The sequence below is a fragment of the Hippopotamus amphibius genome, chromosome 11 (assembly GCF_030028045.1).
Source record: "Hippopotamus amphibius kiboko isolate mHipAmp2 chromosome 11, mHipAmp2.hap2, whole genome shotgun sequence".
NCBI lineage: Eukaryota > Metazoa > Chordata > Mammalia > Artiodactyla > Hippopotamidae > Hippopotamus > Hippopotamus amphibius.
Genome location: NC_080196.1, coordinates 7,095,008 through 7,383,365, shown reverse-complemented (window position 1 = coordinate 7,383,365; position 288,358 = coordinate 7,095,008).

The following is a 288,358-nucleotide window of genomic DNA, read 5'->3' as shown; positions in this document are numbered from 1 at the left end:
TTTCCATACCTCCTAAGAAAGCATTCTACCAATGAATCACCAATTTGAGATGCTCATTTGTTATTTTACTTTAAGCAGGCTCTATGTTATAATTTAACGGCATAATGGAATCCCTATTCTAGTTGACAGACACTGTGGTGCAAATGATTTAATTTACTAGCTCAAGCATTAGTCTACATATTATTGTACTGATCAGTCATTGTTACTAAAATCACTCATCCTTAATGTAATGATTGGTATCCCTACAGAGATTTCCAGTCATCAGAATGTCATTAGATACAGTAAAAAATGAAAATTACTATTACACAGCAGTAAACACTATTAACTGTTAGTTAAAATAGCATTTAATTTAGCCGTGCAAGAGTTTACAAATTTCCACAGTTTCCTTGGTCCTCGAATAATTGTCACTGCAAAGTTAATGATACTTCCGCCAATGAAAGGACGGAATGAGGAGGGGACGATGATGAACCGGTGTTTTCAGATGGCAGATGTCATCTTGTGACAGTGCAGCGCTTGGCAATCTGGGACATTTCATTGATAAGGGAAAGAAGCGTGCTGGTGTCCTGAAAATGTGACACAGGGCAGAAGAGTTTGTGTGCCTTCAAAAGGCAGAGGAACATTAAACATTGTTGGGAAGAAGAGGAAATGATGCCTCCCAGATGCCTTGCTCTTTCGCCATCAGTTCAGGTTCACACTCTGGCTTTCCAGACGTCTGCTGCAATACTGGTGAACCGGGGCTGCTGTAAAACTCTTGCAAGTGTCCCTGGCTGGTGGATCTAATCTTGTTGGGAATTATGGGCCTGGTTGGAAAGTATGTATTTTGCACAAGGCCTCCCACCCCCAGGCTTTCAGATAGCATCAGCTTAAGTTGCAGAATATGCGTTTACCTTGAAATGGCCTCTCCCCATTGCAGCCTGAGTCCATCATTCCCCAGCTTTAAATAAAATCAGCAGCAACATCGACTGTGCCGATAAATGTGGGCACTCTGTGACTAACTTGGCTCCAGAGCTCTGTCTTCATCCAAGCTGTTGTGATTCATTTCCTTGTTTATTCCATAACTGCATGTTACTGAATCTGAGTTCTGTGCCCAAAATGTTGAACTTAGATATGGAAAGGGACACCAGGGACCCCTCTGTATGTGCAGAAGGCAATAAAAACAAAATAACAGACAGGACCGCTTCCTGCTTTGCTTATACCTCTCATGCCAACTCAGTGGGGAAAATGATAGCTGGAAATGACCGGCCCTGGTAAGACAATGGTCGAGTGAAATGGTGCTCAGTTTGCAGAATCTTGAAGGAGATCTCTAGTGAATGCCAAGCCTAAATCAATGAAGTCACAGTAAGATGGCAGGATGTGTATCTGTGGAAAGCGTTTCCAGTCTGCAGTGTGGCACCGCCAGCCACATTTCATCGAGAATATGCAATGGAGAATTGCCTGGAAATGGATTCTTTATTACATGCAGCATGACGGAGTAGAAATACTTGGCTGCAAACAGCATTTGGTGAATGAGGAGACATGTGTGCCCCTACTGGGGTGACATTCCAGGGGCTTGGGTGGTACTTGTGTGACCTTGCTACACTGACCATCCACAGATGACATGCAGGGTACCAATACGGTGGACTCTGAACTGTTATCATTCAGAGTAACTGCATCTTTCACCTTGAAGAGAAACTTGAAGAGATACAAGTCACTGGCATTCTGTGAGAAAAAGGAACACAGGTTTGCTACCTCTGTGTGACTCAGGGGTTACCTGTATTAATTTTTCCAGATGCATGTGGGTACACCCTGTGGTACAGGATCCTTTCTCGCAGCTAAGGTGAGATGCCAAGCGCAGATTATTCCTCTGTGAAATGGATACAGATTTATTTTGGAGTAATCTTTGGGGTGAAAATCTCTGAAGTCGTTACGGTGGGCTCCTGAATTCTTTCCCTTTACAACGGCCCTCATCCTACCCGTTGAGAAGGTCAGTGAAATAGGAATGGTGGAAATCACATTGATTGCAACATTTCACCTGCCCGTAATGCTGACAGGCCCTGGCAAGAGGCAGTATTCATTCTGTGCGCTTCTACCTCCCTTGGGGAAGCTTGCCTAGGACAGAACGATTCAGCACTGTGGTTGGGCCAGAATGGATTCCACTGCACTTTTAGGAACCCCTCAGCTGGTCTAACCTGGCAGATGCTTGTGTGTGTGTATGTGTGTGATCTACAGTGTTATGGCACTTAAATCTCCATTTGTGTTCCCAAACATGAGTCTTTGCTTAGCTCTCGACCCAAAACACATGGAAATCCCTTTGCTGGCATATCCCTAACTGAACACTTCTGTTGTGCATCAAATACTCATCAGAAATAGCCAGATCCAGTGATACAGTCCAGGACCAGTTTCCATGTATCTACTGTTAGGGAATAGATTGAAAATGGCAAGGACCTGCGTGCATACTAGTCAAGGTTCTCCAGAGAACAGAACCAATAGGAGACAGATGGGTATATATTTATAATACAGGAATTGGCTCATGTGGTTGTGAGGAAGTCCCACTGTCTGCTGCCAGCAAGATGGAGAACCAGGAAAGCCAGCAGGGAAGGTCTGAGGATCAGGAGGGCTACGGCATAAGTCCTGCTTCGAGTCCCGAGGCCCAAAAGCCAGGACTGTTAACCTCTGAGGGCAGGAGAAGATGACTGCCCCTGCTCAACCAGAGAGCAAATTCACTCTTCCTCAGACGTTTTGTTCTACTCAGGCGCTCAGCAGGTCGGATGATGCCCACTTGCATGAGTGAGCGTGAGCTTTCTACTCAGTTTACGGATTCAGTGCTGATCTCTTGTGGGGAGAACCTTACAGACACAACCAGCTATCTGGGCATTCTTAGCCCAGTCAGGTTGAACATAGGATTAACCATCACAACCTGTAAATAAACCAACCAGTTAATCGTTACTAATTGGTTTTCTTCACTGTAAACTATAAGCCTGACATATGAGGTACTTTCTTAGCCTTTGGTTGTTGATCTAAGTTGGAAAGAATAATCAGAAAATAATGAATTTATATACACCAGTAAGCTGCCTGATCCTGGATTTTTGTCTTTTGGCAGGTTTTTGATTACTGATTTAATCTCCTTACTAGTAATTGGCCTGTTCAGATTTTCTACTTCATGATTCAGTCTTAATGGATCGTATGTTTCTAGGGATCTATCCACTTCTTCCGGGTTGTCAAATTTAAACAGTATTTTCTTATTTCTTAGTTTAAGGTCTGATTTTCCTTATTTATATATTTTTTAGAATTACTCTTTGGGTCCATCTCAAAATCACACTTTACTAATCAAAATGTTGTTCCCTCTTTTTTTGTTGTTTTTAATCACCTGAGTGTGTATGTTCAGTGTATTGTTAAAAGATAAGAGAGAAAGAATCATAAATAGAACATTAAGAAAATTCAAAAAAATTTAATTTTGTCAAGATGAAGCTTGTAGGCTAAAAACAGAACACAGAATGAGGGAAAACGGAATGAGGAAAGCAAAATGTAAAAAAAGATACACATAGAGAGGAATCAGAATGCCAGAATTAAGTTGGGAAATCAATCTTAGAAATAATAGGGAGAAAAAAACCCATATATATATATGGTTGAAACATATTTTCTGCAAATAATTTTAATGCACTTAGATTACACAGAAAAAGAGGGAGCAAGAAGGGAATGACATCTGAGTCACCCCAAAATTCTTACCAAAGTCCCAGTCTGGCCCAAGAACTGATACTTAAAATTTCCTTGTATGTCATAGTGGCATTTAAATTAAAAATTTTAGCACAATGTGGAACATAAGTAGCTGCTAAATAAATGTTAGCCATGATTATTATACCAATCTGAATTTAAAATGGAATCATAGTGTCAGTTGTTACCCATTATTGACACAGATGGAAGTGCCAGGCATGGCTCTAAGCACTTAATTAGTTCCTTAACCCTTCCAACGACGTTATGAGGCATCATTTCTTTTTATAAATTTATTTATTTATTTATTTATTTATTTATTTATTTATTTATTTATTTATTTAATTGGCTGTGTTGGGTCTTTTTTGCTGTGCGCGGGCTTTCTTCAGTTGCGGTGAGTGGGGGCTACTCTTTGTTATGGTGCGCGGGCTCCTCATTGCCGTGGCTTCTCTTGATGTGGAGCACGGGCTCTAGGCGTGTGGGCTTCAGTAGTTGCAGCGCATGGGCTCAATAGTTGTGGCTCACGGGATCTAAAGCGCAGGCTCAGTAGTTGTGGCGCACGGGCTTAGTTGCTCCGCGGCATGTGGGATCTTCCTGGAGCAGGGATCGAACCCGTGTGCCCTGCATTGGCAGGCAGATTCTCAACCACTGAGCCACCTAGGAAGCCCTCTGAGGCATCATTTTTAATCTCATCCAATTTATGTTATTTCAGACCTTTTTTTCATCTCTAGAAGTTTGATTTGTGTCTTTAAAATACTGTACATGTCTCTCTTTGACATTCTTTTGTTTTCCTCTATCTTCTAGAATGCATAGAACACAGTTTTAACAACCATTTTACATCCTCATCAACTAATTTTATCCTTGGTACCATTTCTGGGTCAGTTTTGATTGATTTTTCTCTTTATCATGGGTCATGGTTTCCTGCTTCTTTGCATGCCTAGTAATTTCTGATTGAACTCCTGACATTATGAATTCTACCTTGTTGGGTGTTGGATATTCTTTTATTATTTTACATATTCTTGAGCTTTGTACTGGGATGTAGTTTAAATACTTAGAAGACAGTTTGATCCTTTTGAGATTTGCTTGTGAACTTCGTAGGTGGGACCAGAGCAGCTTTTAGTGTGGGGCTAGGTTTTCCCCATCACTGATAAACATCCTCCTCGATACTACTACACAATGCTGTATGTGTTATGAGTTCTGCCCTCTCAAACTATCCTGGGAGCTGTGTGGGCTCCAAGGATGTTTCCACCTGCTCCTTTTGAGTGGTCTGTCCTGACCTCTGATATTTCCTCACTGGCATGCCCCGATTAGGACTTAGCTGAAGACTCCAGGTGGATCTGCATCTGGTCTACGAAACTCTCTCTCTCTCTGTCTGCAAACTCTGGTCCTGGTGGCCTCCCTGAACTCCCAGCTCTGAACTCAGGGAGACTGCTGGATTCTGTCTGCCCTCCCCACCCCTACCCTGTGGCCTGGGCACACTCTCCAGGGAGACTGCTGAACAACTGCAGGCCTCACCCTGATTTCTCTCCTTCACCCAGAGATCCGATGTTTGAGATTTGTTGTTTCATTCATTTTCCCTATATTTTGTCCTGTTTCTTAGTTGTTTAAGGCAAGAGGGTGAGCCCAGGTCTTAGCATTCCATTGTGACTAGAAGAGAGCATCCTGAAGAATTATTTCTAGTCCCATCTTAAGGATGAACCAATAGACTGATGGCGTGGCTTATCCAGAGCCCAGCCTGTGGTGGAGGTCAATGCTTCCAAGCCTACCCTCCCATCAACAGCAAACACTGACTCCGAAGATTCTAGATTTTAGGTCCTATATATAAGGCTAGAACTCTAAATTCACATCTTTTACCTCTCCCTATCCCCAAATAGTAATTAATTTGGCGGATTAACATTATTTGGTCCAAACCCTATAAATACTTTTTTTTTTTTAAGTGAATGATGCCCATATACATCCTTAAGGGCAAATTCAGATTTTGATGATCACCCACCCTCACCTTTTCATGGATGGGGGAGTTTCTTCATCTTTCCTGGTCATTTTCTTGTTTAACAATTAGTTATGGAAGAAATTTAGAATTTAAAAGAAACGAAACAGAATTATGTCTAAAACTTATAGGTCATAAGCACATCGATAATTTGGATTTGCCAAAGCTTTTTTTCATGGCACGTAAATGACCATCAAGATAGAGGAAAATAAACTTTGTATTATCCAGGATTTGCTTGCTGGCAGTAATTCTACCTCTTTCTCTCCATTCAAGGAAGCATTGCCGCAAAAGAGAATGACATTATAATAGGGACAACCTAGGATCGCCTCCAGTTTACAAGTTAAAAAAAGGGCAATCCCCTGGTACTTAAATGCGACAACACACCATTGGTGTGTTGCCATGACAAGGGAGCTGGAAGCCTCCACTTTCATGATAGGACTGTGATACAGACATTGGTTTGGTCACTATCAGTCTGCTAGGGTTTCCGGGTGGCTTAACCCAAAGAAATTTATTCCCTCACAGCTTTGGAGGTGGAAGTCTGAGATCAAGGTGTCTGCAGGACTGGCTTCTTTTGAGGTGTCTCTCCCCCCTTACAGGGTCTTCTCTCTGTTCACGTCCATGTACTAACTTCCTCTTCTTATAAGACATCAGTCCTATTGGATTAGAGTCCACCCTGACGACCTCACAGTAACTTAATTAGCTCTTTAAAGACCCTACCTCCAAAGATAGTCGCATTCTAAAAAATAATAATAATAAAAAACAAACAAAACCAGATGTAGTCATAGTCTGTGGTACCAAGAGTTAGGACTTCAACACATAAACTGTGTGTGTGGCGACACACTTCAGCCCATAATGCCTGGGGAAGTCAGGCAGTCTGTTTAACCTTGCTGTTCTTCCACCTGCCAGGAAGGCAATACAGCTGCTTTATGCAGAGTTAACTGTATGGGTATCTGGACCTCTTAAGAACTGGGCTGGCTAGTTCATTCAATACCTCATCACTATTTTGGCTGCTTCCCTGGCCAGTAAACAGGTATTTCTGCTGCTTCTCCAAGTGAGTTGAATCACCGAAGTCTCACTTATTCAAGGGATTCTTCTGGTGTGCTCAGCGATACCCTGGTGCTTAAAAAATGTTCATCCTTTGCAAGTCAGGGAAGCCACTTGTTTCCAGATATTTACTGATGTAAGATCAGCCAGGGTAGCTTGCTCAGTGCTGAGCATACAAAGGATTTTGCAGGGAGCTCCAGAAGACTCCAGCATCTCCTTTATAACCTTCATTCTCCCTCATGCGTGGGTCCAGTAGGTCCAGCCACATCTGGAAGGGCATGAGGTGGCAGATGCCACACTAAAGCACCTGTCTCTGATGTGCTCTGACTGCCAGGTCACCCCAAGTAGCAGCTCAGAGCAGGACGGTGTGGATGCCTTTCTCAGTGAGGCATTGTACATAAGTACTCATGACCCTGGGGTTATCTTTTTACATTTTTCATTTTTTGGGGGGATGGGAAGAAAATGAGATATATACTTACTGTGAATCTGGCTGTACCTCTCATGTCTGGTAGGCATTCTTCTTTATGAATCTGAGTATCTTATTTATGTCTGGAACATATTTAAATCCTTATTTTATTACTTCAAAAATGTACTGTACTCCTGATTCCTGGTTGTGTTCTTATTTAAACCAATCTACAAATGTAGCTCATAAACATTAGTGGAGATGAATTTACATTCTAAAATCTATTAATCTAACCCTACTCATTATATAAGTGAACCAAGAAATAGCAAATAAATCAAACTACGTGAAACAATAAAACAAATTAACCAGTATCATTTAAATAATTGCCATCACAAACAGTCACAGCAAAGCCTAACAAATGAACACTTTAAGGATGTTCTCATTTTAATCCAGTCCTTACATAAATAGCGCCAGACTTCAAATGGATTTTGGAAACCATGGGGGGAAAACAGTGGAAATCAAGGTTGTTGGAATTGGTCCTGAGTTTTTCACGCTCCTGTGAATGTTTAAATTTGGACCATCCCTAAAGAAGACCCATCTCCTCAGCTCCAGCCCTGGCGTCCCTGTGTTACTCTCCCTTTCCCAGGTTTTGAGGGACAGGGCACCAAAGGTCCATGCCATGCAGCATCTTGTAAAGTCATTTTCTGGAGCAGCTGAACATTGCAGCGGGGAGGACCACGACTCTCAAGACAGGCTGTGCAGCCTTGCTGGTTATTTCCCCGTTGCATGAATTAAACGTCTGCAGGCCTCAATTTCTTCATCTGTAAAATTGGGATACTGATGGAATTGACATGAAAAAGACCAAATGAGTTAATATGTGGAAAGCACTTCACAGTGGCTATTGTAAGTGTTCAGTAAGTGGCTATTGTAAGTGTTCAGCCAATGCTATTACTATTACTACAACTTCTGCCACTTCACCGAAGTGTGTATTCCCTTCTTTTCCCTATGGCATATTTTTTTTTGACATTCTGCTTTACTCTGGAGCATAGCGTGTGCGTGGGCGTGTACATGTGTTTTTGGTATTTGATGCATGCCTATGTTGATACCTAGAAACGGAAGGGGAATCAATTCTAATTAACCTCCAATTTGCAATCAAAAAGAAATACAGCACCTATTCAAAGACTTCGCATTCCCAGGAATTCCCTGGTGGTCCGGTGGTTAGGGGCCCCAGCTTCCACAGCAGGGGACATGGGTTCGATCTTTGGTCGGGGAACTAAGATCTGGCATGACTCCTGGTAAGGCCAAAACAACAACAACAAAACAAACACCCCCCCCCCCCCCCTTCTATTCCCACTTCTGCCAGTGGTGTGTTCTCCACTTCATTTTTTAGGTTAATAATTTTACTCCACAAACACTCATATACAACCACTTCTTTTGTGTCAGGCACAGTTCTGCTGTTTTTGAATTAAATTTTTATTCTAAGATGATTGTAATTTTACACACATGTGTAGGAAGGAGCACAGATATCCATGTACCCTGGGCCCACTTTTCCTCCATGGCACCATCTTGCAAAACTGTGGTACCTTCTGACAACTGGGATATCGACACTGATAGAGTCAAGATGCAGGATATTTCCAGCACCCAAACGATCCCTCATGTTGCCCTTTTACAGCCAGACCTACTTCCCTTCCCGTCTCTGTCCCGCTGTGACCCCTGGCATTCACCACACTGTTTTTCATTTGCATAATTCTGACAAATTATAACTAATCAGATCAAACAGTATGGAATCTTTTGGGATTTTTTTTCATTCCACAAAATGCTTGGAGGTTGCTGTGTGTATCGACACATATGATTACATGGGTAGAGTTCCATGGTGTGGATTTACCACAGTTTGTTTAATTATTCACCTGTTGAAGGACATGGGTTTTTTTTTTTCAGTTTTGGGCAATTATGAAAAAAGGTGCTGTAAACATTCACGCGTAAGTTTTTTCCCTCATTTTTCGAGATGAATGTCCAGAGTGCAGTTGTTGGATCGCGTGCTGTTTGCATGTTTAATTTAAAGAAACTGTCAGACTGGCTTTCCAGAGTGGCTGTACCATTTTGCATTTCCACAAGCAATGGGTAAGTAACTTGGCTTCTTTACGTTCTCACTGGTATTTGCTGTTGTCACTAATTTTTATTTTAGCCATTCTAATAGATGTGTAGTGAAATGTCATTATGGTTTTAAATTGCATTTCCCTAATTCTCCATGGTGGTGAACATCTTTTCATGTGCTTTTTTGCCATCTGTATATCCTCTTTGGTAAAATGTCTCTGCATATCTTTTGTCCATTCTCTAATTGGATTGCTAGCTGTTTTTTTTTTCTTTTTTTAATGTTGAATTTTGAGAGCTCTTTTTTTTAAAATATATTTTTTTGAGAGTTCTTATTATTCTAGATACTAGGCTTTTGTCATTGTGTGGTTGGCAAATATTTCCTCCTAGTCAGTAGCCTGTCTTTTCATCTTTTTAACAGGGTCTTTCATAGAACACAAGTTTTAAATTTTGATGAAGTCCAATTTATTATTTTTTCCTTTTGGGGGTTGTGCTTTTGGTGTCAAGTTTAAGAACTCTTTGCTAACCCCAGCTCCTGAAGAACGTCTCCTATTTTCTTTCCAAAAGGATTTATAGTTTGATGGTCTACATTTAAGCTTGTGATTCATCTGGAGTTAATTTTAATATGAGGGTTAAGTTGAGGTTCATTTTTTTCCCTGTGGTTATTCACTGGCCTCAGCATTATTTGTTACAAAGCCTCTCTTTCCTCCTCAGAGTTTCTTTTCAGCCTTGTCAAAAATCACCTGGACATATTTGTGTGATTCTGTTTCTGGGTTCTCTGTTCCATTCCCTTGGTCCACATGCCTATCACTCCACCAGTACTACACCAGTTGATTTCTATCTCTGTGTAATACGTCTTGAAGATGGATAGAATGACCCCTCCAACTTTATTATTCTTTTTCGGATTTAACTATTCTAGTTCTTTTGCCTTTCCATGTAAATTTTAGCATTAACTCCCTATGTCTACAAAAAAAAAAAAAATCTTCCTGGGACTTAGATAGGAATTGAATTAAACTTTTCAGTGGGCTAAATAGTGTCCCCCCAAAATTCATGTGCCCCCTTAAAGCATCAGAATCTGATGTTATTTGGAAATAGGGTCTTTGTAGATGTAATTAGTTAAGATGAGATCATCGTGGATTAGGGTGGGCCCTAGATCCAATGACCAGAATCCTTATAAGAAGAGGAGAGGACACGTAGAGACACAGAGACACACAGGAATGAAGAAGATGGAGGGAGAGATTGAAGATATGCTGCCACAAGCCAAGGAAAGCTGGCAACCACTAGAAGCTAAGAGAGAGGCAGGTAGCAGATCTCCTTCAGGGACCCCAGGAGAAACCACCCCAGCCAACCTCTTTATTTTGGATGAAGTTTATGTGTGTAAAGTTGTAGGTAGTATTTTTTTCTTACGCTTTTGACGCTCGTATGGCCTATAGTGATATCTCCTATTTCATTCCTGATATTGGTAATTTGCATCTTCTTTCTTCTTTTTCTTTGTCAGTCTAGCTAGAGTTTTGCCAATTTTATTGATGTTTTCAAAGAATCAGCTCTCTGATTTATCAATTTTCTCTATTCTCCTGTTTTCAATTTCAGTGTTTTCTGCTCTTACCTTTATTATTTCTTTCTTGCTTTGGGTTTATTTTGCTTTTTTTTCTAAATTCTTGAGTTGGGAGCTTAGAAAATTAACTTGAGACTTTCTTCTTTCCTAATGTGTGCCTTAGTGCTATAAATTTCCTTCTCGGCACTGTTTAAGCTGTTTCACAAATTTTGATATATTTTATTTTATTTTTTCAAAAATAAATTTATTTGTTGACTGCGTTGGGTCTTCATTGCTGCTCGGGGGCTTTCTCTAGTTGTGGTGAGTGGGGGCTCCTCTTTGTTGTGGTGTGTGGGCTTCTCATCCCAGTGGCTTCTCTTGTTGCAGAGCACGGGCTCTAGGTGTGTGGGCTTCAGTAGTTGTGGCTCACAGGTTCAATAGTTGTGGCTCAAGGACTCTAGAGCACAGGCTCAATAATTGTGGCACACGGGCTTAGTTGCTCTGAGGTGTGTGGGATCTTCCTGGCCCAGGGGTCGAACCTGTGTTCCCTGTGTTAGCAGGCGGATTCTTAAGCACTGTGCCACCAGGGAAGTCCCTTTATTTTCATTTTTATTCATTTAAGGTTTTTAAACTTTTCCTTGTGATGTTCCCTTTACTCAGGGCCTGTGGGGAGGGGCTGTGGTTATGAATGCTGGTGTGTGTCTTCAGTTCTACTGAGGTGTGTCCTATGGCCCAGAATATAGTCTCTCTTCGTCTATGTTCCAGAGACACTTGGAAAGCGTGTGTTCTGCTGTTGCTGGGTATAGAGTTGCATCAATGTTGATAAGAGCCTGTTGTTTGGGTCCTTGAGTTTTCTATATCTTTCTGGATTTTTTGGTCCAGTTGCCCTACTGATTGTTGAGAGAAGGGTGTTAAAGTATCTAATGACGATTTTGGATTTGTCTATTTCTCCTTTCAGTTTTATCAGTTTTTGCATCACGTGTATTACAGCTCGGTTGTTTGGTGCCTATGCATGGAGGATTTCTATGTCTTCTTGGTGGATTGACTCTTTCTGCCATTATATAACATCCCTCTTTGTCTTTGATAATTTTGTTTGCTGTCCAGTCTACTCTACCTGATATCAATATAGCCACGTCTGCTTTCTTTCTGTCTTTTTTTTTTAATCTTATTTTTTTAATGTATTTATTTATTGGCTGCCTTGGGTCTTCATTGCTGGACACAGGCAATGTGTTGCGTTGAGCAGGGGCTACTCTTTGTTGCAGTGTGTGGGCTTCTCATTGTTGTGGAGCACGGGCTCTAGGCATGCAGGCTTCAGTAACTGCCTCATGTGGTCTCAGTAGTTGTGGCTAGCAGGCTCTAGATCGCAGGCTCAGTAGTTGTGGTGCTTGGGCTTAGTTGCTCCGAGGCATGTGGGATCTTCCCGGACCAGGGATCGAACCCGTGTCCCCTGTGTTGGCAGGCGGATTCTTAACCACTGCGCCACCAGGGAAGTCCCTGCTTTCTTTTCATTAAAGTTTGCATGTAAATAATTATATTTTGATTAATGTTCACATGATATACCTATCCTTATTTTCTACTTGCCTGTATTGCTATATTTGAAGTGAGTTTCCTGTAGACTGCATATAGCTGGGTCATGTTTTTAATCTATTCTGCCAATCTTTGTCTTTTAATTGGAAAAATTCAGTGTAATTATTGTAATAATTAATTCAACATAAATTCAATGTAATTACTGATATGGTAGGGCTTAAGTCTGTCATTTTAATTTTTTTGTTTTTGGTTTGTTCTATTTTTCATTTTTCTGTTTTCTTTTTCCTGTCTTCTTCAGAGTTAGTTGAATGTTTTTTGAATTTTATTTTGACTTATCTATCGTGTTTTTGAGCATATCTCTATATTTTTAAACGCTTGCTATAGGTATTGCATTATGTATACATAACTTACTACAGTGTATTGATGTTGCCATTTTACTGATTTCAGTAAAGTGTAGAAAACTTTCCTCCCCTTTATCCTCCCCTTTTATATTATAATTATCTTAAATATTTCCTCTCATACATTTAGTACCATATCAGATAGCATTTGCTTCAACCATCAGACATAATTTGGAAGACTCAAGCACACAAGAAAAGTCGACTGTATTTACCCACATTATTGCTTACTGTGTACTTCCTTTCTTTCTTTGTTTCTTCTTAGAGAACTCCCTTTAGACATTTTTTTAAGAGTAGGTTTGCTGGTTTCTAATTTTCTTATTTTTACTTTATCTAAGAATTCTTGTATTTCCTCTTCATTTCTGAAGAATATTTTTCCTCGATAGAGGATTCTGATTGACAGTTCTTTTCTTTCAGCACTTGTAAATGTGCCACTTCCTTCTGACCTCCATGATTACTGGTAAGAAATCTGCTTTAATTCAAATTGTTTGTTCCCCTACAGGTAAGATGTCATGTTTCTCTTGCTGCTTCTGAGATTTTTTATTGGCCTCTGAAGTTTGACTTTTGACTTTGATGTGTCTTGGTGTGAATTTCTCTGGGTTCATCCTAATTGGGATTTGCTGCATTTCTTCAACCTGCATGTCTTTTGACAAAGTTGGGAAAATTTCAGGCATTATTTCTTTTTCAGCTCTGTCTTCTTTTTCCTCTCCTTCTGAGACGCTGATGACACAAATATTACATCTTGGGTTACAGCTCTGCAGGACTCTGAGGCTCTGTTCATTGTTTTTTCTTTTTCAGTTTATTTTTTCTCTTTTGTTCAGTGTTGGTTGATTTGCATTGTTCTACCTCAGTTCACTGATTTCTTCCTTTGTCCCTTTCGTTCTGTTATTGAGCATGTGCAATAAGTTTTCTATATTGGTTATTGTAATTTTCAGTTCTAAAATTTCCATGTTTTGGGGGGGATGGTCATGCCATGAGGGTTGTGGGATTTTAGTTCCCCGATCAGGGATTGAATCCGGGTGCTCGGCGGTGAGAGTGAGGAGTCCTAACCACTGTACAGCCAAGGAAGGGTAAATCCTCATTGCTGCCAGGTAGGTGTGAAAGCTCAGGGGGCCCCTCATTAGTGCTGACACGGGCTGGGAGTTCCAGCTCTCACTAGGTTTCCACGGAGAGCTGTGGGTGGGGAGAGGAGGAGCCTTATTGCTACTCTCCTCATGGCCTCCGCTGACACCATCCTCTTCTGAGGATGAAAGTTCCAGCTCCCTGTTTGGCCTTCTCTCGGGCCTACAAGCCCTGCAGGTGTGTTTGAGCACCTTGTTACAGCTTTGCAAGGAAGTCTAGACTCTCCACTTGGCCTTTGCCGGTGGGGGTGGGGGTGGGGTGACAATTTTTTGTAGTGTTTTCCTAGAGTACAACAGTTATTATCTGCAGGTTTTTCTGTCTTGCTAGGAGGCCCCTTTTCGAGGGCTCGGGTTTTTTGTTTTGTTTTGTTTTTGTCCGTGCTTATTGGAGTTTCCAGGTTGAAGTCTCAGCTGCAAGTCTGGGATATGTGAACTGAAAAGAAAACTTACAGAACTCATCACTATATCATTCTTTGGGTCCTGAGGTTCTTAGCGGGTCTGCTTTCTTTCCACCTTTCAGAGTTTTCTTATGTTTGTTTTATATTAAATGCCTAGGGTCTTTAGTTGTGTTTCGCAGAAGGAATAGGGGAAAGTAGGCCTACTTCATCTTCCCAGAAGTGGAAATCCCAGTTGACTCCTATTTTAAAGGGAGTGTTGAATTCATCAATTTCTCATTTTTTTTCCACTTCAGTCTTTCTTTTCATTGCTTTCCCTCATTTCCTGCTGCTCAGAAGAAGAAACGCTGCTTTAGTTCCCCAGGGTTGTAGCATCTTCTTGTGACTCTCAGACCATCACAGTTTCTCTTGTCTGCTCTGAAAACTTGCTCCACTAATTATTCCTTCTTACTTGTGTCTTGACTCGTATTTGATAAATACCGTCCTTCAGTGCGAGGCACACTTGTCTTAAAGAAATTGACCTTTGACCTGTTCTTTGCTAGGATAGTCCTCTAATTCTTTTCTTCCCCTTAAATGCCAGTCTTCTTGAAAGCATTATCTGTATTCTCTACTTCCACTGACTTGCTAACCCTCTCCACCCTTAATTCTTTCCAATCTGTCTACTGACCTCACCAGTTTATTGAAATTGTCTTCTTAAAGGTCACCAATCCTTCTTGGTAGTCAGGTGCAATGGTGTTTCCTCAGTTCACTTCTGCTTTCATCTCTCTGTAGCTGTTGGCACCATGAACATTCGGGGAGTCTCCTCTCCTTGGATTTCACGGCTCTGAATTTTCCTCTTCCCTTCCTGGCTTGCCTTCTTCCTTTCACATGTGTCTCATCTTCAAGGTTCTTTTATTTATTTATTTTTTGGCTGTATTAGGTCTTTGTGGCCGTGCACAGGCTTCTCATTGCCATGGATTCCCTTGTTGGGGAGCATGGGCTCTAGGAGCTCGGGTTTCAATAGTTATGGCACAGCAGGCTCAGTGGTTGTGGCTCTTGGGCTCAGTAGTTGTGGCACACGGGCTTAGTTGCTCTGTAGCACGTGGGATCTTCCTGGACCAGAGACTGAACCCATGTCCCCTGCATTGGGAGATACATTCTTAACCACTGAGCCATCAGGCAAGTCCCTTGTCTTCAAGGTTCTATCCTCACTTTTCTTTTCTCTCTCATTCAATTCCATGCCTCTGCCATGTGGCTGACTCCAAAGCAATAAGCAGAGGATCCTAAAAAAATTTTTTTTTACCTTCAGTTCTTGGGGTTCCACTTGACATTTCCAAGTACCTTTCATCTGCCACCCAACGTCCAGCCAATCTGTTAAAAAGTGTGTCTGAAACCCAAATCCTCATCTCATCTCCCCTACATATCCCTGTTTCTTTGTTTCCGATTTCTGTGAATGGAAGCAATACTTTCCAGGCCACCAAGCTTTGAGACCTTGGTATGGTGTCTGACACCTTCTCATTCGACAGCGGCTGCTTTTCCCCTCTTTTTCCTTTTTCCCCTCTTCTCCTCCACACTACCCTCACCCAGTTCAGGTGAACTTTAATTTTTGCCTGAGCTCTTCCAATAGTTCTCAAATTGGTCTCCCTGCTGCCAGTCCACTTCCATTCCAATCATTTTATACATTGTGGCCAGATTCATCTCCCTTTATTGGCTTCTCTTTCTAAATTTAATCTTTTTGGGAAGATATTCAAGGCCACTGTGCTTTGGCCTCTACCTACCTTCCCAGTGTTATTCCAGCATTATTTCCACCGAGGGACACCATGCTCCTACAGAACCGAAATTTCTGTTGTCTTCTCATCCCAACTCCCTCCTCCTCCTCCAGCACTTGAAATGGAACTATTCTCTCCACCCTTCCCTAGCACTTCATGTGTCTCTTTCTCAGAGGTTGCACCAATTTAGAAGTTGTATGAGAGATATTTACACGCTGACGTTAATTCTACTAGACCATCAGCTTCGGGTGAGGTTGAGTAATCATTCATTGACTCAACAGATGTAAAAAAAATTTTATTGGAGTCTAGTTGATCTACAATGTTGTATTAATTTCTTCTGCGCAGCAAAGTGGCTCAGTTATACACATATATGTGTGTGTATATATGTGTATTCTTTTGCATATTCTTTTCCATTGTGGGTTGTCACAGAATGTTGAATATAGTTCCCCTTGCTATGACCTTGTTTATCCATCCTAAGTAAAGGAAGTCAGAAAGGAAAACACAAATGCCATATAATATCACTTATATGTGGAATCTAAAATACAGTACAAAGCAACGTATCTATGACACAGAAACAGACTCACAGGTATAGAGAACAGACTGGTGGTTGCCAAGGGGGAGGTGAGGGTTGGGGAGGGAAGGGATGGGAGTTTGGGATTAGCAGAGGCAAACTATCATTCGCCAGATTTCTAAGGCACGCTAGTCTCTGAGAAAGGCACTGGGGATATAGCAGTGAAAAAACTCTTCATGTTGCTTACAGCCTCGGGGGTCTTATTATATGTTGCTGCTAGTTTGCTTTCACACTGTAAAGAGTGTCTAGTCCTAGATCAATGCCTGGCATATCTAGTAAGTGCTCCTTGTTAAATGAATGAATGAACTGGCAAGCATGTAAGATAAGATTACTAAAGTTGCACGATGACTGTTTTAAAACTTCCGGGCATTTAAGACTTTCTGAGGAAAGAGAAAATAAAAATTGAGCAGGAGAGGCAAAATATTTATCAGAGATAAATGCAAATGCAGGACTATATCATCTGGGTCTTTGGATTAAGGCTATGATACAGCAGACGTTTTCCACCAGTTTTACAAATGGTAGCAATATTTAAAGAACATCGGTCTCAAAAGATGTACTTTTGTAAGAATGAATAAAAATGATGACTATGGGAGCTGTCCATTCCAGCTAGCTCTCCGTACTCAATTTGAGGCTTTTTAGCATAATAAGACATTTGTCCTCTTTGTATCTGAGACAGGGGTTTCATTTTACTTGCTCCTGAGCTTTCCAGTGTGAATGTTCTGCTGCAGCTTTCCTCTCTTATGAAGCGTGTCTTCTATCTCATTGAGGTTTCTTTTCTCAGCTCTTCAGGATCAGCTTCTGAGCTCAAACAAAAGAGTTGCTGGGAAAAGGAAATAGCAAAGCAGGAAAGTGAATAGCCTCTATGAATGCCTGCACTTTCTAGAGAGTCTGCAGAACACTGGAATGTTAGCCGTTCTTACTGACTCTTGCTTTTCACTCCTCATATCTCAGTAATGTTGTTACAAAGTCGACTGTAAAGGTGGGACGCTTAGGCAACTGCCTTTCTCTTCCCCAAACATCATACTCCAAATATTCCCTCTGCTCCTTGAGACACATTCATTCCATTGTCAAAGGCCAAAAAGAATAAAACACATTCCTTCTACAGATTTAATTTGCTTTTCTCTCATGCTGTTCATTATATTCTTAAGTCTCTGGATATTTCATTAGCTTTTAAAAAATTTTTCTTATGAAACTCCTTCCAAACACATTTAAAGTTTTAGAGACCCTAGCTAGGTTCCGTTTTTGTAGTAATTTCTAAACTGTGCCAAGGACTTGGGGGACCCGGATGAATTTCCAATAAGGGGCACCTCAGGCTGTACACGCTGCTGTCACACTTTCATCCATTTGGGGTACCGACTTGAAGCTTGAAAAGTTAAAGATATTTCAGCTCTCTTTATCCAGTGGGGGACTGAACACTGTTTCACCCACAAATCTCTACGTATTGGGATGAATGCTGGGGAAGCTGTAAATTGGGTGAGTAGGCAGTGCATCGCCTGGCACTTTGTAGGCAATGTTGGTGACCAGACCTGGGCTTGACGTGGGTGGTGCGTAAGGAGAGACCACATGTCTTCCTTCCCTATCTTACTTCCTGAAAGAATTGGCTTTTAGTCCCTAAGAAGATTTTTTCATCAGTGACCAGGCTTGGCAGTATAGAAGAGACCTAAGTTTTCTGAAGTGATAGAGTGAATACCTTTAGCATGCTTTTTCCAGTAGTCATTTACCTTGCCACTGGGTATCTTATTTCTGATAACAGACTGAGGAAGACAATCTTTTTTTTTTTGGCAAGAAGCCCCATTTAGCATGCAAATTTGGTCCCTACACTGATTTATTCATATTTTAACATTAGAAAAGAGTGATGAGATGCTAAAAAGAAGCTTCAGAGAGCATGCAACGTGGAGAAGTTGGTTACTTACACGAGGCAGCAGAACAACTTTAGCACAAAACCAAAATGGCAGCTGGTTCTGAGATTTTGTGAACACATAACAGCCCAAATGCCAAAAACCAAAAAATTCTATTTAAGCAATTTTTTCTCTCTCTATAGGAACCGAGCCTGTCAGCAGCATAAACACTTGCAATCCTGCACTTCCTAGGATGCATGTGCTATCGAAAAGGGGGGTGTTAATTGCTGTGCTAATTACAACATGATTGCTTTGCACTTGTTTTGCACTTGTAGGTGATTAAATTTTTAACGAAGCATATTACTTGGCACTGTTAGCACAGTTAACACATTTCTCTCTCTCTTTTTTTTATGCCTTGGGAGAAGTCCCGCACCGCAGACCCTTCCCTGGCTGTGATGTGCTGTTGTGTTTGGAACAAGCCTCTGTGCAGGCTTTCGGTAACAGGACTCCAGCTTCCTGCTTGGGAAAGAGCAGCAGCCTATTATAATCCTACGCAGCATGATGCCACTGGCCAGATGCGAACGCAGAACCCACAAAGGTATTAGCTAAAAATTAGGCAGTGCTGCCAACGCCAGTCTCCAGCCTTCATTTAAGAACTACAGCGACTCCAGCCAGTCAAGCGTCAGCGTCGGAGGGTTTAGCAGGAAGGTAGAGAGATGACAGCAAGTTCCACGTGATTTATTTCTGCTTCACAGCCTGCGTTCCCAGCTGAACTGGAGCACGGGAAACTTGCATCTGTTACACGGGCAGCCTTGTATCTCTGGGTTCCCACTGTGCAGCAGGCTGCAATCCTCAGCGGAAGCCGGGTTTCATGCCTGTGCGCCTGTACATGCAAACCCTGTCTCCCTCTTCCTCCCTAGGCCTCCTTATTCAGAAGTGCCTGGGAAAACAAGTCTGGTTCTAAGGGAAGAGCTGGGCAGCTCTGGAGTTTCTGACCAGGGTGTTGGAGGGTCAGAAAATGAGTGTCGTGCAGAGAAATTGTCTGTGAGGCTGCATGTCAGAAAGCAAACCAACAAACACACCAATAAAACCAGAAAAGTCAAGCATCCAAATTTTCTGCCTCAACTCTGGTGACTTGGCAGTTTTTTGCAGCAAGGATCCCGGGATGATGGTCTTTGAGAACTGAGTGAACAAAGGAAATACGTGAACCAGATTGCCTGAGAAGTGCCGGTTCATCAGAGGCGTTTTTCTGCTGACAACTGTCCTTGCGTGCTCACAAGCCCACCCGCGGGCAGAGTCGGGCAAAGTGGCAAAACTCATTCTCGAAGGAACATACATTCCTCAAAGCTGGAATTAAGATTTAGTTTCTAAGCCTGAATAAATTTGTCTCTAGAACATTTTATAAACGTTATCCATCAAGAGGAAAAAAATTGTCTCTAAAACACATTGCTTATAGATACCCATCGGAGCTCAGCATGGTGAAGAAATGCACAAACCAAAGATGAACGGAGAGGTTAAAGGAATTACTATAAAATATTTGGGAATTACTAAAAAATCTAATTGCTAAAAATAATTATGAAAAAATTACTATGTATGGTGACATAACCAAGGGTTTGAAAGCAACGTCCGTATTGGTGCTCCCTTGGCAAGGATATTATCTCTTATTGTGTAAAAATTAATTCCATTTTTAACTGTCACGTTCATGGTGTCCTTCCATTAAGAAAACCTTTTTCTATTCTAATAACTTATTGGCTGCATTTTCTTTTTCTCTGCTTTTGACTAATGAGTTTAATTACTTTCATTTGCAAACTCCGCCCTTCTCATCAACTTTGTATTTTATCTTATTTTATTTTATTATTATTATTTTTTTGGCTGCACCACTTGGCTTGTGGGATCTTAATTTCCCTACCAGGGATTGAACCTAGGGCTTCTGAAATGAAAGTGTGGAATCCTAACCCCGGGACCACCAGGGAATTCCCTCCACTTTGTGTTTTAGATGTATCTGTTGACTGCCTGACTTTACCCAGCTACCCACTATCAAAAATGGATAAGTAAATGATATTCCAAGGGAAAGAGAGCGTGTTAGAGGCCTATCACTTTCATAGGCCTCTAACTTACTATAGATGTATATTTCTCATGTGGGGAAAAAAGTGATTTGCGGAGATATAACTATTATGTATGTGTGGGAAATAAAGCCAGATGTCCTAAAAATAACACTCTTAATTCAGCAGTATTGCAACTTAATGTTTGAAAAGATTTTAGGGGAGAGCAATGTGTCTAGAGCTCTAAGGCCTAGCATCCATTTTTAGAATTTTTAGCATCCATCTTTCAGTAACTTTGTTCTTTAAAGCGTCAGCTATCACAAGAGATGGCTAATGTGCCAGCTTTTCAGAGAATACTTCTTTTTGCTGAGTCCACTTTTACCGGACTCAGTCTTGGTTCTTTCTTCCTCCCCATCCCCCTTCTCTCTCCTGCCAGCCTGCTCAGCGGCCCCTCCTGCTGCCATTCTTAGGTCTCCACCCGAGAGGTTCCCACAGACACTAGGCTCCAGGCTGAATGGGGGCTCGGCAAAACCAGTCCCATTGCTATGCAAATTTCAAGAATCTGCTGCTTCCACAACAATTAGAGGTTCTTTTCTTTTTCTTTTTTTTTCTTTTCCTTTTTTTTTTTTTTTTAAAACATATATATGTATCTATTCTTCTCCAAATTCTTTTCCCCTTTAGGTTGTTACACAATATTGAGCAGAGTTCCCTGTGCTATACATTTTTATAGAATAGAAAACGGTTTTCTTAATGGAAGGACACCATGAACGTGACAGTTAAAAATGTCCTTGTTGGTTATCCGTTTTAAATATAGCTGTGTGTTCATGTCAGTCCCGAACTCTCTAACTATTCCTTCCCCCCTCCCCACCCCATAACTGTAATTTCGTTCTCTAAGTCTGTGAGTCTGTTTTTTTTTGATGGACATGCTGAACTCCACATTCTCCCTGACTGTTGAGAAAAAGAGGAAATGCACGAGGCCCGATTCATTTGTTTTCTGAGCTGATGTGTGAAGACACGTGCATACTCGAGATTTCCCAGAAAACCAGTCCAAGTCTAAGCAGGATAAGGCACTTGTTTCCTAGGTGAATTCAAGTGAGTCAATTCTATTTTGTCTCAAGAGAATTGCTTGAAGATACGTCACAGGCACACTGAGTTCCTGGATTAGAAAGGTGGAACACTCTGAAACTCAGGCCATCTGTCATGAGTGGAATATGGGTGGAATATTGTTTAAGAAATGCCACCTGTAGTTTCCTAGAGTCTTTTCTGAAAAGCATTCTCCCATTTTTTTTTTTTTGGTCCTGCTGCATGTAATTCTGCTCCTCTTCTGACCCTAACACTGAACACGAATTGCCCTTCAGGACTTTGATCCAACATTTTCTTCCTTGAAGCCTCAGAAAGAGTAATCTACCATCTCTGCTGTACGTGCACAATGTCCTGTAGCTCTTAGTGAGCTCGGCTCTGCCATTCATTCGATAAGTGATCTTAAGATTAGTGCTATGGGAAATAATAAAGTTTTTTTTTTTAAATATGCCAATTTTTATTTTAAATGCTGATCCTTTATCCTAAAACACTGTAGTAAAGTTTTAATACATGCTATTATCATTGTAACATTGTATCCTAACAGATTTTAAAGAAAACCTTTAAATGCTAAACATTTTTAAATTGAAGTATAGTAGATTTACAATGTTGTGTTCATTTTTGGCATACAGCAAAGTGATTCAATTCTCTCTATATATTCTTTTCCAAATTGTTTTCCGTCGTAGTTTATTACAAGGTATTACAAGGTACTGAATAGGGTTCCCTGTGCTTGCTATACAGTAGGTCCTTGTTGTTTATCTATTTTATATACAGTAGTTTGTATCTGTTAATCCCAAGCTCCTAATTTATCCCCCCTCCCTTTGGTAAACATAAATTTGTTTTCCATGTCTGTGAGTCTGTTTCTGTTTTGTAAATAACTTCATTTGTATCATGTTTTAAGATTCCCGCATATAAGTGATATCCTATGATGTTTGTCTTTCTCTGTCTGACTGACTTCACTTAGTATGATCATCTCTAGGTCCATCCTATAAACAGTTTTAAACACAAGAAAGTAGAGAAAATAGAATGATGACCCTCTAAATCCCAGAAAATTTGACGACTTTTCAAAATATTGTGTTCTTTTTAAGAGGAAGGTAACAGGTCAGTGGTGGATTGACTTCTGTACCTGGGAACTGCTGGTGGATTTCGGGCATGAGCAAAGGGATGTGCATCCTTGCACATCATATCAGGTGGGGAGAGGAGACCATTATGTTTACTGTTGTCGTGATGGAATGCTAAGTGTGAGAGGGAAGGGCTGATACCTTAGAGACCTACCTGGACCCTGTCCCATGGAGCCTTTTCTTTTCTTTTTTTAAAATACATTATTTATTTATTTATTTATATTTTTGGCTGCGTTGGATCTTCGTTGCTGCATGGGCTTTCTGTAGTTGCAGTGAGTGGTGGCTACTCTTCGTTGCAGTGCTTGGGCTTCCCATTGCAGTGACTTCTCTTGCTGCAGAGCATGGACTCTAGGCACGCAGGCTTCAGTAGCTGCAGCATGTGGGCTCAGTAGTTGTGGTGCTTGGGCTTAGTTGCTCCGAGGCATGTGGGATCTTCCCGGACAAGGGCTCGAACCCATGTCCCCTGCATTGGCAGGTGGATTCTTAACCACTGTGCCACCAGGGAAGTCCCCCTTTTCTGTTCGATTCCAAGATAATTGTAAGGTATTAGAAAAGCGCAGCAGCATAGGCTAGGACCCTGGAGAAGATAGAAAGACATGGATCTGACTCTCGGCTCTGCCACTTAGGAAACATTTAAGCCTTTATTTCCGCATCTGAAAAATAGGCCAAATAATTGTACCTGCTTCAGAAATTTGTTTTGTGGATTAAGTGACATTAGGTACATAGAGCACTTGGGACATTGTGTTTTTCATTGATTCTGAGACTCACACTTTTCACACTTGAACATCTCTGAAACATGCCTTACGATCAATGATGCCATAATTTAATGGGTAGCATTTTCTTTCTTTCTTGGTGGTTCATAAAATAATGGTGAGTCTTATGACTGATAGAATCTTAGATTTCATGAAATAATGTAGCAAGTGCTTATTGTCAGTTTTAAAGTCTCATTTACCGTTTCAGCCTGTAATGCTGGCATCCACTCAGAAGACTGTCCTGGGTTCCAGCGTCTATCAGGTGGGTGTGAAGAACGGGCTAGACTAGGCTTTGCTGCAGACAACGAGTCTATGTCTTTTAAGACTTCTGAAAGAGGTGACATATTCCATCCTTCTTCCTTCACGGCAGCCAGCCCACTGTCTTACATTCAGTAAATATTTTTTTTAAATAAATTTATTTATTTATTGGTCTTTGTTTCTGCCACAGGCTTTCTCTAGTTGCAGCGAGTGGGGGCTACTCTCCATTGTGGTGTGTGGGCTCCTCATTGGGGTGGCTTCTCTTGTTGCGGAGTGTGGATTTAGGCGTGCGGGCTTCAGTAGTTGCGGCACACAGGCTCACTAGTTGTGGCTCATGGGCTTAGTTGCTCTGAGGCATGTGGGATCTTCCTGGGTCAGGGATCGAACCCATGTCCCCTGCATTGGTAGGTGGATTCTTAACCACTGCGCCACCTAGGAAGTCCCAGCAAATACCTGTTGATGTTATTTTGAGGTCATGGCAACTGTGACTATATCCCTTACATGAAGGATTAATTTTCTAGTTTCAGAAACAGAACTGAAGCACATATTTTCTTTCAGGAGAATAGACTTTTGCATAGAGAAACAGACTTTGAGAATAAAATAGTCTGTCTTCCTGAGACTCACAGGGGAAAGGGTGGGGAGGGGAGGGACACTCTAGGGGAGTTAAGGGTGATAGTTTCTTTCCATCTGAGCTAAGAGTTAGGTGCAGGCAGGAGTAGCACACATGCAGCCCATTGGTCCTGGAGCGAGCAGAGTCCTTTATTACCCAACAGAAGGAGAGCCAGCCCTTCTAGAAGCCAGTCACAGCAGGTGCAATAGGAGCTGCCTGGACTGTTGCCTGAGGCTCTTGTAGAGAGACAGCCTGAAGGCTCCCTAATGGAACTGTCTGGAACCCTCATTTTTATCAAGAAAGCTAGAGCGCAGGGCTGGTGACTTTATCATATCAGGGCAGCCAATTATTTCACAGATCACCAACGAATCCTTTAAAAACCAGCCACATAGTTGTATTTCAAGCATTTCAATGATGTCTAAAAAAACTGCTGTACTATAATCAAGTTGCATCAGAAACCTATCACTGAAGGCCTAGGGTTTCAAATACTTTATGGGACAGTGTGATGACTTAAGAAAGTCTAATTTCACAGCAGCATTCACTTGGTGGTGTGTGTCTGCACATGGCAGGTCTCAGGAAGGGTGAAAGTTTCCCCAAGAAACTCTAACCAAGACATGTTAGAAATTTCTTGTTCATTTCACTCTGATACTGAATTTTCTTCTCATTCAAACATTCATTCATTCAAACATGAGAGTAAGTCAAAAGTTATCCACACTCTGGTTGTAGAATTTATAGATATTTTAATATAACTGGAGTGCGGATAATTTTTGACTCACCCTTGTATGGGTTGAGTGTTCCCTGTATACCATACATTATTCTAAGGACTGTGGATACCAGAGTGAATAAAACATGCAAAATGCTTGTCCTCATGGAGCTTGTATGAAAGAGTCTGATGATAAACAAATTAGCAAGTGACGTATATAAATGTCAGGTTTTGGTAAGTGCCCTGGAGAAAAATAAAGCAAGGAAGGAAGTTAGATAGCTGCAGAGGTGTCAGCTGGTTGGTGGGATGCTTTATTGAATCCAGTGGATGAGGGTGATCTTACTGCTAAACTGTGGGTTGCCCAGAGCCCTGAAGTAGCTTAGGGAAAGAGCCATATAAGTATTGTGGGGAAGAGCATTTGAACCAAAGGGAACAGAAGTGTGCAAAGGCCCTGAGACAGCAATGCTGTTTATTGTGTCTGAGGAAGAGGATGCCAGTGTAGCCGGAGGGGAATGAGTGAGGGGAATAAAGGAAAGTCATGAGACAAGAGAGGCAGCGGGGCCCAGGGTATCTGTCCATCGCCAGCTACTCAAAGCTAGCTTATGGAGGCCCCAGTACCTTCAAAGCACTATGTGGTGCAGGGTTTGTGCTTGTTAGTTTGTTTGATTGAATAAGGTGTTTAAAAGTGTGAACAAATGAAGGGAGAAGGGCAGTATTTTGGGAACTGCTGGTTAGAGACAACAGAGGGAAATCTAACAAAAAGTGCCGCTTGTTCTGTTGAAAATGCAGGAGAATTCCCGTAGGTTTGAAATTATACCTACTGGTGGGAGAGAGTCATCAGAAAAATAGACATTGAACAACATGATTTCTATTTTGGCTTTAGAAGATAGCACCTCATTTTTAGGAAAAACTTCTTAATCAGGTTTTTGTTCAATCCGTTAAAATATGCTAGTATTTTTCAATGGTGCATAAACTCAAGGCTGCAGGAAATAGCCCAGAAGCTTGGGACAGGAGGGGGAAATCTTACAGTAGATAATCCCCAAGTAGATAAATGAGAGGCATCAGTAATAGCAGTGGGGATTTCCTTAGGCTCCTTTCCTGTGTTTTCATGACGTTGAGACATGCTCTCCTTTCTAGGGTCAAGAATGATCTCATAGCACACTGATATCTGAACAAATTAATTCAACTTAAGGCAAACACCGTTTTCATTATCAGGAAATAAAGTTCCAAACAAAAAATCCTAGATATATTTAAACTCATCTATAAATAAATTAGATATTTCCACGTGTCTGTTACTCTCATTTGATTTTCAAGTATTTTCTGCCAGGAAAAGAAAATAAAATCCATCCCTCCTCATTTTGTCCTGTAAGATTTTCTGAAGCATTTTCATCCTCTCCACTTGGTTCTTTGCACAAATTCCCTCCACGCTGTTTGTAGATCACCCTTATCAAGTACTAGTCCTACAGAGAACTTTATTTGCACTGGGAAGACTCAACACACGTGAGCTTCCCCTGATGCCTAGAAGGACTCTGGCTGCCTGGTTGGATTGCATTTCCTCACTGGTCCGGTGTGTCTGGTTGCTTGGCCTCAGTCCTGCCCAGAATTCCTGTCCAGGTGCAGACAAGGGGCCAGCTACCACCACAACTAGATTGGCTCTTAACTCAGCACCAGCTCACAGACCAGCAATACTTGGGCTGGTTCATCTCTGTGAAAAAGAACTGAAGAATGTACCCAGGAAGCACAGGTACTGTCATCAGATTATGGAAAAGAATACAAATATGAGAAATTGTGAAATAGGCAAAAAGCAGGGTTACATGTGATGTTGACTTAATTTTGTCATGTGGGCAGCATGTGTTGACTGCTGCAGGCGAGGGATAGGGTATCCTAGACAAACTTTGGCAGGAAGACCATCAGGGTTCAGCATGAATTGTACTGGGAAGGCAAATAAAGGCTGCAGAAAAAGCAAACCTCCAAATGCACTTATATAACTTGGAGTGGAATGTCAAAATCAGAGGTGGTCTAGCTTGTGTCGTAAATATCTGTTACATCCAAATTCAATGAAACTTGGTCTCTGGTAAGAACCACCACTTTATTTGACTTCTTTATTTCACTTTAGTGGTCTCATCAGCACTGGATGGTCACTTTATTTTGGGGGCCATTTTCAACAAAGAAACACAACTTGCTACAGAGAGTAAGAACTTGAGTTCTGCCTTAGCCATGAGGTAAAGTTCTGGCTCCTCCACTGGCTAACGGGTTGACCTTGAGCAGATAACTTATCCATGCTTCATTTTCCTTCTCCACGAAATGAAATCCTTCCCATAAAACTCAGCACAAACTGCTTGGTACACAGTAAACATTCAAAGGTGGCTATTGCAGGCCGATTCTAAGAATCACTATGTGGAGGACAATTAGTGGAGAAAAACACGTTGAGATTTCTAGGTTGGGCGGTTGAATAGACTCAGTCACTGATGAGCTATTGGGTTTCATCCACACACCTGTGGTTAGAATTTGTGGCTTAGAAAAATTACGAATGATCATATATGATGAACCACCAGAGTCGTGCACAATGATTTGAAACCTCGCTTGTCAAAATCTGCCAGTGGCAAGGGTCTACGATGCTTTCTTCTCCTCTGTCCCTTGGAAAGAACAGCTGGACACCAGGCTGCGTGTGCTTGTAAACAATTATTAAATTACCCTGTAAACTTGTCTTCTCCAAGCAGAATGAACTTGGTTCTTTTAACCTTTCCTGAGCATGGTTTTGATTTTCCATCTCTTTAATCATCTCTGTGGCTCTTTTGTGAACCTTCTCCAAGTTCTCCGTGTCCTTCAATTTGCTCTGGAGCACCTAATTGTTCAACGTTCTCAGCTGAAAGTTTTCACAGTGCAGAGTATAACTATACCATTTCTAGATGCCCTACTGTATTCGTGCACACAGCCCTGTCTTCTAAAATTTGCCGTTATGCCATGGAATTATAATAACACCCTGCTTTTGTACAGCAAAGTCCTTTTCAAAGGGCTTTCTTACATGTAATTTCCTTTGATCTACATTACAACCTAGTGAGCTAGGTATAATCATTTTCCCTTTTCAGATAAGGAAACTGAGATTCAGAAGGATTGGGAGGTTTGCCTGAGGTCACAGAGGCAGTAATGTTATGGCTGGGACTGGGTCTTAGGATGCTGGTCACTAATTCCAATATTCTTTCCACTGCATCCAGGCTCATGCCTATAAACAATCTGTAAAGTACATGGTCATCTAAATAATTTTCTGCTCTACTTCCCGAGAGCTCTTTTTTCCACTGTAGTTGGGTTGGTTTGATTAATTTCTCCACCAAACCTTTCCATAATCCTTCCCCTTGAGTCAAGGATCCTTCAGTACTTTGACTGCTGTGTAGTGGGGCTGAGTGGTCCGTTGGTGAGAGCAGCCTCCTGCTGTTCTGTTCCATGAGTAAGGGCCTTCAGGAGGGGCTTTTGGAAACACTGAATTTCTCTTCAGTGTTATTTCCGAGTTACTGATGTAGAGTTTTACTCTTAATGATCTATGTTGTGATGAGAAACTTTCACCTATAGGGTTCTTTGCTTACTGTTTCCATTAAAAAGGATTTTTTGACATGGGTGTGGCTGGGGGTTGGGGAGAAGGGGATTCCAAACTCTCCCCAGTGCTCTGCCCTCTTGTAAGTCCAGGGTGCCTGGAGCACTTCCTAGGCAACGATGGCTTCCCACGTAAGGGATCAAATTTCTGCAGAGGATGAATCTATCAGGTTCAAGGTCAAAGCCCACCTCTTAGTGTTTATATAGAATTGGTTTCCTACCCTGGAGGAGTGATAGATACTGAGTATTAAAGACTAACTAACTACTAAAGAGGTAAGCACACTCATAATTCTGAATCTAGAAGTCCTTATGATTTGCATTCCATCATTGAGGAAGGATTTAAAAAAAGCTTATGTTGGATATTAAAAAAAAAAAAAAACCCGACTGTTTGACTGAATTAATGAGTCAATTAAACTGTTTTAAATGTATTCCCACACCCATATGCAGCAACAGTTAAAGAGGATCTTTTTAAATAAAAATGCTGAGGCAGGGCAGTTGACAATAAAGATTAGGGAAAGAGGGTGGTAGCAACTCACAGTGTTTCCCAGCCACGGCTGCCCAGGAGAATCAGCTGCATGGGCGATGGAGGTGTAATAAACAATCTGATTTCCCCAGGCCCTGCCATTCTGATTTAATCGGTTGAGTTGGAGCCCTGCATCGATTTTATTAAAAGCTCCTCAGTTGACTTACAGTAGCCATGGTTGAGATGCAATAACAAACGAAGGAGAGGAGATTGGAGACTGAGGATCACTGTGGGCAAATGCCTCCTGTTACCTGGCTTGGGTTTGCCCAGCTTGGGTAGATGGCCTTGATGTTGGGAACCGTTAGGAAGCCTAGGACGGTGCCTGACTGGGTGGGACATCTAGGGATGCTCACCCTCATGAGGGACCTTGGATCTGATGACCCAGCCACAGTTTCTTGTGCCACGTCACCCAGCAGACTTGGGGTGGGAGAGCCCCTGGGTCTAGTGCCAATGGATTTCTAGTATCCTCTGGGAAGCTTTTCCTAAACGAACTTGATCATAAGAATTTCCTGGGGTGCTTGTTAAATATAAATATTTCTAAGCCCTTATTCCAGAGACTGTGATTCATGAGTTCTGGAATGAGGCACTGGTCTATCCAGTAAAAATGCTCTGGGTCAGTCTTAGGGCGGGCATGTTTAGCAAATTTGGAATCCAGGAGGTTTAGCTGAGGAGCTCACTGGATGTATGGATTTCCCAAGCCAACCCAAAATCAGATTTACTAGGCCTAGATTGAGGTCCTGCATTCCTCAGGTGGGTCTGATGAAGGTGATTCTCTTGCTTATTTTAGACGCTGCCCCAGGAGAGAACGGCTGGTTTTTAAGGGTCTACTCTGTGCCTGATCCTGTCCAAGCCGTTCTAAGCCTTTGAGCGCACTTATTCCCCATCTCAACCTTCCGTCCTTCCAGGTGTGTCCAAGACCCATGCTGCTTCTTGACGCCCAGTTAGTGTGGGGGTCTCTGATAGCCACGTTCTCAGCCTCCTTCATCCTCTTATTGTCACACGTTGCCAAGGTACCCGTAGTTCTCATGACCAAACCTGACAACCTTATGTACCTCTTCTAGACAGTTGAGGCAAAAAGGAATTTATGTTGGTATATAAATCTTATAGTTTGAAAAATGGGGGCATATAGATTCTCTCGAAGTGAACATTGTTTCTCGCTAACGTTATCTTCCAAAGATGAATTTACTATGGGGATTCAGGGTTAAAGGACAATAGTAACACAATGTCTTCAAGATTGGTGTCCCAGAAGCTGCAGAAATGTATACAGTGGGGTTTTATACATCAACTCTTAACAGAGGGTGGTGATATAACGGTAATTCACAACAAAGCCATAACAGTTAAGATATGTTAGGTCACACATATCATGTAATCCAATTCTAAATGGGTTTAAAGGCATTTGTTGACTCAAGAAATTGAAAAGTCCAACATTCTAGTAAGTTTCAGGAGTGCTTTGATCATCTCCCCAGCTCTGTGTAGTGGAGCTCACTTTGGCTTTGCCCTTTTCTGGTGGTTGGTTTCACTCTCAGTTTGGATTTTCTCAGAGTAGGAATGGTTGCAGCAGCTCCTGGCTTTCCATGTCCAATGCATGTCTTCCCAGAGGAAGAGAGAATTGCTCTTCCTTCAACCTTTAAACACAATCCTGGACATCCCTGTGGTTGACTTAGCTTCAGGCTTCTGCCTGAATAGTAATTAAACTGACTGGCACAGAGCAACCAGGGTCCACCCTGGAGATGGGGTAAAGGGATGCTCCGTCTTCATGACTGAAATTGAGCTGAGGTGGAATGGGCGCTTCTAAGGAAACCAACAGTGTCCATTACAAAAGCAATCTATTTTATTTTACTAAAATTGAATATAAATAAGACATAGGTTTCTGGGTGTATTGTCTTCTATTTTCCTATTTTAATAGAGGATGATGAGGAGTGCCTTTGAATGGGATCAAAATTATCTTTCTAAATGCCTGAACTAAAAATAATTTCTTAAGACCCCAGCTTTTTATGTCACACAGCATGGAAGACCAGCCAGTTCCAACAGGGTGACTGAACCAGCCGTGTTTAGAAGCTCTGGCTCCTTCATTCTTATGGGCCTAATCTTAATAATTGCTATCATCTATTAGTATTATGCTAATTATTTTCCACAATTTATCCTATTGACTTTTCACAAGGTAGGTAAGTAATGGAAGCTCAGAGGAGTTAAGTAATTTGTCCAAGGTCACACAGCTGGTGAAAGCGTGGGCAAGACTGGTCTGGGACCCAGGTGTACCTCCTTCTGAGAAAGAGAAGTCCATGTTCTTCCCTTTCTGTGCTCCTCTTAGGAAGCTGTGAAACAGGATTCAGAAAGCATTATTCATCCTGCCTGCCACCTGATCACCTATTTCCTTGTCTCTGAAGCAGAAATAAGAAAACACATCAATTTCTTGTGGATTCAGCAAATGATGAGCATTTATGTGTTTACAATTTCAGGAATTTTCATATAAAAATAATAAAATATTAAAATGTTGAAGCAGTAGAAATGTTCTTAAAAGCCCAAGTCTAGAAACCAGCAAGAGTTTCTTTATAGCTATACAAGGTGTTGTTAACAAGCTGCTTCTCCACATTGTCTGCAGAGAAAGTAGACACAAAAACAGCACAACTGCAATGGTGTTTGAACACAACTTTTTTCATTTCTTTGTTTGTTTTGAACGTGGCAAGTGGGAGACGCTGGCCAAAGAGATGGTCAATAACTGATGAGTTTATGTAATTAGCAAGAGTGGGGGTGTTAGTTATATACCTCAACAGGTTTGATGCAAAACCCTGGGGTTGGTCATCCCTTTAAAAAACCCCATTGACTCACCCCCATTTTCAGTGGAAAAATTCCGCCAGCCCAGGGGGCATGAATCCTCTACCATGACACATCTGCCCTCCCCCTCCACCCCTGCAAGTTTGCATTTCCTAGATTGTGGTACAGAAAATGTGATGAGACAATTTAGCCTAATCGATTTGCAACTACTAATGGCTTTCGGTAGAGTCATTGGGGGGAAAAAGGCCTAATTCTCATTACTTTTGAATGTGATATCTGCTTCTTAATGACTTGAGAGTTAAAAAAAAAAAAGAGTCTGCTTTATTTGTTTATTGAAGACTTTCCTTGTCCAAGGCTTCTCTCCCCAAGGAAAATAAGTTTTTGGGGGCAACTGGAAGAGGAATAGGAAATCAAACTCCCATCCTGGTGTTTTGAATTTCCAGAATGCCTGGTGTGGAAGGAAGAGTGTGAAGAAGGGCCTTGGAGCATCTGGGCATCTTCCAGGGCAAGGCACCAGACTGTAGACGGGCTGAGTGACTTCTAATTGCCACTAAGCTGGAGAAAAGGAGGCACTTGCTGTCTTCTTCAATAAGTTATCTACTTGGTACGATATTTTTCCAGCAACAGTAGAACTTACCAAACTTACCAAACAACATAAATCAATATGTTGTTACCAGACTGAGACATGGAGAAGCTGGGAAGCTGGGGTTGGGGCGGAGAGCAGGCAGAACCTGATTTCAATGAGCCAGGAAACAGAGCTCTCATTTCAGAACACTGAGTCCCAGGAACTCTGTTGGCCACTGGTGAAGGGGCCATGTCTGGGGGCCAGGTAGTGATGTGAAGACATTGTTTCAATGCTTCTTATAATATGGCTATTGTCTAATTTTTATAAAGTAAAAGTAAATTTCTTAAATATTAAAACAATATGGTAGAGAAAAGGGAACTCTCCTGCGCTGTTGGTGGGAATGTAAGTTGGTACAGCCACTATGGAAAACAGTTTGGCGCTTCCTTAAAAAACTAAAAATAGAACTACCATATAATCCAGTAATCCCACTACTGGGCATACACCCAGAGAAAACCATAATCCAAAAAGAAACATGTACCACAATGTTCATTGCAGCACTATTTACAATAGCCAGGACATTGAAGCAACCTGAATGCCCATCAACAGATGAATGGATAAAGAAGATGTGGCACATATATACAATGGAATATTACTCAGCCATAAAAAGGAATGAAATGGAGCTATATGTAATGAGGTGGATAGATGGAGAGTCTGTCATACAGAGTGAAGCAAGCCAGAAAGAGAAAAACAAATACTGTATGCTAACTCATATATACGGAATCTAAAAAAAAAAAAAATGGTACTGATGAATCCAGTGACAGGGCAAGAATAAGGATGCAGATGCAGAGAATGGACTGGAGGACAGGGGGTTAGGGATGGGGGGGGCGAAGGGGAAGCTGGGACGAAGTGAGAGAGTAGCATAGACATAGATACACTATCAACTGTAAAATAGATAGCTAGTGGGAAGTTGCTGTATAACAAAGGGGTATCAACTCGATGATGGGTGATGCCTTTGAGGGCCAGGACAGGAGGGTGGGAGGGAGTCGCAGGAGGGAGGGGATATGGGGATATATGTATAAATACAGCTGATTCACTTAGGTGTACCTCAAAAATTGGTACAAGAGTGTAAAGCAGTTATATTCCAATAGAGAGCTTAAAAAAGAACAAAACAAAACAAAACAAAACAAAACAAAACAAAACAAAACAAAACAATATGGGTGGGAATTCCCCAGTTGTCAAATGGTTAGGGCTCCATGCTCTAACTGCCAAGGGCCCAGGTTTGATCGCTCGTTGGGGAGATAAGATCCTGCATGCTGCGGGGCAGGGCCAAAAAACCCCCCAAAACAAAAGAAAAACCCCAAAACACAGTATGGGCAAAATTACACACAACATGTAGAGTTTAGAAAATGATCTCAGGAACTTGGCCTTATTTGAAAATGCTTGCAAAGGCCTGAGGGTTTCCTTAGGACATTAAAAGACAAAAACAAAATAAAAAACTAACTTTATCATGTGTAGTATAATATTGTAAATTTGGCCTCAAATGTAGATTTCAGAGAGCTTTGAAACAACAGCCAAATCCCAAGCTAAACCCCTTGGGTTGTTAACGTTTCCTAGAAAAAAAGTCAGGCTTAATCTCCAGCTTAAGGTGGGGAGTGTTCACCACACCCTTCAGATTAAGCTGGAGTCAGCTAGCAAGGAAAGGTGTGACTCTGTGAGTCAGCGACTCAGAGAAGAGGCTGTGCTTGACTGTCTGCCCTCTGAGCCAAGACCTCTGCCCACAGCCTCCTCGCCACTGGCCACGCCTATGCCAAAGCCTCACGTCCTCAGAGAGGCTCTGAGACGTCACGCCTGCTGTCCGTGTCCAAACATGGCTGATATAGTGTTTTCTTCCAACATTTAACTTTGTCCGTTGTGAAAGGGATACACAGAGTCATCCCTTGGTCTCCGAGGGGGATTTGTTCCAGGAGCCCCCTGCCGATACCAAAATCTGCAGCAACTCAAGTCTCTTCCAATTGGCCCACTGTCTCTGCGGATTTCACAGCAGATATGGTGGGTCAACTGTACATGACTTTAAAGAATTCGTTTCATTCATTCTTTCATTTTTTAGTTATGAAATATAGCTGCCTTACAATATTATATTAGTTTCAGGTATACAACATAGTGATTCAATATTTTTATATATTCTGCATCATACCCAGTTATTACAACATGATTGAGTATTTTCCCTGTACTGTACTTGCATCCCCGTGATGTATTTATGTTATAACTGGTACTTTGCACCTCTTAATCCCCTTCACCTATTTTACCCTTCACCCCCCTCCCCTTTGCAACTACTAGTTTGTTCTCCGTATCTGAGTCTTTTTTTGTTTTATTATATTCATTTGTTTTGTTTTTTAGCCTCCCTGTATAAGTGAAAACACACAGTACTTGTCTTTCTCTGTCTGACTTATTTCACTTAGCAGAATACCCTCTAGGCCCATTCATGTTATTTCCTTCATCCTTAATTGCCCTTTTGAAGTGACGGTAAGAATAGGAAGTATAGCAATCTGGTATAGCAGCTTGGACACACATTTTAGACTCAAAAAGGCTTGGCTTAATTCATGGCTTATTAGCTGTGTGACCTTGGGCGAGTCCCTTAACTTCTCTGTGTCACAGATCCCTGTGTATAAAATTAAAGGCTTGGACCAGGTGGATTCCAAGTTCCCGCCTAGCTCTAAAGATTGTGATCCCAAACAAGAGGATATACTTTAGGTTGACACACTTCCGGTTGACACAGGTCTGCCCATTCCTGCTTCGTTGAAAGATCTAGCTTTGCATCCATGAGAGTAACAAACGCTGTCTATGCAGGAGGGAAAGCTGTGGGAAAGTAGGGTTTCCAGTCTTCATGAGTGGAGAACATGAGGGACTTGTTAGAAAAAAAAAATGGGTTTCATACATTTTAATTTTGCTGAATTCCTAGGAACACTAAGTTTTTAACTGATCTTTCTTGGAGGTTCACTTTTTTCTCACAGAATCAATAACCTTTTTTGAAAAAAAAAACATTTATGTATGTATTGGCTGCGTTGGGTCCTTGTTGCTGAGCACGGGCTTTCTCTAGTTGTGGCGAGCAGGGCTACTCTTTCTTGTGGTGCGTGGGCTTCTCATTGCAGTGGCTTCTCTTGTTGTGGAGCACGGGCTCTGGGCTCATGGGCTTCAGTAGTTGCGGCACAGGGGCTCAATAGCTGTGGCTCACGGACTCTAAAGCGCAGGCTCAATAGCTGTGGCGCACGGGCTTAGTTGCTCCGGGGCATGTGGGATCTTCCTGGACCAGGGCTTGAAACCGTGTCTCCTGCATTGGCAGGTGAATTCTTAACCACTGTGCCACCAAGGAAGTCCCAATCATCTTAACTTTCTTTTTTCTATCAATCTCATACAGAAATCCAGAATTTCAAAACTCACAGATAAAGTTGTTTCTAATTTCGCTTTCCATTTATGAAGTTTTGTTTCTCAAATCCGTGTTCTCAGATCCCTTTCCTCCTTCTCTCATTCCTTGATGAGCATTTGAATGATTAGAAACCACAGATTGAAGTATATTTTCTCTTTTCCACCTCTGTGATGGTCTCCCCACTACTCACTTGAGCATTACAAGTAAGTTACGATCTGAACCTAAAAATCAGTTCATAATGCTCGGACATTTATGCCCTTCTAATTACAGATATTTTGCTTTATATTTGGCCTGTCTCGATTGACTGACACCAGAATCATTTAGTTTCCTGGACAGTTTAGGGAAACCCTGTCTTTCCTGTAGCCAGTTTATATGAGCTTGAGATGCATTTACACAAACCTGAGGTCTTACATAAATGCAGCATTTGGGGAAATTACAGCCCATCACAGACAAAAAAAAAAAAAAAAACAACAAAAACAGAACCTTGAAAGCAAGTTCAGGTACCGGGCAAAGTCTCACCAAGTCCTTGCCAGTATTTGTGTCGACGCAGAGCAATGTGCTTCAGGAACATTTGTTCTGAATGACCGGCATTTCTGAAAGCAGATGCTATTGTAAAAACGCAGCTTAGGATAACTCCATTTATTTATCAATGCTTTCATGCAAAACAAATATTCAGTTAAAGACAGCATGCTTTGGGCTTCTGATTAGATCACAGAAGTATAAATATCACAGGGCTTTTATGTGTTTATAAGATGTGAACCAGCAAAGTTCTTTCCTTTGACCCTGAATTTTTAATATAAGCCGGTGTAGAGAAGCATCCTATTTCCCTTTACTGTTCTTACTCAATAACTGTTCTCGGGTTTGCATTCTTTGACTAAGTAGCAGGTTTACAGATCAAATAACAATTTAAAAACAAAAATAACCCATCAACCTTTCAAGATTCTGCTCTATACCATTGATGGCGAGGAACGCTTGTTCCCAGCCGAGCTGCAGGGATGGGTGGACTGACTACTCTGATGGTGTAAACTCAGGCCAGCAGCTTCCCTGTCCGAGATTCATTCTGCTTTACAGTCCAGAAAGCTTTTTTTTTTTTCTTTTTTTTAAATAATGGAAGTGTTTGACTCCTAGGCTGGGATTTCAGCATTTAAAAAAATATAATGGTTTGCATACTGTGCAGTGATTTGTAAAATGTGAATGCCGGCAAAAGCGGTGGTTACCCAGCATAACATTATCTTATTTTTAGTTACACAACCAGTAAAACAGCTGGAGGTCTAAAATCATGGCCTAGCACTAAATGCATTACTACATTTTATCCATGCAGTAAGGGCCTGTCCTTTCAGTGAGACGATAGGAGAAAGTGGAGTGATTACTGGCAAATTAACACTTTCAGTTTTAATAGAGAAGCAAAGCCTACATAAAAACATCAGAATTAGAATCTATGCCAGTTAGATATTGTACAGCAGATGATGTGCATCTGAGCCACGCTAATAGACGGCTGCATTTTATAATCAAATGAACCCTTGCTCATTAGTCAAGGGATAATATCTACCCACGTTGACTAAAGGAGTAACCAGCAGAATACTTTACTTTACAGTTTCTTAATGTAGTTAATAGAATCATCTTGGCAACAATGGCAAAATATAATTGGCACTTAGAGAGCGGTGCTTGTTTTTGTTTCCTCCGTAAAAGCACAAAATCGTCTGTAACATTCCGTCCCCTTTATCTTTAAAACCAACCTTTTCAGCTAGGTCAGTGATTTTCCCACAGCAAACTCAGAAAATATTAGGTTCCAGCATATGAAATTGCTGACATTGACTCATTTGCCCACAAAAAAATGGCAATTTCATACAGTCTGACCCGAAGTGTTTTGTAAAAACGTGCACACAGAAACACAAGCACAATATATGGTGCTGATATATTTATTTGTCATAAAAATTGTAGATTTTGAAAGTGAATATTTCCTGATTCTTTTTTCCCCCACTGATCTTTCTTTGGTGGTTGTGTCTAAGAGTTGACTTAGAGAGGTGGGAGGTGATGGTTAAATCTTCCCCACATGCTCCATCTGCCACGCTCTTAAGCCACACTATAATACAGCAATTACAAATAAAACATGTTTTTATTTGTTAAAGTAAAATGGGAAGAAACATATCTGTGCTACATTTATTGATGTAAATCAAAACTTGCAAAACCAATCTCTTGACAAGTCCCCGAGACCTCTCCCCGCTGTTCTTACAACCTGATTCAGCCAAATAGCGATATTTTTCTACCCAATTTATACGCCATTTGAATATTTTCTTGTTTTACTCTCTTGCTGTAGTGGTTAGGCACTCTAGGACAATGGTGAGTAAGAGAGGTCATCAGTGTCTTTTTTCTGATTTTAAAGCCAGTGCTTTCAACATTTCACTATTAAGCGTGATATTTACATTAGTTTGTTAAAAGTATCCTTATGAGGTTAAAGATGTTCCTGGCGGGCTTCCTAGGTGGCGCAGTGGTTGAGAATCCGCCTGCCAATGCAGGGGACACGGGTTCGATCCCTGCTCCAGGAAGATCCCACATGCCGTGGAGCAACTGGGCCCCATGTGCCACAACTGTTGAGCCTGAGCTTTGGAGCCCGTGAGCCACAACTATTGAGCCCATGAGCTGCAACTACTGAGGCCCACGTGCCTAGAGCCTGTGCTCGGCAATGAGAGACGCCACGGCAACGAGGAGCCCGCGCACCGCAATGAGGAGTGGACCCCGCTCACCGCAACTAAAAAGAAAGCCCGCACACAGTAAAAAAAGATTCAACACAGACAATAAAATAACAAATAAATAAATAAATTTATATAAAAAAAGTTCCTGTCAATTTTTAGTTTGCTAATTTTTTTTTAAATGCTCTTTTCCCATATAAATAGTGAGAAAAGCACATGGTTCTTTCTTATAGTCTTTTAAAGTGGAGACAAATTAATATATATTCTAAGAAGAAGCCACTTTGCATTCCAGGGCTAACCCCAGTCTGGCCTTTTAATTATATTAGTAGATTTGTTTTGCTGATATCTTGTTTAGGTTTTGCATCTATGTTCACAAGTGAGAATTGTCTGTAACACTCCTGTCTTATAGGTTGATATTGTTGGTGTTGATAGAAAACACCACAAAATGAGATGTATCTCGTACCTATTTTGCTCTCTTTTCTGGCAGTTTGGATAAAGAATATATTCTTTAAAAGTCTGTTGAACTTGCCTTGATCAAGTTGTTTTTGTGAGGAAATTTTGATTACATTAATGGTCAGAGAACTGATTTGGCCTTTCTAGCTCTTTCCAAGTTAGTTTCATGAGTAAAATTTCTGTGAATTTCTCCAGTTCACCTAATTTTTGGAAATTTGTTGCCTTGTTCATAATAGCCTATCTTTTTGGATCTTTGTGGTGTCTGTAGTTATGTCCCTATATTCACCCCTAATAATGCTTTGTTATATATTTTCTCTTTTCCCTTGATTAATCTTACAAGATGTTGTCAGTTTAATTAGCCTTTTCCAAGAACCAACTTTTGGCTTTATTGATCTCTAGTGTATGTGGTTTTCTATCTTTTTGATTTCTGCTCTTTTTATTTTGCTTTCCTTCCAGTTTCTTTAGTTTGCTTTTCATGTTTTTTACCTGACTTCTTAAGATGGATGCTTTGTGTACCTTCAGTCTTATTTTATTTTTTTTTTCTTTATTTTTTTTAAATTAATTTATTATTTTTTGGGGGGTACACCAAGTTCAATCATCTGTTTTTATACACATATCCCCGTATTCCCTCCCTTCCTTGACTCCCGCCCCCCCCGGAGTCCCCCCCACCCTCCCTGCCCCAGTCTTCTAAGGCATCTTCCATCCTCGAGTTGGGCTCCCTTTTTTATACAACAACTTCCCACTGACTATCTATTTTACAGTTGGTAGTATATATATGTCTGTGCTACTCTCTCACTTCGTCCCAGCTTCCCCTTCACCCCCCGCCCCCTCCCAAACCTCGAGTTCTCCAGTCCATTCTCTGTATCTGCGTCCTTGTTCTTGTCACTGAGTTCATCAGTACTGTTTTTAGATTCCGTATATGTGAGTTAGCATACAATATTTGTCTTTCTCTTTCTGACTTACTTCACTCTGTCAGTCTTATTTTAAATATAAGCACTTAAAGCTAAAAATATTCCTCTAAGTAACTTTTAAGTTAACATTTAAGTCTCTAAGTTGCATTCCATGTTTTAATATGTGTATTTTCATTAATTGTCCATTTCAGCTTTCTTCTAATTTTCATTATAGTTTTTTGTTTGTTTTTTATAGTCCCAAGTTGTTTGGGAGCATGACTTCGATTTCCAAATCACTGTTTTTTGCTTAGCTTTCTGTTTGTTATTAATTTTTAACTTAATGTCATTGTTGTGAAAGAAGACCATATGATACCGTCTTTGAAATGGGTTAAGACTTGTTTCACGTGTAGCACATGGTTCATTCCCAAAATATTCTGGTTATCTTAAAATGAGTATATATTCAATTTGGGGGTAGTACCTGTATCCAAACTTGTTAATTGTAGTGTGAAAAGCTCTTATATTTTTACTTTTTATTGCTGCTATGTTTGCTCTCTCTAACAATTATTGATAGGGTTGTGTTAAAATATTTTGCAGACTACTTGCAAAGTTGATTTGTAAATTTGTCCTGATAGTTTCATCAATACTCTTTCTCCTTTAATGTTAACTATATTTTTAGGATCTGTTATTAAGTATGTAAAAGTTTAGAATTATTATATACACTTTTGTGTGTGAATTGAAGTGTTTATCAATATAGAATGACCTGTTATCTTTACGAATACATTTCCTTAAAGTATTTTTATTGTTGCGGTTTTATATTAGTATAGCCAGTTACCTTTTCTTTTGGCTAGTATTTTTCTGGTATGTTTCCCATCCTTTTACTTTCAATGTTTCTGTGTCCTTATGCTTTAAGGAAGTCTCTTATAAACAGCTAAAACTACATTTATATGTTGATCCAGGCCATCACACTTTGAATGTGTTGGGATTTATTTCTGTTATTTTATGGATTCTATTTGCCATACATTTCCACGTTTCTTTTTCCATCTCTTGCCTTCTGTCGGATTGGTTTTTCACATTCTGTTGTTTTGCCTCTACTGGTTTGAAAGTAGTAAATTATAATTTTAGTCTTGGTTCCTCTAGACACTTAAAAGGCTTGTTTAATAAGTTAATCAGTATTTTTACCCTCCTTGCCAATAGTGCGTGTAATCTGGTCACCGTCTTCCTATCCATGTGCTATTTGAAGTCTTTATTTTTAACGTTACAAATTAGATATTTACAAATTAGACCCTTTTTGTTTCATACAGTCAATGTTTGTTTTGGTTTCATTAAATGTTAACCACTTTCTTTGCTCGACATGACTTTCTGTGTCCCATCTTTATTTTGTAGTTTCTTTTTCCTTCTGAAATTCTTCTGTAGTGTATTGATTTATTTCTTTTAATAAGCAGTTTTTGATTATAAAATTTCTTTCTTTCTCTCTTTCTTTCTCTCTCTCTCTCTCTATTTCTCTCTTTCTCTCTTTCTTTCTTCCTTTTTGTCCAAAAACAACTGTGTTTTGGCTGGGCTCTAAACATATCTTACACAGGCTTTACAATTCTAGATTTGCAGTTATTATTATTTTCTTTTTCTTAGGACTTTGAAGACACTAGTCTACTGTTTTCCAGATTCCATTATATACTGTCTGGGTAGTAATTTTTTTTTTAAGCTCTTTATTGGAATATAATTGCTTTATACTCTTGTACCAGGTTTTGAGGGTTTTTTTTAATGTACACATTCTTTTCTCTCTCTGGCTTCTTCTGGGATCTTCTTTTTTGCTTTGTTATTCTGTGGTTTTACTATACTGGGATAGGGGCAGATTTCTTTTGGTTTATTCTACTTAGAATTCATTTTAATTCCTGAATCTGAATCTTGTGGTCCATCAGATCTGGAAAATTTTCAGCCATTTTGTCTCCAAATATTGCTTCTCCTTCATTCTCTTATACTTTCCTGGAACTCAGATTAGATGTGCCTTAGGCATTCTCCAGCCTATCTTCCTTGTCATTTTACCCCCTCCAGCTAGATGTTTTTCTGTATTGCAGCCGGGTAATAATTTTAACTCTACCTTGAATACACTTTTCAGATGTGTCTAATCTATTTAATCCATCTAGTGTCTGTTTAAAATTTCAATTCTTGTCACTTTTATTTCTACCGATTCTGTTTGGTGCTTTTTCAAAACTGCTTGGTAATTTTTATAGTTTTGATTTTAATCATAATTTCAATGCTCCTTTTTATTTCTTTAAACATATAATGAAACATTTGTAAACTATCACACACTTCTCTAAATGTATATATTTTCCAATTATATCGACAACTGACATTTTTCCAGGTCTGTCTGATACTTCCATGCACTTTTGCTCAGGGTTTCTTGTTTTCTCATGTTCTCCATGATTTTTGAACAGGAAGTCATGTTCAGTGGAATGTTATCTATGAAAATTTAAAGCAATCTGGATGAAGTAGCATTCCTCCACAGAGGAATTTGCTTCTGTCAGGAACCTGGGGTCACTATCAACCTGTGACACTTTTAAAATAAATTCCTGGCTGGAGGATTTGTTTGGACCACCGTTTTTATGCAGAGCTCTCCTATCGGTTTCACCTGCTTAGGCAGGTCCTGTGTTTTATCTGCTGTTCCTCACATCTCTTATGGCTCCTCAAGTGAAATCTCAAGGTCACCCAAGAGCACTAGATGCTCCAAAGACAGCCAGCAGCCAAAACCAACATTATTCCTTAAGTGATTAGTTTCCTTCCGATGTTTCCAGGAGGATCCTTTCTTCTGGTTTTACTCCTATCTCAAATGAAGCCACATTGCTTGTTCCTTTTCATCTGCTTGACCTTTAATCTTGGAGTTCCCTGAGGCTGGTCTTAGAATTCTTTTCTATCTATATGAGTTCCTTTGATGACCTCATCTAGCCTCATAGGTTTAAGTCCATTAATATACTGATCAACCTCCTTTTACTCCAGCCTAGGTCTCCATCCCACTGCCTACTTGACTTTCCCAATAGCTATCTCAAACTGAGTGTCAGATCTTTGCCCTTAGACTGATTCCTTCTTCAATGTTCCTCCTTTTAATTAATAGCAACCATTTCCTTCTAGTTCTTCCAATTCAGAGTAATCATCGACTCCTTTTTTTCCACCCTACATTCAATTCATAAATAAATCTTGTCAGTTTTATCTTCAAAATGTATCTAGAGTCTGATCATTTCCTATTACCTCCTTGGCTCTCTGTCTAATCCACGCCACTATCATGGCTTGTCTGAATTCTTTCAATAACCCTAAAGGCTCTGCCTGTCTCCATCATTGGGCCCCTTGAGTCTATTCTCAACACAGCAGACAGGGTGGTCCTGTTAAGATGTAATTCAGATCGTGTCACTCCTTTGCTTTCCGTCCTCCAGAGTAAAAGCCAAAGCCTTCACAGTGGTCTAAAGGCCTTGCAGCCTGGTTTCATTACTTCTCTGACCTTGTTTCCTGCGTCCGTTCCCAGCAACCCCTCTGCCTCCAGCCACAGTGGTGTCTCAGCCCTTCTGTGAACATAGCAGCCTTGCTCCTTCTAGGCTTTTATGCTCAGTGTTTCCTCCAACAGCAGTGCTCTTCCCCCAGCCTCTGCACAGTTCACTCCTCACCTCCTTCAGGTGTCTACTGCAGTGTCACCATCTCAGCGAATCAGGTGTCTACTCCAATGTCACGGTCTCAGTGACCTATTTTGGGGCCACTGTATTTCAGAGAGTTGCTTCTCTCTCGCATGCTCTCTACTCTCTTCCCTGCTTTATCGTTCTCCATAGCCCTCGTCTTCTAACATATTTATTTTGCGTAAGGTTTGGCACACCTATTAGAATGGAGGCTTCCTCAGGCAGGGAATTTTGTCTTTGTTCATCGATGTGTTCTCAGAATCTAGAACAGTGCTTGGCATTTACCAGGCATTCAATACATAGTTGTTAAGTAAATGGATGAATAAACAAAATAATCAGCCTCTGGGTGAAGATAGAAAAATTCAGAAAAGAGAACATAAGTCGATAATCAAAAGGACTCAAATATTGCTTTCTTTGCATGGAGGAAGGAGAAGAAGAAAGAGGAGGAGAATTAGCAGTGATTTTGAATGTACGCTAAAAACATAGCTATTTATTAAAAAAAATGTATCAGGTGCTTCTTATTGTCAAGTCCCCAGGGTTACCAAGGAGGTGTTCAAGCCTCATGATGTTCTAAGCTATGGAAAGGCATCACTTACTTTTTTCCGCCCCTGGTCACACCATGATCTTAGCTGGTTTTCATTTCTTCTGCTTCCTACATTTCTGATTTTTTTTTTATTTGTGGTCCTCAGACCAGCATCAGTTCATGTTAGCAAGGACCACCTGATCATTACAAAACAAAACAAAACAAAACAAAAAAACCACAAAAAACCGACAACTACATACTTCTTTGGGTTGTGTATGTCCTTACTTAAATTTTATGAAGCATATTTCCTAAGCCACCCGAAGAGTGGCCTACCAGGAATGACCCCTCCTGGCTCATCAGGATATTAAGATTTTTAAACATTATGTACTACTGTTATTTCCCCGTCAGTATAGCATAGCAACTGTGTAGTTTTCACTATCCATGAACTTAATGTGCAAAAAGTATAACTTAAAAAACCCTTCCACTTAATTTCTAAATTGAGTCCTTATTCCACTTAATGACTGGCACTAAAATGCAGTCACCTAAGGGTAAATTCTCCCTGGGCTGTTTCTGCAATGTAGGCGAGGGCTGTGTCTCACCAGTGAATTGGGGGGGAGGGACATCTGGTTCTCCGTGGTCATCACCTGTTCATTGATGCATCCCCTGAGTTGAGGATAGCCAGCCTACTGTCTCCGGCTGAGGGTCCCCACGCTCTCAAGTTAAACCCGTTTTGATTTTGGAGCTCCTTCTGGCTCCCTGGCTTTCTCAGCCCTTTGCTCCCTTTCTGGAAGTAAGAGGACAAGGGAAAGTTTTTAGAAGCACTCCCACACCCCTCTGGGGCTGAGACGTGGGGGCTGCCCCAGACCTACCGCCTAGTCTCCACTTTAGCTGTCACCCCAGCGAAGAGGTCACTTCTCCCAGAGGTTTCTCTTAGGAGTCCCAGTCTCCCCTGCTCTCATCGACCTTTCCTGGAATTTCTCGCAGTTCCCCGCTCTCCAGAGTTCGCGTCCAGAGTGTGGACCAGGTACAAAGAACTTTCCTGCAGACCCGCGTCATCGTCAGACTTCATTGCTCCCCTTTCCTAGTTTCCTACCTTAGTCATCGGAGCTGTAATTTCGTTTTCTGCTGTACTCTTTCCAATCTGTTGTTTATGTCATAAACTGTATGTGCTTCAATAGGCTTAGTCTATCGAAACGCAAAAACCCAGCTCTTGAAATCAAAACTTTTGGCATGTAGGACTATGATCTATGGTATGAGTCTCATAGGTCAGTTTTGACTGTCAGAAGACCTAAGTGTGATTGGTGTTTTTCTTTTTGCGTTTTGATATCATCCTAATCTTCCAGGAGTCAGTGGACGCTGCTGACTGAACGAGTGTTTGGGAGCATGGGTAGGGAAGCACAAAAGGCAATGATGCAAAGGAAGTGAGTCCCAGGACTTCCCTGGTGATCCAGAGGGTAAGACTCCGAGCTCCCAATGCAGGGGGCCTGGGTTCAATCCCTGGTTGGGGAACAAGATCCCCCATGCATGCCGTAACTAAGAGTTCGCATGCCGCAATTAAGAAACCCGCTTGCTGCAACTCAAGATCCTGCATGCTGCAGCGAAGACCCCAGTGCAACCAAAATCAATCAATAAATAATAAAATGAATAAGTAAATATTAAAAAAAAGGAAGTGAGTCCTCTGTGAATCATCGTGGCTTAAAAATATTTATATCCGTAAGACTCCAAACAGCTTTATTTAAAAAGAATTCTCAAAAAAAGTATTTTGTATTCTCATCCTGCTGTCTGAGAGGCAATGTATTTCTTTAGCTGCTGTCCCTCTTTGTATGGTCTCAAAATAAATGTTTATGTATAATTATCACTCTTCTTTGGCAGCGCCACACGGTGTGTGGGATCTTAGTTCCCCGACCAGGGATTGAACCTGGGCCCTCAGCAGTGAAAGCACAGAGTCCTAAGCACTGGACCCCCAGGGAATGCCCATCATTCTTCTTCTTTTTTTTAAAATAAGAAATAACCTGAAATAACCTGAAAGTTTTTCCTTATCCATCCATAATTATTTATGTCAAAGTGTGTGAATATTGTCTTAATCAAGAAAAATCTGGAAATACCATAAAGATATGAAGATCATAATTAGTAATTATCTGTATCCTTAAAAAATTGATTTCTCTAAAGTTTAATGGAGCACCTGAAAACAGGAAGATGGGTGATATAGAGGTAAACATCATGTATAGCCATTTCTATTTCTTTGGAGAAGATGAATTGGTTTTCAGCTTAATTGTCATAAAATTACTAAATATGTAACTCCCTGAGCCTAGAGAGAAGAAGAAGGCCCCTTTTTATACCATGCTTGGGTCTCTAGCGGCCACGTAGAGAGTTATCATGACGTTAACCCCTTGAAAGCTGGCCTCCCGGCTACACTAGGCTGTCTGTTGGCTGAGACCGTCAGTATCGTCCAGGCACACGGGAACTCTGGGCAAAGCCATGGTTCTCCATAAGCCCGACACACACTCTGGAGGCTTAAAACCCTTCTCCACTGTGGGCTTCCTCTAGCTCCCTCCTTCCCAGATCTACCGCCTGAGAGGAACGGACAGAATCACTCACAACCTGCGGGGTATGGGGAGTGAGGGACAGGATGGAGGGGGCATGGAAAGGAGAGGCAGGAAACAAAGCCTTCATGCCATCGTTTGTGTATATACTTGCTCTGGAGATCTCAGCCCATGCAGGTAAATCCCATTCCTTCCAAAAGTGGGATGAGTTAGGGACTTCCCTGGTGGTCCAGCCGATAAGACTCCGAGCTCCCAAAGCAGTGGGCCTGGGGTCAATCCCTGGTGGGGAAGCTAGACCCCACATGCTGCAACGAAGAGTCTGCATGCTGTAACGAAGAGTCTGCCTGCTGTAACTAAGAGTCTGCATGTTGCACCTAAACAAGCTGTAACGAAGTTCCCACATGCCTCAACTAAGACCTGGCGCAGCCAAACTAAAAATAAATAAATAAATAAATAAATATTTAAAAAAACAAAACAACAAAATGGGATGAGTTAGAATCCTCTCCCAACCCTGTAGCTGGGAAACAAACTATCAGCATGCCAAACCGTTCTCAAAATTGAATGATTTAGGAGTGAATAGTGCCACATTTCACTCAGTTTTACATATTTCTTTAGGCAAGTCAGTTCTTTTGGATTCTCTAATTATTACCCTTTATTCATGCAGAAAGCCTACCCTTCTGTTCTGCTAGTAGGAGTAAAATCAAACCCACTTTCCTGTGACCAAAAAAAAGTTGGGACCCATGTTGCTTCGGTTCAAATGATTTCAGAAACTGCAAATACCAGAGGAACAGTAACCAAATTAAAAGAAAAACAACAGTAACCAAATACCATATTCACAATAACAGTGAAGACAAATAAAACTTGCTTTAAATATAGTTATCCTTCTTCCTGTCTTTCTTTCCCTAATAACAGAGCATTTATTGGATGCAGCAAAGGAGGACCTGGCATTTCCAGGGTGGATAATGTACACAAGACGAATCTCTAGTTTCAGTGTATAAATGTGTGGTCTCACTGTGATCTTTACGAAGGACTCAACAGCTCAAGATAAGGGTTCATGTTTCAGAATCAGTTAGAGCAAATGACAAAACAAAAATGATGCCAAAGCAAATACAATATAAGCTGCCTTTGGTTTATGGTTTGGAGGTTATATTTTTGATATTATAAGAAAACCAAAAAAGGCACCTGAAGGCAGCTTATCCCCCAAGCACAGGGAAATGTTTCTGACGCAACCTGAATCACTCTGTCCCCAGCTGTCTGGAACTGGGTCTGGACATCTGTTTTTAATAGTTTCCAGGCATGCCAGTGGGAACATGATCACAAATGGGTTGACTGTGATTTTCACAAAGGAAAGAAAAAAAAAAAAAGAGAGTCAGCTAATAGATGGTCAATAGAGTTCGGATAGTTCTTAATTTTAACTAACAACTCTAAGAGTGGGATGCTGGGTTCAATGTCATCTAGGCATGTGGTGCTTTGTTAAAAGGGACATTCTGTAAAAACTTTCCATTGTATATTTTACACAAAGAACACCCTTTTAAAATGTTCTCATTTCTTGAAAAAGTGAGATGACCATCTGGTGCATAGATAGGTAGAAAAGGATGGTACTGGTATTCTGTTATTTAACTAAATGCTTGTCAGTTGACTTTCTTAATGCCATGGCCAGAGCCCTAAGAGCAGCCCCTTCTCATGGGATGAAAGGTGAGTAAATCCCCAGGGATGTACAAGAGTGACGTGGTATCGAGTGCGGCCTGACTCTGCTGAGCTCCATTTCAGACACGGGCAAGGCAGGGGCCCGAAGCCTTCCAGACTCTGCTGTTGGTCATTGTTAGAGTGGGCAAAAAGCATCAGGGCTGCTAGAACCAGAGATGGCTGATGTCAAGCTGAGGTTTTTTTCTTTTATTCTGGGGTCACAGTTAAATCCAAGCTAGAAGCAGATCCACCAGAAAGAAGAGAGAGTTAGGAATTATTTTTGAAATGCCATTGTGCATTAGGCATCCACCTACATTCTTCCCATAATGTTTCCCATCTATAGTAAAGATTTTCCAAGTTATCGTTTTACCAACCATCCTCGAGAGGACCAGAGACACAGGAAAACATGCCGTCTTGAGTCTTGTCCCTATTGATTCATCGAAACTGCATGGAATAGAATGTATCATTTAATTTAATTTTCAATAACTCACTCACATGGTACAAAATTCAAAAGTACAAATATGTGTCCATGGACGAGTGTTCTTCTTACCCCATTCTTTAGCCAATTACTTCTCCTTTCCTGAAGCAACTAGTTACTTGTGGATCCTTTCAGAGATATTTTGTGGGTATCAGTTTCATTTCAGATCTGAATTATTTTTTTTTCCTGTCAGAATGAAGAGATGCTGAGACAATTATCTAGATAATTTTGAGCCATAATCTGTTATTGAAACATTCAATACCATTCAGCAAGTATGCTTCAAATCTTAGATATTATGCTAATATGGTTACGAGGACTCACAACAGAAATGCACGGTGTAGTCTCTGGCCTCAAGAATTCATGAGCCTAACACTAAGAAAGGTCATGTGCATATGCATGTAAATCTGCTTTACTAAACTAGCGTAGTGCATTTTAATTTCCTCCCCTTTGATTGAGAGTCTTGAAAACAGACTCTTTCTAATTTATCTTACTCTGTAAGGGTCCTTGCATAGTGCACAATAGGTAGTCAATAAATGATGGTTGAATGAAAGCGTGGATTAATGGATTAATGAATGGAGAGAAGCTCAAGAAGACATGGCAATACTGGAGTGAGGAGATGACACTAATGGCCTAGAATGGGTGATGATAATGAAATAGACAGTAGTGAGCAAATGGGGTTCCAAGAGTTTGCATCAGGACAAAGAGAAGACGGCAGGTTCCATGGAAAACGTGAGACTTGACCCCGAAGCATGGGAGGATGGAAGGATGAAGAGGAGGGAGTCTGAGACCCTTCCTAGTAGGGCAGAGTCGGTGAAGAGCTACAGCAAGTTAGGGCGGTAGAAAAATGCACAGGTTTCTGCAAAGACCGGTGAGCAAGCAGAGTCTTCCTCTTGAGGTTTGTTGGACATTTGGAGAGGCCCGTGAGATGGAATTGTGATGGGTCCAGGACGTCAGCCCAGGGATTCAAGCTTTATCCCAAAGGTACTAGAACATGATTGAAAGCTTTTTGAGCTTGGGAACATTTAGGAAGCAGGATCTGATAAACTAGAAGCTGGGAGACTGACTAGGTAGGTATTACAATATTTGAGGCATCACATTGTAATTGCCGGGAATGGAAAAGGAAACACTGATTCTGAAACAGGGGGGTGAGGTGGGGGAGGGGTCAACAGGTATTTACAAACTCGCAGCTTTAAGATAAATAAGTACTAGGGATGTAATGTGCAACGTGATAAATACAATTAACACTGCTGTATCTTACACATGAAAGTTAAGTGAGTAAATCCTGAGTTCTCATCACAGGGAAAAAAATTTTTTTCCTATTTCTTTAATTTTCTATCCATATGAGATGACGGATATTTACTAAACTTATTGTGATAATCATTTCATGATGTATGTAAGTCAAATCATTATGCTGTGCACCTTGATCTGACACAGTGCTGTATGTCAATTATATCTCAAAAAAACTGGAATAAATAAATAAATGTCAAGGGTATAGAAATTTTAAAAAATGAAGAAAAAACATTTGGGGGATGTACCAAGAGTGTTTGAGAATTGATGGGACAACAGAGGAAATGGGAAGAGATGGTTTAAAGAAAAACCTCAATTACGTAGAAGGCCACCAATTCAATACCCTCCCATTCCTGAACACCTACTATACTCAAGGCCCAGCGTGTCCCACAGAGCAGATGCCTCATATACACACTGAGCCCCACCAAGAATTGAATAAATACAAATGTCCTTATTGGGATATTCACTAACTATAGGCGTACTCCAAGTATCTGTCACATTGATTGGCATGTCATATTTATTTAACTCTTTTAGAAGGAAAAAAAGCTGAAAACTGCTCTTGAAATCATGTTAGACAACAGCCAGGATGCTTAGCCTGCAAGCAAGACCTGTTTTGTCCTGTTCTTCTGTCTGCTTGGTCTTCGGTTCTGACAGTGTTCACATCACCCTAAACCCTCAGTCTCTGCGCTCCCTGGCTGGGACTCTCTGGACTGGTTCGCTCATAAATCCCCGCTGCTCTTTGAGAACGTGTGGTTTGTAAAAGATTGATGGCTGGTGTCATGTATCCTCCTTCCGAGCCCACCCTCCACGGCCGTTCCGTAGTGGTGTATACCAGTGACACAACAGAAGCCACAGAGAGAACAGGGAGGGTTGACTTGTTAACAAAGAAATTATAGCTGCAGAGTGCAAATGCCGTGCAGAGCCTGGGAACATGCTGCCTGGCGTTTGCTCTGAGCTCTTCATAAGCTGCTTCAGTCTGTTTTGCTTTTACGAGTTCTTTTGGTTTTTTGGGGTCCCAAATAAACCAGTTTGGGAAGATGTCCCCTCTCTGGCCCTCTTTATTCTATCTCAACACACACACACAGACACAGACACACACACACACACAGACACAGACACACACTCCTCATAAGCCGTAAATATGTGCCTTTGGCATTTGGTTGTCTACAACGAAAAGCGAAAACTGCCCCAGAATGTGACATGATTTAAAAAATTTTGGATAAGGCTGAACAAAAACAAGAAAGAAGAAAGGAAGAAGAAATAGTCCCCCTTAATCAAATCCTTCATTTCCCCTGGAGCAAGCAATGCTTAATTATATTTAACAGACACAACAACGTGCCGCAAGCTGGTCCAAACAGCTGTGGGAAAGCTCTGTTTTGTGGCCAACCTGGTGGGGGAGGAAGACCCCACTGGCCAGTCAGCACGTGCCCTTGGTTCAGATCAGGATCACTTCTGACGTCTGCTCCGGGGCTGTGGGGGGAATGACCCCTGCCCCCCCAGCTGTATTTTTCTGTTGGTGTCCTTTTGCAACTAAATATTTCATCTAGGCTTTCAGTGGGTCCTTCCAGATCTGTCATCTACACTATTTTTACTAATAGTTGACTGTGGATAGATTGGCATTTCCGTGAGTTCCCTGTTTGGTCCCGAAACCTGCTCAACTTGTCTCCAGCTGCAGAACAAGAGTTTTGTTCTCTGAACCTGTCACTTAACTATAGGTTTACGAACAGAAAGTTGAACGCACCCAAACCCTACGGTTCTTCCCTGCCCACCCACCTCCAGTTCCAGTTCCCACTCTAATTATATCTGCTTGTGCCCTTAACTTTATGTGTCTGGTCTTTTATGTTAACAAAATACGAATACATGCAGCAGAGTACAGTCATGTAAACATAAATGGGACTGCTTGTTTACAGCATATTTTTCAGCAAGAAGATGAAACTTTTTCTTCTTTTTCTGTTGCATTTCGTTATCTTTGTTTATCTATTGGATGTAATCACAACCAAATTGTGCTGTGGAAAGAAACACACTCCATAATTTGGGTTTATTAAATTTCCCATCATCTCCCTTTTATGTTTCTTTCAACAGACATTTTATCATCCTAGAAGATCTGAGACATTTTCCCATGTAAATATGCATCTAAATCACCAAATCCTTCATTCTTGTTTCTTCTCGTGAAGTATATGGATTCTTCCTCCTTTTCAATTTATAAAATTGTAAATAAATTACCAATTAAACTTCAAATCACTATGCTGATTGTATTCTATTCATTAACTGATAAACCTGGCATATTTACTTTATATAGCATTATAACTTTCCTTTTTGTCTAATAATACTTTTAACATTAGGCCACATGCTTTGTTAAAAATAGAGTTTTTGTCTGAGTTTGTTTCTGATAGAATTTTCACTACTAAATCCGTCTCTAGTAATTGTCTCTAAAATGCTGTTTAGTACACTGATTTTCTCTCATTATTTCCATTGGCTTAACAGGTAGTCAAAGATGTTTTCCTTTGCTGCTATATTAAAGACCCATTACAAATTAATAATGAGAGTAGTAGCAAATTTCCCCCTAATATTTTCTCAATCTTCCACTGATTGAACACTATTCTGCACGTACACCATTTCCATTAAAAAGCTCTTCCACTCCAGTGTAAACAGTATTCGATTAACAGGAAGGATGCAAGGGCTGTGGCTTGCGGCTTTAGGCTCCCATTGTATTAGTCAATCTAACTGAGCCTCATCTTGTATTTGTGAGGGGACATTTGGGTAAGATATTTTAACCCTTTCTTTGCTGTCTTTGAAAATAGGGATGCAGCCTGGAGTGGTGGAGAGGGTACTGGGCCAGCCGTGGAGAGCCGGTACCCAGGAGACAGCTCTGGCCTTTGCTGGTTGTGTGGCCTTGGGTACATTGCCATGCTGAACCTTTGCCCATCCCTTAAACGCTCACCCCTGTTTCCTCATCTGTAAAATAAGTAAATAGAATTACTTATTCTATTCTTACAGAGCTGGAATTACGAATGTTCCAGCCCTGTAAGAGGCATCAGGTCTGTTCCTCAAAGCTTTCCTGTGGGTTCCAGCTGTCTCCAGCTAAATTGCTTTAACGCGTCACTTTTACCTAGAGATTCTCAACCTTGGCTGCAGTTAGAATCACCCTTGGTGCTTTTAACCCTGTGATGCGTCAGTAGTTTGGAAAGTTCCTCGTGTGATTCCAACATGAAGCCAGAGCTGAGAACCCGGGCCATCACCTGTAATGCAGGCATTCAAATTTCTGTCCTTAACTTTATCGCTCTGAGGAACGTCACGACTTGGGGAGAAATGCTTTGAGTTCAACAGTAAATAATAATAATTAAAAAAGTATGATTGTAGTCAGAACTAAAAAAGTCTACAGTACTCTGGTCACAAAGTGGTATAACACCCTGATAAGGTAAAACATCACCTGGTGAAAAGAGAATCAGAAAACTAAGCTGAAGGGATGTAAGTGGTCCTCTGAGGTGCAGTCAGTTAACCAGCTGCCTTGATCTTTCTCTTTTTTTTTTGCAGCTGGATGGATAACAGCTGGTGAAGATGTTAACAGCTTCAGATCAGCTGCTTAGCCACAGCTTCCAGGCCCAGGAGGTGGGGCTCAAAACTGTTCTTTCATGGCTAGTCCAACATCCTTCAGCTGGGGACCAGCTGAGAGTCCCTGAGTCCTGGAATGCAACTCCATCACTGTTGTGCTCCGGGGATCAAGACAGCCCCTCTGGTCTGTGAGAACACGGGGTCCAGCTTGCCCTTGGTCAGGACTAGGAAAAGCCAGGGAGGGATGACTGTCTTGCACCCCTGCTGACAACTCTAGAACTTGCTTGTGTTGGACCCTCACTACTTCCAGGAGCAAGGTTCAAGTTTGTGAAGTGCTTTCCTAGAGAGGCTCTTGTCCAGCTCATTGCAATGTGAAATGCTGTGGGGAAGATTACTTTTTTATGTTATGTTATGCTATGTTATGTTATATGTTATGTTATTATGTTATTTTATGTTTTTCAGTTCTTTATTGGAGATTACTTTTTATTTTCCTTTTTTTCTTGTTCTTTTAGAGTGGTGTCTCTCTTATCTTCTTTTTTTCAACTTTATTGCTTTTTTTCTTGTAAAATATAGTGAACTCTAACCATTAAAAACTTGGAAAATACAACTCCCTGCCAAAAAAAAAAAAAAATCAACCAAAGCCTTGATACTAAAAAACGTCGACATTAACAGTTTATTTTCTTCTAATTTTTTAATTATATATTATTACATTTTATAATTTTTTAATTATCATAATACTGAACATCAAATCTTTTATTGTCTTTTCCTGTAATACCATGAAGTGTTATAGTTAGCATATTTCCTGATTTTTGTGTTTATAAATAATACTTAAAGTAAACCAAAGCTTTAAAAATACAGGTAATGAAAAAGAAGAGTAAACGGAATACTATCCCTCATATGTAAAAAGCTCATGTAACTCAAAGTGAAACACTAGTTTTAAAAAAATGGGCAGGGGCTTCCTAGGTGGCGCAGTGGTTAAGAATCTGCCTGCCAATGCAGGAGACATGGGTCCAGGAAGATCCCACATGTCGCGGAGCAACTAAGCCTGTGCACCACAACTACAGAGCCCGAGAGCCACAACTATTGAGCTCATGTGCCACAAATACTGAAGCCCATGCGCCTAGAACCTGTGCTCCACAACAAGAGAAGCCACAACAATGAGGAGCCCTCACACCACAATGAAGAGTAGCCCCCCACTTGACGCAACTAGAGAAAGCCCATGTGCAGCAACGAAGATCCAATGCAGACAATAAATAAATACATAATAAATAAATTTTAAAAAATGGGCAAAGGACACAAATTAGCAATTGCAGAAAGGAAGAAATATAAGTGACAATTAGATAAATGATAAATATTCATATCTATTAATGAACAAAAACTGACAAGTAAAATGGCAAAAAGAAACCATTTTTTATCCTATTATAAAAAGTTTCAAAAAATGATATTGGTAAAGTGTAGTACTAAGGGACTTGTCAGATATCCTTGATAATAAAATAAATTGATAAAACAGTTTCTGGAAAATACTTTGAAAACAGTTATCAAAAACTTAAAACTTTTTTTTAAGGTATAGGCCCCTAAAACCAGAAAGTTCCATTCTCAGAAAACAGAAGCTCAGACAGAAATTTATATATAAAGATGTTTAATGTGTTAATGAATAAAGTAATTAAAAGCAGAGGCAAACCAAATGGCCATATACATCTATCGACTATAATATCATGCAGGACATGAAGTAATTTGTGGAAGAGAATGGAAAAATTCTCACACTGTAATGTTATACTGTGTACCGTGTACCATGAGACAGGTATATAATAGGATTTTATATATGCATGTCGAAATGATGGAAAGGAAATACTGGTTTTCTTTGATTATTATGAATGGTTTTAAATTTTTTCATTATGTTTTCCAAGTTTTTACAATGAGACTGTTATGCAATGGGAGAGAGAATGTAGGTTACTAATTGAGAAGTGGCTTCCTGGGGCCAGTCCTGGCCCTGTCACTTACTGTTCGAGCTTGAGCAAGTTTGGACCTCTATGTGCCTTGGTTTTCTCACCTGCAAAATGAGGTAATAATAGTACATCCACCTAGTAGATCTTTACGAAGATAATTTATTTAATCATATAAACTTTAAGGACAATCTCAGGCACAGAGCAGATATTAGAATGCATTAACTAATGATTGTTAATTTTTTTATAGTCAGAAAAATATTTTAAATTATATAATCTGCTCCTTTCTCAAAGAGCACTTTGTTAAACATTTACGTATATCGTCCCTCCCTCCCATTCTAAGTTATTTTCTTGGGATAGAGTCTCAGAAATAAAATAATTATACTAGGTCCTTGACAATTTCTGCTGAAATTCTTTCTAGTTGTTATAAAGATCTTTTCATACCAGAAATACATGGCATTGAAAGCTTTAGCAAACTCACTGAATATCGTTATTAAAAAATAGCTATGTGATAAGAGAAAATGGCTTATATTTTATTTTTATTTTTATTTTTAAAAGACAGCTGGTTTCTTTTTTTTTTTTTTCTAATGTCTTTATTTACTTTATTTATTTATTGGCTGCATTGGGTCTTCGTTGCTGTGCGTGGGCTTTCTCTAGTCACGGCGGGCATGGATTACTCTTCATTGTAGTTTGTGGGGGCTTCTCATTGTGGGGGCTTCTCTTGTTGCAGAGCACGGGCTCTAGGTGTGAGGGCTTCAGTAGTTGCGCCACGTGTCCTCAGTAGTTGTGGCACATGGGCTTAGTTGCTCTGCGGCATGTGGGATCTTCCCAGACCAGGGAGTGAATCCGTGTCCTCTACATTGGCAGGTGGATGCTTTTTTTTTTTTTAAGTATATTTATTTATTTATTTATTTTATTGGCTGTGTTAGGTCTTCCTTGCTGCACATGGGCTTTCTCTAGTTGCAATGAGCGGGGGCTACTCTTCCTTGCGGTGTACAGGCTTCTCATTGCTGTGGCCTCTCGTTGCAGAGCTCAGGCTCTAGGTGTGTGGGCTTCAGTAGTTGCAGCACATGGGCTCAATAGTTGTGGCTCACAGGCTTAGTTGCTCCGCGGCATGTGGTATCTTCCTGGGGCAGGGATTGAACGCATGTCCCCTGCTTTGGCAGGTGATTCTTACCCACTCTGCCACCTAGGAGGTCCCGGCAGGTGGATTCTTAACCACTGCAGCACCAGGGAAGTCCTGGCTCATATTTTAAAATTAAATTTCTGTAATAATTTGTGAAGTTGATAACTTTATTCTTAAAATTGCTAAATAATTTTATAAAATTATTTCTATCCTTAACCTACTTACTTATTGGTATCTTACTGTTTTTCTTATTGACTTGTATAAGTACAGTAGAAATATTAACCATCTTTCTGACATTGTAGCTCCAAATATTTTTTCCATTTGTGGACTTATTACTATATTTTGATTAGATGTAAGGAAGTTCAAATACTGTAGTGTCAAATCTATACATCTTTTGCTTGGCAAATATTGCCATTGCTTTTCTATTTATCATGATATGTTTTTTAAGATTTTTGTTGGAGTGTGGTTGCTTTACAATGTTGTGTTAGCCCCATTGCACCACAAAATGAATCAGCCGTACACGTACAGATAACCTGTCCCTTTGCCATTGTTTTTAAATCGAACAACTTCAGATGGAAAGGTTTTGCATGTAATTCTGTACTGTTAGCCCTAAAAAGCTGTTTAAAGATTTCTAGGGGGTGGCACTTTTTTACTGTATTTTGAAAGATAACTTCTACTGACCAAGGTCACTGACAGGGAAGCACTAGTTAGCTCACGCTACTAATCAGGCTGAAAGATTTCTTGAAATTCCAGATCACCAGGTAGTATCTCTGGGATGGCAGCCTATTTCTTTGCCCTCCTCAAAATACAAAAAGCCACAGTTTCTTCTCACTGATCGCTAGGCAAATGTTGTCCCCAGTGTAGGCTGTCCCTGATTGAGGCCACACTGACCTGTACATTGCCAGATTAGGACAGAAACCACGTGGCCTAGCTCCTTCACGGTGGCTTGACCAAATGGTTAAGCCTCAGGGCAAGAAACTGTCACATGCGATGCTTAGATGGTCCTCCAGAAAATATAGGGGCCAGCTGTTCTAGCTGTTTCACTCCAAGGAGTCCAGGAAGAAGGCATCTCAGCAGAAGTAGTAGTCCCCGGTCTGGCAATAGGTCTCTCTACGAGAGTTGAGTGGGAAGTCGCCTTCTGTTCCACCTGGAACGGCTTTCAGCAGTGTGGAGTTGGGTCCTCCAGAGAACAACCTTTACGTTACTGGGCTTAGTGGTCTCTTTTTAAGGAGTAATGGTTACCCTGTGGCAGGGGGTGGGGATCGTCTTGACATTGGCCGTTGCTCCTGTTCCAGTGACGTACGTTGCCCATCAAACTTCTTTTTTAAAATAATATTCTTAATTCATCACTCTAAGACATTTATAGTCCTACAGTGGATGTTTCAAAACAACTAATATGGAAGTTCATGTTGACTACTTAACATGTCTTAACAGCTTAAATCCTGCAAGTTTCACACAAGATGAGTAGGAATCATAACACAAAAGAAATCACATCATAACACAAGAGGTCGAGTCAGCCTATATGTACGTTGAATTTTTTAGAGAAGCCAAAAGAAGCATTAAAGAGCAAAGTCCTGATGACAGGACAAGCTGAAAGACTCAGAGGCTAAAGACGGGAGATTTGGGTTTGAAACTCCAAGTGTCCACCGACATTTTTGTGTGGATTCACCTTGTGTTTTGGTTCCTCAGTTTCCCCACTTGTTTTCTCTGTGCTTTCTCCCTCTAGCTGTCAGTTCCTTTCCAGAAATGTTCAGAGCTTTCTCTGCTAAGTGATAGTGAAAGTGTATATAGAAAACAGTTCTTGCCAAGACAAAAGGTCATCTAAACAACAAGAAATTACTTACTTCGTGAGCGTTTAAAGACGTGCCTGCTCACCTGGATGTTTTAATACAAACCCGAAGACACTTTTACTGAATGTTGACCTCGTACCTTGCTTCATAACTGGCTGCTTTGGCTATGTTATCTCTTTTCTAGCGATTGTTCACTAAACTATATAAACAAACTTGATCTCTTCTTAGGTGTTTTATATGATAATAACAACATATTACCAAAAAATTGGTCTAGAAAATATATATATTTTTTGTCCTCAAACAGTTCTCCCTGACACACTCATGAGTCTGTTTGATGGTGCTTTTGTGGGATAACGTTGACATTTAGACCATCAGAAATGAATGGGAGCTGACAACATGCTTTAACCTAAATTGTAAAGACTCTTGTCTGGCTATTCAAGTCAAAACCAGGGTTTACATAACCACCTAGCGTGGTTTCTGGTTATGTAAAACGTGACTGAATATCTGAATCCTGGATCAAAAGCTTCCTCCACATGAATGGTTTAGTTAGGGGGGAAAAAAACCCAAAGACTGAACTGTGCCAGTGAAAGCATGGATCATTTCACATTTCGCTTTGTGAAAGCGCAGAAAGTAAAGACAAATGAGGAATACGCACGGAGCACATCAGAACATCAGGTCAGTGGAAAAAATAAGCTTGGAAAATGTGGGGGAGAGAAACAAGTGACTCAAAGAAAAGTCACGAGGACTTGGCAAGCTTCCAAGAGACAGCAAACAATAGGGGAATAGAGGTGCTTGATGTGGGGACAAACAGCTCCAAACCTATAAATTCAGTTCCTCAAGCGTCTGTTGAGACTTTACTAGGAAATGTGCACCTTCTAGGTCCAAAGTGCTGAGTTTCCCTCCTTGATTTCAAAGTATTTATAGAGGTGTGTAGACACAGAGCCTTCACAGGGGATAAAAAGAAACATAAGAAGAGTGTCCAGTAGAATATGATATGCAGGGGAGTGAAATTATGGGCTATTAGGGACAGGTGAGATAGATGCGCACGGTGAATTTGAGATGTACATTGTAATAATGGGATCAGTTTGGGTGGCTACAGAGAAGAAACAAGGTGTTTCAGGAAGGAGTAGATGCTAGGCAAAGTTATTAAAGTTGGGGACAAGCACAGGGAATGTGGGTGCTTGGCCGGGAGACCCACCTGGCAGGGGGGAAGGTTGTGTGTTGTGGCCAGATCAAGGATGAAGTCGAGTGATAAGAGCTTGCCATGGAACAATTTGCAGCAGAAATAAATAAAAAAATCACAGATGTAGTGACACTTTATATTTCGTGAGGATACAGTGTTTGTTGAATGATAAAAATTAAGCAGAAAAGTGGCAAAAAAATCGGTGCTTGTGGTATTAAGTTTCAGTGAACACTGAATGCATCACGTGATCAAGGGCAATTTATTAACTTCCATGGGTCTCAGTGTTCTCACTTGTGAAATGGGAATAATAACATATATGCGGGTTGTTAAAACAATAAAACTGGCATAATACATAAATGCACTTATAAAATATAATGCAACTATAAGTTGTGAGGGCCGGGCTGTGGTGACTGTTAAAAAAAATGTAGGCTTTGAAGTCAGATAACCCTGAGCAAAAATTCTTGCCCCTCTATTTACTTTTTCCTCTTGGGCAGATTATTTAACTCCCATATTCCTCAGTTTCATTGTTTTTAAATTGGGGATAATAACATCTGTCTGCAGGGGTGCAGTGATTAGAGCAAAAACATGGAAAGTGTCTAGCATAAAACCAGACCTTAACAGAGGTAACTATTGTTATAATAATCAAGCCCTCGATAGAGGTAGCTGGCTTCTCATTAAGGAAGATTTGTCTTCTGGCTCTGGGTAGATGGTGGGAAATTGAACAGAGGTTAGATACACTGTTTTAGATGGTTGAGTGTGAGCAGAGGCTCAAACTAATGTGTATCCCTTAAACAGCTGGGTCAAGGAGAGGCCAGAGCACAGGTGACTCTACATGAGAGGCATAGCATGGCAATTTAATTAGAAAAGGGAGAATGAAATTGAGGGCATGCCTTGAAGTTGCTGTCATGTAGGAATCATGTATGATTATCTGGGCGAGACTTTGAGGCTGATGAGGATTATGGGAATGTAATGCCTTACATGGTCCCAAACATGCCCAGAGTGGAAATGTACAAGTAACGTAAGACCTTTTACTTACCGGGAAGGTACTGTGTTCTAGTGTCTAGATACTGATAATATGTGTACATGGTGACAATGAAGATGGCATTCTCGAGCTCAGTGGCAACAAGGTGCTCCATGTGGCAGCTGCTTTATTTGCATTTTTCATTCCTCTCCCTGATATGATCTATTGAAATATTTCTGGATTCTGTTCTCCTGCTGGGAGTATTTTGAGACTTCTCTTAGATGTTAGATCTCTCGGATTACTCTTCTAGTCTCTTACTTGTTTTATCATGTGTACATTCTGCCAGAGTCACCCAACTTTATTTTGGAAGCCTTAAATTTCTTTTTAATCTAAACAGTTATACCTTTAATCCCCCCAAATCTATTTCTTGTGTCTCTGATTGTTTCTTTTTCTCAGTTTCTCATCATTATTTTCTAGGTGTAATAGCTTCTTAGGTCTCTCTTTATAATAATTGGATTTTTTTACTTTCTTCTTTTTTTTTATAATAATTGGATTTTTAAAAGTGTTTCTTCTGCTTTTGCAATTTTCTGTTTCCTCTGGGTTATTTTGCTTAGCTATCTTGGTCTTTTTCTCTTGTGCTGCAGTGTGCTCTTTCTAGACCTGGTAGTCCTTGGTTGTGTGTTTGCATGTAAGAAAGAAGCCTTGAGTGTTTGGTTTGGATTTCCTCCATTGGTGCGTGTGTGTGTGTGTGTGTGTGTGTGTAGGCTTTGCGTTGGGAAACTGACTAACTTCACTTCAAGGGACGCGCTTTACTTAGGGGAGCCCGCCAATCCGCATCATGGCAGCCTTAACTCCTCAAGTAGCTTCCTCGGGCTTTGCAGAGGTGTTGAAGCTATTTCACCCTGAGGAGGATCTGCTGCCTAAATTTGAGGTGGGAAGAGGAGGGGAGGATGGGAATTTGGGCTGGTGTGTATGTAGTTTAGAGATATCCTATTAATCTCCCACTTCTCACTCTCACCCGGGTGGAATCTGCTGACTCTGAGTCCAGGGCTCGCTCTGGGGCTTGATGTTCTACTGGGCAAACTGCATCCTAATCCTTTTCTCCTCCCTGAAAGATAGTGGCTTCCTGCACCTCTTTCTGTTTCTGCCTTTTCTTATCTACTTTCCACGTTCCAGAGATGTAAATCCCTCCTTGTTGTGAAAGTCCTCCTCTTCTCTCAACTTTATACCGGGTTCCTTTTTGTACCTCTGTGCTTTTCCTCAGGAGGAACTTGGAAAGAACCCAAAGCAGATCCATTTTAATGGTCTGCATTTTGAATTGGAAGCACTTCAGGGAATATTTTACATCCCAAACTGCAACCTCGCCCAGCCGGTGTGTCATTTTTATTTCACAGATGAAGACACAGAAAGGTCAGTGTGATCCTGACTGATCCTAAGGTTTGCTAGCAAATGGCTAAGCTGAGGTTCAAACTGGGTACAATACTTCTAAATATTCTTATGTCTCCCTAAAGGGGAGATGTGAGGAAACCATCGCCTCAAAAAGAAAGAGTTACTCTCTCTTTGGAAAACAGCGCTGGGCACTGAGAGAGACAGAAGATATGGTAGTGTGTGCGTGGTCTCTGCAGTCAAAAGTCCCAAGTTCCAGTGCTGAATTTTCAGCTAATGGGTCTTGGCTCATTTTTAACCTCTGCTTCTTTATCTAGGAAACAACAGAGTTTGACAATCTAGTTGTTAACAGAACATTCTAGAATTCTCTTGAGTTTTGCTGGAGGTTTCGAGAATTTCCTGATTGTTGTTCCTAAGAGAGGAAGCGAAAGTCAAGATAAAGCATAAAGAAGCGTAGAAAAAGCTCTATTTCTTGGTAATCCAAAGGCATTTACCAAGGACCTACAGTGCAAGGTACTCTTTGCCTTGAGATCCCACCTCTTCTTCAGGATTTTCCATGAAGCTAATGAAACTGAAGTTTCAGGGCTCCTCACTTTCACAAACCACTTCCAAAATTTTATTTTTAATTCTGTGTTCCGGAAGAGGGACACCACATGGTATAAGCTTCAGGGCCTATCAAAGCAGGATCTTCCCCTGGTTGGCAGGAGGGTGGTATGGCAGGGATGCAGAGAGAGCATCTGCTTCCTTGTGGAGAGGCGTCTCCATGGAGCAGAGCACAAGGAAACAGGAAACTGACAATTACCTGGGGAGTGTGATTTGCAGTGATTGTCAAGTTGGATAATTCAGACCCAATGTCCAGTTCAGTACTTTTTAAAAAATATATAAATTTTATTTATTTATTTATTTATTTATTTTGGCTGTGTTCGGTCTTTGTTGCTGCATGTGGGCTTTCTCTAGTTGCGGCGAGCAGGGGCTTCTCTTGTTGCGGAGCACAGGCTCTAAGCGTGTGGACTTCAGTAGTTAGTTGCGGTGTGTGGGCTCAGTAGTTGTGGCTCATGGGCTCAGTAGTTGTGGCACATGGGCTTAGTTGCTCCACGGTGTGTGGGATCTTCCTGGACCAGGGATCGAAACTGTGTCCCCTGCGCTGGCAGGAGGATTCTTAACCACTGCACCACCAGGTAAGCCCCTTCAGTTCAGTCTTGACTGATCTCCGTGGCTCAGTTCTCTAGTACTATGGCTAGGTCTAGTTCCCTTTCCAACGACCAGGTCTGTGTCAGAGCCAGTAGACTGCCCAATGCAGGCAAAACTGGGAGGTGTTCTTTATTTTGGGGGAATGTGCGGAAAGCAGAGAACAAAGCAGAATAGTTTAACTTGGAAATGTAAAGTGGCAATTCTCTGCATTTAGTTGATCTTGGCCCCGTGGGAGTAGCTTAGCTGAAATGTGGTCGGATATTTTCTCTTGGTAGATTACAAGTTTCAAAAATACTTTCCGTGTATTAGAATTTTCTAAATGCATCCCTGCTTACAGTGAGGACGAGAGAACAAATTTCACTCAAGAAATACCAGTCATTTGAAAAATAAATTCTTCGGGGATGTGCTAGAAAATTGGAAAGGGGACAAGGTATATCCACATATGTATTAGAGGCTGCAAAGCCATCAGGCTCCACACCTGGGATATAGGAGGAGAATAACCAAGACAAACGTGGAAATAAAGGCAGTAGGTTTTGTGCAAAGCCATGGTGAACACACACTTTTTTTTTTTAACAGCTTTTCCATAGATAAACCACCTAAGCTAAAGTCAAACATTGAGATTTTTAAGACAATATTTCAGGGGTATTTTTACATGGTGCTGGGGTTATTAATGGTTGTGCAAATCACTTACTACCATATGTGAGAGCGCCCGCCATTCCCAGTGCCTTGGTTAGGAAACTCTTGGTGACAAGTGACAGAAAACCAAACCCAAATCAGCTTATTCATAGAGGTGATTTGTTGGCTCACATACTTGAAGAGGGCAGGACTATAGACCGAGGTGGGTTTTTAGCAGCTCAGACAATGTCATTGGGATGGGATTTTCCTCTCTCATCTCATAGTCTTTTCCTTGTGTGGGTGTTGGTAGTGGCTTGCTGGCTATAGCAGCCCTCGCTCAAATTTATTCACTGAAATACTGAGTTTAGGAGATCCTACGAAACAACTCAGAAAAGATTTGGTATTGAAAAGTGTATTACTTAGGACTCTGCACAGGCAACGTCATAGAAGATCCAAGTCAAACTAGCCTCAGCCGAAAGATAATATGTTGGTATGTGGAACTGAAAGCCCATGAAGGTTTTGACTTGGGGTGTGGCTTGCTTCAGAGCTCAAGGTTCAGAAGATTCCTTCCTTGGCTGTGCTTTCCGTGGGTGCCAGCTGCCTGTACAGTCAGGCTCCGTTCATGGGAGTAAGATGGTGGCAGCAACTGTGTCTCATGTCCTCAGAATAGCAAGTGCAGAAGAAGAATGAAAACTTTTCTTCCGTTGGGTTCATGTCATCCTTGAACGAATCATTTTGCCAGGCCCGTGACCTATTTTGATGAAAGTAAGTCTGCCATGGAAAACTGCTGGAATTGAGCCCACCCTGGAAATGATGCCACCCACACCACCAAGATGGCACTCCGTAACCAGAAGGAAGGGGTGTAGATATTGGGCAGCAATGCCAATGCCCTCTGTAAAGCGAATGCCCATGGCACACTCAATGTTTTGTTAGTGACCAGAACATTAGCAAAGGAAAAAAAGAAGGCAAAGAGAAGATGTATCAGTCAGGATTCTCCAAAGATGTATATTCCATTGGTTCTGTTTATGTATATGTAGGTCTCCTAGAAAGAGATTTATCAGAAGGAATTGGCTCACGTGATTATGGAGGATGAGAAACTGCTGTGATCTGCTGTTTGCAAGCTGGAGACCGAGGGAATCTGGTAGTGTAAATTCTAGTGCCGGTCCAAAGGCCTGAAAACCACAGGAGAGGTGACAGTGCAGCTAGCTGTCAGTCCCAGTCTAAGAACAGAAGAGCGGTCCCAGCTCAAGCAGCCAAGCAGAGAGAGAGAGAATTCAACCTCTTCTGCCGTTTGCTCTGTGGGTCCTCAATGGGTTGGTTGAGGCCCACCCAAAGTGAGGAGGGCCATCTCCTTTACTCAGTCCGCCGATTCTAGTGCTAATCTCTTTCCTGGAAACACCCTCACAGACACATCCTGAAATACTGTTCAACCAGGTGTCTGGGCATCCTATGGCCCGTCAAATGAACACAGAAAGTGAACCATCACAGAAAGAAAGGGAAGAAGGTAAAAAACGAGTATTTATAAAGTGCTTACTTTATCAACTATAAATCAAGCATTTTGAAATCCTTCCAACCACTCTACTAATAGATGAGATAAAGCATCGCATCCAACAGTCTGTAGCTAGAAGTGACAGAAATAACACTCACACTCAAGACTGCCTAATCCAAAGCCCACCGGTGATACTTTGCTGAAGTAAGAGCATGAAAGCCTGGATTTGAATTATACAATGAGTGATGTATTATAGCTTTAAATGTATCATTGGGCCAAGTGATTCTCAAAGTGTGCCTTTTGGGGCATCTTCTAGGTCCTTCCTCTTCCAGTTGAAAGCTGGATTTTCTTCAGCTATTTCAACCAAAATAATCCATCATGATAGATTAAATGCAAAGCAGGTGTGAGAATCCAGCTAACTTCTATTAAGCCAGATGTTAAATAGGTCTGCAAAAAATGTAAAACAATGATGCTCTTCATGGTAAACTTTCTTTGATTTTGGAAAAAAGAATTAATTTTTTATAAAATTTGTTATACATGTTAATATGCAATGGGTTCATTATAGCTATTTTAAGTGATTGAATAAAGAAAAATTTTAATCCTCTTTTAATTTCTATTTAATATGGTAAATATTGATAGGTATAAACTCTGTAAACAAAAGCTCTTCGGGATCTTTAATAAATTTTAAGAGTGTGAAAAGATACTAAGACCACGGTGTTTGAGAATTGCTGAGGTTGCCCTTCTCAGAAAGTAATCCTCAAGTAGAAATCTCCAGGTAGGTATTTGACCTTATCCTTGAGTTCTCCTACTGCAACTTTGCTTTGCCAACAATTTGGACTTCGTCTTTGAAAAATGATGGGTCTGTTTTCCACAGTAACAATAACCTGGAAAACTAGAGCCTGAGTTCTTGATAGCTCTTTATTAGCTTTTGGATTCAGACCTCTTTCCCACCCAGCTTTATTAAAAAAGAAAAAAAAAAAGACGAAATACTTGATTTGCGCTTTGGGAACGGAGTTGCTGAGACATGGACTTGGTCTAGTTGTCTGAGAACATCATGTGCCCGTCAGAACAGTGTGATCACAGCACGAAGTGTGATGTGGAATATACTTTTTTGGTGAAAAAGGGTCAAGGAAGAATGAATGTCCGCGATGAACCAGATGACTATAACACAGTGTGTTTTAAAATTTTATTTAACTTTTCACCTTCACCCTCTGTTCCCAATCAGTCCTTGCCTGAGGGGGTCACAGAGGGTGAAAGCAAGTCCCAAGAAAGAATAAGAAGCTGAAGACCAGGAAACCCACAAATTAGATAATAGTTTCTTGAATTATCAAGAATTATGGGTATTTCTAGATCTAGGAAACTGGCAAATGCTTAAATTGTTTTATGAAAGCTCTATCTAATGGTTGAAGCTCTTTTAAAGTTTCTTAACAATTGGGAGTATTATTTCCAGCTTAGACAGTTAGCAATTTAAAATTATTGAGAATGGCTTAGCCTTCAAAGCAAATTCCAGATTGTTTAATTAGTCATGCAAAGCCCTGGATGTTACTCATCATACAAGAAACAGGACGATTTATTAGTTTTGAGCTAAATTAAGCCCCTTTCAGGTTTTCATGAAAGTGCCAAAGTCCATTTGATTTTCAAGTTTGCGTCTGTGGCACATCACATGGAATTCGAAGTGAGTCTAAACTTTGCATCTAGGAAGCAGAGTCTCAGCGAGGTTTGCTGCAAAAGAAGCACTTATGAAGGCTGCAGCTCTGAGTTGATCTCCAGGCCCTGGGGATCTTAACTGTGGGTTGTTCCAATTGAAATTGAGGCTCAGAGAATGAGGCCTCTATACCTGGGTCTCAGGAGAAAAGTAGCCGGAGGGATTTGAGAAGGAATTGACTGAGGTCTGGAGGAAGCAGGGTGACTTGAAATCGGCAGTGCGACACACACTGTAATAGAAGTAGGATATATTTTAGGGTCAATTTGTACTTAGTGAAGAGAATTCAGGGACAATAGCTGATTAGATTGCAGGGCAGCTGTCATCTCTAAATTACCCTTAGAATTTAATACTCATTTAAAATTCAATGTGGCACATTTTACTGAGTATTACTGTTTTCAAAACTCTGTCTTAGGTGTAGTGCGGGAAACAAAATATGAATGCAATGGGCCTGCCCTTTAAGAAATCTACCATCCAGATGGATGATAAAATATATATGAATATTTACCATCTAGGACAGGGTATGATAAATGCTAAAATAAAAGCACTAAGGCACTGACTGTTTTGAAATTGCAGAAAAAGGAGAGTTTGATACCAATTAGGAAATTTGGGAAAGTTTTCATAGGGTAGTAGTAGTTGACGCGGATCTTACAAAGGATGACGTTTTAATGAAGATGAATGAAGGACATTTCTGACTGGGGGTATAATTTAATTGAATCAGTGCGTAGTATAGTGTTTGGGGCGCATGATATTGTTGGGTATTTTGGATAAACAGAGACTGCCTGACATAACCCCAGCCTCAGTTAAGGGTGACCACCCCACTCACAGTGACAGGCAGACCTAGGCAGGCGTGTGTTTTGTCACGTGACCCTGCCCCTACCGTCAAGGCTGGTTGGACTAGAGAGGGGCAGCTGATCCACGTCTGTCCTACGTCCTGATCTGAAAAATGCTGCATAAACAGGAAAGAGCTGGGTTGATTAGGGTCTTGATCTTGGGGAAATTACATCACGGAATAAAGAATCTGGACGTAAGGTTTGGACAGTGAAGCCGAGAGGAGGTATACACCAGGAGAAACCCTGAGTAGAAGAGGCTGTTCTGAGTTAAGTAAGTGGTATTACGAAGAAGTTGAAGTTACAAAGAAGCAGAAACTATGTAGCAAGACAGACTATGCAGAGGGTGAAGAAGCCAGGTGGTACCAATAACAAATCCACAGTAGGAAGCAGTGCCACATCACTGGTAGGACTCTAGAGTTCGCATCCTTTAGGCTGATGCTCAAGTCTGGAGCTGCCTTAGATCCAGAGCCACTTTCCAGCTCTGCAGGACTTGATGGGGCCATGGTTCCTATTCTTTGATGTCCACAGGGCATTTTTCTTTCCTGTTGCATCACATGTTCATGCCCTAAAACTCAATTATGTATGCTGGCATGAGTAAGCCCCACAAAGAACCTGGCTAAGCCATCTTATGTGCCTGGAACAGAGGGAGGCGAAGGGTGGGTAGACTGGTGCAAAGTCAGGTTGGGGACAGATTGTGGATGTCAAGGGATTCTGTTTAGATTGTTTAATACTTTTGTCTGTTTCTTTGCCAGGGATTTTGTATTCAGAGATGCATACAACTGAGTCTCCAGTTTCAAGATGAAGAGAATATGGGCACATAAATACCTGTCTTTGAAGATTAACATATTAAGTATTAGATCCACCAAAGATGCATTAATCCTGTGCTGGGAGGGAGGGACTATCTAGGAAGACTTCCCAGAAGAGACAGCAATGCTAAGAACTTTAAATATTCTGATTCCAAGAAAGGGTTTTGAGCAGGAAAATAAAATGAGTAAATAAATATTAGAGAAAGGTGACTTTGGCTTAAGAATAATTGGATGAAGGGGAGGCTATTATTGAGAAGATTAATTTTAATACTTGGGAAGATAATTCAGTTGTAGAGGAGGGAGGCGGGGGGGGGGGGTCTTGAAAAAAACAAAAGGAGGAGGAAATAGACCCCAAATTGATTTCAAAGGTAGAACAGCTCAACTTGGTGGTTGATTCCATGCAGTGTGTACTTGAAGGGGTGGGAGATTAATGTGACATCAACTCAGGTAACGTGATGTATGTCGATGACATTAACTGAGCAGGGGAGAATAAAGGGGATCAGAACTTTACATGGGGAGATAATGGCTCTCCTTTTGGATATGACAAGTTTGGGGTACAGGCAGGACAACTAACCAGAGCTGCGCAGCAGGCAGCTGAAAACGTAGGGCTGGAGTTTGGACGATTGACGGGTCCTCCATCTAGAGGTGTGACTGACATGGCAGGTGAGGAAGGGACCCCGTGCAAACACAGAGCAGAGGAGATGGCACATGCTTTCCAAGGAAGAAGGCCAAGGTGGTCACTAACTGCTCATGGGTTCATGGTATTAACATATTTATTTACTGCATTACGGTATGTTTTTATTAAAAAAATATAATGAAATACCTGCCTCCCATTTTTGTGACCCAGGAACACATTTTAAATAATAACACTAATGGAAAAATCTGCTAAATTTGTGGCAAACTGAACCATGCTATCTTTAGGGGCTCCACAAATAGGTTTATCATAGGGCTTTTTTTTTTTTTTTTTCCTATGAGCCATGCAGCATGAGGAGTCTTAGTTCCCTGACTAGGGATGGAAGCTGTACCCCCTGCGTTGGGAGAACAGAGTCTTTACCACTGGACCACCACCAGGGAAGTTCCTGCCATAGGTTTTAAGATCCATTTTCTTGCCTTTATCTATTAAGATCCGCCAAGCCAGACTCTTTAAAATTAGCCAAGAGACCATGGCTTTATTGTTGATAACTGCTGTTCCCCTACCTCCACTCAAAAGTTTGGGGTGATAGGTTTGACTGTATTTATTGTGAGAGAGACAAGAGAAGGAACTAAGTGTCAGGAAACCAGGGTTCTCCTTACATTTGGAGATAGATTCCCCAATCTCGGAACTAAGAATAAGTGGGAATTACAAAGATTTACCTACAACTAGGGTACAAAATGCCTTGCATCTGGTGGGTACTTCATAAATATCGCTGGATGAGCCCTAAACTCTCAAATGTCTCCGAGGTGTCTTTCAGGTGTCTCTACTTTGAAATTCCCAAAGGAAGACAGTTGGAGTCAGGTGATGGAGGGAGGGTCAGTAGGGGTGAGATTCCTGAAAGATGCTATAGGCATGGGTTTGTAGCTCGAGGACTTTTTTTTTGGTTTTAATAGCTGGCATGTAGCAGGTATTCAACTATGTCTGTTGAGTAGATGACATCCCCACTTTCAATGAAAACACGATATAAATCTTAAATTCTGTTGTCTGTCTCTGAGTTTATGCTCCTCTATACAGAACTAAAAAAGAATCCTGCTCTAGCACCTTTCAAATATGCTGGAAAATCCCATTCCCATTATCCTAGATGCCTAAGAGTTGAGAGTATAGCGAGAATTCTGGAGAACAAGGAGGAACCAGAGAAGGCAATGAGTAATGTTGTTTGGTGATGGTGTTAGTGGTGGTAAAAGTAAGTTACAGCATTACTTATGAATGGTGTTTATCATAAGGGGAGATGGACAATTACATTATTTGTCTCCTTTAGTGGCAGCTGCTGCGACCCATGGGTAGAGATTCAATGTAAAATGCAACTGCCTTTGGAAAAAAAAGGTATTTTCTCATTCCTCGTCAAATAAAGTGTGGCCATTTCATCTCATAGTTGTGAGAGCTCAGCCCTAGCCTTGTTCTGATGGAAAGCATCTGACATATTGAGATAGTTTCTACTCTGGGATTAAATAACTAAATGAAAACTCAGTAGACTGAGAAAGCAAAACAACAAAATTGACTTTACCCCCAAACCAGGTAGGCTGTTACTTACGTGATATTTTTAGAATGTGTATGGGTGATGGAAAAACTTCCTGCCTGTAACTATTAGCTTCACTAATTTGCTCGAGGTGCCTGAAATGTGTTCGCTGGTGTTTTTTTTCCTTTGCTTTAAGCACTACCCTCTTCTGGTGGTGGTGGTGGTGGTGGGTCTGTTCTTAAAAGGTTAAGTTAGTATAATATTCCATTTGTTAAGACTCTTGCTTGCAAGTGACAGAAAACCTAGCCCAAACTGTCTTAAAAACCTGGGTCACTGGAAGCAGGTGCTGAAATGATGTTAAGAGGATACATCCCTCCACCTCTTGAAACTTTCTCTCTTCCTCTTTCATTCAGGAAGTCTTATCCCCAAATGGTGGCAAGGTGATTATCTCAGCAGCCCCAGGAGAAGGAGAACAGCACTTTCCTTGTGGCTCGTGGTGAAGTCCTGGAGGGACACGCTGGTCTGGCTGACTTGGCCATGGGCCCATTCCTCAGCCAGTCACTGTGGCCCACGGGTGGAGTGTGCTGCTAGGGTGCTGAGCCACACACCCATCCTGGATTCTAGGGGTAGCAGCAACTCCATCTCAACCACAGGCAGAGAGTGAGAATGGGATGGAGCTCTAGAGAAAAGCAGGGCTGTTATTGGATCAAGGGAGAAGGGATACAGGACAGCAAAATAACAGGGACCACAGCAGTCACTAATGTTCTGTTCTCAGAGGGAGAGCAGTCCTGAGACAGGATCTTATTTCCCTGCCCAGGGATTGAACTTAGCCACCAGCCTACCAGGTGCTAGAGGCTAGAAGCAAAGTTCCCTAGTGCTTACCTCGTTTGAAAGCAAAAATATTTCAAGGAGGCAAAAACTGCAAAACAGGTCTAAAGTTTATTATTAGAGACACAGCACACTGTATGGGAGAGCGCACAGAGAAACAGTTTATTTATTTAAGTCAGAAGCAGGGCAGAAAAACACACCCAGAGAGGAGTGTGGGCATCCTGAATGAGGAGGGCAGTAAGGAGGTGATTTAAATCACCTGCGTAGGACAGTCCTTCCGGGTGTTTGTTTACATTTGGCCAGCCATCTTATTTCCTTTTTCACACCTGACTGGTCCTAAGACCCTCCCCAACACACGTGCGCAACTTTTTGCTAAGATGCATCCCTCCGCAGAGGCCTGTGGGTGCATGTCTGCACTTATTATGGGGTGGTGCCCCCTCCCTTTTTAACCCCCAAGGAGCCTTCCTGAACATGTGCAGACAGGGAAGCTTTCCTTGACGTCAGGAGTGGTCATCTTATCCCTTCACTTGAGCAGAGCTCAGCTTCTGCCACCATCTCTGTTCTTGGAGTGTCAGGGTCAGAACAAAGCTTCCCATTTTCCTCCACTTGGCGAATACCAGCTGTCTAGCCCAGGGACCCATCTATCTCCTACCTCAGTTTGAGTACCAATGCAAATATGCCTGATGGGGTATCCTTCCTGGATGGGGGAGGCCGGGAGCCTGGAAAGCAGTGGGGACCTGGGAAGGTGTGAGAGAGGGGAGCTGCAGTCACACCAAGTCACGGTTTTGCCTCAGGCCAGTTACAGCCCTGCTAAGTCTCTGGGAGTTACTACAACCATGGGGGAAACATGCCCATAAAAGTCCACAGGTAGAATTAAAAATTACCAAGCAAATGGAGAACACATCACAGAATGTGTCTGCTGCTCAATGAGCCACAACAATTTCCTTAATGGATCAAAACTTTTTCTTGGTTATTTTTGAATTTTTGGTATCGGTCAGTTACACATACGATCTGTTCGTAGAATCTGTTCTTGTTTCAGGTGTAGTTTTATACTAAAAAGGACTTTAATTTATATGATTTAAAAAAAAATATTTATTTGGCTGTACCAGGTCTCAGTTGCGGTACGCGGAATCTTTAAGTTGCATCACGCGGGATCTAGTTCCCTGACCAGTGACGGAAGCCGGGCCCCCTGCATTGGGAGAGGAGAGTCTTAACCACTGGACCACCAGGGACGTCCTCTGAAGCTTATTGATTGATTGCTTGCTTCACTGTTTGCTGTTACCACGTGGACATCAAGGGAATTTTGTTTCTTAAGTAATTGTTTCCTTATTTCATCATCTTTTTTGGTTTGTTTTCAGTTTGCCTACAGTTTTGGTAGAACAGCATGTCACAAGGCTGGATTGGTGTGCTTGCTAGACTGCTTCTGTTTACAGATCAAGAATACCAAGCATACCAGCTCTCCCCCAGAGTTCTGTCACCAGAGGAACTCCCCACCCCTCAGTCCACGCACACAGAGTCCTGGGGCTCTTGCAGCTGAGCAGGGTGGTAGGAGGGTATGGACACGTCTTGTATGAGAGCCGCCTCCAGGAATCTCGCCACTGTTTTCCCATCTGAGGAAAGATTCCATTAGGCTCTGGCTGAACAGGGAACCCTTAATTTCATCATCAAACTGCAGACACGGACTGTTGGTTTCTCCAGACTAATAATATCCCTTGAGCTGCGTGCAGTGAGGTTCCCCTCCGGCCCCCAGGTGAAGCTTGGTTTCGGGCTGTGGCTGTGTTGGCCAATGGCCAGGCTTCTTCCTGGAATAACCACTTTCCTTCCACCCAAAGATCAAGCTCTGAAGTGCTTGATGGGAGACTCTCTCTGACTTCTAAAGCCAACAGCCATTTATTGAGCTCCGTGCTGTCCAGTACAGAAGCCAGTATCCTCATGTGGCTAGTGAACCCTTGAAATCTGAATTGAGATGGAAGCAAGTTTTTTTTTAAATTGAAAGTAGTTTTGAACTTCAACACCTCCTGAAGGAGCTTCAGGGACCACTTGTGACCCATAGATGACACTTTGAGAGGGGTTTTCTCTAAAGTGTATTTAAATGGAAGGTATTGTAATTCTCCTTCTGAAAGTTAAACATCATTTTTTTGTAAATCATTATTGGAAATATTGAACCTAACTCCAGACCACATATTTGGAAATGTTGTCTAGCCAATGAATGCATCTATTGAAAGACTAGACTCAACTGTTGTCTTGGTATCTGTTAATTTATGTTTAGATGTTTGTGCTATGCAGTGACTGCCACAGCTTCCCAAGGATACTTGGACCGAGTGGGTCTCTCTTCCTTCCAGTTGTGATGTAGGGAGCAGGTTACTCTTCAGGATCCCTATTTGATGGAAAGTTCTTCCTCCATTCATGGGAAATCTAACAGACCCTTGTAGTCTTGAAATCTAAGTTAACTCGTGTGATTGATTGATCGATTGATTGATTGATATTTATTGGCTGCATTGGGTCTTCTTTGCTGTGCATGGGCTTTCTGTAGTTGCTGAGAGTGAGGGCTACACTTCATTGCAGTGCTCAGGCTTCTTATCGTGGTGGCTTCTCTTGTTGGAGCACGGGCTCTAGGCACACAGACTTCAGTAGCTGCAGCCTGTGGGCTCAGTAGTTGTAGCTTGCGGGCTCTAGAGCACAGGCTCAGTAGTTGTGGTACATGGGCTTAGTTGCATGTGGGATCTTCCTGGACCAGGGATTGAACCCGTGTCCCCTGCAGTGACAGGCGGATTCTTAACCACTGCACCACCAGGGAAGCCCAACTCATGTGATTTAAACTATCAGCAGGTGTACTGGCCGTACTTATGGATCCCCTAGTGGTTCGTAGTTCCAGACCAAAGTAAGGGATTCACTTGGCACAGCTGCCTGATTGAGATTGGAGCCTGGACTCTGTAGAGACTTGGGGAAAAGAGGCGAAGGCCACATTCTTCACTCATCCACACGTGATGCCAGGAATAGCATTGTTTTCTCACACGTTTTTAAAAATTAAAAATACGAATGGATGACAGGTTGCTTTGAAAAAATCTCTCGATAGAAATCCTAGTACAGTTTGCGAGTATTTGCATGCATTATATTTTAGGATGAAGGAATAAGCAAAAATGGACATTCTTTCCATGTCTATGGCTCCTGGATTTGTACGTTGCCCTGCATGTTGAAGGTCATGAAATGAAGAGTCTAGATTCTAGATTTATCTAGAAGTCCTGATAAACTTATCTAGAAGAACCTAGATTTATCTAGAGTCCTGATAAACACGTATGTGCATAAGTATCCCTATTAATAAGTTTCAGTCACTCTTTTGCTGTTATGTTGTTATGAAATATTGTTATAAAATATATTTCTCCTGGTGTAACAATGCTTTTATTCTTTTTGGTTAGGTTTTTTTTAAGGTCAGACCTCTGCCTTATTTAGCAACCAGGGAGGTAGATATGTCTCAGTCTCTTTAAGATAAATCTTTTGGATGTCCTTAAAATGATTTTTAACCTGGTATGTCCTTGGGGAGAGTGCCTTTAAGTTTAGATTTTAAATAAGAAAACAGGCATAATGCATACTCTAGGTACAGAGGTACACTATAAGTAGGAAGATTACTTAAGTCTAGAAATTGGACCAAATCTAAATCTCACTTTCTAGAAACCATTTTCATCTTTTTTATTTATTTTGGTTACCCTAAGAAGAAGCACGTGATCCTTAGCCTTTCGTTTTGCCTTATATCAGACTATAGACCTTCTGAGTTTTACACCACACTTGTTTATATTACACACCAGTTTTCTGGGTGTGATTAGACAATATTATTTTTATTTACTCAGTTAAAAACCTAAACAAAAGAGATGGGTATTAAGGAGGAAGTTTTTACATTAGCTTTCCTTGTCTGTTTTTGTTTGTTTTTTTCCTATACACTACCAAACCTACATTTGCATGTGCAAATTAAGTAATACCTGCAAACCTACAAATGGAGAATTTGCATGTTTTCCTGCCCCTAGATCTTTGGGAAAGCACCACATTTACACCAAAAACAGCATATCAAGATTTGACTCTTGACTTCCGACTTAGCCAATGGAGGTTAGCACCATCCAATTTCTTACTTGAGTTGCTCCAGGTATACGGACTTTTGAGTCATGCTTTTAGGGTTCTTCTTCAAACTGCCATGATGCTACCCTGCCAAACTCCCCCCAGAATAATTACCAGACTGTTTAACTGGAAGTCCTTTGAGGGCAGCATTAATACGACCCTTATTCAGATGAATTTATGAGTCGTAGCTCAATGTAATGTTTTAGAGTAAGAATGAGGAGAACTAAAAGGAACTTCTTATAGAGTTAAATTACCTGTACAGACAATAAAATAGGGAATGAATTACACCAGTTTTTCGAAAGGATAACTTCACGATTGTACGAAAGATATTGACCTTTGGTAATAGTTTTCTTATCTATAAACTGAGAGTTTTGTTACTTAAGATAAATCCTCAATCTCATACATTCATAGACGTCATGGAACGCAGTTGTATTTACTGTTTAGCAGCACCATTCCGTTGCCTTCGGCATTGAGTGGTATAGCTTTTGTCCATGTAATATGAAAATAATCATCCAATTTGGGCAAGTGAACCTAGTGGTTTACATCAGATGGACTTAAATGGTTATACAATTAAATTGTCTAGTCAGTTTGGCCAATAATATGAGTTTAGCAATTTCAGAGACAATAGCCATAGTATTTCTCAGTGGACTAATTCAAGGCTTTTAACCCCTTTGGGGACATGTTGATGTTGTATGTGATATTTGTCACATATTAAAACTTTTAGTTTAATAAGATGAGACTGATGAGTGGACCTTCTGAGTGGGGGACTGGGGAAGGAGATACCTTTCTCTCTTTCTGCTGGAAAACATGGCAAATTAGAGGGGAAATGGAGCATCTACAGTTGATTAAAAACTCATCTGTTAAGATTTCAAAGGCATAAGAATGTCCACAACTCCTAACCGGGAGATCCTGGACTAGGACCTTCCATTTCTAAGAAAGAGAGTTTGGACCCTTTCCAAACCACTCAACTTCTTCATCCAGTGCTCTACCAATGCAAAACAGAGACCAAACGTGAAAATCGCCTGTGCAGACAAAACTATTTAAGCCATGTAAGGAATACTAAGTCTAGCTCATTTCAAGAATGTAAGCAAGATTTAATTTCGATTATTTCTCGTAAATCATAAAAGAAATTTGTCATCTTTCTAAAATGCAATGAGGTAATCACTTCTAATCAATCCCCTGCTTTCTGGAAACTCCCATTTTAGCAACCAATCATTGTGAAGGGTAAACGACTTGCTCATTTTCACTTCATGTGCCGTGCTGTAACCGTTCCCCTGAGCTTCATATCAGTTTTGAATCTGAAAGCTCCCAGTTTGCAAACTGTCCTTATAGGCACAGCAAACTCTTACTAAATACAATTTTACTGATCTGGTTTTAATTTTTACTGTTTCTGGATTTTTGACAGAAGGAAATATAGTAGGAAAAAACAGTGAGGAGAAGTTGTGGTTGGAGTTAGGATGCGTAACTGGAATAGTTGGAGGTAAGAATGGAAATTCAGTGGAAGCTGAATTGTAGGAGGATCTTGAATGAGAACAGAGTGGAAGGTCCTGAACATGATCAGATGGGAGGTAATGAGCGCTTGGATTCAGGCTGTGGTCCCGATACAGGCAGGAGGTGATGGCTACTAGAGATATGGCCTGATTGGAATGAAAAGCGGTGGTAGTTATTCAGAGGAAGGTCAGAGGAGTCATCAATGAGAACCTTAAGTTTCTATTTTTCTTTTAAATTTTTATTTATTTATTTTTGAGACGCTTGGGTTTTTATTCTGGGTCCCTGACAGGATAGTCATGGCATTCACAGAGATGGGCGGGTGAGGACCAGGAGTAGATTTTGGGGTGGTGGATGGGTAGACAAGGGAAACTATAGCTACCGTCTTGGGAATGTTGGGTTTGTGATGCTGATGGAAGATTTAGCAATATGCAGTGAGAGTGGCCTGGGGAATACGGATTTGGGTTTTCTCAGAGGAGAGCTGACGTGGAAGCTGAAAGGAGAGAGTGTAGGAGGTTGGCAAGTGACTGAGGATGTGTTGTGTGGCCACTGTTTAGTCCAGAAGACAGGTAAAGATCAATCGTAAGCCCTGCACTATAACGTATATAGGTCATGACTACGGTAACATGAGAGCGATAACAGCTAGTCTGCCAGGGAAAGTCTGGTGCATCTGTGGCTGGGCTTTAAAGCCGAGGAGAAGGTTGTCAGGCTTCCCAGGGAAGAAAGAGCATTGCAGGCAGAAGAAAGCGTATGGGGAGGCACAGATGGAAAGTGGGGGGTGGTTTGATTTGTTGGGAACCAGGGTAGCGGTAGGAGAGAGAAAGAACACGGATACTGCAGAACTCTCCCTTTTTGTTAGACAGAGGAAGAGAACCCAGAGTGGAGGACAGAGAGGGAGAGGCAAAAGGAAAACCAACCAAACTTGTGGGGTCTTGAAAGACATAGACAACAGCAACGCAACAGGCTGGAGATGGAGGTGGGCTCCAGGACCCTGGACTGCTCTCCTCAGCTCTTCGCCTCCTGTCCTTCTTTTATACAAGTGGGTTTGTGTTAGGTCACTTCTGAAGCCCTTTCCCACTGAGGTTCTGTGTGCCTCTCCAACTTTGCGAAGCTTTATTTTCTTTTCAGGTCACATTGAATAATTTAGTGTTCTAGTAATTAGAGTCTAATTGGAAGCCTCATGACCTGGAAGAGGTAACATACTTCCTTACAGGGTCGCTCTTGCTCTCGGGGCACAGTTCATGCACTGGGAACACTTCCTCATTAGCTCTCCCCAGGGGCCTCTATCCCAGCAGCCAGTTACCGCTTGGGGTGGGAGGGATATACAAATATTTATAAAGGTCACATTGGAAAATTTTCTAAAACAATTGAACTGCAAAACATGTGTTTAATATTTATAGCGCTTGGAATGGAAAAGATACTTTTAATCATCCTCCTTCTCCCTGGAGCTTAACCAGCTCCCATATCCCTTGGAGAACTTCTTCCCAATAGCAGAAAATAGCGATACATTGCTATCTTGAGGGGACCTTGTACCACTCATTCCTTGTGATTTAGGTGAAGCCTTGATTGGAGCGCATGTTTTCTGATCCTAGTAATCTTAAATAAATAATCCAAGCCCATGGCATTAATAAAAGCAGTAATTCTGTCAAGTATCCTTGCTAACTTCCTAAACTTCTGAGGGTCCAGAGCTAGTGATTTATGAACACTGCCAGAATCTGAGCTGTGGTGTTTTTTAGGGGATTCGTTGGGAGGTTTACTTTTAACGGTAATTACCACATGTCAGAAAGATGCCTTAGCCCCTTGACACTGGGTGCTCAATTTTATTTAGAGGTCAAATGGCAAGAGAATTATGTGTGCAGGGATGTCCTTTCAACATTTATAAATAGAAAGTAAATGTAACGTGCTAAGCTTAATTCTGAGTGGATGTGATAGTCAATTAACTCTGTGTGTACTTTGCTGCCGCAGGTCAGTCACGTTCTGCAGACATTTATTGGGCTCCTACCACATCCCAATGGAAGACAGGCGCACACATGTCTCTGGGTCTGGCATGGTCCTGTGCTGGAGTGTTATAACCAAGGTTCCATGGAATGTGAAGGAAGCACACCTAACTCAGCCCAGGAGGTGATGGAGGGAGGTGATGGAGGCCAGGAATGTCTTCCCTGAGGAGGTCTTGCCTGAACTGGATCTTAAGTAAGCAACTGTGGACTTCCCTGGTGGTCCAGTGGTTAAGAATCTGCCTTCCAGAACCCTCTTGCACTATTGGTGGGAATATAAAGTGATACAGCCACTATGGAGAACAATGTGGAGATTCCTTGCAAAACTAAAAATAGAACTACCATGTGACCCAGCAATCCCACTACTGGGCATATACCCAGAGGACACCATAATGCAAAAAGACACATGCACTCCAATGTTCACTGTAGCACTATTTACAATAGCCAGGACATGGAAGCAACCTAAATGTCCACCAACAGACGAATGGATAAAGAAGATGTGGTACATATATACAAAGGAATATTACTCAGCTGTAAAAAGAAACAAAATTGGGACATTTGCAGAGTCATGGGTGGACCTAGAGACTGTCATACAGACTGAAGTGAGTCAGAAAGAGAAAAACAAATATCATATATTAACACATATATGCAGAATATAGAAAAATGGTACAAATCAACTGGTTTGCAAGGCAGAAATAGAGACACAGATGTAGAGAACAAACATATGGACACCAAGTGGGGAAACCGGGGGTGGGGTGGGGAGTGAACTGGGAGATTGGGATTGCCATATATACATTACTAATTAGAAAAAAAATCAAATTGTATGCTTTAATTATATGCAGTTTATTGTATATCAATTGTATCTCAATAAAAGTTCTTAAAGGAAAAAAAAGATACATACACCCCAATGTTCATTGTAGCACTATTTACAATAGCCAGGGCATGGAAGTAACCTAAATGTTCATCAAAAGATGAATGGATAAAGAAGATGTAGCACATATATACAACGGGATATTACTCAGCCATAAAAATGAACGAAATTGGGTTATTCGTAGTGAAGTGGATGGACCTAGACTCTGTCATATAGAGTGAAGTAAGTCAGAAAGAGAAAGACAAATACCGTATGCTAATGCATATATACGGAATCTAAAAAAAAAAGTGGGACTGATGAACTCAGTGGCGGGGGAAGAATAAAGACACAGATGTAGAAAACAGACTTGAAGACATGGGAGGGGGGCAAGGAAAGCCTGGGACAAAGTGAGAGAATAGCATTGTCATTTATATGCTACCAAATGTAAAATAGATGGCTAGTGGGAAGCAACTGCATCACACAGCTCCGGAAATGAACTCGATGATTGGTGATGACCTAGAGGGGTGGGATAGGGAGTGCGGGAGGGAGGCTCAAGAGGGAGGGGATATGGGGATATATGTATAAATACAGCTGATTTACTTTTTTGTACAGCGGAAACTGGCACAACAGTGTAAAGCAATTATACTCCAATAAAGATCTGGGAAAAAACAAAAAAGTCTGCCTTCCAATGCAGGGAACACAGGTTCGATCCTTGGGTGGGGAACTAAGATCCCACGTGCCGCAGGGCAACTAAGTCCCTGAGCTCTAGAGCCCGAGTGCCACAACTAAGACCCCACACAGCCAAATAAAAAAAATAAATGGAATCAATTGGATTTACTCTGGTAACACATGAAAAGGGGGACAGTCAGAGAAAAAGCAGGAGGCGTGCCGTAGTAAGAAAGGGGAAAAACTACCCAGTGCCATTAGACTACCAAGCTGAGCGCTCCTCTCACCCTCTCAGCTTTAACTGCTGTAACTGCGCCTGCCTTTCATCTCCCAGCTTGGATTCCCTTCTTCTGATAACAGCCTCCAAATTTTCTTAGAAGATTAAATTTATAAAGCTGAAGTGTGACCCCGCTGCCAACCAATTTGTATGTTGAAACACTGATTCTAAGTACCCCAGAATGTGACTATGTTTGGTGATAGGGCCTTTATAGAGGTGATTAACAGAACACAAGGTCAGGGCTTCTCTGGTGGTAGGGTGGTTAAGAATCTGCCTGCCAATGCAGGGAACACAGCTTCGAGTCCTGGTCTGGGAAGATCCCACATGCTGCGGAGCAACTAAGCCAGTGCGCAGCAATGAAGACCCAATGCAGCCTAAATAAATAAATAAATAATAAAATAAATCTTTAAAAAAAGAAAAAAAAAAGAGAACATGGGGTCAAATGGGTGGACGCTTATAGGACTGGTGTCTTTATGAGAAGAGATTAGGACATAAATACACAGAGAAAAGACCATATAAAGATACTGGAAGGAGACAGCCATCAACAGGCCAAGGAAAGAGGTCTCAAAAAAACCAGCCCTGCTGACACGTTGACCTTGAACTTCTCAGCCTGCAGCACTGTGAGAAATGTTTCTGTTGTTTAAACCACCCGGTCTGTGGTACGTAATTATGGCAGCCCTAAAGAACCACTACACAGCTGAAAGTGAGGCTGATCCCATTGCTTGGTCCTCAGATACCCAGATCTGGTCAATGAGAATAAAGTCGCACAACTAAACCTGTGCACCAAAACCACTGAGCCTGTGCTCTAGAGCCCGTAAGCCACAATTACTGAGCCCACGTGCTGCAACTACTGAAGCCTGCATGCCTAGAGCCCCTGTCCCACAGCAAGAGAAGCCACCACAATGAGAAGCCCTTGCACTGCAACGAAGAGTAGCTCCCGCTGGCCGCAACTAGAGAAAGCCCACGTGCAGCAATGAAGACCCAACACACCACTAAATAAATAAAGAAAGAAAGAAATGTAAAAAAAAAGAGGAACAGGCTAAAGAGACATTTGGAAAGGAGAGTATAGCAAGAGCACAAAGGTAACACTAATAGACATGTTCTCAAAAGCTACTATGTCGTTTTTATGTATCATTTGGGATCATTTTGTAACTCAGAATCTCTCAGAAAAAAAAAAAAAAGAAAGTAAATGTGTTGGCATACATAAATATAAAGTCCACGAGATAGAAAACCTCAGGTACCACTAGGTCTAGGCACTCAATTGATTCTGTCAGGAACCTGACTCTCCGTTACTCTTAGCTTGTTTATCCTTCTTTGGCTCTATTCTCAGGCAGGTCTCTCTCGAATCATACTAAAGGCGGCTTCCAGCTAGCCTCCTAAAAGTTTCACAGCTATAGAAAGAAGATGCCTCTCCCCCAATAATCCCGGAAACTAGGTGCTGAATCTCATTGGTCTATTTTGGGTCAATCACAGCAAATGTTTTAAAAATTATGATGACATCATGATTAATAAATTGTCATCACTCACAAAAAGCCCTTTGTAAACAATTTTGTGATTTTCTCTAGTATCCAGACTCTTGGGTAAACAATTTTCATGACTATATTCTAGGGCTTGCTGAGCCTTAGGGGATATTTGAATGTAACCTGAAGATCCCCAAAGATACAAAGCTTTAGGACATAGGAATAGTCCCCCATCCGGCGTGAATTTCTGGATGGTGGCCGAGAGGAAGGTGTCTGTGAGCCCAAGGCCGCCCTTTCTGCCCTAAGCACTAGCCTCCTCCCACAGGGCACGTGGTCGGTGCCTATCAGCACGTGTGGTGGAGGACCTCCGAGGACATATTTGGGAAATCCAAGAGAAATGAAAATTCACGCAAATTTTTTTTGACTCTTTAAACATCATTGCTTAGTGAACATGGGCCAACACCGTGTCACAACAAGCTTCCTTTTGAGATGGATGTTGTTTACTTTCCTCTTATCAGTTTGGGAACCTGGCCAGCCCTTCCCTTGGTGAGGCGTTCTGCACCTCCACGTGGCTCCCAGCCAGAGTTCAGAAGTGGAGAGCTGCATCAGTGCCAGGGACCAAGGAGAGACGCCCACCACCCACCATCCACCATCCAAGTTTTAAGGCTCACCATTTGCTTTCTTCCTATGTCATATGAATTTTAAAAAATATGAGAGGTGCAGCAATAATATGTCTTAAGATTGTCTTCATAATACTGGGCTACTTCCTAGAAAATTAAAAAAAAACACTTTTTTTTTAAGCCCCATTCTTCCTGTGGTGTGTGTGTGCACGTGTGCATGCACGTGCTGTACCCAGCATAAAACAGTGAAGATTAAGGGTTTAAACACGCAGGCTCTAGATAGAGTTCCCTGAGCCAAGTCCCAGGTCTGTCAGTTATTAGCTGCCTCAGTTTTCCCACCTGTAAAATGAGGCTTAAAAATAATATCTCCCTCCTAGGGTGGTGGTGAGGACTGAATCAGAGGGGTTGTAAAGCACATATTGCAGAGCCTGGCACTGAACACCCACTGATGAACACTTGCTCTTGGCAATATTATTACCCATTATTATTGTGATGATGTCAATATTATTAGCTCCTGGCACTTTGTGGATAACACAACAAATGTTGAGTTGATGAATTTTATTCAGCGTTCATTGTATTTATATATTCGCCTTCACACAAACTAAAGAGAAGTATGACAGATGCCATTTTCATCCTGTTTAAACTCAAATCTACTCTTTTCCTGTGAACCGCTGACAGCATCAAGCTACACAATTCCATGGCGCAGTTAAGAAGCACAATGTTGAAATGAAGGAGGTAGAAGAAAATCGCCAGTTTGGGAAAGGATTCATATACAGGGAAAAACAAAACCACTGAGTTAAAAAAAAAAAATTGAATCTTTTATAGAGAAATGTCCAGGCCATGCATAGCCAGAAAACTTACTTCATAAATTGGTTTTATAGAATTTTTGCAAAGTGCTAAAGCAATTTAGCGTCAGGAGACACTGATTCTAAGAAACATAAATTAATAAATTTAAAATCTTCAGGCACCTATATTCAAAGGCTGCTAGGCATTTTAATAGCAGATAAGTACGGAGCATTAATCATGGTTTCCACACGCTTTCTCACATTACCCTGGGCAACTGTGGCCAGGCTGAGGAGCGAGGCTGTAAGGAGGAAGCTGCTGGTGCTGGGATAAAGGGTGATTTTATCTACACTTTCTACACTGCATTTTGTCTACACTCTCCTCTCTTACAAGTAAGTAAAAAATTGTACCTGTTGACAACTTAATTTTTTTCACCTTTTTGCCCTACCCTTAGGAGAAGGTAATAAAATCAGTGAAATGTGCATTTCTTTTCTACTAGCTTGGCATAAATTATTGGTCACCTTGAGCGAGAGAAGCTGGGAGAAGCCCATTTGTGCACTGGCCTCGTTTATGCATTGACCATGTTTCAATCCATGTTTGGAGCAACAAAGTTTATTAATAGAGTCTTCGGTCTTTTTAGAGTCAGAGACTTCTTTGAGAACTGGATGAACTGATAAACCCTCTCTCCTCAAAATACGCAGACTCCATAAGATCTACATATGTCTGTCTTGAGACCCTCCACGGATGGTACCTCACAGGTGTCATGCCTACGTTGCAAAGCAGTGATAATCATATAGAGAACAATTTTTAAAGAAAATGGAACAAATTTGTAACCTCTTTTTAGTCTCAACTCTTATAACTCACTTTCCCCATCAAGCTTCTGACACTTACATTAAAGCTACAAATTAGCTGGATTTGCTTCCCAGATTCAAAGACTGTTCGACCACATTTGTGGCAGAATTCCATCTCCCCCTTCCTAAGTAAGCCTTTAAAACAAGGCACTTTCTCTTATAAGAAAAAAATATTACATCACTCCTTTAATGCTGTAACCATGAAGTCACTAACTTGGAGAAGGTCTGTCCATTTCTGCTCTTCTCATAGTTCACACTGACTACTGTACCTGCCCCTCAGCCTTTGATAGCAGATTGAGCTCTATTTCTTTTCTCTATAAGTGTCTCTTTTCAACAGAGGGTCAGAGTCAGATTTTCAGCCATGATTTGAGGACTCTTGTTCTACTATCTAATTTAATTAACTTCTGCTGTAGTGAACCTCCTTTCTCACTGAAATAATTGGATTTTAAGCATCTACTGGCTTTGTAATTTTAACCAAGTCACTGAGCCTTTTTGGAATCCAGTTTTCCAATATGTCAAATCTCTAAGCTTGCTTGAAAATCTAACATTCTATATTTTGAAAACACACACACATATATAGATGTGTATGTGTATATCCTAGACTTGGCAATGTTTCTAAGTTGCTGATACCCTCTGAAGGAAACCCAAATGCTCAAATACATCTTTTTCCTTTTGATACATTTTAAAACATACAGAACCACTTTTATTCTCACCCAGGTAGTCTTGTCACCCTATTAAAGTATCTAAAGGTCACTAGCAAATTGCTCACTTGCCATAGCAAGTCTAGAATATCAAGCTGTAAAATATTTAAAAAATTGTGCTTTCTTCATACACATTAGTTTCAACCACATAAAAATAGGACGCAACACATGAGATGACATTTAAGAGAGAATCTGAGGTTCTCTAGACCACTAGATTCACCAGTACACTCCCAGTACCTCACACTACATGTGGCACATAGTAGGTGCTCAATGAATGTTTGCTGAGCAAAGGAAAGGGTCTAATAACTGATAAAGGATGGGCATAAAGTCCAACAATTATTCCTGGGGGAAGGAATTAGCAATTAGAGATGAAGTGTTAGTGGGTGGGAGTCAGTGTGAGAAGATAGAAGACGAGCTTAAAAAAAAATGGTGACTCCAAGAGGGGGAAAGATCATGAACCTGAAACTGTTTTTGATGGTCATTAAACTGATAAGAGATATGAAGTGACAAGGAGCCAACAGTGGAAACATTTGCTACATTTTATTGCACTATAAATAATTTTATTTATGGTAAAATACACAGTGCCTCATATCATACACTGTTTAGATTAGTATCCTAAACTGGATACTGAATGAGACAGTCCTTTGAGTGAATGGAGGCTTGCGTATTTATTTTTAAATACCCACAGAACCACAAGCCTGAGGTATTAACTGAAGGAAATAAGACTAGCTTTAAATACCAGACGACAACATAGGGTTTACTGAGTAAACCCTGTTGATCTTGTATGTCTGTAAAGTACCATCTACTTTAGGATCTTCCTCATTTTAAAATCTCATTTATTTATGAAATTTATTAATATTAACCTGCAGCTGAAGATTTTCAGCAAGGATGACTATATCAGTTAGGGATGTATCAGGCTACAACTATTGAAAGACCTAACTTAAAAAATACTAACAGATGTCCAAAGGTAGATGGTTGCTGGCATTGACTAAGAAGCTCTGCGATGACATTCGATACACAGGTTTTTTACCTCCTTCCACTCTATCATCCCATGTTTGTTGAATGCCACCCTCATAGTTGCAAAGTGGCTGATGTAGCTCCAGTCATCACATCTACATTCAAGGAGGGAAGATGTGTGTGTTTGTGGTGTGGGGGAAGGACAAGCCAACTGCTTCTGTCCCCTCCAAAAAATGCTAAAATTTTTCTAGTGCATGAGTGGACTTTCACGTATATCTCATTGGCCTATGGTTTTACAAGGCTATCTTAGATGTGAGAGTGGATGAGAGAGTGAACATCTCACCTGGGGCTAGACACATCGCCGCTCCAACAACATTTGGGTTTAGCTGACAAGGAAGCACCAGAAAATGAAAACACGTTGAGAAACCAATAATGTTTGCTACAGTGACAGAAAGATGATGAGAATCAGAAGAATAAAGGCATAAATAAATAATTTTCTCTTTTATTTGGTGTTTAAAGCTACAATTGCTTTGAGTAGGTGTTACTATTTGCTTGCTTAACTCGAGAAACTTTAGTAAATAATATGTTATATTTAATAGTTTAAATAACGAGTCAGATGTTTTCTGTGTTGCAATTTTTTTTGCATACATGAATTTTAAATTTTATGTGAAATTATCATTTAATGATTGTATTAAAGTTGTACATAAATTTGCTAATTTGCACATATACAGTTTTGGAATGAAATTCCTGCCTTTTTTGTTAATGGTCAGAATTGAGGATATGGCAATATTTTGTATATAGAAGTGTTCAGGGAAAAATAAAATTTTTTGTCTACTGTACATAAGTCAAAGAAATGGGAAAAAAAGGCAATAAGGGAAATGGAAATTGTTTAGATAGCATAGGATGAGAAGGAGAATGAAATTTAGACTGGCAACAGCAAAGATTGTAGCAGGAGAAGAAAGAACAGAAATATAAAATAAGTGTTGACGGTCTCTTTGTTTTTTAAATTAAACATCTTATTATGGAAAATTCCAAGCATATACTAAAGGAGAGAGGACATTGCAATAAACCTGTACCATCCACCACCCAGCTTCAACAGTTATCAACACAAGGTCAATTTTGTTTCACTTGCATGCAACCTCCACCCCCTGTATTATTTTGAAGAGTCTCCTGGACATCGTATCATTTCATTATAAGTATCTAAGTAATTCTTTTTAAATTAAAAAAAAAAAACAACTTTAAATATGTAGTTATCTTTTGATTTGGACAGAGCAGAGTTCAAATTCTAGCCTGGGCACCAACAGCTGTAGGGTCTTAGGCAAGTGTATTCATTCACTGGACACATGTTTGTTAAGCATCATCTGGGAACCCAGAAGCAAACAAATACATTAAATAATTTCAGATCGAGATAGGTGTAATGAAGGAAATAATAAAACAGAACAATGGAACCGAGAATGACTGGGGATCTACTCCATACTGGGGAGCAGGGAGGGATAAGCCTGTATCCTCTCTACTCTGGCTTCCTGTTCTGTGAAATATGATCTGACCTGTGTCTCCTATGGGTCTTGGGAGTTAGTTAATATTTGAGAAAGTGTTTAGCGAGGCCTGGCACGCGGCCAGCTCTCCGTAAATGAAAGATCCCTTGATGATGATCTTGATTTCCATCCCAGAGAGACCCCTTCCCAGGGAGGGCTGTCATGGGCCATCTCCCTTCATTCTCACTTAAGGGGCACTGCAGTGTGCTGGGCTCATTGCCATGACTAAAGTCTGGTAAAGACTCTGCCGCCTCTGATTTTATTCCCCCACAAACCACCTTGTTCTAGAACTTGGTGAATCTCTGGAGCTGCATCAGGACAGTAAGGTTATACTGGGTCTGTCTCTCTTTCCTTCTTCCCCCCAACTTTGTGGGAAGTAACTGGCTTATAAAGTCACCATATTTTTTTTATGTATAAAAGACTATTTTTTTTTTTTTTTGCTAGAGTGAGTATTTGAGAAGAGCTGCTTAAAATCTTATATTAAACTTATAAAAAAAATCTTTTGAGATTGAGTTTTACAGTTTTCAATTTGGCAGACACTTAATTCTAATCCAAACAAAGTGCTGCTGGCAGCCTATCAAAAAAATGAAAAATTTCAGGTTTTGGGAATGGCTACTTCTCTGGGATTTAGTGATCTTTTTCATAAAATTTTGGAAGATCAACTTTCACTTATGTTAAATGCAGGCTTTGATCCAAACTCCATGCAATGAAGCAGCAAACAAGGAAAAAAAATCGAATTCAATACGGTCATTCACTTCCTTTAGGTTTGGGAAATGCAAGGCCAACGAGTTGTGTTTACACAAATCCTGTCTATGCATGGCTGAGTAAATGTGAAGAACACAGGCTCTCATTCTTGTGGGAATGATTAAACAGTGTCCACCATCCCTTGTTGCTTAATCCTAATCTGGAACAGAAGGCTGAGGGTGGGTGATTTTAGGACTAGTTTACCATCCCTTCCCCACCCCCAAATCAGGATGTCCATGGAGGTTTTACCAGGACTTTTTGCCAGTCCCCATCAACTGATGAGGGTCGCCCCATCAGCTGGCTCTGGCACCAGTTCGCGCTGCTGGCCCAGCTTTGCACAGGTCACAGCAGCTGGGGCTTTGCTGCTGCCTGGTTGCCTTTGCAGTCGTTTGTCCTCACTTCCAAGACTCTAGTCTCCATGAGGGGCTGTTTTCAACCCTTATAAAATCTCCATTTTCCCCAGGTACTTAGTCGCTTTACCCCCTCCCACCCCACAACCTTCTCTGTCAGTTTCAGGAAGCAGCCTCCTCCTGGAGCAAGCAGAGCACCGCTGCCCTGTGCCTTCTCCCACCTGAATCTTCCCGATTTGGTCTCTCACTCCCGGCTCTATTAACCTTTGCTCCCTTAAGGGATTGCAGAGTAGTGGACAGAGGGGGGTGGGTGACTCTTCCCGGGGCTTTGAATGAAACATCTACAAGACAAACAGCCCTTTCTCTTGCTAATGTTGTATTAAAACTCTGGTACATTATTATGCTAACAGAGCCTTAGCAAGACTGATAAGATTGTAACCTTTTTAACCTAATTGGTAAGTCCCCTGCCTTTTGGAAGAAGATAGGTAAATGCCCACGAAAGAGGATGAGGGAAGGAGAACACCCCTTCCAGACACAAAATTCTGGGAATAAATATTTATAGGTAATCTGTTGTTGACTTATTACAGGGTATTTATTCCTTCTACAGCAATGGCTTCCATTATAAACCATGCTTTTAATAATCCTGGCCTTTGGATTTTAATGACCTTGTGATCACTTTCAATTTGGAAAAGTCCCGCTCTGCCTGATCCTTTCATTAATTAGTTACATCATTCTAGTTGAAATAAAAGGAAGGTTCCTAAGGCTGGAGAGACCAGAGATAAAGGCAGGCTTGGTGTTGGGAGTGGTAATTACATCAACCTGAGGGTACCTGGGGAAGGAGCCCATACCTTTCCCCTGGGTCAGGGTAGCGCAGGACTGAAACCAGTCCCAGGAAAGAATAAACCCAAATTGATATGAAAGTACAGAAGCCGCTCCTTTATTATAGCCCAACAGTTATGACAAATGAAGACACATCCAAGAACAGATAATGAAAAATTTTGAGTTATTGCCATTGTTTCTCATATTCCTGAGACTCCTGAATTAATATAGCAAACCAGTCTGAAGATAAAAAGCCAGAAGCTTTATCAAATACATTATGTCTGGCAGAATGTCTACACTGAACTAACTCAAAGTCCTGGTAGTAGTTTGGGTTTTGTGTAAGAGGTGGCATGGATTTTTCTAGGAGGTATTGATTTACTTACTCTTCATTTGAAGCCCAACTGTCTATGATGGTTTTATACTTTTCCCATTGGAGTGTCGTGTTTATTTCATCTGGATTTCTGACTTAGCTTTATCTACTATCTGGAGGAGCCAGGATGTTCTTTTCCATAGGTGTCAAGAATACTGCTCCAGGGAGGGAAATGAATTCAAGGCCAACCCTTAAGTAAGAGAGTGCCTAGAAAGTAGTATTAAGTGTTAATCTATGCAGAGAAACTCAACTTGTGCAACAGTTAGACATTATGTAACTTATAAATATACACAGTAGATAAAGAAATGCTTTAACATACATTTAAATTGTTTCAAAGGCCAGTTTTAACTCCAGATTTCTCCTGTGTTTTCATTGCTTTACAAATAAGAATGGTATTTTCTTTCCCAACTGACTCCCATTATACAATCCAAATTACTACAATAATGTGAATAGTTATTTACAGATTTTATGCGACAACGAAATACTAAAATTGTTCGAAATATGGAATTATACATTTGTTGGAGGATTTAGGATTTTAACCTAGTAGATAAGGCAGTATTTTCCGATTTTGAAAAAAAATTTCCTTCCAGCTCTGTTTTTATATATTGATACGAGGATCATATAACTTATTATTTCTGCATTTTTACGTGTCCTCGTATTCATGCTTGTATTTTTATAGAGAGGCAGTAAAATAGAATTTGTTTATAATTATCTAATTTCTAACTGCTGTTGATTGTTCCTTATAGGGAAGTTAGTTATTAACAAAAAACATAATATATCAAAAGTATGTAATCACTTCATGTCTTTGAGATAAAGTTAAGGCTATGGTGGAGTTTTCCAAGACTATCTACTGAGTGGAGTAGAGGAAAACAAAACGGCACAATAACTGGTTTCATGAAATTTCCTTCCTTGCACCCAGTATTAAGGTGCTATGCAATAGGTTAATTCAACATACGTGGGAACTTATGGTTCTCAAATATAGAAATTGTTCTAATTTCCCCAGAGAGACTTCTGCCGTAGATACTAAGAAATGTGTATTTAAAAAAATACATAAAACAGGTTTCACCTTTAATAAATCCTCTCATGCAATAACATGTCCAAAGACCTTTAGTCCTTATTGCTATGCTATCAGACTTGACAAACAAACCAAACTTAAAATCTTATTAAATGGAAATTGTAATCCCAAAGTGACAATCTATTTTTCCCCCCTTTCTTTCCTTCCTTCCCCACACTTAACCTGAAATGTCCCCCCTTTTTTCCTGACAGTCTTCCATCTAAAGGGACAGCATCACACCTTTAATTTTAACATTCACTATTTCTCTCATAGTCTGACACGGAAATAATAATATCTTAGTTCTTAAAGCCCAAATAATGATGCGATTAGAAAGTCACTTTGTATCTTCCAGGTTTAAATATGGCCTTAAAAGAATTTAAATGTGTATTTGGGGGTGTTTTGCTGGAATGCCATGCGCTTTCCATGAACAACACCACAGGTAAATAAAACCTGAATGAATTTAACTTCTTCCAGCGCCTATAAACAAATTATATCTACTGGGTACTTACTTTGTCACTCCTGTCCAGAAGCTCACCATATAGCAGACATTTGCAAAAAGGGGTGTGAAATTTAGAGCAAGTTCCAGGAAAAGCAGCCGTTGGCTTTCTTACCTTAAGGCATAAAAAACAGGCCTTTTGCCAGGTTTTTGGACACCTCATTCTTTACGAAGGTAACCTCCCTCCCACTTAACTCTGTCCTTCTCTCCCTTTCCCTGCCTCCCAGGGCCACTCGGAAAGAAGAAAGAACCCCCAGCCTGCAGCAGGAAGGTGAGCTGTCATTCACTTGCAGGCATTAGAATGGCAAAATGTCACCTGTGACCTGTTTAGGTTGTAAACATGATTAAGCTACTTTCCAGAAAGTTATGGAAAGAGTTGCTGCTCTTCCCCGAAGATGTCTACGAGGCTGCCTGCCCTGACATTTTGAAAGAGGCAGGTTGGGACCTGTGTGGACGCTTTCCCGTGCTATTTATGAGCTGAACAGCTTGCTGTGAAAAGCTGTCATTTTTCCCCTGGGTGTGTCGAACCAGTTTCTCCGGCAGGCCAGCCAGGAGGCTGAGGCTTATCCAAAAGGAGGGGGCCCCTGAGGGGGCTGTGGGGAAAGCCAACGACACATCACTTGTTTATACTTCACGTGTAAAGAGAAGCGAGGATGAAAGAAAGGAAGAAAAAAAGCCATCTTACGAAGTTCTCAATGATCTGTGGTTCCAAAGAATGGAATCATTTTCTCTCTCTGTTCAGCGGGGCTGGAGCGAAGTGTGGGAGCTCAGCTCTGCCCAAGAAGCACAGGATTTACCCACAGCTTCCTGGATGGAGGCTGGCCTGAGCCTGGGACCCCACTCTTGGCAAAGACAGTGAAGGCCAGCATTCCCTGATTGACTTTCAAGCCTTTTAGGTTAAATCTCTTTAGAACAATCTCAAAGTTATCCAAACAGAATAAAAATGTCCTTTCCTATTTTTGGAAAAGATCTGCATCGACATCTAAAATAACCCCATTTCAGCTTTTGAAACGGTGTATGGTGGAACTTTGGTGTCTCTCCAGAGATCAATACCTGTGCTCTCACCACAGGGTAAAAAAAAAAAATTCCGTATGTAAATAAAACAGGGGAAAAAAAAAAGAAGATAAACTGCTTTCTCAGTTGCCTGCAAAGTATAGTCAGTGCAAGTTCTTCAGCAGGCCTGCTTGTACAAATGCAAATGTTGAGACAACTTTTCATAATGTATAAAGGCAAACTCGGCCAGGCATTGATCATGAAATGAACTTGCAAATGACTGTACTTGCTGGTATAAATCAGTGCCACCCGGCAAAACAGAGGCGCCAGATCAGGGCTTGGTTGTTGCTTTTCTTGAATTCTTTCTTAATATATCTGTTTTTTTTAAAAAAATGATCCTGACTGTCAACTGGGATTATTAGACTGCATAATGATATTTTTTATGTCCAAACATATGAATAAAATTACTTTCTCACCATGTATATTATGGTTATACATGCTTTCTGAAAGTGAATTAACATAGAAATAAATCTGTGATGTCAAGAATATACATTAACCTGTTTGGGCCTTATAAATATGTAAAAATTGCACCTAGCTCTTTGCCTCTCCATGGAGGTATAATATGCTGAATCTAGAACTGGCCATTTTGTGTATTAGCATATACAATTATATTTACTTGATACAGTTTAACAATAATTCTTTAAATACTGTGTGTTGGGTGTTGTACCTGGTGGTCTAGGGAATACAATAAGAGGCTTTTTTAAAAAAATTTATTCATTTATTTATTTAATTGGCTTTGTTGGGTCTTCGTTGCTGCACACGGGCTTTCTCTAGTTGCGGCGAGCAGGGGCTACTCTTCCTTGTGGTGCGCGGGCTTCTCATTGAGGTGGCCTCTCTTGTTGCAGAGCACGGGCTCCAGGCACGTGGGCTTCCGTAGTTGCGACACATGGGCTCAATAGTTGTGGCTTGCGGGCTCTAGAGTGCAGGCTCAATGGTTGTGGCACACGGGCTTAGTCGCTCTGCAGTGTGTGGTATCTTCCTGGGGCAGGGCTCGAACCCGTGTCCCCTGCATTGGCAGGCGGATTCTTACCCACTGCGCCACCTAGGAAGTCCACAATAAAAGGCTTTAATGCAGTCTTATCTTTATGAATCTCATAATCTTAGATGGACTTATTATTGTTACCTGGGCTCTCACATCAGAGTCTATCTCTGTCTTTATTCTCTTTGCAAACTGTTCTTCACACTTCTTTCTAAAGACGTCGGTCTTAGTCTTTTCCTCTCTTCTTATTCGCACACAGATCCTTCCCTGCCCCTCCCCATGGGGACCCAGTGCTCTGGCCATACTCACCAGCATGGTGGCCCACACAGGCCCCGCTCACATGTCTCTGTCGTCTGCACTGTCTCTCCACTGGGGGCACGTCCTCCTTGTTCCTCAAGAGGTCTGTTCAGGCACCATCTCTTTTGTGAGCAAGACTTTGCCTGCTACCTGCCCTCCCCCACAGGGCTCAACCTTCTGTGTCCTCCTCCTCCTACGGGATAACCCCTCTCAGGGCTCTTAATAGGTTCTCTGAACATCTTTTAGGTCCTTGCCAGTGTCCTTGACAAGCCAGAGAGCTCTCGAGGGGCAGGGTCTTGTCTTATTCTCCTTTGTATGGCCGCCACGTGGCCCACCTGGGTGGATGTCCAACAAATGTTTACCGAATACACAGTCCCTTCATCCCCTGAACAATGGTTGTCCAGCACCACTAGATCTCCAAAGAGTTTTCTATGAGCACTAAGGCTGCAAGAATCCTTGTGGACCAAATATATCCAAGGTGCTTCATTCTCCATCACCCATGACTCATCTCTGTCTCCTCCTGCCTCCTCTGTCTCCATCTATTGACTGCTTTGCCTGAACTAAGAGAGTACAAGTCACACAAAGCAAACCACCTCTTTTCTGGCTTAGACATCTGTGATGACTGCCATCATTCTTAGAATAAAAATAATGCCTTACCTTGGCTGCGAGGTCCCGTGCAATCTTCTCCTGCCAGCCTCCCTAACCTCATACTGTTATGCCACTCTCCCCCTCACTCACTGTGGTGCAGACACGAGGACCTCGTTGGGTTCCTGTAACAGGCCAAACTCTCTTCTGCCTGGAGGCCTTCACATCTGCTGTTCCATCTGCTAGAACGCTCTTCCTTATCTTTCAAGTATCTGCTTAAATGTTACCTCCTCAAAGACACCTTCCTTAAGTACCTCATTTAAAGTGGATCCCTTGTATTCCCCACCTTTTTCTCTAGAACTGTACCCTGTTTTTGTCCTTCAGAGCAGAATCGCAAGTGATGATTGATTTATTTTATATACTTGTTTATTTGTTCACTTGTTCATGGTCTTTTCCTTTGCTCATTAAACTGTGAGCCCCATGAGGACAGGGGACCACAACTATTTTTATCCCTTCTGTATCTCCCAAGGCCCACGGCTCTACCTGGAACAGAGTAAAGGATGATAAATGTTTCTTGACTGTCAAATGAACGATCTTCCTAAAGCAAGCATGTAAAAGAACTTTTTTAGTTTTTTTACTATTAATTTAGTAACACTATTTTTTAACATTTTTTTTTTTTTTTTGGGCACACGAGCTTAGTTGCTCCGCGGCATGTGGGATTTTCGTGGAGCTGGGATCGAACCCGTGACCTCTGCATTGGCAGGCGGATTCTTAACCACTGCGCCACCTAGGAAGCCCCTATTTTTTAACATTTTATTAGAGTATAGTTGATTTACAATGTTGTATTAGTTTCAGGTGTACAGCACAGTGAGTCAGTTGCACATAAATATACATCCCTTCTTTTTTCAGATCTTCTCATATAGGTTATCACAGAGTATTGAGTAGAGTTCCCTGTGCTATACAGTAGGTCCTTGCTAGTTATCTATCTTGTATATAGTAGTGTGTGTATATTAATCCCAAGCTCCTGATTTATCCCGCTCCCCGCCCCCACACGTTTCCCCTTCAGTAACCGTACGTTTATTTTCAATATCTGTACGTCTGTTTCTGTTTCGTAAATAAGTTCATGTGTGTCATTTTTTTTCTTTTTTAAATTAGAGGACCTCTTTATATATAGATACTTTCATAATACCTAAATGGATACAGTTATAAAGTGCTAAATGTGCGTTAGGTGTGGTTGCGGACTGAGTGGTCATATCCCCCCCCAAGTCCATATGTTGCAGCCCTGACTCCCAACATGGTGGTCGTCGGTGGGGTGCCTCTGGGAGGTGATTAGGTTCAGATGAGGTTATGAGAGTAGAGTCCCCATGATGGGATTAGCGCTCTTAAAAGAAGACATGAAGGTCCCCCCTCCCTCCCCCCGCCACACACAGGGGAAAGGTCACTGAGTGACACAGCGAAAACTCGGCCATCAGGAAGCCAGGAAGAGGGCTCTCACCAGGACTGACCATGCTGGCACCTTGATCTCCGACGTCCAGCCTCCATGACTGAGTCAGTACAGTTTTTCAAGCCCCCCAGTTAGGATTTTGTTAAAGACAAAGGTGAGCTGCCTGACTGGGCCTCAGGTACTTCAACCAGTCCTGGTTTCTATGGTGATTTTGGTGTCTAACATTCATTTAGTAACTTCCTGTCTAGTTTCAAACTTGCATACATTCTCTAGCTTCTTTTCTTCTCTGCATTTATACACCCTCCGACACACGCAACTCAGTCAGCACACAGGGTTCATGGAAGGGTCTGATCTCCCACCCAACCTAAACCCTACTGCTAATTCAAGTGGGTCCTTTAAGAGACTTTTTAAAGGGGGAATTCAACAAGATCGTGGGTTGGAACAGGGGTGTCTAGGTCTATTCTTGGACTAGTCTTGCCATCTTTCAAATACTGTAATCTACCAAGGAAGCATAATGTAATGACCTTGAGGCATTAATGGTAAGAATATTGTCACATTCCTCGGCTCTGGGTACACAAAGAGGGCGTTAACTCAACTCTGAGTAATGCTTGGAACTATGTAAATAAATTCCAATTTACAGTAGCTTACCTCTTCACTCCAGTTTTAAAAAATTCATTCAGTAACTCGGTTATTTTTTTTTAAGGACATGCTTAAATACCTCTAACCTCTCTCAAGTTATTAAAAATAAAGTCCAAGGCCCACATTATCTGGTGGCCACCGCACTCATGCAGCTTTTCTGCTGTTAATGCCATCCAGCAAAATAACAACAGAATCAGTAAGATTGCTCATAACACATTCTTCAAAATTAACACAGCACCTTGAACCCTACGAGGTCCAAGCCCTTCAGGAAAGACACAGCGATGTAAATGTTCTCCCACTGACTTCATGAGCAGCCCTGTGAGGTCTGGTGAGGGTTCAAGGTGATTCTTAGAGCAAACATATTACTGAAAGGCTTTGGTGTTTAAAACAGTTTGAGCAGGTTAAAGAAACAAAAAACCCAGCCTCCCCAGACCAAAACCAACCCAGGCCATGGGCAGCACAGTAAACATAGCTTCTCTGTTTCCCAGTGTCAGAAAACACCTGTCCACACCAGAGACTCGGCATCATTTACCTCCTGGCGAGGTCACCAGGTGCCCAGCTGTCGTTAATGAGAAGTTTGTCTGACAGGCTTTGCCTTGTTGTGATTCTCATCCTGTTCCAAATTCCTCCGGTAAACATTTGTTAAAGGCCCTCCATGTGCCAGGCACCAAGCAGCTCTGCAAAACCTCCCTGAGATGCCACCTTTGGAGTAAGAGAGACAAAGGTACAGAGAGGAGGAGAAGCTGGTGTGCCCAGTGTTCAACCACTTTTGACGTTTTTAAAGAAACTGAAGAATTTTAAGTCTTTAATTCATTAAACATTTGCGGAAGGTCTTACAGCTGCCAGGCGCTATACCACATTCTAGAGATGCAAAGTAAATTCCAGGAGGTCCTTGTTCTCAAGAGGTCCCAGTCTGGACATAGACTGACCTTTAGGATGTATTGTTCAGGGGAAGAAGCAAAGTACAGAACAACATGGATGCTCTCGAGTGGGAAAGGATGTGTACAATGAAACAGTGTGTGACGTACACACATGCATATATATATACTTGTGTGTACGTGTGCTGGTAAATGCCTGGACTATCTGGAGACACTGGTTACTTTGTGGGAGAAGAACTGCTTTTGCTGTCTTATAGCACCTATCACTCTCTGAAATCGTCTCATGTATTTATTTATTTGCTAACTCATTTATTGTCTGTTTCTCTCACTAGCATGCAAACACTTCTTAACAGCTGTATCTCCAGCAACTAGAATAGTGCTTGGTGTATTTTAGATGCCCAATAGTTTTTGCTTTTCCTTTTAAGTGAAAATGAGCTTAGCATTCAGAGATGGGAGGGAGTCTTACTTTTACCTGTTCGCTGTTTTGCTATGGTTTGAATATTTAACTTCTTACTATGAAAAGATTCAAATATATGCAAATGCAAATACAGCAGTATAATAAACTTCCATATACATATTACCCCAAAATAATGATCACCTCATGGCCAATCTTGTTTCATATATATCTCCCGTCACTGCTCTCCTTCTCCTACAGATTCTTTTGAAACAAATCCTAGCCATAATTATATTTTTAAGTATTTCAACATGTAAACCATAACTATAATACATTCCATACCCCAACAAATAAACAATAATTTTTAATGTAAAATATCCAGTGTTCACATCTTCCTAATTAGTGTCATAATTTTTTTTTTACAGGTTGTTTGTTTGAATTTTAGTTAACCCTGTGCATGTATTACTTTTCACAATTATCCTACTAGATGTTCACAATCTAGTAGAGGATATGGTTTCATCCATCTGTCCAACCTTTCATCCATCTTTTCATCCTTCTATTAGATACATATGAAGTGTCTAGTATGTGGCAGACACTGTTTCAGATGCCTCAGGTACATCAGTGAACAAAAGAAAAAAATTCCTGCCTTCCTAGAGCTTTTACTCTTGCTGAGGGAGGCCAGTAATAAAAACACAAGTACGTAAAAAGTTGATTATGATACTGTGTTAACATGTATTGTAATAGAAAGGGCAGTGTCTTCATAAGATTGACATAAGAGATTCAAAGTATGTAGGCCCTTATTTTGGCTTTTAAAATTTGCAACATTTCATATTCTGATAAAATTTTGCAAGCAGAGCTTATTGATTCTTTCTATAAAGAGTAAGTAAACAGACCATCACTCTTTTTAAAAATTTATTTTTTTGGCTGCATTGGGTCTTTGTTGCTGCGCACAGGCTTTCTCTAGTTGTGGTGAGTGGGGGCTGCTCTTCGTTGCGGTGTGTGGACTTCTCATTGCGGTGGCTTCTCTTGTTTCAGGGCATGGGCTCTAGGTGTGTGGGCTTCAGTAGTTGTGGCAGGTGGGCTCAGTAGTTGTGGCTCTCAGGCTCTAGAGCACAGGCTCAGTAGTTGTGGCACACGGGCTAAGTTGCCCTGCAGCATGTGGGATCTTCCTGGACCTGGGATTGAACCCATGTCCCTTGCATTGGCAGGTGGATTCTTAACCAGTGGGTTAGCTACCAGGGAAGTCCCAAGACCATCACATTTTAAAAAAAAACTTTTGTACAACTGTGTTGACTGGGCTGTGTTATTATAAATCAAGTCGTGATAATTGGGAGCCAGAACATTATTTGCTAAGGTTTGGGGGGGTTCAGACTTTGGTGTTTATGAAACAGAGCTGGGACCAGTCTGACACCAGGTTCTGGATTATGGTCTGCGAACAGTGGATTGGCGTTTACGTGAACCAGGCCATCGGATATAAACCAGTGCTCCTTCAGCAGGTATCCTTCGAGAGAGGCTTTTGTTGGAGCACAGACTACATCAGTGAAGGCAACCATCCCTAAATCATAAAGTATCCATTTAGGAAAAGCAGAGTTATTGATAGGCTCTATTCAACCCCAAAGTATTTTTGATTAATACCTGAATCCCACATTGAAAGGTGGCATTTTTAACTCCTGAAAGGAAATGCCAACAGTGTTAAAAACAATATCAAAACAGAAAAGGGTGGAGATAATATTTTAAAACTCACTCAGTCATCAAGACAGTAGCTCACCTTAAAATTTTGGGTTAGAATTGAAATCTGCTTAAAAAGGGGATGGAAAGAACTCTTGATAAGATATTCCAAAGATTGTAAAGTAGCAGTACTGATTTTTTATACAAGTCCCTCAGAACTTTTGCATCCAAATGATGTTCTTTCTTACATTGTGGTCACTTTGTGAAGAGAAGAATATACTCTTATTCTTTCAAAGGTGCATTCGTGCAAAACATTTCTGAAACCCCTCCCTTATGATTGCTTCCAAAGATAGTTTCTTAGTTACATAAGAAAAGTAATCCACTTTCTAAACCTTGGAAATTATACCTTAGTTGTACCAAGATGTTGCTAGTAAGTGAGAGCCAGCCCCCTGTCTTCAAAACTACTGGAGGTTGGTGTTTACTCACCCCGCTTTCTAGGTGTTTTGTCTTACTTTTGGAATACAGGTGAAATCAATTTCTGTGTCTGGATTTGAGCTGGGGGAACAGCACTGAATATGTTAACTAAAGATTCATTTTTCCCCCCACTAAATTGGTGCTTAATTTCACTGCCTGAAATCAATTGGTGGCTAGTTTGCTTACATAGAGTTTGGCACATTGTAGACAAACTGCCTTGTTAATCCTATCCTGCCTCCCACTAACATCTTTATTGTCCTCTCTAAATCTTGATTTAGCTCAGATTATCCTTTCTTCAAGATTTTGAGAGCTTTCAGAAGAGGCAAAAAGGTGACATTGCAACCTACAAACCTAGGACCTTGATTCTAATTTTGGGTAAGATGCTAGGTCTGTCTATAGAAGAGATGGTTCAAAAATATAGAAAGAGAAATGATGATCTTTAGAAGCCTCATGGGCTCACCAACCGTGAATCATATTGGGTCAACCTCATTCCCTTTCTACAGGGTTATAAGACCTCTAGCTACAGAGGACATGGTGTGGTGGAAAGTGGTCTGAAGTAGGAGTTAGAAGACCCATCTTCAAATCCTTCTTTTCACTTTCTAACCACATGATTTGGGAGAAGTCACTTGTCTTCTTTGAGCTTTTGTTGCCTCATTTGTAAAATGGGGATAATATTAGCTTCTGGAACAAGGTAAGAAATGAATTAATAATATCTTCCTTTTAAGGACTGGCTTGAGGGTTAAAAGAGATAATGAATCTTAAGTGAATTAGAATATTGTCAAAGCCAATAATTCAATATGTGTGAGCAATGGCCACATGCACAGAAAAAGACAAAAACAATCCCCCCCAAAACAACAACAACAACAACAAAACAAGCAATTTTAGGCTGGAATAATGAAAAGGTATTACCATGTTTTACAAGAAGTAGATGAGATACCAGGAATATTTAGTTTGGGAAAGGGAAAAGCTCAGCTGTGGGAAAGTATGAAATCTCCTATCAAAATAGTTCAGGTATTGGCAAAGGACAGCCCGGGGGCTGAATCTTGTTCACTACCTGTTTTTGTATGGTCTGTGAGTTAAAAATGGTCTTCCACTTTTTTTTTTTAAGCTCTTTATTGGAATATAATTGCTTTACACTGTTGTGCCAGTTTTTGCTGTACAACAAAGTGAATCAGCTGTACTTATACATATATCCTCATATCCCCTTCCTCCTGTGACTCCCTTAGTCTTCCACTTTTTAAGTGGTTGAAAACAAGTCAAAAGAAAATAATGAAATTCCGATTTCAGAGTCACAAGTAAAGTTTTATTGGAACAGTTACCCTATTCATTCACATAGTGTCTATGCAGAGTTGATAGAGACAATGTGGCCTGAAAACCTTCAAATATTTACCCCTTGGACCTTTACAGAAAAGGTTTGCTAATCCCTGCAATAGTTGAAAGCTGTCATATAAAAGAAGAAGTAGACTTGTTCTGTTTGCCTCAAGAAGTCAATGAGAACTAATGAATAAACTAATAGGTTAGTGGGTAACTAATGGGCAAAAAGTACAGGCAGGTGAGTTTCAATTTCATATAAAGAAGAACTTTCTAATAACCAGAGCTACTTAAAAGTGAAATAGACTTTCTTGTAAGGTAGTGAGATCCCTGTCAATAGAAATATTTAAGTTAAGCTATGTGATTGCTTGAGAGATATAGAAACCATTTCAGCACAGGATGAAAGTTGGGCCAGAAAACTTTTCAGAAGCCTCTGAACCTTGGATTTTATGATTCCAAGCTTGTTCCAGTCTGTCTATCTCTGAAATACTGCAAGTACTTATAGGCCATTATTTACAATTCAGATTGGATTGTATATTCTTTTGCATTTATTATTAACAATTTTTTTGCTAACTACTACCCCAAATTTGGGAATAGTAACTACTTCTCTAGGACATCCTCATTGCTTCCATGAGCATGTGCTCCCAAGATTAGACCTAGTATATTACTTATATTTATTACCTTAAAATTGCCTGACTGTTATAGCACATCAGTTACTTGCTGGAAAAATGGCATTTTGCCTGAACTTCCCAAGGTAAGCTCTTTGAAGGCAAGGACAATATCTTTTTTTGCTGTTGTATCCTCAGCACCAAACTCAGAGTCTCGCAGAGAGTAACTCTGCTCTGGGCCAGTTACTGTCATGGCCCTTTCCACATGCCAGCTCACTTCATGTTCACAGCAACCCTCGAGTAGCTACTGTGATTAACCAAATACACAGAGTAGGCACTGGAAGTGCAGGCAGGTTCAGTAACTCCATGTGTAAGGGGCAGCGCTTGTGTTTGAGCCCAGGCAGTCTGGATTCAGAGTCTGTGCTTGTAACTGCTACACTTCATGTTGAATAATGAACAAATTTATGTATTTTATCTGTGACTGGGTTGCAAGAGCTCTGAGTGCAGGGACCATAACTTACACTGTTTTGCTTTTCTACTTAGCACAGAAATGAGCACATGACATTGGATAGTAGAGGACTGAGCACTTAACTTGGAGTAAAAAGACCCTATTTCTAGGCCCTTGTTCTGTCTCTGAGCTGCCGAGTTACCTTAGAACACTTTTTTTTTTTGGCTGCACTCTGTGGCATGTGGGATCTTAGTTTCCCAACCAGGGATGGAAACTGTGCCCCCTGCAGTGGAAACGCAGGACCACCAGGGAAGTCCTTAGGACACTCTTGTAACACTTGGTGGGCTTCTGGTGTGACTTTGGGTCTTCACTTTCTGGGGAGCGTATTAGTTTCCTAGTGCTGACATAACAAACTACCCCAAACTAGGGGACATACAACGAAATTTATTCTTTCATAGCTCTGGAGGCCAGAAGTCTGAAACCTATAGGGCAGGCCACACTCCCTCTCAAGGCTCTAGGGGAGATTCCTTCCTGCCTCTTGCAGCTTCTGGTGGCTCTGCTGTTCCTTGGCTTGCGGCAATATGCTTGCGATCTCCGCCTCTGTCTTCACATGGTCTTTCTCTCTGTGCCTCAGACCCCCTCTCCTTTCTCATACAAGGACACCAGTTGTTTGATTTAGGAACTACCCTAAATCCAAGATGTTCTCATATTGAGATCCTTCACTTAATTACATCTGCAAAGACCCTGTTTCCAAAGAAGTTCACATTCACAGGGTCAGGACTCTGACAGAACTTTGTCCCCTAGTTATTTGATTTTATTAAAAAAATATTTTATTTACTTTTTAAAATTTTATTTATTTATTTATTTTATTGGCTGCATTGGGTCTTCCTTGCTGTGGCATGGGCTTTTCTCTAGTTGTGACGAGCAGGAGCTATGCTTCGTTGCGGTGCACGAGCTTCTCATTGCAGGCTTCTCTTGTTGTGGAGCATGGGCTCTAGGCTCTCGGGCTTCAGTATTTGTGGCTCATGGGCTCAGTAGCTGTGAAGCACCAGCTTAATTGCTCCACGGCATGGGGGATCTTCCTGGACCAGGGCTCGAACCCATCTCCCCTGCATTGGCAGGCGGATTCTTAACCACTGCGCCACCAAGGAAATCCTTAAAAAAATTCTTTTTTAAGTTGAAGTATATTTGATTCACAATGTTGTATTACTTTCAGGTGTACAATAAAGTGATGCAGTTATGCATACATACATACCTATTCTTTTTCAGATTCTTTTCCCTCGTAGATTATTACAAAATAGTGAGTAGAGTCCTCTGTGCTATACAGTAGGTCCTTATTGGTTATCTACTTTATAATAGTGTGTATATGTTCATCCCAAACTCCTAATTTATCCCGTCCCCCCACCTGCCTTCCCTTTGGTAACCATCAGTTGTTTTCTACGTCAGACAAATCTTTTTGAGGGTTATTCAACCCACCATAAGGGATAACAGTGTCTTTGAGAACTGGTGGATGTAATAGACTCTCACAGAAGAAAAATGTTAAATAGATACTTTAACACTCAGATATTAAACACCCAAATTTTGCCTGTAATTGTAGGCAATTTTGGGACCCAGCTGAAGCTGAGTCATAGGCCCAAAGTTAAGAGCCTTTCCGAGTCTACACAACCTCTGAGGCCCCTTCCAACTTAAACATTCCCAGTTGTGTTTTATTTATTTATTTATTTATTTATTTATTTATTTATTTATTTTTTACTTTTTTCTTTCTTGGCTGCACCATGTGGCATGTGGGATCCTAGTTCCCAGACCAGGGATCACACCCGATCTCCCTGCATTGGAAGCGCAGAGTCTTAACCACTGGACCGCCAGGGAAGTCCCCAAAGTTCCCAGTTGGTTGATATTCCATCAGTGCATTCATTTTTAGATAAGCCATGACCTCTGTTCATCAGTTTCTTTTACAATTTTGCAGGAGACTAACCTACATAATGTGGAAGATGGAAGCAGAACTTCCATGGATCAGACTTTCCTAGAAGAAAGTCTCAGGCCTTCTTAAGTTCTTCATATACTTGCGGTTCACAGGCAGGTCACTCAAGACATCACGTTCATTCTGTAAAAGCCCAGTTGTGGCTTTCCTTATAAAATTGCAACCACTGTGTGTGGGCCTGGTGGGGGGGGGGTGGGGAGTGGTGGAGAGGATCTTCGTTTCTTCTTTTGCAACGACTGAGAGGGGACATGAATGGTTGCTTTAAAAATTTTTGTTGTTATGTCAGAGTTTTCCTTCCTCACTACCCTTTCTAAAAAATTTTAATGTAAAGATTAGGTTTTAGTAAGTAAGGTCAACAGTCTGATTGATCATCAGATATTGGGTTGATTTATGTGGTGTTTATAAATACAGTCATTGGTCTGGTGAGTCATTTATGTGCTCAAAGACTCAAACTTGTTATGACTTCATCACAAATATTTAAGTAATATAATCCTGTTCTTACTGATAGTTTTACTGAGTGGTTTCAAATAATATAATAGAACTCTGCGTAAAGTGAATGCTTTTAAGACATGCTTTCCTTCATAGGAGTCAACAAACTATGTTCCATGAACCGAATCTGGGCTGTTGTGTGTTTCTATAAGTACAGTTTAGTTGGACCACAGTTATGCTTACTCACTTATGCATGGCCTGTGGCTACTTTTGCACTACAATGGCAAGGATGACTGGTTGCAACAGTGACCCTGTGGCCCCCAAATCCTAAAATATTTACTCTCTGACCTTTTATAGAAAATGTTTGCTGATCCCTGCTCTACTCTACAGACAGCAACATGTACAGCTAAAAAGCACGAAAAGAGGAGTAAATTTCTTTCTTTAGAAATAATTTACAAATCATGAAGAAATATATTTTTATTAGATAGAGATCAGCAAAGCTCTTCAGCTGAGTAAGAAAGTCTATAGAACTGCAACTGGTCCTATTTACATCCAAATAGACTTATTTGTGACAGTTAATATAACATATTCTAAAAAGGTAAGGATGACACACAGGGTCCAACTTGTGAGTCACTGAAAGAACTTTGTATCTCTGCATTCAAAACAAAAAACAAACCTAAGCTCTGAAAACATATTCTCGTAAGTACAGCATTCAGTTAAGCTTACTTTCTGAGGGGTAGGGATGGTGGAATTCATTTTACCTCTATATTTGCATTGCTTATGTTCATAACTTAAAGAAAATAAAGTCCTTATAAGTTTTAATCTGGCTTTGTGCTTCAGAAATATACTTGGAATAGACGCTTATTGAAACTGAAAGTTTGAAAGTGGAATCTACCTAGAACGTTCCTTTACTTTAGCTTTCTATCCTTTCTTTGGTCAATCTCAGTAAGCATCATTTCTTCTTGAAGATTAATTTGCTATTCGTAGATGTCAATAAGTCAATTTTCCAAATGTTTCATGTTTAATTTGTCCTAAAGTTACCTACTCTCAAGAAAGCCTAAACTTTTAAAAGTCTGCCTGGGTGAAAATGAGGTCTGAAATAGTGAAAAAAAATTGACATAACATTAATTTCTTGGGTCTTGTATGGAAAAGAATGCTTAGCAGCCTTTGTGACCAAATGGAATGATCAATTAACCATGTACCAGTTTTATCTAAGTCTACTTCATTTTTATTTGTGTTAGGACTGAAATGAAGCTCCTTTTATACTTTGGGAGGAGATTTATGCAGCTCCCTGCCTATATGGTGGCCATATTTTCTAAGCCCCAAATTGGAATGTATATATGCCCTAAAGATGTTTTGGCACATAGTCTGATATTGGGTCAGAATATTAAAAAACCAAGAATACAGTGGGAAATGACCTACATATTTTTCTTAAACCACATTTTTCTTAAATTGACCCAGTGATCAAAGCATTCTGAGGGTGCTTTTGCTCCTCTACAATAAATTAACTCACATGCTCCTTATTGATATATTGGATTAACGGGGTGGCTTTTATGTCTTTTAAATAACCATCATTCTATTGCCTAACATGGTTAATGTAAAATGCGAAACATGTTGAGTGGTATAATTAATATAATTATAGGCATGCATGTAGATCCTTTTCTTTTGGATACTTACTGTTCTAAAAGTGCAACTAGGATGCAGAAAGTTCACCATGTTGGTATGATAGTGCCTGTGGGCAGATGCCCGGCTAGGCTTCCACAGGAGAGATAATTAAGAGACAGCGCTACAGAATTGCATGTTGTAGCACACACGCGTGCTCCCAAGTGTTGACCTTGCAGCTCCAAGCAACTTAGAGAATGGCTTGGTTTTCAAAATTACAATTTCTCCCAGGTTCTAGAGGGAGGCACAGATGAGATTCTTCAGATTTTATACCATTTCAGAAAGGTAAAATACCTAGTTTGGGGAAAGTTGCCCTCTCCTTGGAGACTTTCTAGGATACTAGAATTTCAGGTGCTTCAAAAATGCAGGACAAATGGAAGAATCGGAAACGCTGCCAGAAGGAAGCAGTTCTCTATTTTGTACAAATCTTTACAGTAACAGGAAGGTGGAGAATGACTGGGAGAGGAATGAAAAGGGAAATACATTGGCTGGGAGCAGAGTTCATGTAGGTTAGAGTAGGCATGGCTGACTGTTTCAGTGTGGTCCTCAATTACATATATCAAACTGCCAAGGAGGGGACGAGTGTGGGTTGTCAACATTAGAAGTACAGGCAGACTTCGGAGATATTATAGGTCTGGGTCCAGACCACCACAATAAAGCAAATATTGCAGTAAAATGAATCCTATGAAGTTTTTGGTTTTCCAGTGCATCTAAAAGTTATGTTTACGATATACTGTAGCCTGATAAGGGTGCCATAACATTGTCTAATAAAACAATGCAGTCACACTAATTAAAAAATACTTTATTGCTAAAAAATGATAATCATTATCTGCACCTTCAGCGAGTCATAATCTTTTTGCAGTAGTAACATCAAAGATCTCTATCACCAGAACAAATAGAACAATGATAAAAAATTTTTAAATATTGCAAGAATTACCAAAATGTGACATAGAAACACAGAACGAACAAATGCTGCTGGAAAAATGGTGCCGATATAGACTTGGTGGATGCAGGGTTGCCACAAACGTTCAATTTGTGAAAAATGCAGTATTGGGAAGTGGAGTAAAGCAAAGGGCAAGAAAATGAGGTAAGCCTGTCTCCCGCTGTCAAAACCGGACAAGAGGTGCCCCATTCAAGAAACTTACAGCAACATGGCAGCCTTGGGAACCTGCTTGGTTGTACAAACTGGGATGAGATAAAGTAAGGCGTATTTAAAGACACCCAAATCTCAATGAACAAAATAATGCCCTATGAAAAAAATCCAGAGAACCCATACTTTTTGCCCAAGAATATCATCAACCACCTTAAGCGCTGTGTTGACCGCAGTCTGTGTGTATGCATGTGGCATGTGTGTGTGTCTAGGTCATAACTAAACCAGTCTTTTTTTGTGTGAAGATTATTGTGGGATCGGTTAAATGGAAATAAATAACGTCTCGTGTGTAGAACGCCCTATGCGTGCTTCCTTTTCAAAATATTGATTTCCTTTTATCCCATTCAAAAGGGAGACCCGTGAGGAGCAGAAAGAGGAGGGCACTGTCTCCTTATGAATACTAATAAGGAAATCCAGGGAGGCGGTGGCACTTCAAGTTTCATCTTTCCGTTTCCTAGAGGCGCAAACCCTGCAAGTTGTCACCTTGGTGTATTCAGTGCCTTTTGAAGCACTAGACTCCTCCAGAGAGAATGTCAGCCCCAGCCCTGGGCAGTTTTGACAAACAGAGTATATATTGATACATGATAAAGTATGCTAGAAATCACCCCAGTGCTAAAGGCTACTATAGTTTTAATATCATCATTTGAATTAACAAGCATTCTGTGGAGAAATAATGAGCTTTCATTATTCAGAACATCATCCTTACCCCGGGAACTCAGAAACCATTAGCTCTCGAGAACTTAATGAAAAGATGATAAAGAATGTTTTAGATAAAAGTTTGAACGGGCACACTTGATAACCGAGGTAAAATATTAATGTTTGCTTGGATGATGTATTAGGGTTGCTGAGCTAGGCTCTTTGAAGCCACGGATGCCAAGTGTGCTGTGAGCCTGGGTAGCACCTGAACTGGCCCAGTTCGCAGCGCTGGCTGTCATTCTCAAGATCACCACACTCACAGCATGGCCAGGTTTCTTTTAGACTTACAGGCAAGAAGGGATGGAGGGACTCACGAAAAAGAGGGGACATAGATAACGTATGATCAACAGGTCTTGATGTACATCTTCAGAGTTGGCTTCTCAAATAATTTTTTAATCAGTTTATAATGTATTAAATAGAAAAAAAAACCCGAGTTTATGTGGTCGATATTTTGTTTTTCTTGTCTTAGTCTGATGACAAGACTAGGAAATTTTAAGTTAGCATTTCAGTTCCGGATTTTAAACGTAAAGTTGCATTGAGAAAGGGAAGAAAAAAGAAGTGAAAAACAAGCAGAAAGAGCCTACATCTTTAACACTTGGATGCCAATGTGAACAGTCTCTGAACTAATAATAGATGGAACTTGACCAACGTAGACATGAAATAAAAGTAATACTTATAGTCGAGCTTTTAGAAAATCCAAAAGGTAGAAGATAGTAAAGCACCAGTCACTTGTTTCACTATGCTACAAAGATCACCCTGGTAACACGCTCAGCCTTTTTTCAGTATGAAGATTATTTACATGGCAATGATCACACGGCATACGCAGAATTACATATGTTGTCATTTTTAGAGCATTTTTCTGGTTATAAAACTAACACAGGATTATCTAAAACTGGAAGATGCTGGAGATTATTAAAACTTTTGTCCGTGAGAATCACCCTGGAGAGCTTATTAAAAGCATAGTCTCCTGGACCCCACCTCAGAACTGCTGAATAAAATATCCAGCGGAGAGGCAGTCTCTGGGGTAGACCCGTCCAGGTTAGAGTCTCTTGGTTTCATCACTTAGCAGTAAGTCGCCTTGAGCATATTATTTCACCTCTTGAAGCTGCAGTTCTCTCATTTATAAATTAAGGCTAAAGAGAATACATACCTTAGGGCTGTTATAGGGCTTAAATGGCATAAGGCCCATAAAGCACATAGAATATTGGTTGGCACATAGCATAAAAGCAAATGTTAGCAATTGATAATATTATTATTAATATTATTACTATCGTAACCCTTATCCTCAGTTACAAGCAGCTCTAATGGACCATTAGAATCATGATGTGTCCTCAGTCTTTTTTATCATATATTTAAGAATACAGTTAGGATTATATTATTGTGGATATGAAGGTTAGCACTCAATATCCTTTCCAATCATTTTCTAGTGTGTGTTCTTGTACATTTCTCAGAATTCCTTGTATCTAAGGCTCTGAATATAATTTAGGTTCCAGAAGGTAGATGAATTAGATGTACTCACCTAAGATTTGGAAGGTGGAAGTGAGGTAGACGCTGTGTTTCTGTGGCTTAATTTTCCTAGTAAGCACGGATGGGTGGGAAATTGGTTTTTCTGCTACAGCATCAGTAAGAATCTTAATAGCTGTTGAAATACAGAGCTGGGGAGGTGGGTGGAGAGGGGCCCGTTTGCTGGTAGAGATCATAGCAGGCTTCTTGGTTGGGATGGCGGTGGTAAAGTTCAGGAGGTGGTTCCTTACTTCTTTGGGACGAGCCTTCATCACCGAAAGAGGCTCCTTTGGTGCCTGAGATTTGTGACTTTGAGAGTTGTTCTTGAAACCTAACCCAAGTCTGTTTCCTCAGGCTTCCTGACAACCCAGGAACCTATTTAAAACTTGTAATAAACCTACTTCTGCTAAACTAGCTATGGTGGATTTTGTTCTTTGCAAAGGAAACCTGAAAATACTATTGAATACACTGTTTCAAAATCATAACTAAGCAGAAATACTCTCAAGTCTTAGAAGGAAGATGGTAATAGAGAGGGATTTGTGTCAGATAAAATATATAATAGGCCAGTTTATTGGTCTTTACTAAGTATATATAAAACCATACTTAGGTTTCTGAATATACATCTTTTTTTTTTTTTTTTGAGTATAATTACTTTACAATGTTGTGTTAGTTTCTGCTGTACAATGAAGTGAATCAGCTCTATGTATATATATATATATCCCCCCTCCCTCTTGGACCTCCCTCCCATGCCCCTGCCCCACATCCCACCCATCTAGCTCATCACAGAGCACCGAGTTGAGCTTCCTGTGTTTTATAGCAGGTTCCCAGTAGCTATCTATTTTGCACATTGTAGTGTGTGTATGTCAATCCTAATTTCCCAATTCATCCCACCCTCCCCTTCCTGATGCAAAAAAAAATATTAATATCCAAGAAACTTGGCAATGAAAATGGCCTTTATGCTGGTGTTGGTGGTTCTGCTTTTGTGTAGGGCAAAAAGAGTACTTTTTGTATCAGCCGTGTGAAAAGTTTGGTCATTGTTAGTAAATGCTGGCACAGAACAGCATTATTTCTTGTTTAAGTGATTGTCAAAGAAGTCAAGAATTTAGAACATGTGACTTAAAAAGCATTTCTGACGCTGGGAACTTAACAGCTTCAGAGGAAGTAAGGAAACAGTTGGGTGAAGCATGGCAGAGAAAAGCTCTGTTCTTTGGTTGCAGAATCAATTTGAAAACAACATTCTTGGGTAACGATTTTTCCTGCATCTTTAAAATGTGTATTGAAAAAGCACAGTTACCGTTTCATTTAATTAGTAAAGACCAATAAACTGCCCCACCACAGAGGTTCTTTCTGTTGCCTTCTGCCATCAAATAAAACTTGGCAGGGTATAAATTCAAGGATATAGATTGCTTTGTTTTGTTTTTCCCCTCTCTTTCTCTCAAAATTTTGTAAACAATGTTCTACTGTATTCTAGCATTTAGGACCCAGGGAAAAAAATGTGAAGACAGCTTGATTTTTATTCTATTTCAGATGATATTTCTGCCTTTATATTTTGTATATCCATTTGGAGTATTAACTAAAAAACAAAACAAATGAAAATGGTGCAGGCAGTTGGGAAGACTCGGAGAGGTACATTGCATACTGGGAGATGTAGTCCTTATCAGATACGGTGCATTCTGGGAAATGGAGATTTCCATGCACATCATTGGCCCAGGATAAACTTTGAGGGAAGTGTGGGAGAGAGGGGTAGAATAAGATCCTACCTCTTTCTGACAAGATTTATCTTTTAATGAAAATGAGAAAAAAGAAACATGCCAATGGGAGGCTTACAAAAAATTATTACAGAATTAGGGGAAAAATCACCTTGAAGTCTCGGAGAAGTATAAAGTATTACCTATTTCAGGTGACAATCAAATTTTTTTTATACAGTGGTTTGGCATTCTCCACGAATACAAACACTATGGATAGACCTTGCTTCTTAGGTAAGAAAATAGCAATGGGAGGTGGGGGTGGGGCAGTACTGCAGGGATTCCTAAGGTAGAACGTGGGTAACCTACTGTTTATTCTCAAACTGCTCTATTGTCCTCGTGTTATTTCCTTCCACATTCTAGGAATCAATTGTCTAGTGATCTTAGACTTCAGCATTGTGATGGACCAAACTGTATTTCCCAACATTTGTATGATGACGTTCTAACCCCCAGCAGCTCAGAATGTGACTGAATTTGGGCATAGGGTCTTTTTTTTTTTTTTTAATTTATACTACTGTGGAAGAAAGGTTTTTTTTTTTTAAATTAATTAATTAATTAATTTGCTGTGTTGGGTCTTTGTTGTTGCACACAGGCTTTCCCTAGTTGCAGCGAGCGGGGGCTACTCTTCATTGCCATGCATAGGCTCTTCATTGTGGTGGTTTCTCTTGTTGCGGAGCACAGGCTCAACTTCAGTAGTTGTAGTACATGGGCTCAATAGCTGTGGCTCATGGGCTCTAGAGCACAAGCTCAATAGTTGTGGTGCACCAGCTTAGTTGCTCCGCAGCATGTGGTATCTTCCTGGGGCAGGGATCGAACCTGTGTCCCCTGAATTGACAGGTGGATTCTTAACCACTACACCACCTAGGAAGTTCTGGGCATAGGGTCTTTAAAGAGATACTTTAGGGACTTCCCTGGTGGTGCAGTGATTAACAATCCGCCTGCCAATGCAGGGGATGTGCGTCAATCCCTGCTCCAGGAAGATCCCACATGTCGAGGAGCAACTAAGCCCCATGTGCCACAACACTGATCCTGCGCTCTAGAGCCCATGAGCCACAACTATCGAGCCTGTGTGCCACAGCTACTGAAGACCATGCACCTAGAACCTGTGCTCTGCAACCAGAGAAGCCACCACAATGAGAAGCTCACACACCAAAACGAAGAGTGGCCTCTGCTAGCCACAACTAGAGAAAGCCTGTGCACAGCAACAAAGACCCAACGAAGCCAATAAATAAATAAATAAATAAATAAATAAATAAATAAATAAATTTATTTATTTTAAAAATAGTACCTTAAAAAAAAGTAATCGAGGTTAAATGAGGTTATATGGGTGGACCCTAATGCAATATGACTAGTATCCTTATAAGGAGAAGAAACTTGGACACACAAAGAGACACCAGGGATGTGCACACACAGAGGAAAGGCCATGTGAGGACGCAGCAGCCATCCATAAGCCAAGGAAAGAGGCTTCAGAATTAATCAACACTTTAATCTTGGACTTCCAGACTCCGGAATTGTGAGAAAATAAATTTCTGTTGTTTAAGAGACCCAGTCTGTGTACTTCATTTACGGCAGCCCTAGCAAACTAATACAAACATTAATTTGAATATTGTCTTTCTATTTACTTTCACATATGTATTTTAGTGGGAAGCTAGAAAGGCTGTGTTAGGGGCTGAGAGGTGGCATTTTTGTTTTTCAATTATGAAATGTTTTAAGTAAACAAAAATCATAAAGAATAATCTAATGACCAGCAAGGTACTCATCACTGAGCTTAAAAAATCAACCATTACAAGTTCAATTAAGGCCACTACCCTTTTGCCCTCTTTTCTTCCCTCACCAACTGAGATCGTTAGTCTCCTGAATTTGGTATCTGCCATCTCCATACATATTGTCACATTTTTATAATATATGTTAGTAATAAGTAATTCATAGTGCTTTCTATTTTAAAACTTTATATAAATATTATTGAACTGTATATTTTCTTCCAATTTGCTTTTTCTTCTCAACTTTATGCTCTGGGGATTTATTCATGCAAATATATATCTATATATCTCTCTATGTATTTACACACATATACAAAATATTTTATCAGCTATTTTTAATTTTTCATGAATACATCACAGTTTTTTAAAATTAATTTATATTTATTTATTTATTGGCTGTGTTGGGTCTTTGTTGCTGCATGTGGGCTTTCTCTAGTTGTGGCAAGCAGGGGCTACTCTTTGTTGCAGTGTGCAGTCTTCTCATTGCAGTGGCTTCTCTTGTTGCAAAGCACAGGCTCTAGGCGCGCGGGCTCAGTAGTTGTGACCCATGGGCTTAGTTGCTCCTCGGCATGTGGGATCTTCCTAGAGCAGGGATTGAACCTGTGTCCCCTGCATTGACAGGCAGATTCTTAACCACTGCGCCACCAGGGAAGTCCCATCACAGTTTTTTATATGTTACATCACTGACAGAGCTTTAGCGTGTTTTTAGTTTTTTATTACTTAGCAATGTTGCTATGAAAATTCTTGAGGATATATTCTTGGGCACATGTACAAGAGTTTCTCCAAGTTTGGAATTCCTGAGTCATAAGTTGTGAGTAGTTTCAAATTTGCTACCTATAACCCCAAACTTTCTCCAAATTGCACATATCAATGTAAACTCCCGTCACATGTATATGAGCTCCTGTCATTTCATGTATTTTCTAATACAATGTGTCGTTAGAATTGGAAAATTTTCATCAATCTGATGGGTATGAAATCTCATGTTTTTAATGTTCATATCTGTAATTATTTTTGTGATTGAAGATTTTTTTCATGTTTTTGACTATTTGAATTTTCTCTTCCATAAATTCTCTGTTTACGTATTTTGTCCACTTTTTTTTTTATTGGGTTGTTTGTCTTTTTAAAATGGATTTGTAACAAAAAGACAACTTACAGACTGAGAGAAAATATTTAGAATTAATGCAACCTGTCAAAGGCTTAATTCCAAAATATATACACAATTCATACAACTCAATATCAAAAAAAAACAATCAAAAACTGACAGACAACCTAAATAGACATTTCTCCGAAGAAGGCATACAGAGCCAACAGGCATATGAAAAGATGTTCTGCATTGCTAATTGTTAGAGAAATGCAAATCAAAACTACAATGAGTTATCACCTCACACCAGTCAGAATGGCCATCATCAAAAAGTCTATAAATAATAAATATTGGAGAGGGTGTGGAGAAAAGAGAACCCTCCTACACTGCTGGTGGGAATGTCAATTGGTGCAGCCACTATGGAAAATAGTATGGAGGTTCCTTAAAAAACTAAAAATAGAATTACCATATGATCCAGCAATCCTCCTGGCTATATATCCAGAAAAGAAAAAAACTTGTCCAAAAAGATACATTCACACCAATGTTCATAGCTGCACTATTTATAATAGCTGAGATGTGGAAGCAAGAAAAGTGTCCATCAACAGATGAATGGATAAAGAAGCTGTGGTACATATATACAATGGAATATTAGTCATAAAAAAGAATGAAATATTGCCATTTGCAGTAACATGGATGGACCTAGAGATTATCATATCATAACATGGATGGACCTAGAGTCAGATAGAAAAAGAAAAATATCATATGATATCACTTATATGTGAAATCTAAAAAATTAATACAAATCAACTCATTTACAAGATAGAAGCAGACTCACAGACATAGAAAACAAAGTTATGATTACCAAAGGGGAAAAGAGAGGGGGAAGGATAAATTAGGAGTATGGTATTAACAGATATACATCCCTATGTATAAAATAAACAACAAGGATTTACTGTATAGCAGAGGGAACTGTATTCAATATCTTGTAATAACCTATGGAAAAGAATCTGAAGCTGTACACCTGAAACTAACACAATATTGTAAATCAACTATAGCTAAATTAAAATAAAGAACATAAAATTGATTTGTAGAGTGTCCTCTCAGGCAGCAGTAAAAGAATATGATAGTCTAGGTGGTTTATAAACAACAGAATTTATTTCTCATAGTTCTGGAGGCTGGGAAGTCCACAGTCAAGGTGCTGGCATGTTTGGTTTCTGGTGAGAGTCAACTTACTGATCATGGAAAGCCATCTTCTTACTGTATCCTCATGTGGCAGAAGGACCAAGGGAGCTCTGGGGTCTCTTTTATAAGGGCACTAATCCCATTCATGGAGCCTCCATCCCCATGCCCTCATTACCTCCCAAAGTCCCCATCTCCTGATATCATTGCCTTGGGAATTAGGATTTAAAATCCACATGAATTTTGGGTGGACACAAACATTCAGTCTTTATATATTCTAGAGGTGAAGCCATTGGGTTGCATGGACTTTCCTCCTGGTTAGTGGTTTCTCTTTTTACTTGTCTTTGAGGCAGAGAACTTTTGTTTTCCTAATGCTATTAAAGCAGGCTCTCCAGTACGGTGCTTTAAACTCTGATCAAAGCCATTTTCTTCACTCGGACAGCTTTTATTTTCTAACATACAAATGGGTAGATGCCTTTACAGCAGGCTATTTTTTTGTCTTGGTTTTCTTGATGTTTAGATTATTGTAAACTCTGGCTAACAACTGTGGAAAGCATAATTTATCTATAAGAAAATAACTTATAAGGATTACTTTTATATGTTTAATATAAATCAATAATTTTTATTAATAGTCTTATTGTCCTAAAGGACAATTGCAATTTTTTTGTGAAGTAAATGCTTTATGTATTCTAGCAATGACCTGGTTCACTTGATTTTTCTACATGATGTCAATAATTATTCATTTGTTTAGCTTATATGTGAGTAATAATGAAGATTAATTAGGCTCTCAAACACATTACACTTCATGGTATTTTAAACGGATTCATAATTAATTAATTAACATACGTGAATCAATAGCACTTCGTATTTACTTTACATTCAATCCAGTTGCATATTTAGTCCACTTTGTTTCTTCAGCCATTTGGCTAAATGTAAACAGATGTATATCTTTCTATTATTAAGCTTCCTTGCAGAATACATTTTCAATTAAGTTACTCAATACGTGATTGTCGGACGGAACTTGCCCTGGCTCAAAAGAAAGTTTATTCATATTATAAAGAGCAAGCAATACGATTATCAACAAACAAATTTTTTATTATCAAAAAAGTGAAAATCATAAAACAAGCCAAACTGTAATATTTCAATTCACTGACAGATTTTACAAAGTTAATTATATTTCTAAAAGTTCGCTATTATTTTAATAACAATAATCTTTCTTTACCAACCTATTTTTAAAAGTTCATTTGAAAAAAGCAAGGTGTTTCAAAATCCATTCGTATATGAAAACCCTCCATTAGGATTTTTCTTGGTACGAGGCCTGCAAACAAGCTGCTTCTACACATAGATTTTCTCCTCTATAGACTTGAAGCTTTGTGCGAATGTTTTCACTTCAAAATTGATTTCTTGAATATCCTTAAAGTATGTAAATGAATCTCATGTTTCAAATAAAGTATAAGTTGTTTAAAGAATTTATTCATTCTTTTGGCTTGGGCAAATATTTTATTTACTGAAGAACACATAGGAGGACAGATGTATTTTTAGGTATATAGCCTCTCTGCTATGGATGTGCACTTTGGTGGTTATGATGATGGTGAAAGTGATGGGAGGGTACAGAGGTCAAGATCTCAAGAGAACAAAAGATGAAACTAGTCAGGAGAGGGAGAGAAAATAAGCAGATTGGTTTGAAGTTGAACACAGGTTTGAGGTAGCCAGGGAAATGGCAGTTTCCACCCTTAGCAATGTCATCTGGGTGGTTTCCTATGTGTCTGCAATAAAACTCTTGCACAATAAATGAAGAAAAATATATAAAAGTTTAAATTTTATTGGGTGTAAAGCTCTTAAAGAAAGGCTGCTCACCAAGAGTATAAGGCTGACTGGGTTTGCCTGGATGGACCCCTGCTAGGAGAGAGTGAGCCCCGTTGTTCTTTCCCTGCACTACAGCGCTGGGTCATCTTTCTTGATGACGTTCCCTTGCCGTGGTGCACCACGACCAGCCAGAAGCAGAAATTTACCCGCCTAGACATGGAGGGAAAGGCTGTACTAGAACCTAACCATAAACTTCACTCCGTGAGCGTGGCTGCTATCGACTGGAGGTGGGAATGATAGAACGTAAGCAAACAAATGGGAATAAACTTTCACGTAAACACTCTTGTCAGTGCTGGTTGCTAACAGATGCATTTAGGTAAATGCTGTTACCTCAAGAAGTGTTATCTTCTGGGGATCCTTCTCATAATTTTATTTTAAATCCGAACAGCTGTTGTTTAACTACCACAGACCACAATTCATCTACAGCTTGGGGCCATAAAGTTAGCTTTAATGCACTCTGCTTCATTCCCCCCTGTATTTGATTTAATTTCCATGCATCTGACACTGACATGCTATATACTATTTGCATATTTCAATATGTACTTTTGCAAATCCCATGAGTATTCAGGTGCTAAAAGTGGAAGAATAAATAAAAATGGAAGCTCCCAGTGACAAATTATAAAAGAAAGGAAGAACATCTCTCAGAGTTCACTTATATGTAAAATATTCTGAACAACAATAGCTCCTTGAGGACAAAAAGCAGGTTTTTCTAGGGTGGTTGGTTTATGGTGACAGTAGGAAAAAAAAAGGATTTTTTTTTTTTTTGGCAATGAAACACAGCACACTTATCTGAATTGAGCCCTAGGGTTTACCATACAGTTTATGGAGAAAGAACTTTAGCTTTATTTAAGAAATCAACAAATGTGGCCACATAACCCAAATTGTTTCTAAAGTAAATATTCATAGTTTTTCATTCATGAGATTACAAAAAAATGAGGTTGCACTTTCAGACAAAAGAAAACTCTGGGATAGGTAGGAAGAGAATACAGTCACTTTTGGGAAACATAGGTCCCTCATGGGTTATGGTACCATATTTAGCAAAGGGCTTGTGAGTTGGGGCATGAGCTAACCTAGGGCTTGAGCAGCTGCTGGATGGAAAATCAATTTTGATCAGGGTTAGATGGGCCCAAGACTGTTCTTCGGTCTTAACTACAGCATCTGAAAACTTCCAAGCAGGGGGCAGAGGACTCAAAACCCTTTTTCTTTTCTCCCTCTTTTAGCCTGGTCTGCAGACTCCTGCAAGTCTGGAGAACCCCAGCTTCCTCTTCTCCTTCCATTCCCTGAGGTACCAGCAATATGTTAGCAGGCGTGCTTGGCCTTCAGAGCTATTTAGGGTGATCTTTAAGCTCCAGCCCTTTTTGAATCCTTGCTTGTTATAATCGAGTTTCAGAAGGAATTGAGGTGTGATCCTTATTGCAACAGAATGAGGGAGGCTCTGGGGCTCAGTGATTCTGGGGCTTATTAATTTGATGATTAGTTTTCTGGCAGCAAAGAGTTGTTTCCAAAAATGATGATTTCACAGGTGTCCCAACACACATCGGTAAAATCAACAAGTGCAAGAAAAGTACCCTCACTGGCAAGATGAACAATAAGAAAACAAATAGTCCACACATTTGTTCTAGGGGTATAACTGAAAAGTGGAATCACAGTGTATGTTTTGTTTCTGAACCACTATTGCTCATGGAAATGGAAATAGTCCAAATAGAAACAAAGTAACAGTGAGAAGGTGGGAAGGATTTGCAGCACCTAGTCTGGGAATCTGATTTTGCAGGATGCAGATGGTGTCACTATTACAAGGTCTGACTGCTGAGCACACTTTCACCTTTGATTTTTTGTTGCGTGTGCTTCCAATAGACCCCACATTGGAAATCATTGGAAAGAGGACTAGATATTTTTAAGGAGAGTGGCTTGGTACTCCAAGTTTCATGAGAAACTTTGACTCTGTGAAAATTCTAAGCTGATTACAAACCAAAGAGAGAGAGAGAGATAAGCGACAGTAATCCCCACGTGGCACTTCTTCGGCAACTTTCATTTGAAGGTTTCAAAGAGTCTGACAAACCTTAATTAAGGAAGCCTCATGATGCCCCAGTGGGATGGCTAAGGGGGTAATTTCAGCACTTCTCGGTGGAATGCGAGAGCTTCTTCCTCTCCTCCCCTCTTTTCTGAACAGCTCTGGGGTACTTGACACAGAGACTCAAGGGACCAAAGGAAAAGCCACCTCTCATGAATCCCCAAAGGAACGTGGACTGCTTCCTCAAGGGTGATGTGATTTGACCATGGACGTTGCTTCTCTCACCCTGAAGCCCAGGAAGGTCATCAATGAGCGATGCTATTCTCAACAGATGGAATCTAGCAGAGCAGCGAGTGGCATCATCCCCAGAATGAGACTGACCTTCAGTATAGAAGTAAGGTGGCAGGAAGGACCCCGCTGCTGAAGCACCCACACTGGATGGCTTCCCACTGTGCTATGCACACCCTCCTCCAGGCATCTTCCAGTTGACTGTGGCCCCAGCCTACTCCTGACTGTCTCAAGCCATTTCACACTGGTCCATAGCTTCTAGGACTGTGGCTGGAGGACGCTTATCTGATTGATGCTGAACTGAGGTGAATCATCTTTCTAAGTCTATTTTTGTTCTCTGATAATTGTTTTTTTTTTTAAATGAAAGCTTAATAAAACCCCTACTTGTATATAGACAACATATTGCCTTTCTAATTCTTCTATAAGGTATGGAGATCAGTAAGCATTTTATCTTAGGAGGCAAATATTTACATGGGGTAAAGAAATCTGCTTATACACTTAATGTGACTTGTTTTATGTATATGTTCAATGAAGTTATTATTGGAGCTACTCTGATAAGCCTTTAACGGGATTCAAACGTCATCATTGTTACTCTTTCTTAGTAGGCAGAGAATCTTAAGAATGCAAAGACAATAGGGGAGAAAAAAGAAGAGAAGGGGTAGAATGAGAATGTGTGTAAGATGAACAGTATTGGACATTGATGCATTAATTTTAGCTGTATTAGAGACTGCTAAAGACCAAGCCACAGTCAATTTGGCTGTGGGGATTAGGAAAACTTTCATGATTGTTGAAATGAACAGACACGCTATGCTGAGGATTTAGTTTGGGCAAGTATATATCGGAAGTGCTATTTTCTTCTCCCATGGACCATATTCAATCATACATGTACTTAGAGTATATATCTCATAAGAGACATGAATTTGACCAGCGGAGAGGATGTATGTTTTTGGATGTCTATATGTGGTTCAAATACAGATTCCTTTGCTTATTCATTTAGTAACAAGTAATGGAGTGTACAAGGGTGAGTGGGCCACAGGCATAGTCCAGAACTGTAGACAAACTGTGAACAAGTTTCCCTGCCACAGTTTCATAGGAGTTGGCAGAAGACATGAGACTCTTGGGTCAGAAACAAAAGATTTTATTGGTCACAGCAATAGCAGTCGCCAGAATTTGCTCTTGTTCCCTGAACCCCAGTTCTCACAGAGCAGCATAAAGAGGGCCAGCTGGCACCTGCACATGCAGTAGGTTGAATTATAGAAGAAGAATCTTGAACTTAGGGAAAGATTCTTTTATAATAAGCATGCCTTCCCTTTGTCCTGGAAAGAGACCTTATCCTTATTTTACTGGACTGTAAGCGAACCCGCCCCTTGCTCCAAAGGGAGACTCCATCCCTGTCTTCCAAAGCTGTTCACTATACAAACATCCTGGAACAAAAATAGTCAAATACAGAAACAAGAGAGACCCATAGAAAACTGTTTTCTAACAATGTCTACTGCTTGTTTCTACACCATCCTGGCTTCTGGTCAATTTACTCATGGTATGTCACTCCATCTGCCATTCTGCTTAAACTGACCAACCAAGGCTGGGGTGAATACTCAACTTATCTCATGCAGCATTTAATCAAAACTATTATCAATAGGGCTTCATTCTGTCAAGAGGACATCCTTGCCGCAGGATGAGGCCAGCTTGCAGTATCGACCCACCATGACTTCAGGGGTCCCAGACTCAATTAGCTGAATGACTCCCTCAATGAATCATCAAGGTCTATCTACCTTAGAAAACCAGGTAGCTTTCTCCTTGAGTTTTTCATATTGGCTTTTCTCCTCTGCCTAAGGCATTAATCCAGGTACAGTAGCATATATTAGTGACTGCAGAGATGTTACCTTGGTCTGAAAAGAGGAAGCCTGTGGCAATTCTACCATCTGTAACGACACTGGCCAGTGAGCTATGCTCACCTGAATGGCTTCCAGGGCCAAGCGGGCAGCCACGGACCCTTCTGCTAAAATCAGGGTCAAAGTTTGTATCACTTTTTCTAATAGGAATTCTCCCTTCCCATGGTAGGGATAAATTCTTGTAGAGGGAGCATAAGTGACAGGTCAGTTTCCCTCCTGCCATGCTCCCCTGGGTAATTTCCTGCTCATTAGGTTGGATCTCCACAGTCACCTGAGAGCTACAGGATCTACTGGTGGAGTTTCTTTAAACACTTAAGGGTTTCTGATGATCACCACCCACCAACCCGTGCAGCTATGGTGAAAGTCACCATGTTTTCAGAAGAGAGGCAAGATAATACTGGCTTCCACATATGGTATTCCTGGAAATAAACTGTTGTTTACAATTTGGGGGACTCCCAAGTTGGATTTCTATCAGTTTGGAGGCACGGGTGGACAGCACCTCCAGTGTGGTCTTCTAGCCGACTGGTTGGCCTGAGGTTCCCAGTGTGGTTCACATAATTGAGCACACTATTGTTTTTGCAGGGACTGCCTAAGGGCATTGAGTCCACCTGTCCTGTTCGTCCGTGCCACCAGCCACGGGTCGTTTGTGTCTTGGAATGATCGATCGATCAATGGCTACTGGAATGGGGGATAGAAAGCCATCTGGAGGGGGTGACAGGTGTTTTGTGCAGGAGGTGCAGGAAGCTGCAGCCATGCCTTGCTGTTTCTGATAGAGCTCTTGGTAAAGCCAAGGGAAATGGTAACCACATTGTGGAGTTGGATGACTCCAGACCCGGAAGTCAGTTAAGTTTATGGAGCTTACGACAGTGAGAGAGTTTGGGAGACCAACACAGGGTGGTCTTTCTCAGCAAAGAAGGCTTCATGGCAGTTCTGAAAGACAAAATCATTAATATTCCTCCCTCCCTTGTATCTCCCAAGTCTAAGTTGTTCCCTCCCCAGACATTGGGATTGTCAATCAATTTATACCTCCACAAAATTGATGTGTCCTATTCCAGGAGATACAACTTCACCTTTAGTCTACTCATCCTTTACTCAACCCATACATTTTTGCCTGGAAAGGTCAGGTATAAAGCAAGCAAAGACATTTTTGTAAAATTTATAGGGACCTTTTAGGACCCATTTTGACCCACATGGACCACTTTAGAGGGACTCGGTAAGCAAGTGGTCATTACCTTTTAGTGTAAAACCATGTCAGTACAATAAGAGAATCTGGGTGGCTGGTGGGGAATTAAGTTTGAAATCCCTTCTTCCCTGTTTTGGCTGGGCTGCTACCTAGATGGTGAACCAAGCAGGCTAGCCTGAGGTTGCCATTAAGCAGGAGAAATAGAAGCATCACATCCAGGAATTGTTGGGGCTAGAATCCTGAATTTTCAAAAAAAAAAATCTGTATAAGATTCTACACCTTTTGTTCTGATCATTGCCCAGCAAGCATCTGAGAAGAGGTGATCATTCTCCAGGTCTAGCCACGTTCAGTGACCAAACTGCCTCACTAAGGTGTATGGAAGCTGAGTCAGGTATATTATTTATTTGGAAATTTATAACAACAATTTTATTGTGATGTAATTCACATAATATACAGTTCACTCATTTAAGACGTGCAATTCAGTGGCTGTCAGTGTGTTCACAGATGTGTGCAACCATCACCACAGTCAATTTCTGAACATTTTCCTCACCTCAAAATAGAGTTTTCATTATATTAACCTTTGTATTTATCATTTTTGGTTCTTTTCATTTGTTCTTCTGAATTGGAGTTACCATCTGGAGACATTTCCTCGGCCCAATGCAGCGTTGGTCCTGTCCACTTCCTCTGCACTGTTATTGGCAAATATGTTACGTGTCCATATGTTATAAGCTCAAATATTTTATATATATATATTGTTTTATACAATTGCTTTTTAAATCAGTTAAGAAAGAACAAAGAGTTATTTATATGGTCTTTTATAATTACCTAATTACCTTCACCAGTGCTCATTGTGTTTTAAAATGAATTCTCATCACTGTGTGAGGTCACATCAGCCTGAAGAACTTCCTTTAGTGTTTCTTGTAAGGCAGGTCAGCTAGTCACAAATTCTCTCCGTTTTTGTTTATCTGGGAATGTTTTTATTTTGCTTTCATTTTTGAAAGATAGCTTTCTGTTTAGGATTCTTGGCTGACAGGTTTTTTTCCTTTGTTTTTGTTTTTGTTTTTAAACACTGTGAACAAATTATCCTTCTGCCTTCTGGCCTCTGTCGTTTTTGCTCATGAGTCCATTGTTAACCTGACTAGGGTTCTTTTGTGGTTTTTTTTTGGCCATGCAGTGTGGCTTGCGGGATCTTAGTTCCCTGACTAGGGATGGAACCCAGGTCCCTGGCAGTGAAAGTGCCGATTATTGAGTGGCTTTGCTGATAAAGGCACAACAGTATCAAAATGCCAGTGATCCAGAGAACTAAACACATGACTCAATTTGGTTATAAGGACCACAGTGCTGTGGCTAGATTATGGTGAGCAGACTGAAAAAGTAACACCGTAAACCAAAAATTGTCAGCGGTACTGAGGTACCACCCATACAGAGGGGGAGTTAAGGGTCTGATGTAGTGGACCTGTCAGGAAGGGGTGGAGGCCACACCCCGTTCAATGTTACTTTCCTCACTGAAAGACTGTCAGGTCAACCTTTGGAAAGAGTCAGAAGTCTGTCACATGGTGATAACTCTGCCTCCAAGAACATGATGTCTCTTGTTTTTCACCCAGAGTAAGATGGTAGATGTGTTGCCATGCCCAGTATGAGAATGAATTCAGGCAGCAAGGACGGCTATCTGGGTGGTATAGACTCAATCAGCAGCTCGATTCCACTGGTTTTATCAGAGAATAAGCCTTTACATGGGCACCTACATGAGTGACCCAGATGGTTCCATTAGCAGCACAATTTATTTTCACATTTCATGTCCTTAAATAAGATGTCTTTAATCTGCTCGTCTACAGTTTTCCAAGTGCACAGACCAAACAATCAGGCCACTGGCTCCAGTCCAAGAGCCAGTAAAAATATAACATGGTTTATCAAGGGGAATAGTGGCTAGAACTGTGAGAATGGGCTTGAGATAACCCACTGATCGGAGTCAGCCTGTGCATTTTTGTCTCTTCAAAGGTGACAGTGGAGGCTGGGCCGCTGCAGCAGTTCAGTGGACACAGCTGGGCTTCAATGTAGCTCATCTCTCTGTGGACCAGGCCCACATGCAACGGCTCCACTGAGCATCAGCTTTTGGCAATGGAAGGAGGAGTAAGATTTCCCCCAAAGAGATATATGCTGTTTTGGGGGGGATACGACCATGATGCTGTGGGTGTCTGTCCATAGTGGGTGCAAATTTCCCTCCTTTTAGGCACAGGGTAAGTGGATGTCTCTGTAACCATTGTCTGATAGAACTTAGCACTTTTTGTCGCCACCAGGATGAGCTTGAGTGTTGTTTGTTACAGTGGGTCACATGGGAGGCTGACTGCCAGAATGGTGAGGAAGTTCTCTTTTCGGGAGGAGACTCAGCAATAACCAGGACACTGTTCAGCGGACACTGCTGTTTTAGAACCTACTTCTTGGGTGTGGGCCTGTAACCTTTGGGTTGGAGATTGGGGACATTTTCTCTTCATTAACAGGTAATAAAATAGAAGATCATTTGTTGCCTGGTTAACCATACGGCTTGGTCAACATGTTCACTGCCGATTTCCATGGACTTTCCTCAATTCCCATCAATCATTCCACAAGGCCCTCCTGCTTCCTCTCCCAAAAAGTCATATGTCTGTCAGCATCCAATCCTTGTTGCCAAAAGAATCAAGAACTGTGAAGGGTCTGAGATTTCACCCTACTTGGTAGCTACCAAGTAAGCTGCTTATTAATTATTAACTGCTCAGTAACAACAGTACCACTAAATTAGTGGCTCAAAACAACACATCTATTATTTCACAGATTCTTTGGGTCTGAAGTTTAAGTATGGCTTAGCTGGGTCCTCTGCAAGGCTGCGATCAGGATATTCGTCAGGATTGGATTCTTACCTGAAGCTCAACTGGAAAAGGATCTGCTTCCAAGCTTACGTGGTTGTTGGTGACATTCAGTTTCTTGCAGGCTGTGGAGAGAGGGCCTCAGGTCTCGCTGGTTCTCAGCTGGAGGCTGCCTTGAATTCCATGCTATGTGGTCCTCCCCGAAATGGCCATTTGTTTCCTCAAGGCCAGCAAGGGAAGACAGACAGAACTGTACGTCAGATATTACTATATATGTGACATAATCACGTCCATGTAATCGCATACATCCTGTCACCTTTGCTATATCCTGTTGGTTAGGAGCAAGTCACAGCTCTTGCCCACACTCAAGGGGAGAGGACAGCACAGGGTATTAATATGAAGGGATAGGGACCATGGAGATGACTGTAGAGTTTATCCCCCACAGATGCTGCAGAAGACATGAGACTCCCGGGTCACGGACAAAAGACTTGATTTTTCACAGCAATAGGAGTAGCCACAGTATCAGCATTTGTGCTGGTTCCCTGAGCCTCAGTCCCCAAAGGACAATGTAAAGAGGGCCGGATGATATCTATACATACAGTGGGATGTGTTGCAGGACAGAAACTCTGAGCTCAGTAAGCCTGAATCTTTTATGAAAGGAAGTGAGCATGTCCGACTCTGGTCTGAAGGGAGACACTACCTCTGTCTTCCAAGACTGCTCTGTAGCCATCATCCTTGCCAAGATCATCTGAAACAAATGCAGCCAGAGTCTCTGCTTGGGAGATGTGCAGAAACATAAGATTCATGGAGAATTACTCCCAGTGGGCAGATCTCGACTCTGAGGAGCATATCTATGTACAAGAGGAAAATACGGATGTGTACATAAATAACTAATGAATAGTTGAGTCTGGAAAGACAAATCCAATATGGTATGGAAGCTCAGAGGAAGGCGAAGTTACTTCTAATTCCAGAGACCACGTAGCCCTTCACAGGATTTATGTTAAATCTTAAAGCATGACTAATATTTCAGGTGGTGAGGGGAGGTAGAGAAGAAAGGAAGAGCATATGGAAGCAACAGGAAGAGCCAGGGAGTGAAAACACAGAGGACAGGAAGCAGGGTGTAGTTTTCCATGCTGAGCAACTCAATTGGACTTTGGTGCAAGAAAAAGGCAGTGGTATGGAGAAAAGTCTGGAAGTGTAAAATGAGGCTCATTGTGGGTCTTAGGTGCCATTAAAATGTTTTAAGAAGCCAAATTGGTGTCATTAAAATGTTTTGAGTGAATCAGTGTGCAAGCGGTGATTTATTCAGGTTTGTGTTTTCAGGAATTGTAACCTGGAGGTAGTGGAGTGGATTAGAAATGGAAAAAGACTTGAAGCAGAATTCTAGTGAAACAATTGTTGTGAGTGGTACAAGCCAGAAGGTGATGAAAGTCTCAGGTAGTTCTTTGGTGGTGGGAAGGAAGAGATGCAGTGGGATGCACACCTTCTCCATTGATAGAATCAGTTGGACTTGGTGGCTCATTGTAATACAGCAAAAAGAAGCCAGGCAAGAAGTTATCTAAGTAACTGAAAGGCTCATGGCCTTAGAGGAATAGAGACATTATGAGGAGGTATGGACATTGGGGAGAATATGATAAATTTGCATGAGACAAAAACAAGCCTTGAAAATGAACCTATTTGGAGAGTAAGGTGATCTCTTGATGCACATAGAATTAATTCAGCGGTACAATGAAAATCATGTGTCAAAAATAGTCCAGGAGAGGGTGGGGGGGACTCGAGGGAGGGTGGGTGGGGAGTTGAGGGAGGGACGGAATATGGGGAAATGTGTATAAAAACAGATGATTGAACTTGGTGTACCTCCCCCCCCAAAAAAAAAATAGTCCGGGAAAGAAGATTCACCCATCTCAGCTGAGCATCTGGTGTAGTTCAAATTTGATCCACACGCTATTCCTTCAAGATGATCCTGCTTCTAAAGAGTATGTAGTCACTGGGAAGCACTAGAATAATTTTCGTTCCCACTGTAATTTTTTAGGTTTTGCTTTACAGAGTCAGCTTTTCGTGATACGTTTTTTTTTTTTTTCCATTCCAAGAATCCAAACCTATAATTAAGGTAGCTTTCGTGTGATAAGCATAGATACTTGTATGCTTGGACTCACCTACCAGAGAAGAGGGAAGGGGTGGGAGGGGAGAGAGTGATGGAGAAACAGACAGACCTTAGGATGCCTTTCTTCTCATTGTACATCTTAGAGATCAAGATACCTTTATTACAAGAAAGAAGCACTCACTTATTAACTGTCCTTTGTATGCTCAGTTCTTTCACCTTCAATAAAACTCCATTTATTATTATTCTCATTTTATAGATTAAGAAACTGAGGCTCGGGGGGTTTAAAAACCTGCCTCCATCTGCAAAGTTATAATGATAACCCTTCACCCACAAATTTGAACCACAACAGTGTGAATTCCTTTCTCTCTTGGTTTCATAAAAGAGTACATTTTCTTTTTATAAGCATAGGCTGAAAAAATATACCACCTAATTAGCTTCACAAATGGTGACTCTGTTGTTTTCCATGTATTTTGGGGTAGATTTGATCTATATTTATTCAGTCTTGAATTTGGCAGCACTAATGACTGGACATGACCTCACCCAGCCTCTCGCCAGTGTGTGACTTGACAGGGACATGCCACAGTTAGAGACAAGACGTATCTCTGGAATATGAAAGAACAGACAGGTAGGCAGGAGGGGAAAAGTCACCTTAGATCTTTGTTTAAAATACCTCCATAAAAAATGCTACTTTAAATTGTTTTTTTCAACAGAGAGAGTAGCACAGACATATATATACTACCAACTGTAACATAGATAGTCAGTGGGAAGTTGTTGTATAACAAAGGGAGTCCAACTCGAGGATGGAAGATGCCTTAGAGGACTGGGGCGGGGAGGATGGGGGGACTCGAGGTGGGGGGGAGTCAAGGAGGGGAGGGAATACGGGGATATGTGTATAAAAACAGATGATTGAACTTGGTGTACCCCCCCAAAAATAATAAATAAATAAAATTTAAAAAAAAATAGTTTTTTCATAGTGAGAACATTAGCTTTACCCTAAGACCAATCTGCAGAATTGTTAATATAAATTGGAAACCGACACCTTGCTGGCAGCTTGGGAGAGATGGTGAAGTAGGGACCTCAGCTTAGCCACGCCCAGATTCCTGACCTACAGAAACTGGGAGATAGCGAATGATGATGGTTAAAGCCACGAAGTTTTGAGTTAACAGGTCACACAGCGATAGATAACTAATACACATGGTTGCTGGTTTTAACTTTCAGGCAGGGCCACTCACCTTGAGGAAATGTGCCCATTGGCCTTGCTTGAGTCTGTAGCCAAGGGTGTTCTCTCTCAATAGCTTGACCTTCTTTGCATCTGGTGTCTCTTCCTAATACACTGGGAGCTGGTGTTTGTTATTTATTTAAAGAAATCATTTAGAGTCGTAGATTTATTGGAAAAAGAGTTTAGAGTTGCTTTTCTGTTTTTCTTTCTACTTATTGCTTTTGGGTGTTTTTTTTCCCCTGCCGTTATGAAAACAAAAGTACAAGTTTTGTTTTTCGTTTTTTGTTTTTTTTAACTTTAAGAAAAATTTTATTGCTGTTAGATTCGGGTGTACAGCAAAGGGAAACAGTTATATATATGCATATATCCACTCTCTCTTTTTTTTTTTTAGATTCTTTTCCCATATAGGCCATTACAGAGTACTGAGTAGAGTTTCCTGTGCTATTCAGCAGGTTCTCATCAGTTATCTATTTTATGTTCAGTAGTGTGTATAGGCCAATATCAATCTTCCAATTTATCCCTCCCCCGCCTTCTCTCCTGGTAACCATAAGTTTGTTTTCTACATCCATGACCCTACTTCTGCTTTGTAAATAAGTTCATCTGTACCCTTTTTTTTTTTTTAAGATTGCACATATAAGCGATATCATATAATATTCGTCTTTCTGTATCTGACTTACTTCACTCAGTATGACAATCTCTAGGTGCATCCACGTTGCTGCAGATGGCATTATTTTGTTCTTTCTTATGGCTGGCTAATATTCCATTGCATGTATGTACCACATCTTCTTTATCTGTTCCTCTGCTGATGCACATTTAGGTTGCTTCCATGTCCTGGCTATTGTAAATAGTGCTGCAGTGAACATTGGGGTGCATATATCTTTCTAAATTACAGTTTTCTCTGTCTATATGTCCTGGAGTGGGATTGTTGATCATATGGTAGTTCTATTTTTAGAACTGTAGGAAACCTCCATACAGTTCTCCGTTGTGGTTGTTAAAAAAGGAAGCATAAGTTTTGACTTGTGCATTTCAAGGTATATATTTCTATATACCTCCAGAGGCTGCTGCTTTAGGCCCTTGGGATGACAATATGCGAGAAGTGTAACGAACTCTAGCCCAGTGACTTGGGGAAAGCACCTAGCCAGCTTTGTGCTGGTTCCCTGACCCGGCACCTGCCTTTCACTGTTACAGTGTTATATGTTCAGCCCAGGAAGTGGTGTGTTCGGGCTCTGGCATCGGTTGTGTTTTCACCCTAGCCCCACCACTTACTACTGTGGGACCCTAGGAAAACCACCCTCCCTAAATCTTATTTCCCTAATCTCTAAATGATTTACAGTATTGAGAACTAACCTTGATAACATTATGAGGCTGATGAAATAAAATAATTCGTGCCGAGTGTTTGATACAGTACCTGCCAGATGGTAAGCCCTTAATAAATGCTGAGTATGTAAAACATACATTTATTGAATAGCTATTAATTGTCTGACATGGTACTAGGTTATGAGGATGCTAATGCGAGTGTAGTTTGGTTCCTTTTCTCAAGGAAGTCACAATTGTCTGAGTGAAATAGTAGTAAGTAGTTGTATAATACTGTTGATTAAAATCATACATTATCATGTACTTTACTGAGATGACCCTGATAAATTCACCTATGAGGTATTATTCCTGAATTCCTGATTTTTTGGTCCGGTATCACAGTTACTCTTAAATTAGATGACTTTTATATTGCTAGTTCCTTCCAAAGGCCAGCCAAATGAACATTGTCTATCTATCTGACCTCACATCTGGAGTCCATTTAGGTTACTCTCATAACAAGTCTATATATTTTACAAAATTGTGTGGATGAAGCTTTTGGATGTAGGGGCAGCATTTAAATAAATCAGTTAGATTAGTGAGCATGAAGGAAACTACTACCACTGTTATCTCTTTTGATCTTTGATTGGCCAGAGCCAGTAGTTCCATTTGGCTACCATTCCTGCCCCAAACCCAGATCTCATCAGTCCCTGGAGGGTCATCTGATAGCATGTGAACTTGCTCCTCTCCAGATCAGCCCCACCTCATGTGAATATTAGTCAGGGAAGGGGAGTAGAATGGAAAGGCAAGTGAGAAGGTAAGTAAGATGCAGGCAGAGATCAGATCTAGTTATCGTGGGGAGGTAGGTAGCCAAGGGATTATCCACCGCAAATTTTATCAAGGATCGTGGGGAGAGATGGGCATGACTGCTTGAGGGAGCTGCTTTGGCGTAAATAACAAAACCACCAGGCAAATCCCTTCCCTACAGACCCGTTCAGTTTGCCTGGCAGATATACTTTAGTAAATAAAACTCTTTGCACCACCACCCTGCCAAACTCCCAAAATATAAACAATGCCTCCCCCTGTTTGGGCTACATAGTAAAACTATTTAAACTAAACAAATAAATAAACAACAAATAAAACAAAAGCAAAAATCCTAATTATGCCCACTTCTCCTGGGCAGGCATAGCTGAGAGTGTCCAGCAGGAAACAGGAGAGAGCTGGTGAGCTTCTAGGAGTTCCTGGCCAAAGCTGGGGCATCAGATACCCGTGGCCCATTTCACTGGTGTTAATCTGTGATGCCTTTGGTGTTGTCAAATGTATTTCATTAGTGTTTTTCCCTTATTAAATATGAAAATCATGTCAAAGATAAATGTCAAGGGGCTATAAAATTCCCCTTCTTATCTTCTGTACCTTTATCAGTTGATAAATGGAAAGACACTGCTGCCAAAATAACTGAATGAATAATGTATAAATGACTGATACAGCCTGTGTGTTGTTTCAGGCACAAAACAGTAGGACATCAATAATCAAAGGAGGGGAGATTAATTTAGCAGTATTTTGCTGTTGATATTTTTATCTAAATGCTGCAGCCTAGGCTTCTGTGACCAGAGAAACTCCCTTCTGTCATTTCAGTCTTTTACTGGTTTGGGGGTAGAAAGGCAGGGAAGGAGGGCACCCCACCTCTTACCCCAGAGCACCTTCTCTGATAACAAGTACTGTTCACCTGGATGTAATGAGATTTGATCTACTCATCCCCTCTCCCTTCATGGATCTGCCTGTAACATGTAGACCTGGAATGTTAAATAAAAAAAAAAATCTTATCTTGATTTAAAAGGGGCTGCATATCAACCCTGAATTTTAACCTTGCCTAGAGGTCATTTTATTCCCCTTAATTTACATTAAGGCAGTGTTATCTTTGAAACGTTAGTTTCTTTAGCCACAGTTTGTTACATGCGTTTACAATTCTATGACACTGTGAGCTCTGTCACCCTCAAAGTTCCTCTCGTGTGCTGGTAGAGAAGGGACAGAGCAGCACTCAAGTCTATTGAGTTTGGGTACAGCGCCTACCAGCCCGCAACCAGAGGGAAGGCTTGAGGGCCAAGAGCTCAACCCAAATTCTTCCTGAAAAAGTCAAAAGCACAGATAGAAGAAAATTCTGCCGAGGAAATGTGCCTGGCTTTGGAAGTCTTGACGTGGATCTAATTTCCCCCGAAGGGGAAGCAGCCACTTATTTCGGGATATATACTAACAGGGGAAAGGGTCATGCAATTCACATCATGATTTATTCTGACATGACTCTTGAAGGGTGGCCACTTGATGATTTTTTTTAAAATTCCACCCTGTGGCTTCCCCCACCAGGCCCAGGGATCTGCCGTTCGCCAGCCTATATTCAGAGTGGCCTTGCCTCAGGTCCCCAAGCCCCTGTTAACAAGAGCAGCTTCCACAGAACACGGCATCCACCTGGACGTGGTAATTGGGCTGGCTCTCGCGACCGGCCCCTACTGCCTCCTTCCACCCCGCGTGGAGAGATCCCAGCCCTCCAGAGGGCTCCCCAGCCACCCGGCTCTCAGTGGCTTCAGGGTCAGCCAGCTGCTGTGATTGAATGGAGATGGGGAGGCTCTGCAGGGGATAAGAGTGATGCCCTCCCTCCCAGGGCACGGAACTGAGCTGTGGACCTGGCCTGGACCCTGGAACGTCACACACAGCGAGGCAGAAGGCACTGGCTCTCTTGCCTGGACGTTTATTACCTGGAGCAGAATGTGTAGAGAGGGTTGATAATGAAGTACTTGACTAATTCAGTGCGATCCAGCTAGCTGAGCCAGAGGGGCCGGCTGCTGGGAGAGGCCGCGGAGCTAGAGAACTCACTGCTGGCCATTCTCCCTGGGCACCTGGGAAGCCAAAACAAAGGAGCGCAGAGATCAAAAAGCAGAGAGGGATCAATAATAAAGAAGGAGGGAGGCAGGGAGAGAAGGAGGGAGGGTGGGGGCGGGGCCTGCACTTTTCAAGAAAGTTACCTGTTTCTCTCGTTTCATTTCCGAATTCATCCCTTTCCACTCTCTGGACCTTCACATTGTAAACTGAACCAGCCCTTTGGTAACTGACACCAGATTTTTGTTTTTTTGTTTTTTGTTTTTTTCTTTTCCTTTTTAAACTTGCATAGTTGCCAGTGAATTCTGGCAAAACAAAAAGAGACATTCACTTTCACACACACATAGAAACCTAGAAAGCCGTCTGGTGGAGACGGAGGTACGCTTTGGTCCAACGGCTCTGTGACCAGAAAACTAACGTGACAAGAGGATAGCTTTCTCTTTGGCTGCACAGAAGCCACCTGCCTTATGATGCTCTCATCCTTCCGTACCTGCTAACGGCCCGCGCTACCTTCCACCTCCATTCGCCATCTCCTGCCATAAATAATGGATCTTGCATGTTCAAATGTGCTTAACCACTCTGAGGACCATCTGCTTACCAATACAATAAGTGAAATGCTGCGATGACTGCCTTTAGCACTCTGTGGATTGTAATTATCTTTTAAAAATAGACACGGGGTTCATCCTGAGTTCTAAGCACGAATCCTAACAGTCCTGTGGGTTTGCCGTCTTTCATACTCAGAAAAAAAGGGGCACCCTCGACAGCCAGAAACCACTGTGACAGATGAGCTTTGGTGGGAAGTGTACGTAGGTGAGGGAAAGGGGAAGTAGTTCTACCAAATGTGAGCTTCATTTATAGGCCGATCAAGCCAGAGGTTTACTCATAACAAGCGGGAGCAAAGTGAAAGTTTCTGCTAATGTCAGTCTTTACCTGAAACTAACAAGGTCTGATTTTAGGCCGTGCGGTTCAGGTCCCTCGTCTTCCCTCTCTTGTCTTGCTCTGTGCTGGCTTCATTTCACGTTTATTTAGGAGCCCTCATGCTGTCTTTTCTTCGCCCTCAGCAAAAACGCTCCTTTAATCTTACTAAGGAGTAAATGACTATCAGTACTTCAAGAATTAAGCCTCTCTCGCCCCTGGGCTATTTGTATTAAAAGAATCAAATGGTTCAACATGAAGGATGAAGCTATGGGTTTTGAAGCATTAAACTTTAAGGCAGAGGTGTTTTGTGTGTGTGGCTGAAGACCCTTCATTTTCCCCCAAACATCACACGGGTTAGGCAGATACCTGTCTCATTCACTTGTTGGGACCAATACCTACGCCATCATCCTTGAAACTCAGTTATGCACGTATTTTATGGTACTGAGCGTATGTTGATTATATTGACCATTTTGTCTTCCCTCTTTTGCCATGAGAAAAAAAGGCACCAGGAAAAAATATTCACTTTGACTTTTACATCTTTAGAGTAAATATATAAATATCTATATATTTGTTTAAATCAGGGCTTCAGGACATTTTTTTGGTTAAAATGAATAGAGACCCCCCTCAAGCTGAATCAAGCTTTGTAAGGAAGGCACCAGTGTAAGGAGGTGGTTGTTATGGATGCTAAGGTCTGGGGCTACCGTGTGGCTGAGTCTCACAGATACTCGAGTGGGAGGGTGAGTCGGGATCAAGAAACCCAGCATCAGGGGAACACAGGCCATCACCCAGTGCTCTGTTGTTAAAGTGACTCAGCTATGCTTCATATGTCTGTTCACCCAGAGTTTCTGCTCCCTCTCGAGCCCAATGTCCTTATTTCCGATCCCCCAAAAGAAACCGGATTGAACCAGTTGACCCTGAGACCCCAGGAGATGGGCTTTGGACAGCCTGTGGTTTGGGTCTCCCTGGGTCAGCACTCATTCCTCATCCATTCAACACTGGCAGAAGGTGGGTATGGTTACATGGGACAGAATATAGACAGCAGTGGCCTTAGGCAGGGGGTTCCTTTGGGCTATGAGCTGGCAGAAATTCAGACCATTGTTCCACCAAGTATAAATGAATATTATACAGTCTATCTATTCATGTGTGAAATATATCCTCTGTTATTGAGTACTGGGCTATGTAATTTATTCTACACATTGCTGTACTCAGTGGAATTATTACACAGTGAACAACTGGGTATATACTACCCTTAAGTAAGAGTCTTCATTTTGTGATGCTTGTCATGCCATGCCACTCAAGTACGTTCGGGAAACTGATTCATCTGGTGGTAACCTTAAAGGGTTAATGAAACTTGCCTGTGAGATGTGTCATCCATTCTTTATACTTGCTTCTATGTAATCCGTCTCTTTATTATACACTTCCAGGCACCAAATAATAGTTTGCTCATATTTGTAATGAACCGGTTTAGATAGAGGCTGGGTCTGAACTTAACCCTTATGTATGGAAAAAGGTAGATCCAGTGAGATAAGATAAAATGCTTTGTGAGGACTTTTCACAGGTTCGTGTCAAACCCACTTTCCTGACTGTCACATCAAAGCAGCAACTGGCTGCCTTGAAGGATGTATTTGCTTTGAGCAAGTACATATTATATTCTCTTGTGGCATTTCTAGAATTTTACCCTTTGTTCTACAACCTCTTGAAGAACACGAGTCCAAGGAGTATCCATTTAGGAAAGTGGCACGGAGCCCATCTACTCAGTATGTTCAGACACCATTGGTGGGAACAGAGGAAAGGTGTGGGATGTGCAGTATCTGGATGCCACAGAAATTACGTAGGCGGCGTGCAGGACTCCATCTCTAGGTATCATGTCTAGTCATGGATCACGAAAGCAGCACCAGGAAGCCAAAATGTGGTAATGTGGTGCCCCAAGGGCTGGATAGACTACAGCAACCGAGCAACTAAGCAGGAGAGAGTCAGAAGTTAGGAGGCCAGCAGATCTGGGAAGTTTGTCGGCGATAATGGATACAGCACAAGGCGCCTTATAGGTCAGTGGAAAATGAACTTAGATTAGGAACCAAAAGCAATAACTAGTCAAGGTCCATTAGAATGGATGCCCAGCAGATGGGGAGGGTATGGGGTCAGGAAGCTTCACAAAGGAGCCGTGTTACCATAGTGCATGGGTCCCTAATTCCTGGGCCTTGGGCTGGTACTGGTCTGTGCCGTCTTAGGAGCTGGGGCGCACAGCAGGAGGTGAGTGGCGGGTGAGTGAGTGACGCTCCATCTGCCGCTCCCCGTGGCTCCCCATCACTTGCGTCACCTGCTGAACCATCCCCCACCCCACCCCCCTGGACAAATTGTCTTCCATGAAACCTGTCCCTGGTGCCAAAGAGGTTGGGGACTGCTGCTGTCGTGTGTGCAGGACTGGGCGGGGTGGGGAGGGGGAGGGACGGCATGGCCTAGAGGAGCTTGTTCACAGTCAGTTTGACGGGACCAACACGGCACCAAGCCCTGTGATTTGAGAAGTGTGTGTGTGTGTGTGTGTGTGTGTGTGTGTGTGTGTGTGTATGTGTGCTTATGTGTTTGCGTGTGTGTGTGTGTGTAAGTGTAGGTATGGAAAGGGCTGTTGAAGGAATCCTTGCTTCAAGCACATAAAAGAGTCTATGTATTGGCCTAGAGAGTCCTAGCTGTGGCAGATCAAGCCTTACTCTTCTGTCACTGTTAGTCTAGAACCTTCCTCCTCAGTAAAAGGTAATAGCGACTAGTCGAGTTGATATCCAAGGTAGGAGCCATCTATTAATATTAGCCTAGGGCAGGGGCTAAGAGTTTAGCAAATAGCTGGCATTGGAGTGGAAATACACACACGACTAGTTACAACTCCAAGGACATTCGCAGTAACACATGGCCCATTTCTGTGGTATGTATACCTCCTCACTCATTATTGCAGTGAATACGCTACATTCCACCATATGCCAAACCCCAGGACCACGATGGGGAAAAGAAGTCATCCTGTGAAGAACTCAGGAGTATTTGTGAAGAACTCAGGAGTATTTGTGTCTGTGGGAATCCTGGCAGGAAACATGTACGGAGTGCTCAAGGGGGTAACCGAAGTGAGTTTGTTTAGTAAAGGGACCATGTAGAGATGTGTGGGGTAGAGCTGAGAGGTGATGAGGCTTCCAGGGACTAGCAAGAGAGGAAGCTATTACTGCATCTGCTCTAAAGGAGCAGGAGGGGAGGGCGGCGTTCCTGGCACCTGGTGAGAGCAGGAGGTTTGGAAGGGGGCTTCCTGTGGTCAGAGGAAGTCTCTACTGTCAGAATTGTGGCCTTAAGGAAGGAGTGGGAGCATTCATGTCCCAGCCTCTCCCTCCTTCCTTCCAAGATCGTGCTGGTGCCTCCCACTGACCAAACCCACCCAGAAGTTGAGGGCCTCGGGAGCTTAGATGATGTGGTCTGCAGAGATGAGTGACCAGGACAAAGAGCAGGGCAAACAGGAGTGAAGTGTGGGTCTAGGGGGACAAATGGAGAATTATGGCCACATATTTTTATTTGGTGTTACTGGGGGAAACGTGAGCTAAATGCAGGTAAATCTATCAAGTACATTCCTGGACTAAGCAAACAAACAAAGTTGCTCTTAATGGAGAAACTACATTCAGACTGTCAGAAACTACTATAGTTGTAAGGAGGCCTGGTTATCTCACACCAGAAAGATCTGAGAAACTTTGATGAGCTAGTTTTTAAATTATTCAGTAAAGCAGTGGAACTCTTTTTTTTTTTTTTTTTGCTTGTTCCATTCATGAATATAATTTGTTATTTTTATTTTTTGGTTCTCAACTCTATTGTTTTTTTAAAGATTTATTTTTGGCTGTGTTGGGTCTTTGTTGCTGCACGCAGGCTTTCTCTAGTTGCGGCGAGTGTGGGCTACTCTTCGTTGTGGTGTGCAGGCTTCGCGTTGCAGTGGCTTCTCTTGTGGCGCAGCACGGGCTGTAGGCATTCGGACTTCAGTAGCTGCAGCACACGGGCTCAAGAGTTGTGGATCGAGGGCTCTAGAGCACAGGCTCAGTAGTTGTGGTGCATGGGCTTAGTTGCTCTGAGGCATGTGGGATCTTCGAGGACCAGGGCTAGAACTGGTGTCCCCTGGATTGGCAGGAGGATTCTTAACCACTGCACCATCAGGGAAGTCCCTCGACTCTATTTCAATAAAAATAAACATATAAGCAGTGGAACTCTTTAAAGATGAAAGTTAGGTGAACAAGTAATTTTTCTTGTAACTCAGTAAGTTTAATACTATTTCAAGTTACCTGGACCCTTCCACACCATCACCCTTAGTGTATACTCAAAAGATTCACTTTAAACACATCTTGCAAGTGCATTTAATATTTGCCACGGAGAAATATTTTCAGTCTTTTCTGCACTAAGATTGGAAAAGAGGCCTTATCAGGTGCTGAGCTGGCACTGCAAGCCAGTCCTTTCATGGTATCACTTACCCAATCAGTTGTTTTAGAATGTCTGCACATTTTGTGGTTATCATAGCGGCTGGTGAGATATCACCTCCTTGGTGACACTAGGATCATGACAATTTATAATATTTAGTATCATGACAGTTGGTAATCCGTGAAGCACTATTTGAAAGAGCCGAATTTAATCTATATCACATAGCATGAACTTAACTATTGAAGTACATTTAAAAAATAAGTATATGTCTTAGTGACATCTTCACCCTAAATAAAATATGCTACCTGGACCACGTGTTAATGTCATTCAGTTTCCGTGGGCAACACACTTTTATTGAGCACTTACTACATTCCAAGAAGTTCTGAGAAAGGCAATAGAGTGCCCTCTCAAAGCTTATCCTTCGACTTATAGAGAAAGCAAACCCAGGGCTTGCAAACACAATCAATGAGTAATTTTGTACACTCTTGGGAAAAGTGAACTGTAGTGGAAAAAACAGATTCTGGCCACTCAAACTGGGTCTTAGATGGAGTTGTTATTTCTGCCTATCTAAATTATAAATCTTTGGTGGAGCCTGTTTGGCGGTTGTGCTTTGTAAGGCTTAATGAAGGTCAAATAGTAATTATAAGTTTATTGTATTTGATGATATGGCAATAGAGAGAGTCATCAGTGTTTGTGACTGTGCAATAGTGGTGCTTGTGGTGCCAGGAAAGAGTGGTCCAGCAGCAGGTGGATTGGGCGGCCCGTCTATCCCCTCCTCACCAGTGCTGCACCCAGGATGCAGCCACACCCTGCAAAGGAGAGAGGCACTTTTCAGAGGACACTGTGAAAGCAGAAACTGGGACTGCTTTGTTTCCCGTTGTAGTCCGAAGACCCAGCCTGACATAAACTAGGACCTCACACATTCATATACATTTCTAAACAAAAGATAGAAGAAGAATTTCAAAGCTTCAATAACAGAAGAAGACAAGCGTATTCAACATCCCTCGAAAACCTTTATCATACACTCTCTGTTCCCTGGGAGTCAGTAAGATGCAAAACCTATTTTTAACAAATCTTTTGCTCATTGGATATTTATGCTGAAAATGGATTAAAAGTTAGAGAGAGAAATCTCCTGGAAGAAGTTCTTCCAAAAGGGTATTAACCTGTGTCTATAAAATTTTTCTCTCACAGTATTTTATTTTCAGGTGCTCTTCATCTTAGAGTAGGGGCATAAACAGTAGTGAAAAAGAAACCACCATTAATAGATCTCAGTGAAAATCAAACTCAGTCTATGGTTTTGAACCGAGGTCAATAACCAGTTTAGGCTCCACGGTTTTATGACCGTGGGCAAATCTTTTACTACAGAACATGAGAAATTCTTTTGTCTGATTATAAAGTTGCCAGGTCATTGAAGAAATTCTAATGACGATGTAATTTTTCTGTACGTCTTACCTCCTAACTAAGCCTTTGAGGATTCCTCTCTGGATATGAGCTGCCTTTCGTTAAAAAAAACTGGGGCCTTGTCGATATTATCCCTCATTAAACTGTGACTACACTGGAGGCTTGTACACATTTCAGGCACCCACGTCACAAAGCCCTGTGATTTGGGGGCCTCCCAACAACCAACTTGACTACAGAACAGCTACCACTAAACCCTTTGGATACATGTCTTTCTTGGACCCAGTGCGGATGACTCCTACGCTTATCTACTTTCTGGGGCTGTTAAGGGGATTAATTAGTGCTTATGAAGAGCTATAATCACCTTGGATGAAAGGAGGAGAAGAATAATGACACTCCAGCGTAACGGGGCGCCTTTCATCTGAGGATCTCAAAGCACTTCACAAGTCGGAATTAATGAAGCAGGGGTAATTGCAAGGTAAGGTGACAATAACAATAGTGATTATAATTATCCTCGACATTATCCTTAAGAACCTGATTTGAAGTCAATTCCTGATGCTGTCTCTGCCTTGGTGCCGGTCAGCCCCTGCTCTCCTGGGACTGCAGGAGGAACGGCAGGTGCCCCGTCTGCCCTCTGCTCACTTGCCCCTTCCTCGCCAGCAGTGCCCCTGGCCGCTGCCCTTACTGCGGGATGAATGCGGGTTTCGTGCAAAGAGGGATTTAGCATCCTGGACTAGCACCTGGATTAGTGGTGAAATTTTGGAAATGTCGGAATATGCCATGGAAAGGAATGTTTACCGTGTAGTCAGGGATCGTCCTTGAAAGCGCGTTGGATGAACTCTTTCTCACTTACAGGTTTTAGTACTAATCGTTTGTGCTTATACAACATTTCCTACGTGCCTGGCACTGTTCTAGGTGCTTCTCTTATATTATTTTATTTGACCCTCACAGTGACTCTGGGACGTAGGCACCTTTCTCATCATTATCCCTGTTTCACAGATGAGGACGCTGAGGTACAGAACAATTAGGTACCTTGCTCAGGTCACAGAGTTTATCATGTCCAAGCCACGGAGCTGGTAAGTGGCAACTGGGAATTTGGGACATGAGTAACATGCTGACAGAATTTGTACTTTAAACCACTGCATTTTACTGTCTCCATTAAGAGGAAATAGAATTATAATTTTTACACAAGAAAAGGGGCCAGTTCCTCGATCTCTTATATTTCTGCATTTTCCAGACCTTTCCCTCAGCGTGGGTAAAAACATGGCTTCAGAACTGGATTACCTGGATTGAAATCCCCATTCTGCTACTTATGAGCTGTGTAACCTTATAAAAAAGCTTAGCTTTTTAATGCCTCAGTTACCTCATCTGTAAGATGGGGACAATATAGTTCTTTCCTCATAGAATCATATGACCTCATCATATGAAGGGCTCAAAGCCATGACTAGCAACTATAACATGACTAGCTGTTATTATCATCCATTCTTTAATAGATAACAGATAATTTAAATAGTCAGTGTCTAAGAGATGCTAACATTATTTGTTGCATTAAGAAATAAATAAGGAGGCTTCCCTGGTGGTGCAGTGGTTAAGAATCCGCCTGCCAATGCAGGGGACGTGGGTTCGATTCCTGGGCGGAGAAGATCCCATATGCCGCGGGGAAACTAAGCCTGTGTGCCACAGCTACTGAGCCCACGAACTGCAACTACTGAAGCCCACGTGCCTAGAGCCCATGCTCATTCTATGAGAGCATGATTTTTTTCCCCCCTAATGCTGCTCTGGAAATCTCCCATTAAAACTGTCACCACATCATCTTATAGCAGCGGCTAACACTGGTGTCCTGGAGAGGTAAAATTTCCACTGCTCTTTTTTTTTTTAAGTTTAGAATTTTGTTTTAATTTAAAAATTTTCATTCATTTATTTAATTAAAATTTTTGTTAATTTTTATACAATGTTAAAGGTTACTTTTAATTTACAGTTACTATAAAATATTGGCTATATTCCCTGTGTAAGCCTATCTTACACCCAATAGTCTGCACCTCCCGTTCCCCTACCTCTATGTTACTCTCCCCTCTCTCCCCCCAGTAACCAGTGGGTTGTTCTCTATATCTGTTAGTCTGCTTCTTTTTTGTTTTATTCATTAGTTTGTTGTGTTTTTAGATTCCACATAAAGTTGCATCATACAGTGCTTGTCATTCTCTGTCTGACGTACTTCACTTAGCACCATGCCCTCCATGTCCATCTGTGTTGCTGCAAATGGCAAAATTTCTCTCTCTTTCTATGGCCGAATAGTATTCCATTGCATATACCACATCTTCATTATCCATAGAATTTTATTTCTTAAAAAAATTAAAACAATTTTTAATGTAATAAAAAGTAAAATTCCTTGTTCAGTCATCCTTTTGGGACTTCTTTCTGTGTCTCTCATGAAGGTCATTTAAGTTAATGGGAAGAAAGAAGAAGGAGCCCAAGTCTGAGATTATAAATAATAGAAAATGAAAGCCCTTTCGTCTCCTGTGGGGGATAGATGAGTGGATGCGATGGGCAGGGGCAGAGCAGGCAAGAGCCCAGATAACACAGGTAGAGACCTAATTATTTAAATGAACCTTGGGCATGCCCATGGTGAGATCATGTCCAGAGTTTTCACATTGTGTATGTGCGTAACACTCGATTAATTTGACATTGGCTAGAGTTTATTTTTAACCTGCTTCACTTTGAGAGGAGACAGTCACTCATCTTCCAGTAAATGAAGTTGCAAAATCCTGGTCTATTCTAGAGTCTCCTGAATGGGGCATCGTGTGAGTACTGTGGGAAGCTGTTCTTTAGAAGTTAGAGGGTCTTGGCCATGGGATTTTAGTGTGTAGGAAAAACCCGCTCCCTGGGGAGGAGTCTCCTTTGAGAGTCCTCTGGAAGCTGCCTGGCAGTTGATGCTGAACTTAACATTGGGTTTGAACCCACTTAAGAGGTAACGGGCACTATAATCTCTCGCCCTCTTTTTCCCCCTCTTCTGTTCCCTTCCCGTCCAGAGTAGGGGAGCTAAAAGGGATTTGGATGGGGAGAAAGAGAGAGAATGGACAAGGTTCTTGTAGGATCGATCAGAAACTGAAATGGAGACACTTTGGGGAGATGGAATAGGAGGAGAGTAGGGGTGAAAGGTCAGTTTGTCCTTTCCTCCCCTGTGAGCTCTTGAGGTCTTCCCTGTGGGTTTATGACTTGGGACCTCCCCCATGCTTGCTTCTCAAAGCAGTGCCCTTCCTCAACCCTGTCAGCATATGCTTGTAGGTCAAGCCTACACAGCACAAGGTAGATGTTCAGATGTTAAGAAAGTATCTGGACAGAAAAAAAAAATTTTTTTAAGCAACAATGAAGTTGAACACAAAGGAAGATGAGAAGGTCTTTGCTTCCCTTATAAAACAGAAATATTTGCCTAGGGAAACAGGTTTTAGTTTCTACCCAAAGACTTTGGAAAAAGAATAACAGTGATATAAAAATGCTTTGTGAAACTTATGAAAAAATGTTTCTGTAGAATATTTGGCAAGGATGTTATAGTTCATACAAAACATATTGATTTCAACTCCTAAATTTCTGAAAGAATGATGGAATAAAAAAAGAGATTTTTCAAGAAATAAAGTGAGCCTGAATTTCTAGCTTAAAATGGAAAAAGAATAGAAATGTCAGCAGTTATGAAATGAGAAAAATAGCTGTTGATCCTTATTCACTAAAAAGAAAGGAACATGTTGCCTTCCCCTCACCTTTTTCTTTGGAAGCTGCAGAAATCGTAGACTTTTGAAAAAACTTCCTTACCCCAAAGGATGTCAATACGAAGAAGGGCATTTTTTAAAAGAAAAAGTCATATAAAGTAGAAAAATGATTGATATGGGAAAATGTCTTCTGATGCTGTACTTAAAAAGTCCGAGATGAGATCACCTCTTATCCCAAGCTTCTGCGGAAATTAGTGTTCCAGAGACAAGCAACACCTTAGGAGAGTCATTTCTGTCCCTCACCTTCATGTGACGAAGGACCAACCGCAGCCCCAATACATCTGGCACTGATACCCAGCCTTGGATACGGAGGCAGGCCTTTCATTTTAAGCGGACCATCTGTCATGATCAACAGATGTAGTGGAGTGGTTCCTGTTGCAGAAAATGTATTATTTATGTGATCCTAAAATAGACCAAACGAATACAAAATAAATATGAAAAAATAAATCCCAGGCTATCTCTATGAAAAGGTAAAAGCAATTTAGGGTTATTTTGTAGCCATGACCTTCAGTCTGGTCTCAAATAAAGACAGGCCATAGAGGCAATGTTTCCCCTCTTTTGTTCTGAAAAGTACCCAAGATTCGTTGCTGTCCTTTGCAAAAATGGAGTGACCTGTGTCCAGAGGTCTCAGGTAAGTCGAATGATGTCTTCCCAGGGAGGCCCGGGAAAGGAAGAGTGTGCGGTGTTGGCATGGCTTCATCTTTTCTCTCTGTTCTTTCTTTGATGGTTCAGTGGCTGTTGTCCTAGATTCTGTTTCCCGAGCCAGGAGTGTCTTACAGCAGTGTCAATTTTATTTTATTTTATTAACCATCGTTTTGACTCTATGGACTCACAGAGATTGTTAGTGGTAAAGAAGGCAGTTTGTTTGTTTGTTTGACCATTTTGTGTTGGCCGTGGACAAACTGTATTTCACTGGAGCCTCTGCGGTGTGGATGGTTTTCTCTGATTCTGTTTGGTGCAGAATCTCTGCCCTGCTTTGGCTCTGGGAGCTGCCTGATTCCCCAAAGTTCTTTCCCCATCAGCTCTTGTTTATGAATAGTGGGCTTCCATCGGCTCCTGTCTATGAATAGGGCTTTGTTGACAAGCTATGTCCAAGAGAAGTTGTGAAAAATGTGCAAAGTACTTACGGGGCACTTTGGGCGCCTTGGAAGAGAGGCACCACGTACACGGCAGGGAGCCTTAGTGCAGAACTAGTCTCTGAGCACCGTTCAGCTTTCCAGTAGAATTTTCTCTCTCCATCTATGGATGGTTGGTGAAAGACAGACTTTCGGGATTGCATAGTCTAGACTGTGTGTGTGTGTTATTGTGCAAAAGGGCGTGTCTCCAGGTATGGCCTCCTCATGACCTAGTCATGGAAGACCTCATAGAGGAAATGGGGTTTTAGGAAGGCTTTTTAAAAATAAGAGGAAGAGAGCTGGGCAGCAAATGCAGGGTGGGAGAGAAGCTTTGGGAATGAAGGGAGTGACTTTAAAAACAGGGAGAGCATGAATGGGAAACATCACGGATGGAAGGAATGAGAGTGAATTGTGTTCACTTCGGAAGATGAATTTAAAAAATCTTTCCAGGAATGTGGAAGGGAGGCTTTTGCTCACTTCATAGCTGTGGAAATTATTGTTATTCCTTTGAGTGACTCTGAGAAGGAAAACCTCAATTTAAGAAATACAGGCAGGTGTTGGGGCAAGTTTGTAATATATTCCAGACAGTTCTCTTTTTCTTTTAACTTAGTGGATGATGATCAGTTGCTACTTATGGGATATGGGATGTGAGTCATCATAAAATAAAACCTATATAGTTCTGAACATATTTAACCCTTCCTAAGTTTTTGATTAATCAAACAAATGCACAAGAAACCTAAAGCAGAAGTTGCTTGGGGACTTATTTGATGGCAGTGATGATACAAAAAAATAAATAAAGAGAACAAAAACACGCACAGTGGAAGTGGCATTTCACTTTGCCTTAGCGCTGGTCCCGATAAATGAGTGATGAATGAAAAATGAGACAAAGATGGATTCACAGAGTATGATGAAAAGCCGGACTCTGTTGTGGGCATGGATACTCTGGTGGAGAACAAGCTACCCTCTCTGCCATTAGGCCAGTTTGATTAATTCTCAGGCCCAAAGGGGAGGGTCTGTCCTGAGCAGGGGCTAGTCTGGCCCTGCACCATCTCTAGACCAAAGGAGCTAGGGAAAATGGAGAATTTTCAATGCAAAGAGGAAAATTGCTCTCTGGAGTCAGAAGAGCTATGTTTGAATCCCATTGCTACCATTTATCAGCCAGGGTAACTGCTATCTTTCTCCTCCCAGCCTCATATTACACACCTGCAGAAAGTAGTTTCTCACCAGAGTTGTTAGAATCAAAGAAAAAAAAAGTTGGAAAGGGCTTTGAAACCTATTTTTTTTCTATTCAAAATGCGTTTAATTCAACATTGTTCGGTTCAAAAACACGGATGAAGTTCCAATCAACCACTTTTTCGCCTTGAAACTTCAAGAAAAACCTGAGAGAAACATAGTACAAATTATTGTTTGACTCAGTGATTGGGGGAGCAGGCCAATATTACCATCACTTTGAGTTCTTTAAGATAAAAAAAAACAGATGTTATACATTTTAGGTCCGAAAACGAGCTAAAATGGAGTCCTCTGAGAGAGGAATCTTTAAATAAAAGGTACCAATCCAACTATTTTATCACATTTCTATAATTCTGGCAGAATGTTGGGTTGGACTCTGCAAAGGCTCTTCCAGTTTTTTGTCTGAAGTTCTCCCAATTCCCAGCCCTGGTGAAACTGGGTATAATCATCCCATTATGACACATGCTTCCCTGTTCCATTAAAGGCAGCAAAAATGAGTTTGCCAAGAAAAAGCAGCTTTTCACAGAGGGTGTAGCACATGTTGTGGGAAAACTAGTCTGGCTGGTTCCACCTCAGCTCAGTCTTTCGAGTGCAATTTTTGCTGTCAACCGTACCAGTGAATATTACAGCAAACATTGTCCTAATGGCAGTCCCTCATTTGGACACACACACACACACACACACACACACACACACTCAGAGTCACTGGAAAATTATAAATTGACATAACTTCCTAGATGGCCCGAGGTCTTCAAAGAGTTAGAGAGGCATCAATCAGATAAAAACCAGTGTGAGTTGCCTATGCTTTAAAATGTTACAGTCACGTTTAAATAGCTGGCAGGTCAGTTTTTTTTTTCCTTCCTTTTTTGAGTGTGCAGCAAAACAAACTTTGACAGACTGGCAAACTATCATTCTTTTCTTTCTCTTATTTTTTGTTTTTGTATTTTTGCCCTTCCTCACAGTCTGGTCTTGCACTGTCTCCAGGATGCTGGGCGGGGGAGAAGCTGCACCCTGTCTGCCTGCGCAGGGAGAGCTGAGGCTGGGGCTGGGGGTAAGAGCAGCAGGCTTTCCTCACCGACCCCCTGCTCTGTGCCTGGATGCGATGAACACAATCTGCAGCACACCTTGTCATTGGAGGAACTTTCTGGAAGCCAGCCAGCTGCAAGGCCCAAGGTCAGGCAACCACCATGACTATCAGCATCAAGGAGAACCTTGGGGGACCCAAGGAGGTGAGGCCGGTGGAGCGCTGTTAGTGAGCTCCACAGAGCTGCCTGTGCACCGCTGTGGAGTCGTGGATGCCAGGGGCTGCTCTGACTGCTGGGATGGTCTTATCTACTGATCAACGCAGTGTGTCAGAGGGCTGGTGGGATGGCCCACTGTGGCAGAAGGTTCCAGTTGTAGCCGGCAACAAGATGGCAGAAGGAAAAGGAAAAAAAAAAAATAATCTAACAGCAAACCAACGGGATCAGGTCCTCAGAGCACACACACCAGTCGCCTGCCTCACCTGCTCCATCCCTGGCTCTTGTAGCCACGGCTGCCTGCTTGCATGGTTTATCTCTTATTCCCAGATGCATTTATTCCAAACTACCTTTGGGGTTCAAAGTGCAGGAACAAAATAACTTGGGTTGAAAGCAATTAACAAACAGGTTATTTTAAATTAACAGACACTTCATCAGTGGGTCCAAATAGCTGGTTCAGGTTTCGGCAGAGGTAGCGACACTGTGTATCCAGTGAAGAGTTAGAGGGTGCCTTTCTCTTCCAGTGACGTTCATTAACTTTATTTTGAGATTTAAATATTGTATTGAGACATATTTATCAGTGAGTTAATAAAACTAAAAGCTTACATAAACTTCTCTCTAATAGTAATCTTTGTTCGTATATAAAATGTTAGAGTTTCTGTAAATGCAGTTTGAACTTGTCAGGTTTTACTTTTTAACTTTGAATTTTCCTAACATCTCTATAATACTGAAGTTGTTACAGTTTTTGGAGTACATCCTTTTTCCCTTGTGCTTTTCTCTCCTATTTTGGAAGGAGAGAAAAGGCATTCTGTTCTGAATGGCCTCATATATAGTGGGGAATTTAACATTGTTGAATGAAAACAACGAAGTGGTTTACAGATTTCAAAATAGGTGATTATAGGAGAAAACTCCAGAATTTTATATCAAATTTCTATAAGTTAATAATATGTGACTTTTTGCTTCATAGAAGAATTCTCCATGCGGATAATGTGTTGCACGACAGCATTTAACACTATTTGATTCACATGTGACTTTTCAGGAACACTTAATAATATAAAGTGAGAGAAAGCCCATTGGGTTATTGTGGGTTGTAATGACACCTGGGACGTAGCTGTGTTTTAGTGTCATTTATAGCAGCAGTAAATGCATATTGATTAAAATATATTCACACGTGCAACCTGCTCGTCAATCTATTATTTAGATAGGCTAAGGAGAGGTGGTGTTCTCTTTCTCTTTTGTGTAGAGCCCAGAGCACTGTTGACACTCATTAAAAGTTAAGGATGAGAACGTCTGGCTAGCACGCGATGCCAATTTTCCATTTTACAAACCATTGAAGAGAAAGGACAAGGCATGAAATGCCAGGTGAAATGCACAGAAACATTACAGTGTCTTTACTCTGAAGAAGACAAGTGAAGTGTATTTGGTAGAGTTTTTTCATTGAAGGTTTACTGCTCAGCAATACCCACTTATCACAAAGAACCAAGATAAAAAACTCACAGGGTCGTATGTTGAGATAAATTAAACAAGCGTCTCTAAAAAATTTAAATTCAAGGGTCCAAACAACTACGCTGTCATGAAAAATTGAGATGCAGGAAATCTAACATAATAAGACATTAAAACTGGTTATAACCAAGTTGTTTCATCGGGACATGATGATTTTACCATGAACCTATTCCTCTATTAACCCATTCAGCATTTTGTTTTACCAGCTGGATTGTCACTGGGGTAAAGTTAGATTCTTCGGAAAATGCATTGACTCTTCCAGGCCCAAAAATGGCAAACCGGGGGACAAGTTTCTAAGATAAAGTCTTGGAATAAGAAGACGTAGATTATGACTTGGTGCTGTTGCTAATAGACTATCAGACGTTGAAAGAGTCTTTACTAGTTTGCTTTGCTTTCCATTCTCTCCTCGGTAGGTGAATGACATTCTCCTGCCACGAGACCCTCTTGGATCCAAGAGTCTATGATCCTAAATAAGCCACTTTCTACAGAGAAGTCATTTGCCAAGATCACCAGTGACATAGATAGGCTATTAGCACAAAGAGTAGAAGTTAGGAGACTTGGCCTATGCTTCTGCCCTTATTTCTACCCATATTTCACCTTCAACTTTAAAATGTGAAGCAGAGCATACCTGTTATCTAATTTGCCTGGGTGCAGTGGAAAAAAATACAGTTTCCTATTGGAAAAAAAGTTTACATTCTATTGAAAAAATATAACCTAATTATACACACACACACACACACACACACATAATGTAAAAAAGATACCTAGGTTTTGGTCCTCTAGGGCACCTTCTGTTGTAGCTATTTGCTTCCAAAACACAGCAAATCTTATTTAATTGTCTTATGTTTTCCACAGCAAAATACTTTAAACTTAGTAAAAAAGAATGCCCCCAAATCAGGCTTTGATTTTTATAAATCACACCAAAACCTTTCCAATCAGTAATACATGATTGTTTTTCCTTGTTTCAGATAAATAGAAAACAAGAACACTGACTGAAATACAGACAGAAATAAAATCCACCATTAGTATAAGAATCGTTGATCAGATTCATTTCAACGTTTCCATTTGTGTGGCAATGTTATTAAAAAGCGTCTCGATGACTTAAACATACAAGCTGGAATGGTTGCAACACTATGGTTTTTGAAAGGGAATTACATCCTTTATGGGTAATTTTCCATATCCCACGTACACGAGATACCACCTGACTTCAGGGCAGTCCTGTTCTACCTCTCCCAACAAAGTGAAAGGAGAACAGAACCTACAGCACTGAAAGAAATGAACAACCAAGTGAGTCACGTAGTACCTGGTGTTATTAATGGGGAAACCGAGACAAAATATGTCAATTTCTCAAAGTCAAACATCTAGTGAGGGCTAGTCTTGGAGTTGAATCTTAGACGACAGGGTCTGGGCTCTTTGCACTGCACCTGCTGATCCTGATGCAATGATGTTGACATTGGGAGAGAAAGAGATGACTAGGGGAAAAGGTCAGCACTCGCTGTGCTCTCCAGATAATCCATCTGCAGGCAGACTCTCTTAGTGGGCCTCCAAGTTTTACCAGTTTGTTTTGCAGATGACGTGCTGTTCCTTCCCACTGGTCATCAGCTCCGCTGCTACACCCTCACCCGTCTTCCAGGTGCAATGTGGCTTTGGGAAATTAAACAAATGACTTCATCCTGACACATTTGGAAATTCCTGCTCTATGTATTTTCAGCCTGTCTATTCTGATCAAGCAGGAAACACATCCTGATATCAGCAAAATCTATTCTAATTTTCCCAAGTATCTTTCCTCCCTCCAGACTCACCACCATTACTCACCTCCAGGAAACCAATAATAAATACACTTTCTGAGGAATAAATAAATTCCTTTCTCATCCAGCGCTTGCTCTTTAAACAACAATAACAACATTCACTCTCTCCTGCTCTAAAGAGGACATCAGTGCAGCAAGTTTCCTGTGTGACCCACTGGCCAAGTCCTTGGGAGGCTACACCCTACATTCCAATCTTGAGGAGACACCTGCCATGCTCCAAACCCTCTGCATTTTCTTAAAGACAACCTATCATAAAACATTCTGCGTATGAAAATCAAGAGTTGGAAAAGTGGAAATACTGAGTCTCTTCTTCTGGCACCTTGAACAACAGTCCATTTTGTATAATCAACTGTTCAATTCTGTTCAGGGTTTAAAATTTTTTATTTATGTATCTATCAGCTATCTATTTATTATACTTCAGAGGACTCCAAGAAACTAAGGATTGTCAGAGCGTTAAAAGAATGTCAAAAGAGGCAACCATGGAATAGTGTTATAAAAAACAGAATTCCAAAGTTCTAGGACAATGTCATTAGTACTTCTAAACATTCTCTGAGAATGGACTGGAGAACTCGAGGTTTGGCAGGGGATGGGGGGTGAAGGGGAAGATGAGACGAAGCGAGAGAGTAGCACAGACATATATATATTACCCACTGTAAAACAGATAGCCCGTGGGAAGTTGTTGTATAACAAAGGGAGTTCAACTCGAGGATGGAAGATGCCTTAGAGGACTGGGATGGGGAGGATGGGGGGGACTCGAGGGAGGGTTGTGGGGGAGTCGAGGGAGGGAGGGAATATGGGGATATGTGTATAAAAACAGATGATTGAACTTGGTGTACCCCCTAAAAATAATAAATAAATAAATAAAATTAAAAAAAAAAAAAAACAAAACAACATTCTCCGACATCAGTAGGTGGTGCAGGAATTAGAAGTCATGAGACTGCTAATTACTAATAGGTGCTGGAAATGTCAACTATGAAATTAATTTGGCTGGTATTCATAACGTTGGTGCTAATTGTAGGCTTAGTAAGCACAATACATTTTATTAGCACAAACTACGCTATTGTGTAATTATTATTTATGTGTAATGGACTCATCCTATCAATTTGCCAGAATTTTCTCTCCTCTGCATTTTTTCCCCTATTACCTATGAATATCAATACTGCATCTGAACAGTAAGCAAACTAGTATGTTTGAGAATGATAAATAACTGAACAGGAGAAAATGTATCTTAGTTTTTAAATGGTGGGTTTTATGCTCTAGATGCAAAAAATGCTAGAAAAAGCAACTGTCAAAAGCCACCAACAGAATTTTAAAATGATACGGTTTTGAAACTGATCTCAGAAGAATAGTTGCTTTTAGACCTTGACTGGAAGAGCCAGCATATGAAGTATAAAGTGGTCTGAGCCATACTGTATAGTGAACAACGTTCTAGGCTCTCTACCCATCCTCTGGCAGGACTGGATGGGGTGAGCTTCAGAACTTAGTCCTCTAAACAAGTCTCTTACAGCTTTGCTAGCGTAGAAAGGAACACTGAGAGGAAGGAGGCTGTTAAGGGAGACTGCAGAAGGGTCGTGAGTTTTAACTGGTACGAGGGAGCTGGGTTAGAGATCCGTTTTCTGGGCTTATTTTCAATAAAACACAGTGTTCAAAGGTAGGAAAGTCTAATAATTGAACTTCTTGGTTTTGCTGAGAGCCTGAATGCATTTTATGAACTTCAACCAAAAGCAAACATAGTGACGCTGAGAAGCAGAAACACAGAGCTGCACGATTTAGTCTGAGGACACCCACTACCAGAAAGTGCCCAGGTTTTTGATTTCAGGACAAATACCATGCGTAGTAGAGTCCAACGGCACTGCTGGTTTTGAACATTTTGCAGCTCTTACAATGCAGTAGTTTCTCTTATTCAGGTGTGTTTTGATTTCAAGGCACACACAGAATGTTTTTCTAGAAGGGGCTGCAATGTTCGCCAGGGGAGCAGTGGTGACTCTTTATGAACTTGATAACTATGGGGGTAAAACCGGAAGGAAGCTTCAAGGTTGCTAGTCTCTGCTTTGGCCTTTCTGGAAGTAGATAATGACAATGATCTAATAATTGTCAACTCATCTTTTAGGAGTAGAGCTCTCAGAGAAAATAACTGTTATTTCTGTGACAACAACCAGATATCAAATCAGAATACACGGAACTATTTATATTATTTCCTATTTGCAAAGCTCTTTCTCTTTCGTCTTTCCCGCCCGGCTACGACTGGATACAAAGTCAACTTTCACTTTTCCAAGCTGAACGGAGCGTCTGTCCAGTTTTCAATAAGCATCTCTCTTCTCTTGCCTTCAACAAGTCAGTGAGCATCTTAACTCCAACAGGAGGACTTAGAGATGAGAGTCCAGGTTGGACACAGGGGTCGCTTGCTGATTTCCATTATAACACTGCCTCTCCCCATGGGGCTGTTCTAGATAAATGTGGAACTGCTCCGTTGGCGGGATGGAAAAGAAAAATATTTATTTGAAAAATGGAGATCTATTATTTATATGTACCTCAAAGTTAATAGAATATTTTATTTCTTTATGTCTATCAGATTTACATTTACATGTATATTCATATACACATATATATGTATGTAAACTCAAGGCAAAATTTTATTAAGGAGTAATTCCATTTTTTTTTAATGCAATAAGGTGTCCATTCCCTTAATGGCCTAAATTATACATCACTCTTAACCAAGCCTGAATATCAAGTCATCTCAACTTCACTGAGCGGAGTGCAAAAATTTTGCAGTTTTCAATTCAGTGTCTTTCTGGTGGGCCAAAGCTCTTCTTTGGTTGAGAAAAAAGCAGAAAAGAGATAAGATCCTCCTCACCAGATTGGACAAATTCTCTAAGAATCAGGCTGGAAAATGCCTCCTGGTGCTGTCAGAATCAAATGGAAATAAGTGTTACATAAGGGCTAAAAAAATCTTCTGAAAATTACTGCACCTTCCCCACTGCATTCTTAGATACAGACCGCAGAAACAGTCAAAATCCACAGTATGGAATAAAAGCTGAAATAGTCCATGGAACAAAATCAAATAAAATGTTTAAATATATATGTAAAAAAAATCCAACCTACTGTTTTTTATCTGCATTCAGCTTTAGATTAGTGACATCTAATCTGTGAACTTCATGTTTAGAGGCTGGAAAAAAAGAAAGACTTTAAGCTCTTTAAATTTTAAAGTTAGAACTGTGGTTTCTTTTTGAAAATCTTAAAAATCCATAAATTCTTCAACAGAGACAAAGGTAGATTATTAAGTTGGTTAGTTTATATTTTGCAGTAGCTCTATTCTTTATGAGTGTATTTATTAAAGTGCTTCTATACTTTAATAAGGAAATTCTTTCTAGTGTAATTATCCCTTTAAAAGGTCCATCTGAAAAGGAGGACTTTCTTGCTGTCTCTCTTTTTTTTCCATCCTATTACTTTGGTGAGTATATTCCTTTCCTAAATTAACAAAGATAGGGGTTGGCATAGATTTGACAAACTTCTTTGAAAAATAAGTTGGGAAATTTCAAAAGAGACATATGTGACATTCTAACCCATTTTTTGTTTGTTTGCTTTCTTTTTAAATGTTTATTTATTTAAAAATTTTCTATGCATTTAAAAAATTGAAGTATAGTTAATTTATAATGTTGTGGAACCCATGCTTTTTAATTAAGACAACATGGAAGCAGAAGTAGCTTGAAATATACACACTCCCCTTTGATGAACTGAATATTTTCACTGTTGCATGTTTTATATTCTCCCCGCCCAGGAATGTGCAGTATTAGCTCACTCCCTTGGGCCTCTCCTTATTTGGATCCTCTCTTTCTTTCTGAAATTACCTAACTCCATTGTGTGCCTGGTGAAAAACACCAGGCATGAAACGCTTCCCTTCCTTGGAACCAGGACTGGAGAGGGTGGGAGGGAAGGAGGGGCCCTGATTTCTTCCCAGTTGTCTTCCTCTGTTGCCTGGCACCGTGCTGCTTGCTTACCACATGCATCATGGCCTGTCTTGTACCGAGTTATTTACGTGTCTGTTTCTTCACCTGGCAGACTTGAGCTGAGCTGGAGTCAGTAGCCCTGGCTGGATCTGCTTCTGGAACAACTACGTTCCTTGCCTACAGTCACTCCCTGAAAGTTGACAAAAACTCACCCCGTTCTCAAAATTTATGAGGATTCTCAGGCCAACGGGCTTGGGAACTGAGAGTGAGGGAGGCAACCCCCGGAAGAAAGATGTCTGCTTCTGTTCGGAACAAACTGGCATCGGGACCAGCCATAGCCCTTTTCACCTATGCTGTCCTGCAAGAAATCTACCCCTGTAGGCATTCCGATCTTACCTGGATTTCTCAAAGCTAATTTAGATCAGGGTGTGAGTAGGAAAGAGTGTTCAAAAGAAGAGGCCCCTGAGGCTTCCAGAAACTTTCTATTTTTAGGATGTCAACTTTGATGTTTCCTGGAGTCTTGAAGCAAGCCAGCCTTAGAACCAGGAGCCAGTGTGGAATGGGGTAAAGGGCGGGCTCAAATCCCAGGTCTCACACCAAGGAGTTGTGTAACTCTGTTGTTTAACTTCTCAGTGCCTCAGTTTCCTTATCTGACATGTGACTATAATAATAGTACCCATCTGGTGGGGCTGTCACGAGGATTAAATGAGTTAATAATACACGTCAAAAGTTTACAACAGTGACTGACATCAAAGAACCATGCAATTTTAATCTAGTTGCATTTATGACACCATGCCTTATTTGCTTTCAAAGTTTCTTGACTTTTCCTTCAATTCTAAGAGATTGAGCAAATGCTTAAGTGCCTCATGCGCCCTTGTTTCTCAGGTCAAAGGATACTAACAAGTCTTGAGGTGGGAAATAAAGAAACAAAACAATATAGTTCCTTCACGATAGTGTCTGTGGGTACCTCTGCTTTTGATGACCTAATGATCCCTGGGTTCTTCCCCTGTCTACTTTGAATTCCTACCGAAAAACTGAAACAAACAGGTTTCCTTTCCAAAGTTATTATGTGACCTTATTTTATCTTTGGGAACTGCATTCAGGTGAAAAATTGAGACGGTATAGCAGCAGCCTATCAAGGAAAACCCCTCTTACATTGTTGGGCTAATGTCAATACTCAGAAAGGTGAGACAAGTATTATTTGTCTTTTCGTGTGCCCACCTGAATTGGGGAGTTTAAACAGGGAAAAAAAAATTTATGCACGTGCATACCTGTGTAGGTGTGCACACACACACACGCTTTGAAATGGTAAGGACAATGAGACATTTAAAAGACAGGAGAAAAAGTTCCAAGGATACGTGAGTCTCCAGATGGTCACATATTTGAGACGAGGAAGAAGCGCACTCTGCTACTTTGATGATTATCTGCAAATGTATATTTTGCTTTTACAAAATTAAAAGGAGAATCATTATGAAAGACTCCAGGTGCTTTTATTTAACAACCCGGCTTCCTGGGTGCTGTTCTCTGAGTGGTCGCAAGCAGGCTGGGGCGGCCCGCTGAAGGACAGGAGGACATGGGCTTGATCTGCAGAAGGATGAGGGCGACATTGACCTGGGACTGGAAGAGACTCTGAATCTGTCCTCAACTGATTGTGTGATCTGGGGCCATGCAAACAGCCTGCCTCTGTGCCTCAGTTTACTCCTTGTGAAATGAAGGAATTGGGCTAAGTGACCTTAAATGTCCTTCTGCACTGGAGAAGGAAATAGGAGAGGCAAGTTTACTACGTAGACCTTGGCCAGATTCCACAGGGTGAGATGATTTGGTGCCTCTTCCCAACTTTTTCTTTTGTTTGTTTTTGACAATTTCATCATCTGTTATTCCTTACCCTGCCAGAGGGACCAGTCAATTGGGAGAATGATTGAATTAACCAAGCCATCATTTTTGTATTTTTCCTTGAGGGTAGCTGTTGGATAGTTCTTATGAGTGAGGGGGTTTATCCCAACGATCTGTTTATTTATGTATTGAATATTTCCTTCTTTTAGTCTTTCTGATCCTTTCTTCATTAGCAATGGAGAATAAAGAATTGCTTATGATTCAGATGTGTGTGTCCTTTTATTACACAAACACATACACTATGAGGAGTACTGAGAATGAACATAGAGACAGACGGTGCTTTTCTCTTCAGTCGAGTTGTTTATATGGATAATAACAAAAGGGACTGCATATAGTATTTTCTTAAACCATCTTTCGTCCCCCTCCCCTCAGCTGTTAATGAATTGAAGCCGAAAAGCAAGTTGAAGGATGAAGTTGTCAGTAAATGATAAGTCATTGACTCATGATGACACCCTGTTCATAATGGCTATTATTGTTGCAGGAGGGGCTCATTAGTTCCTAGGTGTGGTCTTCCTACCAGTGCCAGATCAGTTTATCAGGGACCACATAAATGCATGTGATGTAATTAGACATGTGTGAAAAGCAAAGCAACTACTCTTCCCATTTGAAAGAAAACTACTCACTTTTCCTTGGCAGCCACACCTTCTAATTACTTGCAAATGTTTAAGACTCATTATCTTCAAAGTTTGGAGAAAGAAAAAGAAGGGGGAGAAAAAGCACTGATAGTGGATCAAAGGCCCTGGTTCACCAGCGGCTGGGCTTTGTTTTGGGCAACTCAGAAGCCCCAAGGCGGAGAGGATGAGGTGACAGCTATTTAGCAATCCAGGTGGCCTGGAGAACGGGAGGTTGTGTTCAATCCTATCGCCCCGACCCACTCTTTACCCATCTCCTGTGACGCACCATGTTGAGCAAGAGAGAGTGATGGTGGTGTGGTGGGGAGAGAAGCGTCGAGTTTTCTAGAACTGAGGTGGTTAAACACTGCCACCTTTCTTCCCCTCCGTCATCTCCCTTCAGACTCATTCTTGAAGGGTTGAGACCAACTTCTTTACCTTCAGACCTTTCTCCCTGGGAGTCCCTTTGGACCCAAGGTCCTTGCTACAGGATCTCAAACCCACCAAGGGAGAGCCTGCTGAGAATATTTACTAGCACTGCTGACAAGGCCCACGGCCTTGTTATTCTCTGTAGGCATTTTGTGTACATTCTGCAGGGATCTGATATACCTAGTGTCTCCCTGTTGAGTGTTCAGCAAACAGGAGACAGACCAAGACTTTAAAAAGAGGTAGTGTCCAAACAAGCATGAGGAGAAATCACTTCAGCCCAGTGACTTTCAGCATGTCATCTCCAGATGACATCAGAATTGTGGTTTTAGAATGAGATTGACCTGATGCACTCAGGCTCCTGTCAAATCTCTCTCAGATGCACAAACTGCTGAGACGTTAATATTTTTTTCTTTCTTCTGCTTCCCCTTCTTCTTGCATCTTGAGAGATTATATTCTTAAGAAGGGGAGCTTAAAGTAACTATACTCCAATAAAAATTAAAAAAAAAAAAAGGAGAGCTTTTACAGTCTTAGGGATATAGGTACAAATAAGCTAACAGATCTCATTCCTCATTCCTGAATACCACCCTAAGGGGATATCTTTAAATCTTCTTAAAGGATTTTGACCTTTGGACAAGGGTGTTGTGGAAGTTGCTTTGACTATGGTGGCCCATGTACCGGTGGAAATATCTCTGGAGGGTTCATGAATGTATTAAGGGTAACCAAGGTGAAGAAAGCAGGCGCTCTGGTCTGTGGTTCATTCCATAGTGTTTCTTTCCTGGCCTTTTTGTTTCTTTGCTTTCCATCTTTCTCTCCCTCTTTCCCTCCCTCCTTCCTTCCTCTTCCTCCAATACCATGCATCTCTTTCCCTTATAAATGGTTTAAGGAAATATTTTCTCAGTTGTGAAATAAATTCTGGTGATTACTCTTTCCACCTTCTATTCTTTAGAAAGAATAATAAAAATTAGAAGACACTGTACAATGTTGAATTCATTTAGAGAGAAATATTTCCATGGGCTTTCCTCTATCTCAGGGATTTTCATGCTCAGGATTATCCTGTGAAGGCTGCCATTTTGCCACTTAATGTTCAGTCAGCCGTATCAAAGGTTTTACTAGAAGATGCTCTAATTGACCAAATAGTACCTCTATGCCTTTGAATTTTTATGCTACCTTAAACCCTTTAAAATGGACTGGATTTTTTAAACTTCTTCTCTCTTTAAGTTAAAAAACATTTTTAGTATCTGTTAAGTGTTCATGTTGTGCTCAGCACTTAACCAGTGCTATAAATGTTGCACTATATGAGAACCATATGATACAGGCGTCCTGTCAAAGGTTTTGGCCTTCTAAAGCAGAGCAAGATACTCAGCGTCTGTGTGTATATATACATGTATATATAATATCATATATACTCAAACATGTATAGAAATATGTATAAAATATATATCATATATATATCAAACACATATACATACCTACATATACACACCTATATGTTTTAACCCAACACAGTGCACACGCATACACACAGAAAAAGACACGTTTACAGTTGTCTCTTCAAATTCTGAAGTCCTTAAACCTTAAGAAAAGTATATGGTTGAGGAACTGAAGTCAAAAGTGACTTTTACAATGCCATGAATTTCATTAATATAAACAATAAATACCAACTGTGATATTGTGATTTATAACAAGAAATACATATTTGATCTTTGTCCCTGTTTTTGGTACAGAGCTTTTAAAACCTTTGGAATTTTCTAAACCTTGAGAGAGATAAGATAAAGGTGCCTTATTTATGTTAATGAGGTGACTTTTGGGAAGCACCCAGGCAACCTAAGGAAGGGGATGGTTGCCTGGGGAGCCAACCAGGTGATTAGAGGCCTGGAACTTTCAGTCCCATCCCCCGACCTCCTGGGAGGGGAGAAGGGCTGGAGGTTGAATTGATGGCCCGTTGTCAGTGACTTAATCAATCATGCCTATGTAATAAAGCCTTTGTGAAAATCCCAAAGGAGAGGGTCCGGAGAGCTTCCGGACTGGTGAGAGTGGTGAGCTTGGAGAGGGCAAGGAAGCTCTGTGCACTTTCCCCATAGCTTACCCTATTCAGCCCTTCAACCGGGCTCTTCCAGAGTTTTATCCTTTTATAATAAACGGATGATCTGGTGAGTACAATGTTTCTTTGAGTTCTGTGAGCCATGTTAGTAAATTAATTGAACTCAAGGAGGGGGTTTGGAGAACCTCTGATTTATAGCCACTTGGTTGGAAGCACAGGTAGTAACCTGGACCTGTAACTGGAATCTAAAGTGAGGGAAGGCTTGCTGGACTGAGCCCTTAACCTGTGAAATCTGATGCTGTCTCTGAGTCCGTAGTGTCAGAACGGAGCTGAATTGTAGGACTGGAACATTGTCGGCTGGTGTGAGGATTCTGCCCCCACCACCCGCACACACATTGTGATAAGTGACCAGAACTTTACTAACACGAAAGAGATTCCAAAGCAATGATATTTCATAATACAGCATGTTATAAATTTATTCATTTGTCATCCTTTGCTCACCTAGAAACTTTTCAGCAACTCTCTTCACTGAATTTTTAATGAATTGCGGCTTAGCAAATCATTTAGCTTTGTGGAAGTCAATGTGCTGAACTTTTATCGGGCCCTCCATCCAAATGTTCAGTGTCTTCCTGAGTTTAGGCATCTTATCTCTGAGCATCTTTTAGGGCCCTACTGAGACCTTGGGGATATCCAGTAACTTGGCTGCTCCACAAAAATCTCACACCAAAACATGAGCCATTTACCCCTCTACACCCTTCTCAGCTATCTTTCCCTTGACAGCAGTTAAGGAGAGCTGCCTGTGGCCAAGATCTTCTTCCCATCATCTTCCTTTATCTTCCCCAAGATTTCATTGCAAAAAACCAGCACCCCTACTCTGCCCTCTTCATTACTTTCCTTTTTCATTTCTGCTGTTTTTTCTTCTAGTAATCAGGCCTAACAGGAGTGAGTCACAACTTCAAACACTAAAACCAAGAAAATATAAAAAAGTAAAAAAAAATTTTTGCTAGAAATCTATATGGAAGGATTGTTATCTTACTATTACTACTTGGTAAGTTATTTATAAAACTGTGCATATGTCATGTTTTGGTTTCTATGCAACATCTAAGAAAATAACAACTATCAATTCACATTAATTATTTAGTTAATTATTTAGTCATTTAATAAATATTTATTGAAGACTAGTCTGTGCCAGACACACTGAACAATGAAGGGAGAAAATAAAAGATATGGTTCTTCCCCACGTGGAGCAGTGTGTCAGGCCCGGTGCTAAATGCTTTGGGTACATCCTCCTTTTATCCTCATAACAACTCCGTCCATCTTATAAGGGAGGACTCTGAGGCCAGAAGGCAGTGCTATGAGTCAAGCTGAATGAAGTCTGTGTGATGCCGAAGTCATTTACTTTCAGCACTAAATGGTACCACTTTCACCCTACTATATGTAGGTAAGCTTCTGCCACTGGGTACGTGGGAGAGAGGTAGTATGACCCTGGAGGTAACCATAGAAGGGATGATGTTGGACTGGCCATGTGGTAGGCAGACCTCTTAAGATGGCCCCCGATAATCCCCACCTGTATACATCTGGTGTGATCCCCTACCCTTGAGTGAGCAGAGAACCTGTGAATATGCAGGGCTGCCACTCTTGTGATTAGGTTACATTATATGACTGACGTGTCAAATGTGAAGGAATTTTGTAAATCAGTTGCCTTTGAGTTGATCAACTTGGTCAGCCTCACCCAATCAGTTGAGCCCTTAAGAACAGGGGCTTTCTGATGTCAACAGCCATGATATGAAAGGGCCTGGAAGCAAGAGGCACCTAGGAGCTGAAAACAACCTCCAGTGTCAGTCTGCAAGGAAACGGGGACCTTATTTAATCCTATAAGCGCAAGGCAATCAATTCCGCCCACAACCAGTGAGCTTGGAAAAGGACACTGAAATTCAGACGAGGTCAAGCCCCGGCCAACAACTTGCTTTCAGCCTGGTGAGACCAGATTCCTGATTCACAAAAATTGTGAGATAATATACTTTTGGTGTCTTAAGCTGCTAAGTTTATAGTACTTTGTTACACAGCAGAAGAAAAACAATACAACAGGCAAGAAACATAGAGATGGAGTAAAGATCAAAAGTTACAATCTTCCCAACAAAAATCAAGAAAACTGATTAAACACATATTTCAACTCTATTTTCTCTCTCTTTCTAAATCTCTGTGATTTATTTCTCCTGAAATATGTTCATTAACTTGGGATTTATTCTTTTGATATCACTCGGTGAATTCATTTGTTGTGAACTCAGTCACAATTTGTTTAACTGTTTATTTATCTATTAGTTTGTTTTTTCTTCTTTTTTAAAAAAATTTATTCATTTATTCATTTTTAGGCTGCATTGGATCTTTGTTGCTGTGCACGGGCTTTTCTTTAGTTGCGGTGAGTGGGGGCTACTCTTTGTTGTGGTGCATGGGCTTCTCATTGTGGTGGCTTGTCCTGTTGTGGAGCACCGGCTCCAGGTGTGTGGGCTTCAGTAGTTGTGGCTTTTGGGCTCAATAGTTGTAGCTCGCTGGCTCTAGAGCAAGGCTTAGTAATTGTGGCGCACAGGATTTGTTGCTGTGAGGCATGTGGGATGTTCCTGGAACAGGGATCAAACCCGTGTCCCCTGCATTGGCAGGTGGATTCTTAACCACTGTGCCACCAGGGAAGTCCCTGTTTAACTTTTTAAAAACTAGCATCTGGAATGAGTTTCTCTGATGACTCCATGCCTTTTAGAGTGATGTAAAATTCTCTACAAGTTTCACTAGGATGTAAATTCCACAAGGATGTAGGTTTCGTGATGGCAAGGATTCTTGTCTGGCCCATAGTAGGTACTAAATAACATTTATTTAAACAAATGAGTCATAGAAACCCTTTCCCTCACCTGAGCCTTCTGTTACCACTTGCTGAAGATTCATCTATCGAATTCTAATTTCAAAGTCTGAACTCCTTACTGACCTGCCCACCAACAACCATTTCTGTTTGAAGCATTCCTCCAACCTTCCACTTCTCCTAGTTTTAATAGGTCATGCATTCAAAACCCTTTTGTGAAAGAACCCTCCAGAATCCATTGCTGTGATTTCAAAACACAGAGAATGCTTTCGTGTGCCGTAACAATAATTGTTACTTGATCATCTTCAGTTAAAGGATCGTTACCTTTTAGTGAGCATTTCCAGTTTATGAAGTCAGAAACAAGCTGGAAAAATTCAGATATATGCCCTAAACCTGGAAAAGAATATATATACAATGAATAATAATTAAAGGAACTTGGTAGGTTTTATAATAGTTGTAAGAATCTATTTGTAAGGATAGATTATTCAAATAGCTTGATTGTTCTGATTTTTTCCTGTGCTTGGTATTTTCTTTGTTTATTTTTAATTTCTTTTTCTTTTTAAATTTTTAATTAATTAATTAATTAAATTTTTTGGCCACACCACGCAGGATCTTAGTTCCCTGACCAGGGATCGAATCTGTGCCCCCTGCAGTGGAAGCTTGGAGTCTTAACCACTGGGCAACCAGGGAAGTCCGCTGTGCTTGGTATTTTTTTTTTAAGATTTATTTTATTATTTATTTTGTTTATTTGGCTGCGTTGGGTCTTCTTTGCTGCGCGTGGACTTTCTCTAGTTGTGGCAAGCGGGGGTTACTCTTCGTTGTGATGCAAGGGTTTCTCATTGCGGTGGCTTCTCTTGTGGAGCACGGGTTCTAGGCGTGCAGGTTCAGTAGTTGTGGCACATGGGCTTAGTTGCTCTGCGGCATGTGGGATCCTCCCACACCAGGGCTTGAACCTGTGTCCCCTGCATTGGCAAGCAGATTCTTAACCACTGCGCCACCAGGGAAGCCCCTGTTCTTGATATTTTAAAGCACAGTACTCAGTATCATGCCTTCCAGTGGAAGATGCCATTGCTACTACAAGTTACAGAGCATTGGCACAAACACTAATTTGACAATATGACTTCTGTTTTGTTCCCTAAATATCCCAAACTTCTGTTTGTCCCTCCTCTTAGTGGCTGCCCTGATATACTGACTCACAGATCCACAACTGCTGTCCCTATGCCATTGCTCTAGCTATTATGAGGGGATTTAGCTGGATTCCAAGCAGGCTTAATCTTCTCTCAGGCCTGGTACTATAATTCCCCAAAAGAAGCAGCAGCTTTGTTGGTTGGTTTGTTTTGGTGTCTGTAACAACGTGGTTGTTATGGTTTATTTTCACAACAGTAGTATTAGTCATGTTCCAGAAAAGAAATTTTAAAAAAGCCTCTTGCTTCCTAAATATGTTTCTAAAAATTCCAGCAAAAGACACATCAAATATATTTTCTTGTAAATATGTAGGAACCACTGAGCTTCCTTCCAAAATAAAAACCTGATGTGTTTTTTCCCCAAGTGCATGCACATTTTCATTCATTGAAACAACATGCCTGCAACAAAGATATGGTTAGGAAATCCATTCATAATGAGTTTTCAACAAATATTGTGCATATAAAGAAACCTACTATTATCTGAACTCAAAACTCTCTTGGGAATTTATTGAGCATGGAAGATCGAATTTTTTACTGTGGATAAAATGGCAAAACAGGAAGCTTTAAAAAAAGCTTTTCTACCTCTAATCACTATGCCTCTCTGGCAGCTACCTCTTTGGAGAAAACTATCTAATGAACTCTCTTTACCAATCAGATCATTAACATAATGGGTTCATGTCCTAAAGACATCACATTAAAGAAGAAGCAGTAGCTAAACTCACAGATTTCCTGGAATATGAATTTAGACATTTCTCTGCCTTATACAGCATATTTTACAATAAGAAAACATCATAATCTTACACACAGACACACACACGCACTTTTTTTTATCATGTAATATTTACATGAGGCAAGTGAACTTCTTGTTCTAAATGTCTCTAAATCATTATAGTTTTCTAACCCACAAACAATTCAACCTGGAGGAACACAGGAAAAATGTAGTCAAGAATCAGATCTGTTTAAGCAGTTTCACAGACATATGGCCAGTATAAAATGAGAAAGGCAAGTGGTATTTATTCTCTCTGGGATGCAGCAGGGATGTGGATGGGGAATGTTTGGGAGCCTTGCAAACTGGTGAGATGGGGGAAGGAAAAATTGGAGAAAATAAAGTCTGTCCTTAAGCACCTGCACTACTTCTGTCTAAAACAATATTGAACCGTAGACTTGAATTCATCCTACTCCCAGCAACACTTTCCAGATAAATTTGGCTGCCTGACTGCTGACACTTGTCAGTCACAAGAGGAGATATGATCAAAGGTGGACAGAAGAAGCATTCTCTCAAAGACCACTTTCCATCTTTATTATACACCTGTGAGCCATTCTGGTTTGTAACTTCCTCTCACTGTGACTAAGAGACCAATTCGGAGAATTCATTTTGCTGAATTAGCTTGCTGCAGCACTCAGGTTTTGCCGTTAAGAAGCTAGTGTCTGCACCTGAATTTGTTCCTTCTGGGACCAAAACCAACTGTTGTTTACAATAGATCATGGGAGTTAGAAAGAGACATTAGATTAGATTACACTACCAGTGGAAAACATATACTCATACATGTATGTGTAAACACACACACACCCCTGTATATATGTATACATGTTCATATGCATACACAGTTGTTACCTACTGATGATTTTGGTTTCAGGACTGACCTAGACCACAAACAAACAAAAAATATGGTTTCACTCTAGGAACTTGGCCCCAAAGCCTTTTCATTCAACATAATTTTTATCATCAAAAGCACTTCCCCACAGAGGTATGTATCCCAAAATGAAATGGAACACCCAAAGTTTTAAAACTCACTTATGGTCAAGTCCAGGGACATTACCATAGCTCTAGGTGCAAACAGGTTTGCATATGAAATTAGCACCATCCACAAAAACAACTTCATCAAAAATGCAGAAGGTCCACAGGACTCAGGATCCAAGTTTCGAAAGACTCCTTATTCATAGGTAAAAAATTTCTTTGCTAATGGATTAAGAGAATCTGGAGAATCTAGTATTTTTGACCCAAATATCTTCCTGTGCTTGGACATATAAAATGATAATCTTAACATCCACAGGCAAAGAGGGAAGTTAGTGAAGCATAAACACACTGAGAATTTCAGGGACAATTCAGGACATTCAGGCACAACCCAAAGAAATGTCTCAGTTATATAACTATTTGGTAACATTCCCCATTTAAATCTGCCCTGTCTGTATTCAGAACACTCTGCCTTTTCATCAACCTTAACAAACTACTCTGTTTCTTTTTCCTCAGCTAGCAAACTTGAAAAAATGTGATTCTTCCATAGCTAAAAATTAGACTGCTGTGTGAGCTGTGTGCTGTCTCTGAATTGGTCCCATAGGGTTAAAAATGTCTACATATGTATAGTTCTTGCTATAGACTGAATTGTGTCCCTTCCAAATTCATAAGTTGAAGCCCTAATGTCCATTGTGACTGTAACTGGAATAAGTGAGGTTAAATAAGGTCATAAGGGTGGGGCCCTGATCCGAGAGAGCCGTTGTCCTTACAAGAAAAGGAAGAGACACAAGACTTATCTCTCCCTCTGCCATGTGAAGACACAATGAGAAGGCAGCTGAGTGCAAGCCAGGCAGTGAATTCTTACCAGGAACGGAATCAGCCAAAATCTTGATCTTGGACATTCAGCCTGCAGGTCTGCGAGAAATACATATCTATTGTTTAAGCTACTGCACCTGTAGTATTTTGTTATTACAGCCCAAGTGGGCTAGGACTGTTCTTTTCACTCTTGAACAGGCCTGCAAATGGGTCACCAATTTCCTCTTATAATAGTTCTGAGACAATCCCATATTGAAAGGACAATAGAGGCACGCAACTATTAAATGATTGCCCAGGGCCATGTAGCCCAGATGTCTGGAGTTCTCCTTTCAAGTACCCAGGATTCTGGAGATTCTGGGGGAACCCTCTGGTGCTGGGTAGCAGGCAGATGACCTTGCCAATCTGCCCCATCCTATAGCGTTTTGCGTTAGTGCACCCAAGTCACCCACCACTGCTAAGAGGTGTTGGCCAGATCCTCTGGGACCCCAGGGCAGGACAGATCTTTAAGAAGCACTGAGGTATCCCTGAAAATATTAGCTTTAGGGCATTTGTCATGGAGAAGGAAGGTTGCCTCTCATTTTCTTACTGCTTTGAATCCAGAAATACATACTCACCGCTACCATGTCCCACCACCAGCTCCACCTCCCTGCCTTCTTCAACAGCACAAACAGGCATGACTGAACCTTTCGTGATGCCCCAGGGTTGTCATCACATGGATCAGTTCTGTTTTTTTAATTTTATTGGAGTCTAGTTGATTTACAGTGTTGTGTTAGTTTCTGGTGTATAGCAAAGTGATTCAGTTATATATATATATATATATTTATATATATATATATTTATTCACTCTTTTTCAGATTCTTTACTCATATAGGTTATTACAGAATACCGAGTAGAGTTCCCTGTGCTACACAGTAGGTCCTTGCTGGTTATCTATTTTATGTGGTGTTCAGTTTTTGCAGAATCCAGAATTCAGTGATTTCAGAGAAAGACAGATGTTTGTAGGACTGTTTCTATACTGAATGGAACCAGACAGCTTTTTTCTGTTGTTTTTATTTTTGCCCATACCGGCAATAGGTATGGAAATTTTAAAGCGCTTTCTTTGTCTTAATTAGATGGCATTATGATACTCATTATAATAGATAATAGTTGACGTTAATCAAAACAACCAACTTTCTAATTGAATTGATAAACCAATCAGTCCCCTAAGGCGCTTTATAGCATACAATGTAGAGTGAGAATAATTAGATGTATTTGTACAATATGGTGAAAATTAAAAGTAAAAAAATATATATGATTTGTAACTGTAATTTAAAGTGTTGGGATTTTTCTTAAATGATAATTATCGTCAGTGATTCTCTGGGGGAAATTGCTAGTAAAATTCACTTGGACTTTTATAAACTGAAGAGCCTACACCAAAAATTAAACAAACAAATATGTGTCTATTTTTTCAAAGACCAATACGCACATTTGCTCATTTTGTTAAACTGGATTGTCTTTACTTATCTAAGCAGTAGAAAGATGCTGTTTGAGGAGGGTTTTGGCCTGCAACAAATCTACATCTCCTTCTAATGCCCAGAGATTAGTCTGTTTGATCCTTTTAAACTTAGCTTTTTGTGTCTTGTGAACAGAGAGTTCCGAGCAAGTTTCAATGTGGAAGGTTGGGGTGGGGGCGGGGTGCATGGTTCAGGGGAAAAGTTTGTTAGCCTTGGGGCATTGAGGAGACTGGAGTGGTCTTTACTGGGGCTGGGGGGGTGCCTGGGGGCTCAGGTTTCTGCTAAAATACAGCTTCCTGTGGAAGGAAAATAGCTATAGTGATTCCCAATCAGAGCCCCCAGGAGTGCTTCTTGGGTCCCATCCCCATAGTTTCTGCAGGTCTTGGGTTGGGCTGAGAATGTGCGTGGCTAACAATATCCTATGTATTGCTGCTGGCTGCTGGGGTGTGGGGGTGGGGGCACCCTTTGAGAACCTCTACTCTAGTGCTGATGTTTGATGAGATGTAGAAGTGGGTCCTTTATATTTTCCAAGGTCAAGTAAAATGTTGGAATGGTCAGTCCTTTTGTTAAGCACAAGAGGCCTGCTTGCAGAAAAAGCTTCAAAGAGATCATACAAAATCTATGTAAATACAACTTACAAGGTCTTAGAATAACACCCTCAAATTTTAAGCTTAAAATTTGACTTAAAAAACTATATGTATAGTATATGTGTATGCGTGTGTGTATATATGTGTGTGTGTGTGCATTTAGTAAGTGAGATGCCTTTTCATGATTTTCTCCCCCTATAAATTATCTGATGTAAAAATGTGCTGAGATGAACCCCCGCTACCCTCAGTCCTATCATGGTCAATGGTAGAAGACTGGTCAAGAAGGGTAAAAAAGTTGTTTTTAAAGTCATGCAGTAAGAGATTTAAGAATAGAACCTAAATTTCTCATCCTGAATCTCATTTCTCATCCATATTCCAGCAGAATCTTTGAAAATAATTATATTTACTATAGGCCCTAAAATCAAGGATCTTAAATTGGTGTTTTTGTATGTCTAGGAGGTCCAAGGGTAGGCAAAGAGATACTTTAACTTTCCTGAAATCATATATAAAATATTGTATATGTAAGTATGAACTGTACATTTTCCAGAAATAATCTCTTTTACTTTCAAGAGCTTCCCAAATCTATTCAGATAATAAATATTTTTTAATTTTAGAAATTATACCTATAATATAGAGAAATCTTTATATGCAAATACCAGCTATTTTTAAGATCACCAGAATATTTATTAAAACTATTGATTTAAAATATCCACTTGGACATGATGCTAGGCTGTGTCCCACAAATAAATCAAAATGTGGTAGCTGTTACCTTACTTTTATTTTATTTTATTTTTTAAAATAAACTTATTTATTTATTTATTGGCTGCGTTGGGTCTTTGTTGCTGCACACGGGCTTTCTCTAGTGTGGTGAGCGGGGGCTAGTCTTCATTGTGGTGCACAGGCTTCTGATTGCGGTGGCTTCTCTTATTGTGGAGAATGTGCTCTAGGTGCGTGGGCTTCAGTAGTTGTGGCATATAGGCTCAATAGTTGTGGCTTGTGGACTCTAGAGCACAGGCTCAGTAGTTGTGGCACATGGGCTTAATTGCTCCTCTGCACGTGGGATCTTCCCAGACCAGAGAACAAACCTATATCCCCTGCATTGGCAGGCGGATTCTTAACCACTGTGCCACCAGGGAAGCCCTGTAAATATTTAATGTATACAACTTGAGGGGTGTGAGGATAAGAATACACACATGAAGTAAAAGGTGTTATGATACCACTTTTTACAGAGGGAGAAGATGAAGTTTATAAGAAGCAACGAATTTGGGTAATGATTCCACGATAGTAATTAAAGAGCTGGAATTTAAAACCAATCTGCACAGATGTGTGCTTCTCTCTCTTTCCATATATATGTCCATTCCGAAAACAACTATTATCTGATGTTCAGAGACAAAATCCACTTGATAGGTCTTTATGGAGCTCAGATCCCAAGGGCATGACCTCATGACATAACATTTCTATCCAGTGGGTCAACTGACAATGTCCAAAAGGAAAAAGTTTAGAATACAAATATTTTGTTTGCTGACTCTACAACTGTTTAAAATGTCAGGAAATTTGTCATTTATTTATTTTATTTTTATTTATTTAAACATACAATAAACTGCATATATTTAGAGTGTACAACTTGGTATCCCAATCTCCCAATTCATTCCCCCTCAACCCTCCCCACTTTCCCCACTTGCTGTTACCTAACTTTTAAAAATAAATTTGGAAAAAGAAAAAAAATCACAGGTTATACAGATGACAATATAAACAAACAATGGCTCAGTTCAGAAGCCACGTAGGCATTTAACACGTCTCCATTAGAGACAATGGCACCACTGTATTTCTTGTGATGGTTAAAGAGGCAGGGATGTTGCTCAGACAGAGTTGTGTTGAGTAGAAATCAACACCCCACTTCCAGTTTGTCAAGATGGCTTCATGGGGACTGTGGGGTTTTACTCTTCATTGCTTTTACCCTTAAGTTCTCAGTTTGTTTTTGAAAATGGTTCAGAGGATGGTTGTATTAAAATAACAGAAGTTTCAATGTTTCCATTTTATTCAGTGACATCTTTGATATAAAGGGTTTCAAATGAAAAACAGGTTGGTAATAGGTTTGAAGTGATGTCAAAACAAAGCTCACCTTCACGTGGAAACAGACTGGGAATTGTGTGCCTGAACTTTGCTCTTGTCACATTGTCATCTACAGAATGGAACTCAAAACCAAGTGGTGGGAGAGGCTGCTTATACTAAAGATTCAAAAAGGATATTATTGTAAGGAAGGTGCCCATAAGGCAGTTCCACAGCATCAGATTTACCCAGGGAGGTGGGCATTCAGTGGATGGGAAATTTGCCAGGCTTTTAAAAGCCATGAGCAATCTTGGAAGGGTCAGTCCTGTTGGTCAGCACCAGAGGCTTGACCACCAATCCTGTGGAACCATAAGAAAATCACCTAGTACACTTTACAGACTCTCAGAATAGCGTCTTCAAACATTAAGGCTCCCCAAGGCACTTATCTTAAGATTTAAAAAACCTGATGAATTTTTCCTTTCTCTCTTGTGAATCAACAGCCAGTTAGTTTACCATCAGAGCAGCTCATCCTACTCCTCTACTTACTGTGAAAAGAAACTTCTTATGAAAAGAAAAAGTTATTTACCCAATCTGAGCCTCAATTTTTTTTCATTGGTAAATGGGAGGAGTAATAACAGGGTTTTGTTTTAAGAAATGAATAATAGATGCAGGGCGTTTGGCACATTATCAGCACTCAAAGATATTGCTCCGTTCTTCATTCTTAGGGATTTCAAAGATGGCACTCAAGTGAAACTCCTTTGTACTTTAGTCTGGACCACACTGTGGTGGTATTGATGAGTGAAATATTCAGTTACCTCAATTCAAGCATTGTTTCTAATTTCGGGAAATCATCTACCTGTCAGCGTTCTATGAATGTATTACAAAGATAGCCCTATTATAATGGAGAGATTTTTTTAAAGAAATATATCTTCTCTACAAGCACTGCAAATGTAATACGTTCCAAAAAATAAACAGGAAATAGGTATCATTGCTTAGCGTTTTCTGGGCTGGGATGTTATTCCTAATTTGAAATCATTGGAGTGGAATGTTATTCTCTAGGTTGGAGAGTAGCCTCCAGGGGTTATTTGTACACTCTGATGTTTGGGGGACTATGTTATTTACCACCTGTAAGTTGCCTATCTTGTGATTTTTGTCAGGAGTAAAGCTGTAGCCTTTACCTCCATTAGGTAGTGTAGTTTGGATAATGGATGGGTACCAGGAAAGAGTGTAAGGGGAAGCCAATGTTAATGTGAACTCCTGCCGTTTTTATGATAGTGGCACCCGCAATAGTTAAGGTTGAGCAGCTGTTTCCATTATGAACTCCTATTTCAGGGGTTTATAACTGAGCTGTAAAAATTTGCTCCAGGCTAAAACTCTGCTCATCAGGTCTTAGCCTCGGAGAATTTTTCCCCTGCAATTTTTTTTTTTTGAAAAGAAGAAATCAATTTAGCTATTTTAAATAATCTAAAATCAGAGAAATTTCAAAAATGTTGAATTTTCATCACATGAAGTCCAGATGTTGAAATTGATGGTAATTACATTCCTACCACGCTTAACGAGAAAAGTAAGTCTCAAAATTGGACCTTTCAAATGTACATTTCGAATGTCTAATACAGACTGACGTCGTAATTCAGCAAGACAAACAATTTCTTAGGCCATGAAAATAATCATTATTTGTAAAAATTTTTACCAATGAGCCTCTTTTCTTCACAGTATTAGTTTACTTATTAATCAGCTCTGGCTATAGAAATTGGGGTAACCCTTTGTAGAACTTGTTAAATTACTTTGCATTTTGGCAGAGCAATAAATTGACAAAAACTAATGAAAGGTTACTGAAGACGTCGCTGGCATTTTTATTTACATGTCTAGAAGCCCTTGTTAGATAAAAGAGGGCTTATGTACCTGGCCGTGGAGAGCTTTGTGCACACCTGATGATAATAGGAGTCTATATGGTGCAGTAGAAAGACTACAGGTATTGACATCACAGCATGTTTAAAATACAGGTTTTATCATTACTCAGTTATGATGAGGCCAGCAGATCAGGAGACAACTGAAGAGATAGTTGGTTATACTCACAGATCCCAAGAGAAGAGATATGCTGTACCATGAAGGGCCCCACAGGGAAGCACCAGGGTGGTCAGAAGGTGGAGGGAGAGAGGGAAATTGTGGGGAAGGTTTATTGTGGTTTCTATGGGAAGGAACAAAAGAGGCAGAAAAAGCAGTTTCAGGACTGTCCGGTTTGAATAATTTCAGTAGGCTCTGGGGCGTATGGGCTGCCCCTAGTTGTCTGGCTCCGCAGTGATTAGGGCAGGTGGCTAGTGGTCCAGTGCGTGCAAGCCCATAGAGGAGGTGGTTGGGGGTGTGAACTCTGGATTCATTGGTTTGCGTTTGAAAGATACACTGACTGATCGTTGTTTATTATCTCTAGGGACTGGCTAACCCTGGGAGAGACAGTCTCTCTAGGGTCAGCAAAGTTCAGATGTCAAAGTGTTAGAATATAGACAATAAAATGTGTGGTTAATACACACTACTTTGGTGTAACTCCTGGGCCTGCCATTTCCCGATGTGCTCTACTGAATACTGGACAAGAATTAACATTTGAATCTTGGGTTTTATGTCATTGAAGAGAGGGATGATGATATTGCCTATAACCTCCTCTTAATTGGAAGCCAGACTTCTCCTCCTCCTAGGCTATGTGCCCTGGAGCAAGTTTCTAAACGTCTCTGTGCTTCAGCTTTCTCATCTTTAAGATGGTGAGGATGAAATGGTCTATGCCATGGAATTGCTGTGAAGATTCAATGAAATAATCCATGCAAAACAATCAACATAGGCTGGCATGCAACAAGCACTGAAAAAATGGTAATTTTACCACGAATGCAATTTTCTTATAAACCCAGCTCTCCATTGTACACATCTGTGGACTTGGAGTACAGTGGTTTTGAAAAACTGCTCTAACAGTGTAGGGAGAAAAAGCATTTTGACTCCTGTTTGAGCCATCCATTGGTTACTACTCCTTGATTACCTTAGATGTTACCTTTTAGTATAACTGTGTACCAGGAAGGGAGTTCCAGTGAGTTCCAAGGATGCTCAGTTGATGGCAAGACATGCATTACCCCGAGGCCATCTTGTTTATTGTTCTCTGCCCTCTCCTCCCTGGTCTATCCAGTTCTGCCACTGACCACAGAGGTCACGGATCCAAATTCCTCCCACACATGGTGAACATGGCCACTTAGAATGGATAGAATACATATAAGGAATACATTCACAATATAATGAATATAATACATAAATCTGTGTAGCCTGGACAACAGGAGGGCTTTTAAAAAATTTCTTATTATAGTTTGTTTTAAGACAAGGACAAGTTCACGTGCCACTCTCATTCTCCTCAAGGCAAACCAAGGAGAAAATCTCCCAGAGAGATAAGCCAAGACTAGCCAAGACCAGAGTAATGTACAAAACTACAGACATTCTGCTCACTCATTTTGGGACCTATTACATACATTTTCCTAATAGGGAATAATAACTGTTGATGCAAAATATATGTTATTTGTGCAACATAGAACATACATGATGGTGGCCCTATTCTGCATTTCCCATATTTATATGGAGTTATATGGTCCAATTATTATTTTTTTTCAAATGATATGGCTTTTATAGGGATGTGGCTATTTGAAGTTAATGGAAGAAATAGGTACTTTTTTCTTCCAGATAAAGGAAACAAAATTCTTCCAATAACTGTGGCAAAAGCAAAGCCTTTTACAATCAAACAAGGATAAGCCAGTTGTATCAAAGGAACCCTTTTCTAAATTGTGTTCTTAGCAGCCCATGAGCTAGTAACATTGATATTCCTAGGACCCCATAGATATTCATAGATTGACCCATCAATCAATAAAATGATTTCTGGTAAATAGGCTTGGAAACTGTTGGGTTAAAAGTAATCTCTTCATTATAGGAGTAATGCACTGAAGTGCATCAGGAATCGCCAAGAAAAGGATGCAACATGCAATGTTTCTCATCTTATTTAACTTCTAACTACACTATTTTTAAAGCGTGTTCACAACAGAGTGAGGATCCTTCTACTGATCAAAGTTTGAGAAATACAAAAATCAAACTAAAAAATCCCATGATTAGACGATCGCCTTATCCTCTACATGGAATTAGGTGATAATTTCTGTCTACTCTTATCTCTACGGAATATTTATGACACCGATCGTGTAAAAGTCCACAAAATAACTTCAACGAACTTCAAAAAACTGGAAACATGTAGGTCACAATCTCTGATCTCCATGCTGTGAAGTCAACATTAACAACAAAAAAGTCAATTAAATCTCTACCTGTATCTTTGAAAACAAATAATAAACATGGCACTAACAATTTCTTTTCTTGTCTGTCTATAAAATTTCTTTAATCTATTACCAGAAGTCTAATTTTATACCACATTTTTTTTTCTGTTGACTCTTACCCCTGGTAGATTATTTTCCTAGGTGTTTTGTAATTTTTAACTGCAAGAGCGTGTTTTTTTAGGCTTTTCCCTTGTAAGTACAGTGCAGCTTGAACTGGGGGTATGTCTTTTCAGAGAGAATTTACTTTTGCTGTTGCCAGCTTCCCCCAGTGTCTCATCAGTCTGGGAAAAATTTTTACGTTAATATCCCTGTTTGGATGTCCCAAGAACATGCTATAAATTTGAATCTTGAGCTTGCATAGGCCTGTAATTATAGATTTCAAAGAAAGCTTTTACTTTTTCACCTAGAATCAAGGCAAAGAGGGTTGAGGTTTCTTGTTGTCCCTCTTGACAGATGATAAATTTGTTTCCTTGCCAGACTTCCATTGAGCCTGTAGATATTTGAAGACTCTGACTTTACCATGAGTCTAGGTTTCAATTCCCCACTCCCTCCCCTTGGTGGACTCAAGGTTTTGTCTTGTTCATCCATGGTTATCAAAACTAGAGCTCCTAGGCTACCAGGTCCAACTTACCTTCACCTCTTGCAATCCCCTGCCAGCCTATAGGATAACTGAGTCATTGGCCCATCTCCTACCCCTTCGGTTTTAAACTTCCTCTTTGCTTTTTGCCCTTGAGGATTTGTCTTGCTTTCCTGTGAGTTCTGATCTGCTTTTACTAGGATTCCTGGATGTCTAGTAGAAGAAAAATTGTCAGATTATTTAGCATACACCACTATATAATGCAAGCCCTTTAGAAGTTTTCTCTTAAGGCATGCATTGAAGTGTGATGCTTTTAGCTGATTGATATTCTTTCAGGAACAACTTGCTGAACATTAAAAAAAAAAAAACATTTAAAATGATACAAAGAGGAGAGTAACTGCTACATGAGAACAGATTTTGTTTATTCTTTCAGAAAGCATGACAGTTGAAAAAAGATGATTGAAGACTATAAAAATTTTAGGTTTAGGTCATGGGAACGTGGATGTCTTTACTAAATTTTAGTACAAGGGATTCCTCTGTTTTTAAGAGAAATGACAATATTTTGGTTTTCATTGCTAATCACTGAGACCATCCTGAGGAGGAAGATTCTGACCTCACAGCAAGTTTTCCTTGTTATCTCTAACAGAAACTGATTTATGGTTGAATGAACCCAGAATAACAATTGTTACCGTCTCAATTTCTAATAAAGCAAAAATTCCCACCCTCCTGGTGAACACAAAATGGCTGCCTCGGTTACGACCAGTCCTGACTTGCCCTCTTTTTCCTTCCTCCTGGTTATGTCTGTTCGTTAGAGGAGCTATTCTGTGCCTGTCCAATTCTCGCCTCTGCGACTCTTCTGGTCCCACTGGTTTCTCTTTTAAATTTTATTTATTTTATCATGTCTCTGCTCCTCTATTCACATTGTACCGTGTGTTTCAGTGTAAAGGAATATTATTCATTGGAATTCTTCTCAGGGAGAGCCACCTTCGTTATTTGTAATGACTGTCTGGTCAGATATTTTGGGTCAAAACTAAGGCCTGTTTTGAGCGTGGCTGTCACCAAGGTTTCTGAGGATGGAGGAAGCTGATAACACTGTTATTTAACAGAAGCAGAAGATTTGGGAACTGATTTGGGCTGGAGGAGGCAGGATTCTGGTAGGAAAAGAAGGCTACCGCTTCTATTGTGACCTCTCCCAGTAAGTCGAGAAAATTTGAACATTCACTTAACACTTGTTGTGAAAAGAAACAGATAAAGAAAGAGTTTAGTGGTTAGGAATATGTGAAGCAAAACAGAGACAGCTCATATGGTGAACAGCTGAGGGTGAAGGCAAGGGTCAGTGCCCTCTTGGTTACACCAGTATTCAGAATTCTGTGGTTACTTGCTGGACTCCCTTTGTCAAATCTTCTTAGATTTGTCCCATGTAAAGCTGACTAATTATACAATTTCCCTGAATTTTGTAGATATTTGTTTAAAATTTAGATGTCTAGATATTTTCATCTGCATAGTGACTTTCATCTTAAAGAAAAAACTTTACCCATAGTTCTGGTTAATTGGGAGCTAATAATGTATAATTTTACTCTATTTTGATACCTGATCTTTGTACTTCTACATACAAAATTCTAATTTCAATAAAAATTTCTGCAATCTAGAATCTTTATAAGTCTTTAAAGAATTATCATTCATAGCAGCACTATTCACAGCTGTCAAAAGGTGGAAGCAGCTCAAATGTCCATCAAGGGATGAGTGGATAAACAAATTGTGGTATATTCATACAGTGGACTATTATTCAGCCATCAAAAGGAGTGAGGTACTGATACATGCTACAACATGGCTAACTTAAAAACACGATAACGGAAAGAAGCCATGAAGAGGAAAGTTAGAAACTTACACTCAGCTAAAAATAACTCCATGCTTGCTTTGCTTTTGTGAAATATGCTTGCTGTGCCGAGAAAAATAGAAAAACAGGATGACCTAAAAATCCAATGTAACTTTAAGATGTTTTGCTAAAAAATGGAATGCTCTGCACCTGCTCTTGTAAGTTTCTGTCTGGAAACTTCCATGATCTGTAAACATGCACTATAAAAGTAAAGCTCACCCTGAGTTCGGGGCCCAGAACTTTAGAGCGTTAGCTCGTCTGGGGCCGCTGGCTTAATAAACCTGAGTTCTCCAACCCTCTGAGTGTGGTGCTTGGTTTCTCGACAGACTGATTTCTGCAACAGCCAGACATGAAAGGTCACACATTGTATGATTCCATTTACATGAAATATTGGATCAGGCAAGTCCTCGGAGACAGAATGTGGATTGGTGGTCAACAGGGGCAGAGGAAAAATAAGAGCTTTTGCCTGGTGGATATGGGATTTCTTTCTGGGGTGATGAAAATATTTTAGAACTAGATAGTGGCAGCGGTTGCACAACATTGTGAATGTACTAAATGCCACCAAAATGTTTGCTTTAAAATGGGTAATTTTATGTTATATGAATTTCACCTCAATAAAACAAAAAAGTTTTAAAAGATCATTATTCTCAAGACGTATATAGACTTGAGTTCTGATACTGGTTGTTCCATTCACTTGTTGCATTGACCTTGGCCAAGTCATTTCACTTCTCTGAAACTCAGATTCATTATCTGTAAAAGAAAAGGAATAAAAGTACCTAGCCCATAGAGTAGGAAACTAGCAAATACTAGTTCTTTGCCTTTAACACATTGCAATCTGAGTTTAGCTAGCATAATTCCATTGGACTCATTAGAATCAATTACTTAGAAAAATGCATTCGTTTTCTGATGATAGAAACACTACACGTCTTACAGGAAATATAAAAACCCAAATGAGTATAAAGAAAAAAATAAAAATGGCCTGTGCCTACACTGCTCCAAAATAAACAAAATCGATATATTTAAATGTTTTTCATTATGTTTGCCCACTTTGCATGCCCCCAACCCCTGCTCATCTCTTTTTCTTATCCTATCTCCTCCTCCTCCTCCTCTTTCTCCTTCTTCTTTCTCTTCCTTGTAATTAAATAATATATCTATAATTTTTCCTGCATTTATCCTCCAATCATCATTATATTGTAAGCATTTTCCATATCATTAATATGCTTTAAAGTATATTTTCATGATTTTTATGATATAATTTCTATGAATAAGCCATAGTTTATGTATCTGTTCTCCTATAGCTTTACATTTAGATTATTTTAAAATTTCTGGTATTATAAATATTGCCATAAGGGAGTAATATGTAATATTTTAAAAATAATATGCTATGGGGTCAAATTTATTTTGGGTAAGTTATTTAACTTGCCCATCTTCAGAATTCTTATCTGACAAATGGGCATAATTATGATATTTACTTCTTAAGGTTGCTGGATCAAATGAGATATCTATTATAAAGCAATTAGCTTAGCAATTTCAGATGAATTTAAGAATCATTGTCATGTTTTCTCCACCAAAACAAAATAAGACAACAACCTTATTGGCATGTGAATTCAATTTCATTAAACCATAGATCATCAGAAAGAACTGACTTTTAATTAATTCAGTTTCCCTAAAAATGTGGTATCAGTTTCCATTATTGAGATAGATTTCATTCTCCCCACTGCTACTGGGGTCATCTTTCTAAAATCTAAACGAAATCTCATCACTTCTCTATGAAAACTGCTTAATGACTTTCCGTCATTTTCTCAGTAGTGTGTGTTCTCACAGTTGATTCGCAAATCTACTTTTCTGGTACAATGCCCTGTAGAGTCTTCCTGAATTTCAGTCATTCATAATTACCTACGGCTCTATAAACATTCAAGGTCACTCTCCTCGGGCATATTGTGCCTTCTTGCCACAATGTTCTCCTTCAAATAGTATATCTGCCAAATTCTTGTTGGTTTTTCAGATTTAGACTCAAAATTTACATCACTGTAACGTCACCTCTGATCACTTTCCCAGTTTTACTACTCTGCATCTATAATGTAATTATTTCTTTTGTTTATATGTCTTGTTCTCTCCCAATAGATTTTTGTCTCTTGATAGCAGCGTTCCCCTGGGTCTAGAGGAGAACCCAGACATGCAGGTGTTCAAACAATTTATCAAATTGACGATTGTAGGGCGCCTGTTACAAAGAATTGGCAAATATTCATGTTTCTAAACCTGAGAAAATGGATTAAATAGCAAGTTTATAATGTGAATAACTTTAAAATAATATACACATTGAAATAAAGAAATATAAGAAAAAGTTGTTACAGTCTAATATCTTTGCATCCAAATATATGTCATCCTTTCAAGAGTTTATGCTTGGAACACAAACTTTATGTCAACAAGGAAACCCTCTGGAAATGCGAAGGAAAACTTTTTAACAAGTTGAAAAAGGAATCTGTCTCATAATCCATCGCAGTACTTATTTTTTTTTAAAGAAGTTATATTGAGATATAATTGACATTCAATAAACTGCATATATTTAAAGTGTACAATTTGATTTTTGTACATATTAGTAACGTATTAGTAACGTATGTATGGCAATCCCAATCTCCCAATTCATCCCATCTCACCCCTCCCTTTAGTACTTACTGTTTTTGATAATCTCACGGTGAGAAATATGTTAAAGCACATGGTCAGTGTTCTAGGTTTTGCCACATGAAAACCAGAAAGAAACGAGTAGCTGGCTTCTTGGGTATAATTTCACGGTGTGCTCAGTGAAATGAATTTGTGTTGATGGCATTCTCTTTCACGTCACATCCAATTAAGCAATTAAATGAAATATTGGAATTGTTTTGCAAGGAGTTTGCAGAAGGTAAATCTACTTGTGCTTTTTAGCTTGTCCTCAGTTGAAAAAAAATTTGTATATGCTGCCTTCAAAGTTTATTCTTATTCTGTATCTGAAAAATAACAGATCAGTCTATTGTTTGTAATGCCTTTTTTTTTCAGGGTTTTTCTTCTGACCTGCATAGAAAGAGAAATGCATCATTGTCCATACATTCTACATGGGAGTTCAAAACTTTTGTGTTTAGAGCAGTTTTCAACTTTTTCCACCAGACACAGATGAGAGGAGACAGTCACATATCTGACACCTGTGGTCTGTGATGCAGATAAGCTTTCTTGTTTCCCCTGCAAGTCCCTGCAAGCATATTGCCTCTCCATACCCACTTCTTTTCCTCTCAGAAAAGCATATTTACATATTTACTGATCTTAATTAAAAGGACAACCTTGAATATAAACTCATTTAATAAAGAATTCATTTGTTTGCAAATTTTGTGGATTTTTTAAAAAATTAATTGTGGATTATAGCTGACCAAACAGGTGTTCTATATAGTGGGTCTGAGTGAGATTAAAAAAAAAAGATCAAAGGCAAAATTTTACCAGATATTATAACAAATTATAGAAATAGTTGAGAAGCTTAAAAGGTAGTTTTTTTTCTCCTTTCAAAAAAGCATAATTTTGAAGGAAATTCTGGAAATTTTTGAATAAGTTGTGATTATGAGAAAAAGGTTGTAAATTTCGTAGGATGTAGGAACTCAATCTCTATAAGGCAGTTACTTCATCTATTAAGTGAGCCTACTCTAAAATTAACATTCCATTGGACTAAGGAAAGAGAATAATGGATTAATGCCTTTTAGGGCCTAATTTTTGTAAAGTCGGTTAAATTATGTTATAAAAGAAAATACATTAGTGGCTAATGAAAGAGCAGACCCAATATGTTCCTGCTTTAGTGTGATTACAAATTTCTTTCAGTCCCCATATATTAAAATCCTATAAGTTCTTTAGGACTCACTTCACAGCTCACCTAACTTTAGCCTTGAACTCACCTCCCAGATCAAATGGTTTTAGCCTTGGTCGATGTTGAGGGCTCTTAATCGGATATTAGCCACGTATCTACTCTCATCTCCACTCCATGTCTCAAAGGCAGCTCAAAGTCAACAGGTTCAAAATCAAAGACATAGCTTATCTTCTTCCTGCAAAATCTGGTCCACTGTCCCTATGGACCATCCATCTGGTTCTGAGCCAGAGTTTCATTCTGAACTGATTATCTCGGGCCAGTTTTTCATCACTTTTTACCTGGATCAAGGCACTAGCTTCCTATCCAGTCCTCACATGTAGTCTGATGCCCACTTCAATTTCTTCCTTGTGTGCCAGCCAGGATGATTGAGTTGAAGTGCTTGTGTCCTACGCTTCCTCCAAAGCTTCCAAATACAGCGTGTACATGATGCACTCAGCCCAGCACACACAGTGCCACAAAACCTTCCAGTGGCTCTCAAGTTCTAAGATAATGACCCAATCTCCAATACGACAAGCAAGCCTCCGTGTGCCCTGCCAACCTTGCCTTGACCTAATTTTGTGTCATTTTCCCTCAACTTTGTGTACTCCAACCATATGAACTCTCTCTTGGACACATCATACTCCTGTAAGCCTTGGCCTTCACAGATACTTTGCCTCCAACTGTAGAGTTCACATAGCTTCTCTTCCCAGCCTCTCCCTTGGTTAACCTTTTGTCTGGCTAACTCCTACTCACCTTTCAGAGCCCAACTCAAATATTATTTCCTTGTCTAAGTCTTCCCTGACCCTCTATCTTAGTTTACTCTGTACTGTGTTCTCATACACTATTCTTAGTTCACCCTGTGCTGTTACTAGGTACACATTTTGATTAATATCTGCCTCCCACACTAGACTGTAAGCTCTGTGGAGGTGAAGGTGACATTACACTGTTCAATATCACCAATCATACTCAATCACATCCGATTCCAAGAACTACTTTTTTTTCCATTCTATGTATTTGATTAAGATATATTTATTCTGAGACTAGTGTAGACAATTAACAACCTCAAGGAGTATTTTGAATCTGACATCTACTTTGCTCACTTTTGTTGCAGACAAACATTTTAAAACTATACTGAATGCTGACATGAACAAAAACACAGTATTGAGAGATGAACACAATATTTAGAGACTGGGTGTCCTCGCCACGGCTCAGGTAGGAAAAAGTAGGACTCAACTCACCCCACTGAACAACTATAAATGATAATGGTGGCATTATTCTTTTGTCTCCTCCTTTGCAGCTGCTAATGTGCTTTGACAGTTAGCTTTGCTCTTTTATGAACTCTCCACCAGCTATAATCAGTCATGGGGAAGTCAGGCAGCAAAATTTGCATGTGCCAATTCTCACCCTTGATTTCTGGAAAAAAAAAAGCATTTGAGTGTATAAAACCTTTTTGAATGAGATTTTTTCCCATGTTCCAATTTCTAATTTCATCTTTCAATATAGGCTGTGAATGCCAAGTTAGTCTTTGCGTCAGAATAAATTGAGAACATGCTATTCCTATAAGAGAATGAAGGAAACTTTTTAAGAAATAAAGATATTACAACACAGTGTCAAATAACTAATTTACTTTTGTGTGCATGTAAATATGCATAGAACATCTTACTGCTGTGGAAATGTATAGGTTACCCTTGTTGTTAGAGAGTTTAGCCACCTGTGAGCTACCCACATTCTAATAAGAAACCAAGTAGGAAAACAATGTTTTAGTGAATGCTGCCAGCACTCAGCCTCTCATTTATTTGCTCTGATGTAAGGTATTAAAACTTGGGCAACTAGTGTGTTATTTGGAAGTTGATGGTGAAAATGGAAGTTTCCTTGAAGAAAAAAGGCGTAAGGGAGGTCAAGTCCTCAACGTGACCTCAAATGTAACTATTACCCTACTGGTTAGTTGAAACTGGAGATCAAAGACTCAATGTGTTAAATGTATTTGGCTGTGCATTGTTTCATGAAAAGGGTAAAAAGAAGTATTTGATGGTGTGGTTTTTCTTTTTTTTAAAAAAAATTATTTTCAAGGAAAATGCACTTACTCACTTAAAAAATACAATTGTGGGACTTCCTAGGTGGCGCAGTGGGTAAGAATCTGCCTGCCAATGCAGGGGACACAGGTTTGATCCCTGCCCCAGGAAGATACCACATGCCGCAGAGCAACTAAGCCTGTGCACCACAACTATTGAGCCTGTGCTCTAGAGCCCCCGTGCCGCAACTACTGAAGCCCATGCGCCTAGAGCCCGTGCTCTGCAACAAGAGAGGCCGCCGCAATGAGAAGCCCGTGCACCACAAGGAAGAGTAGCCCCCGCTCACCACAACTAGAGAAAGCCCATGTGCAGCAACGAAGACCCAACACAGCCAATAAAATAAATAAATAAATAAATAAATAAAATTACAATTGTGTGTTGCATAATAAAGTAACACTTCATGAAAATGGACTACTTGATCTTTTTCATTCTTCTTTGCAAGTTAAATGATCTATGCAGATTCTATTAAAATAGATTTTTTTTGCTATCTTATAGGGAATTTTATTATTGTTCTAATTTGCGTCTATATTCACTCCTCAAACTAAAAGTTTGAATGGTTTCACCTCTTAAAATGAGTAAAATAAAGTAGATTTTTAATACAAGTGTTTGGTTCATAGCTACCTGAGTTTTTAATTACATTTTGGTTTTCTCTCTTTCCTGAATGATGAGGGTGTGAGGTGGAAAATTCCTAGCTTCTAATCATTGTGTGGTCTTCCTGGTGACCAGTGCTCATCCTGAAGGTATTTAGGTCCCCCTAAGTATTGCCTCATTAGAACAAAAGACGCTCCTATCACGCAGGAAGTTCCAAGGGATTTTAGGGGCTCTATGTGTCAGGAACAGGGATCAAAGACCAAATATTAGAAAAAGATGTTCCTAATGTTCTCATCACTTAGGAAATTACAAGAATATTAAGAACTTTGTGCCAGGAAGCGGGCAGGGCGGGGGGGTGGAGATCAAGGTATATATTTTCTATAATTTCATCCTCCCTCCCTTCCTTCCTTCCTTTTTAGAAATTGGTAGTTTCATTGTAGACCATTCTTTTAAAACTATAGGAAGAGATTACTTGGATCAGAATCATGACATACAGGGCTTGTTAAAAACCCAGATTCCTAAGCCTCATGGAAGACTTGTTGGGTCAGCATTTCTGAGAGAGACTTTGAAATCTGGTGTTTAACCAGCTCCCTTGGGGGTTCTTATACACATTTAAACTTAAGAACCACTCTTATAGAAGATGCTAGGAAAATTGGATGAAGGGTATCATAGTCTTGGTGATAAGCACTATTCCTACATGATTCTTCTTTGCCTTTCTCGCTTCTCAGATTGTCATTCTTGCTCACCTAGCACCCTTTGGGTCTAAATCATACTCTTTCTTCTGCTGACCATGACGTTGGCTTCAGCAGAAAGGGAGAGAGTACTATTCCAGGAGTCTGGAAGAAAACCTGTCCTTAGGTAGATTCTCATTCTTTCTCTCTCCACTTCTTGTTCCTTGTTTTGCTTTATCTTCTTTGATTCTATTTCTGCTCTTGGGTATCTGAAGGAATGCCATTTGCAGCTGGTCACTGACACTCCTTCATCAATAAATACACAGAATACAGCAAAGGTTGAATAGTCAGGCAATGATATCAACAAGAAAGTTAACGCTGCCTGGCTGCAAGGTGCAGGTAGAGTTTTAGTAGTGAACTGAAAGGCAGTCAATCAGAAGACAAAGAGGAAATTGATAAGAGGAAGAATGAGAACAAATTAGAGATATTTCCCTGACACTCTTTTCCAAGCCCTCATCTATACCTTGACTAGGATGGCAGGATATTAGTTAGAATCATGACTACAATGCCTGTCAAGGATGAGTCTTTATAATTGTGTATTAACTTTCTAGTAACCTGCATACATTCCAGATGTGGATGTCATTTTTCTCAATGTATTTTTTTTGTCTTTATAAATTTGCACATTAAAAGGACCCCTCAGGCATGGTGAATACATGAGTGACACTGATGGTCCTTATCTTGATGCTCAGAATTGAAAAGCCAGGTAAGTAGCAGGAACTGTACACGGTGTCTGAAAAAGAACTGTTCTGATTTAGGTTGCTCAGCCCATTCATCTGCATTTCGTAAATGTTAATGCAGTCAGAAGGGAATTAGATTAGCAGTCAAAAGGATTGGCCTCTGGTCTCTCTGGCATGGAGAGAACCCCTAACCCCTTGGAGCCTCAATTTCTGCTGTTTTGAATCGAGGGTGATGGGTGGCATGGAGAGACATTGAACAATGATGTTGGATGAACACAGAAGATCTCAAAGGTCTGTTCCAGTCCTAAAATTCTTTAAAATCATTTCATTTCCTTAGGTGTTCTATAAATAAAGTTTTTAAAGGTTAGCACTGTTCAATCTCCTTCCAGTTCTTTGCCTTAAGAGTTTTGATGGAGTGCCATGGTTCCTACCTTGTTCTTTTAACTCTGTTTGTTTACACCTGGGCCTGGCCAAGGCGGGGCTGGAACTCATTGCCTCGATACTGGCATGTTCCCCACCAGACTGCGGGCTGCTATAAATCACTTTAGTAGGTTCTATTTCCTGAAAATTTCTTTTAGATAGTGGGGGAAGGGTGGGCCATGGAATTCAAAACAGATTTATAGAAGGATCTTTGAGAATAAAGTGCAAGGAATGACCCAGGTCTGGCTGTTCCCGCATAACTCAGTGAGGGACTCCCAGCAAAAAAGACTAGTAATTTGTTTCATTTGTAGGTGAAAGAAGGTCTTTGAAGATGTCTGGCATTAATTATAATAGTGGTCACTGTTGCCATTTCCAAATCCTGCTTTTTAAGATCATGAACTGTCAGTTTAGAGAAGGCTTAGCGTCTCCTCTTAGGAGGAAGAGAATACTTAATGGGGGCATAAGTGGTAAACGTCTGAGATGAATAGCATGGACAAGATTAAATAACACGTCCTGTCTCATTCTTGGAAAACTCATTCCTGAAAGTCAAGTTACAGGCTCTTTCTTTTTTGTAGAATAGGGACTTTTACTCTTTGTTCTAAGAAACGGGCCGCTATTCCAAGTGGTAGTAACAGTACAATTGTGCTTCAGCCAGCTCTTGCACTTCGTCATTGGCCTAACATATGCCTTGTTTCTCACCACCTTGTGGATTTCATATGCTCCTCCGGACCCAAACTCCACGCAATCTTGGTTGCCATTCTTCTCAGTAGACCATGTAAATCACTGTGAAATTCTCAACTCGTGCTTCGTAGGATGAGAAACTCCAGATGCTCTACTGGGTGACTTCACTGGGCCACTGGGTGCTCTGCTGGGCTGCTGGGTTATCTGCAACAGGAAATCTCCATGTCCCATGTCCTGGGCCCATGGAGTCTCTGGGACCCATGTGACTCTGCAGGCTCCTCTGGGTCCCGTGACTTTAATGTCTTCTGGTGGGTCCCAGGACCCAACAGCATTCAAAGTGGTACTCTTGCAAAGCCTAATTCTACTCCTTTGGCTCTCCTACAATTTTATTGCTACTACTGCTCATTGTAAGAATTAGCATCTCTTGAGCCTTCACTATGTATGAGGAACTAAGTTAAGCACTTTGCACACAGTATCACTTTTAAGCCTCACAAGAAAGTTGTGAAGTTTTTTTTTTTTAATATTTGCATTGTACACATAAGGAAACTGAGGCATAGGGATGCAACATAATCTGTACACGTTACATAGCAAATGTCAGAGTTAGATTTTTAAACCCAGGAAGTTTTGATTTCAAGGCTTAGCTCTTAACCACAAGTACCGCCAGCCACGTAGAGCCCCAAGAAGCCCTCATCGGATGTTCTATTTGCCTTCTGAATTAAAAAAAATATTCTGCTTCTCTTTGTGGTGTCCAAGGCTTCAATTATGGGATCCTAGGCCCCTGTCACCACCCTTTCTTAATTTATTTACCCTGTTTCTAAGAATCAAAGGCTCTGACAAGCACATTGTATTAGTTATCTATTGCTTCACAACAATTTACCGCTAAACTTAGTGGCTTGAAACAACAAGCATTTATTATCTCAGAGTTTCAGAGGGTCAGGAATTTGGGGATGGCTTAGCTGGGCGCCTCTGGCTCAGGGTCTCTCATGAGGTTGTAGGCAGGATGCCAGCTGAGGCTGCACCATCTGAAACTGTGACTAGCTCTTCTGAGAAGGCTCATTCACATGGCTCTTGGCTGGAGTCCGCAGGTTCTTACCACAGAAGGCTCTCCACAAGGATGCCTGCGTGTCCGTAGGCATGGTAGCTGGTTTCTCCCAGATTGAGTGATCAGGGAGAGAGCCCGCAAGACAGAAATTGCAGTCTTTTAAAAACCTAATCTCAGAAGTGAGATTCCTGCCGTATTCTTTCATTTCTGCTATATTCTCTTTGTTAGAAGCAAGTTGCTAAATACAGCCTACTTTCCAGGAGAGGGGGATTAAGTTCCATCTCTTGAGGGGAGAATTATCAGATAGTTTATGGATGGACATAGTTTTTAAACCACCTCCTACTGGAATTTGAGAAGTTTCTTCATGCAAGACTCTACCTCAGTTCTGAACTTCATTGATGAAGGCACCTGTGGTATCAAAAACTTTCAGTCAAGCTGGACTGTTCCAATCCTGGCCTTACCAGGCATTAGCTATAGGAGCTTTGGCTAGTGCTTTATTTCCTAATGTGAAAATGGAGATAATAGTCTTTACTTCATTTTTATGTTATTATGATAATTTATAACTTAGAATTTCTATGAAAGCGCTGTGGAAAAACTATGCGAAAAGAAAGTATCTTTGAATAATTTTGAATATTAAAAAGCTCAACATTGTGTTTATAGCTCCTGGATAATATAGAAATAACAATTTTAGAGCCAGGACTATATCTAAAATTCTCATATGATTCTTCATTCAGCAGAGTATTTATTAAGTCACCAGAGCAACTTTCTAATAAACCTGTGTCATGGGACCCACTGGATGGAAGGAAAAGAATACTTGAGTGTAGAACAATGCACACATTTTGATCAAGACAAAGAAAAATAAACAGAGTCATTAAGACAATAAAAATGAGCAAGCTTACAGAGAGTGTAGCAAAAGATTTGAATCTTCAGAGGAAAGGCATCAGTGCTAATTAACAAATTATGAAATTCACACAGTTCTAAAGATAATTTTATGACACCTATTTCTTGTTATAAGAATATTGCTGTCAACAGTTCCTGTTACCAAATACTTATTAAAACTTTCTCCATCCCCTTCTACAAAGTAAAGTCAACAGCAAAAAAAAAAAAAAACCACAAAAACAAAAAAACAAAAAAGTTGTGACTGTAAGGATTTAATTTGGAATGTCAACACAGTGAAATTTGCATAAATTCTAATAAAGCAAAATTAAAATCCATTAACACTTGTCTCTGGTAATTAACAAAAGCTTGCTGTTTTAAATGACTGTGTTTCAGACATATGGAGGGAAGGAAAGATGGGAGAACGTGGAGCCATGGAAAAATATGAAGATTATAAACTAAGAATGGTGTTATTTAGAAAGTCCCCAATTTTAGGAAGGAAATAAAAGTTATTTAGGCTTTTAGAAAGCATTGAAAAATGCTTTCCATTTTATAATGTATAGATTCACTCAAGAATTTCACCAGATGTTTATTTTACAAGATACATATGACACTTACATTTATGTACATTAATGATAATTTACTACTCAATTCTAATTACTACCCTCTGGAGAGAACAGACATGTTGACAAATATTGATTATTTAAGACAAACTACAGAAAACCCATACTTCCTGATTTAAAAACACATGAGAATTAAAATTTTCTTTTCCATAGATTCCCAAATATCTGGAGAGAAGAGAATTAAGCCATCATGCGTTGAAAATTACTATTTGAAGTTAGTGGTGTATTACTTTACATTTTGGGGTAATTATTCGAGATTAAATACGTTCTGCTAAAATAGAAAGTAAGTTTTTCTGGATATAAGATACGAAACTTCCCTTTAAAACATCCTTGTTTAGGATCACTGTAACCAGTGCACCTACTCTGGAAACAAAAAGTGTGACAAGAAAGGCAGAAATAAAAAAAGAAAGGCATCTCAGTGTTAGGATGGTGACAGTGGTGATGCTTGTGATGATGGTGACTTGCGGTTTACTGAGGGCTTACTGGAAACTTACTGGGTACCAGGCATTGTATTAATACGGATCATCTTATTCCCTATTTACCTACACCACTACATTATTTACATATACTTCTACTAATAAATTAATAATAGTTACAGTTTATTGAATATCTACTATGTGCCAATGTTTGGGTACTATGCTTAGTACTTCACCCAAATTATTTCTAATTCTTACTATAGTTTTGTAAAGAAGTATTATGTGTGCTGCTTCTTACGTGAAGACATGGAAGCTCAAACAATAAAAGTACAATTTTCTAGTCACGTATTTCATAAGTGCACAGACCAGGGTTCAAATAGATCTGTCTTTCTCCTTAGGCTTTTCTGTTTCACTGCTCTGCAGTCTCACGACATCCTAGATTGGATAATGATATTAATAACAACAATAATAGTAATACCACCATCACTATCACCACCATCACCAATAGAAATTTATATCTGTAGAGTGCTTTCCAATTTACAAAATCCTTGGGGGCAGGTGATTGTTACATGATAGAACGTAGTATTTATTGGAAACAAATTCTAAGATGACTCGCACAGTTCAGATCTCTGTTGTTCGAGAGTCAACAGTATTTAATTTAATTTTATTATTTCTTTTATTTTTCCATTCATTTATTTTATTTATTTATTTTTCTTTAAGAACTTTTATTGAGGTACAATTGACATACAATAAACTGCATATATTTAAAATGTACAATTTGATACTTTTTTTCTTGTTAGTAATGTATATATGGCAATCCCAATCTCCCAATTCATCACCCCCCAAACTCCCCCCCGCCCTTCCCCCCTGCTTTTCCCACTTGATGTCCATATGTTTGTTCTCCACATCTGTGTCCCTATTTCTGCCTTGCAAACCAGTTGATTTGTACCATTTTTCTATATTCCGCACATATGTGTTAATAAACAATATTTATTTTTCTCTTTCTGACTCACTTCACTCTGTATGACAGTCTCTAGGTCCATCCATGTCTCTACAAGTGTCCCAGTTTCATTCCTTTTTACAGCTGAGTAACATTCCATTGTATGTATGTACCACATCTTCTTTATTCATTCGTTGATGGACATGTAGGTTGCTTCCATGTCCTGGCTATTGTAAATAGTGCTGCAATGAACATTGGGGTGCATATGTCTTTTTGTATTATGGTGTTCTCTGGGTATATGTCCAGCAGTGGGATTGCTGGGTCATATGGTAGTTCTATTTTTAGTTTTGCAAGGAACCTCCATACTGTTCTCCATAGTGGCTGTATCAATTTACATTCCCATCAACAGTGCAAGAGCGTTCCCTTTGCTCCACACCCTCTCCAGCATTTACTGTTTATCGCTTTTCTAAAGATGCCCATTCTAACCAGTGTGAGGTGATACCTCATTGTCGTTTTGATTTGCTTTTCTCTAATAATTAGTGATCAACTGTATTTTATTATATTTGACGCTGTGGTAAATGGAGTTATTTCTTTAATTTTGCTTTCAGATGTTTATTGTTAGTATGTAAAAATGTCACTCATTTTTGAAAAAGGAATCGTCCTACACTGTTGGTGGGAATGTAAATTGGTGCAGCCACTGTGGAGAACTGTACAGAGGTTCCTTAGAAAACTAAAAATAGAGTTATCATATTATCCAACAACCCCACTCCTGGGCATATATCCAGGAAAGACAAAAGCTATAATTTGAAAGGAAACATACACCCTAATGTTTAGCAGCACTGTTTGCAATAGCCAAGACATGGAAGCAACCTAAGTGTCCATCGACAGATGAATGGATAAAGAAGATGTGGTATAAGTACACAACAGAATTTTTAAAAATATTTTTTCTTCTTTTTCTAGTTCTTTCAGTTGTAAAGTTAGGTTGTTGATGAGAAATTTTTTTTTAATGTAAGTGTTTATAGCTATAAATTTCCCCCTTAATACTGCTTTCATTTCATCCCATAAGTTTTGTTATGCGGTACTTTTGTTTTCATTCATCTCTGAGTGTTTTCTAATTTCTCTTATGATTTATTCTTTGATCCATTGGTGTTGTTTAAAAGTGTGTTGTTTAATTTCCATGAATCTGTATATTTCCAGTTTTCCTTCTGTTATTGACTTCTAACTTCATCACATTTTGGTATATATGTATAACATCTATCATTTAAAATCTATTGAGACTTACTTTGTGGTCTAACATACGGTTTAAGCTGGAGAATGTCCCATGTGCACTTGAGAACAATGTGTATTATGTCGTTGTTGAGTACATTGTTCTGTATATATCTGTTAGAGTGAGTTGGTTTATTGCATTGTTCAAATCCTATATTTCCTTACTTACCTTCTGCCGGGTTGTTTTATTTATTATTGAGAGTGGGGTACTGAAGTTTCCAACTATTATTGTGGAATTGTCTATTTCTCCCTTCAATTCTGTCAACTTTTTCTTCATGTATTCTGGGCATCTGCTATTTGGTACACAAATGTTCATAATTTTTAGACTTTCTGTATTGAACCTTTTATTAATATAGAATGTCCTTCTTTGTCTGATAAGCATTTTTAAAAATTTAGAGTCTATTTTTTTCTGATATAAGTATAGCCATCTCTGCTCTCTCTTGGCTACTATTTGCATGTAATATATTTTTCCATCCTTTCACTTTCAGTCTATTTGTGTCTATGGATCTAAGGTGAGTCTCTTGTAGACAGCAGATGTTGGATTTTTTTTTTTAAATCCATTCTGCCAGTCTCTGTCTTTTGATGGAAGAGTTTAATCTGTTTACATTTAAAGTAATTACTTATAAGAAGGGACTCAGTTTTCTCATTTTGCTATTTGTTTTCTACATGCTTTGTAGCTTTTTTGTCCCTCAATTCCTGTGTTATTGTCTCCTTTTGTGTTTAGTTGATTTTTTTATGGTGAAATGTTTTATTTTTTTTAAGAACTTTTATTGAGATATAATTGACATACAATAAACTGCATGTATTTAAAGTGTATGATTTGATATTTTTTCTTATTAGTAGTGTATATATGGCAATCCCAATCTCCCAATTCATTCCATACCCCCACCCCCCTTTACCCACTAGGTGTTCATATGTTTGTTCTCTACATCTGTGTCTCTATTTCTACCTTGCAAACCAGTTCATCTGTACCATTTTTCTATATTCTGCATATATGTGTTACTATATGATATTTTTTTTCTCTTTCTGACTTACTTTATGGTGAAATGTTTTAATTCTTATTTCTTTTTGTGTATATTCTGTAGCTATTTTCTTTGTGGTTACCATGAGGATTACATTTAACAACCTAAAGTTATGACATTCTAAGTTGAATTTATACCAGCTTAACTCAATAACATATAAAAACTCTGATCCTATACAGCTCTGTGCCCAATCCCTTTTGGTTATTCATGTCACAAATTTATATCTTTATATATTTTGTGTCCAAAAACATTGACTAATTTTTTAGATGATGTATCAGTCTTTCTTAAATCATATAGAAAACAAAAATTGGAGTTACAAACTAAAGTTACCATGCTAGCTTTTATAATTGACCTTTTCTGAGATTTTTATTTCTAGTGTTATTTCAACCTGAAGGACACCCTGTACCATATCTTGTAGGGCAGGTCTAGTGCTAACAATCTCTATGAGATCCTTGTTATCTGAGAATATCTTAATTTCTCCCTTACTTTTGAAGGATAGTTTTGTCAGATAGAGGATTTTTGATTGATAGGTTTTTCTTTTAGAATTTTGAATGTATTAGCCCATTGCTCCAAGGTTTCTGATGAGAAATCTGCTGATTACCTTATTAAGGATCCTTTGTTTGTGAAATATTGCTTCTTTTTTGTTGTTTTCAATATTTGCTCTTTAACTTGCTTTTGACAATTTGATTATGAGTGTCTTGGTCTAAGTCTCTTTAATTCATACTAGTTAAAGCTTTTTGAGCTTCTTAGATATTTATATTCATGTCCTTCATCAAATTTGAAAGGGTTTTAACCAATATTTTTTTAAATAATCTCTTTCCTCTTTCTCTCTTTTTCTTCTGAGACTCTCACAATGTGTGTATGTTAGTCCACTTGATGGTGTCCTCCAGGTCCCTTAGGCTCTGTTCACTTTTCTTCAACCTTTTTTCTTTCTGCTTCTCAGATTCAATAATTTCAGTTGTCTTCAAGTTCACCACTTTTATCTGAATGCTCAAATCTGATTTTGAATCCATTTAGTGAAATTTTTATTTTAGTTGTTGTAACTTTCAGCTCCAGGATTTTTTTTTTTTTTGGTTTCTTTTTATGTTTTTATGTCTTTATTGATATTTCCATTTTTCTCATATGATGTTTTCTTGACTTTTCCCGCATCTTTTAGTTCTTTGTCTTTAACACAGTCTTTTTAAAGTCTTTGTCTGGTAAGTTTGCTCTCTAGTCTTAGGTACAGTTTCTGTGATTTTTTTTTTCTCTGAATGGGTCATCTTTTTCTATTTATTCATATCCTTTGTAATTTTTTTTTTGTTGGAACTGGATATTTGAATCTTATAATGTGATAAATATGGAAATTAGATTTTTTTCTTTTCCCTAGGGGTTGCTGTTTTTTGGTTTTGTTTCCCATCTCTCTCTCTCTCTCTCTCTTTCTCCCTCTCCCCTCATTTTCACATTGTCTCTGTGCTGGGGATCAGCCTGAGGTATAAACAACATCTTTTTAGGTCTTTTCTGAGCCTGCATTCTTCCCAGGGCATGTACAGTGACTTTTTAAATTCCCCTCTTTGTGTGGTTGTTTTTGAATGTTTTCTGGCTCCTAAAAGGGGAAATAGAGAAAAAAGAAGGGGGAAAATGTGCCAGCCCTTTAAACTCTTTGGAAGTCACTTCAGCAGGAAGAGGAGGGGCTTGCCACACGGCTGCCCACTTCTGTGCCTGTGCCTCTGCGGTCAAGCAGCAATCATTGATCAGAGCACAGACCCTTGGTATTTGTAGGGCAGGGTCCACCCTAGGTGTAAACTGCCCCAGAAACATGTGCACAGCTGCCTGCCACTGGACTAGAGGGTGGGAGATGGGTAACTGCTACTTTGCTAAGAACTTAAATTGACCAAAATCAAGCACAATTTACCAGTGAAGGCTTCCCCTGGAAGTTATAAGTCTTCAGATAGACTCCAGAGTTACCAAGTAGTTACATCATACAGATACTGCCAGCACAGTTGTTGTCTAGTTGAGGAGACGGATTCCTGGTCCTTTCTATTCTGCCATCTTCCCTAAACCTTCCTTCTTTCACATTTAAATGAGTGTGAGAGAAAAGCTGATTTATAAGTATAGAAATTTTCTGTGTAATATTGGGGGGATCATCATTTACGTGGGTATTACCTGAAATTTAATGATCCATTGGCTCTAGAATAAAAAAAGAGGGCTATATTACCTTTTTCTGAATGATAAAGAAAGGACTCCTTCATGAATCAGATGTGGATTTGAAGTTCAGAGTGTCTTAAAAGAGTTAATATTGAACGAGTCTGGCTTCTCATTAATCTACACATTCTTTTTTGGAGGAAAAAAGAATTGAAATAAAAGTCCAGAGCCCAATTCTTAACAGCAGCTGTGCTTCTGGTTAAATGTTTTGTGGCTCTTATTGTAGATTTGGACTTGTTTATCTAATGATGGCTGGGTTTGTGGCTTTACACTTTAGGATCTCATGGTCCACATTCTACAAATGGTTATTTCTGCACCTGTGGCCAGCTTTAAGATTTTCTTCTGCCTTGCAGGTGCCTTAAGAGTTGGCTTCAAAAGTCACAACAGGCAGCAGAGTAATTTTCTTTCCAGAAACCATACCAATTGTCTTTTGGGCTAGAAATAACATTACATGAAGCCATATTTCTGTTAGTGCTGAAATACCAAAGTGCCCAAAGGGTCACATGAATACAGTACAGAAGAGCATCTCAGACAGTATTTAAGAAAGTCATATTTTTGAAATGTAATCCAGATAAATAGAAGGCATATCTGGGACATTTTAATATTTAGAGAAACATATATATGTATCCTGTAGTTTTGAAACCTCACTTATACTCTCTCTTTCTATTCTTACAATGCCAAACAATTAGTACTCTTTTATATTTCAAATAGGGATTGGTCAATGAAATGCGCAGTCCATGCAATGAAGAACTGAGAAAATAAAAACATAAAAAGATCATATATATGTCACTATTCAGGCTTGCATACACACATATTCACACACCAGCAATAGTCCACTTTGGGTCTCATGAACTGACTGAATTATTCTACGTTTTGGGATTTGCAGTGTTTGCCAATTTGATTTTCTTTTCGTCCAAGGATGGGAGTTAGATTTTGTAACATAAAGTTAAAGATGATCTATTTGCTTAAAAAACATGTGCAGCTTAAATTACAAAAACTTGCTTGAACAGAGTCAAGGATATTTGGAATTATTCTGATCATTTATTCCTGATTTTCTGTTTCTTTATGAGTTCATCCAATACAGAAAAGCAGTTGCTTCATTCTAAGGTAGTTTGTAATGTCTTTTCCTCGTGTCTGAAGCAGTATCAATGACAAAAAAAATAGTTGTCAATCACAAACATCCTCTGACTATTGTCTCTGCTCCAGGCACTGTGCTTGGTCCTGGTGAAGGAAACAGATATAACTACTGCCCACTTGGAGCTTAGTGAGAATGGGTAAACACATGCTCAATAAATAAGTAAATGAATGTACACATGGTGCACAAATCAAGAGGGTGTGCTGAATGCCTGTCTTTCTAGATTTCTCCTGTTTCGCTGCTACTGGTTCTCCCCTCTAGAATAACTGTCTCTGATAATGAAAAATAGATTCTACTCTGAGGGGATGAACGTGAAGTGGAAAGAGACAAGTTTGCAGTTTCTTCCTTTGGAGAATCAAAACCCATGATAGGGACCACGCAGACAGAAGAGTTTTAGGGTGTGAGGGAATGGGTTTTAAGGGACTTAAACAGTCACTTCTGAAAAGACTTTCTATTCACTCATACTTTCTAAAAGTACCCATTGGGTTCAGACACTTTATGTTTCCTTTGAGAACAGCTCTGAACAAAATACCTTCAGGAGACCGGGGGCGCAGTGTGGAGGAGAGAGCATTGTAAAACAGTGTGGTAAGGGCTACATCAGAAGGAAGCATGGAGAATTATTAGGGCACATGGCAGAGTATCACTCTTAAGAGGTTGGTGGCCAGCAAAGGCCTTTTGGAGAAAATGTTGCCTTAGGTTGAGATAAACATGGATAGACATGAAGGAACTGACTGAGAATAGCATTCCAGGAACAGAGAGCTGGAAAATCCCTACAGATCATGTCAAGAAGCTTAGGTGGCTTTTTAGCTGACATGGGATATTTGATAGGTCTCTGCGTGTGTGTGTGTGTGTGTGTGGTGTGTTTGTGTGTTGGGGGGTTGTGTTGTGTGGTAAGAAGCATACTAGACACAAACAGAACTAGTTCATGAAGGCCTTTGTTAATCCTCTTAGGTTTTGAGCTTTTGTGTAAGGTTAATCTTTCAAAATTTAAGCTTGGATAAATGTTCATCTTATCTATTTTTTATTTGATTCAGTAATAAAAGGGCTACTATTTCAAAATTATTATGCATTTTATTATAAATTAATATATTTTACTCACAGACAATTGAACAGAAAGGCATAAATATAAATAAGAAATCCCCCTGGGGCTTCCCTAGTGGCATAGTGGTTAAAAATCTGCCTGCCAATGCAGGACACATGGGTTTGCTCCCTGGTCTGGGAAGATCCCACATGCCCCGGAGCAACTAAGCCTGTGCACCACAACTACTGAGCCTGTGCTCTAGAGCCCAAGCTCTGCAACAAAAGAAGCCACCACAATGAGAAGCCCACACATCTCAACAAAGAGTAGCCCCCGCTGCCCACAACTAGAGAAAGCCCCGCACAGCAACGAAGACCCAACGCAGCCAGTAAATAAATAAATGTATTAAAAAAATCACCCCAAAATGTCACTGTTAACATTTTATTTATTTATTTCTTACTCACACTAGTTATGTTTTATGTGATACTATTTTTATTTAATATTTTCCTTTGTAGGTGAACACATTTGTCTTGAAGTAGTATGTCTCATGGAATTGTATGACTTCAAGGACATTATAGGTCGTCTCCAGAAGATGTCTACTTTTCCAGGTGCCAGCATCTGAGGGATGTTGGCTTAAGTAAAGTGATGTTCAAATCAAGAAGGGTGGAAAATATCGCTTTGAAGAGGAAATATATTGGAATCAAAGGAGACTAGGTTTTGAAATAATCCCACTCTCCCTCTGCAAACAAACTAATGACCATCTTCCCCTCTTGTCTCCACCCTCCAATAACAACTTGAGAGACCATAGGTTAGGGCAAATCTTCCTGTTTACCGTGGAAGAATGGGTAGAAGCAGGTGTGGGATCAAGATCTGGCTCACTGATTTTTCCACTGATCCTTGTTCTCCAGTGTAACTAGCAGAATGGCAATAGTTCCCTACTGCATTATTCACAGGGCTTAATTTTTACCTTGACTCTGTCTCGCAAACATGGAAAATCAAGTTGTCTTTGAGATGCAAGTATAAAGATAGGGCTAATTTCTTTTTCCATCTTTGACAATGTTTCCTCTTGGTTTCCGAAGTTGTTTGGTTAATTGCAGTTTTTTTTTTCTTTCTTTCTTTTTTTTTTTTAGGAGAAGCCCATTTGTTCTGTATCATTTAAAGAACTTAGCCAAACGCTACTTTCAAATATATGTATGAAGTTTTGAATGGTCGAACAAATGCTTTAAAAAAAAAAAAAACTTTAACTCTCTGAAGCTGGACACTCCTTTTCAATATATTGGAAAAGTGAATAATCCTTTGAGATTTCAGATATTTTTACTGGGCCTTGATTTGTTAACAAAATGTGTAATCTTTGTATCTAATTTTAGTCTCTAATTTTCTGTAAGTTGTTATTATAGCAAAATGCTGTGTCAGCCACTTGGGGGCTACAGAAGATGTAAACCAAAATATTTAGGTTGAAATTACTTTATAATAATAAGCTAAACAAACATTTGCTCTAAACCTCAATCCTTTTATTGTTGTAATTGGAAGCAGCTAGGAAAGTCTTCCTTTGGGTTCTTTGCTCTTGGCATGTAATGAGGCTGAAATATAACTATTTCTATTTATTAAACCAATAATCCACTTCTCAAAATAAGATAAATTATTTCCATAGAGTTTACATTTTCTCTGTTCTGGCAAACCTTGATCCTAAATATTTTTTTTACTTCTCAGGAAAGGAACTAAAATCCATTTTAATGGGCCAGTTGGATAAATAGAGATTTCAACATGCCTACTAATGAAATAGTTTCTGAAATACTCATCAATAGTCATGATCCTGCCAGTTACCTGGCACCCAGACCCCTTTATCTCAGAGAACTTGGAAATTTGGGCATGAAGCATTCAGCCAACAAAAAACAATGATAGACACCACAAAAATATATTCATAGTAAAGGCATTACTGCATGAAATATTAACTATCATCTTGAAAATTCAGGTTTTGACACAGTAGTTATGATTACTTAGATTAGTTCCGATTAGTTAATATATCAAACATAGCTAAGTAAGGCTGCTTCATACAGCTGCTCAGGTTGTGCACTGCACACCTCCAGGGGGCACCACTATAGAAGACTGTCATCTTCTATTGCAAGCCAACACCAAGTATTTAGAGCTTTGAATAAATTAGTGTGGGTTCTTCCTGTTGTTTCAAGAGTGTTTTATTTGTTATAATTCTAACTGTCTGCATGTGTCCCCTGGGGCAGCTTTGTAAAGGATAATTTCAAAAGTTGCAAAAATAAATATGTGGAATGACTAGGCATGGGTGATAGGACTCCTGTTTCAAATACTTCCCCTGATTTGCCAGTGGATGTTGAGTAAGTTGTTTTGACAGTCTTTCGCCGGGTTTATCCTTCAAGAAGCCATGGCTGGTGAAGTTTGCTTCATACTTCGAACGGGATGCTTGACAACATGTGCCACACAGTTCACCGTTCTCAGACAAAATCGGACATCATCAATATCTTCATGGTAGGCTTTAACATTCCCAGAGTTAACACCAGCACGTGTCTGCTGAGGGCTTCAGGAAAAGTACACTGAGAGTATGAATGTGTAGTATTACCATGAGACATTCCTTCGGTCAGCTATGCCACTTAATGACTTCACTGATTCCCTTAAAGCCAGGGCCTGGGAAGGATGATGATCAGGGCTGGGAAGATTTAATTGAGGTTCTGACCTGTCGTACTGTGAGGACTCGGCATTACCGTGAATCCTGTCTTCCCTACTCTCCCTTTCCAACAGGTGAGGACCTCTGATAGCAAAATGGCTTGGTGATGCTTTGAAAGTGAGAGGGTGAGCGTGGTCCAAGGGAAATTAAACAAGCGAACACCATCCAGAAATTAGAGACCACACGTTACACATCTTTACGTGCTTTGCCTCACCTGGCTTGGGGTCTTTCACCTAGTCTGAGTTCAAAGGTGCTTTTATTAATGTGCCAGTAAACCTGTTTTATTATCTGACTGAAATGGTAGGTCCTTAATCAAGGCTAATAAATTTCATCATGCTTATTATTTAGGACCCTTTGCTGTAAAAGTGAAAGTCAGAAACACTATTCAGGATAAATTTTCTTGATTTTTAAAATTATTTCCTAGAGACTTTATTCTTTCAGAGTACACAGTATATCCTATTTGCAGAATTCTGTTACACAAATGAATATGTGTGTATGGATGTAAGTATATATATGTTACAGTTAGTAAGATTTTTTCAGAGCCCGTGATGAAATTTCAGACAGAGGGGGAAAAATGTCCACGGAACTGTCTTTCTTTATACTATAAAGGCTTGAAAAGTTTTAAGGACTTAAAATTTTCTCAAGGGGATGTGTGTATGTGTGTGTGTGTGTGTTTGGGGGGCGTTGAGTGTGTGTGTGTGAGTGTGTGCGCGGTTGACTGTGGGTAAGATGTTTCTTCCTGCTACTCTGAGTTCCATGAGGAACTTACTTGTAGAAACAGGTCTCCTTTTCATAGGATGTTAACATGTTGTTACGTCTAATACAAAGGCAATGACTTTGAATATAATGACAAATCAATCTGAAGCTTCAAATGAGGGCTTTTTAAGGATTTTACTCTGTCAAAAAAATATCCGGGTTTGCATTAAAGTCTGACTGAAAGAAAACACTGTAAAGGCCACATACCTTCATCTGCTATAATTAACACAGAATGGAACCTTTGTCACACACACTGCATATTTGTCTTTTTCTTTTCAAATGGGCTATTATTTAATATTTGTTGAACCAAATCCGCACAGTGCACGAACGGCTGTCTGTGATAAGTTAAGCATTTTTGTTTGTGGAATTAATGTGCACCCACAGGAGAGCCCTTTTAGTTACTGAATTACAAGACCTGAGCACTGGGAGAACTGCAGCAGGTGCTGCTTTATTTTCAGAAAAACCCCAAAAGAGTGAAATCACTTTACATAGAGATTTCTCCTCTGCGACCTCAAATCTTTTTCTTCCCCTTGCCATCCTCCCACCCCATTAATTTCCTTGGAAACTTCTTTTCTCAATTACTTGATGAAAATTCAGAAAATCAGCAGTTTTGCACTGATTTTTTTTCATCACCAGTAAGCCACTGAATCCATAGAGTTGCTTAGAAGTTGTTTGCTCAAGCAGTGATTCTCAAGCCTTTATTTCCGCAGTTGTCCCTGACAGGCAAGGTTCACTTGTGTGTCATATTCCTTAATTCTTTCAGTTTTCTTAGTATCATTTATGACACAGAAGAAGAAACAGGAGGGGGAGGAGAAGGAAGAAAAATTTTTCTTGGTGTTCCTGATTTTTTATTCAACAGAGTAACTGCACACAGAAACATATACTTTTTTTTCTAAAGATATAATCCAGCATCTGATATAATCCAGCATTTGAACTTGTTCAAGTCAGCTGAGATAGAAATGCTAACTTATTTGTTGGACATGATTGGAATTCCTTTTGTCTGTCTCTCTGTCTCTCTTTGGATTAATCACACCCTTAAAGCTTCAGTTATGATTTCCAGCTCATGTTTTTTAACATGGAACAAAATAAGTGCAGGAATTGTCTAGATTTCTTTTTCCGATTTTTGATATTTTTCCCTGTTTTTACAATTTTTTCATCTGTATTTAATTTGACAACAATTTTTCCTGGTGACTTGCCTTTATTTAAAAATGTTTTCACCTCAGTTTTCATTGAAAGTGCTCCTTCTCTTTTTGCACCCATACTTAATTTAGTAAATATTTAAATCAGATTGCCCCATTTTAGGTATATCACATGTGACATAAACAGGAGCAGACCTGACTCCTGTTGAATCATCCACTGGCCTGGGGGACGCAGAACTGTGTGGGTGACTGGAGAAGAAACAGGAGCATCTTGAAGGTTTAGGATGAAGATCAGTGAAGACAGAATTTGTGTCATATTCTTGGGAACAACTGCCATCCAGAAAGTACTACTGTTATAACTGAGTGGGACGTTGGGTAGCTCTAGTGCAGTGGTCCCCAAATCTGCGTGCACTCAGAATCCCTAGGGAAGCTTTTAAAATTACTGATGTCCAGGCACCATCCAGACAATTAATTAGACTCTCTGGGGCTGGAACCTGGACATTTGTATTTTTAAGAAGGGGAAACCTGACATACGGACAAGATTGAGTCCTCAGCTTTAGTAAAACTTGATTCATTGAAATGAAAAGTGATATCTTTTGCACAATTACCTTAAAGTGTTTTCTCCCAGCAGAGGAAAGGCAGAAGGACATTTTTGTTCAACTGTCAAAGTTTTAGGGTCACCATGGACTAAACTTGATAAGGAAAGGCTGCTTGTCACAAATGGGGTAGAAATGGCTAGAAATTGAAGCCAAACCATGCTGGGTAGAAAGCAGCTGGTAATGCCTGTGTGATGGTCTGGGCAGCCTTTTGGCTCTTTCATGATGTTTAGGAAAAAAGCAACCTGTCACTCAACCAAAAAAAAAAAAAAAGTTGCAAGTTTCTGTGGCAAGTACTCAGTGCATTTGTTTTTTTTTTTTTTTTTTTTTTTTTTTTTTTTTTTAATTTTTATTTTTTTTTTTGGGGGGTACACCAGGTTCAATCAACTGTTTTTATACACACATCCCCATATTCCCTCCCCTCCCCGACGCCCCCCCCTCGATTCCCCCCCACCCTCCCCGCCCCAGTCCTCTAAGGCATCTTCCATCCTCGAGTTGGACTCCCTTTGTTATACAACAACTTCCCACTGACTATTTTACAGTTGGTAGTATATATATGTCTGTACTACTCTCCCGCTTCTTCTCAGTTTCCCCTTCACCCCCCGCCCCCTCCCATACCTCGAGTTCTCCAGTCCATTCCCTGTATCTGCTTCCCTGTTCTTGTCACTGAGTTCATCAGTACCATTTTTAGATTCCGTATATGTGAGTTAGCATACAATATTTGTCTTTCTCTTTCTGACTTACTTCACTCTGTATGACAGATTGTAGTTCTATCCACCTCATTACATATAGCTCCATCTCATCCCTTTTTATAGCTGAGTAATATTCCATTGTATATATATGCCACATCTTCTGTAGCCATTCATTTGTTGATGGGCATTTCGGTTGCTTCCATGTCCTGGCTATTGTAAAGAGTGCTGCAATAAACATGATGGTACAAGTTTCTTTTGGGATTATGGTTTTCTTTGGGTATATGCCCAGGAGTGGGATTACTGGATCATATGGTAGTTCTATTTGTAGTTTTTTAAGGAACCTCCAAATTGTTTTCCATAGTGGCTGTACCAACTTACAGTCCCACCAACAGTGCAGGAGAGTTCCCTTTTCTCCACACCCTCTCCAACATTTGTTGTTTCCAGACTTTGTGATGATGGCCATTCTGATTGGTGTGAGGTGATACCTCATTGTGGCTTTGACTTGCATTTCTCTGATGATGAGTGATGTTGAGCATCTTTTCATGTGTGTGTTGGCCATCTGTATGTCTTCTTTGGAGAAATGTCTATTTAGGTCTTCTGCCCATTTGTGGATTGGGTTATTTGCTTTTTTGGTATGAAGCTGCATGAGCTGCTTGTATATTTTGGAGGTTAATCCTTTGTCCGTTGTTTCATAGGCAATTATTTTTTCCCATTCTGAGGGTTGCCTTTTAGTCTTGTTTATGGTTTCTTTTGCTGTGCAAAAGCTTTTAAGTTTCATGAGGTCCCATTCGTTTATTCTTGATTTTATTTCCATGATTCTAGGAGGTGGGTCAAAAAGGATGTTGCTTTGATGTATGTCAAAGAGTGTTCTGCCTATGTTTTCCTCTAGGAGTTTGATAGTGTCTGGCCTTATATGTAGGTCTTTAATCCATTTGGAGTTTATTTTTGTGTATGGTGTTAGGAAGTGTTCTAATTTCATTCTTTTACATGTTGCTGTCCAATTTTCCCAGCACCACTTATTGAAGAGGCTGTCTTTTTTCCATGGTATACTCGTGCCTCCTTTGTCAAAGATAAGGTGCCCATATGTGTTTGGGCTTACTTCTGAGTTCTCTATTCTGTTCCATTGATCTTCCTTTCTATTTTTGTGCCAGTACCATACTGTCTTGATCACTATGGCCTTGTAGTATAGTTTGAAGTCAGGAAGCCTGATTCCACCAACTCCATTTTTCCTTCTCAAGTGCATTTGTTTTTAATGAATATATTTTTATATATGCGTTTGGATATAGGCTTCCCTGGATGTATTTGTTCTGTCTTTAATTTCTTGTTAAATGTTTTATGCTCTTTTCCTAAATGTATTGAATCCAATATACACACAGTGAAGGGTTCAGAAGGGATTTTTGTCCTTGGGGTGTTTTCTTTTATGAATTTTTATGCCTTCTGCCCAAATAATTTTTAATAAGCATAATTTATCGCTCGTCCCCGATTCTCTGTACATTTTTGAATTGTCTATAACTGCAAAGAACTTGTATCTGTTTTACAATTTAAAAAAGGAACTAGATGAAAGCTTAGCTGTGCATGTAAAAAAGGTAGAATTAGAGTGCAAATCTATTTCTGGCTTTTTAGTTTGACATTGTTATATTTACATATATGTACATACATATAATAAAACAAACATATGCATATTTTTTAGGTAAACAAAACAATACCAAGAAAAGTTCTAAACTCAGCCTGCAGTGATTCTCAAGAGCGGTCACTGTTGGAAGATTTTTGCTGTTTTCAAATGTTTAATTGCTTTTTCTCCTGTATCGATGACACTAGGTGTAAATATAACAGTTCCAAGGGAGAGTTGAGGATTCCTGAAGTGGAAGAGCCAGATTTCATGTAAAAGGCAAGGAGACTATCTACATGGTGTGTATGTGATTCTTCAAATTTGGCCCCAAAGAGGCTGTTTGTGTTTGATCTCCACAGATAGAGACCATGTTTACATTGTCAACTTCCCTGGCATCTTTGTGTGTGTGTGTATTTGTGTATTCTTCCTAGATCAGCTTATTGTTTTGATCAAATTATTTCCTTGACAATTTTATTTTTGGTTAAATCACCTCTAGTTTTTTATGTTGGTAGTAAGTGGTAGAGATGGAATTCAAGCTTTGGATTCTCTGGCTTAAAAACCCATGTGTTTCATAGTACAACACAGATGAGATGAGGGTATATGGTAAGTGAATGTTCCAGTCACAAAATTCAAATACCGTGTGACTGCACTTATATGAGGTGTCTACAGTAGTCAACTTCATAAAGAGGATAGAAGGGTGGTTGCCGGGGGCTAGGGGAGTGGGGGATGGGGAGCTCTTGCTTAATAGGCACAGAGTTATAGTTGGGGAAGACGAAAAAGTTCTGGAGATGGATGGTGATGGTTGCACGACAGTGTGAATGTGCTTAGTACCACAGGACCATATGCGGGAAAACGGTTAAACGGATGAATTTTATATTATGTATATTTAACCACAGTTTTAAAAATGAGAAAAACGTGTTTTCCAGTTTAACGGTCTGACTCTTCTTGGGCCTTTTACTTTATTTTCTTTATTATAGGTTAAAAAATATGTAATTAATTTTTATTTCCATATAGTCAATTTTAAATAGTTGTGAAAATAAATCAGTAGCTTAATTCATAAGAAAATTAAATGTATGGCCCAAACTTAACATAATTCCTGAAAAGAGGTGAAACTTGGCTTGAAACTGTATAAGTAGTATACATGCTCAAGTCTGATTCCTTACTTTTCTTATATGTGAATAGTTCTCACAGTTTATAAAATGCTTTTAGACATAATTTGTAAAATTCTCACAATAAATTTATAAATATTATCCACCAGAAACTTGAAGCTGAGAGATAAAACACCTACAGAGATGAGTCTCAGACTCTACAACTAGCTGTTTGCATTATACCGAAGAGAACACAGACCAAGCTTTATCCATAGGAACACCAATTCCAGACTATTCCTCTCTTTAGGGAATGTCACTCCATGCTGCAGGCATATTAAAGATATTTGCAGAACAAGGCGCCTGGGTACAGGAAGACAGAAAATACACAGAGATGGGGAGCGTGAGGGGGATATACACAGGGTGAGTCCATGTCAGTTTTGATATTTGGTGCTTCCAGCTTGTAAAACCTCTATATTTGTTGTGTTAGGCACAGGGGAGAATTCATGAAACTTGAAAATAATAACCAGCAAACTCTGCTTTCTTACCCTGGTTCCTTAAATTTTCAGTGCCTGTAATCTTGCCTCTCATTCTTTTACACACACACACACACACACACACACACGCACACATACACAGCTCTAGACAACAAAAGCTAAGAACCTCCAACACAGCCAACATAAAACAAACCCTCCCTTTTGTGTTCGGATGGAATGTCTCCCATTCTGTGTGGGTCTGTTGTCTTAGTGTTAGGATGTAAGTGCCCAGTGGGCGGAGACCCTGTCATTCTGGATTAACCCTCCCACGGGCTTCGTGAATCACCACGAGCAGGGGAGTGCTTATTAAATATAACTTGAGTGAATGATAAGACAAGTAATTGTACCAGAAGAAATACTAATTTTAAAATGTTGGTAAATTCCTGAATTTCACACGTGGGAAGTCCAGTGACCTGGGGCCGCTCTTAGGAATTAGTAATCTGATACAGAATCTTTCCCCTTTGTGTCACCTGTTACAATTTGGCCTCCCTTTGCCAGGATGAAAATCATTACCAGCTGACAGCTCTCCCAAGCTTGGTGTCTGCAACCAAAGTGAAGTGTAGAATGCTGCTGACGTTGGGTGGGTGAAAACCTCAATCCGTAAATTAGCCTGGGTGGCTTAGATAATTCCGATTGCTCTGTGGAAACTTGGGACTCCATTTCGGTGGATATTCATCTCGGTACGTAACAGACTGAATTTGAGGACAGCAAATGTTTCGTTTATCTGAGGCAAGGACTATAAGGGTTAGTTCTGCCTTTTATTAATGTTATAAAGATGAAATCTCTATTTTGATTGGATGCTCTTCTCGTAGAAGATCTATTTGAGGAGACAAGAGGCTGACTTGTTCTTAGAATGAAGATATAGTGGATCCTGAGTAAACCAGAGTCTCCCCTATCATATGCTATACTTTAAAGGAGAGTTTGGAAACCACATGGACCCTTTTGGCTACATTCAAATGATACCGGCTAAAAGGTATTTCAGTTGCCAACTGAAAACAAGTCAAAAGCTGAGGTTCACGTCACCGGACTCCTCTTAAGACACAGGGCAAATAATTTTATCTAAATAGAGATGCTGTGGTGTCATGGGAAAAATGAATGGATTTGGAATTAGAAGGGATGCTTTCACGAACTAGCTCTGCTATGTCCTCGCTGTGTGATTTGGTCAGTCTGAGCCCAGTCTTCATCTATACAATTGGAAACAGTAGTACGTGCTTTAAAAGGGATAAATTGGGAGATTGGGATTGTAGTGTGTATATATACACACTGCTATATATAAAATAGATAAATAAGGGGACTTCTTAGGTGGTGCAGTGGTTAAGAATCCTGTCAATGCAGGGGACATGGGTGCGATCCCTGCTCCAGAAAGATCCCACATACCATGGAGCAGCTGGGCCCGTGCACCACAACTACTGAGCTTGCCCTCTAGACCCTGTGGCCACAACTATTGAGTCCATGTGCCACAACTACTGAAGCCCACGCACCTAGAGCCCACGCTCTGCAACAGGAGAAGCCATGGCAATGAGGAGCCCGAGCACCACAATGAAGAGTAACCCCCGTTCACTGCAACTAGAGAAAACCCGTGTGCAGCAATGAAGATCCAATGCAGCCAATACATAAATAAATAATTAAAAAATAGATATCTAAGGACCTACCGTATAGCACAGGGAACGAACTCTTCTCAATACTCTGTAATGACCTATATGGGAAAAGAATCTAAAAAAGATTGGATATATGTATATGTATAACCGATTCACTTTGCTGTACAGAAGAAACTAACACAATTTTGTAAATAAACTATACTCCAAATTTTTTTAAAAATTTAAAAAATTAAAAAAAATTAAAAAATAATAATTCTTTTCTATAGAAGAATTCCAGATGCTATATGTAGACACACACCTCCTCCAGGACTTAGAGCTTAATTCTTCTCCCTTTAAATATGGACTGTACTTAAAGACTTGCTTCCAATGAATAGATTAGGGAAAGGTAAATATATAGTGGGGAAAACTGGCAAATACAATCTTAACCAAGCGATCAAAGTCAACATCACCAGTGATAGGTTGTTATGACACACCCCCATGAGATTATGTAAGGAATCTGGCACTTCACCCTCCTTGTATTCCTTCTTGAAAAACATAACCCCAGTCTAATCATGAATAAACATCAAACACAGTTGAGGGACATTCAATGAACCACCTGATCCACTCTTCAAAAGTGCTATGTCATGAAAAACAAGGAAAGGTGGTGAAGCTGTCCCAGTCACGAGGAGACGAAGGAGGCATCATGGATACATGCTGTGTGGTGTTCTGAATTGGATCCTAGAACAGAAAAGGACATTCGTAGAGAAACTGTTGCAATCTGGGAGAAGTGTATTTAGTTAATAGTATTGTACCAATACCAGTTTCTTAGTTTGGACAAATGCGTTGTAGATAAGTAAGATGGTAACACTGGGGGGAGTTGGGTGAAGAGTCTACGGGACTCTCTGTGCTATCTCAGTGACTTTTCTCTAAATCTAAGTTTATTCCAAAATAAGAGGGAAAAATAAAAGATTGTGATCATTGAGATAATGTACATGACAGGATTTTGTAGCTATACAGGATTATAAAATTGTGCATGGTCTTATTATAAGAATAACTACACTTAAAGCTTAACAAGCCACAAGGTCCCTCTGTGAAGTCGTGAGCTGACAAATAGTGTCTAGTTTCTGTTTTTTCCCACATCTTTTTTTTTTTTTTTTTAAATCTGTTGGCAGTGCCACATGGTATGTGGGAGCTTAGTTCCCTAACTAGGGATCAAACTCACACCCCCTGCATTGGAAACATGGAGTCTTAACCACTGGACCACCAGCGAAGTCCCTTTTCCCCCATCTTTAATCTACCAAACAAATGAGTTTTGGGGTAAAGATGACCAGCACCACCAAAGTGATGAGTATTTTGAGGAAGAATTAAATTACTATCCTTGTACTGTATTTGTGGGTAGCTTAGATCATGATTTATGCATCAATAATCAAGTAATTGATAGAGCACATAAATATGTCAATTTCATTTATACAAACTTGGATGAAATTGGGCAGTAAATTATAAATTCCAAATCTAGAAGATGCCTATAAAGATTAAGGTAATATTCCATTTTCTTCAGAATTGGCAGCACTAGCTAAAGTAAGATCAATATTAATTAAGAAACCTAGGGAGAAGAATAATAAATTACTGAAATTGGTTGGTTAACAGAACTTGTTATGTAATTCAGAAGTTAGAATTATAGAATTAGGGTTAAAAGGAATTTTAGAGATCATCTGCTCCAATCCTCTTATTTTAAGGTGGAAGTACGAACATTTAGTTTGGAGATGCTGATGTTTTGTTTCAAGATCCCTTCACTGGTTAGCAAGGGCACAATAGAACCTGGGTTTTCAGCCTCATTCATATCCTCTGAGGCAGGGATTCCTTGTGAGGGTCTGTGAGCTTCAGGGATCTCTGGAAACTTGAAATTACATGCAAAAGCTTACCTGTGTGCGCATATGAACTTTTCTGAAGAAGACTAATAGCAGCTTTCATCAGAATCTTAAAGGAGCCCTAACCCCCAAAAGAATGACAACCACTGCTTTGGAATTCAAAGAAATACTCATTACAACTGCTCTTAGCACATTGCTGGAATAATTTTAATGTATCTGCAATTTGCATCAGATTTTAAATAGAAAAATGGTAGCTGGGGCCTCGTATGTTCCCAGAAGTTACAACATTCTTTGGGAAAATCAGACTCTGTGTTTTTGTCTCAGTATCTTATCCTTTCCTCTGTAAACAAAGTAGGTTTCTGTCTACTAGGTAACGGATAAATACGGTATTGAGAACTGACTATGTGCTGATCCCTAACTAACTTAATCTAACAGCAATACCAATATCCCATTCCACAAATGAGGAAACTGAGGCACAAAGAAGTTTGGTAACTTGCTTGAAAGTCACAAAGCTAATAAGTGGTAAAGCCATAGTTTCTGAAGTCAAACACTAGGGTTGTATCACTTTCTGCTTCTTTCTCTCTGATGTATTATTTATTTGTACGGTGCATTGGATAAGCAAGTCCATCACTGACCTTCATAGACCTTCTTAATTTGTAACAGTAGAGGCAAAAAAAAAAAAAAAAAAAAAAAGTGGGACAAGGAAGTATGGGCTTGGTAGGTAGGATTATATAAATGAAGATAGTTCTGTTTCCATGTCCTTCTAGCTCACCTTGGACAAACAGCTTAATCTTGATTCTCTTCACTATAAAATGGGGCTAATCACAGCACAGCTCATACAGCTGCTCTGATGATGAAATGAGACGGTGCATGTAAAGCACGTGACATCGTACATGCCAAATCACCTATTCCCTATAAATGCGAGCAATTGTTAGGCTAACTGAATATGCTAATTCTTATTTTCCTCAGAATATGTTTTTCTTCAATGTAATAAGGAGAAAAAGGTTGGCATATGTAGTTAAACCTTAACATGGTTTAGATGAATTCACGAAGATTTTTTTCCATAACTTTATAAAATAGCCAGATCAAAAATCACCAAGGCTGTGCACAGCTCTGTGGTTATTCTAAAATCCACAGGATAGTACACTTGAAATGGGTGATGTGTAAGGTATGTGAGTTATATCTCAGGAAAGCTAATATATCAAAAACAAGGTACTGTGGCTGGTACAAAACAAACAGAAAACTCCACTACATCCAACCAAGCATTTAATAAAGGATAGACATTTTATTTTTAGAATCAAATGATGTCAAATTCTGGCTCCTCTCCTTGTTTGCCCCTTAGGTTCTTTTAGAAGTTGTAGAACTTGTACTACCATACCTCGTTGCACTTATCCGATGGCCTGAAATACAGCTGCAAAAATGGCGTGTAATACACGATTCGGGAGTAGCTTATATGAGGGGAGTATCTGCTTCAATATGTCCAAAGAAGGAGGGGATATCAACATGTTACCTTTAGATGAATAACTTGTGTAGCACATTTTAGATATAAAATGAGTTCTGGTACTTCTGGTGCTATGCATTCATATTCTAACATGGTACCTAGTGAACTCATCTATAAATTGCATGGTAATTCTGATTTATAAAGCACTGTTCCTTAGGGCTTCCCTCCACTCATTTTCCTTTTGCTTTCTGGTTACTATAGCACTTTGCAAAGGATCAAAGAAGCATTCACACAGCCTATCAATGCATGTCAGTGGTTTGCATTTGTAGATGTACAGAATAATGGCATCTTGTTAAAAAAAAAAAGGTGTGTCCTCAGGAAAAGTGTTGAAAAGACATTGAAATCAACTATGTCAGTCTTTTTCTGGATCCAATTGTATTTTGCACAGACAAAAGGCCCTACAACTTTACAGTCTTCTTAGCTGTATTGATGCTGTGTGATTCCAACTTCAGAAGTGAAAGAATAAAAAGGAGCCGTTATGTGACCTACACAAATTCTTCCTCATGAATTTTACCCTGATATACTTCTCTGAGGTGAGATGATGTGCCCAAGTTGAAAGGCTGGCCTCTGGGATCTGCCATTTGATCAAATGCAAAATGTTTGATCGGGATTAGCTGTCAAAGTCTCCTCATTTGTGAAACAGGAGTAAGAAGTGCATGTTTTGGGAGAGAGTGAAACTTCATATTTTGGTATAAGACCAAACTCTATTGTGCTGCATCTCCCCATTCTTTACAAATTAAGGGCACTAGACAATGCTACTGAGAAGAATATCAACCATCAGTCCTGCCTTATCAACAGTAGTATCAGATGAGAGCACCAAAAGGATTTCATTTTGAAAACCATATTGTTGCATCATTGACTTTAGGTGAAGTGGAGCTAAGGAAGAGACTCTCAATTCGAAAATCTGTAACATCTCATTTTCTTGTAAAGCATTGATTAAGGCCGTATTTGTTCATGGAAAAATTCAAGGTACAGTTCAAAGTTCTCTATATTCTCTGAACTGACCTTTTTAGACAGAAATCTTCATATAAAGCAAATCTTCAGAGCAATGTGTCTGTGGAGAGACAGGAGCGGGAACTGCCTTTCTAGGGGAAATTTCTCCCTCTTTTCCAATTAGTCAGAAGCTTGATGGAGGGAATAGGATTTCAGAAGTTGTTTGAATGACGGAAACAAGAGAATTCGCTAAGCGGCGTCTGCAGAGCGTGCTAGGTGTGAAGTCCAACTTGGCAGAAGACTTGGGGGGAACGGGGACGGGAAAAATTTTAAATGTAATAAGAAACACAAAGGATGCACGGAAGGGTTGTGAGAGTAAATTGTAAGTGAAACAGTGTGGTGGGTGTGCTTTGTCACTCATATGAGACTCTTTCTACCCTCCCTGTTCCTAAATCACTCTAATGTTATTACCCTAAAAGCTACATCCACAGTAATTTTTCCGGATGCTTGAGAACTAGTTTGTATACCGAAGTTCTCCAAGAGAAGGGGTGGTAGATTTTTCTTTTCCCTCATTCAGTTATTCAGCAACTCAAGGAAAACTAATGAACGTCTATTGGGAAGCAGTTACTCTGCTAGAGATACGAGAGCAAATGAAACAAAGTCTGGTCTTCTTAGCTCTGTGGGATGTGCTGATAAGAAAGCAGGCAATGACTCTATCTCTGCAGGGGTACTCACCTACGCTCAGGAAAGAAAGCAGACCCAGAAAACAGACACCCAGAGAAGGCGAGAGATAGTATGTCAGCAGATCCTTGAAGGGTTTAAGTGATAAAGAAGAGATGAATCTAGAAGGGCTAAGACTTTTTTTTTTTTTTTAAATTAGCATTTGACACACACAGCTGTCAGAATAAGAGACAGCAGTGTGAATCCAAAAACATTGCGGTTTTATGGCTAGAAAGATGGAACTCTGATGACACTTTATACGTTTGGTGAGCAGAGTTGTGGGATATTGAATGAAGATGAAAAGCGCTGTCCTGGATGTTGTGATTTTTGATTACTAGCAAGCTAGAGGGCTAATCGCTATGTCTCAGATATTGTTAAAGTAATAGTTAATGGTTATTATTGTCTTATAGCATCTGAATCCAGCTTAAAAGAGAAGAGTGCTTGCAGCTAAATGTGAAAGCTCATCACAGCCACATGAGATGAAGACAGAAATTTCTATGCCTATTGATGGCCATAGATGACAGAGGTGATATTTATTACCATAGACAGCTACATTTCTATGTATATCAGAGAGAAAAAAATAGTGGAAACTTTTGAGAAGCTAATGTACTGACAGGAAATGCCTGAGTTAAAAACACATTGGTCAGGAGAGGGGACCTTCATTTTTCATTTTTGAGATTAAACGTGGGCAGCTACCTTAGGGCCGAGTTTATGAGTGCCGCCTCGCCATTCTTCATTTCCATTGTTGTGTCATGCCTAATTAGAGTCTACCCATATTTCTGGAGTTCATTACTTTGGGAGCATTATATACAGAGATTTCCCTTAACCAGAAATCTCAATAGCTCTTAAATTGTTTTTCACTTTTATTTAAATGTGGAAACTAGTTTAAAAAATATCAGCCATTGATAATTCAGGAAACTAAAGTGAAACAAAATGCCTAGCTGGAAAAAAAATAATTAGCCTTGACTGAGTTTTATGATAATGCAAAACTTTAGCACTGGGCGTTCAGACATTAGGTGGCAGAAGAGAAATTAGAACTTGTTATGTTAGATTCTGCTATGACCCACCTGCAGAACTTCTGGAACACCTGAACATGGCTAACCCTGGGGTCGGGGACCATATCACTCTCTTTCTAAGCCCCCTCGGGACTCCCTGATAAAGGACCTCCTCAGCACTGTTGAGGGAAGTATTTTTAGGGAAAAACATGAAGAGTGTATGATATCAAAAAGTGTTAGTAATTGGTGGATAACCTTGAAGAGGGTCACATGAGAGTAGAAGCATTTCTTTATTTATATTTTTCCATTGGCAAGAGGTACACATATTCGTGATGAGTCACTGAAACTGATAGCACAGCGCTTGTGGAGATTTCTGGTTGTCTAAAATTCCTCATTTTTTTTTTTAAACAAGGCTGCTACCCTTCAAGACCCAGGGATCTCTGACAAACTCCTCTTTTATTCCTTCATCAAAAATGTTGTCAACTGAGAACCTCTGATTTTAGCTAGATGTTGATGTGTGAGGTGTAAATAATTCATACTAACATGTGAATGACTAATAGGAAATATCTGCTAATGGATATTTGCTCCTTAAAAGGTGAATTTGTCAACCAGATCAAATCTCTAATTGGTAGGATGTGTTTGATACGTATTTTTTTTCATTGTCAGGGAGGTTACTTAGGGTGCTTCCCATGCTACTGGTTCTCTTAAGCTGTTATTTCTAAAGCCATTTATTTCCCCTTCTTAATCAGTCTATCAGAGAATAAAATTCTTACAACAAACGTTTAGCAACAAGAATTGCATATATACTTTTGCCTCCCTTTGTCAACAATATAATAATGTAAAGAATTTTTTTTTAAAGAGAAAAATATCACTATCTCACCTTTTAACCTTAGTATTTCTAATTATGTGACTTTCCCCCCACTTTCTGTTCATAGCCATAGACACATTGTGATGTGGTGGCAAATATAATATAGTTTGAGTTGTGCTTGAGAAGTCGATGAGGTAATGTTTGCAAAATACCAGTGTTAATAGACATAATAGCTGATGTGTGTGAAATGGCAGGCACGACTAAATACTTTATTCTGCATTTGAAAATCGAGCCCTTACTGTGGTGCAGTGAAGTAGTCAGAATCCTTGTCCTCATTTTCCGTGGAGGAAACTGAGGTGCTATGAGGTTAAGTAACTTGCCCAAGGTTACTCAGTTGGTAAGATGTGAAATTGGGCAGCTTGAGGTCAGATCCTCTTAAGGCCTATTTTTTAAAAAGATTTATTATTTATTTATTTATCTATTTATTTATTTATTTTTGGCTGCACTGGGTCTTCATTGCTGCGCACGGGCTTTCTCTAGTTGCTGCGAACCAGGGCTCTGTTTGTTGTGGTGTGCGGGCTTCTCATTGTGCTGGCTTCTCTTGTTATAGAGCACGGGTTCTAGGCACACTGGCTTCAGTAGTTGTGGCATGTAGTCTCAGTAGTTGTGGTGCATGGGCTTAGTTGCTCTGTGGTATGTGGAATCTTCCCGGACCAGGGCTTGAACCCGTGTCCCCTGCATTGGCAGGCAGATTCTTAACCACCACACCAGCAGGGAAGTCCAAGGCCTATTATTTTTAATAATAAGCCGGACCTGATTTTCTGCAACAGTGTGGGCACTGCATGTAATCATTAGACATTTTAAAGTTATTAGGCAAAAAGTATTTCTTAATTTGCTGTTATTACCAGTGAACTTAACTTTTCCCCTCATTTGTTGATGAATTCTGCTTTATTTATTCACTTGTGTAAATTGTAGATTTGCAAACATTTTAAGTAACAAATACAAGCTCAGGAAAGACTGGTATGGTTTTGTGTAAAGTTATCATCAGGGTCAGGACAGTTGGTGTGACATTATTTCCTCTTGATGGTTTGATTCCATGGATAGAAATGAAAAGATTCTACCTGGGAGAATTCCAGTCATAGGGTCTGACATGTTCACAGGGGTTTAAATAGCTTTACACTTAGCATGGCGAGAGAGAGAGAGAGAGAGAGAGAGAGAGAGAGAGAGAGAGAGAGAGAATATGCGATTTAATTACAATTGCCGCAATGCATTCTAAGAGGATCTTCCTTCCCTCACATGCGCTGACCACAATTTTCAGCTTGGCATCGCCTGAAAGCTTGAGGAATGTATTTCCAGTAATTGCCAGGCCACTCATTGTTCCCCTGTATGCATAAACACTGGGCTGTGATCGGAGTGGTCATGCTTGAGCTGTTATCTGAAATTCACTTTTGCTATAAGGACTGACTCATCTGGTTCCTACTGACAGCAGTTTCCATTTACTGTATTAGCTTTCTCTCACTTCAGTGCCACACAGCTCCAGTTAGGAGAGGAGAACAAAACTGTTAAAAGTAGTGGACGTGCTACTCATCACAGATCAAATTGCTCAAGCATCCTATGTCATTGCCGTCAGCGTCCTTTCTTTTTCCTGCAAGAGGAAAAAGAAGTTAAACAACTTCCAGCAGTGGGAGATGCAATATCCCTCTGTGCTGCACAGGTTAAATGGTGAAGCTGCAAATTAATGATTCAGTGGCAAATAGTGTCTGGAGCGAAGCACTTGCCAGAAAGCTTCCCCCTTTCCCCATGCTTCGTCACTCTTCCATGGCTTGGCCTTTCCACCCTTCACCCCTGCCCTGTCATTATCTGCAGATGTTATCTGCACAGCATATGTTGTGACCTAGAAGATTCTGAGACTTGTTCCCACCCTGCTCCACTCCCCCTCCCCCCAGTGCTGCTGCCCTGGGATGCACAGTCCTTCCAGAGGGAGCACTGAGAACAGGACACACGGATTAAAAGGCAAGAGGGAATGAAAAAGTAGCCCTTTTATGTTACTATGAGTATAGGCTGTAATCTATTGCAACCACTATTTGATGATGGTTGTTTCAACATAGTTTAAAAAGTAAATATTTATCTTAGGGGTCTTAAGGGTTTTGATTCTATGCAACAGACAGCAAGACAAATGTTTTTCTATGTTGAGTTTCATAAAAGAGACACTTTTATGAAAGTTGGGACCTGAAGAGTAATAATTTTCCAACTCCTCAGTGTCTATCACCATCAAACCATTGTTGCAGTTAAAATTTTTTTAACCACCATTTTTGTGGAAGTGTGAAGTCTTATAGGTGCTAAAATTCAGTAACATTGTTCCAGATTGACCTATTATATCAGGACAGAATAAATATAAACACGGTTACTACCTAATATGAATTATTGGTATAAAGCAAAGACATTTCCCAACAGCAAACAAAAAGCAGCTATTTCACCCTAAACCGAAAGGTGAAAGTTAAGATGCATAATTTGTACAAATGAAACTTGGCACTGAAAAAGTAAAATCAAGTTGGATGGCTATGAAAAACAAAAGAGAGGAGATCAATTTGCTAGTCTGTGAAAAACATAGATGTATCTTTGAGAAGGAAATACTTAAATGCAGTATTTAGTGAAAACACTAAGTTATAAAATGCTTAATTTGGCCTTACTGCTTTCATTTATTTCTCCATCTAATTAATGCTGACTGTTTTGTAATCTTCCTAAATAGACAGAAAAGGAAAAAATGTAAAACATAAAAATTATATTTCAAGGTATACTTTAAAAAATCAATGTAAAATATTCTTTCTGTGCTGACTTACTCTTCTCTGTTTAAGATCATTTATGTCTATAGAAGGAAAAGCATTTTTAAACTCTCAGGAAAGCCTATGACTCTACCATTATCGATCAGTGATGCTGGGTTTTGCAAACCACTCTCCAAATCTCACTTTCTTTCCGTTTTCCCAGCTTCATGTTCATAGGGCAGCTGGGACTGAGGCGAGCTTCAGACACCAGAAGCAATCCACCAGGGTCGCTATAGAGACTGTAATTTGTTCAAAGAAAAACTAAATTAAATTAATCTAAAATACCATTTTAAAGTTTTCTATTTCTTCCAGGCAGCAGCAAGAGTTTTGCTAAAGGCCCATCAAGTAGAGAGAATTAAGTAATATTCCCTTTGATAAAACAAAATTGTCCTGAGAAATCTTTGGAAATATTTCTACCATATGTCTCTTAGATAAGATCACAAGTGTTAAGTAATGTGGTAACTTTTAGCAGGTTAACAATCACAGCTTAAATTTCATAAGATCTCTGGGTAACCTCCATGACCCAGAATCAAAGTCTGTGGTATTTGCTTTCACATACTTCTAAACAATAAGCTCCATTAGCAATCTTCTCAGATATTCTCAAGTAGTTTCATATTTGCAAGCGGTGATCAATTTTGTAAAAACATACATTAGCCATTAAATTGATATTTCCCTTTGGGAAGCATTTTCATAAACATTTACATTTTCTCAAATAAAAGACTTCAGCTCTTTTATCATAATATTGTGGAGAGCCATTTATTGTGAAGCAAGGAAAAAAAGAATGATGGGATTTGGGCTTAAATACATATAATTTATTGGGATTATTTTGCTTGGTGCAAATAGTGTTCTAAGGGATATTGTGCAAGTTTGTCCCTGTTTATTACTTCTGAGTCTAGTTTCTTCTTTATTTTCCCACCTCTATTACTAACTCGTTATGTGATCTTGGGCGTTTTGCTTAATCCCTTGGGGCCTTAGTTCCCTCCTCTATAGGATGTTGTATGTAGGGACTGACTACTTGGTTACTAAGATCTTTTAGGGTCTTGAAAGCCTTTGACACTATGGTCTCTATCTGGTAGCAGTCCATTTGTTCCCAGGCACAATCAGGGAACAGTTTGAAAGGAAACAGTACAAGTGTCGCCACCTCTAGGTAGAAAATATATTGCAAAAAAAAAGAATGACGTATCCAGGTAAAGAACATCAAAAAAAGAAGAGGAATTCACTTAAACCCCTACAAATTCCCATCTCCATCCACAGCCATATACCTGAATGTTGCTCTTTTTTTTTTTTTTAATTTTCCTCATGTGTATTTTTAAACCTTGGCAGATTGATCTAGATTTTGAGATTTTACAATGTATGAAAAGTTTCATGACTTCAGTATCATTAAAAGCTTCTATTAGTAAGATGGTTTTACTCTTCATGTTAAACCAAATGTCAGGTTAGGTACTCAACAAAAAAAGATGAGTACAACCCACCCGGAGGAAAGTTCCAGTCATTTTCTAACTGAATATGTTGTTGTGGCCTTATGGATTCAAATGTTAATGAAAACGAAACAAAACAATTGTCACAGTGTTAGCATTAAGAGATATAGTAGATAAACTGAAGCTCAGCTCAACCCTTCTCTTTTCTGCTGAGGGGAAATCTTTCCTCAAAGAAAAATGAACAATTAGAAGAAGAAGAAGGAAAAAACCTTGATAAATTAAGAAGCCATCTACCAGTTAAACTGACACTCCATATGCAGAGGAAAAAATTTCCATGCACGTTATAAAAAAAAATGTGTTAAATCAACTAACATTGATATAACTTCAAGCAATTAGGGGAACGCTAATAATGATATGAGTCTTCAGCTGTAAATAATTACGCTGCCCCCAGGCTATGCTTTAATTCTTGGCTTGCTGTATCTATAAACAATAATCAAACTGCAAAGCAAGTTGTGTTGTTTTTTGTTCACAGTTTGTGAAATGATTTTTATACCCTACAGTGATGCTGATGGCTATTTTGACCTTCAAGAACTCCGGCCTGTGAGGCTAAGAGCTAATGTGTACTTTCATCGATCTGAGTTGGAGATACACAGCGGGTTATAGTGCCTGTCCTCCACGAGTACAAAAGCTGCTATCGTCAATCAGTGTGTGTTGTGAAAAGGGGGCTTGCTGCTGTGACTCAATAAATGGGGACATTAGGAGGAAATGTTATAATTGCTGCTACCCACATCTTGTTAATGAGTAATGTACAGTTAGACACCATGCAATTGCAGCTAAACTGTTTATACAATTTATTCTTATGTTGCAACTAACATTTAACATAATGAAGTATCATAATTGCAACCATTAAAGTCAAGATTAAGATTTGTTTAATTAGAATTAAGAAAATGTAAAATAGAAAACTACTTTCAAATGTTGGGTATACAGGATGGATTCAGTGGTAGGAAAGGGAAAAAACGCACAGGGCGCTGGTAGCAGACATTGCATACATAAAATTGTTTGTTGGAGGTCTGTTCTTTGGATTTTTTTTTTAATGCTCTAGTCAAAAGTATAGAGAAAGCTAAATATAAAGGGCATTAATTTGGCCACATATAAATCTAGACTGTTATTATTCAGATCGTTAGAGTTGTAGCTTTTAAATTTCAGAATTTACATTACCCCTGGGCTAAACAAATAATATCTTCAAACACACAACTCATATTACCATCGATGCAAGTTACCAAATGAATTAGGGAGGAAATAAGCCCCTGACTTTGTATAGGAAATGTCATAACTTTGTAAAGCCAAATGGACATTAAACCTCTACTTTAATTATCTACATGTCCAAACACAGGCACTTATATAACATGATATTTTTACATAAGCGGAGGGGCAAAACACGGTTAATGGAATGCTTTGAGGAAATATGGCTTGTCCAAATTCATTAAGTGAAACTGCTTCATTTAGGTCACATCATGTTTTCCTCCCCCTTTCTACGTTGTTAAATGTTGGAAAGTTCTAAGGTGCTACCAGCACCAGAATTGTTTTGGATTTTCTTTCTGAGAGCTGCTTTTTCACCTTCTAACACTCTAGTTCTAAGCAGCTCAAAAACACCAGTGTTTTTTCCTAGATCTACATTCTGTCCTCAACTTTCTTTAGTTTGGGTGAGAATTTCTCCCCTTATCTCTACAGAATCTGTCAATATTGGGCTATCCTGTAAATGGAATCCACTGGAAAGAATGTTAGGTGTGGACAAAGAAGATCTGAGTTCTCTAAATCCACATCAATCTAGTTGTGTGACTTAAGCTGGTCATCTGAAATCTCGTGCCTTCATTTCTTCATTAGACAGATGAGGTTAAATGTATCTGTCCTACCCACCTCACAAAGTCTAGGGAGAATCTAATGCCCAAATATCATTGAAGACACTGAAAATTTAATGTGCCAAAGAAAGGGAATTTGTGGTTCAATTCACTGAGTTTGAGCCATACTGATTTCATTGATTGCAGACTTTACCTCGAAATGGGATTAAAATCAGGGTAATATTTCATTACTCTCAGAAGAAACACTATTATTTTCTTCTTTTCTTGTATCTTACTTTCAATATACCTTATTGCAGTTCTCCGTATGAATTAAGTTAATACCAAGTCTTTGTTTATAAACTCTAAACGAAATTTAAACAAGCACTGATGATTATCTCAAAAACAGAGATTGTGGATCCGTTCCTACCTATTCCTCAACAGAGCGGTAAAATACTGTAAATGTAAAAAGCAAATGATGATCTGATTTTTGTAGCAATATATAGCCCGAGATAATGGTGTTTGAGAGTTCCATCTGATTGGCTTGCTGTTATAGTGTGGTATGCAATTGTTGATGTCAGATTTCTTGGCTTACTATGGAATTTATTTTTATAGTCTGCTCCCTTCGCCTCCATTATAAATTTAAAATGACAGATTACTTTTTGTATATACTTAAAACTTCACATAAAATTTGAGTTTATCAACTTGTAGAACCGCTTAAGAACTTTGGCTTATGAATGCAATTAAATTTGTTAAATTCATATATTTATTCATTCAACAGCTATTTATTGAGAGTCCTAATTCATATCCTGTACTAGATACTGGGTATAAAGAGCTCATGAAGAGGCACAGGGTGATTTTGGGAGGAGGGAGTGATTGATGGCTTAGACTTTGGACACATTATGTTTGAATTTCCTGTGACACTACCAAAAGGATTGGGTCAATTGGCGACATTACAAATTACCACTGTCTGATAACATGGTAAGATCTAGTGACTTTCATGAAGGTTTAAAATGTTCACTTTGTGGAAAAATTGACAGTGTTCAAGCTACTGATAATATACACTAGTTAGCTCCTACTGTTATATGAGTAATTTAAAAATAGCGGACAATTATTTTTACCTTGGTGATAAATAAAAAATTATGGTTGTTTGAGATAGGATATTAGTATATATTCTAAACCTAATTCACATCTGCATCTGAGCGCGGGAATTTGTTTTAACTACTCCGTGTTTAAAGCAAGAACTTCCTTCCTTCGCTCCTTTCTCCCTTCCTTCCTCCTTCCCTCCCTGCTTCTCTTCTTCCTTTCTTCCTTCTTCTTTCCCACCTGGACGCACCTGTGCCCTCACTGTCCAGTAGGGCAGGCACTGGTCACCTGTGGCTATTGAACACCTGAAATGTGACTAGCACGAATGAGAGACTACATTTTAAATTTTATTTAATTTTAACTGATTTTAACTTAATTTTAAAGCCTGAAGCAGTATACAATATTTTCTGCCAAACACAACTTCCTTTTTTTGGTAGGACTACATTCTCCTCAATTGTTGAATTGTGTGAGATGCCGCTGGTGCATTCTAGTGGACATTTTGGGCACAAGTGTCATTTCTAGTGTAACATAAAAATACATTACTGATCTGATCGGCATCAATGGATTGATTCAGCTTGAATTTTTTTTTTTTAAATTTACCAAAGTAATGTTGTAATGTATTTATTTATTTGACTATTTTATGAAGACTGCGTGAATTACAGTGATAATGATGTAAATTATGACTGGTAATCACATTGATGTACTTATTATTTTAATTATCTTGTAATAAATGATATTATATTAAAAGTTAAGTATGGGCACATTTAAAAAATTCAAGACAAAACATGCCACCGATGCAGAGTTGAGTGGAGATACAAAAGAATGGGAACAGTAAATGAAAAAAGAGTCTGGAAGAAGGTATCACACATTTCATCAAAAATGGCAAATGCAGTTTATTGCTCATTTGTTTGCTGTGTAAACAAATTTTTAAGATGATGAAGTTGATGATGTAAGGAGACATTTTCTGGAATACATAGTGAATTTGATAGGAAGTTTCCTCTCAACAGTCAAAAGGAATCCATGAAATTAGGTGCCTGAAAGCAAAATTGAATGTCCAAAAAAGTATTTTTAAGCGATTTCTAACAGTATCTGAGCTTGTAAAATTGACTAGTTTCAAGAAAGCGGGGATTCTACAGAAAACCTCCATTTTTAGCTGGAGAGACAACAAAAGAAATTATTTCAGTTGTGAACATTTTGTGAGAAGACTACATGGAAAAGAATAAACGATATTTTACACAAAGTAAAAGATCTTCAGTTAAGCTACAAAATAATTGCCTGTAGAGTACATGACCTTACTAACAACATCAGATCAACTTACTCAAAATTTTATCAATTTCAAATGCTATTTTTAAGCTTTAGATGAGTTGTGAGATATAAGACAACGTCCTTTCAGTACTTGGGGTACACTTTCTCTCAGAGGATTTTGAAATTTTATGAAGATGTTGACAGTTTATGGCTTAAAAAAATTGAACTGATGGTGCAGATATCTTTGCATCCTTCATCTATCAAAGAATTTCACCTAGATACACAAACTTTAGTTTTTATAATAATGGATGCTGTTCCAGCTATGTTAGATAAAAAATCAAGTTTTGCTGAATTTTAGAACAAAAGACTGATGTTTCTCTTGTTTCTTTATTCCACAGTATAGTACAGATTGGAAATATTTGTTCAGGGTTTTCTGCAACAGATTCTATGAAAAACGCCATGGATGTGATTATTAAAATCATCCTGTAGAGATGTGCAAATGCCATGAATTATATCACCAGTTTATAGAAATGTTGAAAGATATAGAAGAAAATGAACTTAATGATCTATGTTTTTGTCAGTGCTCACTGGTGGGGTCATAGAAGAGTTTTACAGAGGTTTACTGCACTGTTACCTCTAACACAAAGAATGCTCTGTGTATTCAATATTCAATAATCAAAGGCAAAAATAGCAATGCGATTCACACTTTCTCACTGAAAATACACAGCATATAAATGAGCCAAATTTGAAGCTCCAAAGAAAGGAAAGCTCATTTGTGACCTAGGCAGGTACAAGGATTTATGTTAAAATCAATAATAATGACTTTATGATCAATAATAATGATTTTATGCATTTTTTCTAGCACGAATCAATATGTGGAATATTTTAACTGTAATCAACAGCATTATGTACATTGGCTGATAAAACTACAGAAAACTTGAAGAAAGCTTTGTTGATATCGACAAAGTTGCTTTTCAGTTTATATAATTCCTTTTTGAATTCAATGTTAATAATACTGAGTTGACACGCAAGTTAGTGGGTTTACTTGTACAGACATAATTTTGAAATTAATGTGCTTTTGGTTGGAGTCAAGTCTTTTAAACGAGATGAACCAGACAGTTTTGTTAACCCAGATACAAACATTATTAAAAAAAAAAAAAAGGCCTCTTTGGGGGGAATAGTCAATTCAGTTAATGGAAAAATTTTAAGACTGTTTGGAACAATGTGACCACGCAAATCTACTTTTTCAACTATAAATGCTATGAAATCTAAATATAGTTCATTTTCTATGAAAACTAAAGTGTGTAAAACACGTGATTTTGAAGATTTTATACAAAATAAGAATATTAAAAAGGTCACTAATTTTTTAATATTTGTTACATGCTGAAATGCTAATACTTTGGAAATATTTGGTAAGTTAAATACATTAGTAAAATAATTTTGACCCATTTCTTTACACTTTTTAAAAAAGTGGCTACTAGAAAATTTAAAGTTCCATTTGTAGCTTATGTTTTGTTTCCATTGGACAATGATGAGGCTTACCATTCTTCATTTGTCTTCACTTACACTGATATCTAGGATTGGTTTAATGAAAAATTATTCTTCCTTTATCAATGAGGAAGACTTCCCAGGGATCTTTCATGAGTTATTTGGGTTGCAACAATTACCTACTCCATTCTTAATCAGCTTAACCCACATATTGCAACTGCCAACTAAATTACTATTATCCACAATACATGTTCTGGCTGTAATTTGTTCTACTATATTGATGTTTTTAGACAAAAGACTAAATCTGTATTTTTTTTTCAATATTATGGGCATATTTGAACACCAAAGTTAAACAGATGGTTAAGTAGCAACTGGAGAGTTTGGTCTTTGATGTGTGTATCTAGACCTGGTATAGTATTTGATTATATTTCTTAAACTCTATTCCCCTCTACTTACTTGAGTGTATGAATCATATCATATAATCATATTTTCTTCTGTAGCATGGCAAATAGGTCATTTGTGATTTCAATGAGGTACATCTTGACCATGTACAATTTCTCGATTTACCATATAATTATCAACTATTTCACTTTTCATGTGTCCTCTGCATAGTGTTAGCTGAGAATAGATGGCAGGCTTGCTTCTAGATCTATGGTCAGTAACCTATAGGTAAGTTTGTATACCATTTGTAGTGATTCTCTCACTGAAACTTGGGAAGGTCTTGGAGAGCATAAATCTATGATTGCTTTTTTCTTTGAGTTCAGTTTCTAACTTTGTCATCAGTGGAATTACAGGTCTGATTCCGATTAGACAGCCTTTTTGTCCTTGCTAAGGTAGGGATGAACCACAGTGAGTTCCTAGATGGCATTCCTTGAACACATTTCTTCTTAGTGTTTTATGTTCTCTGTCAACTGACCAGCGAGACTGCAGAAGGAGAACTAGGAGCTTCTGATAGTGATATTTTTAAATGGAGGGAATTAGCAGATTGGCGATACATCTTGATAAAAGGAAATTATTTGGAATGATTGTAAGGTCAGAGTGCCAGACTGGCAGAGAGAATCTGCCAGTCATAAAGTGGCCAGGGTCAGCAAAGGGAAGGAATGAAACTTAGCACAAAGCAATGGGAGCACCTGTTGTACAGTGAATTGAGTCTTTTATTGAAGGATATGCATTATTTTGGACATCAAACTGCTGTTGGCTGGGGTTGAGAGACAAAACTGCCACAAGAGAAGACAGTACTTGTGGTAGACCACCTGAGGTTACTGTGCAATTGTCCATAAATTTTCTGTTGTCAATAAGCAATGCAAGTATGATTACACTTCTCTTCTCTATACATGACTCAGGATGTAGTTGCATTCAGTGACTTTGTTTTCTCTTTGAGATTCTTGTGGCTCATTTAAACCTGGCTTAATCTCCGTAAAAGCATATTGTGGGGAGAGGGCAAGACCTGAAGCCCTCTAGAACCCTTGGGGATGTTATCTACTTTGTCAACCCATTAATGTCTTGGCCACTATAGTCTACTGTCATCTCCATCACCTTTGTGGTTGAAGAGCTCATTTTCTTCGTAAGTGGTTGTAACCTTATTTACCCTCCACTCTTCCTTTCTCTCTCTCTTCTCTTCCTGCTCTTTCTCTCTTTCTTCCAACCAACATTCTTAAACACTCAATAAATGACAAACTTGGTGATGGTCATGTTGTTCTTGACCTCGAAGGACTCAGTGAAGTGAAGGAGACACATGAAAACCCACAAATATTGTAATATTGAAAATGCTATATGTATTGTGTTCACACAATGATGGTGGGGGGCATGTGAGAAGAAATCCTCATTCTACATCAAGAATGACTTGATATTTGACCAGAGTCTCAAATGATGTCCAGGAGTTTGCCAAGTACACAAGGTGGGTGAATGCGGTCTAGAGAGAAGGAACAACATTGGAAGAGGTTAAAAAAAACACAATTATAAGAGGTACAGAATAGCCAGCGCCTTGGATGTGGGAGAGAAGGCTTGAAAAACAGGGCTGGGTCATTAAAGCATCTTATAAACCACGTCAAGGAGTGAGGTCTTGGGTATTTTCCTTTTTCTTAATCATCTTTTTATTTTCTTTGTTAAAAATCATCTTCATAGTCTCATGCATAAGTACACTTACGGTGAGGGAGAAGCTTTTTTTGGTTAAAAACTTATAGAAATATCAAAATTGCTCCCTGTTAGACTCAACAGTCCTCTACGAATTAGTAAGAAAGAGTGGACATCATTAGCCAATGTCTGCAGTGAGGAAAAGAAGCTGGGAAATCCATGCATTTTGACCTTCAGTCTGGACAGGAAACTCTAATCGTTTAAAGACCTCTTTGAAATAAATTAGTTTTCATCAGGGGTTCCTTATTAAAATCCACATATCTGGGAAAGGATGTTTTATATTAGATTTGTTGAAGAGCTCAAGGAGCTTCATGGAGAGCTATTCCTTCTCGCAAGTGAAAGGAGCGTTTGTCTAACTCCTGTCACCAGATACCAGCTCTCTCTCTCTCCCCTACGGGATGTCATGTGACCTTATGGGAGGAATTAATAAATGGACAGAAATAGAATAACCAGTTACATTATCACATATCTATTACATTCCTCAAATGGGTTTGATGTGAACTTTGGAACTCTTATAAGTAATACACCAAAACAAATAACACCTAGTAATCGGATAGCATCCTAGAAATCCCAAGTGTTCTCACACATATGGCCTCATGGAACCTCAGAACAATCTTGTGAGTTAAGTCAGGAATCATTGTCCCATTTTGCAGATGAGTAAATTAAGGCTCAGAACGGTTGCCACGTGTCAGAGAGCGACAGAACTAATGAATGGGATGGGAGCTTGCACTTTCCGCTTTGACACAGAAGTGCAGGAAGGGGAAGTGAAGCGCTCTTTTAATATAAAGATTTCTGTTTAGGTTCCGGTTAGGTGCAGGCAGTGGAATTCTAACTGTTACTTAATCGTGGCTGCATGATGTTTTTAAAACTCCATGGGATTTGCAGGTCTCTGAATTTTCTTTCCCCATGAATGCTAGGAAAGGTGGCAATAAAGAGTTAAAGTGCAAAAGAAAACAAAATGATCTGAAATATTGAACCAAGGGTATACAAACCATGTCTGCAGAGGAGCAATGTTTAAATTCCAGAGGGCAGATGACAACAGGCTCTTGTGATTCTTGATTACTAATTAAGCATTTTCTTTTTTAATAGCCTCTTTCGGAGGCAAAATTCTGAGGCTGTAGGGTTGGAAGCCAGTCCACACCAATCAATATCAATCACTGCCACATGTTATTAAATATCTCTTTGATACCTATTTACAACTAAGAAAATAATTTCACTGCCAAGGGATTGTAAATGTGTGAAAAGAACCTCTGACAGCTTACCTCACTCACTGTCTACAGCCCCCCGTCTGGGCGCTCAAGCCAGGAGACTAAGATGAAGGACATAATTAAGGAAACATATGAAGGCTGGCACTGGGCTGGAGATTAATTAGCTGTGCGTCAATAATCTCATCAATATCCGATTAACAAATGACACATTGCCCAATGAAACATATTGATTCATGCACACTCCTCACTGTTAATAAATTGAAGCTGCTTTGCTAAATGAGAAAGCTGACAAAATAATAGGCTGCTAATACTGCCCTGCTATTGTGATAAAAAACATAAAATTAGCCTGAAGTATACAGTACTTAATTTAGGAGGACTGTCACTCCACTTATGAAGCTTGTTAATGAATGACAAGAAAAGGGAAAGGAATTTTATGGAGAAGTTACTCAAAAGGGCTAGGAGAATTTTCCAAGGGCAGGCATTTGAAAAGTACAATATGCATATAGATGGCCCTAAGCCTGAATACGTTTCCTAGTTGGTGTGTATGAAACAAGTTTTGCTTGTTTGTTTTTAAGGATACCATACTAATAACAAGAGAATTGTCTTAAATTTTGGAAGTAACTCTTTAATATCCATCCATGTGAGATTATGTTGATTGTATCAAGGGGTGCTGTTTTCCATCTCTGTTTTAAAGAATGAAGAGCAACTGCTTTTTTTTTGGATGATTCCATCTCTATGAAACATCCAGAATGGTTAAATCCATAGAAAGAGAGAGCAGATTACTGGTTGCCTAGGGCCACAGGAGAATGGGAAGAGACGGCTTAGTGGTATGAGGTTTTATTTGTTTATTTATTTAATGTTGTTCAGTTACTTTTTTTAAAAAAAGAACTTATTGAGATATAATTGACATACAAAAACTGCATATATTTAAAGTGTACAATTTGATATTTTTTCTTATTAGTAATGTATATATGGCAATCCCAATCTCCTGAGCAACTGATTTTTTAAAAAAAAATATTTTTGTACAATTTTTAAAGGTTACTTTCCATTTACTGTTGTTACAAAATATTGGCTATTATATTCCCTGTGTTGTACAATACATGCTTGAGCCTAATAGTTTGTACCTCCTAGTCCTCCACTCCTATGTTTGCCCCTCCCCCCCTCCCCACCCCACTGGTAACCATTAATTTGTTCTCTATATCTGTGAGTCTACCTCTTTTACATTATAAGCGCTAGTTTGTTGTGTTTTTAGATTCCACATATAAGTGAGATCGTACATTATTTATCTTTCTCTGGCTTATTTCACTTAGCGTCACGCCCTCCAAGTCCATCCATGAAGAGCAACTGGTTTGAAATAAACCCGATCACACGTAAGCCTACGTGAGGTGGTGTGTGTGTGTGTGTGTGTGTATGTGCGTACTTCTCGTGTAAACCATCCGCCAGTAACTGCTTAGTCTGCCACAGAGCATCATCACGGATGGTCCCCACCTGTAACACACGCCAGCATCGTTCTCCCTTCTTACTTGGCTCCTCTCTGAGCCCATGTTCTGAGGTAAGCAGTTTCCAAACCAGGCAAGTCCTTCATGCTGTTGTGAAGGCTAGAGCAATTATAATTTATTTTTCTCTTTTGCGTGTGACACAGAGGTGGTAATAGGGTTGGGCAGGAGGGGAAGAAAGCGATAACGGGGAAGGTGAGGGCTCAAATATGTGCACGACCTCCCGGGACTGTGGCCGGGAAAGGCGAAGGGCCCCGCAGGTGGATAAGAACAGAAGGCTCTGATAATGCGGAGCTGCCTCCACCTCCCACAGCCATCCAGACCACAGCTTCCGCCCCTGGGATTCTCCTGGAACGTCCCCCGGAGCCCCGGTGTACGAGGACCCCCTCTGAGGGGAAACTGGTTAACAGCACGGAAACATCTGCAGCTTGCAGAAAATGTTTTCTCCAAACACCCAGTCCCAAGAAAATGCAACAGGGAAAGGAATTAGGAGCACATTAACTCCTACGGGTCATTAGGGCATTACCATTGAGGACGGCGAGACTTAAGGAGAAGCTTATTACCCCAACTCTTCGTGTAACTGGATCCGCCTCCGTCTGCCACCCTTTGCACTTCTAGGAGAAAGACACAAATACAGCGAGCGGCTCTCGGAGACGCATTAGGGCATTAGTATTAGGATGTAACCCGGGCAGTTCAGACGGTGCTCAATCTCCTGTCATGTCTGCCCCGAATTCCTAGATGTTCAGAATCCAAATCCTTCATTGAGAACCGGAGACGTTTCAACATCAGGCATCTTCAAAGAGAAATCAAAACGGGAACACAATAAAGGGGGCTTCAGGAAATTTGCGTTACGCCTCTACCTTGCTATGAAGTAGCTGTGGGAACTTGAACAATTACTTAACTGTCCTCTGCCTCAGATTCTTTATCTGTAAATGAGAGATTGGACTAGATGTTCTCTGACGTTCCTTAGAGCACTAAGATTTACGGGGCACCATCAAGACATACATCCATATCTGTGTGTTGAATAAGGTCCAAATGATTTTCAGTATAATTACTGAAAAAAATAAAATAGGCTTTCCCACATCAGACTCGCCAGAATTCCCTATTCCTAGTAATTCTGGCGTTGAGGGCATGACTATTTAGTCTCTTACTAGGGTGTCTGGAATGAGCATCTGCAGCTTCTTAGGGTGTCCCTATCTTGATAAGTAGTTTGGAGAGAAGCTGGGTCATTAAGTTGCATGAAATCCAATTAGTAATCAGAAGGGAATATAAATCAATAATTTTCATTAGACACCCTGAGAAATGTTGAAGCCCATTTCCTCAAAGTCCATGCTCTTCCTTCTGAACAGTGTCATGTGTGGGAATGGAATTCCCTTTTTTAAGGTCTATGGAATACAAATGAGCTCATTTCTTTTATCTGGGGTCTACAGAAGAGAGATTTCTATTGTGTGAAAGAGTTCTTAAGATTGAACTGTTTTCAAAAAATAAAAGAGAGGAATTGCTAATTTTGGATATTTACGTCAGCAGGGGAGATAGTCTTGTGCAAGAGACCCCTTGCTTTTGTCCCCCTGTATTCCTAAAACAAATCTCGACTCCGTGACAGTCTTCATGAAAAATAATGCCAACTAGTATTAATATCTTACATTAGTGAGCTCTTTCTACATAGCAGGCACTTTATAGCCACTATATTAATTAATTCACAACAATCCCATGTATTAAAAATAATACGCAACCTCTGATGAGAAAGCTGAGGCTCAGAGATGTTAAGTAACTTGCTGAGCATCACCCAGAGGGAATTGTTAACTCGAGTCCAGACGGTGTGATTCCAAAGCCCAGAATTTTAAGCACTATGGGAGTCTGCCTTCAGTATAGAGTGTTTGCCTAGAGCCTGGCAGGGACCCGCCAGTAACAGACACTAACCACAGGTGGTTTAATGAGATGCCAATCTTCACACCTTCAGCGGATCATGTTCTCTTGAGACCAAACTCTTCTCTAGGAGCGTGCCCCCTAATCTCTAACAGGATGAGTCAGTATCTGAAAAGAATAACTTACCATGCCAATATTACATCACAAAATCTACCATCAGGATAAAAATATCTGAGCTCTTGTTCTACTTCTGGCCTCTGAGAAGCTGTGAGGACAAACAAACTAGGACAATTCAGCGCAGTGCGCGGTAAGAATTGAGGTGACTCAAGTTCCTTGTAGCATCTGCCAGGTTAACACGGGCCCCATGTTTCACCCCACATCAATTTCAGTCACCGGATGAGGGTTATTCGAGGGGCTTTGCAGGCAGCTGCTCTGTTGGCCGGCTCCAATATAACTTGTGCTGGTGAGTCAGATTTCATGCCCAATTAGGATACAAGGGGAAAGCTTCCCTTGTGTAAAGGACACAGCTGCTCTAGAATAGCAGCTTCAAGATGCTCAGAACAGTCTCATGGCTTCCTCATCCTTTTCTGCAGGCACAGAGGGGTAGAAGTAAGGAAATCTTTTATTCCCTGGCTTCAAGCCTATGCAATTTTTAATATATATAGTTTATATATTTACATAACTTAATGTAGAGTTTATGTATTTGTATAATTTAATATATATGGTTTATATATACACACATGTGCACATATATATCTTCAGCTAAATATATACACTATACAAATAAATATATAGTAAATATTTGTTTATATATTGTGTGTATGTATGTCTGGCTGCATCTATCAATTCATAGTTGTTTTTGTTTTATTGCCATGCTCATGAAACTCATACACACATATGTATACACATACATAGCTTCGACTATATACACACATATCACTTATATATATAGCCTACATATTCGTCTATGTAGTAGGTGTATGTGTCTGTATTTGTATATATGTGTTTGTGTGTATGTACATGTTATTGCCATACTCATGCAACTACATTAAACATCTTCCCCAAGGGGTAGGTGAAGGGAGCATTAAAAAAAATCTATTTATTATTTGCTTGTGCTGGGTGTTAATTGCTGCATGAGGGATCTGGTTCCCCAACTAGGGACCGAACCCAGGCCCTCTGTATTGGGAGTGCAGAGTCTTAACCACTGGACCACCAGGGAAGTCCCTGAAGAAAGGATTAAAGTAAGGAATACTCATCCTGTAAAGCATGCTTTAGATGTTTGATACTCATTTTTACCTTACCTCAACATCCAGAAGCCAAAATATGAAATTTTTCAGATAAATTACTGCCCTTGCCCATTCTTTCAACCTGGAACTGAGAGTAGAAAATTGTTTTAGTGCCTGAATTATCTATGTTACTGATATTGATCAAATCCACTCAACTGTAACTCTACTTTCCATCTAGTACAGCCGATGGAGGCGTGGTCTTAATTTTGCTCAAGGTTTCAAGACATTTTTTTTTTTCTCTATAGAATTTTCTTCTGTTTCTATTCTTGTTTTTTCTATTCTCATTCACTAGTCATTCTCTTGACGTTCCACGATTTCATTTCCATTTTTTCATTGTTCCCACTACCCACATCCAGCTGGTTATCAAGTCCTCTCTTTTAGTCCTGTCTGAAATGTTTTTGAACCCTTTGGTTACTTGCTTCTCTACCACCATTTTGCTAGTTTAATCACTCACCATCTCCTGCCTGGAGTATTACTACTTCTAGAACACCATTTTTACCTTTTTCCTCCTTTAAGACAAGCTCTGCACTTGTAGTTAATTCACATATAAGTATCATTTGCTGGGCACCTATTAATTCAGATCACGTAATCCTCAAAGCAACTCTGTGAAATATATTTTCACATATGGGGAAATTGGCCTTAGGGGAAATAGGTCTCTTGATTCCAAAAGTAGTGTTCTTTCCTCTATGCCATGTGTTTCTAAAACATGGATCTAATCCACATCTCTTCAAAAGTGTTGGTCCCTCCCTCTTGCCCATAAGATAAACTCTAGGCTTCCTAGAATAGTTTGCAGGACTCTTTACAATCTGCCTTTGTGATTCCTTCAGGACTCGTCCTCCTCACCATCACTCATGCCATGGTCTGAGTGTACTTGTTCCTTGACATCACTTGACTTACTAAAACATTCATATGCTTTTAAGTGTTGATGCTTTTGTTCAAGCTGTTTCCTTTGCATGCAATGCCCTTGCTTCCCTAGTCTACACGTTAAATTGTTGCCATCTTTCAGAACCATCTAACAGGACACCACCTCTTTAAAGCTGCCTTTTATTCTCCCAAAATGGAACTATGTGCTTCTTTGTCTGCGTTCATCTAATTCTTTGGTTATGCCACAATTATGATCCCATCACATTACTTTTCTATTTAGTAATAGGAAAATGGCTGAATAAACAATTGTGTGTTCATTAAATGCTAGGGTGTGTATACATTAAAACATAGTTTCAAAAAATATTGTATGATTTAAAAAAATTATGTAAAAATGTAGAATGCAAAATTGAATTACAAAAGAGGCCAATTTGTTTATATATATATGTACACACACGCCCCATATGAGAAAGAACATACAAATACTAATTTATGAAAACAGTGGTTATCTCCAGATGGTGGGATTAATAATGAATTGCATTTTGTCCTGTAGATCCTTTGCATTTTCTGATTTTCCTTTATCAACAGGTATTACTTTTATAATCAGGAAAAATTATTATTTTTTCACTTGGGTAGGATCTCCCTGCTTTAGATAGCTATATAATAATATTTAAAATGGTTGCTTAGTGCAGGGTATAAAGGAGTCAAGTGATTAACTGAGTAAGTCTGAATCCACACTATGTTTTTAAAACCAGATTTTTGGTAGAAAAATAAAATACCACAATAATAATTAAAAGTAATTTAAACAATCTAGAAGATAAAAAGGGAAGAAAAGAAAAGATTTCCTGCCTCTCTCCTCCTTCACATCCAGACTCACAGCATTCACATCCAAGGTAACTAATTGCATCAGTCAGCTAAGTAATGCAGTGGTAACAAACAATCCCTATATTTTGGTGACTTACAATCATACAAGTTTACTTTTGCTTGTACAACATGTCCAGCGCAGACTGGCTGCAGCCCTCTATCACATCTTTCTTCTAAAGCTCAGACTGTAGGAAAATGCAGCCAAAAACCAAGAATTGGGCCATCTAATGAGTTAGGCCTAGGACTAGGGCACTCTTGCTGGGCTGAAAGGGTAGGTCTGCATTTATTTTTAACATAAATATATATGCAACCAATTATAAAAAGTATATTGTTGAACTGACAGATTCCTTTTCCTTTTCACTAGGGACTTGTTGAAACTTTTAACTGATGTGGCTTAAGGCATTGTCTTATTTCCAATTTCTATTCTTCAGCTCCTAAGTTCTGCTGACACTTTATAAAATGTGTTCAAACATTTACTGTGTCTCATTGGTCTGTGCTAAGATGACCACTTCCCTTTTTTCTGCTTCTTATTGGTGTTTACTGGAAATTCTTGCACTCTACAGCTGCAATTGCTCAAAGCTCAGTTTTCAATGAAGAGGCCCTCATCAACTATATGTAAAGAAGACTGCAGCTCTCCAGTTACCGGGTGTCAGTTATTGTCCTCGGAGACCAGCATTATTTCGTTTGCACTATGTTTGCCTCTGCCTTAGCTTTGTACGTTCTGCCTCACATGCTGGTAAAATGACTGGTTTAAAATCTTGATTTATTTTGGCAGATAGGACAGAATCCAGATTTAGACTGACCTTCAAAATGCTCCTTCACAGGGAGAGCAATGCGTGTGTTGATACGTCCTATGTAGGTCTATGATGAAGTATGCTGTGGGTCTCACTGCCTAACTATTTTGGCAAAGCAGTGCGGTGGATCCTGACATCAGACTGTCCCAGCTTAGAGCTTGCTGTGGCTACTGTGCAGGCCATGTGTTCTTGGAAAATTAATTTCACTCTATTCCTGAGTTTTCTCAATGGTTACATGGGGACAATAGTCATAGTTACCCTATGTGGTGGTTGTGAGGATTGAGTACTTTGATACGGGTAAAATACTTAGCTCTAAGCCTGGCATAAGGTGGGTATTCAATAATGTGAAATTCTTATTCTGATTATTTTATGTCCATTGTGCTGGCTCCTATTTTATGAAAAATCAATGTGTTGTTTGGTTAAAGGCAATCAACAAGTGAAAATTCGAGGGGGGTATGTGAGCTCAGTATAAAGACATATTTTCTTACAAAGAGAAGTAGCAAATAATGGAATGAGTTAACTGTCAAGATAGTGGACATGGTCATTGGACACGATCCGGCAGAGTCTGAAGAGTGATGCTCTATAAAATTAAACCTCAAACCAACAAAATGCGATAATTATTTGCTGAGTTGTTAATAATAGTGTATTTTTATTATGTTTCTCAGTATTCTTCTTTTATGCTATGATTTAGAAATATTCAGGTATGGTATGGAACTTTCACCTTTGTTCCCTGCTCCCGCAGCCTACATAGTCTATTTTACGTATCTACACCGGAGTCAAATAACAACAATATGTAAATTGCAGGTTAAAGAGAGAAACTATGGTTAAAAAAATAAGGAAGGTGGAAATTAGATTTGAATTTGTACATTTTTGAAGAAAGTGACACAGCACTGATTTCCCATAGTCTTCTGGAACAAGATCCATTCTTCTGGAGGTTGCTTCAAATAACAGATTTTAAAACAGAAAGGCCAATTCATTGTGCTGGGGGGTGTGTGTGTGTGTGTATACACATATATACATACATACATATATACACACATATATGTAATTATACAATGTATATCTTGCTACTTTTCTTTAAGATTGGTATAAAGTTTAAGAAAATAAATAACTTTATATATACACATCTTGACTCTAACAGTAATTTCTACCCTTTATCTCTGGATTCCATATCCCCTTAACATTTATATTTACTCATGTTTTTACAATGTTATTTTGCATGTATCCTTTCATGGTCATTCTCTTTGGCTTGCGGCTGGGTGGGAGAGGGTTAGAACTAAACTATGAGACCTTCCAGAGTAGTGAAGGCATCCTCTGTTTCTTTACACCTCCCCCTTCTCCCCTAACGTCTCCCACCATCATCTCAGTGTGCTTAGTATACTGTCAAACGTACGGTGGGCAATCAATAAATGTTTACCAAATGATTGAGTTAGCAGACTCTTTATCAAATGGAAACTAAGTAAACAAGGCTAATAGTTTGTAAAATTCTTCCAGCCACCTGTCATTCAAGCCTGTTTGTTCACAGATCTTAAGAAGACAATGCTCTAACCATTGGCTTAATTGTTAGAGAGAGAAAAGGTAAATAATTAATGAAAATCCCATTTTTTCTGCTTTTCTAAGTTCAAAGGAAATTATTCCGCGTCATTTGGTTCCAAGAGGTAATTTAATGTAAAGAATCTGCCCATATCTCCACTTCTATGGAATCACTGTGTAAATTCAAGGTTAAAAATCATATAAACTAGATGTTTAGGCTGGACATAAATAATGAAAGGATAATTTTAAAATAGCAGTCTAACCACATGCATCCCACTTAGTCAGGTTAGAGGGCTCTCCGTATTCCTGTCTGTTTGGAAGAATCTTTTTCTTTAAATGTTAGCTGGTTGAATATCCACTTTCTTTTGACCCATGCAATTCCACTGAATGGTGTATGCATTGCTAATCTTAGCTGAGCACATACTATGTGCCAGGCACAGTTTCGAGGTTTTGCTTGAGCTGTGCTCTCATGACAGGCGTGAGTTGTCTCACAGCAATCTCCCACTAGGAGGTGGGCACAGTTGACATCCTTTTTTTACAGGTGCAGAAACCAGCACACCGAGAAGTTAAATAACTTGCCCTAGGGTACCCACCTAAGAAAGGGATGGAAGTGGAATTTGAATTGAGGCAACCAGATTCCAATGTGTGTACTCTGGACACTATATTATATGGTCTTCCACTTTATAGATAGTTTTATGAAACAAGGTCCAAATTAGCCTCTTAAAATCAAATGTGCTCTTCTCCCATTGTGTCTTTAGCAGGGTGACCAATTTACTTCTGGTACAGTCAAAAGTGCAAACAAGATATAGTTTCATTATATTTCAGAGCTAATATAATATTCCTTGTGAGCCCAACCCCTTTTGGGTAGTGGAGAAGATAAAATTCAATTTGGTCAACTTAGCAAAACTTTAAGCAGCATCTTAGGTAGTTCAGTCATTTTTGGACAACTTAATTTTTTAGACACTCTTTTTTCCTTCCTGCTCCACCCCCCCGCCCGCCAATGTGGGTTTGGGGTTTTGGAGAGCTGACGGATGTGCTGGAGTTGGTCTTTAGAGGTGTGACAGCTGGTGTCTCCTAGGGTGGAGTTGGTCTGGTTCTGTTCATGGGGACTCTGCATGTCTGTTCTGATATCTACAGTGACATGTGGTCTTTCCTCCTTTGACTTGGTCAAACTTGGTGGACTCGGTTTATGTGGCCCCAGATCAACTCTCTCGGGACTGTACTATCTTACTGTACCATCTTACTGGGATACCCCTGGTCACCCTGTTTTATTTTATTTTTTATTTTTTTAAATTAATTAATTTATTGGCTGTGTTGGGTCTTCGTTGCTGCGTGCCGGCTTTCTCTAGTTGTGGTGAGCGGGAGCTATTCCTCGTTGCAGTGCGTGGGCCTCTCATTGCAGTGGCTTCTCTTGTTGCGGAGCACAGGCTCTAGGCGTGTGGACTTCAGTAGTCATGGCACATGGGCTCAGTAGTTGTGGCTTGAGGGCTCTAGAGTGCAGGCTCAGTAGTTGTGGTGTACGGGCTCTGCACCATGTGGGATCCTCCCGGACCAGGGATGGAACCTGTGCCCCTGCATTGGCAGGCGGATTCTTAAGCAGTGAGCTACCAGGGAAGTCCTCACCCCACTTCATTGGTGCTTGCTCACCCTTGTGTACACGGTCTCGTTACCCTGTTACTGAAGCAACTTCATCTGAAAAACTTTGCAAGCAGACCCAGTGATCAACACTCCAGCCCTGAAAGACACAAGCAGGAATTTCACAGCATGAGGACTAAGTACACATGACCAGGACTGATACGTGAAGCTTGCTCCATGGCTCCTCCAAGTTGAGGAGAAAACACCAGACATGTTGGCTGTTTTTTCCCAGAGCTCCATATGGGGAGAGGAACACACACCCTTCTGTTTTTCTCTTTTCTCTCATCCTGTATAAAATGCCTCTCCTTTCTGAGGCTTAGGACTTGATGTGGCACAGGATTTCCCTACTTCTTTGGCCTCTTTCTCTAAGAAAGGGAGAGCTTTGTCAATGTTCTGACCCTGGTGGACCCATTTCCCGGGTCACAGCTTCCTTCAGCACCTCCTCTCTGCCGCCCACCGCCCCCCCCCCCCACCGCCCCTTCCCAGTGGCTACAGTTTATTTAACAAGCATTGAAGGCTAGGCTGGTTACTCTGCTAGGCACTTACAAAGATTAGCTCATTTAGTTGAATTCACATAATCCTTAGAACATCCCTATGGGATAAATAGTGTTACCCTTCCTCTGCAGAAGAGGACACTGAGGCCCAGAAAATGCAGTAAGTTTCCCAAAGCCACACGTGGCATAGCCAGGACTCAGACCTCCACAGGCCTGGAGTCCAGGCTTCTTGTCATCATGCTACACTGACTCTCATACCAAATAATGGCAGATGTGGCCGGGCAGAGAGGAACTGGATTACTGATAAGGCAACAGAAACTTGGAATGATGTCAAAAATATTATATCCATGACATGTTCATAAGTTTGAATTAGGCTCACTTGGAAAAATAGGTCTGAAAGGAAAAGAAATCACTCAAAGAACCCTAGAGTTAAATAAATATTTTAACTGCCAACAATCTTTCTAGACTTCAGTTGAAAGAGAAGTGATCTCTGTAGGTATATGCTTGAATTACATTATTGTAATGTGCAGGCTTGCTAGTAGCTACAGAGAAATAATTTTGTCTTTGTATTTTTTTTTTTTTTTGTAGGTATGTAAGGTAGAGAGTTTGGCTATATATATATATATATATATATATATATTTTTTTTTTGTTTTGATTAGGGTATATAGAATATACTTAGTAGTTAATAATGGTAATTAAAATCACCATGAGTTGTTAATAACACAGTGATGTGACAAAATAACAAATGATAGTAATATAGTGTGATATTTATCCAGTCCTTTCCTCCCCAGAAAGACTTGAGTTGAACATAATGCCAAACTTCTCTATTTTTAATTAATTTTTTTATTGGAGTCTAGTTGATTTACAATGTTGTGTTAATTTCTGCTGTACAGAAAAGTGAGTCAGTTATGCATATATGTATCTCCACTCTTTTTTAGTTGACTTATACACACTACTCTATATAAAAGAGATAACTAAGAGGAACCTACTGAATAGCATAGGGAACTCTGTTCAATACTTTGTAATGACCTGTAGGGGAATATGTATATCGTTTGATTTAAGTACTCCTGAAAGACCCAGCGATCCCTAAATAGTCCCCTCATGGACTAAGTTCTTTAACTTTCTGTAAACTTCCTCTACTTAAGAATTTACTTGGAGCAGGTGAAAGCTGATTTTGGAGTATGAGGGATTTGAAAACTGACAAACCAGTGTGATGTGATACAACTGTGATTTGGGACTCTAGACAAGGGAAAAGCAACTAGCACCTGTATGCTGGGAGAGAGAGCACTGTGATGTATTAAGGTTGAATCATAAAAACTGCCAAAATTCACTCTTTTCTTGACCTATAAAAATGTCAGTCTCATACAGTTTTAACTCAAGAAGGGGTTTGGAAATCTAAATTTATTCTGAAATTTTACCTACTATTATTTTAGACTCAACCTATACCCTATTTCTACCCAATCCTTCTCTACCTTAACACTTGAATAAAAGTGAAAAATGACACTAGGTAAATGTTTATTTTCAACCTTTTAACTTTACTAGTAGATGTGAAAACTCAGTATGCCCTCCAAAACATATAAGCTGTTTTGGTTTTTTTTTAACTTGCATTTTGAGTCTGCTGTAGGATGCTTGTGGATAATCTGGTGTTGATAGGCTACATTTTAAGAACCTGTTTCTTGCAATGAAGGCCATAATTGACCAATTTTAAGACTTGATGTTACATAATGATATGATTGCAATTTTCTCAACAAAAGATGTCTTTCGATATCTTACTCTTCGAAGGCTATCAATTGCAAAACAACAAAAAAAGAAAAGTGGAATGTGACTCAGCTTTTGAGAAGTGGGTGCCGTGTTATTATTGCTTTAGGCATATCTCAAAATATATAATGCAAGACTTATGCTTAATTTTAGAAGGAAACCCAAAGAACTATGCCTCTTAAGGTTTATTAGATATTTTATTTAAGATAAGAAACAAGATGGAGGATAATACAAGTCTTCTTTTTATGGATTAAATGTTGAAAGAACTTACCATGGCTGACTTTCCAATATGATGTATTTGAAGGCAAACCAGGTCTTCAAAAATTTGGGGGTTTCTAAACCGCAATGAAGTTACCTTCTCTTAAGTTATCTGGGATCCTAGACAGTGTTCTCAGCAAATGCATGATGGTGGCCGATTCTCTTTCAATAGTTTGCTTACAAATTATTTTTCACTATTGTTGGCTTACTGTCAGAGTATTTTAGGTTTTCTGATATCGTAAGATATCAAATATGATTTATTTCAGTTGTGAAGCTATGCCTTTGATTCTCCCAGAGTTTACAAATCTAGTAAAATTTTAATTAAAAACTAGGTCATGAGGATGGTTTCTCATGTATTTAGAGAGGAATTTCTTTTACCCTTTATTCAGATCTGCTGGTGGGACTCCAGTCACTCCTGAGTACGCAACAGTAGATAATGCGAGGCCATTATAGTTGCCTTGACCTGAGGCGTTATCAAATCTTCATTTCAGGGGCAAACAAGAACGTGCTCTCATTTAAAAAATGTTACTCAGTATTAATAATGTAAAAGTTTAAAAATCTACATTTATTCATAATTAAAACACTGCCACCTTACTAGTAATTCTATTCAGTTACTAAGACGAAAATTCAAGTTTGAATTTGGTTCCAAATGTACCATAATCAGTACATAGGAAACTAACGTCAGTGATTTTCCAGGTAATAACAATATTTAATCTTTGTTGGAGGTTTATACCTAGCACTGTCATAAGTCCATGATGTAAATTAACTCATTTAATTCTCCCTACCATGCAATGAAGTAAGTACCTCTTATTATCCCATTTTACTCCTGACAAAACTGAGGCACGCAGGTTTACACCAAGGTCCTATAGCCCACAGTTTGTGCTCCTAACTATTATGCTTTTTTGTTTTATTTGAGTTGAAGATTTTTTTTTTTTAAATTACAGAAAACAGAATCTTCTGTGTTTTCATTCGTTTCTTGTTTCTTGGAGAAGACTATTGAATTGGTGTCTCTTTTGAATTTTAAGGAGGCCCCGAGATGTCTACCAATGAGTTGAGTGGTTTTCACCCTGTTGGAGTAAGTTAGAGGCTATTGATAACTTTAGGCATTTACAATAAACACTCAGCCAGGTGGAAACTGGCAAGCCACCTTCCTAAGCACTTTCCTTGTGCCGGGCACTCTGCTGTGCCAGCTTTAGACTTTATCTCCCCTAATCCCACCACCATCCTTCAGGATAGGTGTCATTATTACTTACAATGACCAAACATCGTGTGACCTGTGTGCCCTTAACGGGCCTGAGCCGCAGCCTGCTCCTCTACCAGGTGGACCCCTGTACATACATCCTTTTTCTGCTAACCCCTAAACCCCCTCCTCTCCGACTCTGAGACAAAAGAAAAAATATTAAAAAAAGAACTGCATGAGCTAAACTCGCTGATGAGTTAGTTGTTTTATTTTTAAACTCTTTTTGGGTCCAGTCAATTGTACCTTGCCACAAAAGCCCTTGCTATGGAAAGGAATAAAACCTACAAACCAAGAAAAACAAAATGAGCAAACAGACTCCAAGAGGCTCAATAGCCTAGAGTTAAGAAATGGGCATAATATGCTTTTAACCGGGTTTACCACACTCTTAAATGTTAAGCCAGTGTTTGTAAATGTGTGGTCAGAGGTCCAGCTGGATCAAAATCAACAAGGGTGTGATTAAAAACATCTACTGAGTCAAAATTTCTGCAGTGAGTCCTGTTGAGTCAGAAATATGAATGTGTGTCCACTGATCCTTACATCATAGCCAGATTTGAGAACTGTACTAGGTCAGAGCCTCCCAAATTGTAGCGGTCAAGGGAATTACCTGTGTAGCTAGTTACAACACAGACTGCTGGCCTCAGAGTTCTCACCTGGTGGGTTGGGAGAGGCCTGAGAAGTTGCATTTCTAATGAGGTCCTAGGTGACACTGACTTTGCTGGTCCGGGGACCATATTTTGAGAACCACCATACTAGGCTAATGCTACTATACTACGGGAGACATAAAAAGAGATTTTTGTTTAGGTTAAAATAATTTTCATAATATGCTTGCCTCCTTTTGCCTCATTAATTTCATCATAAGATATCTGTATGTGGAAATTATTTTAATCATTTCTATTTTTTTCAACTACAACAGTCTGACCATTTCTGTGGTTTTTACCAACATATCCACCTATTATACATTTAAGGATTATATCACACCCTTTCTCCAAGTCCTAAGATTCTACAAATAATGGTTGTCACTGTTTCACTTAGGTTAAAAGAGAGGGAAGGAATTGTTGAGGCTTCTGATCATTTAAGAAGCAGAGAGATGGCAATTTTCCAATTAAAAGGAACATAATCTAAAATCACATGCATCTTCTGGCTGTCACTCCAGCCCCCATGGAGACCCCCTCCCCATCAATGGATGGTCGCCTGAGCGTAAAGCCAGGTACAGTGAAATGCGTCGACTGGGGTATGTAGCAATTATTCTGTGAGTCGCTGAAGTCCTGCCTCACCAGAGAAAGCCAGCTGACGCAATTCTGCCTGAAGGGCTTTTCAGCAGAGCATCTGTTTTTTTGATACATTTTGCCTATTAATTTTTATCTCCAATGTGTTGGGACTGAGAAAAAAAAACCCCTCCCCTCCTGATGCCTGTCTCTGCCTATTTCTCATGCAGGTATCATTGATGTTTCAGTAGTGCATGTTCCCAGGAAGCAGGAAATGATCTTTTTTTCTTTAATATTCTCTTTGCTTAACTGTGTTTTTATTAATAGCAGATTAGATAATCTTCCAACTTTTGTTTCTAAAATTCTATCATGCATTTATATATATGTTTATATATATACATATATATGTATATAGATATATGCACACATACTTTTTTCCCCTTATTTTTTGGTGGGAGGAGAGGTTTATTCTTCCAAGAGAAACACATAAACTTGTACTCAAACACATCTTTTGTAAACTTTTTCTCTAATTAGCTATAATTGTACTCATTTCCCAAAAGACAAAATTAGGAATATTATCTTCAGAGAGAATCTATTTAATGTCTCAGGATTCTGTCAGGTCAAAGAGCATTGGCACAGTGAAGCCACTTCCGGTACTATTGAATATACCAAAGATCTTCTCAGGATGAAACTCAGACACCATTGTCACTATAGAAACCACAGTAGAGTCAAAGATACAGTTTCAAATGGAAGACGCTGCCTGGAACTGAGAGACAGGTAGGATTTTCTAAAACTCTTCAGTCACCAATTAAACTTTGGTGATAGTAAGGAATTTTTAAGAATAGTTTTGAACCTGCCTAGGGTTAGAAGAAATAAAACTTTGACACTTTCCTGAATTACTTATATTACATAATTCCCCCAGGGTTTTCAGAAGGAATTATACTATGTTAGATCTTGTTGAGGATGGCATTTTACAAGCCACCAAGATGAGAAAGTAACACTCACATTGTGTCAAAGCTGAAAGATATCATTTTTGCATTTTGTATAGATGAAATGAGTCATTTTTTAAATCATTGGATGTGTTTTGAAGGGACAAGTGGTTGTACTCTTTAAATATTTTATGTTGGATGGTGTTATGTCTGTCTGCTGTCATTTTAGTTGCATTTGACCTTATTTCTAATAACATTTTCTTTTGACAAAGCAATGGCAATAATAAGACTCTGAAACTTATGTAATCTGTTGTATTCCTTTGTTTATCTAACGTCATGCTTTTAGGTTGGTTCAATACAGTGTCGAGGACAATAAGTAAAATAACAACTACTATCTTTGTCTACTTAAACTAAATACTTTATATTTGAACTACTGAACAGCTTAAGTAAAGGAAAAAAATAAAATGATAAAATGCAAACACAGAAACTGTTTACCCTTATAGCATGCCACATTGCTCAACCTCGTCCAAAGTCAGTAGACATCATTTTCTTTTGTTTTATCCACATAGTGTTGAACCAGCCTTAAAGTACAACATTAGATAAACAAAGGCCCAGAACAAATTACCTACCATTCAGTCTTATTATTCTCCTTTCTTCCCTCTTTTCCTTTATTTATTCAGAGTTCAAACAGAAGAGGATGTAATTTACATACTGTTGATGCCCAAAAGAATTCTGGCTTCAAACAATTTCCCATGTCTCATCCTAGAGTAAATAGTTGATTTATGTATTCAATGAAACTAAATGGGCAAAGAAATTATTAATGATTAGTGAGTTATTGTGGAGTATTGCCCAAGGGAAGAGAGAACAGGATCAGAGAGCTCTGGTCCCTTCGTTCTAGTAGAGCTTCTGATAAAAAGCTCTTGGCATTGTTGACTATTTATAGCCTTTTTGGGCTATTCATGCATTTTATTACTAAAAGAAATTGGAAATAGCACAATTTGCAATAAATGGAATTTTAGCGCAGTAGAGCCTTGAGCACTGAATTCTGGAGTTAATTTTATTAGCATGAGTCACATTTCTCACTAGAACCCACTTCTAAGAAGCACCACGCCTGCAGATCAAATCTTACCTTGGACTTACTCGACTTGGTACCATTTCATTGCTTATTACTAACTCTCAATTACAAACACCACAACAGTAAAATCTGGCTTCTATAATGTCTGCTGGAGGAATGAAGCTGGAATAGTGTTTCTAATTTGGGGTACATGCTTCTTTGAACATTTATGGAATTTTAAATGGTTTGGTGGATATTGGAATAAGGAGAGGTCAGCATTGTAAGGAAATATGGAAGAAACTCTTTTGTTAGAGTTTGCAAAGCTGAGCTATCCGATGAATAGGAGCAGGCTCGCTGGCTTGTTTTGGTTAGATGTGCTCGTGACTGAAAGCTGAGGAATTTCAACTAGGCACACATCATCAAGTCCTCATATGTTCCCATGAATGTATGACGTTAAAAACAATCAAATTTATGAGTTGATATAATCCATTCAATTTCAACTGGGCACAACTCATCAAGTTCTCATATTTTTTCATAATGTATTATGTTTAAAAAATCAAGTTTATGAATTGATGTAATTCATCCAATTGATCTAATAAAAATAAGAAGCAGTTTTTATTAATTCCTGCAGATCTTCTCATGCCAATGAATCTTCTATCAAAACCAAAGAGGAAGACACAGTGACCAATTTAACTATCCTCAGGAAAACAAATTGAATTAAATTAAAAAATTATTGAATGAATGAATAAGTGAATGGTGAAAGAATTAGACCATTGGCATTTGTAACACAAAAGGCTGGATATAGTATTTCTTTCAGCATAAAGGAACATTTGGAAACACTTGCACTATACTGCTCTAATAGACAGTTCAGCGTTCCCATTTGTGGGTATTCAAATTCAAGTTGAAAACATTTTTTTTAATATAGTAATAGTAATTGTCTGGTATTGATTATTGCCTGTTGTTACCTACTTCCTTCCACCAGGAAACCCAGGGCATTTAACACAGTGCCTGACCCATGTTTTTTTTGTTTTTGTTTTTTTAAATACATTTTATTTATTCATTCATTCATTTATTTATTTACTTATTTATTTAGTTTGGCTGCCTTGGGTCTTCGTTGCTGCACGCGAGCTTTCACTAGTTGTGTCTAACAGGGGCTACTCTTCATTGTAGTGCAAGGGCTTCTTATTGTGGTGGCTTCTCTTGTTATGGAGCACGAACTCTAGGTGTGTGGGCTTCAGTAGTTGTGGCATGAAGGCTCAGTAGTTGTGGTGCTCGGACTTAGTTGCTCTGAGGCATGTGGGATCTTCCTGGACCAGGGATTGAACCTGTGTCCCCTGCATTGGCAGGCAGATTCTTAACCACTGTGCCATCACAGAAATCCCTGACCCATGTATTTTGAAAAATGGGAGAACAAATGAATAAATAAATGAATGTGAATATGTAAATATATACCCATGCTGGTAGCCTTGCTTTCTCCTCAAGGATGTACAATGCCTTTCTTGGAGACGCCACATGCAAATGCACTAGGAGGCCTCTTCTGAATTCCTTCTTTCCTCTGAAATGAGCCTTCCCATGCAGTCGCTTTCTGCTGATCTCAGTTTGCATTTTTCTTGACTTAGGATGTTGTCTTCAATTTTTCAAAGGCATGCAACATTTCTCAGGTACCCCGGGTACTGCGAAGGGAATAAGAGTGGCCTCCTAAAAGAGTAATAAGTCTTTTAGCAGATTATACCATCTTGGCTAGAAAAATGTTGGCCTGTGGCTACTCCAACATAACTTACTAGTTTTAGCAATACTTGTCACCTGTCATTTTGTTCACAGGTAACACATTTGTGTCATTTTTCCTTTCCTGTGTCTTTGGCTCTTCTAACTGTGGAAGAATAGACATAGATTTTGGATCTCTGCTTAGTCAAATGACCATGATTACAATTATGCTTAAAAGAAAATGGGGCAACCATGATTCTAATTTTCTGAGGTAAGCCAGCAAATTAACTCAGTTGATCTTAAGTTTAGTGCCATGAAACACTTAAACTGGAGTTAAGAAAGCAAATTAACTCAGTTGATCTTAAGTGAGTGCCCATGAGACATTATAGCACATTATGCAAATCCAGCACATATTCAAAAAAAGCAAGAAACCTGCACTGACCACAACAGATTGCAGAAGTCTCCGCAAAAGGAAGTCAAAAGTGATGGAAAATGTTTTTCTTTTCTCAACATGCTATTAATTAAATTATTATACAAAGTAATGCCTTTTGAGTCTCCCATCTTGTTTTTGTTTTCTCTTCAAACAAATGCTGGCTTTATTGTCTTAAGGTGTCTGGAAATTGTTTTCTTTGGAATTTGATTTTTATCTCTATAATAATTATAGAAGAAGGAAAATGCTGGGATTTTTTTTAGGGACAAAGATATCTGATGACTAAAAACTATTTGGGGATGGGGAGCCATAGGTTGCATTTAATTGATTCTGGCATTATAATTGGGAGAATGATTTTAGGTGATTTATCCCTTTAGCTCTTATTTTTGTATCTGCAAAATGAAATGACAACCCTTGACATCAATGAACTTGCCTCAGATAGATGTAGCCAAAACCAGCTAAAGCAACCTTAGGCTCTCACCATGGACATTTTTTAAATACTGTTGGCTTAATGAGAAACAAAAGTCCTGCACATGCAAAGTGCTTTGGCTCTGTAGAACAGCACAATCCCAATAGAAACAGAATGCAAGCCAAATATGTAATTCCAAACTCTCTGGTAGCCACATTAAAAAAGTAGAAAGTTGAAATTGATTTTATTATTTTACTTAACCTAATATATTCAAAATATTTTCATTTCAACATGAAATCAATGTAAAAATTTTAATGAGATGTTTTACTTTTTTAATACCCAAGTCTTTGAAATTTGGTATTTGTTTCGCGCTCCCAGCGCAGCTCAGTTGTGACTAGTCCCGTATGAGGTGCTCACAGCTACATGCATCCAGCGGCCACTGTTTGAGAAGCGTAATGCTAGAAAGTGGGTGTGTGCTTGCCATAAATATAGAAATAGTCGCCGCCCCAGTCTTTTCAATGACTCTTACAAGGTCACCAAATTGAGTTTATACCTGTGGTTCTCAACTGGGGCTATTTTGCCTCCCAGAGGACATTTGGCAATGTCTGGAATATTTTTGGTTGTCACAACTGGGGAGCAGGGGGTGTTACTGTCATCTAGAGGTCAAGGGTGGGCTAAACATCCTGCAATCTGCAACGTACAGGATAGTCCCCTACAGTGGAGCCCAAAATATCAGTAGTGTCCACGTGGAGAAACTCTATACAGGATTGACTGTTGAATAGTAAACTCTGTGACATGGGGTTTCTGTGGAGCTGTGTTTTACCTTCTTTATTGGAAATCTCTAAAAATATGATGGGTATCTACATTCTATGATGGTTTATCTGCAGCTCTCTGAACACCAGAGGCCAGAAAAGATCTTTTCTGTCTCATAAATATTTGAGATGTTTGATAAATATTATACTTTTTTTTTAAAGAGAAACATATTTATTATTCAATTACCCACTGAGCCCACATGGCACAAAAGTTGGAGAATGTGGGAAATACTTAAAAGGCTTCGACTCACAGTACAGCCCTAAATTTGGAGAACCAGAGTTGAACCCAGTAACCTTCTGGTTAGGTTTGCGGACTCTGTGGGTCGCCAGCTTTGAGATCATAAGGGGAATTAGAGAAAGCTATCAAGTTTATAGTTCTGATTTTTAGGTTCATAAAATATTGGTCAGCCATGCAGGTTTAACCATGCATGTTTCTCTGCTCTTCACTCAGTTCTACCTTCATAATTCAAGGTTCTTTAGAGCATTTGGGGAGGAAAAAAGCCTTCTGTTGACCAGTGGGCTCAGAATAAGTCCAGAATAAAGCAAATTGTCTTAGACTGTGTTGATCTTAGGTTTACTGCCCTGCCTGATCTCTTTGTTGATGTTGGACTGTTCCTTTTTTATTCCTTACTATAAATTTGATGGATTCTGAAGGAAGAAAAGAAGTGATCACATCCATGGAATACACCATCTAGAACTAGGCATCCCTGTACATATGTCAGTGTCAGTAAGAAAATAGTTGATGATATTTTCCTCTCTCAAAAAAATGTGTTCATCAGTAGTATGGAGCAAGGTCCAATGCATGAAGGCCCAATAACAAATTAGAACAATCATGAGCAGATTGTAATAGTCCAGGAAAAGAAGAGTGAAGGTAGAAGCCAAAGCAATTTCTGTGGAGTCAAGGAACAAATGAAAGAGACATTGTGGGATTTTTTTTTTTAATTCAATTTTTGAACACATACTGACTAAAACCCTACAATTTTGGGTACTGTTTTTGTCTTGGTGAGCCTGACAGACAAGGTTTTTGCTTTCATGAAACTACTATTCCAAGGGCGAATGATATAGACAATAAAGTCAACACAAATAATTAAAAGATATAAAGTTGTCAGGGTGGGTTCATGAACTGTGACAAATGCCCCACTCTGGTGGGGGATGTTGACAATGGGGGAGGTTGTGGTTATGTGGGGGCAGGGATTACATGGGAAATCTCTGTACCTTCCTTTGAATTTTGCTGTGAACCTAAAACTACTTGGACAAACGAAGTCTTTAAAAAATAATAAATATTATTTTTAATAATAAACTAATAAAATAGCCAGGAATTTCAAAAAAGTGCTGTGAGAAAAAGAAGAGGGATGAGTGTGATAAAATGGGTCAGGGGTACTTTAGTCTGCGTGGCCATAAACAGCCTTGATGAGAGGTGAACTCGCGTTGATACCTTGATGGTGAGGAGTCAAGCTCTTCTGAGAGAAGAGCATCCCACCCGTATCAACAGGTTCAAGGCTCTGAGTGGGGAGGGAGCTTGCTGTGGTCACGACAAGGAGGAAGGCTAGAGTGGAAGGCAAGGAAAAGGGTAGTGGGGGCATGGAGAGTAAAAACTAGGCAGAGCAAAATGCATGCTGTGGGGGTGATTCAGGGGGAGCTCAAGTCCTCTGCATCTCACACGCAGTTTAGCCTGATCTACTTAAGCATTTGAAGTCCTATTATTACTTGCCTTTTGTTCAGGTTCTAGAAATCTCATTTGTTTTAAAGCATCATTTTTCATTTATCCTCAGGTATCCATCACTCCCTGACCTCACCTTTGCCGCTGCTGGTTTGTTACTGTTGTCATTGTTTCATGTTGAGTTTAGGAAGAAAGAGATTCCACTTGCACTCACACAGATGCCCTTCCTCAGGTACTGTGTTTGTGGCAATAGCTCCAGTTCTCCTGGCTTTCTTTTTATGAATTTCAGAGAATAAATTTCATGTTACTTTTATTTTGAATTCTTAAGCCTTTCTCCCTCATTTGCATCTGGTAAAATATGGTTTTTTTTTTTTTAAACTGGAGTATAATTGCTTTACAATGTCGTGTTAGTTTCTGCTGTAGAACAAAGTGAATCATTTGTATACATATATTCTGTCTCTCTTGAGCCTCCCTCCCACCCTCCTACCCCATCCTACCCGTCTAGGTCATCACAGAGCATGGAGCTGAGCTCCCTGTGCTATACAGCGGCTTCCCATTGGCTATCTATTTTACACATGGTAGTGTATATATGCCAGTGCTACTTTCTGAATTCATCCCACCCTCTCCTTCCCAAATAAGGTTTTCATCTTTTAGGTTTAAACATTTGGCAACTAGTTGATGTCTTTCTTTAGGAATTATTCTTGGGTGATTTGCTGGATCCTCTCTGAATCTGTATTTAACTATCTTTCAATTTGGGAAAATAGATTTTAATTTCACTTTGGGTCCCTTCTGTTTCACCTAATATCTCTAATATTGACCATATGGATTAGATACATTATGGTGGATTATTTAGAGCCATTTTCTCAGTTTCCCCTACATGATGACTACTACTTTTTGTGCATACTTGTGATATAGGCATGTAGCACTAATACTGATATGTTGCTCCATTACTTTAGTTTTTCCCCATTATGATGCCTAATAAAGTTTCTAATACTATCTAAAATGTATTGTATTTACAACGTCCCTCACTCTGTGTTAAGAGCTCCATCAATCAACATCATCTCATTTAATTCATATAGTAACAGTCCTTTGGTTTTACTGTATTATTCCCATTTAATAGGGGAAACTGAAGCAGAGTAGTATTAAGGCCACAGAGCTAGAAATCCATAAAGCAAACGTCCCCCCTCGTTTCGTGATATGTGTGTGTGTGTGTGTGTTTAAATCACAGTATGTTCTGCACTTTGGCTATCATCACTTCCATTGAATGAAATAATTAGGTAAGTTCACATACATTTGTTTCAGACTCTTCTCTTGGTATTTGTGCCCCTGCCTTTATTTTGTCTACTCGTACCTGGAATGCTTGCTTTTTAAATTTAGATCCTCGTGAAGTTCATCCTGTTTCTTGTTTGTTTGTGTATTAGGGTCCTTCTTCCTGCCTTCCAGCCTGTTTTGTTTCTCTTGCCTCATTTTACTTCCTCAGTGCTAAGCCTCATTCTGGATTATAATATCATCTGCTTCAAGATAGTAACTGATCTGGGAGTGAAAAGAAAAAAGGGCACAATGTCTTTTCATTTACTTCTACATTGCCCAGATGCAGTAATATTCAGTTTCTGCAGAAAGAGCCTGATATTGCATTAGAAACAGTCAGTTCACCCTAAATCCATGTGATGCCTAACTTTTAACTTTTAACATAATAGTATATAGTTTACCATTGTTAGAGAGAAACAAAGGAAGCCCAAAATGTTATTGTGAACCACAGAATTATAGTTATTTTCTGAGTTCGAAGGTACAATTCATCTAACTTATGTATTCAAGTCGTATAGATTTTTTTTTTTCGGAAAAAGAAAAGATGCCCAAGGTGGCCAAATATGGACAAGAAAATAAATATGTCTTTTTGATTGTTGACTTAGTCTCTTTGTTGTGCCTCAAATAATATGATATGCATTTATTCTTTGACTTAGCCTGGATGAAGGATGTGAGACATCACCTAGAGTATACATTTGCCATGCCAACTTAATATCACTTTGCATCAGTTTGGGGTTTCTGTTCATAAAACACAAAGAACACAGATTTACCTCAAACCTTGTAGCACTTGGTATTTGTTGAAGTGTTATTAGGAACACCAACTCTAAGTGTTCATAATGTGAGTGTCGTACCATTTTGTTTAAATAAGATTAGCTATTTCTTCAGCCAAAGAATGATGGAAAAACAATAGCTTCAAATAGAGAAAGTATGCACAGGATGGCAGAACGAAACAATTGTAATACAGGCGATTTTGCTCTGTCATAGGACTGCGTGGCAAGTGTCTGTGTCTGTGTGCATGTACACATGTCTGTGTTCTTACATATTCTGGCCTGAAAGGCAAGATATACTGGTTAGACTGGTTCCCAGGCCCACCTGTGTCATGGATTTGTGTTTATACACCACGTAAGTTTACCAAAATCATCTTTAGTAGTTACTTTGGAATAGTAGGATTGGAGGTTGAATTTTGTCTTCTATCACAATTTCTATTAGGTAGGTAAAACTTTCATTTTCCTATAACTTGTTTTTTTTTATTTTACTGGGTTATTATTGAAGTACAATAAGCTACATGTATTTAAAGTTTACATCTCAGCAGTTTTGACATATGCGTCAAACAATTAAAGTCATCATGATAACAATCACGACAGCAAACGCTTCTGTTACTGCACAAATTTCCTCTCTATTTCTCCTTCTCCAGGAGACACGAACCTCAGGAAACACTGACCTGCTTCCTGTCCCTACAGATGAGTGTGTGTGTTCTAGAATTTTACATATATGGAATCATATGGTATGCGTGTTTTTTTTTGGCTGTCCTCTTTCACTTAATGATTTTGATGGTCATCCATGTCACTGAGTATATTAATAGTTTCTTCTTTTTTTAATTGTCAAGTGGTATTTCACTCTATGGATATATCATAATTTGGGGTGTTTTCACTTTGGGGTGATGATAAATACAGCTTTGATGGACATTCACATAAAGGTCTTGGTATGGACACATTTTTTGTTTGCTTCTCAAAGGCTGGACTGCAATGGCTGCATCATATGGTAGGTGTCTGTGAGTTTCACACTTTAAGAAATGGCTGAACTGCTTTCCAAAGTGTTTGCCCCTTTTTGCATGCCCACTAGCACTGCATGAGAGTTCCAGTTCCTCTCTATCCTTACCAACACTTGGTACAGTCAGTCTTTTTAATTTTAGCCAAACTAATGCATGTGTAGTGGTATCTCACTGTGGCATTGAGCACCACATTTCATATGTCTGTCATATACAAATATGTGGATGACAAAAATTCCCCTTCTATTTAATATCTTCCAAGGATGTTACTATTCACAACGTGCTTTTGAGTCATCAGGACACAGTCTAGGGTGAATGTCCCGTCAATGGCAGAAATCAAAGGATAAGAAAGTCACAATCAACTATAAGATAGTCACGTTGGTCATATTTGTGAAGGCAAATCTTTTAGTGGGGAGAACAATCTATCCTTGAATTTCTTCTACTTCTGAAGGAAGTTTGGAACATTTCTCAGTAACATGTTACAATTAGGAAAAAATAGAATTTCTTTCAGGCACAGAAAAAAAAAATCATACTTCCTCTCAGTTTGTTTCCAATTGAGGAGGAGGCCTGATTTAGACTCCGGGGGGAGGGGGTAGTGCAATGCTGGAGACATTCTCGGTTGCCACCTTTGGCATCCAAGGGTAGAGGCCAGGATGCTGCAAAATATCTTATGATGACCCTATATCAAAGAGATATCTGGCCCCAAATTTCCATAGTGCTGCTGTTGAGAGACCCTGGCCTAAGCATCCAAATATTCAGATCCAAAACCAGCCCAGAAAGGATTCCTATCCTTCCACTGTCTCTAACCTTTTAGTGATTAGACATGAGATGGCTTCATGATTTCCTTTGACTAAATAACGGTTGTTCATAAAAAAATCTTTATCATTATTGTCACCTATGAGCCTCTGGGGATCACATTTTTAATTTGTCAGCCGTGCTGTTGTGTGTAGAGAACCAGATTTGGATGAAAAGACATGAAATCTGTTTATGCCTCCATCACTTCCAAGATGCATTTGATTTAAAATGAGAAGATCTGGTTTGCATCCAGACTGTGTCTCTGTCACATAGCGGCTTGTGCATCATTGGGAAAGCCTCTAAACTTTGCTGAACTTCAGATGGAAATAACTTAAAATTTAAATAATTTAAATAATCTAAATATTGAAAGAGAGTTAAAAATTGAGCTTTAAAATTGAGATATCATGGGCTATTATGAGGACTAAATGAGATAAATCATTACCCATAGTACCTTTATAATAATAATATTTACTATTAATACCAAAAAACATATTCATGTCTGAAACATGTTTACGACTAGACTTGGAGAAACTTTTAGGTTCTTCCTGTAACTCTGAGTGGTAGCACTTCTTTTTTTAAGCTCTTTATTGGAATATAATTGCTTTACACTCTTGGACCAGCTGAGTGGTAGCACTTTGAATTAATAAACACGACTCCTAAGATGTTTCTTATCTTGAAAAACAAAAACTGTTCATTTTCTATACGTTAGAATACAAACTTAGAGCTTTCCTAACTTGGGATTCTTTTTATTTGTTTACTTCCAAGATCACTGATGTAAGTTAGTGATGAAATAATTCTTAGAAACAGACTGAAAACAGTTGTAATGCTTAGCCACTCTGTAGACACTTTTAATTAATTTATTTTGCTCTGGAAGACGTTATGCCCTTGGGAGCAGTCGCTGCACTCCTCGGGAACCTAATAAAAATCCTGTTTCTGGACCCGAGATTGGCGATCCTCCTTTAGTTCCATCTGTTCTTCCAACTCTGCTCATTATCTTCCCCCTCCCTGCAGTCAGCTAATTCAAGGACTGTGATACTTCGCACTAGTTCATTTAACTAGCAACTCAAGTACTATTTTTGAAAATGCTCATTGCATCAGGTACTAGCTAGAGAAACACAGTGAGATAACCAGCATGGTCTGCTACGAGGGGTGCACTTTTATGCAGATACGATATGTGTCACCAACAAACATTTAAATGTTTATTTTTTAGGGTGCTATTATCTGGGGACACAAAGAAACCTGCTACGTCGGTTCACATGGTAGTGGGAGTGACACCCTGCAGAGTGGTCTACGGAATAGCCCCAAATGCAGCACTTTGGGAAGGATGCAGAGGCTATACATTTGAGAGATTTTGGAGATCCTTCTTGTCCTGCCTCCTTCATCGCCACTCCTCTTTGGAGTAACGCCACCTCCCTTGGTGGTCCCCAACTTTTCCCACTGCAGGTGTGAAGCCTTGGCAGAGAAGGAGGTTAGAATTCCCCCAGAAGGGCATGGGGGGCAGTGGGCTTAACATTCCCGAAGCCCCTTTCTCTTGCCTTTATACCTTCCTTTCAGGTCACCCCTGGATTATTTTCTTGCCCTTTTCTTCATCTCAGTAGGACACAACAGAGGTTTAGGAAAGGAAATAAGGACTTTTGTTTATTATATAGTTTTTAAATTACCTCACCGGGTAATGCAGCATGTTTATTGCCACTGAACAGGTATTTCTTTTAAGTTCAATGAATAGTTCATTTGTGAGCCTCACTGTGGGTGCACCAGAAACCAGTTCTCATCAGTCATTTGCACTGCAGCAGAATCTCAACGGTGTAGGTAAGAGACTTGGATCTTGTAGGTAATCCGTGGTGTGAAAGTGTGTGTGTGTGTAGGTGCTTATTTGTGCGAGTGTGTAAATACAAGAAAGACTGTGAGAGGCAGCCCTGACAATGGAAATAACTCTGGATTTGAAATCAGAAAAGCAAGGTGTGTTCTAAGACCTGGTTTTACTGTTTCTTAAAGGTGTAAACGTAAATGAAACTTGGGCTTTCATTTCCTTGTCAAAAATTTAAACATATTTAACTCACATTTATTATCTTCCATGTGTCAAATGTTACTATGAGGCAACAGTAATACTATTTTCCCACTGGCATCATTAAATTGTTAAAACAACAAATGAGATGTGGTATAATAGTAAGGTTTATAATCTCTGAAGTTTTCTGACCGACATAGTTACATGGCAGGTATAATAGCAATGCAAATCATATGCTACAGAATTCAAGGTCACGAACACAAATGGAGGCACGTGCTACGTGCTGCAGGAATTTGAAGGCGCTAACGAGATAAGATTTTCCGAAGGAGTGAAAGCTGATCTACGCATCGTAGAATGGCTAGACCACAGATAAGCAGAAACTTGGGTAGAGAGAATAACATCAGAAAAGAAATTGGTCCCTCTGATTCTCTTTGGCAAATACAATTCATATTCTTTGGAAACCAAATTGTTTATTGATTCTCTGGGGACTGCTTCTTGCTATAACACGAGCAGTGATTTCATTATGGTTGAAGTTTTCATTTTGTTTCATAGGTTGGCTGCCCCTGTTTTCTTCAACGATAGCCTGGTTTTTGTAGTGAGTGCTTCATTTGGTCACGGAGGAGAGGTTTTGTCCCCTGAACACTTCCTGCCTTTGCTGTCAGCCTTTGATTGTTTCTAAAACCATTCCCTGGGCCTGCAATACATCCATGCCACTTGTCTACAGAAAGTTTAAAAGTAGTGAAGTTGATCTAAACATTTTTTTGTGAACAACTGAGCAGTAAGTACAGTTTCAAAGCTGCAGCAGCTGTTTGTGTCTTTCCTTGCAATCTGGTGTCTTAACTGGAATCCTTTATGTCAGAACATAATCTACTTAAAAAGTTTCCATTTATGTCACGAATAATAAACTGGATGGCTCTTTACAACATCCAAACAGCCCCTTTAAGCTGCCTCTTCAGACGATAACCTTCTTTCCTCAATGAAGAAAGCAGAAGAGGAATTCCTTTATGTTTCTCATGAAATATTCATTCTTTGGTATGACTGCTAAAAATGTAATCAGCAAGTTGTATCTCCACCACATTCACAGCATATAGTATTATTACAAACATAATACTAAGGTTATTCTAGAGTTTAGTTTTAAAATATGTATACTATGTGCATAAAATAGGTTTTAGGCTGCACATACCTACACACACACGCACACACACACAATTTTGGAGGATGAAGAGTTCTCTAAGAAAATCGATACTTGGTGGTTTTAAGTTTAATTGCTCCATCACATATTTTCTGGAACCAAGCCACTAGGACAGAGTCAACAGCTTACCCTTTTTTCCACCTATGTTTTCTTCTTCTTCCTCCTCCACATTGCCTAGCTACACGAATTCCAGATCTCCCTCTACTCTGCTTCAACATCTTCAAGCACTCATTTGTATCTGCCCAGACCTCACCAAAGATCTGTTGCTTTTTCCTTTCTGCACTTGTTGGAGCTTAGGCAGTCCTAGGCTGTTTCCTGTTCAAAAGTGACAGCAGAGTCAAAAAAACCATGCTAACACCGTGCAAATGGCACCCTTTGATACAGAGACAATAGAGTTACCATTGGCATGAGGTGATTAATGCTGTCTTCAGAAACTAGTTGAACTGAAGACAAATAGGATGAGCAGTTGATCTCATTCTCCAGCAACCCATGCCCCAGGAAGGTCAAGGGTCAAATGTGGACTTGGGGCTTTTGGGACTAGGGTCAAATGTGAACTTGGGGAAATAGAAATGTGTCTCTCTTAGTTTCTAGCTTTGAACTAATTTTGCTTCTTAAAGACACAATAAAACTCAAAAATGAAAAATATGATTGTTGCAATAAAAAATTTAATGAATGGTTTAGCAGTAACTAGATAGAGCCAAAGAGGGAATTAGTAAATAGGAAGATAAATATAGAGGAATAAACCAGAATGTAGCTCATAGAACAAGGAGACTGACAATATAAAATTGAAGTTAAGAGAAACAGAGGGTATGAAGAGAAGATGCAACATTTTAAATCTGAGTTCTAGCAGGAGACAACAGAGAGGCAATATTTGGATAGGTAGTTTTCAGAACAGATGTTTTCAGAATTGTTTATAGACTTGAATCATCAGAGATTAGAAGCACAAGTAATTCCAAGCAAGACAAATAAAGAGAAATCTACTTCTCTATGTACATTGTAGTGGCACTGAGGAGAACCAAACACAGGGAAGATCTTAAAATGATTCAGGGAGAAAAGAGAAGAAGCAACAATGAGACTGAGAGCAACCATGGATGCTGTGTGGAGACATGGCATTTGTCAATCCTAAATTGTTTAGCAAGCAAAACGGTATTTCAAAAACCCAAAACAAAACACATTTTTAGATAAAAACTGAGAGTTTACTACTATAAGTCTCTAAATGAAAGAACTTTCAAAAGTTATATTTCAGGAGGAATAAAAATGACTTCAGAAGGCATGTCTGAGCTACAAGAAGAGCAAAGAAATAGACAAGTATGTAGATAAAGTCACTATAAAATAATACTAACTACATCTATTTTGTGGGACAAAACAACAAGACAGAACTAAAATACCAAATGACAATAGCTTGTAAGTTTGGAGGAGGGTAGACAAGGGTTAAAACATTCTATGATTTCTGCATTGTTTGGTTGGAGAGTTTGGATAATGATTAACCTTTGACTTTGACATGTAGGTACCTTACAATTCCAAGGGTAAAGTAGAAAAGGATTCAATTAAATCAGTAGAGAAAAATTGAAATAAAAATCAAGGTAACAGGAGAAAAAGAAGCATGGGCAAAGTGGGACAAACAGAAAGCACAGAATAACATGAGAGATGAATTGGAATATATCACACAGTACATGTAAATGAATGTTTCATCAGAAACAAGACATATTGTCAGATTAGATAAAAATAAAATGTAGTTCTATGCTTTTTACAGGAGACAGACCTAAAAGGCATAGAACTTCTGCGTATGTGCACTGGGAGACAGATGCAAAAGTGTTCCTGGAAGCATTGTTACTTATAGAAGCAAACAAGCAAAGAAAACTGGACGTAATCCAAGTGCCCTTCAATAAGAAAATGTTGAAATATATTGTCCCATGTTAATTAATTAATTGGCACAATGTAAGCAATGAAAACAGATGAATGACAACCATGAAGACCAACATGATTTAATCTCAAAAACATCCTATAGGATATATAGCATGTTTATAAATTTCAAACATACAAAAAACAGAATATACTTAATGAACACATATATAATAAAGCCTATCGAAACTGTGCAGTTCATGTCTAGAAAATTCAGTGTAGGGATTCTCTCTGTTTGTGTAATGACAGAGGAAACTATTAGGACCAGGTTCACGGACACATGAGCTGTACGGTCACACAGGGTCCCATGTATAGAAGACGCTATGCTTGGTTTAATGTTTCACTATCACAATCTTGAAATTCTTGATAATTTTGAACAAGGCCTTTTGCATTTTTATGTTGCATTCGGTTTCTCAAATTATATAGCCAGTCCTGGGGGCTACACATATGGAGGGAGAAAGAGAGGCATTTCAATTGTACTGGTTCTTTCTTAATCTGAATGGTGAGTACTTGAAATTTGTTTTATATAGTTTACGTATAGTCTCATACACATTTGTATGTATAAAAAACATTTCATTTTACAAATTAATTTAAAAATGTTACCTCCAGAGGCATTGGTTTGTAATACTCATCAGGAATGAGTCAACAAAGTCACATAGTCACCGCCTAGGTGGAATTGAATATTCCATTTACATGGTTGTGATATAGAAATTGGTCTGAGTTGTTGAGTAATTACACTTAAGCATATGCTTTCGACTCTATAAAACGCGGGTGAGTAATATCAATTTGAGGGAAAAGAAGAGCCCTCTGCATTTCTTTACGCAGTTGGATATCCAGCTGCTCTTGTTTTCATATTGCAAGTGCATTGCCTTTGCAAACTTGTTAGCTCCTCTATTATTTGGAGGCTCTGCCTTTGAAAAGCAGGCAGCACTTAAAAACTACAGGGCAGAACCTATCTGATTCTATTGCTGTCACCAGCAGCTGCTGCACCCAGCATCCTCTGAGGGAGTGAGCTGCCCTCTAGCCACTGTGGATATTGTGCGAACACAGCACATCTGCTATAGTCAGGGGCTCACTGCGCTTGTGTGGTTGTCAAGGCCAACGTGCCATTCATGTTGGGTTTGGCAGCTTCGAAATTCACACATAGAGACAGCTGGTGAAATAGTTTGCTAAGCGGTGCACCCCCTCTCCATCCAGCCACCTGGATGATTCTGAGAGGCACAGTGTGACCATGACTCTTTAATGCGTTGCTTGGTAGCCAACATTGCCCAGAACTTCTTGGGAGTTTTCAAAAGCAATACAACATGTTCAGTTTTTCTGTACAGCTCCCAAAGAACTCTTGGTGTTTCAGCCTAATTGTATCCTTTAAGTGCCTCTTAACACTGACCTTCAATCCCCTTTTACTATCCTATCATTATGCCTCTGATCTCTCAAGTTCAATGAAGTGCAAGGACTCTGATATTATGCATTCATTCCTTCAGTCACTCAATAAACATTTACAGAACATCTTAAACCTTAACTCTCACTTACAAATCTTAATGTCTCAGTCCCTTTGCTTCATCCTCACTCTTTTTTGCCCAGTTTTTTCTTTTCTAGTGGCTCTGACTTATGGGGTTTAAAGGCCTGCTCTCCCTGGATGTATTCTTTATGGCGATATTTTCCAAGCTTTGATCTACTGCCTCCTTTCCACCAATCCAGCCATGATCTTTTCTGCTTTGCAGTGGATCCTGTAATCTGTTATGCCCCTTAGAGGTTCCTTGAGGAATTCTTGAATGGCAGAAATTAAAATGAAATACAACTTTTGAAAAACACAGCTAATATAAGAAGCAGGCTTCACCTGTACCTATTACTCTCAAATAAAATGATCTGTCTCTTGAAGAGGAAAAAGATGATGTCTGTTGCAAAGTATTGGACACTTTGAGCCCAAAATACAAGCTGCATTGCAAAAAGTCTGTAAGATCGCGCCCTGAATTAAACCCATGATTAGTTGAGCTTTTATTATGTGCAAGGCATTATGAGACATACAAAAAGGTGCAGAATGTACTTGCTTCCTTTGAGGAGCTTAAAACTCATGGTAGAGATCTGTACGTATAAAAGGAAATTTATATTACAAATTTAATGAGTCATTTGAGTACTAAGTATAGTAGGAAAGCAGAAAAAAAAGAATCAGTATGGTGGCCAGGATCATTAGAGAACTTTAGGGGCGAAGGGCATTTCCCCATATTTAATTAGAGTCTCTCTGGAGACAGACTTAATAAGTCCATAGACAAAAAACTAACTCCATAGACAGAAAACACCTGGATAAGTCTATTCATTACTTCTTCATTGCTCGAGACAGATTTATTTTGCATTATTGTTGGATGTTTTCCTCTTTTTGTTTCTTTTAAATTGAGTGCACATTTGCCTAATTTAATTGCTTATTTTTTTCCTTGGAAGATTATGTCAATGGAATTTTTTCTTTTAGGAAATGAGTCCTTATTTTGGGTTGTGTGTTCTTGTTTTATTGTTAATAATGAATTTGATTCATTGTATGCTAATTAAATCTACTGTAGAAAGGAGTTATTGAATGTTAGGGCATTATAGTGACAAGGCCACATGTCTTAGATGCAGATGGACTTGAGTTTGAATCCATCCTCTACTACTGACCTTGTTAGGTGAACTTAATTCAATTTATTTAGTCTCTTAGCCTCCATTTCTTTCTCTGAAAAATGAGCTCATGTTTCATTTAATATTTATTTTATGGTGTTTATTTTATAGCATTATTCAAGGTAACATATATGACATTTCTGTTTGGTTCATAGAAGGTGTCCTATATACACTACCAACTATTATTATTTTTTCTAATTATCCCAATTTATTTCACATATGTGAATACCCAAAAGGAGTCTGTAATTTTAGGAACTATGCTAAGGTCCCTGGATTAAACTAAAGGCTTTTTAAAGTTAATGCTTTGAAAAATCATACTGGCTAGAGCACGTTGTCTTTTTTTCATGTTGTTTAGATCTTAACGGTACTTTGTGGGTGGTCTGCCAGTTGAGTTTCTTGTCTATTTCTTTTTTAAGAAGAGTATCTATAATTCTTAAAATGGGTATTTTGCCAATTTTCACATGCCTTGTTTTCTGTTCTCAAATCAACGTCTCCGTATTTATACAATTCAGAGTTCAAACAACATTCATTGCTCTGCTGTCACTGTACATAAAGACAACCCAAACTTGTTAGGCCTAAATATAAAACACAATCCAACTAAGTGAACAGATGTGTGGCATGAGCAAAGCCTTACCACGTTGTTCCTATTTATTGTCTGCCTTGTTTGGAGGGCGTGCCTGGTGCTGGGAGGTGGTGGATGAAGGGTCTTGCCAATTGCACTTATTTAATGAAACATTTTATGCACATTTTGTTCCTCTGTTCTGTTGCACTGCCCTTGGGTGACACAACGGTTTTTAGGAAGTTGGGTTAAACCTGTCCAGCCTCGGAAATGATTTTTTAAAAGCTTTGGAGTTATAAAAATGATGTTTATTTCAGAAAATAAGACATGCTTTCCTAATTTTGGAGCCAAGATAATGAGATTTCCAAATGCAGGATGTCCAGCACAATTCCATCCAGCTTTAAAAAAAAATTGTATTGTATTTATTTTCTACTCCTTTTTGCACCTTTCCCATAATAATAAGAATGAGAAAACACAAGTACTTGTCTATGGAAAGTAGACCTTGCCTCTTCTGTCAGACCCAAGTCTCCATGAATATGAGATTCAAAAAACAAGAGCTTTGTTGGTAGGACTGCTCCTTTGCCCCTTTCCTCTTCCAGTATTATTTCTGAGCATCAGGGGAAAGTAGATCAAGCTGCCCAACAGCACTCAGCCCAACATGGCTGTGTTCCAGACCCCACTTCCTAAGTGTTACTGATTGGTCTTTCTGGCATGTGTGCTAGGCTCTTGAAGAAAAACATCAATTGAGTCTACCTGGTTCAGGTATAAATCTTTATTAATACTTAATAATAATAATAATAATAATAATAAAAAGATTACCTGGAAATGATTGGAACTTCATGTAGGTATGAACTACAAATTCCACATCCCCCCAGACTGGTTCTGTTAGCGAAAAACCATCCCTTCCCTTTTGATTATCGTTACAATATTGCTAGCAATTACTGTCCCAAGTCCTCTTCTCTTTCCATCTTTCTGATTTTCCATTGGCCTATGGTATGTTTCTGAACTCATGACCGAAGACAGTTTACACTAAATATTCATCCATATCCAAATGGCCCCACCCCCATGACGGGTGCAGGGAAGCGCCGATAGCACACGTGTGGGATGAACTTCCTGGCTTCAACTTCTGATTCTTACTGCCTGCAGTCATAACCAAGACATCAGCTTCTCCTAGTGTGTGCTTCCTTCCCTGTGCTCACGGACATGGCATTTAGCGCCTTCTTCAAAGGGCTGTAATTAAGGACAACAGCAAAATTATGAGCTGCCTCCTCTCCATGTGCTGGGTCTTGCTTAGCTTAAAACAAAACAAAACAAAAACACAAACAAACCTATGATGCAATGGAAGATCTAGGAGATGATGAGACAGGCAAAACCCCAAGGGTTTTGGGTGTTTCTTTCAGGGTTCCTGTTAAAAACAGTGTTACTCACTCTGACATCAGTCCTCTGGCAAATGTGTGATTCTTTCTGTCTTGGGCAGGAAAAGACCCCTGAGTAGGCTCCACTCCGAACTCTGGACCCTCAGTGACGTCCAACCATAACTCGTTATTTGAGGGAGGATCAGAACTGAATCCAAACAAAACTTGCTTTCCTGACACAGAAAAGTTTAGGGCAGGAGTTTATTGTTCCTTTTAGCCTAATTCCTGAATAGAACATTAAAAAGAAAACAAGTATATTTTCATAATTTCTAGGCAATGAGGCTTTGAGCAAGAGATACTGCAGGTATTAACATTTTTCCCAATCTTGGTGTCATTTATCTTTCGATAATGAGGCATGAGTATCTTGCTTCCCTTTGCTAATAGTTCTCATTTACCAGTCTCCTGTGTTATATGTCCTGCATGAGGACATCAGAGAGTTTACATAAGATGTTGTTTTTATTGTTAAATGAGATTGCACATTTCCAGCATTTAGCGTGGCTCCTGATCCTTAGCAGACTCGATAAATGTAAATAAAAATCCCTCCCCTGACTCTTCTTACCACTTCAGAGCTGCTGTTTAAATGCCAATAGTAGTGGCTTCTCAAGATTTCTATTGCTGGTCCTCCAAGTTCAGTCTTTAAGGAATGCAGGTCACGCAACTATTATTTTTATTACAGTACTGCTTTTTAAATTTACTATTCCACAAATTGCTGACTAGGCTACAAGAGCAATGGTGTAAATGTTTTGTGTATAACACATGCTCCAAACCACCTTGTCTGGGCTGTTGTGGAGAAAGATTAGGTTTTGGATGAGAACAAAAATTAGTTTCAGAATAATGTGTAATGCTCTCCCTTGTTTCTAAGATTCTGTTGCTTCCTTCTCTTTTTCCCCTCCTCACATGCTGCCTAGTTAAGGCTTCCTGTTTAATCATTTCATATTTACTTCGATGTGAGCTTATATTAATTATGTAGATCACCAGTCTGGTCACTAGGAAGGATGAACAGACATTTGATTTGGTGAAGGAACCCCAAGACAGCCTCATTTCTGGGTCTCCTTCTACCCCCAAGCAAATGCCAGTTTGTAATGAGACTTTCTTTGGACACCAGGCTTTCCCCTTAGAGTAATTAAAGCCTGCAGGTCTGAGCCACAAAGCTGGTTGATGCAATGTGATTTAGCAGAGCATTTTGAGTTTACACAATGCTATGCTTGGAATGAAAAAACAGGATTGGCTCTTAGCTTCTTATTTGGATTTTTTTGTTCCTAGTCCTGAAAGCATGGTCACCCTCAGTGTTGATTAGGACCACACTTAGCTGTCTCAGAGAGGCTTGTACTTTGTACTTGTTGAGACACATCAATGCATCTTCTGGCTGTTCAAGGTAGAGCTTATTTCACTGAGAGCCGACAGCACCATTTGGGGGCCTGGCCAGGTGGTGACCTCAAGATATGTTTGTTCTTTCCATGGGTTACTAGTCTATATGAAGACCAACTTACTTAGAGAAAAAAAGAGAAAAAAAAAAAAAGACCTGATTCTAGCTCCACCCAGGCAACTAGAAAGACAGCCTTTAATCAGACTAATGGCATACTTGTAAAAAGCAATATTTGAAAAAGCAAATGATGAGTTAAAGGAATAGGAATACATTTACAAAATTTTTCGAATCAGATACCCAAATCTTAGATTAAGCAAGTACGGCAAAAGGGATTCTGAGTGTTCTTGAGTCATGTCGCTCTAATATTGTCACCAGGAGGTAGTGTAAAAGGGAATTCAGAAGTCAGCCAACAATATTGGAAGAGGAAGATAGTTGATAATCTGGGAAATCTGTTCATGAGTTGTTAGATTTCAGAAAGTGAGATTGGCTAAAGGAAAAGATTCTGTATAAAAGACCACCCAGATGCTATTTAGGACAATGATTCTCAGCCCCAATTGTATCTTAGAATCACCTGGGGAGCTTTCATGAGAATAGTTTCATAACTGGACCTCCTCCTAGAGATTCAGAAGAGGGGCATAGGCATACTATAAAGATTCTTTAAGTGAAGTGAAATCAGATAGAATCACTGATTGTGAGCAGTTGGTCAGAAGTATGAAAAGGGGAGGATGGAAAATCCCTAAACATACAGCCTCCGTCAACATCGCTTGGATGTTAAAATACAGGTGGCTATTCCCACCCCCAGAATGTCTGATTTATTCGGTGTGGGATCTAAGTTCTGAGAATCTGACTTTCTCACTAATTTCCAGGTCAACATGATGCTGCTGGTCCAGGGCCACATTGTAAGCACCACTAGACTACGTAAACAGTGGAGGAAAAAGCAGAATTTGCAATTTTTAGTGAAACAGGCGTGGTAGGCTCACGAATGAGGCCCTAGGTTGAAGTGACATCTTGATAGCTCAGGGAATAGCAGCTGTGCTCAGTGCTATGATCTAGAATCTTGCTACTCAAACTAGAGCCCTCAGACCAGCAGCATAGCATCACCTGGATGCTTGTTAGAAAAGTAGAATCTCAGGCCACACCCGAGGACTAGAATTGTGATTTTAACAAGATCTGCACATAATTTGCATGCATTCTAAAATTGGAGAATCTTACTAGGGATACAATTACTATGATATCAGTGGTAGGAAGCTTTGGCTTCATATTGTAATTTGGAGGGAATCTCATGTCAGACCAATGAAATCTGAACCTCTAGGAGCGGAACCTAGTATTAGCATTAGTATTTTTAAAGCTCCCTGGATGAAACTTTGATAACCACTGCTCTAGAATTTAATTTGAAATGGGTAGTCATTTGTTGCTGTACTTCTTGTCTTGCTTTGAGTTGCCATGAATCAGGAAATAGAAAGATATGGAAGCTACACACAGCGGATGGACAGATGTTAGTATATCCAGCTGGGAGGTGAAAGAAACAGCAGAAGCAGAGGAGATGATGCAGGGATGACTAAACTATATCAGTTTCACTTGCTTCATTAGAAGATGTGCATTGAATCCAGGCTGAATATACAAAACCATTTTGCTGGCATTCCTTTGGGTTTCTCTATGTCTCCTCCATGATGTTGTTTTCTCCCCATTTCTCCTGGTTTGAATTGACCCCTTACTTGCACTTTTATGTTCCAGAACTTTCCGACACATAAATGTATCAGAGCACCTGCTGACATGTTAAGCTTTATCTACTTGTTTATGTGTTTTTTTTGTTCATTTGTTTTTTACTCAGTAGATCACAAGCCTTTAACTACAGGGAAAAATCTTGTTTGTGGCATTAGCACAAGGAACTTAACAGATACTCACAAGTGTTCATTGAATGGTTTATATTCAGCACAGAAGAAAAGAGGGGATTATTGCTTTGGGGAAAATATACTGTGAGGTTCAAAAATATGGTGGAAATTTATATACAAAAATCTATACATATGTAAGTGTATATGGAAATAATGCAAATATGGCAAAATATCAACAGTTGTTCAATCTAGGTGAAGGGAAAAAGGTTGTTTATTGTACTATTCCTTCACCTATTCTCTCCTTTAAATATTTAAAATGTAAAAATTGTGAAAAAATACATTTGAAATAGTGCTTGAATTATATCTCTAAATTGAGAGTTCTCTCTTTAAACAAGTGTTAAAATAATAAAAATTACATTTTTATTGTTTTTATAAATTTTGCAAAATATAATTTTGTTTCCTTACTTAGATATACTTTGATTTCTGAAGAGACTTAGTATTGCTTTTATACTGACCAAGATTATCTGAAATCTAAAGAAATAGCCTGCACATAACTGATTAAAAAGCTCTTTTATTATAAGGGAAATGTTGGCTTGGTATAATTATTCAGGTTGCCTATTTATGTTTATTTACTTTTCTATATCTGAATTTACACATTAATCTCACTTGAAAAAAAGGTCATATATAATTTTGAAAATTCATTTTGTTTTTCTTAAATTTTCATTTGGTTACTTATAATGCTTAAGTGTAAAATGGCAGTTTAGATGATAATTGATGGTATTAATTTATCTTTCTGTCACATGAAGCCTATTCATCACCAGACTGATAATAGTTTAATACAGAACTTCTCCTTTTAAACCTACAAAATAACTCCTAAAATCAAATAATTTTTGTTTATGTTCTTGTTCTTTGTGAATAGCTAGAATATTTGCATGTAGAATATTTTCATGTATCTCTGAAATCTTAGTTAGGGACCTTCTTAAGTATATTAAAACAGAGGATTTTTTGGGGGGAGGGGGTGTTTTATTTCTGCACAATAGGAAGTGTGATCTTCCCCCTCACCCTAAAATGGGTAAATAATCAGTAAACTTGAACATTCCGTTTAGCTTATTTGGGACAGGGTGTTTTTAAGTATTCATAGCTTAAAATGTAATGCTATATACAGTTAGGCCCCACTCCAACAGTAGTGATGGAAATTCTCAAGTTGTAAAATTGTAATACACTGAGCCAGTGACATCCTTTTGGAAAAAGAGAGGTGCATCAGAGATCTCTCTGTAGAAATACATGGCCAATGTCTAATTCTCATTGAGAATAAACATTGGGATTTTTACCCCATATTTCATGTTTTTTTCCTACTGGTTATTCACCAATGAAGCCATATTAGCGCTCAAAAAATCACCTGGTCAATGAAAAGAAGCTTGCTCCAGGTAGCTTATTTTAGTAGTTTCGAAAAAAGTTTTTTCTTATTTTGTTATTTTCTTTTTATACAGTTCTCTTTATCTCTTGTTTTCTTTCTCATGAAGGTCAACAAACTTCTTCCTCATATTAGTTTCCATTAATTTGAAAATGGTTTATACATTGGGCATTTATTGAGCACTTGTCATATGCCAGGGACTGTTCGTGTGTTAGTACAACAAATATCCACTGTCTTCATGATGCTCGTATACCAGTGAGGGGATGAGAGACGACAGACAATGTCATGGTTAAGAGTAAATTACCAGACATGGTGGAAGGAAATACACACTATGGGGGATAAAAAGGAACAATATAAAGGGAGTTACTCGGGTGAGTGTGTGTATGATGTGTGTGGGGGAGTGTTGAAGAGTAGCTTGCAATTTTTAAGTAGATTAGTCAGAGTGACTCTCATCGAGGCGGTGATATGTGAGCAAAGTCTGATATGTTCCAGAAATATCAACAAAGCCAGTATGTTATAAGAGAGGGAGAGAGAGAAGTTGAGTTGTCTTTTAACCTGAATGAAAAACGGAACCACAACATAGCTTAAAAGGACAGCTATGGCTGCTGGCTTGAGAACAACTAGGGGAGGGGTCAAGAAGGAAGCAGGGAGACCAGCTAGTTTATTGCTTCAGGGGGAAGATGGAAGTGGGTTGGACCAGAGGATTAACAGTACAGGTGGTAAGAAGGTACAGAATTATAGTGTATTTTGAATATGTGAGACAACAGGATTTCCTGGTGTACAGAATGTGAAGGATACGTGCAAGAGAGGAGTCAGGAAAAGTTTTAGGGTTTTTAAAGTGCTCTTTTGACTCTTCTTCTGAGGGCCTGAATTACCCCTGCAGATTCTTCTTATGCTTGTGGAAAATGTTCCCACACCTTCAATATTTCCTATGGCTGTTTTCTGATATTCTTCTATTTTTTTTAACATTCTATTAAAATGTTCATAATAAGTATGGGAAAACAATTCCCATAAAGATGTTACACAAGGGTAATCAAGAGGAAACTGGTTTCAATTTCTGAAAATTTGGAGAGAGAAAAGCACCATGTTCTCTGATAGGTAATTGAAGAGAAGAAAAGGGGCCACTTTTGGTGGAAACTTCAGTTTTCATGGAAATGGCTCTGTATCCTTGAGCCAATTATCATCAAAAATTATCTCAGGTAGCACTAGCCTTAATAAACACCTGACCTAAGTCTGGAACTTCCTTTTAAGGGCCTCCAGGCCCAGCCCTTACATTCTTATCTATGCTGTGACTAGTTATATTAAAGTCATGACTCCCATATAATAGAAGTCATTTCCTAAATGTCTCCAATCCCACCTGTGAGAGACTACGGGAGATTCACAATATTCTGTACCTGACCATATGGTATTTCCAACATTAAAGCTATAATATTTGTCATCAAAAGTACAGTCATTTTGCCAAGCACTTGTTTTGGAAATATGAAGTGAATGATAAGTTAGAGAAGAATTTTAGTAAAATGTGAATTTTGAGTTTCCTTAAGCATAGTTCTTCCATAAACCAAAACATGTAGAAATACACAACACACACACAAAGACACACCTCAGACATCTTCTAGGTAGCATTATCCTTGAAGTTTGTCTTTTCCTATTATTTCACATTTGTGATTTTTTTTCTACATTAAAGAAAAAAAAAAACAAAAAACAAAGCAAAACAAAAGCCTCATCTCATTCAACATCATTCAACAAACAAATTTAAGCTTTCTGGTTCAAGTCGCCAAGCATGTGCAAAAGGAAAGCACTATTTATACCTGAAGACCTTAAATGGAAATCATCAAATGCAAGTCTTTTTGGTGCCAGTAGTGACTGGTGTAGTAGCTTTAAACATTGCTACAACTTCCAAAGGCCTCAGCTGTTGGGCAAAGCTGTGAGCAGAGATGAGAAAGTCTCCAAAGTATTTTCAGCAGTGATACAGAAGTTAATTGAAGAAGGAGGCTACACATTAGACCTGCTTTTCAAATCTGCTGAAAATTGGACCTAAATGCATGCCTTGAAGGACCTTCATCTCCAAGACAGGAAAACATGCCCCAGAACTTAAGGCTGCAAAAGGCTCGAGCTGTGATGTTCATGCCAACGCTGAACTGAGGTCAATGAGCTACATCTGTCTGAATTTGCTGTCACAACTGTTTTATTTCAGATCTCCTTCCTTCCACCACTTGGAAATAATTCACAAGGTGCGACTCTTCCCAGCCCAAATCTACAGCAAACTTCCAGTCTTTGTCAAGATAAAGTGTCATATTTATTGTAGTATTCGTGCATAGCTTAACCATTTAACATGTAGGAAACCCTGCAACTGATATCAGCTTCCTATCTTTTTTTTTCCTATGAATCACTGATTAACATTTTTTAGTGTTGTGTCTCATCTCATTTCACCCATAAATCATGTTTTTTTTCTTTTCCCTCAATTTAGTTTTATGTGATGATTTTTAGGAGCACGTTTGTGTTATTATTGCAGAACTGAGTATAGGGCAATAGCATGTTTTTTCTTGAAACACAGTGACTGTGTTAGCTGTTAAGAACTGATCTTTCAAATTGTTTGGTATGCATGGTGGCATAAATGCTATCATCTGGGTCAGTTACAGAATTAGAGAATGACATGGGATTTTTAGAAGTTATTTAATTAAAGTATGTCATTTAATGGGGAAACAGAATCTAAGAGGGGTCAAATGACTTCAGTAAAGTCACATAGCAAGACAGTGACAGATCTAGGGTTAGCGTCTGGGTCTCTTGCTTTCTTGTTCAGATCGGTTTAATACTGTGGTTCTTGCAGGCTAGTCTTTGAACCACCGGCATAAGCATCACCTTCAAAATTCAGTGGGCCGGGCCCAGAAGACCTCTAGGTGATTCGAATGTATGCTAAAGTTTGTGAACCACTGGCTTAGGTTACAAACTCGTATCTCTGACCCCGGAGACAAAAGAATAGTAGAAAGTGGATCTAAAATATCTGACAGAGTTTGGAAAAGTTACATTATTTTTGTGATTTTCATAGATTTAAAAGAAGTATTTTGAAACATAGACAGTTCCAAGATCTCGGTTTTATCCATTGAAACAAGTATATACAGCACAAAGCAACAACAAAAAATAAGGCTGATTCTAGATAATAACCTCCCTTTAGATAGTATTCAGAGGGTAGAAAAAGTGAATTTTCCCCCGAAAAGTAAGCCACCAAAAAACCCACATATATATGTGAAAATCTATACATGTGAAAATCTATTTTGTGTGTATGAGTGTGTATAGCTGTAATATTGGGAATAACAAAATAGCAATCAAAGAAACAGTTTAGTCAGACTGAATATTTTGTAGTTTTCTGAGAACTGTAGTGTTCAATAGTTATGACTCGTCTTTTCAGTTTTCCCAACTGACCACTGGAATATGAAGTTCCGTGAACCAGAAAGATGGGGACATTCCTTTAAGTTCTTTACAATCTGTGGAATTTACGACGCTAGTTTTAATTTATACATATGAGTGTTTTGGGCCAGTTTGAAACTTTAACTGGAGAACTTAGACACATGAGTATTAGTCAAGATTCACTTAGGAATCAATGTAAGAAGTTTTAGCTCCCTCTTAGTTAAAAGACATTTTCCAGTCATAATAAACTTTTCATTTGCTTTTCCCCACTGACCTCATAGGGAGCAACTCCAGGCCTTAATGCCTGTTGAAGATGCTAAGTGACAGGTGAGCACGTCACCTAAGAGTGTGGGCTGTGCAGTGAAGGCACGCTGGCCTTTGTCTGAAACCTAGATTACAGCTTCCTAGGTGGCCTTGGGCATGTCACCTAATCTCTCGGGAGTTTCAATTTCCTGATCTGTAAAATGGGGATAACGTAGCCCTCCCTTACAGGTGGTAGTGAGGATGAAATGATATCATATCTGTAAAGCCTCAGTCCCTAATCAGTCACCATGTTGTTAACACACTTCCAATGAGTTGAATTTTTTTCCACCTCTGTCTAATTTTTTGAGGGCTTCCAGGCTTTGGTCACCTTAAATGTTCTTTACGACTAGTTACATCACTTTTATCTCATTGGTTGTAGCTTTCTGTTTGAAGTTGCTCTTTATTTACTGGTTATTTCCCCACCTAGGCTGTAATTTCCTCAGGGACTGGAATCACTGTCACCCACTACACTTGGACCAGTGTCTTTCGTATTCTAGGCTCCCAATAAATACGTGTGGAATGACTGAGAGAATATACAAGGGAATATGGGCCTTGCAAATAAATATAGACTCTCCCAGCAATTATCTTGCTGATTGAGAACATTCCTGCTTAGAGGAACAGTTCAGGTAGTGGGCCCACGGAATAAGTAATGATGTTTGCTTCTTTTGGTAACAAAAATATCCTTTCATGACATTAATTTCCCTTTACTTGTGGATCAACCAACGTTTTGCTGCTGAATACCTGACGAAGAAATGTAAACCCACACCGATGTGTTTATTGATACGTAAAGCCCGTGTCAAGTTGAATATGAAGTAAAATGAAGGATAGAAATGTGACCATATAAACAAACAGCCCTTGTTGTTTCTTGTGAACCCCTATGTGACACTAATCCTGAAATGCATGCCAGGGGCAGTTGAAATATGCTATGAATTACTAGCAGTGATGTTTCTGGAACTGTGTGTGTGGCATGATTTATATCCCAATGTTCTCAATCAGATTCTAGGGATCGATTAATCACACTATCAATAACAAAGAAACAGGCCTGTTTTCTAAAGTCTTGTGCTTTCTAGAGGCAATCTTTTCCCCCCTGTTGGTGCTACCTTGTAAATGCGGTTTGGAATTTTCTTTTTGGTGCTAAGAACATTGAAAGCTGAATTCTTACTAGGATAAAGCAGGTAGGGGCTTGTATTCACCGACCCTAAGACTTTAATCACAGTCCAGCTCACTAGTCTAATGCTTTGTGGGTTCCGTTAGGCAAAGTTCATTTTAATGATGAAAATGGGACTTCCCTGGTGGCGCGATGGTTAAGAATCTGCCTGCTAATACAGGCGGCATGGATTTGATCCCTGGTCTGGGAGGATCCCACATGTCCTGGAGCAACTAAGCCCAAGAGCCACAATTACTTACCCATGTGCTGCAACTACTGAAGCCTGTGTACCTAGATAGAGCCCGTGCTCTACAACAAAAGAAGCCACCACACAGAGAAGCCCATGCACCGCAACAAAGAGTAGTCCCCGCTCACCATAATAGCACAGCAACAGAGACCCAACACAGCCAATAAATAAATAAATAAATAAGTAAGTAAAATTAAAAAAAAAAATGATGAAAATGGCAAGGCTGTGTGGTGGGAGGAATAGCTGGGCCACCCTGAACAGGCAGTGAAGGGACCTTCGCTGCTCTGGGTGGGACATATTTTAATGTTCTGTTTAGATTAGCTGATATAATATGATAATATAATAGCATATGATCTTTCTGTGAGTTTCTGGTTCAAGATATATATATATGTATATGTATACACATATTTTCTCATATTACTCTTGAGTTTTTATTAAAAGGCTGGTAAAAGACTAGTAAAAGCATGTAGGATGGTAGGGATCTGCAGATAAGAGATGGCAATGGATTTCTGAAAAAGGAGAAATAGTTGAACCAGCATTGGTCAAAAAAGTGTATAAATACGGCTGATTCACTTTGTTGTACAGCAGAAACTGGCACAACAGTGTAAAGCAATTATACTCCAATAAAGAACTTAAAAAAAGTGTTCACCTGGAGGAAGTGGCTGAGTGAGAGGGAGGCAGTAGATCCAGCAAAGCCCCTGGGAGTTGACCAGTAGAAGAAAGTAGAATTGCAAATACAAGGTCTATTTGAAAGTTGAGAACAAAACCAGGGGTCTCCCTGGCCACCTCTACCTCCTACACACACAGTGCTTACTTTTGCATGTAAAGGGGTATGGGGGGGAGGTCTTCAGGCACAGGTAGTTTTAAGGTAATTAATTTCCAGAATTTCATCTTCCATGTGTACTATTTTTCTAAATCTGATCTGTCTTGGAGCACACCGATTGGTCTTTCCCCTCTGTTCACAACCACCTCTCGAAAGGTAGATGCTTAAATGTCATCCGTAGGAACAACAATTGCAGCAACAACTTTGAGGAACCAACTGATAGATTGTTAAAAATAATCTGATGAATCCACAAATTATAACACAACTCCTTCCATTTTTATTTCTTTATTTATATGAACAATGTTTCTCAGACATTCTGTGTATATATTCAGAAAAATAGCAATAGAATTGAGGCTGAAATATATGTCAGTAATAGTCTAAACAAATGAGCTGATTGAACTAAAACGTCCCACACCTGGCTGTGGCATATACCTGTACAGCTGCACTACTTCAAGGGTGACAGTCATGCAGGCTTTGGGTTGAATGGCGCCCCCTGCAGTTGTTCAGTGAGCAACGTGCTGAGCTGAAGGGAGTGGCCCTGTATCATTCCTTTTACTTAGGGGCATTTTTACATTTTGTGTCTGGTAATTATGTATCAATATTTGTCATAAGCTATATTTGTGCTTTTGCTCAATCGTGAACTAATTATAGCTTGAGAAGAAAAACATTAATAGAACATTCTAGGACTATAGAGTGTAGAAAAAAGTATAATTTCAATTTTTGTACATATTTTTTGCAGATGAATATAGAGTATTCAACAAAATAAATATTTACTCAAACACAAATTTATAACACATGAGAATAAAACAATACATTTCTGTAGGGGAAGTGAAATAGAAATAGGAGTCCCGAGTTGAAAAAGGAATGTCACAAATTATCAACAATAAAGAAGAGCTAGTTCACGTATTTTGAAAATGGTTAATAGAGGGTACCAAATACTACTGTATTTAGATTCCATTGGATACATTCATGAGATCTGTAAAAGTGATATAACAGGGTTATTTAAAAATTTCAGTAATTCCGTATACCAGAAATTACATTTGTAGGAAGTGATTACCTTAGGATGAAACATTTTGTATGTCAACCCAAAGTCATCTAAATGATACATTGTTTTTCAAAGTTCTTTTTGAGGGATATGAAAACAAATAAAAGTAATTAAAATCCTTGGAATGGCAGTCAGGCATTTATCAATAGGAGAAAACTGAGGAGATTCTGTAAAAGTTTTGAAGCAATTGTATGAGAACATTTAGACAAGTTTTATAGGTCCTGAGGCTTTATTCTCACAGGTAAGAGAACAGTTTAATGGCTGTCTGCTCATCTTCCTATCCTAAAGTGATGTTTATCTACCTTAAAAAGAAGATGCATTCACATACACAAGAGTTTGTTAGCCTTTCAATTCTCTTGCACTTAAATGTAAATGGTCAACTGAGAATAATCATATATTTGAGGAGAAGAACAGCAATATGAAATGAAAAGACAGTGAAAAGCAAACTAAAAAACTTATCCTGGGAAATGGAGGCAATTAAGAGAGTGAAGAAATTATAACAAAACAAATCAAAACTCAGACTCTCCTTGGAGAAATTAAAGAAGGTATCGCATCCCTAAAACAATACTAGGATGCCAAAAAAATCAGATAACCAAAAGAACTCTTAGAAATTAAGTCTAACTAACAAATAATGAAAAAAAAAAAAGACAATAATGGAGTTGTAAGACAAAGTTAAAAAACGTTCCAGGATGTAGCAAAAACTGTCAATGATTTAGAAAATACAGGAAAGATAGTTAAATGAAGCAGAGATTCAGCACAGGGAATCAAACATTTGATGAATTGAATTTCCAGAGAAAGAGAGGAACAAAAAAGAAGATTGATGGGGAAGTGGGAATCATAAACATTATAGATGAAAGGGCCATTTAACCTTGATACCAAATCCATTGTCCTTTGAGTAGCACAGGGGTCATGACATTGTAATGAGGTGAAGAATAATTTCTCAAACAACATTGTCTTGCCATAAGTTTTATTAACATAGTCATAATTATAAAGCTTATCAGGTGTTGGTTGTTAGAATCACTTTACAGACGAAACAAAAAAAGTCATAATTATTATGGTTATAACAGAATGTATATTTCCAATGTTGAAAATTAAAAATGAAGGTATAGTTGAAAGAGATTTGGAGATAAAAGATTGGAAGAAAGGTACAGGAGGGATGTGGACCCTAAGAGGCTCATCTTATAAAAGTAGAAAGTGATGAGATTCTCTTTATAGGCTATGAAATCATAGAGGCTCAATATTATTCAATGTAACCATTCGAAGCTATGACAATAGTGGTATCCAATTAACACCCAGAATTTGAAGTGATGCAGCGAGAAGAGGAAAGGAGAAGAGAAATTATGAGATACATTTTAATCATGCATAGAATACTAGTTTGCTAGGACCATCATAACAAAGTACCACAAAGAGAATCTGTTCCACTCTTCTAGCTTCTGGTCACTTTAGGTGTTCCTTGGTTTGTAGATGACATCCCTCCTGTGTCTTTGCATAGTCTTTCCTTTATGCACAGCTGTCTTTGTGTCCAAATTTCCCTTTTATAAAGGTACTCCCAGATTCCTGTCCCCTGGATATTCAATCAAACACTAATACAGGTACTGCTATGAAGGGATTTTGCAATAATTAAAGTCCCAAGTCCGTTGAGCTTAAGGTACAGAGATAATCCAGGTAGGCAAATCTAATCACATGCATCATTTAGAGGCAGAATGTTTTCTCTGGCTGGTGGTAGGAGGGGAAGTCAAAGAGATTCAAATTAGGAGAAGGATTCGATATACCATTGCTGTCTTGTAGATGGGAGGGCCGCATAAGAAATGCAGTTGCCTCTGGAAGCTGAAAATGGTTTCCAACTGACAGCCAGCAAGAATTCAGGACTTTAGTCCTACAGGTGCGAATAACTGAATTCTGACATGAATGTGAATAAACTTAGAAAAGGATCTCAGACCAGAGGAGAATATAGCCAGCTGACATTGTGATTTCCGTGCAAGCAGAGAACCCAGCCACATCGTGCCAGATTTTCCATCTATAGTGATAAATGAGTGCTCTTTCAAGCTGCAGAATTGTGGTGATGGTTATGCCACAACAGAAAACTCATACAAGTATCTTTTAAAAAGCTGAAAATTTTCATCTGAAGGCCAATTTTTCCATTTTTTAATGCATCGTTCTTTTGGTGTTATACCTAATTGTAAACAGGACAACATCACGAACATTTTCTTTTATGTTTTCTTCTAGAATTTTTATAGTTTTAGCTCTTACCTTGAGATCTGTGATCCATTTTGAGTTAATTTTTGCAGATAGTGTTAGGTAAGGATCCCTGTTATTTCCCTTGGGCTGCAGTAACAAAAGACCACGACAGACATTTACTCTCTCCCAGTTCTGCATTTAATTTTTCACAGTTATTCCTGAAGTCTGCAAGTAAGGTGTCAACAGGGTTATGCTCCCTTCACAGCCTCCACAGAAGAATCTTATTGCCTCTTCTGTTTTCTGGTCGTTGCCAATAACCCTTGGTGCCACAAAGTATGTCCTCTCCTCCCTCTTATAAGAATGCCAGTCATTGGCTTTAGGGCCCACCCTGATCCATTATAACCTCATCTTAACTAATTGTATCTGCAAACACCCTATTTTGGAGGGACACTATTCAACCCAGTACTGGATATAAGTTCATTCTTTTGTTGCTGAATTTGTTTACTAATATTTTGTTAAGGATTTTCACATTTATGTTGATAAAGGGTATTGATCTGTAGTTTTCTTTTCTTGCAAAGTTGTTGCCTGGCTTTGGTATTATAGTCATACTGGTATCATAAAATCAATTGGCAAGTGTTCTTTCCTCTTTTATTTTCTGAAAGAGTTTGTGAAGAATGGATACTATTTGAATATTGGACAAAATTCAGTCCACTGATGTCATTTGGACCTTTTTTTTTTTTTTTTTTAAACAGGAATCTGTTAAATTGCTAATTTAATTCCTTTACTTGTTTACTTGTTTTAAGTACATCAAATTTCTTTTTCTTTTTCTTGAACCAAGGTGGGTAATTTCTAGATATTTGCTCCTTTTATCTAAGTTTTCTAATTTATTAGTATAAGGTCATTCGGAATATTCCCTTGTAATCTTTTAAACTTTGATTAGGGTTTATAGTGATGTCCCACTTTTATTGCTGATTCTTGTAAATTACGTCTTTTCTCCTTTTTTCTTGGTCAGTCTGGTTTAAATTGCATCAATTTTGTTGCTCTTTTAAAAGAACCAACTTTTGGTTTCATTAAATTTCTCTATCATTTCTCTTTTTTGTTGATTTTCACTTGGATTTAAATTTTTACTTTTTTTCTTGCTTTGAACTTAATTTGTTACTCTTTTTTTAGTTCACTAAAGTGAAAATGTAGATTAATGATTTAAGACCTCCTTTTATAATGCAGCTATTTTAAGTTTTAAATTTCCCTTTAAACACCATGTTTGCTGCCTCCCAAATTTTTTGATATCTTATGTTTTTTTTTAATTAATTAATTAATTAATTAATTAATTTATTTTTTGGGGGGGTACACCAGGTTCAATCATCCATTTTTATACACATATCCCCATCTTCCCTCCCTTCCTTGATGCCCCCCCCAAGCCCCCCGATATCTTATGTTTTAATTTTAGTTCAGTTAAAATTATTTTCTAAGTTCCCTTGAGGTTTCTTCTTTGTTTTCTTTTTCTTTTTCCTATTTATTTATTTATTTAGGCTGCACTCGGTCTTTGTTGCTGCGCATGCAGACTTCAGTTGTGGTGAGCAGGGGCTGCTCTTTGTTGTGGTGCGGTGTGTGGGCTTTGCTTTGTGGTGGCTTCTCTTGTTGCAGAGCTCGGGCTTCAGAAGTTGTGGTACTTGGGCTCAGTTTTTGTGGCTCGTGGGCTCTAGAGCACAGGCTCAGTTGTGGCGCATGGGCTTAGTTGCTCTGCAGCATGTGGGATCTTCCTGGACCAGGGCCTGAACCTGTGTCTCGTGCATTGGCAGGCAGATTCTTAACCACTGCACCACCAGGGGGGTCTGTGGTTTCTTCTTTGAACCATGGATTATTTAGAGTGGGTTATTTCATTTCCAAATACTTATGGAATTTCAATTTTTGTTGTTTTTGATTTTTAATTTAATTCACTTGATGTCAGAGAACACACTTTGAATTACTTTAATTCTTTAACTTCCTGATACTTACTTTATCGCCTAGCATATGGTATCTCCTAGAGACTGTTCCATATTCACTTAAAAGGTGTTTACTCTGTTTTTCTTGGGTGAGATGTTCTCATAAAACTCAGGTAAGTCAAGTTGGTTAGAGTTGTTCTTCTGTATCCCCTTTGATCTTCTTTCTAGCTGTCCTGTCCATTATTGAAAGTGAAATATTAAAATCTCCAATTATGTTGTTGAATTATTTCTTCTTTCGCTGTCAGTGTAGTTTCATATATTTTGATGCTGTGCTGTTGGGTCATTATTTTTTCAGATATTTTCTCTATCCCTTTATGTTTCTTATCTCTTCCTAGGACTCTCATTGCATGTATGTTGCTGTGCCTGATATCTCATAGGTCTCTGAAGCTCTGTTCATTTTTCTCCACATTTTCCTTCCTCTTCTTCAAATTGGAAAATTTCTATTGATCTAACTTTAATATTCTTGACTCCTTCTCTACCATCTCATTTCATGAGTTGTTGAGCCCATTTAGTGAATTTTTCATTGTAATCATTATGTATTTCAATTCTAGAATTTCCATTTGACTGTCTTTTTTTAAAGATTTCTCATGTTTGAGTCCTTTAATACATTTTCCTTTAATTTTTAAACGATGGTTTCTTTGAATACTTTGAACATTTTATAAAAAATGTTTTGAAGTCTTTGTCTACTAAATACAACCTTCTTACCTACTCAGAGTTAATTTTTGTTGACAGCTTATTTTCCTGAATATAGGTCACATTTTTCTATTTCTTTGCTGTCATAAATTTTTGTTGAAAACCTGAATCTTAGATAATATGGTGTAGCAAATATGATTTTGAGTTTTTGCCTTGAGGATGATTATTGTTGCTGTTTTATTTTGTTGTTGTTGTTTGACTTGTTTTCATTTATTTTGTTTTTAGTAACTTGCCTGGATTTAATCTGTTGAATCTGTCTTTCCTGTGATGTGCGGCTGCTGCTATCTCTGCTCAATTTTTTTAAAACTTTAACAGTTTTAGCCTGGCTTTATAGAGGCTCCTCTGTGTCTGCATAGCACGGTGGTCAACCAGTGATTGTCCACAGACACCTTGAGTCTTTAAGATCTCCTTCCTCTGTTGATGAATCTGTGTGTGGGGCTGGGAAGAGTTTTCCAGGACTTCTCAGGTGGCGCAGTGGTTAAGAATCCACCTTAACTACAACTACTGAAGCCCGCGCACCTAGAGCTGGTGTTCCACAGCAAGAGACGCCACCGTACTGAGAAGCCCATGCACTGCAAAAAAGAGTAGCCCCTGCTCTCCGCAACTAGAGAGTCTGTGCTCAGCAATGAAGACTAAATGCAGCCAAAAATAAACAAATAAATAAATAAATTTATAAAATTCAATTTTCCAATGTTCATGGATTTACTTTCTGTCAGGTCCTCCTGGGTCTTTCCTGAAGATCTGCATAGCATTCAAGTCCACCGGGGATGTGCAGCTAGCTTGGGTATTCTTGAGTCTTCTCTGAACATGTGCACAGCCTCCTGGTCAGCAGGGATCCTTGGAGTACTCATTTACTCCTTCTTTGGCTTTCTCATCTCCAGGACCTCCTTGTAGAATTCCTGATGAATCGAGTGGTCTACTGCTCACCCTAAGTGGGACTGCAACTCAGGGTAATAGAACTATGGGCTGTCATCACTTGTTTCCCACTCATTTTGCTACCTTCATTCACCACATAACTGGGTATGGGTTTTCTGTCCTCAGCACCAAAATCCCCTGCCAGGGCAGTGAAACTGCTGTTTTTTTTTTGTTTTTTTTTTTTTATCTCCGATCCTTCCTTGGAAGCACTACTATGCTGGCCCAGCTGGAGTGGTGTGAGGGGGCACTGCAGATATTGGCACAACCTTGGTCAAGGATGTGCCCACAGTACTTACGTTAATTTCTGTAGTTTTCTAGGAGTGCATGTTTATCCATCTGTTGTTTGCCTCTGGTCTTTTTCCAGAGACTGAATTTATTGTTTTGGATCTTTCTCTCTTCCAATTTTAGATTGTTTCTTGGGGACTAGGATTTGACTGTCTCTTCATTCTGCCATATCTATATCCCTCACCATCATTTTTGAAAGATATTTTCCTTGGGTATATAGTTTTTAAATTTAGTGTTGTTTTTCTTTCTGCACTTTAAAGATGTCTGTCCATGCTCTTCTGGCTTGTGGAGATTCTAGTGAGAAGTCTACTGTAATTCTTAACTTTGTTTCTCTGTGTGTGTTATGCCTCTTTTCTCTGATTACCTTCAAGATTTCATCTTTGCTGTTGGTTTTCAAAGGTTTGTATATGATGTGTATACATGTATGTGTTTTATCCTACTTGGTGTTTTCTGAACTCCTTTGATCTCTGCTTTGGTGTCTGTTATTAATTTGAGGGAATTTTTAGTCATTATTCCTTCAATAGTTTTTCTGCCTATGCTTTCTTTCTTCTTTTTCTATATTCAAAATTACAGGTATGTTAGTCCATTTGAAATCTTCCTACTACTTTAGGATGCTGTGCTCTAATTTTTTTTTATTCTCTTTTTATCTTTCTGTTTTAATTTGGGTAATTTCTGTTGCTGATAGATTGAGTTCAACAAATTTTATTCCCAGTTGTACCGAGACTACTGATGAGCTAGTTGATGGCAGTCTGCATTTCTCTTGCCATATTGTTTGTTTCCACGTTTCCATCTGATTCTTTATTATTCTGCCTCTCTGCTGAAATTCATCATATATTCATTATGTTGTCCACCTTTTATATTAGAATTTTTAACACACTGATTATATATTTTCTTCCCGCTTTATTAAGATATAATTGACATATAACATGTGTCAGTTTAAGGTGTGCTGCTTGATGATCTGATGTGCATAAATATTGCAGAATGATCACCACCATGAGGTTAGTTAACATACCCGTCACTTCACATATTTACCTTTTTTTGGTAATGAGAACTTTTAAGAGCTACTCAACAACTTTCAAGTAAAAGATACAGTATTTTTAACTGTAGCCACCATGATGTAAGTTAGATCCTATAACTTATTTATTTTAGAACTGGAAGTTTACACACTTTGACTGCCTTCACCTATTTCCTCCACATCCATCCTTCTACCCTGGCAATGACCAGGGCTTCTGCTTCTATGGGCTTATTATTATTTTCTTTTTAGATTCCACATGTAAGTGAGATCATACATTATTTCACTGTGTCTAAACTTCCTTCTTTTTTATGGCTGAGTAATATTCCATTGTATGTATATGCCACATCTTCTTTATCCATTCATCCACTGATGGACACTTAGGACACTTAGGACACATGTCTTAGCTCTTGTAAATAATGCTGCAGTGAATATGGGGTTGCGGATGTGTCTTTGACGCAGTGATTTATTTTCCTTTGGATATATACCCAGATGTGTGATGGCTGGATCACATGATAGTTTTATTTTAAACTTTTTAGGACCCTCCATACTGTTTCCCACAGTAGCTGCACCAAATTACATTCCCACCAACAATGCACAAAGTTTCCTTTTTCTCCACATCCTCACCAGCTCTAGTTATTGTTTGTCTTTTTGATAATAGCCAGTCAAATAGGTGGGAGGTGATCCCTCATTGTGGTTTTGATTTACCTGTTGATTGGTGATGTTGATATCCCTTTATGTACCTGTTGGTCATTTGTATGTCTTCTTTGGAAAAATGTCTATTCAAGACATTTTCCCATATTTTAATATGATTTTTTTTCAGTATTGAGTTATATGAGTTCCTTATATAATTTGGATATTAACCCCTTATCAGATATATGACTTTCATGCAATCCTGTAGGCCATTGGCTGTGTTTTGCTGTTGGGAATGATTGCTGGTCTGGCTCTTTGGTCAGGTGGGGCCTCCAGCTGTACCCACAGTTGGGTTGGCTTGGAGACCACGCTCTTCATTTAGAGAAGGTTGCTGTCTGTAATCCCGGGTTGGGTGGCATCACAGGCTATGCTCTGTGACTCCCTGCCTGGGCAAAGCCACAGTCTGTGTTCAGTAGTCAAGCAGGGCCACATGCTAGGCTCCACCGCTGAGTGGAGCTGTGTTCTGGGCTCTGAGGCTGAGGCTCACTGTAGACTGGGCTCTGAGGCTGCTGGGGGTCACTATGAGGCTCGGTGTTTATGCAGGGCCAGAGGCTTTGCTCAACAACTGGGCAAGGCTGCTGACTGGGGTCCCTGCCCAATGTAGGCTATAGGATGTGCTCTGTACCTACCAGGCACCTGCGGTCATGCTTCCTGATGAGGCAGGACTGGAGCTGATGCTCAGCAGTTGGGTGGGACTACAAGTTTGTACCTTTTCCTGGTGGCATAGGATGTGCTCCATGGATAGTACAGCTCTTTGGCTGGGGATTCAAATCAGACAGAACTGCCAACTGAGCTTCCTGCCCACATGGGACCACCAGCTTGGCTCTGAAGATGGGCAGAGCTACTACCTGGGATCTCTGCTTGGACACTGTGGTGAGCAGGAACCTGGCCCAACAAGATCTGAGCAGTGGTTGCTGTAAGCCATGACCCCTTCTCCATTTCTATTTGATCCCCAGTGGCTGAGCGCCAAAGGTTCCCCCAGTGATTCCCATGAGGTTAGACCCAAGTGAATCCCCCAGAGACACCCCTCAATGCTGGGGAAGCTGAATATCCACCTTGGGTTCTCTGTTTCCCACTGGGGAAACTGTAGGCCCAGGGCCACCCTTGGTTAAGCATTGTGCTGGCCTGGGGGAGGGTTGAGGCAGTCAGTGAAACCGCTCCTCCTGTCTTCTCCATCTCTGCTGTCCAGGGGTGTATTTCAGCCTCACCCTCTGGGTTTTGGGATTTTCACAATGGTGTCTTGTCCGTGGATAGCTGCTATCTTCTTGTAAGGAGAAATGAAGTCAGAAATCATCTGTGTTGCCATCTTGATGACATATATCCCTTTATCTAATTATATTATTTAAAATTCTCTCTCTGGTAGTTCTGACATCTGGGTCATATCCAAGTCTGTTTCTGTTGATCACTTTGTCTTTTTGGCAGGGTGTTTTGTTTTGTTTTTCCTTGCTTCTTTGTCACCTAACATTGTGTGAAAGCTGGTCATCTTGGGTGGAACAGTAGAGACTGAGGTAGATATTGTTCACGCCCAGAAATGGCTTTTTATTTTGTTAGTCCTTCCATGTGGGAGGTTGGTCTGTCAAGTCAGTACCTGAGCTGGGTTTGGTTATGGTTAGGGTGTACCACAGGCTTAACCTCTTGTCTTAGTCTTAACTTGTGCTTAGAACAATGGCTGGTTTTTGGAGAAGTTTCCTCAGTGTCTGCTCAAAGCTCAAGTTTAAGTTTTTCCATTGTGTCTGCACTTGAGGAAGCATCACTCTTCACAGTCTCCCCTCTCCCACCTGGACATTGATGTTACTTGCTGCTCAGTGACTGGGTGCCTGATGGTAAGCTGGGCAAGTATCTTCTCAGGAAGGAGCTGTGTCTCTGGGTCCCAAGGGTGGGGTCATCTCAGGTCCTGTCCCTCTTTCTTAGGTAGGAGAATTTTAAGAGCTTGGTCCAGCTTCCTTGCATGGGGGCAAGAGGAAAACATACATAATTCCATGTCCTGGCCCACAAAGAAGAGGAAAATCCTCTCAGACTCTACATGCAATGCACATCTCTTGTCTTCGGGATGATAACAGCTAATATTGTGTGTGTCACGGGCATTCTCTCTTCACGCTCAGTGTTACTTTCATCACCCCATTTTCCAGACATAGAAACTGAGGCTCAGAGATGTTCAGAAATATTCCCAGCTAGTAAATAGCAGCATCAGGATAAAAAAAAAAAAAGAGCTTGGTCCAGGATCTTTTCTTTCCCTTACCCCAGGGCTAAAGGATATTTTTGTGTTCTCTTCTTTCAGCTGCAACAGATCTTAACCTTGGCGGGGGTGGGGGGGGGGGGTAACAGGATTTACTGACATGCCCCAGAAAATGAAGGCTTTTGCTCTTTTTTTTTTTAAGGGTAACTTTTAAAAAAAATTTATTTATTTTATTTATTTATTGGCTGTGTTGGGTCCTTGTTGCTGCACACGGGCTTTCTCTAGTTGCTGTGAGTGGGGGGCTACTCTTCATTGTCATGCGCAGGCTCCTCATTGTAGTGGCTTCTCTTATTGTGGAGCACAGGCTCTAGGTGCGTGGGCTTCAATAGTTGCGGCACAAGGGCTCAATAGTTGTGGCTCACGGGCTCTAGAGCACAGGCTCAGTAGTGGTGGTGCACAGGCTTAGTTGCTCCGTGACATGTGGAATCTTCCCATAGCAGGGCTTGAACCCATGTTCCCTGCACTGGCAGGCGGATTCTTAACCACTGCGCAACCTAGGAAGTCCAAGGCTTTTGTTCTTGAAGGGAGATAAAGATGGAGTATCCAGGTGGGCCTTTGCTTTTTTCTACAGTGGCTCCATTCCATCACAAACAAGGTTTTATCTGGACCGGTGATTCTCAATGGCAGCTTTATCGACATTTTGGATTGAATAGTTCTTTGTTGTAGGGAGCTAGTCTATATATTGCAAAATGTTTAGCAGTGATCCTGGCCTCTAACCACTGGATATTAGTAGCATCCTCCAGGTATGGCAATCAAATATGTCTCCAGACATTGCCAAATATCTTCTTGGAGATATAATTGCCCCCCAGTGAGAACCACTGTTCTGAACTCTTACCTTGGGCCCAGTTTTCGCCTGAGAACCCAGGAGGTCCATGGAGAAGAGCCTGTGAACATTTGTGAATTACCCTTGTGTTTGAAGATCCCACAAGTTCTATATCCTCACACTAGAGCACATTCAGACTTAGTTCACAATTTCAGAAATTTGTTAACAATTTTTAGCTGAATTCTCCTTACTGGCTTCTACAGGGTTTCGTGCCTGCTCCAGTAAGCAAGTGCTTGCAAGCTGCTCCTCCTTAGAGGCACCGCTCTTGCCTTAGATTTTGGGTTAGTTGATTGTGCCATAACTTCAGCTCCCTGGTGGGTCTCATAAAAGTTGTAAATTTGTGGACATTCAGGGTTATTTTTTTTCTTTATGTTTGGGAGCAACACCCCTTTCCAGCTTTCTATATCCTAAGTGGAAGCTGGAAGTTTGGTGTATATAACTTTTAAATTTTCTCAACTATTATGCAGAGAATTTGGAGACTTTCAGAGGTTGAGCAACTTCCCTATATGCAAGAGATTTGAACTAGTGTCTTTCTAGCTGTAAACACAAGTTTATTCCACCATGTTCTTCTGACTCTTTATTTAAGTGATACGGTGTTAGGTTTAACTAGTGACTTTCCAAGGTAGGTTTCATATTCCCCTTTTTATTTATGCTCTAGTATAGTCTTAGATTGTAGTACAGAAAACTACTGGGCAGAATGAGAGAGGAGTACTGGTAGACCAGTTTGTTATTATGGGTATCAGCCTGCTCTCGTGTCTCTCCCAGAAGTGTCAACTTCAAATGCCTGTAAGAGGCCAGGCAAGAAATATAAATGAGTGAAGTGTGCTGCATCTGTGATCACTGTCATTTTCCTCGACACCATGGCTCTACTTTTGAGAGTGGCAGGGATACAGAGAAATATTTCTTTATAAGAAAAACAGCAGTGCAAGCAGAATGATACTTGGCTACGTTGCCTCTCTCTCTGCCTGAGGAGTGGCAGAATGTATTTGACCTGCACATTTTTTTTTTTTAATGGAGGCATGTTGTGACAGTTGCTGGGCACTGGCTACTGTTTTAAAGTCACCCATTAAAGTTACCTGTCTGCTCCTGAGATCATTTCATTCAACACTAAATATCTGCCAAGCCGCCAGCACTTGCCAGGCTCTATTCTAGGCTCTGAGGATGCAGCAATGAAGTCAGCAAGCCTTGCCTTTATGGAGCTTACATTTGGGTGTGTGGTCTGGCAGAGTGGAGACCCTAGACGTTAATAACACTGCCTAAAGAGTGTGCTGCCACTACGCACCACTGATGTTGCCAAAATTTTTAAATTGTCCGAGGGAAGCCAGAAGTCGAATTTTGACCGCAATTTTCTGATTTTTAAAGATTGGCTCAATATGTTTCAAATCACTGTGGAGGTCAAACAAAACATGTTTGCAGACAGAATCTGGCTTGTGACCTCTGTCTAACACCATCTTTGCCCTTGCTGGTCGGCTTGAGAAGAAAAATGCAATGGGATGACAGCTGTAGCCATGCTAATTCCCTTCTCTGGAAGCAATGAACCAGTCGTCAGAGATTTGGCAATGCCAGGATTTAATTTGCAATACAAGGTCAACAATTTCAGTGAAGGCCATTTTAAGATCAGCCTTAAAACAAACCAAAAAAAAAAAAGTGGCTGTACAAATTAGCTTTTTAGAGATTATTAACCTGGGCTCCACAGGATATGGTCAACGGGTTACTTGCAAGCAGGTTATATTGCCATTATCAACCTGCTTGCAAGTTTCAGACCAGCTTTGAAAACAGGATTCCTATTGTAGGCTGCTTGAATATCAGCAAACATACTACACCATGGTTCAAATTTGTAGGCAGAGTGAAAATGCTGTAATGATACTCATTAGTTCATTAAGTCAAGTGTTCTTGAAAGGCCAAAAACAAGGTTGGGGGCAAATGGATAGCGTTGATAACTGTTACTTTCCTTTTCTTTTTTTAATGAAAAGAAAGCTACTTTGAACTTGTATGACAATATAGTTCATACAGAGAGTTTGGCAAATATATCAGTTCTCTCATGAGCTCCATATTTTGTGAGTTGCACAAGTGATAGGATTTTTAGGGGGTGTGGTGGCTGTTCATAAATCACTAACTTATGAAAATTATGATTTGCTGACAGATTCTACTCATTGTTCAATGAACTTCTCAGTCTCATTTTCATCTCCTCTCTGTGCTCACAGCTTTCCTCTATCTATCTTTCCCTATTTGTCTCCTAGTCCTGCCCTCTCCTCAGAGTTCACTCTGCTGTCTGTGCATCCTTCTTACCGGTTTGGCCTCTGAAACTGGCCTTGCACCTATTTTCTTCATCTACTTGTCACTCAATTTAGCAACTGGGTCATGTTTTACTTATCAACAGTTCTTTCCCACTTTGGAGGTCTTCAAATTAAATTCCCAGGAATTGCACTGGGATCACGCATTCAGGGATCAATGTTTAGACCAGACACTGCCCACGTGTTTTTAGGTCCTACAGCCAGATCACATGCTCTCCGATTCCTCTCCTGCTCCAGGTGGCGCGATTAGCATCACCTCTGTTTGGTAGGCTGTCTCTCAATTGTAAGGCATCTGACTACAAACCCCAAATTCCAGCTCATCGAGGCTTGGAGACTGACATTCCTCATTAAAAATGGTGCTTGATCTAAACTCGCAGAGATCCCAAGCAGGGAGGGAACTTCTACCACACCCTTTACTCATGAGGCAGAGGAATACTCGGTTTTACTTCTCCTCTAGTGACACCTGCTTT